The 281,354-nt window shown below is 39.4% G+C and overlaps 4 protein-coding genes, 2 non-coding genes and 1 pseudogene across 14 annotated transcripts; 3 read left to right on the forward strand and 4 right to left on the reverse strand.

The window, feature by feature from the left end:
• Nucleotides 1-1,053: 1,053 nt before the first annotated feature.
• On the forward strand, nucleotides 1,054-96,245 carry PIK3R5 (phosphoinositide-3-kinase regulatory subunit 5). Of its 2 annotated transcripts, none has more exons than XM_043999985.1 (19): nucleotides 1,054-1,181; nucleotides 57,089-57,204; nucleotides 61,420-61,520; nucleotides 65,563-65,631; nucleotides 68,304-68,442; nucleotides 72,108-72,177; nucleotides 72,631-72,805; nucleotides 74,117-74,270; nucleotides 76,764-76,847; nucleotides 82,044-82,728; nucleotides 82,992-83,154; nucleotides 84,201-84,326; nucleotides 85,295-85,423; nucleotides 86,320-86,413; nucleotides 89,126-89,202; nucleotides 91,932-92,025; nucleotides 92,204-92,286; nucleotides 92,853-92,965; nucleotides 93,161-96,245. In XM_043999985.1, exons 2-19 carry the CDS (start codon nucleotides 57,102-57,104, stop codon nucleotides 93,306-93,308), a joined length of 2,607 nt encoding a protein of 868 aa, XP_043855920.1. In that variant the 5' UTR covers nucleotides 1,054-1,181; nucleotides 57,089-57,101; the 3' UTR covers nucleotides 93,309-96,245. The 2 variants fall into 2 exon arrangements, with proteins under 2 accessions (XP_043855920.1, XP_043855921.1); XM_043999986.1 differs by having other exon boundaries at nucleotides 82,254-82,728; nucleotides 93,161-96,243.
• A 12,350-nt stretch (nucleotides 96,246-108,595) lies between these two features.
• On the reverse strand, nucleotides 108,596-214,094 carry LOC122752962 (zinc finger protein 286A-like). 6 transcript variants are annotated; one of them, XM_043999991.1, is made up of 7 exons: nucleotides 213,730-214,094; nucleotides 206,387-206,496; nucleotides 187,922-187,990; nucleotides 155,995-156,126; nucleotides 143,143-145,116; nucleotides 112,670-112,674; nucleotides 108,596-110,584 (listed from the first exon to the last, which is right to left on the reverse strand). In XM_043999991.1, the coding sequence occupies exons 1-7, from the start codon at nucleotides 213,894-213,896 to the stop codon at nucleotides 109,577-109,579; spliced, it is 3,465 nt and encodes a 1,154-aa protein (XP_043855926.1). In that variant the 5' UTR covers nucleotides 213,897-214,094; the 3' UTR covers nucleotides 108,596-109,576. The 6 variants fall into 6 exon arrangements, 5 of the variants coding, with proteins under 5 accessions (XP_043855926.1, XP_043855922.1, XP_043855923.1 ...); XM_043999987.1 differs by lacking the exons at nucleotides 112,670-112,674; nucleotides 143,143-145,116; nucleotides 187,922-187,990; nucleotides 206,387-206,496; nucleotides 213,730-214,094 and adding exons at nucleotides 119,370-119,465; nucleotides 119,989-120,103; nucleotides 126,961-127,049; nucleotides 128,126-128,563 and having other exon boundaries at nucleotides 108,596-110,790; XM_043999988.1 differs by lacking the exons at nucleotides 112,670-112,674; nucleotides 143,143-145,116; nucleotides 155,995-156,126; ... (1 more) ...; nucleotides 206,387-206,496; nucleotides 213,730-214,094 and adding exons at nucleotides 119,370-119,465; nucleotides 119,989-120,103; nucleotides 126,961-127,049; nucleotides 128,126-128,563; nucleotides 129,086-129,209 and having other exon boundaries at nucleotides 108,596-110,790.
• On the reverse strand, nucleotides 179,327-206,425 carry LOC122752971 (zinc finger protein 184-like). Of its 3 annotated transcripts, none has more exons than XM_044000005.1 (3): nucleotides 206,387-206,425; nucleotides 187,922-187,990; nucleotides 179,327-181,859 (listed from the first exon to the last, which is right to left on the reverse strand). In XM_044000005.1, exon 3 carries the CDS (start codon nucleotides 181,777-181,779, stop codon nucleotides 180,214-180,216), a length of 1,566 nt encoding a protein of 521 aa, XP_043855940.1. In that variant the 5' UTR covers nucleotides 181,780-181,859; nucleotides 187,922-187,990; nucleotides 206,387-206,425; the 3' UTR covers nucleotides 179,327-180,213. The 3 variants fall into 3 exon arrangements, with proteins under 3 accessions (XP_043855940.1, XP_043855941.1, XP_043855939.1); XM_044000006.1 differs by having other exon boundaries at nucleotides 206,383-206,419; XM_044000004.1 differs by lacking the exon at nucleotides 206,387-206,425 and adding an exon at nucleotides 199,054-199,125.
• Nucleotides 214,095-216,753: 2,659 nt separating the features above from the next.
• Nucleotides 216,754-217,645, forward strand: LOC122725520 (annotated as a pseudogene).
• Nucleotides 217,646-228,773: 11,128 nt separating this feature from the next.
• TRNAA-CGC lies at nucleotides 228,774-228,845 on the reverse strand. Its single transcript has one exon. It is a non-coding gene; the product is annotated as a tRNA-Ala (tRNA).
• A 15,706-nt stretch (nucleotides 228,846-244,551) lies between these two features.
• On the forward strand, nucleotides 244,552-244,625 carry TRNAT-AGU. Its single transcript has one exon. It is a non-coding gene; the product is annotated as a tRNA-Thr (tRNA).
• Nucleotides 244,626-258,560: 13,935 nt separating this feature from the next.
• Nucleotides 258,561-272,223, reverse strand: BTN1A1 (butyrophilin subfamily 1 member A1). Its single transcript, XM_043963312.1, has 7 exons — nucleotides 272,163-272,223; nucleotides 271,600-271,947; nucleotides 263,861-264,142; nucleotides 261,300-261,446; nucleotides 260,467-260,487; nucleotides 260,355-260,381; nucleotides 258,561-259,249 (listed from the first exon to the last, which is right to left on the reverse strand). Exons 1-7 carry the CDS (start codon nucleotides 272,173-272,175, stop codon nucleotides 258,561-258,563), a joined length of 1,527 nt encoding a protein of 508 aa, XP_043819247.1. The 5' UTR covers nucleotides 272,176-272,223.
• Between the last annotated feature and the right edge of the window lie 9,131 nt (nucleotides 272,224-281,354).

Below are 281,354 nucleotides of genomic sequence, written 5' to 3' on the forward strand. Positions count from 1 at the left end.
TCTACATATAACTGGAAAATAATAAAATACTTTTATGATAAAAAAATGGGGCATTTTGAAATAAGACTGTTGTGCTGAAGTTGTGAAGAGCAGATCACAGAGTCTTTGGGATCTCTGTATTTCTGGATGTTTTCCAAAATATATTCCAGGATATTCCTGGATATATCCCTGGATATCCAGGAATGTTTAGAAGCCATGAGAGAAGCTACAGCTGTGGCCGGGACTGGGATGGGCATGGTGATGGGAAAGAGAATCATCTAGTCTAATCTCATTTTGAGGCCAAAGAGGGGAATGCTGAGCAGCAATTTAGTGGCAAATCAGGGAGTCGCACTTGTCTCTGGACTCCACGTCCAGCTGAAGGGTACTGCAGTAAGAAAAGAGAGAGGGGTTGGGTTGGTTACGAGGGAAGCAAAGTGTACTAGATGGAAAATGCACCTACTAAAAGAAAATGGAAGTGGTAGGAGGAAGTGGGGGAGCTGGGCAGGAGTAGAAGGAAGCAGATTCTCTAGCTTCCTCTTTCTCTCCTTATCACTCTCCCCCTACACTAAACATTCTCTCGGGTGACCCCACCCAACTATTCAAAAGTTCTTGGGATAGCTATCCCGCTTCTTAGGGTCTTGGGATTAGGGATGCTGGTGGTCCTTTTACTCTGACAGATGGATCCATGCAAGTGTCTTCCCAGTTATTTTCCCTGCTGCATCTAAATCAGAGGGAGCGGGACCTTCCTGAGACTGGCGGGGGTGGGGGAGGGGGGAAGGATGATTGGCTTAGAAATAGGGCAGCTGCAGAACACAGAATCCCAAAGTCCCTGGGAGTCAGGACTGGGTTCCGCTAACTGGGGCCTCTTTTTCCCCATCAGGGTAGTCAGTGAACACCCGAAGCTTAAACTCTGGGCGTGGCACAAGAAAGCTCCAGGAGTCCCGTCAGCTCCACTCCGCCCCATTCCGGGGCGAGACAGGACGACTGGGTGGGGCTGGAAGGTCTGGCCCCAGGCTAGATGCCCCCGCCCCCGAAATTCAGACCGGGCCGGCGGCAGTTGCCTGCAGGAGGAGACTGGAATCCTTAGCCAGGATTCGGAGCTATGGTGGGGGTCGAAGCGCAGCTACACAGCCTGTAACCAGAGAACGAGCCAGGAGGCGCTCCACCTCGAGGATGGGCAAAGTGCCCGGCCAGGGCAGCAGGTGTGTTGGCGAGGGCTGCCGAGCCCGAGGCCTGGTGCCCGGGGTAGCAGGTCTTGGGGACTAGATCAGGGCCGGTGGTGGCAGATAAGTGCAAACAGTGGGGAGGGGATGGAGGCTGGAGACTAGAGGACCGAGGATTTAGGGGACTTGCCTTTAAACACCCTCACCCCTCTCCCCGCCACCGCCTAATTTAGCCTCTATTTTAAATGCATGTCTGGGTATAGATATAAAGCTTAGCAAATTAAATTACATGAACAGGACTCTCCAATTGAGGGTAATTGATGAAACAGTGGCTCAGGCCCCCACGAGCCCAGACTGAATGTTTGAATTCAGGAGGAAGGGGAGACTTAAGGAAGAAAAAGGAAGAGGAGCTGAAAAGTACAGGATGTGGTCCAAAGTTAGTTAACAAGCCTTGTGTGAATATGTCGGGGGTGGGGTCGGAGCGGAGGGGGGAAGGTAGAGGCGTGGAATATAGTTAGGCAGAATTGTTAGAAGGCCAAATTTATCTTTAAAACTCCTTTTTAATTTTTATAATCCACAATCAGCAAGCCTGTGTTTCCATCTAAATTTACCATAACCCTGAGAGCCTAATTCTCAACTTGTAAAATAGTTAAAACATCATGGGATCATAGATCTAGTGCTGGGAGCCCCAAGTAAGGTAGTAAGGTAAGATTCTGAAAGAAGAATTTGAATCCAGGGTCCCTGACTTAAGAGTCATTACTCACAGACTAGTAGCATTTTATAGAACTGTACACTGTACAAGCTGTTAAGAAATTTACCGGGGCGGCTAGGTGGCACAGTGGATAAAGCACCGGCCCTGGATTCAGGAGTACCTGAGTTCAAGTCCGGCCTCAGACACTTAACACTTACTAGCTGTGTGACCCTGGGCAAGTCACTTAACCCCAATTGCCTCACTAAAAAAAAAAAAAAAAGAAATTTACCGATCATCGAGTCCAATATCAAACTCTTTACACGTGAGGAAACTGAGCCCTAGAGCAGCCAAGTGATCTCTGAAGTTCCTTTTTAGTTCAGGAAAGCTATAATTCTGTAATTTACTTAATGTAGTCTCCCAACCTAGTGACATTTTTGCATTTGAACTGGGATTTTCTGGAGATAAGTTCCTTAAAGCCACGGACTTTAAAAGGATAGGTGCCTTTGCCTAGGTGGGCAAACCTTCCTCTCCCTTGGTATAAAGGAAATTATTGTTGTTGCTGTCATTAATAGCTAACATTTATATAGCACTGGATTTGAAGTCAGAACAAATGCCAGATCATGTCCTTACTAACTGTGCTTACATCCCAGAATCAACAATCAACAAGTATTTGTTAAGCCATTTACTATGTGTAGTTATTGTGGGATATACAGGGGATACAGTGATTGTATCCTGCTCTCCAGAAATTTCCATTCTAATAGGAATAAATTGGTACATACAAGCTAAATACAAAGTAATAATAATAGCTAATGATGTTCAGTTGTTTTTCAGTCATGTCCAATTCTTCATGACTGCATTTGAGGTTTTTTGAGCAAAAATACTGGGGTAGTTTGCCATTTCCTTCTCCAGCTCATTTTACAGATGAGGAAACTGAGGCAAACAGGGTGAAGTGACTTGCCATGGGGCACACAGCTATTAAATGTCTGAGGTCAGATTTGAACTCAGGAAGAGTCTTTCTGACTCCAGGCCTAGCACTCTACTAATATGATAGGTACTATACTAAGTACTTTGCAAATATTATTTCATTTTATCCTCACAACAACACTAAGAGGTAGGTGCTAGTATTATCCTCATTTTTTACAGATGGGGAAACTGAGGTTTAGTAACTTTGTCTAAGATCACACAACTATTAAATGTTTGAGGCAGGGTTTGACCTGAGTGAGGTCTTTCTGACTCCAGTCCCAGAACTCTATCTCCACTTAGCCATGTCACTGCCCTAGTAGATAAGAAGTATCCTTTATCTGGGGTTTTTAGGTGTTTTTTTTTTTCTACTCTGGATCCCTTTGATAGTCTGGACTATGGACCCCATATAAGAATAATGTTTTTAAATGCAACACAAACTAAGAAAGGATTACAATAAAAACCAATTAATTGAAATATATCCATGTATTTACATAATGTTATATAGTTTGTATAATATATGTACATATTTTAATATGATATGTACAAATGAATATGTAAATTGTTTATATAAATTTATTATGCAATTCCTATTTTTATATGTGTGTGTGTCACACACATACACACACTCCAAGGTCACAGACCCTGAATTATGAATCCCTATTAGTAAATAACACGCTAGTTTTTGGGGGGACCAGGAAAGAATGTGGCTCTTGAGGTAAGTCTTAAAGAAAGCCATATATTTTACAAGGTGGAGGTTAGGAGAGAGGGAGCATTTCGGGCATGGGGGATAGCCAATGGAAAGGTGCTGAGATAGGAAATGGAGCATATGAGGGAAAGCAATTGATCATTGTTAGAGTTTTAAATGTCAACTAGAGGAGTTTACATTTTATCTAAGAGGTAATAGGGAACCATTGGAATCTGTTGAGATAAGGGGGTGGGGAGAGACATGGTCAGATGTGAGCTTTAGGAAACTCACTTTGACAGTTCTGTGGAAAATGGATTGGAGGGGAGAGACTTGAAGCAGAAAATTTAACTAAATGACTATTACAAAAGTCCAAGTGAGAAGTGATGAGGGCATGAACTAGGATAGTAACTGTTAGTGGTCAAAAAGGGACATTTTGAGAAGTATTAAAGAGAAAGAAATTTCCAGATTTGACAACTGATTGGATATATGGTATAAAAGAGATGACTGGATGATGGCACTAAGGTTTCAAACATGAGTGATAGAAATCAGAGGTCTTCTAGTCCCACTTGTGCATCACTATTCCTAGTTCTGCTCTCTAGGGCCAAGCAGAACAAATCTACTTCTTTGATCCCCTGAGTCTTCAACTACTCTTGGCTACACATTCCCAATTCCTTCAGCAGAGCCTCATATCTCATATAGAATGATTTCCAGGTCCTTCACCATGCTGGTTGTCTTCCTCTGGGCTTTCTTCAGCTTGTCAATGTGCTTTCTAAAATACAATTCCTACAAAGAAATGTAATACTCCTGATTTAATTGAGAGAAGGGAGTTACATTCGCTTTTAGCCTGCCATATTACATTGGTGACACACATTTATCTCACAGTTCATTAAAACCCCCTAATCTTTTTCAGAGGAATTTTTGGATAGCCCTTTGACTTTCCCATCTTGTACTGATAAAGTACAAGACTTTACCTTTATCCTTGTAAATTTCATTTTAATGTTGTTGTTCAATCATGTCTGACTCATCATGACCTTGTGAATCATAGCATGCCAGTATTGTCCATGGGATTTTCTCAGTGAAGATAACTAAGTGGTTTGCTATTTCCTTCTCCAGCGGATTAAGGCAAAAGAGATTAAGTGACTTCCCCAGGGTCACACAGCTAGGAAATGTCTGAAGTTAGACTTGAATTTAGGTCTTCCTGATTCCATGTGCTAGTGCCTTATCCATTGAGCCACCTAGCTACCCTATATTCTGTTAGAATCTTTTTTAGATCCTGGTTCAGTCATATGGTGTTTTGCTATTCCTCTAAGTAAGCTTAGTGTCTTGAAATTTTGATAAACATATATAGCACAGGGGCAGCTAGGTGGCGCAGTGGATAGAGCACTGGCCCTGGAATCAGGAGGACCTGAGTTCAAATATGGCCTCAGACATTTGACACTTACTAGCTGTGTAACCCTGGGCAAGTCACTTAACCCCAATTGCCTCACGAAAGAAAGAAAGGACGGAAGGAAGGAAGGAAGGAACGAAGGAACAAATGAATGACCGAACATATATAGATAGCAGAGATCCTTGGGTTGCTCTTCTTACCAGATGTTATGCTCTCCAGTTCTGGAATCATAATCAAATTAATTCTATCACTGTATCATGAAAGGGTATAACTACTCTCTGTCCACCATTGCCCCATGATATTGTCTCCCCACATTAAGTTCTTTCACAATATATTCTAAATCTGTACATGACCTTAATATTAAAGATAATGCTATAAAAATTAGAAGAAAAGCAGATCATGTACCTTTACAGCTATGGATAAGAGATGTAGTCTTAACCAAAGGATAGAGGCAATGACATAAAATACATAATTTTGGTTACATGAAACTGAAGTTTCTTTACAAACAAAATTAAAACACCTAGGATAAGAGGGGAACCAGTCAAATGGGAAAGAGTCTTTCTATCAGATTTTCCAAATAAGGGTTTCTAATAAGATATTTTAAAAATTAACACATATATGGATGTGTGTGTGACCAAAAGCCTTTACCCAGTAAATAAGTGGTCAAAGGATATGTATAGTTCTCAAAAGAAGAATTACTAACTATTAACAACTATATGAAAGAATGTTCCAAATAACTAATAATAAGAGAAATGCAACTCAAAACAACCCATATAATATAAATTGACAGAGATGACAAAAGATGAGAATAGTCAGTGCTTGAGGGGTTGTGGGAAGATAGGCACACTAGTGTGTTGGTGGAACTGAGAATCAATGTTACCAATTTGGAAAGCAATTTGGAATTATGTTTTTTAAGGGATTAAAATGTTCATAACCTTTGATCCAAAAATGTTATTACTAGGCTCATAACTCCAAGGGGGCTATTGATAAGACAAAAAGCCCCATATATGCCAAAATATTTGTAGCAAAAAAACCCATAAGGAAATATTTATAGCTATTTTGTGATAGCAAAGAATTGAAAACAAAGTAGATGCCCATGAATTGGAAAATGACTAAACAAATTGTGGTGTGTGAAAATGGAATCTCACTATGCTGTGAGTAATGATGACTTGGGGGCAGCTAGGTGCCGCAGTGGATAAAGCACTGGCCATGGATTCAGGAGGACCTGAGTTCAAATGTAGCCTCAGACACTTGACACTTACTAGCTGTGTGACCCTGGGCAAGTCACTTGACGCTCCTTGACCTGCCCCCCCCAAAGAAAAACATTTAAAAAATTAAAAGAAATGATGACTGATGAACACAGAGAAGCATGGAAAGATCTACTAATACACAGTGAAGTAAGCAAAGCAAAAGCAAAAACAAAACCCAGTATGCACAATGACAACAACAATGTAAATGGAAAGGACCACAAAAATATCAAAAGTAAATGCTGCAAAATTACAAAGATTAAATTTGTCTGTACACACAGAGAGAGGGAGTGAGCAGAGAGAGAGGGAGAGTGCCAGCACCATTCCTTTGCAGAAGTAGATCTACAAGTATATTTAACATTTTGGGGATTTTTTGGATGTATCGATCAGTTATATTGATTTTTTTCTTTATCTGTAAAAATACTGTTTGGAATAACTCTCTGGGAGGAGGAGAGGGAAGTTTAGGTTTATTAGTTTATTAGGGGAAATTAAGGTGATGTAACAAAGAAAAAAACAACAAAAGACATCAAAGAATTTATTTAAAAAAAAAACACCCAGATATAGCTTCTTTAAGCCAAGGATTGTCTTTGCTTTTGTGTTTGCTTTCCTAGTGCTTAATCCACTACTTGATACAGAGTGAGCTCTTAGTAATATATTTTTTCATTCATTTAACCTTTCTTTTTGCTCAATATCACTCAGAAAAACATTTCTATTATTATTCTTTTAAAAAAATTAATAAAGTATTTTATTTTTTCCCGTTACATGTAAAGATAGTTCTCAACTTTTGTTTATACAAGCTTTCCAATTTCAGATTTTTTTCTCTCTCCCTCCCCTCCCTCCCCCCTCCCCTAGACAGCAGGTAATCTGATATAGGTTTTATATATATACACACACATATACATACACATAATAACATTAAACATATTTCTGCATTAGTCATGTTATAAGAGAAAAATCAGAGCAATGACGAAAAACCTCAAAATAGAAAAACATCAGCGCCAAAAACAAAAGAAATAGTATGGTTCATTCAGCATCTATACTCCACAGTTCTTTTTTTTCCCCTGAATTTGGAGATTATTATTATTATTATCATTCCTTTGTTCTCTTGGTTTGCTTATTTCCCTCTGTGTCACTTCATACAAATATTTCCTCATTTCTTTGAAGTTTTGATATTCCATTCTATTTCTTGAGGGGAGGCTAAGGACTGGACATCTGATTTCACTAGTGAAGGGAGCTCCTCACAGGGTTGTTGAGAGGATCAAATGAAATAATATTTATAAAGTGCTTAGCACAGTGCCTGGCACATAATAAATATTTGTTTCTTCCCCTTTCTTCCCTCCTGTCTTCTTTCTGGAAAGGAATGTGTTCTACCAATGCATAGATCACTGAGAAACTAAGTGGCTTGCCCAAGGTCACACATAATTTATGTGTTAATGGTTGGTCTTCCTGGCCCTAAGAGCATCCCTCTTTCCACAATCACACAGTGCCTCTATTCCATCTCTTCTCTTGGGTCCTGACCAGCTTTTTCCTGGATAATTCCACTCTTCCCCCCCCCCTCCAGCCCATCCCCTCCTCTCTTTTCCCTACCCAAGAGGAGTTCCTTTTTAAAAATATTATTATTATTATTATTATTATTGTTGTTATGTGGGGCATTGGGGGTTAAGTGACTTTTCCAGGCTAGTGTCAAGTGTCTGAGGTTGGATTTGAACTCAGGTCCTCATGACTCCAGGACTGGTGCTTTATCCATTGTGCCGCCTAGCTGCCCCCTTTGTATTATCTTAGCATCTATAATGTTTATTTACTAATAAGGGAATGAGATTTTGCCCCTTAAATATTATTTCATGTATTTTATGTACTTTTCCTCTGTTTTTTCCCCCATTGCTGTCTGATTTCTCAGTGTCTCTCAGTGTGCAAAGGTTTGTTTTTTTAAGTTAACCAAACCATGAACAGCAGGATTCCTCCACCCTGTTTGTGGTCGTCTGTCCCTTTTTGTTGTTGTTTAGTCATTTCAGTCATCCCCAATTCTTCATGACCCCATTTGGGGTTTTCTTGGCAAAGCTGTGGAGTGGTTTGCTATTTCCTTCTCCAGCTCATTTGATAAGGAATCTGAGGCAAACAGAGTTATATGGTTTGCCTAAGATCACACAGCTAGTAAATGTCTGAGGCCATATTTGAACTCTGATCTTTCTGACTTCATGCCCTGCATGTATGGCACCACTTGTCCCTTGTCTGTCCCTAACCACTTGAAAATAAACATTTCAGAAGATTTGCAGAATTTATTATAAGTAAATAAGTAAATAAATACCTTCCTCTTGGGAATTTTGACTCCAAAATACTTGTTCATCGATATGACTCCTTTTTTTAAACTGCTGGTTCATGTCTCCTCCTTAGTCAGCTTTTATCTTTCTTTACCCATCATTCTGTTGATTTATCTATGGTTTCTTTGCTATAAACATGATCTCACAGTCATTTCCCTCCTGTAAGCCAGAGCTTTTCTTTCTCTCCCTCTGCCCCTGCTTCCTCTTCTATGTTCTTTCAGATCACAGGAGTTTGACATAATCTGTGGCCTTGAGGAGTGACAGTGAGACACTGATTAAAGGAGACTCTGATAGGCCACTGTAGATGGAACTATTCTTTACCTTTCTCAGTTTAATTCTTCTTGGCTTTACTCTCTTTTCTGAGATTGACTTTTCATTTCCTAGTTTTACTCTGGAACTAGTCAGGTTTGGTTTTGGGAGGATCCCACAGAACAGTCCTGGGGATGTGGGGGAGGGAGAGAGGAGGCTCTGACAAGCCTTTTTGATTGGGACTTGCTTTCACTGCTTCTGGGCTGCCTATTTCCTCCTATGTTGTTATTGTTGTTGCCAGTGTTGTACTACTGGGCCTATCCTTCCTCCAAAATTTTGTTCTGAAGGCTACATACTTCTCCAAAGCAACTCCCTTCTTCCCACCTACTTACCTTTCCTTTCTCTAGAACCTTGGAATTTTGTCTGAGTTACAGACTTCCACTTGCCCTGGGAATGAACTTCCTCAGGACCCAGTCAAGGGATTAATACTGAAAGCCACACTTCAAGCTGCAGGTGCTAGAAGGGCCCAAGAGGCCTCTACAGTCCAGTGGGGCTATGGGCTATGGTGTCAGAGAGGGGGGAAGATGGGAAAATAGAGGCAGGAAAGAGAGCTAATTTTAAGGCATTTTGCCCATAAATGTACCTTGTACCAGGCTCTTTCAGTTAATCCACAAGTGTTTAATAAGTGCTTACTATGTTTCAGGTACTCTGCCGAGCATTAGGGATGTTTAAAAAAAACTTCAAGGAATATATATATATATATGTATGTATGTATGTATGTATAATACACACTATTATAGAGCTAGGAATAACAAGATTTGGTAACTATCTGGATATGTGGGGTGAAAAAGAGCGAGGAGTCCAGGAAAATATTAAGGTTGTAGATCTCAGAGCCTAGAAGGATGATGCCCTTGACAGATATAGGGAATTTGGAATGGAGGACATGTGTTTTTTGGGTAGTCTTGTTTTGGACATGTGGAATATGAAATGCTTATGGGTTATCCAATTTGAAATGTCCAATAAGCAGTTTGTAATGCACAATTGAAGCTCAAGAGAAAGATAGGGGTGTGTTGGTGTGTGGGTGTGGGTGTTTGTGGGTATGTATATGTTTTCAAAGATGGAGACAGGGGCATGTTTATAAATAGCAAGGAAGGAACCAGTAGATAAGTGGAGACTGAAGATTGGAGGGGGGAGGTGATAGTGAAAGCAATCATCTAGAGAAGACAGGAGGGGACATCAAGAACATAGGCAGAAGAGTTGGCCTTTCAATTTTCTCTTCATATTGTTATTTTTTGCCCCATTTGGTGACTTATTTTTTTATTTATTTGGCTTGGTGAGGGGAGAATTTTTTCCCAAGCTGTCTCTCATGTTGTTCTCCATCTTCTCAGTATTCCCATATATTTGATGTTCTACACAAACTGATCTACCTGCAGTTTTCCAAAGTCTATTTCCAATCTCCATGCCTTTTGACATGCAGACCTCCACCCCCTTTTTAACTTTTTCCTCTTAGAATCCTTGGTGTCCTTCAAAATTTAATTCAGGTTCCCCTTCCTAAATGAAGCCTTTCCTGATCCCCTTAGTTGTGGTGCTCTCTTCCCCCTCAAATTACCTTCTCTTACTCTCTTAAGGTGAACAAGAGTAGGATATAAGGTTGTTGATGCCAGGTCCTGGTTCATTTTTGTTGTTGTATCTTGAATGCTTAGTGTATAGCTTCTTAGGTTGTAGTTGCTAATAAATGTGTGTTGAATTAAAGACATATTTTGAGTGCTAGGAATGTAAAATATGAAAACATTAACATTTTATACAGAGGAAATATAAGTAGTCTCTGATCAAGGCTTATCTATAAATAAGGTGAAGGTGCTCTAAGAGTCATAGGATCTCGCTTTAAAAAATTTCTTTCTAGGTTGTTGACTGCATTTTAATGATAGTTCAGATTGCCAATAAGCCACCCCTGGATAAGTGATGACTTAATAAAAGTACATGGAATAACAGGAGCGAATCAGAGGTTTTGCTGCTAAATTTGAGAAGAATATGGTTGATTTTGGAGAGCTGCCTTCTCCAAGTAGCTGTGGCCTTCCATTGAAATTAGCATAATGTTCTGAAATGGTGAGATTTAAGGGAGATTTAAATGTCTGTAGAATTCTATTCCTCTGGTGGTTAAGCCTGGCCCTGAGGTCTTTGGACAGCCAGGAAGGCCTATTGAACATGGACAGATCCAGTTATGTCATTCTCCTGCTTAAAAAATCATCAGTGACTCCCTAGTGCCTGTACTGTAGATTTAAATTACTTTGCCTGATACTCAAAGCCCTTCACTATTTGGCACCATCCTCCCTTTCCCAGCTATTCATATTATTCTCTTCCATATAATCTGTTGTAGCCCATCTGCACAACTTTCTCTTCTCCACTATACCCTGCACTTTGCTCGTTTGCCTTATCTGGAATATCCTTAGTTCCTCCAATTCTCCTGTTGAATTACCACCCAAACTTTAAAGTCTGATCTTCCCAGTTGAACCTTTTATCTCAGACTTCACCTAGCATTTTGTTTTCACCGCTCCACTGTACTTGTCATGCAATCAATTTAATCAAATCAAATCAATCAGTCAAACATTTATTAAATGCATAATGCATGCCAGGCACTGTGCTAAATTCCGGGGATATAAAAGAGGCAAAAGATAATCCTAGTCCTCAAGGAGCTTACAATCTAATGTAATATTGTATATTATAGTTACCTTGGTTGGTGTCTTATTCTTCAACTAGCTTGTAATGGGAAAGGCAAGGGCCTTGTCTTACCAGAACTTTGTATCATCTTTAGTACCTCACAGTAGGTACTTAATTGTTGTTGTTTGTCCTTTGTTCTTTTTTTGGGGGGGGCAGGCAATGAGGGTTAGTTAAGTGACTTGCCCAGGGTCACACAGCCAGTAAGTGTCAAGTGTCTGAGGCAGGATTTGAACTCAGGTCCTCCTGAATCTAGGACTAGTGCTTTATCCAATGCGCCACCTAGCTGCCCCTCTTGTCCTTTGTTCTCAAGGAGGACCATGACATTGGGGTGATGTCATGACTTGCAGTGAATTGGATTTAAATGAGGGAGGGCTGTGCAAGGTCACCAACCTCACTCTCTCCTCCAGAGATATCTGGGTCCAGTGCCAAGATATGTATCAGGATGACATGGAGATGGGCCCATGTATTTAAGGCAATTGGACTTAAGTGACTTGCCCCGGGTCACACAGTGTCTGAGGTCAGATTTGAACTCACGTGCTCCCAGCTTCAGGACCAGTGTTCTATCCAGTGAGCCACCTAGATCCTTAAAACCTATTTGTTGAATGAATGAAGAGTGACAGGACAGGCATCTAGCCACTCCCAGATACCATCATGGTCATTTGCTGATGGGCCTTCAGTGTAGCAATCTACATAATTTTTCCTTCCTGGGAGATCCTTTCAAAACAAAGCTTTTCTCATTCATTCTTGGATGCCTCTGTTGTATTCAACTGCCTTTCTCTGCCTTGGCTGTTGTGCTACTTATCAGTGATAGGCTGTAAACCAAATTGTCACAGCAGGTTTCAGGAAGCTTGGACTCAAGCCCCAGCTCTGTCACAGACAACTTGGGGAACTTTGAGTAGGTCACTTCCCCTCTAGTTGCCATTGTTTCTGACTGGAAAATGAAAGAGCTGAACTAGATGACTCAAGTTCCTTTTGTCTCTGACTTTCTGTGTTTTTGGTTGTGTTTTTGCCGTGTCACTGAACCAATAAGTACACCTGCAAATTATTGGATAACTGAGGGTGGAGTTAAGTGGGGCAAGGGGACAGCAGTGGCATTTTGTATTTTGCATTTTTCAGTTCTGAACAGGCTTGTTGTTGACCTAAGCAAATATGATTTCCTTGTGGTGGGTGGTGAGGAGAGAGAGGTACTCAAGTATTGTATGAGCCAGCAATTGTCCCATGACTCATGTCCCACAGACCAGGAGACTGAGATGGACCAATTTGTTATAGAGTCGAAAGAGGGCTGAGATCTTTCTAAAGAGTTGTGGGGGGGCAGCTAGGTGGCGCAGTGGATAGAGCACTGGCCCTGGAGTCAGGAGTACCTGAGTTCAAATCCAGCCTCAGACACTTAACACTTACTAGCTGTGTGACCCTGGGCAAGTCACTTAACCCCAATTGCCTCACTAAAAGGAAAAAAAAAAGAGTTGTGGGGTGATTCACAGACCCTTAAAGGGTCCCTTCAAGCTTTGGACATGAAGCTTCTTTGAAACTGACAAGCAAACTGAGACAGTGTAAGGCTAAGAACATTGTATTTGCTGGAAACAACTGAGTTGCAATCCGGCTGCTTGTCATTTAGCAGTTTTGTGGCTATGGGAAAGTGACTTAACCTGTCTGGGACTAATTGTTCCCATTTATAAAAGGCATAATGATACTTATAGTACTTAATTCCCAGGTGTGTGAGAATCACATGGGAATAATGATACATGGAAAGCATTTTGCAAACCTTAAAGCTCTTATGTGGCAGCTGTAATTTTTTGTTTCCTGAGGCCTAGAAAAGTAGAATGATTTTTGCACAGAAGTAGAGAATTACAGGAGACAGTTAGGTGTCTTGGTGCATAGAGAGCACTGGGCCTAAAGTCAAGAGGACCTGAGTTCAAATTTGGCCTCAGACATTTACTAGCTCTGTGACCTTGGGCAAGTCATTTAACCCTGTTTGACTCAGTTTCCTCATCTGTAAAATGAGCTGGGGAAGGAAATGGCAAACCACCCCAGTATATTTGCCAAGAATACCCCAAATGGAGTCACAAACAGTCAGACATGATTGAAATGATAGCTCAGTAATGGGTTTCATGCCATGAAGCCTGTGATACCCACAAAGTCAGATCTCTCTCCGTTGGCTTAGGACACCTAGTTACCTTGGACTTTTGTTTGTTTGTTTGTCAAAACTTTGGCCATTTGTATATAGATGCTTGAGGCCATGGGTTTTACTCTTGGATCCTTCTGTGAATTTGAGATGGGAGAAGATTTTAGATTCTATTCTTCCTTCTTTGTGTCTGTATTCTGTAATATCTAACTTGAGGAACATATATACATATATGTACACTGTGTGTATGTGTAGACATATCTACATGTGTGTATATGTGTGTAGACATGTATATGCCAGTCTTTGTTAGGTATATTCCATCTCTAGGCAGTAATGTGTCAACTCTTTGTTTTAGTGTGATCCAGAAATCTACATTCCATCCTCAGACATCTCCTTCTTGGTTAGTTGTTTACTTCCCAAATAAAATTTTCTCTTCTGCATCCTTTTCCTTCAATGGGTGAGAAGAATACAACCGCTACATTTCCCTATGATCTTCACTTTTTTGCTCAAGACTTCATAAACATTGGCAAATTTTTTTAGATTTCTTCTGCTAGGGTAATTTGTATTCATGTAACTCACCAGAAATAGTTTTGTCATCTGTTTTGGTAAGTGTTGAGAGGTTCGGCTATATCTTGGACACCTCCCTCAGGAAGATAATATAGATGTCTCTGATGTTATTATCAGGTAAACAGATGACTCCCTCAGGACCTTTAATTAGGGAAAGACCAACTCCTACTTCTCCTCTTTCCTTCTTCTTCCCCTTATTGGATGATCTTTCACTTGAAAGCTCTACTTTATCATTCCTTGGAGGACAAGAAGGTTCTTTTTTCTTAGAGGATCCAAGTCTCAGGCAGAGCCTCAAATCTGTTCTCAAGTTCTAATTGCACAGGTGTCCTTTTCCTTCCCTTTCTACTCTGTAACATATTTCTGTTATCTTTTGTCATGACTAGGGTTTGATCTTCCCTCTCCTACCTAAGATTGCCTACTTTCTCCAGCCCCTCCCCCACCCTCCCACCCCAACCCCCACCCTAACCCCATGAAGTCTTGCTTCTATTTACTTTAGGAGTCCCCTAAAGTACTTTACTTTAGAAACTCTCTAAAAACTTGGAGCACAGAGAGGTGTTCTTGAAGTCCCTTCACTTTCTCCTCCAGGACAGAAATCAACCTTATTTGGAACACTGATAATAGTCCCTTGACTCTGGCAGAAATACAAACATTGCTCACTCAAGGAAAGACATGACAGTTTCCTTTATTTTCTATAATGGTTGAGGGTTTTTTAGCCTTGTTTCTTGAACCTACTTGTAGGTGTTTTTATCTCAACCCTAACCAGTTGCCTATTTTTTTTTGTTTTTTGTTTTTGCTTTTTTAGTGAGGCAATAGGGGTTAAGTGACTTGCCCAGGATCATACAGCTAGTAAGTGTTAAGTGTCTGAGGCCAAATTTGAACTCAGATACTCCTGACTCCTGACTCCAGGGCAGGTGCCCTATCCACTGCGCCATCTAGCTGCCCCCTTGCCTATTTTTTTTTTTTTTTTTTTTAGTAAGGCAATTGGGGTTAAGTGACTTGCCCAGGGTCACACAGCTAGTAAGTGTTAAGTGTCTGAGGCCGGATTTGAACTCAGGTACTCCTGAATCCAGGGCCGGTGCTTTATCCACTGCGCCATCTAGCTGCCCCTGCCTATTTTTTTACAGCCAATAATTACTTCTTTTTTTTTTTTTGGCAGGCAGTGGGGGTTAAGTGACTTGCCCAGGGTCACACAGCTAGTAAGTGTCAAGTGTCTGAGGCTGGATTTGAACTCAGGTCCTCCTAAATCCAGGGCCAGTGCTTTATTGCTTTATCCACTGTGCCCCCTAGCTGCCCCTCCCAATAATGACTTCTTAATTACCTAACAATAGCCAAATTTCTTTCCTTGTTTCAGCAACAACTCCACAGTCCCAGCCATACTCACCTCCTCTTCAGCTTTACACCAATTTCCTGTATATTTGCTTCATTCTCCAACACAGTCCATTTAACCCTCAAATCATTCCACTCACCTTTTCTTACTTACCTTACCTCATCTTGCCAATTACCTACTCCTTATCCTTCTTGAGTCTGTTTCTTCAGTTTCTACTTCTAATCTTCCTTAATCCTGTTCCAGCCCCCTTAATTTTCCTTCATCTGCCTTCTCTTACAACTCAGAAGTAGGATCCGAATCAGTCTCTGGGCCTACATGGTGTTATTCAAATTCTCCAGTATTTATCCTGAACTTTACCAAATTCTCCCCAAATTCAACCTCTGACCAGCTACACAACAAATTTCTTCGAGTCACTTATACAATTTTCTTCTTATTATTCAGCTCTAGTTCTCTCTTTCCCCCAAATAGTTAGGAGTAAATGTAGGGGGAAGACAATGAATTTGCTTTTAGGCATGTTGATTTCAAGGATCTGATGGGACATCCAAGTAAAGGTGACCAGCCAGCAGTTGGACACAGGCAGGTTACTAATTCTGTGACATGTAGAAGTAGATTCAGGAGTCACTTATAATTTACAATTTTACAAAACCTATATATAGTTAAAACTGGGTGAGGTTGCTAAGTAAGATTATGAATTGAAAAGAGGAAAAAAAAAACCCTTACACTTCCTTCCTGTTTGTATTCTCAGGTCAAAGAGTAACATAAAGGAAATCTTAATTTATCTAAGTACTTTATTGTTTGCATAGATCCCTAGCTAAAAACAAGAGGGAGTAGACTTGCTGGGAAGATGTTTTTGGTTTAATGCTGAGTCTATATATGTAACCTATGTAGAGTCAAGAGATATATGTAGTGCTCTGCACTACATATGTAGCTGACAGCCACATGAAACTCTCTCTCCCCAGCTTGTTCATTGCCTTATTAATTCTCATCCTGGGTTCTAAGACAGTTATGTGGTACAGTAAATAGAGCACTGGGCCTGGAGTCAAAAAGACTTGAGACACTAGCTGTGTGACCCTAGGCAAGACTCTTGAGCCCTGTCTGGCAAAATAAAATAATATTTATAAAGCACTTTGCAAACCTTAAAGTGCTTATATAAATGCTAACTAACTAGGTGGTGGTAGTGGTTGTGGTGGCATGGCAATCTAGTAGTCTCTTCCAATAGTCCATATATATATATATATATAAAATTTTTTGATGAGGCAATTGAGGTTAAGTGACTTGCCCAGGGTCACACAGCTAGTAAGTGTCACGTGTCAGCTGGATTTGAACTCAGGTCCTCCTGAATCCAGGGCCAGTGCTCTATCCACTGTGCCACCTAGCTGCCCTAACAGTCCTCATACATTAATAAAATTGCAACATCTGTAATTATTTATCAGTGATCAACAAGATAGAGGACTAGATATTTTCTCTGATTCCCTCCAAACTCTCCAAACTTCTGCAAGACCGAAATGTTAAACCAAAGATAAAGCAACTTCAGCTGTCTCCATGATTTGGGACACCTGAAATCCAAAAGAAGGTTAAAAAAAACAACAACCCGTGAACTGATTTCTACAGTGAGCTTACACAGTACTCCTTCTCTACCTTCTGCGCTACTGGCATCAAGGCTGCACTTAGCCAACCCAAGGGGTCGACACTGGCCCAGTTCCCGCCTCCCTCTCTCCAGAGCCACGGAGATCCCAGCTCCAGGAGTGACATTTTGTTTGGGCTGCTACTGATGCCCAGGGTTATGGCAGTCCTTCAGCTGCAGAAGCTTGCTTGCTTGCGGAGAACAAGTCTGCTATAAAAGAAAGCCTGGAACAGAAAGATCTCTGCAAGAGAAGCAGGAACAGAAAGAAAGGGGCAGGACATATTTCTGAGCTCAAAGGAAAGCTCACAACTCTACCTCCAACTTCAGCTTCCTCCCGGAGCCTTGGAGACCCAAACTACAGAAATCAACCCCATAGCACCAGTTCAACAGCTATCTGAATTGCTCTCAGGGAGAAATGCTATTTGTCACTCTACTAAGCCAGAAAAAAAGAGCATCTAGGTGGAGCCACTTCTGTTCTGTCAGAAGTTAATTAGTGGGCTGGTTAGGTGGGGAAGTGGATAAAGCACCGGCCCTGGAGTCAGGAGTACCTGAGTTCAAATTTGGCCTCAGACACTTAACACCTACTAGCTGTGTGACCCTGGGCAAGTCACTTAACCCCAATTGCCTCACTAAAAAAAAAAAAAAAGTTAATTAGGGCTGAGACCTGGGCTGGTGAACTGTGAATTATATAACAGAAGGCTAAGGCACTTTGAGATCCAGCCCTCAAGGAAATTCCCATTAGAGGAGTAAGAGTCAGACAGTAAACAATAAGATAAATTAAGGGGAAAAAATACTAAATTACCAAAGATCTCAGGAAGAAGGAAGCTCAATGCCCTTGAATGTAAAGAGATAAATCAACAGTGAAAGTATTAACAATAGAAATATGGCCTCCATATTTCCATCTGGTTAAGGCATCTCTGTATAAATGCTACACAACAAAGGAACAAGTCTCACACTCGATGAGAGAGAACCCACTGAGTTGTTTAAAAGAGACATGAGAATTATGATCTACACAGCAAAAATCATGGCAGAATAGAAAAATTAGAATCTAGAGTAGAAAAAAGATAGATGATGAAGAGCATGAGAAAGACCCTCTCTGGAAAGAGGTACAAAAAATGCAAAAGAACCACCCATGCCCAAACCAAACAAACTAATGAGCAGTACTAGTGGAAGGTGAGAAGAAAAGGTACTCCATGTGACTTATTGAAATGGGAAAAGGGGTGGGGGGAATGAATAAACAAATAAAAGCAGGGCGGGTAGCTAGGTGATGAAGTGGATAAAGCACAGGCCCTGGATTTAGGAGGGCCTGAGTTCAAATTCGACCTCAGACACTTGACACTTACTAGTTGTGTGACCCTGGACAAGTCACTTAACCCTCATTGCCCCCCCCCCAAAAAAAAGCAGGAGGAAGAGGAACTAATAAGCAAAAGCCCAAAGGGAAAGTGGTAACTATTAAGAGAAGGGGGTTGGGCATAAGGGGAAGAGAGCCAAGGGGAACAGTGCCTCCTTAAAAAATAGTAAGCTATGCTGTGCAAAAAATAAAAAAAAATTTTAAATAGTAAGCTAAAGAAACTGAATGAACATAGTATTGTGTTTACAGAAGAAGGAAAATCATAACTTGAAAGATAGTATTAGAGGCTAATGGAAGAAAATGTAGATATTACTCATAACTTTATACATGAGCAGATTAAACAATCCAATAAAATGAAAAAGAGTGACAGATTAGATAAGGACCAAAACCCTATAATCTGTCATTTATTTATTTATTTAGTTAGTTTTTGTAGGGCAATGAGGGTTAAGTGACTTGCCCAAGGTCACACAGCTAGTAAGTGTCAAGTGTCTGAGGCTGGATTTGAACTCAGGTCCTCCTGAATCCAAGGCCAGTGCTTTATCCACTGCGCCACCTAGCCGCCCCCATAATCTGTCATTTATAAGAAACATATTTAAAAAAATAAGACATATACAAAATAAAATTGAGGGGATAAAAAAATTACCATGTATCGAATGCATTTTTTTAAATAGTTGCAATCATGCTGCAAAGCAAAAACAAACATTTAAAAAATAAAAAAGGAAAAGCAAGGAAACTTCTTATAGTGAAAGGATCCATAGTCAACAAACCAATATCGATAATAAATTTATAGTCTTCAAATGCATTAGTATCCTAATTCATAAAGAAAACATCTGAACTATTTGAAGAAGATATAGACTGAAACACAATACTAACATGGAATCTTCTGAGTGGAATGACAAAAGGATATACATATTTCTTAGCACCACATGAAACTTTTGTAAAAATTGACTATGTATTACAGTACAAAGATATTTAAACAAATGTAAAAAGGCAGAAATACTTAATACATCCTTTACAGACCAAAATGCAATAAAAACAGTCGTTGGTTCAGGGATCACAAACAAAAGATACAGACTTAAATGGAGATTTAACAATGAAATCTTTTTTTTTTTTTAATTTTTTTTTGTGGGGCAATGAGGTTTAAGTGACTTGCCCAGGGTCACACAGCTAGTAAGTGTCAAGTGTCTGAGGCCAGATTTGAACTCAGGTCCTCCTGAATCCAGGGCCAGTGCTTTATCCACTGAGCCACCTAGCTGCCCCTTAACAATGAAATCTTAAAAAAATGAGTGGGTCAAAGAACACATCATAAAACAATAATTAAGTAAAAGAAAATGATAATGATGAAATAACATATTAAAATTTCTAGGATGTGCCTGAAGTAGTCCTAAGTGGAAAAAAATCATATCTCTAGAAATGTATTTTAAGGTTGTCTTGATTTTTGTAATTAATTCTTTTAGAAACAAAACTGAGGGTCTCTTCACGGGGCGGAGGGGTATTAACTGTATTTCATGTGCATTGTCTATGTCCTTTGATATTTGTTGCATTGGGAAATGTGTGTTATTAGTCTTAGTTATAAACCAGTTAAGTATAGATGCATTATTTTAAAAATCTATTCCTTCTTACAAGGTTTTGAGGATTTCTTTTAAGAATTTTACTGCAGAATTATTAAATGCATACATATTGAAAATTGACATTTCATTTTGTATAAAATTTTAATTACAATGTCCATCTATTTCTTAATAATTAAAGTAATAGCTAGCATTTACATAACACTTTAAAGTGCTTTATAACTTTTAATACTTAAGAACTTTAAAACCTTAAGGTTTGTAAAGTACAGAAAATACCTTATTTGATTCTCAAACTGCTCTGGGAGATAGGTATTTTATTATCCCCATTTTACAGATGAGGAAACTGAGCATGACAGAAGTTAAGTGATTTGCCCAAGTTCATACTGCTAGCTACTAAGTGACTAGTGCTGGATTTTTGTATGACAACATAATCGCCATTTCTTCTTTTTATTATGTGGCAGAAGGGGAAGTAGCACAGCAAAGTTTAGGCCAGCCTTTTATTTTGAATATGTGCTATGGACTTTCTAGTTGTATTTAATTTTTTTTTGTCAATTCTGAGGGGTTTTCTTTAGCTTTTTCCTGAAATATAGTGTGCAATTGAAAAAATATATATCCTAACTTGTCTGGAATATCAGTAGTACTGAGATTATTCCATCATGGTCTATTCTCCAGGTCCGTCACTTCGGTGTCTATATTTGGATTGTTTGGGTGTCTGTATTTGATTCATTTTTTTCATAAATCTTTCTAGCTACTATTCTTTGTCCACATTTCTCTTTTCTGCACTAGGAAGATAATTATTAGTCTTTCAGTTAATTTTCTTTGAGTTTTCCTTGGAATTTTTATTATTTCTTTTTTTTACTCTTTTCTATCAATTCTCATTAATTTCTTTCTTCAATTAAAACAAACTTTATTCCATTTCAAAATTTCAAATTCTTATGACCTTCTCAGCATTATCAACTCATCTTTCTTTCCTGGAACGAATTGTTTATCTACTTGAGAATGTTTCTTGGGATGTCTTACATGGCTTCTGTTTCACTTCTATTGTTTCTGGTAATTTTGCTGATTCGGTGGAACTGTAGCATTTTAAAAAATTACATTGACATTGCTTTGTTCATTTTTTAAAATATAGGCTAGTTGTTTATATAGTGCATGTGTATGTTTGTATGTGATTTTTTAGCCATTTTTCTTTTCTTGTCTGTGTGTGTGTGTATCTTTCTGGTGCCATATGTGAGGAACCTCACCCCTTTTGAGTTTTTCATGCCGCCATCTTGGATTATTATCTAATAAATATTTAAAAGATAGGAGAAAGTGGGCTAATAGATTGGTAGTTGCTGGTGTCTCCTCAAGGGCATTAAAAAAAATAATAACAGCCATGATCTTTTCCATTCTTTTCACTACCTCTCTGTGGTGTCTTAAAAGTTGATTCCTGAGTGGCTTTTAAAATTGTGTTGTATGAATGTATTTGATCAGATCCAAACATGTTTCTTTATTTTCTGTTCCTGAGTGGCATTGATACTTCCTGATCTCAAGTAATTAGGTGATAGCATACAAATGTGGTATTTCCATCATTATTGCTGATGATAAATATTTGTTCTGTCTCATGCTCTTTGCTTTCCTCCAGTTTCTTTAGGATAATGTGATTCATCTAAATCTCTTTTTTTTTTGCGGGGCAATGGGGATTAAGTGACTTGCCCAGGGTCACACAGCTAGTAAGTGTAAAGTGCCTGAGGCCGGATTTGAACTCAGGTACTCCTGAATCCAGGGCGGGTGCTCTATCTACTGCACCACCTAGCTGCCCGGATTCATCTAAATCTCACACCAAGTTAACTGCAAGGTGGTTATCCCTCAACAAATTTTCTCTGTAGTAGGGGTTCTGCATATAATCTTAATGTCCTTAATGATGTTTTTGTGAACTTTTTAGATTATACTAAAATATTATTGATATTGGTTTCTATATGTTTACATAAGGAAAGGAGTGTGTTTGCCTGGGAGAGATAGCTTCTAGTCTCATTGAGTCTCCTAATTGTAAGGGATGATGTATTGTGCCTGTTTAACTTATTAAATGATAGTCAACATCTTTATTTTTATTCATTTTCCTTTTTTGAGTCAACAATTTGTTTAAGCAACTTGAATTAGAGTTGTTAAGATGATGTGAGATAATATTTATTAAAAGAAAAAACTTAGCACCGTGTCTGGCACATAATAGATATTCAATAAAGTCTTGTTTCTTTCCTTCCTTCCTTCCTTCCTTGTAATCGTGCACAGTATCTTCTTATCTTAACCCTAATTTGTATTGATTTTGACCTTTTGACTAGTTGATAATTTGTAGATGAATAGCTAATTGTGAAATAATTTCCACACTGATTATTATTTATTTCTTGTCTAAGATACAGCAAATTTAATATTTTTTCTGTTGATAATCAGAGTTTTCCAGTGCTTTATGTGAGGTTTCTGCAGAATTGACAAACTTTTGGCTTTCCTTTTGTAATCTCAAACCATGTGTTTCTATATAGTTTTTGCCACACTCCCTTATGCCTATCTTAGCCTTAAATCAACTGAATTTCAAAGGTAATGATAATCTGTACTTGGAGGATATTACCAAGTTTTTGTAGAATTTCTCTACTTTGTAACTAATCCACCAACTCTATAGTAATCTATTTCCTTACATTCTTCATGAGCACTACAAGGTAAAATGACCAACCGTCACATGGAATTATGTTTCTTGTGACAATGAAACCGACTATTCTTTTTCTTGTATTTACCTCTCCAGGGAAGACCTGTGAATTCCCCTTACATTTAGCTGAAAAAATTTTTTGCAGTTTTATTTCAGTTATAATATGAACTTCATTATGTATGTGACTCAGTTACTCCTGTCATGTAGTTATTGGACAGAGAATATACATTATGAATACCAAGTTAAATTATCGTTTGTAAAAGTCTAAAAACTGAAATTCTTAGTATAATTTCCATTTTATGCCACTTTACTACAGGCCCTGTGGAAGTAGAAGGGGGCCAAGTTTGATGTCTGATTTGCATGTTTGTTTCATGGGTCATGATGGCCAAGAAATTCATCATATAGGCATTAGCCTTCTGGTATTGAGTCTTTCTTTAGCTAGCTAGGTTAGTCCTGGTCTAGCAGGCCCACTTATTCTCTGGGTCAGTATTCAATACCTTTCCCCCTTGATTTAAAACCTGCCTTTAATGAGCATAACATATGGCCTTTCATGGCCTAATCCTGTGTCATCTGCAGGGAAAATCCCATTTGTCTCCCCCAAATAAACTACTCCTTTTGCTGGTGACAGTATCTCATATGTTTGGGGAAGTGCCTACTTACAAAACTGCTGTTTATAAAGGCTTCCTGTCTCGTCTTCCAAATGGACAGTGGGGCAATCTGGTTCTGTTTGGCTGTGTGGTAGAGTTTGTCACTGATGTATTTATTTTAGGTTTTTTTTTTTTTCCTAGTGAGGCAATTGGGGTTAAGTGACTTGCCCAGGGTCACACAGCTAGTAAGTGTTAAGTGTCTGAGGCCGGATTTGAACCCAGGTACTCCTGACTCCAGGGCCGGTGCTCTATCCACTTCCCCACCTAGCTGCCCCCACTGATGTATTTATGTTGTATTGAAGATGGGGTGGGAGAGACTTCAGGTGTCATCTAATCCAACAATCTCATTTTACAGATTAAGAGACTGAGATCCAGGAAAGTTAAATTTGTCAAATGATGGTGACATAGGAAATAAATGACAAAAGTGGGATTTGAAATAAGGTTCTTTGACTCCAACATGTTTTTTTCACTGTACTGATCTTTTTGGTCAAGATTTGATCTCGGTCAAGACTGTAGGTTGCTTTGGTCTAGGGGAAGGGAAGATGAAAATGTCTTTGTACTCATGTTTCCAAAGTTGGTAGCAGATATTATGATAATTGTTCTATGAGTGCTGGTGAGTATGGTTCCCCAACCCCACCCCACCCCTGTGGAGGTGGCAATTTAAGGCTGAAAAATCATCGAATCTTAGAATTGGGATGGATCTCAAAAGTCATAGGTTTCAACCTTTTAACCATGTAAGAGTTATCTGTGTAAATTCATCAGAGTATTGTAGAAATTCATATTTATATGAACTTGAATAGCCACCCATCTAGTCTAATTTATACCTGAAAGGTAATTCATACACCAACATCACCAACAATTGGCCATCATATATCCTTTGATTGAAAACCTCCAATGAGGAGGAACCCACTGCTTCCTGAGGTAGTTGACTCATTACTTTGCTCTAATTAATAGGAAGTTTTTCCTGATAACCCAAACTAAATTTACTTCTTTGCATTTTCTACCCATTCTTCCTGGTTCTGTCTTCCGGGACTGAACAGAAGAAGTCTGTTCCCTCTTCTAAATTCTTAACACAGGTATCTTGTCCCCTTTGACTCTTGCCTTCTTCATATTTAATATTCCTACTTCTTTCAGTGGTTCCTCATGTGACATGGACTCAGGGCCTTTAACTATCTTAATCGATCTCCACCTTATCGATATTTTTCCTAAACTGTGGTATTCAGAACGGCCAAGGACAGGGTACATAGATACTATTATGTCTTTATTCCTGAAAGCTACGCATTTCTTATTGCCACCTAAGATCATACTAACTTTTATGGCTAACTATAAATAGCTACCATATCAAGCTAATGACTCATCCTGAGCTTACATCCAATTAAGGACTTTTCCATTACAACTCAGCTGCCCTCTTACCATAGCATTTCTCTCAGCTCCTAGGACCTTCTCACCCTGAAATATTCCTCCAAAATAAGTCCCCTTCTCCCAGTGATAAATCCCTTTCAGGGTATCCATTTTGGGGATGGCTCAGCAGATGGCCTGGCTGCATCCCTCCTCAGGCTATGCTTCTTATTCTTAAGGTCTTGGCCACTGTGCCGTTGACCTCCATATCCACCTTGTCAGCATTTTTTGATTATTTGGTTTTCTCGACTAGAATGTAAACTCCTTAAGGGCAGAGACTATCTCTCTTTTTGCTTCTGTTCCTATCTCCAGCACTTCATGCAGTCTCTGGCACAAAGTAAGTGCTTAATAAATGCTCGTTGCTATTAAAATTCTCAAAATTCTATAATCATGCTTCCCTTATCTTGAATTTATGAAGATGATTTTTTTTGTGGGGCAACCGGGGTTAAGTGACTTGCCCAGGGTCACACAGCTAGTAAGTGTCAAGTGTCTGAGGTCAGATTTGAACTCAGGTCCTCCTGAATCCAGAGCCAGTGCTTTATCCACTGTGCCACCTAGCTGCCCCAAGACTTTATTTTTTAAGCTTAATTTTTTTAGCTTAATTTTATTCCTGTTGAATTTCATCTTATTAGATTCAGCCTGTGTTCTAGCCTGTCATAATCTTTTTTGATCCAGACTCTCATCCTGTGTGTTAATTATCCCTTCTGGCTTTATGTCACATGCCAGTTTGATAAGCACATTTTTTTTTTTTAGACTTTTTTTTTTTTTTTTAGTGAGGCAATTGGGGTTAAGTGACTTGCCCAGGGTCACACAGCTAGTGTTAAGTGTCTGAGGCCGGATTTGAACTCAGGTACTCCTGACTCCAGGGCCGGTGCTTTATCCACTGCGCCACCTAGCTGCCCCAATAAGCACATTTTTAATAAAAATGTCCAGGCAGCTAGGTGGCACAGTGGAGGGCAGGTAGGTGGTGTAGTGGATAAAGCACTGGCCCTGGATTCAGGAGGACCTGAGTTCAAATTCAGCCTCAGACACTTGACACTTACTAGCTATGTGATCCTGGGCAAGTCACCTAACCCCCATTGGCCCGCAAAAAGAAAAAAACAATAAAAATGTCCACTTACAAAATGTCAAGCACAGATATCTTGAGCACTCCGCTGGAGAATTCCTTCTAAGATAGTAATAAAACTTTGTTGTAACTTTCCTGTGATTGCAACATGAAATTGTTTATATAGTCCATCCTCAATTTACGCAGTTCCTAGAAAATGGCATGAAAGTAAAAAAAAAACTTGAATATTGATACATTGAACCTATAAGGGATTAGGTTCCCATTACCATGAAAAACTGTAATCTTTTGCTGGAGATTGCTGAAAATACACTTTTCTGCATACAGTTCTTTATAATAAAGCATTGATTCTGATAATATGTATTTTTTCTAACACTGTAACCATGAAATAACCCTTAAAATGTAATACACAAAATTAAATTGGTAACATGCAAAACATTTTTTTCTCCCTAGTAATTCCCTAGAATTCGGTGATCTTCTTTGCTAACATCACAGTAAAACAATTGATTTCAGACAATATTTACTTTTCATAACACGTAATCTAAAGTACCATAAATATTTCTCTCCTTTTTGCAGATATAACAAATCTTGATTCATTAACACCAAACTCATAGCCAACAGCAGCTACAGACATTCTGGCATGAAGTTTAACTAACACCTTTATTTTATCACTAAGTTGGGTTTAGAGCCCAAAGGGTTTGCACTAAGCTTTGTGGACATGATAGAAACACAGAACTTGAATTTTAAAAGCAAACAATAAAAATGTGCAATGAATGTATAGGGAGCTCTTTACAATATTAGGGTGAACAAGACCAATGAAACCCTCAATAGCATACCCTGCTCCACACACTTGAGCACATTGTCTCTCATTTTTTTTCTTTACTGCACTTAACCACAAATGTATGAGATTGCTAATAAATTGCTTGAATGACTGAAATCACGAAAGTTAAATGTGTGAATGTTGAGGGTTGACTGTATCTGTTAATTTCTTCAGTGTCTGTTGCCTTCGTATTTCAGTTTTCTGTTTGTGGAACATGGATTTAAATATCACAATTTTATTTGATTTTTTTCGGATATTTTTATTTAAAGTTTTGAGTTCCTCCCTGGGGCAGTAAGCGATCAGATATAGGTTATACATGTATAATTATGTGAAACATTTCCATAATAGTCATTTTGCATAAGAAGACTTGAATAAAAGAAAAAATGAAAGAAAGTGAAAAATAGCATCCTTCAGTCTGTATTTAATCAATATTAGTTCTTTTTTCTGGAGGTGGATAGTATGCTTCATCATTAGTCCTTTGGGATTGTATTGCTGAGAATAGCTAAGTCATTACAGTTCTTCATCAAACAATATTTCTGTTACTGTGTACAATGTTGTCCTGGTTTTGTTTGCTTCACTATACATCAGTTCATGTAAATCTTTTCAGTTTTTTCTGAAGTCATCCTGCTTATCATTTCTTATAGCAAAATAATATTCCATTGCAATCATATCCCATAGCTTGTTTAGCCATTCCCTCCTCAAATCCCTTTGACCACCACAAAAAGAGCTGCTATAAATATTTTTGTACAAATAGGTTCTTTCCCCCTTTTTTGGATGTCTTTGGGATATAAACCTAGCAGTGATATTACTCCATCAAAGGATATCCACAGTTTTATAGCCTTTTAGGCATAGTTCCAAATTGCTCTCCAGAATGGTTAGATCAGTTCACAACTCCACCAACAGTGGCTTAGTGTCCCAGTTTTCCCACATCCCCTCCAACATGCAGTATCTTCCTTTTTTGACATATTAACCATTCTCATAGGTGTGAGGTGGTACCTCAGAGTTGTTTTAATTTGCATTTATCTTATCAATAGTGATTTAGAAAGTGCTCACAATTTTTAAAAATGTTAGACCTTCCATCTTTCTAATGTGTTGTACCTGTCTGTTTCCAACACTATTCTCACTGAACCATAGCATTTTAGAGCACCTATGGATTTGAATCTTCAGCTCTTGCTCTTACAGTGATGATATTTAAAGATGAAGAATGGACAAAGATTTCCTTAGGATGATAAATAGAGAGATGGGACTAAGTAGATATGGGAATCTGTGCCTGGTAGTGATATAATTGTGAAGGCACTGAGACAAATACACAGAGACTTCCTGAAGAAGGGAAAGATACCAAAAATGTAAAAAACATCATACTTTGTACCGAAAAAAAGATGAAAGAACATAACTAATTAAGGATCTATAGGCCTACTGTTACAAATATGTAAAATATGAGTCTTCTGTAAATGAATTCAGGGTATTAGTAGGCTTTTACAAATAGTATTTTTTCAACAATGGACTGTGTCTTTACCATCTCAGAATCAACTGAAAGCTATAGAGAATATAAGATCCCATCATGGTTATTGTTGATTGCACAAAAAACATTTGATTTGGTAAAAATAAAATGCCACCTTTACAGTCTTCTTGATAGCAAAGTGGTCTCCCAGCCATATATTAAGGTCATTTAATACTCCTTGGAAGATATAACAACAAAAATATCTTCATCCAATAACCTTTTGATATGTGGTGGGGCATAAAACAGAAAAATCAATGTATTTGTTGTGATGGATCCTTTGATCCAGCAGAATTCAAGTTGATGAAGGATTCCCTGTGAATAGTGAGGAATTCCAGATGCTCCTGTTTGCACGTGACATTGGGTTAATTTCATCAAGCCATTGAAGAGCCTCTTGGAGGAGACCTGGTTTCATTCAAATGAGTTTAGCCCATCCAACCATAGAGGAAAGACTTAGGGGATGAAAAATGTCTGTTGCACAAATTTCAACATGCATTTGGATGGGCACCCTACAGACCTTATACAATAGTATATATAAGTGGAATAGACATTACAGATATACCTAGAGTTGAAAATAGAAGATAGTAAATAGAATTACTTCTGAGGAATGGTAAAGCACTTTTATTGCTTCTTTTTTGGGGGGGGGCAGGGCTCTGAGGGTTAAGTGACTTGCCCAGGTTCACACAGTTAGTAAGTGTCAAGTGTCTGAGGCTGGATTTGAACTCAGGTCCTCCTGATTCCAGGGCTATTGCTTTATCCACTGCACCAACTAGCTGCCCCCACTTTTATTGCTTCTTTTAAAAAAAAATTAATAAAGTATTTTATTTTTTTCCCATTACATGTAAAGATAGTTCTCAACTTTTGTTTATACAAGCTTTCCAATTTCAGATTTTTCTCCCTCCCTCCCCTCCCTCCCCCCTCTCCTAGACAGGAGGTAATCTAATATAGGTTTTATATATATATATATATATATATATATATATATATATATATATATATATATATATATATATATATATATACATAATAACATTAATCATATTTCTGCATTAGTCATGTTATAAGAGAAAAATCAGAGCAATGATGAAAAACCTCAAAATAGAAAAAACAACATCACCAAAAACAAAAGAAATAGTATGGTTCATTCAGCATCTATACTCCACAGTTCTTTTTCTTTTTTCTTGGATTTGGAGATCCTCTTCTATCATGAGTTCCCTGAGTTACCAGATAGCTTATGAAACTTATGTCATGTTCTGAGCCCCATCCTGCATGCTGCAAAATTAGGTAATTAGTCCTTGACACAATGGAGCTTACAGATAGTATACCAGTATACTATTTATTGGTTCTCCTCCCAGACAGTATGCTTTCTAGCACAGGGCAAAATTGAAGCCCTTGAAGAGTAGGGGTCAGGGGCAGCTAGATGGCACAGTGGATAAAGCACCAGCCCTAGATTCCGGAGGACCTGAGTTCAAATCTAGCCTCAGACACTTGACACTTACTAGCTGTGTGACCTTGGGCAAGTCACTTAACCCCCATTGCCCCACCCCCAAAAAAGAGTAGGGGTCATTTCATTTTTTTGTATTTGTATCCCCAATACCTAGCACATATAAGACTTAATGCTTAATTGATTGACTGATATAAGGGATGTTTTGCTCTAGTTTTTGGAGCTAGTCCTTTGTTAGGAGGAGGACAGGGATGGGGAGTAGAGTGATTTCTGCAGCCACTCCCATGTGCTGTTTTTCTCAAGTGCATATATGTGCTTTGGCAGGAAGTTGTTGAGCTGGTTCATGGAGAGGAGGTACAGATGCTTACCCTATAAAGAAGTAACAAATTGTAACTTGTGTGTCCAGGGTGATTTCACCTAGAAGAAAGCTAAGGCAGATGTGAAGAAGGATATTCTAGATGTAACTGGACAATGCAAAGTCAGAGAGGGAGGAGATGGAATGTGCAGTTTGTAGAATAGTAAATAGGTCAGGGGCAGCTAGGTGGCACAGTGGATAGAGTGACCCAAGTTCAAATCCGGCCTCAGACACTTAACAGTTACTAGCTGTGTGACCCTGGGCAAGTCACTTAACCCCAATTGCCTCACCAAAAAAACCAAAAACCAAACAAAACAAAAAAAATAGTAAATAGGTCAGTTTGTCTGGAACATAGAATATTTGAAGGGAAGTAATGAGAATAAGTCTGGAAGTAGAAGTTTGAGCCAGATTGTGGGTGGTTTTCAATAACAAGTTGAGTTTGTATTTTACCCCAGAGTAGGTATCTGCTGAAGATTTCTCAATCAGGGGAATGGAAAGGTTATACCTGTGTTTTGTGGAAGATTATTTGAATGCTGGAGACTAGATTGAAAAGGGGAGAGATTGGAATCAGAGAGACCATTGAGAAGGATAATGCCTATTATCTAAATGAGAAGTGATGAGGGCTTGGGCCTTAACTAGCTTCATTGTCATGTGAGTAGAGAAAGAGAAGGATGCAAGAGATGTTGTGGAGTTAGATTGAACAAGTCTTGGAAACTTATTGGAGAAGAAAAAATCGAAGATGATTGAGATTGGGAACTTGTATGACTAGAAAGGTTGTTGGTGCCATTATCAGAAGTTGTCAAGTATGGAGGAAGGGTGGATTTAGTGGGACAAGGCAGAAAGAATATTGAGTTTTGGTTTTTATATGTTGAGTTTAAGATCCAGGCAGAGATGTCTATGATATGTTTGTGATATGAGACAGGAAAGATATTGGGACTAGATATATAAATTTCAGAGTCATTTGCATAGAGTTGATAATTAAACTCATGGGAGCTGATGAGATCTTTCAGAAAGTTGGTGTATAGAAAGAAGAGGAAAGGACCCAAGAGAAAGTTTGAAGGGAATATCTATGAGGGTGATATAATGACAATGATTCAGAAAAGAAGACTCACTCAGAAGGAATGGTCTGCTGGTAGGAAAAGACACAAGAGAAAGTATCATAAAAATTTAGGAAATAGAAGGTATCCAGGTTAAAGGGGGTAGACAGTGGTGTTTAAAAAGGTAGAAAGGTCAAGAAGGATAACTGAGAAAAGGTGATTGTGGGGTTTTTTTTTTTGGAGGGGGGGCATGAGGGTTAAGTGACTTGCCCAGGGTCACACAGGTAGTATGTCTGAGGCTGGATTTGAACTCGGGTCCTCTTGAATCCAGGGCCGGTGCTTTATCCACTGCGCCACCTAGCTGCCTCCATGATTGTGGTTTTTTTTTTTAATTAATAAAGTATTTTTTTTCCCGTTACATGTAAAGATAGTTCTCAAATTTTGTTTATACAAGCTTTACAATTTCAGATTTTTCTCCCTCCCTCCCTTCCCTCCCCCCTCCCCTAGACAGCAGGTAATCTGATATAGGTTTTATATATATATATACACATATATATATACACATATATATATATATATACATAATAACATTAAACATATTTCTGCATTAGTCATGTTATAAGAGAAAAAATCAGAGCAATGATGAAAAACCTCAAAATAGAAAAAAACAACAGCACATGATTGTGTTTTAATAATTAAGATCTACTGAACAGAACATTAGCAGTGAAGTGGTAGGGTCAGAAGCCTGACTGATTGCAAGGGACTGAGAAGTTCCTTGGATGCAATGTGCCTGGTTATTTTTCAATCTTCAAAGGCTGCCCTTAAGATCTGAATATTGGGACCATATGAGATACCTCCTGATAAATAGAATAAGATGTCAGAAATGGAAAGGACTTTAAAATAATTCATCTCCTTTATTTTATGGGTATCAGAACTGAGGCCCACAGAAAGGGAATAATGCCTCAGTTAATGCAGCTTGTATTAAAGTTGGGACCTGGGGGCGGGGGGCAGCTAGGTGGCGCAGTGAGTGGATAAAGCACCAGTCATGGATTCAGGAGGACCTGAGTTCAAATGTGACCTCAGACACTTGATACTGACTAGCTGTGTGATCCAGGGCAAGTCACTTAACCCTCATTGCCCTGCCCCTCCCCCCAAAAAGAGTTGGGACTAGAACCTAAACCTCCTAACTTGTAGATTCACATCAACAAGCATTCATTAAGTACTTACTGTGTACCAGGTATTGTGTCAAGCACTGAGACTACAAATACAAAAAAAAGAAAAGGCAGTCCTTGCCTCTTAAGGATCTTACATTTTAATCTTACTATATGTAAAAGGAAGTTGAGGATGGGGTAGTAGGAAAAACATAATCTACATAGAGAAATGGTGGAGAAAATCCAGAGATGAAGGAGTATTGCTCAGAAGGTAATGGCTCGCCTGGGAACTTTGTTTAAAGTGGAGGTTATAGGAGAAACTAAACAATTGGAGGAAAGGGCTACCAGGCAAAGTGTAATTCTAAGATGACGTGTTACAGAGTGAACTTCCAGAGTGAAGAGGGTTGGTATTCTTTCTTGATCTCTTAGACTGCCTGCTTTTTTTATGTTGACCTCTCATTTTCTCTGGAGGAGGACCACTCATAGCAACTGTATATGTTTATTTGTGTATATATTTTGAGGGTAGATCTTGAGTAGGTCAGATGTTCTCGGACTCTCTTGAGGAGGGTGTGAGTGTGGGGAAGGTGTGTGTGTATTTTGTAATGATGGGGTTTCTTAAGGAGGTTGTGGGGTAACAGGTTACTAGTTCTTGGGGTTAAGGAGAGGAATAGGAGATGTTACTGAAATCATTGGTTATGGGTGGGGGTGTTGTTAAAAAGTACTTATTTACAGGGTTGTTGCTAAAATAATTGGAGGGTATGATACTGAGGTGTGGCTTATTTTTTTTTTAGGTGGGGGATATTGGTTTCATTAAGAAGGTTTCCTGTCTAGATTTAGGCAGGTGCCGCTTGTTGTGATCCTTTGGATCCTAGTCCTCCCTGGGAGGGGCCCCACAAACCACCTGGGGCTTTTTGTGACCCTCTATCCAGCAATAGGAAGTTACCTTAAGAAGAAAGTGTTAACAACTTGACTAATGCATTAATATGTTTAATGTGATTGTACATATATAGCCTATATCAGGTTGCTTTCTGTCCTGGGGGAGGGAAGGGAGAGAGGGAGAAAAATTTGGAACTAAAAATGTTATAAAAAAACAAATGTTGGGCAGCTAGGTGGTGCAGTGGATAGAGCACCGGCCCTGGATTCAGGAGGACCTGAGTTCAAATCTGGCCTCAGATACTTGACACTTACTAGCTGTGTGACCCTGGGCAAGTCACTTAACCCTCATTTCCCTGCAAAACAACAACAACAACAACAAAAACAAAAACAAACAAACAAACAAAAATGTTGAAAACTATCTTTACATGTAACTGGGAAATAATAAAATACTTTTATGATTTAAAAAAAAGAAAGAAGTGTTAAACATAGAGGCCTAGGGCCTGAGATGATAGGTCTTGAGAGCTTCTTGGAGCCGTCTCTCATCTTTGTTGAAGTTATCTCTTCTGTCCTCCCATTTCTTCTCATTGCCTAATTTTCTGTTGAATGAAACAAGGCATTCCCTGCTTGACCACTTTGATGCTAGAATTAGCTTTCATACTCCCTTTAATTTGTCTTTGTTGAGGCCTTACCAGAAATCATGAGAGAACCCAATTAAGTGAGAAATGGGAAAGCCCGTTGGTGTAAATGCTACCCAAGGCTTTTCATACTTTCAAGAAAACCTATGAAAAGGGACCTTGGCAACAACAGAGATCCTTTAATAGCATCCCCACATTCCCCACCACTACTAATGACTCTGTTCAGCAACTCTGATTTTTTTTTTTATCTAAAGGGAGTTCTTTCTAAAATATTTATATAGGAGATCAGCACTGAAACTTCAAACCTGCGAGAAACTTTTTACCTCACCTTATCTGCTAAATAGTTTTGATAATGCTCTTCCCTTCCTTGCCTGGTGATGGTGGTTATTTTGGTCATATAAGGAAATATTAGAAGCTCCCTGGAAGTGGGAAGTCTGACTTTGTATTTCCTAATTTGATGGTGGTATATTATAGATAGTTCCTTTGCTGCAGAAGAAATGGATTTGAATTAGAGAGAAAGGAGTTCAGGTTTGCAATAAAAAAAAAATCACAGAAAGATTGGATTAAAATGTCAATCACCTCATTTCACAGCTGAAAAAATGGAAGCTCAGAAAGGGGAAGAGACTTGCCCAAGGTAATACAATTACTTAGAGGCAGAGGCAAAATTAGAAGCCAGATTTCTTTCCTTCTCATTGGGTGGCCTTTCCACTACCATTTAAAGTGCTAAAAAAAAGTTAAAGATACACAGCCAAAAGCATCACAGGATCATTGCTTCATAAGATTTGGGACTGAGAGGGATCTTAGAGATAACCTAGTCCTACCTTCTCATTTTACAGATAAGGAAACTGAGGCACAGAGCAGGGAAGGAGTTTACTCCAGGTCACATAAGTGCAGTAAGCAGCAAACCTTGAACTTAAACTCTGGTTCTCAGATTCCATTTCAGCTTGCTCTAATGCCATGTAATTTCTTTCCTTGGATTAAAGGAGGCAGGTTAGCCATTTATTGAGGATGACTAAGGGAGAGGAGTGCCTAGATAGCCTTTGAAAATCCCGTCTCCTTTTAAGACCCTTCAGGTTGTTTACTGCCACATCCGGTTCCCCTCCGGAGCATGGTAAGCTCTTTACAAGCACAAGTCAGATGTGCAAATTCTGTGGCAGTGTATGGGGCTGAGCATAGCACAGCTTTCTTTTCTTGGAAATCATCGGTAATTTGTTAGAACAACAGGAAATATTGTGCTGTCAATGCTCATTTTGACTTTTTTTTTTTTTTACTCTCTCTGAAACCTGAGTTGCTCAGGGCTGCTCTGTCCCTTTTCTGCCTCTCCCTTCTCTTTCTGTTTTCCTGCCTTCTCACCCTGTCTTTCTCCTTTCCTACCAGTGTCTCTTTCCTTTTCCCTCCCTTCTCTTCTTGCATGTCCCCTGCCATTCCCTCTTCTTTCTTCAAACCTGGAAGGAGAGATTTGGTCATTAGATACTGATAACTTTAAATTACCTGTTGAATATGTTTCCATACAAATGCTTCTTATTCACTGTTGAGGTTAGTAAGGCAGGAGAGGTCAAGATTCTGTGAAGGAGAGCAGGGCATACAGTAAAAAGGATGCATACCTCTGTCCTACTGCTGAGGAATGTTTATGATTTGGGGAACAGGCCTATAACCCAGGGAAGAAAAATCACAAAACTTTGTTCCCTTTTTAAAATTTTTTCTGTTCTGCTCAGCTCAGGGTAAATATAAACATCAGATGCATTTAAAAGAATCAGAAGGGGGCAGCTAGGTGGCACAGTGGATAAATCATCAATCCTGGATTCAGGAAGACCTGAGTTCAAATCCGGCCTCAGACGCTTGATACCTCTTTATGATGACACTTCAAATACTTGAACATGGCTTGATTCCCTTTCCTATGCCACCCTTTCCATTGTTCTCTTCCACAGGCTCCACGTATCCAGTTGCTTTAAATGATCCTGATAGAGCAATATTTCCAGTTCCCCTCAATATCTTGGTCATTCTTCTCTAGATATGCTCTATTTCATCAATGCCCTTACTCAAATATAGTGCCTTTAACTAGGCATGGTATTCCCATGTATCCGACCAGGGCACAGCCCTTCTCTTAATGCAGTCCAAGTTCTCTTGTTCTCTCTGCCTTCTAGGAATGCTATTATTAGGGTCCAGTGAGATAATGTCTTGTCCCCCCCAAAATGGCAGCTGCTGTCATTAGTGGCCAGGACACTGCCTTATTTGCTTCATAGCAAGCGGAGGGAGTATTTAGTGGTAGCCAGCTTGGAGGACTGGATGTTTGATTGTGTTTGTTTTGTTAGAGCTTCAGTGAAGGTCATTCCTGCAAACTCCACATTAGAAGTTTGCAGTGTGGGGGCGGCTAGGTGGCACAGTGGATAAAGCCCCGGCCCTGGATTCAGGAGTACCTGAGTTCAAATCCGGCCTCAGACACTTGACACTTACTAGCTGTGTGACCCTGGGCAAGTCACTTAACCCCCATTGCCTCACTAAAAAAAAAAAAAAAAGAATTTTGCAGTGTTCCCCCTACAATGCACCCAGGGCCCTTAAAGGTGGGGTCAGCAAGAGTTTTCTGAAGCTAAAGCTGGATTGACTCAAGGGTCACAGAGATATGTGGTGCCTCCTGCCATAAGTAGTATGGTTGGGGGGAGGGGGAGGGGGAGGTGAAAAAAAGGCATTCATTAGGTAGAATAACCACAACCTCTAGTTTGGGGTTTCCCCTCCTTTCCTAAAGGGAGCTACCAGAGGGTTGCCTTTATGAAGTCACCTGAAAAACTCAATATGAGAAATTAGAAACTCCCTAAACCTTTTCTTGGGGGCAATTAAAAAAAATTATTAATACTTTTTGTCTTTATATTACACTCATTTCTGTAAGGAAAAAGAAAAGACACCCTCCTACTATTGTACTCCCCCTGGTCCCCTCTCCCCCAATTCCTGTTATAGTGATCACATCTGACAAATATACACTGCACTCTGCCTTAGTAATCTCCCACCTCTCTGCTTTCAGGAAGGGGATATGTTTCATTATATATTCTTTGAGACTTTCATCGATATTTCAGTTACTCAAAGCTGGGCTTCCTTTTAGTGAATAGTGAGAACGTGCCCCAAAGCTGGGATGTTTGTTTGCATTTATCAAATACTAGATTACTATGCTCATTTGCTTTTGCACATTATATACCTAATCTGTTTCACTTGTCAATCTATTTCTTACCCAGTACTATATTGTTTTTATGATTACAGCAGCTTTATGGTATAGTTTGAGATCTGGTACTTCTAGGCCTTCTTCTTTTCCATGTTTTTTATTCATTCCCTTGATATTCTTGACCTTTTTTCCTCTAGATGTGTTTTATTATTATTTTTTCTAGCTCTATAAAGTAATTGTGGTAGACTGGTGTGACACTGAATAAGTAGATTAATTTAGGTAGTATTCTCATTTTTATTTTGTTGGCTCAGCTTAAGCATAGGCAATGAATATCTGTCAATTTATTTAGATCTATCTTTATTTGTGTGAAGTGTATTCTGTAATTGTGTTCTTATAGTTCCTCTGTATGTTTTGGCAAGTAGATTCTTTAGTATTTTATATTGTTCATAACTATTTTAAATTGAAATTTTCTATTTCTTCCTGCTGGATCTTGTTAGTAATATGCAAAAATGCTGATGATTTGCATGGGTTTATTTTATATACAACTTTGCTAATGTTGTTAATTGTGTCAGTTAGTTTTTTAGTTGACTCTTTAGGGTTCTGTGAGTCAACTGTCACATCATCTCCAGAAAGTCATAGTTTTTTCCTCTTTGCTTATGCTTATTCTTTCCAGTTCTTTTTATTGTCTTATTCCTATAGCTAGAATTTCTATTATGATAATGAATAATACTAATATTAATGGACAATTTTACTTTATCCCTGATTTTGTTGGAAAGACTTCTAGCTTATCCCTATTACATATAATACTTGTTCTTGATTTTAGATAGATAATCCATATCATTTTGAGGAAAGCTCCATTTATTCCTGTGTTTCCCAGTGGTTTTTGTTTGTTTGTTTGTTTGTTTGTTTGTTTGTTTTGGTTTTTGGTGGGGTAATGAGGGTTAAGTTCACACAGCCCAGGTTCACACAGCCAGTAAGTGTCAAGTGTCTGAGACCGCATTTGAACTCAGGTCCTCCTGAATTCAGGGCTGGTGATTTATCCACTGCACCACCTAGCTGCCCCCCCCCCCCCCCAGTGCTTTTTTCCTTTCTTTTCTTTTCTTTTTTTGGTGGGGCAGTGAAGGTTAAATGACTTATCCAAGGTCACACAGCCAGTAAGTGTCAAGTGTCTGAGACCGCATTTGAACTCAGGTCCTCCTGAATCCAGGGCCGGTGCTTCATCCACTGTGCCCCTCTAGTGTTTTTAAAAAAAGAAATAGATGTTGTATTTTGTCAAAAGCCTTTTCTGCATCTATGGAAGTAATCGTATGATTTTTTTGGTTGGTTTTGTTATTGATATAGTCAATTATGCTTATAGTTTTTCTAATATTGAACTAACCCTACACTCCTAGTATAAATGCAACTTTGTCATAGTATATGATTTTTGTGATATATTGCTGTAATTTTCTTATTAGTATTTTATTTAAAATTTTTCCATCAATATCCATTAGAGAAATTGGTCTATAGTTTTCTTTCTCTGTTTTGACTTTCCCTCATTTAGGTATCAAGATGGTATTTGAGTTGAAAAAGGAATTTGGTAAAACTCCTTATTTACCTATTTTTGAAGCAGTTTATGTAGTATTAAAATTAATCATTTTTAAAATGTTTGATAGAATTTGCTTATAAATCCACCAGATCCCTTTGGGAATTAATTTATGGCTTGTTCAATTTCTTTTTCTATGATAAAGTTTTTTTTGTTTGTTTGGGGTTTTTTTGTTTGTTTTTTGCAGGGCAGTGGGGGTTAAGTGACTTGCCCAGGGTCACACAGCTAGTAAGTGTCAAGTGTCTGAGGCCGGATTTGAACTCAGGTACTCCTGAATCCAGGGCTGGTTCTTGATAAAGTTATTTAAATATTCTATTTCCTGTTCTGTCAATCAACAATTTATACTTTTGCAAACATTCATCCATTTAATTTAGAATGTTGTTTTTTGGCAACATGTACAATATTGTTTTTTCTTCTTCATTGATCACAAATTTAACTTTTTTCATTTTTGATACTGGTAATTTGGTTTTCTTTTTCTTTTTTAAAATCACATTAGCTAATGGCTTATTAATTTAATTTTAAAAAACAGATTCTGGGTTTTTTTTATTAGTTCACTGGGGTTTTTTTAAACCTTTAATTTTTTGTACTTCTATTTTGGTATTTAATTGAGAATTTTTAGTTTGTTGGTTTTCTAGGTTTTTAGTTGCATGCCTGATTCATTGATCTGTTCTTTCTCTCTTTTATTGATATAAAATTTAGAGATATAAATGAACTCCTAAGCACTACTTTGGCTGCATTCCACACATGTTAGTATTTTTTCCATTGTTGTCATTATCTTTCATGAAATTATTGATTTTTTTCCTATGATTTATTCTTTGACTCACCCTTTCTTTAGGATTAAATTATTTAGTTTCCAATTGATTTTTAGCCGGTTTCAAAAGCACTTTAGTGAGTGTTATTTTTATTGTATTATGGTACAAAAAAGCTTTTATGCATTTGTTTGTGAGATTTTTAATATCCTACTACATTGTCAATTTTTGTAAAGTTACCATGCACAACTGAGAAAATATATTCTCCTTTATATTACCATTCAGTATTCTCTAGAGTTTTATCATATCTAACTTTTCTGAAATTCTATTCATCTCCTTCACTTCTTTCTTATTTACTTATTTACTTTTAGTGACCCTGGAAAAGTCACTTAACCCCAAAAACATCTGAGGCCATCTCCAGTCATCCTGATGTATATCTTGCCACTGGACCCAGATGGCTCTGGAGGAGAGAGTGAGGCTGGTGACCACACAGACCTCCCTCACTTAAAATCCAGTTCATCGCAAGTCATGATGTCACTTCAATGTTATGTTCCTTTCCAAGAATGAAGGACAAATAACAACCAGCAACAATTTATTTGCTTTATGGTTAGATTTACCAAGGTCTGAGAGGGGTAAATGTAGGTCCCCAGCTATTGTAGTTTTACTATCTATTTCTTCTTATAACTCACTTAACTTTTCCTTTAAGAATTTAGATGCTATGCCATTTGGTGCATATGTATGTTCAATATTGATATTAATCTATTTCCTATGATATTGTTTGGCAAAATGAAGTTTCCCTGGTTATCTCTTCAAATTAAGTCTATTATGAGCGAGTTTCTTTCTATTCACATTCATAATAATAACTAGCTGTCTGTTTCCCTCCATCCAATTCTCTTATACTTTTCCTTGTCTTTTTTTCCATATTCCCACTTTACGAGTCTATTTTGCTTCTGACCACAACCTCCCTTAATCTACCCTTCTTATCTCTCCTGCCCTTCCCTGTTGGGAAGATAAATTTCTGTAATCAAGTATGTGTATGTCTGTTCTTCCCTCCTTTAACCAGTGAAAGTGAGATACAAATGTTGCCTTTGTCACTTCCACCACTTCCTCTGTTGTATAAACTCTTCCTTGCATGTTCCATTTATGTGAGATAATTTTCCTCATTATTCCTCTCCCCACCTCTCCTATTCTTCTTTTGAGATCACCCAAATATAATAGAATCAGACCCAGGCCATCAAATTAGACTCCTTCTAAGACCTCTGATGATGATGTAGTTCTGAGGCATTATATGTATTATCTTCTCATGCACGTCAAAATTTTGACCTTGTTTAATCCCTTATAATGTCTTACTAATATTTACTTTTTTGGGTTTCTCTTGAGTCCTGTGCTTGAATGTTCAGTTTTCTACTTAGGTCTGATTTTTTTTTTCCATTGGAAATGTTAGAAATCTTCTATTTAATCACATATCCATTTTCTCCCTGTAATATAACACTCAATTTTTCTAGATAGGTTATTCTTGGTTGTAATCTTAGATCATTTGTTTCTTGCTCATTCTATTTTAAGCTCTCTGTTCCTTTATAGTGTAACTGCTAGGGGGAAGCTAGGTGGCACAGTGGATAGAGCACCGGCCCTGGATTCAGGAGGACCTGAGTTCAAATCCAGCCTCAGACACTGGACACTTACTAGCTGTGTGACCCTGGGCAAGTCATTTAACCCCAACTGCCTCACACACACACACACACAAAAATAGCGTGACTGCTAAATCTTGTGTGATCCTCACTACAGTTCCATAATACTTGGATTCTTCTTTTCTAGCTGCTTGTAGTATTTTTTCCCCCTTTACCTGGGAGCTCTGGATCTTGGCTATAATAATACTTTTTGGAATTTATTTCTGGGTTTCTTTCAGGAAGCAACTTGGTGGATTTGTTCAATTACTAACATATCCTCTGGTTCTAAGTTATCTGGGACATTTTTTTTTTATGATTTCCTGATATCATAATATTTATGCTCATTTTAATGGCTTTCCGGTGGCCCAGTCATTCTAAAGTTAGCTCTCCTTGACTTATTTTCTAGATCAGTTGTTTTTGAATGAGATATTAAACATTTTCTTCTTTTTTTATCTTCTACTTTTGTTTTTTGTTTTGTTTTTAGTGAGGCAATTGGGGTTAAGTGACTTGCCCAGGGTCACACAGCTAGTAAGTGTTAAGTGTCTGAGGCTGGATTTGAACTCAGGTACTCCCGACTCCAAGGCCAGTGCTCTATCCACTGCGCCACCTAGCTGCCCCTATCTTCTACTTTTAAAAAAATGTTTCTTGGAGGCATTAGCTTCCATTTGCCCAATTTTAATTTTTAAGGCATTATTTTCTTTAGTAAGATTTTGTACCTCTTTTTGCAAGTGGTTAATTCTCTCCATACCTTTCTTCTACAACTCTCATTTCTTTTCCCATTTTCCTACTTATTGCTCTTTGTTTTTAAACATTTTTTGCTCTTTTTAAAAAAAATACTCTAACTCTTCTGTGAGTTCTTGTTGGACTTGTGCCTAAACTGCAGTTTTCTTTGAGGTTTTCCTTTTAGATATTTTCAAATCATTCTCTTCTTCTGGATTTGTATCTTGAGCTTCCTTGTCATCATAATAACTCTTTATGGTCAGACTCTTTTTTTTTTCATTTGTTTGCTCATTCATCCAGCCTACTCCTTGACTTTAGACTTTATGTTAGTTCTGGACTCTTATGAATTTCTGGAGGTAATGTCCATCCTGAGCTTTCATTCTTTAATATCCTTCTGCTGATTTTAAAGCTCAATCTGGGGACCTATACGTTCTCAGTACTCCCAGAGTGCTGTGATATTGTGAGAGATCTATTCTTTGCCCTCCTGTAGTCTGCAAGTTCCTGACCCAGGCTTGCATGTGGTTGAAAGTTTCAGGAGATTGCTGCTGGACTCAGTCACTGTTAGCCTACTGGCAATTTCTGTAGGTTCAGAACTACAGAACTACTATCTCCCCTTTGGTCTAGGATTCTTGCCCTGATTATTCTACCATAGGCTTATGTGCTGGGCTAAAGACTAGCAATTAGTTATCTCTCTGTTTCTAGAGTCAGAGCCAGACAGCTACATTTCTGTAACTTGTTCCTTGTTTAATACATAACTAGTTGGTTTATGACCCATCCTTTCTGCCCTGGATCTTGACCAAGAACTGGGTAAAAGACAACAAAGCTGCCAGATATTGCCCATACTTATACCCAATGCTAGTTGGGGAATCCCCTGGGATCTTTCTGCCTGATTCTACCCTGGTACTCCCCCTTGGCTCTTATCTGTCCCTGGGTGCTAGAATGCTTCCTACTACTGCCACCATGCCCTCCTTGCCAATTCCTTTATGCCCACTGTGCATAGACTTCTCTGTCTCCCTAAGCTATCCTACACTGGAAAAAATGGCTCACTGTGACTTTTTCTTGGCTCCGCCAATCAAAATTGTATGGAATGTTTTCTAGGTCATTGTGGAAGAGAGCAAGTTAGGAAGTTAGGAAGAAATCCTTCCCTTCACTCCACCATCTTGACTCTGCCTCCTGATGACTTAAATAACATTGATGATTGTTTACAGAAAATATAAAATACACAAATTAACAGAATAATAGATACTTTAAATAACCAAATTTCAGGGGTGGGGGGAAATTTGCCAGCCATAAATGAATTCCCAAAGGAAAAAAAAACAACCCCAGGACCAGATGTATATTCAAGTGCTTTCAACCAAATATTCAAAAAACAATTCAATATAACATAAATTATTTGCCAAAATAAGAAATAAAAGCATTCTACCAAGTTTCATCAATTCTATCAAGTTTCACCAAGTATGATCCTGATAACTAAACCAGAGAGCAACAAAACAGAGAAAGAAAACTGTAAACTAATATCCTTATTGAATCTCAGTGTAAAAATATTAAGCAAAATATAATAACACATACTATGTCCAGGTTAGATTTACACCAAGAATACAGGGTTAGTTCAATATTAAGAAAAACATCAATAGACTATATTAATACTCAAAAGAACAAAATCACCATAATTTTATCAATAGATACAGCAAAATTTTGACAAAATATAATTCCTGGTTTTATTTTTTTAAAAAAAGGAAAACGTTTACCTTTCTTTGAGATAGAAAATATTATCTGTCTATAGCCAAGGCCAGCATTATATATAATGGAGAAATGCTAATGGTTTTCCCAGTAAGATCATGGGTATCCATTGCAAAGTTATCCATTACCTTCACCATTGTTGTTGTTTATGTATGTAGTTTTAGAAATGCTAGCTCTTAACTTATTATTAACTTATTGTTAATAAGACAAGAAAAAGAAATTGAAGTAATAAATATAGGTGAAGAGTAACTAAAAATCTTTTTTTACAGATTAAATGATATTTTATTAAAGGATTCCAGAAGCTAAACTAAAAAATTAAATTAAGTAATAACATCAGTAGTAGGATGTATAATAACCTCATAAGAAATCATTAACTTTTCCTTTTTGTTACCAATAGAACTCAGCAGAAAGAGAAATAAAAATTCCATTAAAAATAACTACAGAATGCATAACATTTGGAAGTCTACCTATCAAGACACACTGGGAAACTATAATGAATACAATTTAAAATTGGTTTTTATACAAATAGAGACCTAAATAATTGGATTAATTGCTTGTTAGTAAGTCATACCAAAATAATAAAAATGACAGTAAAGTGCTGTAACAAAATAAAGTATTACTTTATAACAGGGCTTCTTAAATTTTTTTTCACTCATGACTTCTTTTTGCCCAAGAAATTTTTACTCAACCTTGGTTTCTAGGTATATAAAATAGGTACATAACCTTTTACTGTTGCCAAATTTTTCACAACCCCCACATTCAACTATGTAAACCTATCTGGGGTCACAACCCATGGTATAACAAGGTAGACTTTATAGCACTAGGAAAAAAATAGTAACAGAATCTATCTGGAAGAATAAAAGGTCAAAAATCTCAAGGGAAATAATGAAAAACTGTAGAAAGGAAGGAGCCTAGCAGTACCAGAATTCATACTATAATCCAAAGCAATAATCATCAAAATTATTTGGTAATGAATGACTAAAAAATAGAAAAGTTGATCAATGGAATAGGCTAGGTATGTATGTAGTATAGCTCAGAAACCCCAACTATTAAAGAATGGAATCCCTATTCATCAAAAACTACAGGGAAAACTGGAAAGAAATCTAGCAGAAATTAGGTTTCAACAAACATTTTACACCACATATACCACAATGAGCTCCAAATGGTTTAGATATAAAAGGTCCCATCACAAACAGATTAGAGAAATTTAATTAGAGAAAGGAAGGAAATACCTCTTGCAACCATAGATAGTTAATGATACTAATGCACTGTTGTAATTATAATTTGGTCTTGCCATTTTGGAAAGAAATTTATAACCATACCTACAAAGTAGCTAAATTATAAATATCATCTGATCCAGCAATACCATTATTAGGTAAATTCCCCAAAGAGATCAAAGATAGAGAGAAAGGACATGGATGCATGTATGTATGCAATATGTGTATATACACACACACATATATATGCATCAATATAATAGACTATATTAATTCTCAAAAAATATATTTATATATAAATTAAGGAAATACTTTTTGATGAAGCAAAGAATTGGAAACTAAGGGGGTAGCCATCAGTTGGAAAATGGCTGAATAAATCATGGTATATCAGTGTAATTAGGGAATAAGTATTTATTACACATCTGTGTGTGACAAGCACTGTGATAAGCACATTATAAGGATTATCTCATTTTATCCTCACAACAACCCTGGGAGGTAGGTACTATTAATAGTCTCAATTTTACAGCTAAGGAAACTGAGGCAGACAGAGATTGACTTACCCAGGATTACACAGATAGTGTCAGAGACCAGATTTGAATTCATCTTCCTAACTCCAAACCCAGCCTGGACATATAAATAAATAATTATTGTAGGTTATTAACAGTTAATTATTCAAATTAATTAATCATTGTTAAGTAAGAAGTTATACAAGGGTAAATTCATAGTAATCTGAGAACAATTATGAATTAGTGTAGAGTGAAATATAGGGAAACAATTTATACAATAACTAAAGCATTATAATGAAAAACAACTTTGAATAACAAGAACTCTAATCAATGAAACAATCATCCAGTGAGTTAATAAATACATCGCTTCCTGGGGACTTATGATGAAGCTTGGAAGGAGTAGTGGAGAACCTGAGGGGAAGATGAAACACATTTTCAGAAAAGGCCAGCATGTAGATTTGTTTAGCTTTATTTTTTATTTGTTACAAGAGAGGGTATAAAAAATAAATGGGGTTTGAGAAAGGGTTATCTAGTGATAGGGATAAAAAAAAAAAGAAAGAAGAGAGGGTCATTAGACCATTTTTATAAAATGCACAACTGAGAAGAGAATGAGATCGCTTTAAAACTAAGGTATTGAGAGGCAGCTAGGTGGTAAAGTGGATAGAGCACCGGCCCTAAATTCAGGAGGACCTGAGTTCAAATTTGGCCTTAGACCCTTGACACTTACTAGCTGTGTGACCCTGGGCAAGTCACTTAACCATTTGCCTCACCAAAGAAACCCCAAAATAAAAAAAAAACCATAAGTGTTGAATTTTTCTATTTTTCAAAAAAAAAGGCAAGCTGCAGGCAATAGAGTTTCTTGAAATAAGCCTTTTGCTCTCTCTATATGAAAATGCTTATAGTTGATGATGTTTATCAAGAAGAAAGTAACCAATTTTTTTTCTTAATTTACAAAAAATTAGAAGCTTGTACTTCATGATTTCTGAGGTTCCTTCTAATCCAAAGATTTCGTGATTTTGTCTCTGTGAGAGAAAAGGAAGTGGTGGGTGGAATGGCTGGGGGAAGAGGATGAAAGTTCTTTTGTTTACTTACAGGTCATTTGAATATTGGATACTTAGCATTCATTACATTTTTCTAGGTACATTGTTTCTTTCTTAGGTATGGATACCAGAATTATAGCCAGTTCTTCTGGTAGTTTCTTAAAAAGATGATATATTTTGTTTTGTTTCTAATACTATCCCTGATGTTGGTCAATATTTTGTTTGCTTTTCTGGACACAGCCCATTTGACCACTGTCTTCAGGAAATAGTATCTGTAATGTCTCCTAAGTCATGGGTTAGACTGCCAGCTTCTACAAATAAAGTTCATTTGGTAAATCATGATGGCAGGTGAAAGTTTGTCACTACCTTTGACCCAACTTTTCCTTTCTGTACCCACTTACTTCCCCAGGCCTCCCATTTATCCATCCAGCTTAATGTACCCTTTCTAGGAATGTTTACTTTTTTGAAAGAAGACACTGGACTACTCTTTCTAAGACATCAGCATCCTTAGCCTCCAAGGACTACATTGCTCATTATATTGTTTCTGGTGTCAGTGGGTTGGTTAAGGTATTTTTGAATGGGCACCTCACTAGAGCCTCACAAACTACATCAGAAGGGAAAACCGGTAGTATCCTTTGGCCTTATTTTTTCCTCAATTAATTTCTGCCCACCCTAATTGCTTATTTTGCATATGGAACTAAATGCTGGGGATGCAAAGTCAAAAAAGACTGATAATATACTCTATGCAAACAGAAAAGTAAATATAAGAAATTTTGAGAAGGGAAGTATAGATTAACCATGAGCACATGAATTCCCAACCTTGTTTCATCTCTATATGCATTGACTTTCAGCTATCCATCCCCGTACTTCTTATTTGATTTAAAAGAAAATAAATTCTGTGAGTGGGCAGCTAGGTGGTGCAGTGGATAAAGCACCAGCCCTGGATTCAGGAGGACCTGAGTTCAAATCTGGCATCATATACTTCACACTTACTAGCTGTGTGACCCTGGGCAAGTCACTTAACCCTCATTGCCCTGCCAAAAAAATAAAAAGAAGAAGAAAAGAAATTCTGTGTTTCATAATGTATCTGTACATAAGAAACAAAATTAAGAAATCAATTTGTTTTAATACAATATTTAAATAGGGATTTAGTAACTAACATTTTTTAGTATTAAAAAGTTCCTAAATGTTCATTAGAACTCAGTCAAGTAAATTAGTGAGACAATGGATTTTGTTTCAGTTAGTCTTATTCTCAGAATTTTTTTTAAAGTGATGCTCACTTCCAGTTTCTTTCTTGTTCTAGATATGATTATATTATACAGGATAGAGAATCCTCATTCATAGAGATAAGTTGATATATATTGAATTAAAGCCTTGTGAAGACATTTAGTAAGAATAAGGTATGCTTCAAGGGTACACCTGTTATGGGCCCAGAGCACCCCAGAAGTTCTCTGGGGCACATCAAAGAACCTTCTCCTTGAGAAACTAATCCAAAGGACAGACACACCTAAAGAGATAAGTGGAACCAGATCGTAGGGGAGCTAGCTCAGGGACCACCACCCTTCATTCCAGTCTCCCTCACCCCTGGGGAGATAAGTTTGGGTGTGGCTGCTGCCTTTGGGTCCTGAGGAGAGATGGCTTGAGAGATCTGCAGCCACCCCTCATCCAACTCCTCCAGCCACCACCAGTGGGGGATGTTTTCCCTCACTAAGGGAACTTTCCACAGTCAGGTGGTCACCCCCTTCAGTCCTCTATAAAAGTACCTGCCTGTCTCCTGCTCTAGGAGATTGGTATCTCAGAGCCTTGCTCTGTGCCATGCCTTTCTCCCCATGAGAAGTCCAAGGATTTCTCTCATGGTTTCCCTTCCCTTCCCCTGCCCCTAAATAAACTACTATCTTATTATAATTGCTTTTGTGTGCAAGAGGGTATAATTTAGATTTTTTTGGTGAGGCAATTGGGGTTAAGTGACTTGTCCAGAGTCACACAGCTAGTAAATGTTAAGTGTCTGAGGCCGGATTTGAACTCAGGTCCTCCTGAATCCAGGGCCGGTGCGCTATCCACTGCATCACCTAGCTGCCCCTAGGGATGTAATTCTTTAAAGAGGAATTCCTAAGGACCCCAAACCCCAACTCCTACCCCAAATCCCTAACCCCTACCCCATTTTCCCCATATCACACCAAAAATTCTATAGCTTCTTTTAGTGAAAACTAGTTTTGCATTTCTGGTTATTGTAGAGATTAATTAGCTTGTCCTTTTTTGGTTATTTGTTGCTGATTTTTCCTGGCTCAATATTAGATAAGTTTCATATACAAACCTTGTTCGTTTTGTTTTGGTCATTCCTTCAACTGACACAGATTTCCTAGATGCGCTGTAATTCTTATTCCCTTTCCCACTTTACCCCATTAACACTACTACTTTTGGAATATTTTAATAGTATTATAATTACCATCAAGGTGGTGCAGTGGATAAAGCACCGGCTCTGAATTCAGGAGGACCTGAATTCAAACTTAGCTTCAGACACTTGACATTTACTAGTTGTGTGACCCTGGGCAAGTCACTTAATCCTCGTTGCCCAGAAAAAAAAAAGAATAAAAATTACCATCCACAATCCCTTGAAAAGCTTTTCATACCCCCTAAATTAGGTACCCCTGAACCATGGGGAATAAGGAAAGACTTCCTAGAGGAATGAGCATATGAGTTGAACCTTGAAGTTAAAAAACTAAGGTTTTTCAGAGGTGGAGATGAAGAGGGAGTTCATTTCAGATGTGGTATCCTGTGACCTGTGCAAAGACAAGAGGTAGGAACTAGACTGTCCATTTTGGGGGACAGCAAGTAGATTGTCTGGAAAATAAAGTATATGAAAGAAAGTACCGTTAAATAAGTCTTACAGAGAAGGGCTTTTAAATGCCATGCTGAAGAATTATCCTAAGTGACAGTGAAGATTCTTAAGTAGGGCAAAGATATTAGACTTATGCTTTAGGAATATTATTTTGGCATTTGTATGAAGGATACATTGGATAGGAAGAGACTGGGAACAGGGAGAGCAATTTCGAGGATATATAAACAATAGTCTAAATGAGAGGTTCTGAGGGCCTGAAGTAGGATTGTGGCCATAAGTGGACAGAAGGGATTGGGCATGAGAGATTTTGTGGAGGTCAACAAGATTTGGAAATTGATTTGATATGGAAGGTGAGGGTACTATTGCACTTCCTAGAGGATCTTAGTATCATTTGTGTAACCATTGCCCCAAGGCCCATTGCTATAGGACTGTCTCCTTATTGACAGAGATGAATGCCTTGCCATGTATAAGGGGCAGGGCAGAGTTGGTGAGAGGCTTGACCAGGAGTCTCCCTTTGGGACTCATCAAGAAAGAGTCTTCTTTGAGCACAGCACCAAGTGGCTTCCAACTTTGAGACAGAATCCCATTTCAAGTTGCTGAACTTGATGGTCTTTGAGGTCTCTTCCAAATCTGATCCTATGATCTCTAAGTAGAGCATTTTGTGGTGTGTTCTTTTTTTCTGTTCTCCCCCAACTCCCTTTTCCTCACACTATTTAGCCTCTAATCTTTATGCCTAAAAAAACAAATACAAAGAAAAAAACCCAAAATCACCCTCAGGGTGTCAGAGTTCCTTCTGTGGAGGCCCAAATACACTTAAAAGATAAAACTTTAAGGGCTCTTATTATTTACTTTGGCCACACTGGCATTTTAAACTTGGTGAAAGTTAATAGTGTAGGATCACCAGATTCTAAATTATAGATTTGTATTCCCCTTCATTTTGCTGTCTTGGGAATACCTATGAATTCCCTGGGACCTTTGCTGACAAACTGGTCAATGAAAAGGAAAGGGAGCTAGCCAGACTATTTACTTTATGCCCAGAAAAACTCCAGGGTTTAATGCTCCTTTTTCCTTCCCCTACCCTCCTGTCCCTTATCCTCCACCCCTCCCTGAGGCATTTCCTAGTCTGGGTAGGGGCCATTTTGGTGAAGGCTTGTATATACTTACCCAGAAGAGGAACTCAAGGCCCCAGGCATTCCCCCGTGCCTGGGTGGTTTCAACATTGTTCAGACCCCGAAGGGAGAGGCAAAGGCATTCCTGTCAGGGACTCTAAGTTTCATAATCATTACTCATCTCCTGACTGGGGAGGGCACAGAAAAGTCAGGGAGAAACCCAGGGGCAGAAATGTAGACTCTGGGTTGTCCAAAGATGGTGCTATCCTCTCCTCTCTCTTCCCCCCCCCCCCCCCAGCCTTTCTATAAAGTGTGTGTCATTTAATAGAGTGACTGCCTTCTTTTCCTTATTTGCCAGCTTCTGAGCAGCCAGAGGTTTTTGCTAGCAGATGAGTCATAAAGCATATTAATTTTTTTTAACAGAAATCAGCACAACCAAGACCACCTAGTCTGTTTAGGGTTTAGCATATGCAGTATGTTTTTAACCCATAGGGCCTAGAAAAATGTGTGTTAGGTACCCAGGTTTACAATAACCACCAAGCCTATGGCTGAGATTTCATAGCCAAAGACAACAGCAAACTAGTTATGCTCCTCTGCTTTAAGGACTTAGAGTATTTTAGACAAGATGCATGATTATCTCCATTTAATTGATAGAGACAACTAAGGCACAGTGGAACAAAAGAGGAACAAGGGAATTTAGGAAGGAAGTAAATGTTGCTACGACTAGCTGTAGGGGAAGAACTGGGAGCAGTTTCTGCTCATCATTACCCACAGAAATTGAAAGGAAAAAAAAAGTGGGGACACAGTGCTGTTGATTCAGAGTACTACTTTGCATCCTTTTTTTGCATAAATTTGTGTGGTTGGACTAGAGAAGGATATATTACCCATCTCCATGTGCAGCAGATAGATACACATGTATAATGCATGCAAGCTATATTGTCTGTGTTCTAATCTAAGACATGACTTAAATAGATCAATTCCATCCCTCTTCTAGGTAAGAAATACAGAAACTTGTGTCAGAGCCAATAAGTCTATTGGAAAAGACAACATACAAACAAATATGTACAAAACAATACAGGATAAATAGAAAATAATTAATAGAGAGAAGGCACTGAAATTAAGAAAGGAAGAAGATTTCCACTAAAACAAAGGATTTTAACTGTGATTTATAGGAAGCTAAGGAGGTCAGTAGGTGGAGTGAAGGCAGGAAAACATTTCAGGCATGGGGGAAAAGACAGAAAAAATTCCTGGAACCAAAAGACACCCCACTGTCTTGTTTGTACAACAGCATGGGAGACTGGTGTCACTGTATTGAAAACTATGTGGTGGGGTTGGGGAGTATGATGTAAAAAGATTATATAAGCAGTAACAGACCTGGGTCCTCTCATTCCAAATCTAATACTTTATGATCTATTGTTTGCTGCCTCCCTCTGCCTAGTCATCAGATTTTTATTGTGTCATTAATAACTTATTAGTAATTTGTGTTCTACAAAGTCTTTAGGCTAACTTTAAGTGTCAGTTTACTATGTGTATTATATCAGATGGAATCTTTGTTTCTTTAAAATATTCTGAGCCTTCTTACCCATTTTTTTCTTTTAAAATATAATTCATTTAAAAAATCTATCTGAGGCTAGAGAAGATAATATGTAGTGGGAATAGTGGGAATATGAGTATAGCACTTTGGGATGTACCTTTGTGACCATGTGTTCTCACTACATGGACAGCTCAAGCTCTTTTTCCAGTCATGCTTGTCCTTGGCAATGTCTTTAAGCCACTTTCTTTTAGAAAACAATTGGTGGGGCAGCTAAGTGGTGCAGTGGATAGAGCACTGGCCCTGGAGTCAGGAGTACCTGAGTTCAAATTCGGCCTCAGACACTTAACACTTACTAGCTGTGTGACTCTGGGCAAGTCACTTAATCCCAATTGCCTCACTAAAACAAACAAACAAACAAACAAACAAACAATTGGCAATAGATTAAAAATCTACTTATACACATCATGTATTTTCCATTTCCATTTGGGTTCCCTGCAAGTTGGATTCTTCTGAGAGTTTGTTCCAAGATTTGTCCCAATTCAGCCAGAAGAATATTGGTTTTTAAAATATGAGTCTTTTTCATAGTAAGCAGTTTCTGATTATTGAACATATCCTGCAATTTCCTAACTGTGATCTAATCTGAATTCTTCCTACTACTCTATTCTGGGCACATCACATTGCCAGTCCAAGATCTTTGTACTAATGTCTTAATTTGTCAGGTACATGCCTGGCTCATATGTGTTATTCATCTACTTGGTTTTTCCCATAAATTACTATACCGTTTTCTTTTGAGTGATCATGGATTCTATTGATAGGAATCTTGTGGTGTCCTAGGGCCCAATGCTATTCAAAGATGACCATATGGAGAACTTTACCTTTGAATGAATGAAGCTTTTATTAAGTGTTTACTATACAAAGTGCATAGCACTATGCTAAGCACTAGAAATAAAAATAGAAAAGTAATCCTATATCTGATCTTCTTTGGCAGCTGGGTGCTGCAGTGGATAGAGTGCCTGGCCTAGAGTCAGGAAGACTCTCATCTTCCTGATTTCAAACCTGGCCTCAGACTCTCACTAGTTTTGTGGCCCAGGACAAGTCACTACACCCTGTCTGCCTCAGTTCCTTATCTATAAAATGAGCTGAAGAAGGGAATGGCAAACCACTCCAGTATCTTTGCTAAGAAAACCCCAAATGGGGTCACAGAGGATCCAAAATACCTAACAATAAATCCCTGCTCTCCAGGAGCTCCCATTCTAAAGAGGAGAGAACACATATCAGTGGGCTCCCTCCCCTCCCCCTCCCCCCAAAGACTAAGTGAGAAGGGGGAGAGATGATAAGAGAAGCCTTGAGGAGTGAGGAAATTTGGAATAACCATGATCCAGAGTGTGATAGAGGGTCAACCAAGAGAGAATAAAAGAAATATTGTTCAGACGTAAGAACCCAGTAGAAATTCGATAAAACTTTTTAGTGAACCTAATCAGCATGTTTGTATAACTTTCCCTAGGAGCATTCAGAAATGTGGAATAGACAAGGAGAAAGCAAGTGTTGGGAGAAATCTAGTGTTAGGATTTGACTAAGTGTGACTAGAAATAGGATGAGAGGGCAAGGCATTCAAGGCATTATGATTGAACTGATCAACCAACCATTGGCTCAGTGTTGTCAATAGAGAGAAGAAAGGGAAGGTGTGAGATATATTAGAAGAATAGAGAGAAGCAGTAGAGTAATAGAGGTCATAGTGAGGGTCAAGACGGCATTGAGGAGGGGTGAGTACCTGCCCTCAAGCCCTATAAACCCTTTAGTCAGTCAGTCAGTCAGTCTGTAAACATTTATTAAGCAGGGCAGCTAGGTAGAGTAGTGGATAGAGCACAGGCCCTGGAGTCAGGAGTACCTGAGTTCAAATCCGGACTCAGACACTTAACACCTACTAGCTGTGTGACCCTGGGCAAGTCACTTAACCCCAATTGCCTCACTTTTTAAAAAAAGCACATTTATTAAGCACCTGCTATATGCTAGGCACTGATACAAAAAGAGATGAAATAAAGTCACTGCTCTCAAAGAGGGCACAGTCTAATGGGGGAGACAGTAGGGAAACAGCTATGTACAGACAAGCTATATATAGGATGAACTGGAGATAATCAACAGAAGTCACTAAAATTAAGAGGAATGGGTAAATGCTTCTTGTAGAAAGTGAGACTTTAGCTGGAATTTGAAAGAAACAAGAGAATCCACAGAGTGGAGCATGAAGGGGGCAAGCATTCTAGACATGGGGGACCACCACTAAAAATACCTATAGTCAGAAGTTGGAGCTCCAGGTATGAGGAACAGCAAATAGGCTAGTGTCACTGGATCTCAGAGTACATGGAAGGATATAGATTTACTATAGTGTATAGTAAAGTAAAGAAGATTGGAATGGTAATGGAGAGAGCACGTTATAAAAGGCTTTGAATATCAAGTAGAGGATTTCCTATTTCATCCTGGAGGTGATAGACAATCACTGGAGTTTATTGAGTAGGGGGTGTTAGAATCAGACCTGTACTTTAGGAAAATCACTGTGGCAGCTGAATAGAGGGTGGACTAGAGTGGAGGGAGACTTGTGACAGGGGTACTAACCAGCAGGTTCTTGCAGTAGACTAGGTGTGAGTGATGGCATTATCAGAGGAGAAAAGGGGAAATATATGAGAGATGTTACAACAGTAAAGTAGACAGGCCTTAGCAATAGATTACATGTTGATGAGTTGGAGATGACACCTAAGTTGTGGGAGAATGGTTTTGCCCTACATCTGGGCTTCTTAAACTTTTTCTACTTGTGACCCCTTTTTGTCCAAGAAATTCTTGGGTATTTAGGTATGTAAAATAGGGATGTAAAGCCTTTTACTGCTGCCAGATTATTCACTACTCCCACATTGAGTTACATGATCCCACAGTTTAAGAAGCTAGGCCCTAGATAGTAATAGAGATGTTAGGAGAAGGGAAGGTTTGGAGGGAAATAATTCCGTTTTGGACATGCTGAGTTTTAGATGTCTGTAGATTCAAAGACAAGAATGAAACACCTTTCAGGGAGCCATGATCGAATCAACTTTACCTTTGTTCCCAGATAAGGCTTTCTTATACTCCCTTATGGCCCCACTTACTGTCCTTGTATAAGGTTCTCCTCCTTGTCCTTCTCCTCCTCCTGTTAGAATGTAAGTTCCTTGAAGACGAGAACTGTTTTTGCTTTTTTTTGTTTCGTTTTGTTTTCCTGGTGCTTAGCAGTCTTTGCACAGAGCAAGGACTTAATAAATGCTTTTTTCTTTTCATTCATTCCATTCCAGGCATAGGAGATAACCCCATGAAAAGGCATAAAGACTTCTGTTTACAAGGAACAGAAAATAATCCAGATTGACCAGAGCAATGTGTAATGTGCATCAAGAGATAGACTGGAGCCAGATTTTTAGGGGTTTTAAATGCCAAACTAAAGGTTTTGAATTTTGTTCTAGTGGCAATAGAGACCCACTGGGCCTTCTTGATCCAGAGAAATCATGTAATCAGACCTATGCTTTGAGAATATCAGTTTTGTAGCTATGTGAAGGATGGATTGGAGAAGGGAGATATTAGAGACAGGGAAATCAGTTAAAAGTCTATTGTAATAATCCAGATGAGGGCCTGAGTTAGAATCATAGTAGTGGGAATAGAGAGCAAAGCATATGTACCCTACCCCCTTTATTTATAGATGTTGCAAAGGTAGAATTGACCAGACTTAGCAATTGATTGGATATTGGGGATGAGAAAGAGTAGAGCATGGCTTAAAACAAACTTGGTGATGACAAGCCTAGTTGACTGAAAGGGTGGCAGTACCTTCAATAGAAATAGGGAAGCTAGAAAGAAGGGTGCATTTGAGAAGTTTTATTTTGGGAGTGTAGAGTTTGATATGCCTATGAGACATCCAGTTGGAAATATCCAATAGAGGCAGTATGATGTAGGACTTGAAATCTTTTTTTTTAGGTCAGGCAATGGGGGTTAAGTGACTTGCCCAGGGTCACACAACTCAGGTCCTCCTGACTCCAGGGCCAGTGCTTATCCATTGCGCCACCTAGCTGCCCCTAGGACTTGAATTCTTAAGAGACTAAAGACTTAGATACATGACAGTTTATAAGATTCACTGAGATAGTGGGTAGCTAAAAGTAAGACTACTCCAGAAAGATTCTTGAGGCATATACATAGTTAGGACATATACATGGATGATGGTCTACCAAAGGAGATGGATGCAAATGGCCAGACAGGTTATAGGAGAATCAAGAGATAGTGTCACAAAATCCCAGTGTAAAATGCTGCAGAGAGGTCAAGAAGGGTAAGAAATGGGAAAAGGTTGTTTGATCTGGTAATTATTAGGTCATTAATGATAGAAGTTGCAGTTGAGTTATCAAGTCAGAAGACATTGTCAAGGTTTTAAATTAAGAGAGAAAGTGAATATCTTTTTTAAGAGTTTGAATGTGAAAAGGAGGAGAGTTATAGGACAATAGCATGAAGGGATGGTAGTACTAGGCAAGGGTTTTTTGTTTTTTGTTTTGTCATTAGGATGGGTGAAAACAACATGTTTGTAATCAGCAAGGAAGGAGGTAATACACAGGAAGAGATTGGACTTTTGAGAGGGTGGAGAGGAAAGGGTGTTTGCAAAAGCAAGATGCCAAAGGGGATGGGATCATGGGTATAAGTATAGAGGTTTGCCTTGGCTAGAAAATGGGACACTTGCTCATCAGAAACTGGGTCAAAGGAGAGATGGGAGAAGTCAATGGCCTCTATTTGCTTATTAAAGTATGATATAATGTCATCTGTTGAGGAGAGGGATGGTAGAGTAATTTGGGAGACTTGAGGAGAGAAAAGAAAGGTTGGATATAGGCACTTGGGCAGTATGTTAGAGATTCAATTAGAGAAGAGGTAAAAAGATTGCCTTGCATCAGTAAGGGCCCAGTTGAGATTAGATAACATGAATTTGTACGTTATCTACAGACAAAACAACTATATGACTTCTTCCAGTGCCATTGAGCAACATAAACAGAAGCCAAGAAAGACAGGTGATGGAGGGATAATCCAGGGTTGGTGAATGAGAGACAATAGGACAAGGGTTCAAGGGTTAAAAACAGTGAGTAGTTAAACCTATTAGGTCAAGATTGGAAAGGGAAGAGCAGTGAAAAATGGAAGGAATGGAGGTTAGGTTCAGAAAAACAGAATTTCAGAGATCTTGATCAAGAAAATGAAACACCCATGTGTGATGGTATGATAGTGTTTGTTCCTGAGTTGGAATGAAAGTGTCGGTGATGAGAATCATGAAGTTTACAGCACAATAGAATTCCATCATGTTTCTATGCCACAGTTTTTCCAGCCATTACCCAATGGATGGGGTTAGTTTTCATTTAAGCACCTGTTCTAAAATAACTTACAAACTCTCATTTCCAGGGCACAGACTTGGGTGGAGAACATTGCCTGCCCCCTTTATACCTTTGCATGCTTTGGTAGAAGAAGGAGAAAGTAGTACTGGAGTACTTGGGCAACCCTGTGATATCACAGCAAGATAGCTTTATGGAGGGCCTGATTCTCTTTAAGGAGGGCTCAGCTTGGCTGGTGTAATTATAAGGGTCCCCAGCACCCTCCCAACAAAAGGGAGGAAGAACTGCTAATGATATCTCTCTTCTCCATTTAGGCAATGATTCAGAATGCAATCAATGGCCACAACATGCACAGAGGACAGGATCCAGCATGCCTTAGAACGGTGCTTACATGGGCTCAGCGTCAGCCGGGGTACTGCCACCTGGACAGGTAACTGTATAGGGAGGAAGGAGGCCAAGCAAAAAGTGGAAGTTCAGCCTTGCCTTGTTTTCCACATGAGGTCTTTCCAACCCTTGGGTGAGGGACTAGGCCAAATCAGAAAGAGTTGAAACTGGAAGTGCTCCCTTCATTTTCATTACCTTCCACATTATCCTGTTCTGACTCTGAGCTACTATCCTGGAGCTTTCTCTGGAAGGAGAGATCTTCAGGGAAGAAATTGTACCTTAACCAAGTGGGTGAGGACATTAAAGGCTTTATCAACTGTAACGATTGGAAAGTCTGCTGGAGACTTACTGTAGAAGAGTTCCGCCCATGAAGCAAAGGTCTTTGAGGGCAAGTCCAGGAGTCTTTTCTTTGACATCAGGAAGTGACGTGGGCTAGTGGGAGGAGGAAGGAAGAGACTGGCACTCGGTCTCACTCTCTTTCCTGGGGATGCTGGTGGAGAAGGCAGCTAGAAATGCGCTCTCCCTTTAATAGATAGAGGAATCTAGGCCTTTCTTCTCTCTTTACCAAATTCTTATTCTCCTTAATAAATGCTTAAAAGTCTAACTCTTGCTAAAGCTTATAATTTATTGGCGACCACTCATTAGATATTTTAGACAGTTTAGCTAGAATTTTAGCCCTTAACACAACAAAGTACCTGAAAAAAAGTGTCTATTGAAAAGTCATGGGATGAATGGGGCTCCAGAAGCTTGTGTGATCCCAAGGATACATTTATTTCGAGAACATTCATCCTCTTAGTTCAGCAAATGTACAGGCAGAATAGAAGAAGGGAGAGTAGGCTGCTGGTGTCAGCAGCCTTTCTTATAGAGGGAAAAGTTGGTATCCTTTGGTGCTTGGCACAACCCAAAATTTGCATGTTACTTTCCATAAAATATCTTTATTGGCCCTCTGAAGCTCTTATTTCTCCTGCCTTTTGACCTCAGATTAGGTACAGAATGGCTGCCACCTGAGAGAAAAGGAGGTGCCCCCTAGCGAATGAAAATACAGGTGCCTTTAGGAGGGCATGCATTGTAGTGACTAAAGGAAATGGAAGGAAATGGATGGGCCAAAAGGACTGGCCTCATTCTTCTTCAGGATAGAGAAACTAGAGACCCCAAGAGTTGTTGTGCTCCTACTCCAGGTAGAACTTCTCCTAAGAGAGAGCCCAATAGTATCAATTTTCAATTTTCAATTAAAATTTTTTTTTTTTTTTTAGTGAGGCAATTGGGGTTAAGCGACTTGCCTAGGGTCACACAGCTATTAAGTGTTAAGTGTCTGAGGCTGGATTTGAACTTAGGTACTCCCGACTCCAAGGCCAGTGCTCTATCCACTGCGCCACCTAGCTGCCCCGAGAGCCCAATAGTATCAATGCTTGTGCTATCATGAAGCTTTTTAGTGGTGCATGTCATTGGGCTACTGTGATGTGATGGAAAACACACAAGTTCTGCGGTCAGAACTGTACCAAGGAGGCACTGGGCAAAATGGTTTTGAAGCTGGATTCTTTAAAACCTTTATTGCACTCCATGGGGCCACTAAGAGAATTGGGGGGTAATGATTATGGAAGGGTCTGGAAAGGTCAAGTAATTAAACCATTACATACTTTTGTGAGAATTTTCTAGTTTGTAAATGGGCCAGCAAAAAGGATTAGAGATTACCTTGTGCTACTTGTAAGCCCAAAGATAGAAGTATCTTTTTTTTTTTTTTTTGGTGAGGCAGTGGGGGTTAAGTGACTTGCCCAGGGTCACACAGCTAGTAAGTGTCAAGTGTCTGAGGCCGGATTTGAACTCGGGTACTCCTGAATCCAGGGCTGGTGCTTTATCCACTGTGCCACCTAGCTGCCCCCAGAAGTATCTTTTTTGGGGGGGGGAGGGGGCAATGAGGGTTAAGTGACTTGCCCAGTGTCACACAGCTAGTAAGTGTCAAGTGTCTGAGGCTAGATTTGAATTCAGGTCCTCCTGAATCCTGGGTTGGTACTTTATCCACTGTGCCACCTAGTTGCCTCTTTTTAAAAAACAAAATAGTATTTTCCCAATTATATATAAAGAAAATTTTTAGCATTCACTTTGTGTGTGTGTGTGTGTGTGTGTGTGTGTGTGTGTGTGTGTGTGTGTGTGTGGCAGTTGGGGTTAAGTGACTTGCCCAGGGTCACATAGCTAGTAAGTGTTAAGTTTCTGAGGCCGGATTTGAACTCAGGTCCTCCTGAATCCAGGGCCGGTGCTCTATCCACTGCACCACCTAGCTGCCCCAGCATTCACTTTTTTTTTTTTTAAGTGAGGCAATTGGGATTAAGTGACTTGCCCAGGGTCACACAACTAGTAAGTGTTAAGTGTCTGAGGCCGGATTTGAACTCAGGTACTCCTGACTCCAGGGCCGGTGCTCTATCCACTGCGCCACCTAGCTGCCCCAGCATTCACTTTTACAAAGTTTTGAGTTCCAAATTTTTCTTCCTCCCCTCCCAGAAGCATCTTTTTATAACAGAACCCATATGCCAATTAATAATGTAAATCACATATGTTCATTAATAATACCTCACTTTTGTATACTAGTGCTAGCTACAGAATGATACAGAATGCAGAAATGGAAGGAATTTGAGGTGCCACAATAATTATTAAAATGATGATTAGAATCATAGATGTAGAGCAGGAAGGGATCTCAGAGCCTAACCCTTTCATTTGTAGACGAAGAAACCAAGGCCCAGGGAGAGTAAATAATTTGCCAAAATCACAAAAGTATTAAGTATCAGAAGTGGGGCTGGAAACCACCTCTTTGGACCCCAGAAATTGTGACCTTTCCACTGAGTCGTGCTGCCTCCAGCTAAATCTCAGGAAGGTTGTAACTTGCTCAAGACTACACAGTAAGCATAAAAGATAGGATTTGAACCCAGATCCTGTGATCCCTGAGTCAGTGCTCTTTCTACTGTACTAGATGTATGAACCTCAGTCTCCTCACCTGCAAAATGAGGACTATAATTAGCTTGTGTTACACCTACTACAGCAGTTGACTGTGAAGAAGGTACTTTGTGAACTGCAAAGCTCTATATTAGGGTGAGCTAAATGTGAATTAGGGTAACTAGGTGATACAGTGAATAGAGTGCTGGGCCTGAAGTCAGGAAGATTCATCTTCCTGTGTTCAAATAAAGCCTCAGACACTTATTGTGTGGTCTCGGAGCAAGTCACTTAACCCTGTTTGCCTCAGTTTCCTCATCTGTAAAATGAACCGGAGAAGGAAATGGTAAACCACTCCAGTATCTTTGTCTACAACAAAGCCTCTTAAACTGTGGGTCATGACCTCATAAGGGGTTACATAACTGAATGTGTGTTGGGGGGGGGTGTGTGAAAAATTTGGCAATAGTAAAAGGTTATGATCCAGTCTCAGACACTTAACACTTACTAGCTGTCACTTAACTAGCAAGTCACTTAACCCTCATTGCCCTGCAAAAAACAAACAAAAAAAGAATTTATTTCCCCCCCAAAAAAATAGTAAAAGGTTACGTATACTTATTTTATATATATATATGCCCAGGGTCATATAAAAATTCCTCAGGTGAAAAGGGATTGCAAGTGGAAAAAGTTTAAGAAGCCCTGGTCTAGACAACCTCAAATGAGGTCATGAAGAGTCAGACACAACTGAAACAACTGAACAACAATAAATGTGAATTATTTCCAAAACACATTCGTAACTATGCATTCATTTTACTTTTAAAAACACTGTCAATATCTTATTTGGTCCTTAGAACAGTTTTGTATGGTTGATGTTATCATTTCTGTCTGCTTTGGAGGAAGTTCAGGTTCCATGGAGTGAAATAATTAGCTTTAGCGATTATGTACTACATAATCACTAAAATTCAGAGCCAGGACTGGAAATCAGATCTTTTGATTTCCAACTATATACTGTTTCTTTACGGCATGTATGTTTTTCATAAGAACCTTGTCCAGAAAGAGTCTGGAGAGAACTGGGCTGGCAGGATGCTAAGAAGGAATTGTGACCATGGATTCTAGCATCATTTATGAAAATCTAGATTCTAGGGTCCTAAATTAATATTCCATAATAACTCTCCACCCACCCCTACTGTTCTGTATAGAGTTCTTTGGGAATAAGGAAGGAGAGTGGGGTGGGTGACACTAAGATTGGACTCATGATGTCTGAAGGTCCCTAGTTTCTTTCCCCTTCCCTCACTTAGAAGAGACCCGTAAGTGACCTCTTTCCCTCTCTTTCCCTTTCTAGCTGGGTTGTGTCTAAACTGTTGGAGCCTGCAAGAGCTGGTCAGCAGAGACCCAGACAACTTCCTTATCCTCCTGGAGCAGATCCTACAGAAAACCACAGAGGTAAGCCCTAGCCTAGAGTTCTAGGGGGGAAATAGGGCTTAGAAAACATAAAGTGAGTTGAAAGAAGAAGTATAAAGAATAAGTGAAGCTAGGATGTTAGTATAAATCATTTAAACTTCAGACTTGAAAGAGACCTCAGAGACCATTCAATTCACATCAGAGATCATTTTTAAAGCACCTACTACTGTGATACACATTGTACTAGGAATAAAAAGAGAGGGAGGGAGGGAAGGAGCAAGGAAGGAGAATACTTAATACTGGATAAAACCAATCTGTACATGGAAAAACAAATAGTATGCACTAGGTGGTGTAGTGGATAGAGAGCTGAGACTGGATTCAGGAAGACCTGAGAATTCATTCCAGACTCAGATGCTTCTTAGATGCACAATAACCCTGGACAAATCACTTCGCTTCTGCTTTCCTCAGTTTCCTTAACTATAAAATGAAGGTAATAATAGCACCTACCTCACAGGGTTGTTGTGACAATTAAATGAGGTGATATGTGTAAAAGTGCTTAGCATAGTGCATGGCACATTGTAGGCAATATTTATTAAATAATAAATGCTTGGCCTCAGACACTTAACACTTACTAGCTGTGTGACTCTGGGCAAGTCACTTAACCCCAGTTGCCTAACCAAAACCAAAAACAAACAAACAAAAAACAATAATAATAATAATAAATGCTTATTCCCTCCATACTAGTGACTATGAATGAATGTTACTGAATCTTTAAGAGGAAATAGGATCTTGGAGAGTTATATAGTTTTTCTGTAATTCTGAAAAAAGCTAATAGTATGATGAGAGAAACTGCATAAGGCACAGAAAGCACTAACATAATTTCCTGAGAGGGAGTTAACTCTCAAGGAGAAAGAGTCTAAAGAGATACTTTAAGAAAAATGAATTTAACTAGCTGTGTGACCCTGGACAAGTCACTTAACTCTCATTGCCCAGCAAATAAAAAAAAAGAGGAGACTGCACTAGTCCAGGCTGCTGTTGTATAAGGGGAGAAGGTTGTTTAATTCACACTGCTGAGGGCCCTGGCCCACAAAAGAAGTATCTTTTCTCACAGCTAATACATACTGTTTTTGCATTATCCATTATTGTTCATAAACTATGTAGTTAGTAACACTGATGGTCATCTAAGCCTGTGTCTCCATGTTTCCAGACATCAACCAGAGTTTGATGCTGAAAGAGAAGAGAAAGTTTATGGAAAAGAAGTTTATCTGGTTTATTATAAAGTGGAGAGGCAGCTAGATGGTGCAATGGATAGCGCACCGGCCCTGGAGTCAGGAGTACCTGAGTTACTAGCTGTGTGACCCTGGACAAGTCACTTAACCCCAATTGCCTCACTAAAAAATAAAAATAAAGTGGAGTCGGGGCTCAAAGCTAATTAATTAATGAGAAAGATTATACATTTTTATTCATTTCTGAAGGCACATCAGAACATACACCTTATTTACTTTAGAATACAGGATGGAAATTAACAAGCATAACTGTGAGATTTAAAATTGGATATTAGATCATAAATCTCCCCTACTTAACCTTTCCCTTAATTTATCTCCCAAACTAGTAAATGGAAGAAGCTTTTGGTTTTCTAGATAGACCTATCAAAGCCAAATTTAGTATGTGTTCATGACACCTGAAAATGTTATGGAAAGGTTATCATACCATATCTCATGGTTCCGAGACAGCCAGTGATTGTGCTAGGCCACAGGTGAGTCAGTAGCAGGTAGGGAGAGGTGAATATTGATGTGGTTGTCAACTAGTACACACATATAGTCCACTACCTTTCTAGTAAAAGGAGGTAAGTGTGTTTCACGATTGGTCCTCTAAAATCAATATGGATCATTGCATTTAATCTAATTTCTGATTTTTTTAGTGTTTTCATTTACATTATTTTGGTAACTCTGCGTTTAGTTCCTCTGGTTCTGCCTTCTTTATGTATCATTTTATACACATATTCCTATGTTTCTCCAAGCTTCTTGTATTCATTATTTTTTTCAGTATAATAATATTCCATTATATTCACAAGCTGTACTTCATTTTGCCTTTTGATGACAAACTATTAACAACCACATGAAAGAATTTTCCATATCACTAATAAGAAGAATGTAAATTGGACGTATCCAACCATTCTGGAGAGCAATTTGGAATTATGCCCAAAGGGTTATAAAATTGTGCCATATCCTTTGATCCAGGAACACTACTGCTAGGTAGTCTGTATCCTAAAGAGATCCAAAAAAGGGGAGGACCTATTTGTAGAAAAATATTTCTAGTAGCTCTTTTTGTGGTGGATAAGGGTTGGAAATTGAGGAGATAACCATCAATTGGGGAATAACTGCACACAAGTTGTGGTATATGATTATTTTTTTTACATGTAACTGGAAAATAATAAAATACTTTTATTTTTAAAAAAGAAAGAAAGCCAGGTATCCTTCCTTTCTCGCTATCAGGTAGACTGTGGTATATGATTATAATGGAATATTATTGTACTATAAGAAATGACTAGCAGGATGCTTTCAGAAAAACCTTGAAAGACTTACATGAACTGATACAAAATGAATTAAGCAGAACCAGGAGAATATTGTACACAGAAAGAGCAATATTGTACAATGAAGAACTGTGATTTGATTTAGCTGTGCTCAGCAATACAATGTATCCAAGACAATCCCAAAGGACTCATGATGAAAAATGCTATCTGCCTCCAAAGGGATAACTGATATTGTCTGAATACAAACTGAAGTATGCTATTTTTCTTCTTTCCTTCCTTTCTTTTGTTTTTTTCACTCTTCTTACAGAAAAAGACTAACATGGAAATGTTTTACATGATTGTGTACGTATAATATCAGATTGCTTACTATTGCAGGGAGGAAGAAGGAATAGAATTTGGAACTAAAAAACTTTTTTTAATCCAAATGTTTTTACGTGTAATTTGGGGAAAAAGAAACTATTATTTTAAAAATGCAAATCAGAATAGCTCTTAGGTTTTACCTTATACCAGCATTAACACAGATGACAAAAGATACTAATAGACAATGTTGTAGAAATTATGAAAAGATGGGCATTCAAATGTATTAGTGATGAAACTACATTATTAGTCCAGCTATTCTGGAAAGGAATTTATTAACAAAGTAACTGAAAGATATACGCTTTTCGACCTAGAGATCCCATTGTTCAGCATATGCCCCCCAAAATTCAGTGATTAAAAATGGACTTTTACAAAGTAGATACCCTTCAACTGGGGAATAGCTAAATAAGTTGTGGTACCTGAATATAATGGAATATTGCAGTGCTATAAGAGATACTGAATATGATAATACAGAGAAATAAGGGTAAATTCATGAACTGGTACACACTAAAGTAAAAAAAAAACAGGCAAGCAATAGATACACTGGTCATAACAATGTAAATAGAACAACAATAAAACAATCCAAACTGAATGTTATGAAATGACTAAGTTTGGCCCTAAGGAAGAGACATGAGAAGATACCGCAAATCTTCTTTACAGATTATGAATGTGGAATACTACATATAATGTTGGATTTTTTTTTTTTGGATGTATGTGTTAGTTTTGCTGAACTGTTCTCCGTGCTCTTTATCTATTTTTTTGTTATAAGGGGTGTTTCTGTGGGAGCAAGGAGGGTTATGCTGGGAAATATAGCTGATTGAAAAACAAAAGATATCGATTAAAATTTGTTTTTTTAAAGGGAAGGAGGAAGTTTAGAGAACCTTTAAAAAAAGACTGTCTGTAGGAGGGGGAAAAAAAGAAAAATATGGAAAGGCAGAAAAATATAGATAGAAGTATTGTAAGATTTCAGAGATATCATCCATGTTTATTCCAGTCTCCTGGTTCTTTTCCTTTCTCCTCTTTACCTCCTCTTTCTTACCTTACCCTCACTTTGTCTCACTTTGTCTCTCTTTCTCCCCTTCTTCCTTTCGTTGGCTTTCTTCCTGTGCTTACTTCAACTCTCCCCAGATCCCTCTCTCTCTTTCCCCTCCCCCACAGGTTTGTCTAACTTTCTGTCTCTCCTGTTTCCTACAGGTCCAAGAAAAATGCAGCTATGATCTTCTGGCTCCCCTAGCTCTGCTCTTCTACTCTACAGTCCTTTGTGTAAGTTCTGATGTGGAACAGACTAAGGCCTCTGAAGTGTGGGCATACTTTTGCTGGATCTAGGTCCTGCCTCTTCTGTAAAGGAAAAGCCATCACTTATCTGACTGTTCCTTGAAGTTTCCATCCTATATTGGAACAAAAGCCAAGGTGTAGCATGTAGAGGTTGGCTAAAAGTAATGATGCAGAGAGCAGCTAGGTGACGCAGTTGATAAAGCACTGGCCCTGGATTCAACAGGACCTGAGTTCAAATCCAGCCTCAGAAACTTGACACTTACTAACTATGTGACCCTGGGCAAATCACTTAACCCTCATTGCCTTGAAAAAAAAAGTAATGATGCCCACCTCACTAAGGTGTTTTTTTGTTTGCTTGGTTTTTAGCATGATTCAAAGTTTACCTGTCCAAATGAGAATTTTTCCTTGTGGAACACCTCCCTTTGGAAGCACTACATGTGCTTCTCCAATGTTGTTGCTCAGAGCACATTTTCCTTTATGGAATTACCTTCGGATCTACTTTATCAGCCACAGGGGAAAAAATCAGTCTCATTAATTTATAATCACACCTCTTTCCCTCCTTTTGGCCTAGCTTGGTTGTCTATTGTATTTATCAACCATGACTCTTTAAACGCTTTCTGAAAACCAAATCCACTCTCAAAGGTAAAATTTGCTGTTGTTCATTCATTCAACTATGTGTTGGGGATCCAAAGCTGAAAAACAACATCATGTTTGCCCTCATTGAGCTCTCAGGATAATAAGAAAGATACATTATAAGATGTAGAGGAAAAAATATGGCTATGTATTCAGAAGATTTCACTTCAGGTCCCAGCCCTGAAATTTATTTGTTTGTTTGTTTGCAGGGCAATGAGGGTTAAGTGACTTGCCCAAGGTCACACAGCTAGTAAGTGTCAAGTGTCTGAGACTGCATTTGAACTCAGGTCCTCCTGAATCCAGGGCTGCTGCTTTATCCACTGCGCCACCTAGCTGCTCCCCCTGCCCCTGAAATTTAATAGATATGTGCCTTTAGCCATTTAACATCTTTGAGCTTTAAGACTTATACCACCTCTTTTGCCCAAAGAAATCATGGAAGGGGGAAAGGGAACCACATGTACAAAAATATTTATAGCTGCTCTTTACGTGGTAGCAAGGAATTGGAAGTTGAGGGGGTGCCCATCAATTGGGGAATGGCTGGACAAGTTGTGGTATATGAATACAATGGAATACTATTGTGCTGTAAGAAATGATGAGCAGGAAGAGTTCAGAGAAACCTGGAGGGTCTTACATGAGCTGATGATGAGTGAGATGAGCAGAACCAGAAGAACATTGTACACAGTATCATCAACATTGAGTGTTGACCTACTGTGATGGACTATATTCTTCTCACCAATGCAATGGTACAGAAGAGTTCCAGGGAACTCATGATAGAAGAGGATCTCCAAATCCAAGAAAAAAAAAGAAAGAAAGAACTGTGGAGTATAGATGCTGATTGAACCATATTATTTCTTTTGTTTTGGGTGCTGTTGTTTTTTTTCTTTCTATTTTGAGGTTTTGCATCACTGCTCTGATTCTTTCTCTTGTAACAGGATTAATGCAGAAATAGGATTAATGTTATTATGTGTATATATATATGTGTGTGTGTGTATATATATATATGTATATGTATAGAGATATATAGATATAACCTATATCAGATTACCTGCTGTCTAGGGGAGGGGGGAAGGAGGGGTGGGAGGGAGAAAAATCTGAAATTGTAAAGCATGTATAAACAAAAGTTGAGAACTATCTTTACATGTAATGGAAAAAATAAAATACCTCATACATAAAAAAAAAAGACTTATACCACCAATCACTATATGATTCAGACTTAAAATATAATTCCCAAGGGGCAGCTAGGTAGCACAGTGGATAAAGTACTGGTCCTGGATTCCGGAAGACCTGAGTTCAAATCTGGCCTCAGACACTTGACACTTACTAGCTGTGTGACCCTGGGCACGTCACTTAACCCCCATTGCCCTGCCCCCCAAAATTAAAAAATTAAAAATATATATAATTCCCAAAAAAGAATAACAAGATTCCTTGCTCATTAGCTTCTCACGAGAGCATCATGGAACTGGGATAATTAACAACGTGTTGGAGTAAAATAAAATAAAATAGATTTATGTAGAGCTTTAAAGTTTGCAAAGTACTTTGCTTACATTGTCTCAATGGATAGTCACAACTCAATGAAGTAGAGGTCATTATGATCTCCATTTTACAGATGAAGAAACTGAGGCTGACAAAAGTCAAGTGACTTGCCCATGATCACACAGCTTAGTGTCAGATGCAGGATGCAAGCAGTTCATCCTGATTCCCAAGTCCATCACTTTATCAACTAAATTATCTGCCCCTTTGTTAATTGTAGCTAGAAAACTATTTTACCATTTGTAATATATTCCATGAGGCCCATACTTGAACAGATGTGTACTACTAGTCTCTATTTTATTCTCCACTGCCTTGCTACAGCCTTGCTTCTGAGGTGACTCAAAGCTCCCATTGCTGTATATTTGTTCTTTTGAGGAAGTATCCCTGAAAGAAAACCAGATCTCCTCTCTTATATTTTGTCATTGTCCTCTTCCATATTCAAATCTTGTCCCAATTCTGACTTTCTTCTCTCCTTTCTATCTGCTTGCCTTACACAGACCCCTCACTTCCCACCAGACTCAGACCTCCTTCTGAAGGCAGCTAAAACCTACCACAGATTCCTGACCTGGCCCATTCCTTACTGCAGCATCTGTCAGGAACTTCTCACCTTCATTGATGCAGAACTCAAGGTACCAGGTATGTATGTGCCAATGGTCTAAAGTGGAGGAAGCCAGCAAGGGAAGTATGCCAATAAGGCTGTTCTAGCACTCATATTTTAACTTCGGAAATAGCACCCTCATGATTGTTAGCCAGTTATACTCTTCAGCAATTTGTCCTACAGTTTTGAACCTGGCTAGGAGTTAGTTTTCCTTAAATTTTTTTCTCTTTTTAAAATATATTTACTTAGTATTTTATTTTTCCCCAGTTACATGTAAAAACAATTTTAAAAATTCATTAAAAAATTTTTTGAGTTCTAAATTTTCTCCTTTCCTTCCCTTCCCCCTCATTTAGAAGGCAAGCAATTTGATATTGATTATACGTATGCAGTCATGCAAAACATAATTCCATATTAGATATATTGTAAAAGAAAACAAAGAAAAAACAAGAAAAATAAAGAAGGGTTTTTTTTAAAAAGCATGCTTTGATCTGTATTCAGACTCCATCAGTTCTTTCTCTAAAGGCAGATAGCATTTTTCCTCATAAATCCTTCAGAATTGTATTGTATTATATTGCTGAAAATAGCTGTCATTCACAGTTGAACGTTGTACAATATTGCTATTACTGTGTGACAGTGTTCTCCTGGATCTGCTCATTTCACTTTGCATTAGTTCATTTAAGTCTTTCCAGATTTTTCTGAAAGCATCCTGTTTGTCATTTCTTATAGTATATAGTATATTATTCCATCACAACCATATACCACAACTTGTTTGTCCATTCCCCAATTGATGGGTATCCCCTCAATTTCAAGTTCTTTGCCACATTAAATGGGCTGCTATAAATATTTGTTATACATCTCATCCTTTTTCTTTTTGTTTTTTATCTTAGGGTATCTCAAAATGTATGTACAATTTTATAGCCTTTTGGGTATAGTTTCAAATTGCTCTCCAGAATGGCTGAATCAGTTCACAACTCCACCAACAGTACATTAGTGTCTCAATTTTCCCACCTCCCCTCCAACATTGGTCATTTTCTTTTTCTGTTATATTAGCCAATATGATAGGTGTGGGTTGATACCTCAGAGTTGTTTTAATTGGCATTTCTCTAATCAATAGTGATTTAGAGCATTTTATATGACTATAGATAGCTTTGGTTATGGGGGGGGTGGCAGTGAGGGTTAAGTGACTTGCCCAGGGTCACACAGCTAGTAAGTGTCAAGTGTCTGAGGCCTTGTTTGAACTCAGGTCCTCCTGAATCTAGGACCTGTGCTTTATCTACTGCGCTACCTAGCTGTCCCCAGCTTTGCTTATTTTGCCTGAAAATTGCCTGTTCATATCTTTTGACCATTTATCAACTGCTGCTATATGAGTACATGTTTATATACTCATTTTCTCATTTCTTTCCTCTTCTTCATTAGACTAACCCCTTATAATCTAACTTCTGACATTATCCTTCAACTGAAAATGTTCTTTACAAAGTTACCAATGATCTCTTAATTAACCAATGCAAGAGCCTTTTTCTCAATCTTCATCCTTTTTGAACATTCTATATAGCATTTAACACTGTTGATCGTGCTTTTCTCCTGGATACTCTCTTCTCTCTCAATTCTTGGTTCTCTTCTCAACCATCTAGGTGTTCCTTCTCAGCTTTTTTTGCTGGATTTACATTTATATCCTGTTCCCTAATTTGTGGGTGTACCCCAAGGCTCTGTCCTGTACCCTCTTCTCAGATTTTTCTTTTTTGTTGTTGTTTTGGTTTTTTTTTGTTGGTTTTGTGGGGCAATAGGGTTTAAGTGACCTGCCCAGGGTCACACAGCTAGTAAGTATCAAGTGTCTGAGGTCGGATTTGAACTCAGGTCTTCCTGAATCCAGGGCAGGTGCTTTATCCACTGCACCACCTAGGTGCCCCTCTCATCTTTTTCTATACTGTCACTTGGTAGTCTCATTTTGTCCCAACCTATAGGTTTAGTTATTATTTCTATACAGATGATTACTAGATCTATATATCTAGCCTTAGTCTCTCTGCTGAGCTCCAGCAGTATATCAGCACACATGTAATAATAGTTAGCATTCATGGTACCCACTATGTGCCATCCAGTGTGCTGAATATTTTATAAACATTATCTCATGTGATTCTCACAACAACCCTAAGAGGTCGATGCTACCATTATTCTCATTTTACAGTTGAACAAATTGAAGTAAAGAGAGAGTACGGACTTGCTTAAGCTAGTTAAGTGTCTGAGGCTAGATTTGAACTTAGGTCTTCCTGACTACAGACTCAGGGCTCTATTTATTGAACCAGCAATCCCTAGGCATCTGAAACTCAATATGTCCCAAACAGAACTCAATAAATTTCCACTAAAACTCACATTTCTTCCTAACTTCCCCATTTCTGTCCAGAAATACCAACCTGGCTTATAATCTCAGAGTCATTCTTAATGGCTCACACTCCAAATCCCTTCCATATCCCACAAATCCAAGCATTCATCTAGTGTTAATGATTCTGCCTTCACATCTCTTGCATCTTTTCTCTTCTCTCCACTCACATGACCATCTACTCTTGACCAGCCCCTTATCACCCCTTACCTGGACGCTTCCTATGGCTTCCCTGTGTTCATTGTATACTACATCACAACTTCAAATTGATATTCCTAAAGCATAGACTTGACCATGTCAGTCTTTCATCAAAAAAGCTCCAGTGAGAAATATAAATACCTCCATTTGCCTTTTAAAACCATTCTTGGGGCAGCTAGGTGGCTCAGTGGATAAAGCACTGGCCTTAGATTCAGGAGGACCTGAGTTCAAATCCAGCCTCAGACACTTGACGCTTAACTAGCTGTGTGACCCTGGGCAAGTCACTTAACCCTCATTGCCCTGCCAAAAAAAACCCAAAAAAACAAAAACAAAAACAAATAAAACCATTCTCAATCTAACTCTAGCCCTACCTTTCCAAACATATACTCACTGCTTCTCATTGCATACTCTAAGGTCTAAATCTGGACTGGTAGCTTGAACAGCTGGGCATCATCTCAAACAGTTCCTCATACCAGAAATTCCATCTCCCATCTCTGTAGACTTATGCAAGCTTCCCCCATAACCTAGGATGCACTACTTCCTCACCTGTGCCTCTTAGGATCGTTGTCTTCAAAGATTCCCTCAGGGGCTGCCTTCTATGGGAGACTCTTCCTGGTCCTCTCAATTATTGTGACCTTTTTCCTCATTCCAGTATTACTTTTATTTTTTATATTTTTTCTTTACTCATCTTTGTACACGATACTTCTCTCAGTACATTATAAGCTTTTTGAGGGCAAGAACTACTTCATCTTTGGCTTTTTATTTCTTGGACTTAACACAGAGTAGGCACTTATTAAATTCTGTTGTTTGGGAGGTACCCACATTAGATCTCCATTATCTGCCAGATGTCAGGGACAAAGTGAGTGGTGCCCAGCACCATCTTGACACCAGGTGTCTCTACTGAGGGTTTCCTAGGTATGAGGCCCCCTTACCTTTCTTCATTCCCTGATCTGAAGTCCCCTTTCCTTTCCCTTCATTTTCTTAGTAAACTTCTGAGGGAAGTCCTTTCTCCTTTCTGATATCAGAGAGAGCCCTGAGACACATCTGTTGGACTTGACAGCAAATTTCTTGGCAAAGAACGGGATGTTCTTTCTTGTAATTCTTTTGAGCTAAAAAGTCTTTTGTTTTCAGGCATCAACTACCAGCGACTAGTAAGGGCAGAACAAGGACTGTCCATCAGAAGCCACCGGAATTCCACTGTGTGAGTACTCAGAGTGGAGGTATGGGAGCAGATAGATTCAAAGACCCTTTGAGATCTAGTTGGTTATCTCTGCAAATCTAGGAAGCAAGAAACCAAGCCTGGTTGAGGAGTAGGGAGTTTTGTGCCATTATTCTTTAGTACCCCACTATACTATGGCATCCAGGGCTGATTCTCTCTGGGGTCCCCTAGAGGAGATTCATAGTCTGAGTCTTCCATAGGTCTCTGCTGCTTCAGATTAAGTTACCGGATAGGATGGACAAATCCCATGCATTTAGAATCATATTTTGTATCCTGGACCATCTTAGCAATGCCTTTGCCAGGCCTTCCCAGGGTTCTCCTAAGGGATATGAGTTAGGTATAAAGTATGAAGACCCAAGGAAGAGGTTATACTGGACTGAACCCCACCCCCTGCCCTTCCCACAAACCTGAACCCATTTTCTCATTTGTCCCTAGCACCGTACTACTTTTGAATCCCCTGGAGGTACAGTCTGAGTTCTTATCTGTGGCCAATAAGATGAGCTTCCCAGAACCTTCCCCTCACAGTGCCTATGTAACACTGCTGCAGCATGCTTACCAGGCCACCTTTGGGGTATGCTGTGACCTGGCCCGCCTACACCACATGCTTCAGGTACAAATGCCAACCTGTCTTCGTGGAACTCGGGGGAGTGAGACTTGCAGACACCCTGCTTCATTAATAGTGTTGGGGGAGGGGGCAGCTAGGTGGTGCGGGCAGCTAGGTGGCGCAGTGGATAAAGCACCAGCCCTGGATTCAGGAGTACCTGAGTTCAAATCTGGCCTCAGATACTTGAAACTAGCTGTGTGACCCTGGGCAAGTCACAAAACCTCCATTGCCTCGCAAAAAAAAAAAAAAATAGTATTGGGGGAGGCAAGAGAGCTTTTCCAGCTGGACACCAACATTACCCTATCCCAGCTGGTAACTTAGGACTTAAAGAGTAATTTTATAATAATAATAACCAGCCAGTATATATAATGGATTCTTCATGCATAGAAATATCTGAATAGATCAGAGGTATTGTAGAGAGAATTTCTGTACTTGGGGACAGAGAGATTAGATGATCCCTGAGGTCCTTTCTATCTTTATGATTCTGCAATCATGATATGGATTAACGGGGAGCCATTCCTCTTGGCAGGTACAAGTATATAGGTCATGATCTTTCTCTTTCTGTACCTGTTTCTGCCCAGAGCAGTGTCTTTTCACATGACACCTTGTATCATATCAAATGGTATCCTCATATCAGATTATATCAGATCATATCATAGCTATGGATGAGTCCATGAGCTTCCTGATATCCTAATGGGGAAAAAAAGATTTGTAATAATTTCCTCATAGGATTGTGGTGAAAAGAGAATTTTGTAAACTGTAAAGAGATATATAAATTGGCTTATTATTATCATCTTCTTATATCTGGTGAGAAGGATAGCTGTGACTTAGGCATGGGGGAGAGGTACTAAAGGTAGGGAAGATGCTAAAGTTTATCACGATTATAATTTTTCATTGTGGATGCTAAGGTTCTTTTTGGTTAGGTAGAAACTAAGGCAAAATGCTGTAAGTGTTTTGAGGTTGTTTATATGTGTAAATAAGTATTTGTATCAGTTCTAATTAACTAATTAAGATTATGACATGGAGCAATAAATTTCTTCTCCCTGGACTTCAGTTCCCTCACCTGTAAATCAAGGAAATTAAGTGAACCTTTCTAGCTCAGAGGTTACATTCCTCTTCTTGCACGTCCTTCCAGGAGGAGGGGGTTACCCAGTTTTGCAGGTAGGGGCCAGTTGGTTGGTGAGTTGAGTGCAGGGATCAAACTAGGAAAGGCTTGAGAGTGACCCCTAATGAGAACTGGAATGTGGGCAGGGATAACATGCTGCTAGACCATGAGTGCTGTGTCAGACCTTGTCTACTCTGTCGGGGTGTTTTTAGTCCAAGACTCTAACTGAACTGGAGGCCATCTTCGAGGAGACTACAGAGGCTCAGGAACTGGCATCCGCCATCAGAGACCCTAAGGAGGCCCGGCAATGGCTGAAAGCCAAGCTGAAAGCTGTAGGAGAGAAGGCGGGCTTCCCCCACATCTCAGGTAAGGCTTTCGGGCAAGTAAGAGTGGTGTGGACCTTGCAGATTTGAAGAAGTTTTTCCAGAGTTTAACTGAATACTTCCTGTGTACATTTCCACAAACATTCTCCTTCAGGGGAGGTAAACTGTGATCTTCAAATGATGTGCCAATGGAGCAAAAAATTTGGCTGGTTTAACCATGCTAGGAAGTTTCTAAGTATAAGTATAGTGACTGTTTGTACCTGTCATCTGAGAATTGGCATTCTGGTCATGCTCACTGCCCTCCACCCGTGTACTTGAAAAAAATATTTATGTTAGATGTGTATGAAGTTTTTTCAACTTTGCTTATTCCTTCACATGGAAACCAAAGTATAGTCTGACTTTTTTGTTAAGGATCTTGTCAGGTTCTTTGTAAAATTTTCACCACTTCATTTCCTGTAAAAGATGTTAATGGATAAGCTAACATTATGAACAAAACAACCTGGTGACATTTATAAGGCAGGTGGGGCAGGTGGCTCAGGTCTGATATTATAATGATGTGAGACATTCCTAGATCATTCAACAGTTTATTTAAATAGGAGTTTTAGGGGGAAGCTAGGTGGCACAGTGGATAAAGCACCGTCCCTAGATTCAGGAGGACCCGAGTTCAGATCCGGCCTCAGACACTTGACAATTACTAGCTGTATGACCTTGGGCAAGTCACTTAACCCTCATTGCCCTGCCCAAAAAATAAAAGGGGGGGGGGTTACTTAGCTGTAGCAAAGAAAAGTTATTCAGTGTTATAATACTTAACTCAGGTGAACAGTCTTTCTCATCTCCATATAAAAATACTTCTGGTCAGCAGAGAATGCTGTGATGATTTGGAGCATCCACCAAGTCTGTAAATCCCTAACTCCACATGGATGGGCCTTTTTTATGCTCTTGGATGACTTGGAGGGGATAGTATTTGAATCTTAGTCTCCTGATCAGTCCAGTCTGGTGGATACCTTCCTTGCCTTTAAGGGAAAGAACTATTCCAACTTAAATGAAAGGAGGAAAAACACTTGTAGATATTGATTACATCACACAACATATTCCATGAAATGATGCTTTTTGTTACCCTTGGACATGTGGTTAAGTCAATCCTGCTAACTCTTTTAATTACTTCAACTAAGAATTTCTGAGTCATTGTTTCATTTCGCTGCAAACTCTATTTCGTCTGGATTAATTTATAAAAAAAAAGAATGTTATTGTAGATGTGGTTCATGTCCTCCAATATATCAATTCACTTTTCCTTGGGAAAAAGTCACCCATTTATGTTTGTATGTGGCCTATCCCCTTTTCTACCACTCCACCATGATCCCTGTAGAAGCAAAAAGGGACCACCCAGAACTGAGGACTATTTTTTATTTTTATCTATCTTGAGTTGCCACAGACAAATAATTCATCATTTAATGTCCAAACTACTATATTTAGCAAAGCTGGTGCATAGCAGACAATCTGTGGTTGGGCCCATAACCAAAGTCTTTCCAGCTTGGTGTAAAGGAAGCCCAACAGACTTCGTGCTCTCGCAAGAGCCTTGGAAAACCTCCAGGATATGATGAGGAATCAGAGGAGGTCTTTCATGGAGGAACACACAGAAAACTCAAAAGTTAGCAAGACATTATATGATAAATGCCACAAGTGCTATAGGAGTTCAGAGGATGGGAGAAATCATTGGCCACTGGCGTGGAAGCTTCATGTGTGAGGTATAACCTGAAGGCTTGGTAGGATTTTTGCATAAAAAAGAGGGACTAGTGGGGAAGTTATCTCTTTCTTGAGAGGCCCATAAGGGCAGAAAAGCCGCTGATTCCAGTGACCAGGGTGGGAGGGATGTCATGGATGATGAAGGAAAAAGAATGGGAAGGAATGTAATTGATTCCCCAAAGAGAATCAGGCAGACTTGTGTTCTAGTCCTACAGCATTACTGGCTGTATGACCCTGGCCAAGTCACTGAACTTCTCAGTGCCCCAGGCAGTCTTCCAAAACTGTAAGTTATAGACTTACATTAATTTATTAATAAATTATTAAAATGAATGATTTGCGTTAGTAGAAGGTGATTCTTTATCAGGAACATTATTAAAATCATAGGCCCAGGGGGGCAGCTAGGTGGTGAAGTGGATAAAGCACCGGCCCTGGATTCAGGAGTACCTGAGTTCAAATCCGGCCTCAGACACTTAACACTTACTGGCTGTGTGACCCTGGGCAAGTCACTTGACCCCCATTGCCCGCAAAAAATCAATCAATCAATCAATCATAGGCCCAGATGGGAAAAACAGAACAAAACACCACTATCTTAGGTATATGATACATAAGAAATAATTAGCTATGCTAGGAGTTATTCTTGTAATAACTGTCTGGCTCTTTCATTGAATAACTGAATAACGTTTCTTTTCTTTAGACCTCACTGTCCTCCCCTGGAAAATGAGGAGTTTAGATTTAGATGATCTCTAAGGTATCTTCTTTTAGTTCTGAAATCATCTTCTTCTTCTTCCTGCAGAGACAGCTCAGCCATGTAAGCTGTATACCATCCCCATTCCAGTAGCCAGGTGCTACACCTGTAGTTGGAATCAGGACAGCTTTGGTAAGGAATCTGTGTGGCAGTTCTCCAGTGGATGCCAAAGATATGGTATCTGCTATTTCCCTCTCACCTGTGTTTTGGCCTCAGATTCTTCCTGGCTTCTATGGCAGCTGCCATCCATTATGCTGGGACTTGTAGCACTCGCATGTTCTCTCTCTCCCTCTCTCCCTTTCCTTCTCCCTCTCCCTCTCTCTCATTATTTCTCAGAGATACCTAGGCAGGCTCACTCCGACAAAACACAAAAACCTTTAGAGTCAGCGGCAAGCTGTTAAAATCATTAGTGTCTCGGTTAGTTTTGGAGGCGTGGGGAGCCTTATGCTCTGCTTTCAGCCCTCTCACTGAAAGATGATGTTACCTGATACATAATCTAGATAGAGTTATCCTTGTTCACATTCACTCTGGACATCTCTGAAAGGGATTGTAAAAAATTTAAAGGTTTCTGAAAAGAAAGTCCTCTAGTGGGTAAATTCAATCCAATAATGAATTATTTGTACAAAGTACTTTGTTAGGCATTTAGAAGAACTAAAACATTTAGATAAGACACAGCCCCTGCCCCTATTGATCTTACAATTTAATGGGAGGGGAGAGAACTTTAACCTGTAGAAAATGATAGTATATATCATATATGATATTTATAGTGGATAAAGCACCAGCTGTGGATTCAAGAGGACCTGAGTTCAAATCTGAGCTCAGACACTTGACACTTACTAGCTGTGTGACCCTGGGCAAGTTACTTGCCCCTCATTGCCCCACTAAAAATATATATATATATGTGTGTGTGTATGTATGTATATATATATATATATGATATTTGTGTAAGAGAAGTACAGGAGAAACTCTAAGATAGGTAAGGTCTTAGGGGAGAGAGGTTTTTTTCCATAAATTTATTAATTTATTTTACATGCATTTATAATCTGCCCTTCACTGAATTCCCATCCACCAATGAACAGACAAACAAACAAAAAGCTCTTATTGCATACATGCATCATCGATTAACAAATTCCTGCAATGGCCACATAGGAGGTGAATTTGTTTACTCTTCCAGACTCTTGATTCATCACTGCATTGCTCAAACTTCTAAAGCCTTTCAAAGTTGTTTTTCTCTATAATTTTATTATCACTGTATAAATCATTCAATTGGTTCTGCTCACTTCAGTATTCCTTAGTTCATGGAGATTTTCCCAGTTTCCTCTGAAACTGTCCTTTTTGTCATTTCTTTCTTTTTTTCTTTTTGTTTTTTCAATCATATCCCATTACATTCAAATACCTTAATTTGGTTAGCCATTCCCCAGTTGAAGAATACTCCCTTGGTTTCCCACTTTGGGCTACTATGAAAAGAGCTACTATAACAATTCTCGTATGTGTGGGTCTTTTTCTTCTTTGATTTTTTTGGGTATATAGCACAAGGAATGGTATAGCTTGGTCAAAAGGTTAGAGTTGAGTAATTTTGGGGGTATAGTCCCAAATTGCTTTTCAAAATATCTTAACTAATTTACATCTCTACCAACAGTGTGCTAATGTGCCTATTTTCCTGCGATCCAACATTTACAATTTTCATCTTTTATCATCTTTACCAATTTTATGAATGTGAGATGGAACCTCAGAATTGCTTTAATTTGTATTTCTCTAAGTAGCAATGATTCAGTGCATTTTTATAAGGTTGTTGATAGCCCTTTACACATTTGAATCCTTTGATCTGTTGGGGGATCATTCTTAGTCTAATAAAGTTGAATCAGTTGCTGGTAGTCATTTAATCAATCAATATTTATTTATTTCCTACTATGGTACAGGTACTGTGTAGAGCACCAGGGGAAACAAAGAAGGCAAAAGATAGCATCTGCTGTCAAGGAGCTCACAATCTAATGGGAAGAGAGGCTAACATGCAAACAAAATCAGAAATAATCAAGAGAAGGAAGAAGATACTAGAATTAAGAAGGATTAGGAAGGGTTTCCTGTAGAAGATGGGACTTAAAAGAAGCAGGGAAGGGCAGCAGTGGATAAAGTACTGGCCCTGGATTCAGGAGGACCTGAGTTCAAATCTGGCCACTCGACACTAGCTGTGTGACCCCTGAATAAGTCATTTAACCCTCATTGCCCTGCAAAAACATTTTTTAAAAAAATTAAAAATTAAAAAAAGAAGTAGGGAGGTAGAGATGAGGAGGGAAAGCATTCTAGGCATGGGGGATAGATAGCCAATGCAAATTCTGAGTCTGGGGGTGGAGCGTCTTATTAGAGGAACAGCAAGGAGATCAGTGTCACTGGATCAGAGTATATGAAGGTACCCTTTGACCCAGCAATACCACTATTGGGACTTTTTCCCAAAGAGATAATGGAGAGGGGAAGGGGACCCACATGTACAAAAATATTTATAGCTGCTCTTTTTGTGGTGGCAAGGAATTGGAAATTGAGGGGTTGTCCGTCAGTTGGGGAATGGCTGAACAAGTTGTGGTATATGAATGTAATGGAATTCTATTGTGCTGTAAGAAATGATGAGCAGGCAGATTTCAGAGAAACCTGGAAGGACTTGCATGAACTGATGCTGAGTGATATGAGCAGAACTAGGAGAACATTGTACATAGTATCATCAACATTATGTGTTGATCAACTGTGATAGACTTGATTCTTCTCAGCAATACAATGGTCCAAGATAATTCCAAATGACTCATGATGGAAAAGACTCTCCAAATACAGAAAAAAACACAAACTGTTGAATCTGGATGCAGATCGAACCATACTATTTCTGTTGTTTTTGTTGTTGTTGTTTTTCTTTTTTGAGGTTTTTCCTTTTTGCTCTGATTCTTCTCTCATTATATGACTAATGCAGAAATATGTTTAATGTGATTGTACATATATAACCTATATCAGATTACTTGCTGTCTTGGGGAGGGAGGGAGAAAAATTTGAAACAAGAATCTTATAAAAACAAATGTTGAAAACTATCTCTACATGTAACTGGAAAATAATAAAATATTATATGGAAAAAATCAGAGTATATGAAGGGAGTGTGAGGTGTAAGAGAGCCTTGCATATGAGACCTTTAGCATTTAACAATTTCCCTACTAATTTTTTTGGGGGGTGAGGCAATTGGGGTTAAGTGACTTGCCCAGGGTTACACAGCTAGTGTCAAGTGTCTGAGGCTGGATTTGAACTCAGGTTCTCCTAAATCCAGGGCCCATGCTTTATCCACTGCGCCACCTAGGTGCCCCCTTCCCTACTAATTTGTAACCACATTAGATTTGTTTTCACAATACCTTTTTAAATTTTATATAATCAAAATTGGCTCTTTTGTTTTAGATGATCCTCTTAATTACTTGATTATTCATAAACTCTTCCCTGTCCATAGATTTTAAAAGGCAGTTTCTTCCTTACTCCTTTAGTTTGTTTAGGATATGACCTAGGATAGTTAGGTCATGTATCCATTTGGAGCTTATCTTGGTATATATGATGTGACATGTTAGTCCAAGCCTAATTTTTTGCCAGATTGCCATCTAGTTTTCCTAGAATTTTTTTGTCAGATAGTGAGTTTTTCCCCAATACCTGGGGTCTTTGGGTTTGTCAGATATTGTGCTACTGTGTTCATTTGCTTCTGTATATTGTTTATTTAATTTTTTCCATTGATAAACCTTTCTATTTTTAACCAATATTGAATCATTTTAATGAGTACTGTTGTGTAGTATCTGGTATTGCTAGATCTCTTTCCTTCCCACTTTTTTCCATTATTATCCTTAAACTTTTGTTCTTCCATATGAATTTTTCTATTATTTTTTATAGCTCTTTGCACAGCATTATGTAGTGGTGTCATTTTTATCATGTTGGCTAGACATGATCAATTATTTGGGTCTATGTTTATTTCTGCAAAGAGTTGGACTAAATAAAGTTCCTAAGTGTGTCTTGGGAGACATATACCCAAATAATGCATAGCTTCAGTAGTTCTTTGGAATGGAATGTCTATTAGCACATTTGATTGAAGAGAGAGAATTTAGGACAGAACCTTGGTAAACATTACCTCAAGAGCTCAGTAAGGGAATAGCCAATATAGAGAAGTAACAGACAGGTAGGATGAGAACCAAAGGAACTTGATGCTTCAGAAGTCAAAATATGAGAATACCAAGAGAAGAGGATGGGAGAAAAAGGCGATTACATCACTAGAGAACTTTCAGAGAGTTTTTTCAATAGAATTGTGGAAATTAATCAATCAACAAGCATTTAAAATAAGTTTGGTCAGCACTGTGCTGTGTGGAAGGAATGCCAAATTACAAGGGTAGTAAAAAGGTAAGACTTTGTATATAAACAATTTTTTCATTTAAAAAAACCAATATAGGGGGCGGCTAGGTGGCACAGTGGATAAAGCACCGGCCCTGGATTCAGGAGTTCCTGAGTTCAAATCCGGCCTCAGACACTTGACACTTACTAGCTTTGTGACCTTAGGCAAGTCACTTAACCCCCATTGCCCTGCAAAAAAACCCAAAAAAACCCCAATACAACTTTTTCAAGAGACAACATGATACAACGAAAAGAGTACTGGACTTGAAAGGCCTGAATTTAAATTCTAGCTCTGTCATTGATTAGGTAAATGATCCTGGGCAAGTCATATAACCTCTGTCAGCCTCAGTTTAGTTATCTTCAAAATGGAATAGTAATTTTCACATTGTCTACCGCTTCAAAAAAGTATTTTGCAAAATTTAAAGCACGATATAGATGTTGGTTCTTATTAAGAAGTTTGTTCATGAAGGGTAAGAGGGAATTGGGATGGTATTTGGCTAAAGAAGTCAAGGCATCTTGGTTTTTGTTTGTTTGGCTTTGTTTTGTTTGTTTTGTGATAGGAAGGATTGGGGAGATCTGAGCATGTCTGGAGAGGAGAAATTAAAAGGTGAAGAAGGAAAGAGAAGGGATGATTACTAGTTTAAAGACCTATAGGAAGGAGGAGACATGGCATCAAAAGCACAAGGAGGGTGTGCTTTGGCTTTGGCTAGAAGGAGAGATACCTGCTACCCTGAGACAGATGGGAAGGAGGGGAGAAATATGTGATGGTGAGAAGTCATGAGAAGTACAAGAGGGGCATTCTCATCACATAGTCAGGGAGTGGGGGGTTTCCTGAACGGGAGGCATTAGCCTAGCAATCCCTTCTGCTGAGTTTTGGGCTAAATATGACTAGGATCTGAGGTACACTTATGGAGGTTAATCCTTGCTTCTCTATAGACATCCTAAAGGAGATCCTGCTTAAGGAACGGGAGTTGTTCCAGCCAGAGACCCTTGAGGATGAAGAAGAGGAAGACTTGGAGGAAGATAGATGCTTTCTTGAGAGGGACTCCCTACTTTCTACCACTTTGGAATTGAAAAGGTCAACAGCCTCACTCCAATCCTCTGTCCCTGGCCTCTCAAGCCAACTATTGACCTCTTTTGTCTCAGGCCTCTCAGACTACATGGACAGTGGCTACATGGAAGACAGTGATGAAAGTTCCCCTGATCGGCCTCGGAAGGCAGAAAGCCAGGAGGAACAAGAACCCCAAAGACCTGGGAGAAAGTTAAACAGAATCTATAAACTCTTTAAGGGCAAGAGCCATATGGTGCTTCGGAGAGACTCTCAGAGCCCTGTGAAAGGGACTGGCTCAGTCACGCTCCCTCTTCGACGGACAGGGAGTCTATGCAGCCCTTTGAACATGCCTTCACCACCTGCTTCCTGTTCCCAACGTTCCCATTCCCTTCCCCACCACATGTTGGAGAGCCAGCTTTCAAACTGGCTCCACCCCACAGCCACACATCATCGCCATCGGAGGCCCTTCCTTAGTGGCGATGAGGACTCTAAGGCCTCCACACTGCGTGTTGTGGTCTTTGGCTCCGACCGGATATCAGGGAAGGTTGCCCGTGCTTACAGCAATCTCCGGTGAGGGGCGGGAGAAGGAGCATTGCTTTCTTAATGATCAGCCCTGTTAACCAAGAAACAGAAGGAGCTGGGGAGGAAGGGGTTGTTTTCTGTTTGGGAAGTCAGTGAGCATGATGGTTCTCTTTACTTATGGGCACTGAGACATCCTGAGCTGTCTCTTAGGTACTGCAGATGGGGCCCACAGCTAGAGAGCCAGAGGATTCAATTAAATGGGTGTGAGGGAGGATGCCATTACTTTAATACTTGTCTTATCTTCATGGCAGGAAGCTGGAAAGCAGTTGCCCACTCCTGACACGCTACTTCAAGCTCCAGTTCTTCTATATCCCAGTAAAACGAAGTTATCAGTCTACATCTAGTACCTCTCCTGCTCATCCAAACCAGTCACACCTCTTGTCCACAGATTCCCTAAGGCATCTCACTCCAGGGGTATGTGCTGAACCTCAGAGAGAAAACTGGACAATGCACAACCATATGGTGCCACCTGCTAACATGACAAAAGGATGTCTCTACTTAGAGAGTAGGATAGGGAGAGAGAAGAACAAGAACAGGGATGTGGGAAGGAGGGAGAAAATGGAGCAGAAGACTCTTTTTTTTGTTTTTGTTTTTGTTTTTGTTTTTAAGTGAGGCACTTGGGGTTAAGTGACTTGCCCAGGGTCACACAGCTAGTAAGTGTTAAGTGTCTGAGGCCGGATTTGAACTCAGGTACTCCTGACTCCAGGGCCAGTGTTTTATCCACTGCGCCACCTAGCTGCCCCAGAAGACTCTTTTTTGAGTTGTGTGTTTTTGGGGTAATTGAATCAATAGCCAGTATTTATTGAGGTCCTAATATGTGTAAGACACTCCTAGTAGGTGTGTAAAAGATAGGATATGTAAAGAAATAAAGGACTCTGTCCTTGCCATGCAAGAGTTTAAAATCTAATTGGAAACAAGTACAAACATGAAAAGTTAAAAGAATTATACAACACAGAACTGGTAGATTTGTTGTGAAGAAAATGCACATAAGCCTTAAAACAGGATGGCTATGTGGGAAGTTGTTGCTCATCCTTTTATTAATAGTTTTTATAATAATGAGAGGTGCTGTAGCATTGTGGGTAGAGAGCAGGCTTGAGGGTCAGGAAGACCTCAGTTAAGTCCTCCCTAGTCATATTCTACCTGTGTGTCCATGACTATGTCATGTAAACTCTCGGTGTCCCAGATAACTCATTAAGTTATAGATAAATTGCTCATCTGCAGTTTCCATACTGCCTGCCACTTCCTTCCACCATTAAAATCAAAAGTATTTTTAAAGCTATAGTAGAAGCTCCAAAGAAAGAGAAACAAAAGGTTTGGGTTTCAGGAGGAGTCGTCTAGTTTTATCTCCCTGCTGGATGGGTCCCTTTAGTTGAGTCTTAGGTGTTGATTCTGATGATTCTTAGATTAGAAGTTTTGTGCCTCACCTCTGTATATATCTCCTATCTCTATTCCCACTATAGGACATTCCCCTGGCCTCCTGGGAGGACAGCACCAATGACATTTCCCATTACCTCGGAATGCTGGATCCCTGGTATGAGCGCAACGTGCTGGGGCTGATGCACCTGCCCACTGACGTCTTGTGCCAGGTAGGCAGGCCAAAGGAATAGGGGAGAGGGAAGGAGGATTTTGCCTCAAGACCTATATTTGGGGATCCTTTACTTTACTTGGGCTCAAGTCTTAACAACAGTCCTCGGGCCTGGGGGAAGTGTGCATGGAGAGCTGTCCTTGAAGCCAGGAAGACCTTTGGGCAAGTAGTTTAACCTCTCAGTGATCCAGGTAACTCTCTTACGTTGCAGAGAAGGTGCCACCTTCATTGGTAAGAGATAGCTTTCTCTTCCAGGAATTCCTTATGCCAAAGAAACCATAGTTCCAGTCCCTATCCCTTTAGATCTGGGACAAGGCATTTGTCTGTCTTAGTCAAGGTTTGAAACTGGTATCTCTTCCCTATGTAGTTTTTCTCCATTCTGGGGAATTCACTATAGCACTTACAACTTGACTTTTCACCAAATAAATGCCTATAGGCAACACAGAAAGTTCAATTTTGGTACTCAAAAAGTGTTCATTTAGTAGATTTTATACTTGTCTATTTGTAATGTCCCATGTTGTACCCCATTGTGTGTACCATGCCTTAGGTAACTGCCTACTTTGCCTACCCTGAGTCCATATAAATTAAGTGGAAAGGAGTAATGATATAGCAGTGAGAATCAGGGCAAATATAAGTAGTTTTCAGGAGCCATGGCTAGGGATGCTCCAGCCTTAAGGTTTTCTATCTCTGGTGTCCTGTTTGGGCACTAGGCACAATTCTGGCAACTTCCATAATCTTTTTCCTTTTAGCCTATTTTATGACTCTAGGAACTGATACTGGGAAGCTGTGCTTTGTCCCTGTCTGCCCCCTCCCTTGACCCTCTCCCCTTAGAGGAACATTACAAAGAAGTGAGAGAATCTAGAGCTAATAACCTTGCAAATTTTCCCTTTTATGAACCCTCCTCCTACAATGTTACCGGTCTCACACTGTTCATTCCAACACCATTTCTGTCTTGAATTCTTTTTGCAGCAGACTTTGAAGACTGAGGCTGGGCCACTGGAGAGTACCCAGGAGCAGCTGCCCATCCTGGCAGACATGCTGCTTTATTACTGCCGTTTTGCCACAAGACCAGTCCTGCTGCAAGTCTATCAGACAGAGGTATAGACAGAGGAGTTTCCCTTCTCTTTTTTCCTCCCCACTGCCTTTTCCCCACACCATTCATTATTGGCTTTCAAATTGATATTAGCACCATCTCTTTTGGGGCATCTGATCAAACAAATTAAGATTATGTGAATGAAGAAGTAGTAGGAAAAGGGAAAGGGGAAGGAACAAGCAAGTTCCTACTATGTACCAGGCAATTATACCCAGTAAAGTACTAAGCACTTTACAAATATTATCTCATCTTATCCTCACATTAATCTTGTGAGAGGTGCTATTTTACAGTTGAGGAAACTGAGGTAGGCAGAGGTTAAGTGACTTTCCCAGGGTCACACAGCTAGTAAATGTCTGAAGCTAGATTTGAACTCATATCTTCCTGACTCTAGACCTAGCACTCTACCCACTGCACCACTTAGCTGCCAAAAGCTCTGCATTACAACTAGGTAACCTTGGGCATATTACTTTCTTTGCCTTTAAAATGAGGAGGCAGAATTAGATGATCATTTAATGTTCCTTCTACTTCTAACATTCTAAAGTCTATAAAGACAAACTGAGTTCTTGGGGAACCTGAACGAACAAATTCAGTCTGTAAGAGTTAGCTTCTTGGGGCAGCTAAGTGGCGCAGTGAATAAAACACGGGCCCTGGATTCAGGAGGACCTGAGTTCAAATTTGACCTCAGACACTTGACACTTACTAGCCGTGTGACCCTGGGCAAGTCACTTAACCCTCATTGTCCCGCCAAAAAAAAGAAAAAAAGAAAAAAAAAGAGTTAGCTTCTCCTTCTCCATGGCCTCTTCTTTGGCATACCTCAGGGCAAAACGATGTAGAAGAAGGGAGGCAAACATGTAAACAATAGTTTTTGGCTCCCTGTGATCAAATACATTCTTTTCTGTAGTTGACCTTCATCAGTGGGGAGAAGACAACAGAAATTCTTATCCACTCCCTGGAGCTGGGTCACTCTGCAGCTATCCGTGCTATCAAGGCTTCTGGTAGGTACTACCTTTTTAAAAGGCCTGGGAAAGGCATGATGGGTGGTGACAAAAGCCTCCAAAAAGCTCCTGGATGTCATTTTCCAAGAGTTTTTATCCTTTTTTTGTAGAGGTGGGTCATTATACATTCATCAAAGCTAATTGGGTCACTATACATCAGACAAATCTAATTGGTTAGCATTACTCAATCTAATTGGTTCATGTGACTTGAAGGTTGGCTATATTATAATGAAGTCCAAGGATGACATCAGAGAAAGGAATACAAGAAACCCATGCACACTTAAACTGGTCAAAGAAAAATCCATGACTTTTGCTGTGGTTTAATCTCATCAGTATCCATATCAGTAAAAATAGAATCCTGGGATTGTTTTTTGTTTTTTTTTTGGTGGGGGGAAGGGTAAGAGAGAGTGAAAAGTGACGGTTGACTTAGAGATTATGATTCTAAGTGAGTGGAAGTGTGGTTATGTCCAAGGTAGAAATATTATTTGTCCAAGAAGAAATAATATTTGGGGAGAAAAGAAGGTATACAACTCTACAGTTGTCAAAGAAGATCAGCAAATTATCAACCACCATATGAAAGATGACTCTAAATAAGTGTTGTCAGACTCAAATAGAAATAGGGACCACTAATCTATACATAAGGATCCCTGTGGGCCACATATTGACTTAGTTTTAAAATGTTATCTTAGGACAGCTAGGTGGCGCAGTGGATAAAGCACTGGTCCTGGATTCAGGAGCACCTGAGTTCAAATCCAGCCTCAGACACTTGACGCTTAATAGCTGTGCGACCCTGGGCAAGTCACTTAACCCTCATTGCCCCACAAAAAAACCAAAACCAAAACCCACACACACACACACACACACACACACACACAAATTTTTTTAATGTTATCTATATTTTATTATATTTTTATTTATATTGTTAAGAACTTTCCAATTACTTTTTTTTTTTTTTTTTGGTGAGGCAGTTGGGGTTAAGTGACTTGCCCAGGGTCACACAGGTAGTAAGTGTCAAATGTCTGAGGCCAGATTTGAACTCAGGTCCTCCTGAATCCAGGGCCGGTGCTCAATCACTGTGCCACCTAGCTGCCCCCCCAATTACATTTAAATCTAGTTCTGGCCATGCTTAAAAGTGTTGTACACTGCATGCCACCCCTGGGCCACGTGTTTGACACCTCTGCTTTAAATTACTCCCAAGCACACTCACAAAATATTATCAGTTCAGAGAATGTCCCCACCCTCCCATATTCAATAAGCAATCCAAACTGAAAAGACTGAGAGTTTACCTCATATCCATTAAATTAGCAAAACTGGCAAAATATTGATCAAGGGAGTGATGATTATACATTCTTCCTCTGAGCTTCAGTTTCTTCATCTGCAAAATGGGCATAATAATACCTACTTAACCTCACAGTTGTTGAGAGGCTCAACTGAGCTAATATATATGAACATTTTGCAAATTTTAAAGTGCTGTCCAAATGTCAATTTTTATTCTGAATTGATTATGAGCTAAAAATCAATTATTAAAAAGTTCGTGGAGGGGGCAGCTAGGTGGCACAGTGAATAAAGCACCGGCCCTGGATTCAGGAGTACCTGAGTTCAAATCTGGCCTCAGACACTTGACAATTATACTTTTATACTTTTTTTGTTTTTTAACAAATGAAAAACTATCAGAGTATAAGGTTGCATGTTTTATAAGCCAAATTATTTTATTTTATTTTATTTTAGAAGTTAGTACATTCTAAGAGATTCAGTTGGTTTTATACTCAGGATATTTAATGATGTTTTGAAATGAAATTTATCATTTAAAATTTTTTTAACACATCAAACTATCAGTTCAGAAAGGGCACCCACCTTCCCAGGCACAATAGATAAGCATAAAGAAAAAAATTGTAAGGATGAGGTCATATTTCAACTTCTTCCTGAGTTCCAGCCTAATTTCATTTGGACACTGTCAGAAATAAAAATATAGGACTTTCCCTTTTGGTGAATATATGAAAGCTTTATTACATTCTTGCAAGAATGGGCATGCACTATAGAAGAGTGGTGTGGCTTTGCCACAGCAAATTTCCCTTTTTATCCTTAAATCTAATGCAAAGTCCCTCCCCTCTCCATCTCATTGGTTGAAGACTGAGAGGTGTACAATCTTCCCAGAATGCCTCTACATATTTCCCCTTAATATGTCCCCCCTCACATTACATACATCGCATGTTTGAAAATGGCAGCAGTCTCTGCCTTTGGGGTGTTGGCAGTTAATATGCATAAGCTAATTAATCAAGCCCAGCACAAATTAGCTTTAACCTTTGGACTTGGACTAGCTAGACTACTTACTGGCCTTGAATTTCTCTTCTATATCTCCTTTTAGTCATCTACAAGACTCTCTCTCAGCCTTGAGATCTCCTTTCTGTGATAGAGTCTCTGAGGGAGGCTTCCCTGCCTTGGAGCAAAATGACCTGACTAAATCTGGCATAGTTTTGGAAGCTTGTGATTCAGCAAACCAAGAAAAATCCCTTAAAGCAAAGGGAGTTTTCACTGGGCATGAGGTGTGACTTCCTTATAGTAGAAGGAGAGTAAAGGATCTAGATTTAAGAGGAGGGGATTGTTGAAGCCTGGAGATGAGGGGTATAAGGAAGGAGAGGAATCTCTGTATGTGGCTGTGGAGAGGTGGGAAAGGGATATTTGGATTGAAAAGTTTGGATCTGTATTGTACAGGTCCAGGCAGTAAACGGCTGGGCATTGATGGAGACCGAGAAGCCATTCCACTTACACTACAGATAATCTACAGCAAGGTAAGGGGTGTCTGAAATATTGTCCTCCCTCTAAATCCTGAGCCACGGAAAGAACTGGGAACTACTTCCCTCTGGCTTTTCTTTGACCAGAGATTTTATCCTGGGCCTTGTCCTGCAGTTTTTCTGGATCTTAGTTTCTGAGTTTAGAAAAGTTCTAGTTCTATCTCTGCATTTTTATACAATTTTGCCATGTCCTTTCATCCTTTGTTATTTGTCCAAGTTTCCATTTTCTCTCTATAACTTTTTAAACTCTTAAGTTGTTTGGTGAGTTCTCTGCATATTTATGGGGTTTTTTTGTTTTTTGTTTTTTAAAGACAATTTTAGTTCTTCATTCTCATTGGAATAGTTTACCTTTTAAAAAAATTTTTTTGAGGGGCAATGAGGGTTAAGTGACTTGCCCAGGGTCACACAGCTAGTAAGTGTCAAGTGTCTGAGACCAGATTTGAACTCAGATACTCCTGAATCCAGGGCTGGTGCTTTTTATCCACTGTGCCACCCAGCTGCCCCTACCTTTATGTTTTAAGAATTTTATTCCTTAGAATCTTTTATCATTCCAAAGCTAACTTCCCTAGTAAAATTTCAATCTGTAGGATCCTACCTATCCTTCTCTGAACCCTTTGAAATTTGCTCATGCATTTAAGACTATTTCTGGCTTTTCTCTCCTTTGCTACCCTAAACACTAGGTGGGAGAGGTCATTTCAATGAAATGTCAACATCATTCCCCCCCTAACAGCTGGTTCTTCCTTGTTAGGAAGAATCAGATCCAAAATAGAATTTCCCTTTGTTTATTCTTCCACATGTTGAAGATATCACCAAGGTAAATGCTCTGCTCTTAGCATAAAGAGCTGTAGCAGGAGTGGCTAGGTGGCACAGTGGATAAAGCACCAGCCCTGGATTCAGGAGTACCTGAGTTCAAATCTGACCTCAGACACTTGACACTTACTAGCTGTGTGACCCTGGGCAAGTCACTTAACCCCCCTTGCCCAGCAAAAAAAAAAAAAAAAAAGCTGTAGCAGATGTCTGGATAGGTGAAATCCCCTATCATTATTATATCATACCCCTGAGCCAGGGGCATGTGATCTGTTTCCCAAACTCTTCATATTTACTTTTTGGTATGTTGTATATTCTAATTACAAATAATTTCTGTTTCTCCTTCTGTTGATCTGCACATCATTGATTGCTCTATAAAATGAGGAAATTGGACTACATGAACTCTGAAGTCCCTTCCAACTCTGAATCTTATATTTCTGTGACTTAAGATCTTACCACCTTTATTGCTAGAATCCTCTAGACTGGTTTGGGAGGAGAGGCAAGATGGTATTTTCTGTAGTACAGATCCTTTCCTTTCCATATTAGGTCAAATGATCTGTTACTCCTTGCCCTGTAACTGGCATGGGACCTCTATGTATTGAGCTAGGATCTCCCACTCTGGGCCAGAGGTTACTCCAAACCTAACACTATCTTAGAGGGTGCGTGCTAGATCCAGACCAGGATCGTTCTCAAGAAGAAAGTTTTGTGTTGTTTTTTTTTTTATCATAAATAATCTTATTGGGAATCTGTATGATTTCGAGGTCATTCCAGAGTATAAACAACCTTGAGGAAGTGGCTTGTATGTGGACACTCAAGGATAAGCCCCTGGACTTTTCTTTCTTTCTTTCTTTCTTTTTTTTTGGTGGGGCAATGAGGGTTAAGTGACCTGCCCAGGGTCACACAGCTAGCAAGTGTCAAGTGTCTGAGGCTGGACTTGAACTCAGGTCTTCCTGAATCCAGAGCCGGTGCTTTATCCACTGCGCCACCTAGCTGCCCCCAGCCCTTGGACATTTCAATCTCAAACCCAAAATTTGAGGATTAGGAGGGCGTATGGTGTGAGTTGCAGGGAAGTGAAGTGGGGAGGGAGAGAAAAAAAGAGAGGGAGGGTTGAGAGAGAGACAGAGAGAGAGAGAGAGAAAGAACACCAAGATAATTCCAGAACAGTTAGACAGCTGGGTCCTTGTTCTTTTGGGGAAGACAGAATGGTGCAAGAGATACGGAGGGAGGGGCAGCTAGGTGGCACAGTTGATAGAGCACCGACCCTGGATTTAGGAGGACCTGAGTTCAAATCCAGCCTCAAACACTTAACACTTACTAGCTGTGTGACCCTGGGCAAGTCACTTAACCCCAATTGCCTCACCACAAAAAAAGAGAGAGAGAGAGAGAGAGAGGGAGATGGAGGAAGTATAAGTCATGGTCCCTACCTTCAAGGACTTTATAGCTTTGAAAAATATCATCAACACAAATGAAATAATTAATGATCTACATATGTGACCTTGAACAAATCCCTTCACTTGTCTAGATCGAATTTTTCTCCTGATAAAAATTCAGGAGTTATGTTAAATTGTCTCTAAGCTTCCTCCAAGTCATCACCGTCTATTGTTCTATGACATTGAGGTAATTAAAAATAATAAAATAATATTAATAAAAAATAATAAAATAATATTAAAATTAATTAAGATAAATAAAATTATATTAATTAATAAAACTATATAAGTGCTTATTGAAGAGGCATCAGATAAGAAAGACTTACTGGAAAAATATCACTGCTAGATCATACCACTTACATGCATACACAGTAATGGTCAGGACCATTATGTCTGCGTGTAAATGTTAGCTGGTGATTAGGGTGTGCTTTTGGAGCAAGGCTGAAGGACCTTCTTGGGGCTGACCTCCACTCCCTTTATCTGGTCTTACAGGGGGCCATTAGTGGACGGAGCCGCTGGAACAATATGGAGAAAGTGTGCACCTCTGTCAACCTTAATAAGGCCTGCCAGAAGTTGGAGGAGCTAGGTAAGTGAAACTGTAGATTGAGTTGGGAGAAGGAAAGGATAAGTGTCATGTACTTGGCAGGATCAATGGCTAGGAGGAATCAACTCCTTGGTGTTCTGGGGCCAGCCCTAACCCTCTTCCTCTTTCAGAGGTAGCTTCAGAGTCTGAGCTCATGACTTGAGAATTCTATCTTGTTTAGATTCTAACATGGAATCTCTGACCTTGACCCTGACTGAGGTGGTGAAGAGACAGAACTCTAAGTCCAAGAAGAGCTATAACCAGGTATTATCATCCTTTGTCTCCTTAGCCTCCACTCTGTTCTCACCCTCATACACAGGTAGCCAGCAAAGGTTTGGGGGGTAACATCAGGGAATCAAGTGAGAGAAAGGAAATGAAATCAAAGTCATGTGTGTTATCATTTGTGTAGGAAGGGCAATATGGGGGCATATGTGGGGAAATGATTTGTAGGCAGGAGGGCGTATCTGTTCTGTTGGAAAATTCCCAGGTCAGAGTCTAGAAGAAGTTCAAGCTCAGGGAATTTGAAAGCCATGGTTAGCTCCAATTTTCCTCAATGTAGTGGCTGTCTTTCTAAAGGAAAGGTACAAAGACAGGTCAAATTGTCAGTCTCGTCCTTTCTGGCCCTGAATCATTAGACTGTTAGCCATGTAGATAGAGGAGTCCAGGCTTCCATGCAAACAAGTTGGGTAGATGCCCAAAGGAAGATGAGGGGATCTTGAAGGAAGAGAGGATGAGTCATGGGTCCCTGATTGGGCTTTAGGAAATCTTATCTCCCTTTCCCCTGTCCCCTGCCTTGGTTGTTGAGTCACTGATCCAAAGCTTCTCCACAGATCAGCACATCACAAATTAAAGTGGACAAGGTGCAAATCATTGGCTCCAACAACTGCTCCTTTGCTGTTTGTCTGGATCAGGATGAGCGAAAAATCCTACAGAATGTAGTCAGGTAATGGAAGAAGGGGTCCATAACTTTGCCCCAGGAAAAACTACAGCTGTGTGTTAGGGGGAGGAGTGGGTTGCATGTGTCCCATATCTCTCCTTCCTCCCAGACTGACCCATCTCTCTGAACTGGGTCAGAAGAAGGGTGAGACTGGAGGATGTTACTGTCAGATCTTTCCCTGAGCCAAGGTCTCCTCAACAGGTGTGAAGTCTCTCCCTGCTACAAATCTGAGAACAGCAGCCATTGCCCACAGTCTCAAAGACTTTCCTTCCTGCCACCTCAAAACTCACCGGACCTCTGCTCCTTCCTGTGTTTGCCCATCATGACCTTCAGTGGAGCTCTGCCCTAACAGCAAACTCAAGACCTTCATCTGGATTTTCACATCACAAGGAAGCAGGGACCCCCACCTCCCAATCCAGAGAACCAGGACTGGCAGTTGTGGCTCTTCCTTCAGACGACAGAATTCACTATCAGTCAGTCAGTTTCCACATAGGATCCTGAGAATGTTTTTGGTTTTTTCCCAGCAAGAGAAGGAAAGAAACCTTTAGCCCTGGAGGGAGAGAGTGCCTTCTCCTCATATAAGTATGATTTATATGGGAGGGGGAAGAGAGGGTGTGAAGGTGGTAAGGGAGACATGGATCAAGTCCATCTTCCCTTCTGACCACGTAGGTGAGGGACTCTTGGCAGGTCATTTAGCCTCTCTCTGGGTCTATAAAATGGAGAATACCTTACCCTCCCTAAAGCTAGGCACCTGAAACATATAATCTGGCTTTAAAATCAATGATTTTGTCTTGGGGCGTGGCTGTTCTGTGCCTTGGCTGTTGTATAGCCTTTGAATGCTAGTCCTCTCATCTTGCGTTCCAGACTCTGGGTTGCGGGGCCTGGAAGAGAATGCAGAACCAATAGTGAGGAAATTGTGTCCCAGAAGGATATTCAGGTCCCACCCTGCTGCCTTTTTAGACTTCTGTTCTCTGAAGAGTTGCATATCAAGGTTCTAACAGGAGCATAGCATTATTTTAAGGGTTGGAGGAGATATGAAATATGGAAGAAGTTTACATTACAGTTGGAGAGACAAGATAATATGACATACTTTATGTGCAACAGTAGATTAATAATATGGTTAAATAAATAGTAATTAAGAATATAGTGAGGAATTAAGGTACTTCATTGTAACTATAAACAAACTATAATGGAGAGTTTGGTCTAAGGCAGCTCCATCTTGGCCTGATCCAAGGGGATTTATTAGAAAACACCAAAAAGAGCTCGTTATACCAAAGCTTCACCTGTTTCAAGGTCCTATACCACAATTCTAGAGCTTTGTATTTAGATTCTATTGTAATGTATCACCTTTTATGTACAAAGGGTCTACCTAATGTACTTTATGTTCCTTTCCCATAGGCCCTCTTGGTAGAAAGAGGACTTCAAACCAGAATGATTAGCCTGGAAAAAAAAAAAAACAGTTGAAGGACTATCATGTGAAAGAGGGTCTGAGGGACTAGGATTGTTTTATTTGACCACAGACAGCAGAACCAGGAGCAATGGGTAGAAGTTGTTGAGAGGCCAATTTTAGCATTAGCTGAGAAAATGTTTCCTAAAAGAACTCTACACGCAATAGGTACTTAATAATGTTTATTGTATTCCAATGTACATACAGTAGAAACATGACATAGTGGATAGAGTCTGGAAGACTTACATTCAAGTCCTGCCTTTGATATATCCCTGACCCTAAGCACATCATTTAACCTCTCAGCGCCCCTAGGCGACCTCTAAAACACTTAAGTTCCTGGACAGTTGCCAATCTTCTATTGTTGAGGGAATTTTCATGGAAGAATTCCCTATGCCAAGAAGATTGCAGGTCCATTAAAAAAAAAAAAAGTAACCAGAAGTGAAGTAGACTCCCTTGGGTGGTAGGGACTTATGCATCTCTGGTGGACTTCGTGCAGAAGCCATATAACCACTTGTAAGAGCTGATATAGAGGAGATAGAGGAGAGCCCTTCCTAGGTATGGGTTGGATTAGATCAAATCACCTTAAACTTTTTCTACTTGTGACCCCTTTTTGCCTGAGATTTTTACGTGACCCCAGGTATGTAGGTATATAAACTAGGTATACATAACCTTTTACTGTTGCCAAATTTTTCCCAACCCCCACATTAGGTTACAGGATCCCATATTGGGGTCACAATCCACAGTTTAAGAAGTTAGGGATGAGATGACATATGATTTCCCTTTCACTTCTGAGATTCTGTAAATTCTGATGGAATTTAAAACTAAAAGACTATGTTTTAATTGAGGAGCTAAATCTTGAAGGTGGAGAGTAGACTTTAGATAGGCAAAGGAAGGGCAAGAATAGGGAGGAATAATGTGAGTAATGTCCACGTGCAGTATTTCTTCTCTAATTCTGAGTAATTTTTATGTCTATTTAATTCAAGTGTTCTTTATTAAAGTGTCGAGTTTATGTCAGGAACTGTACTGTTGCTGGAAATACAAATGTGGTATGAACATGACACCCAGTCTCTTCACCCTCTCACCCTTTTCACTCTCTCTGGGCTGTATCACCCAATTTGCACTGTTCTGGCATTTCCAGAGGAGTAAACACTGCTATAACTCATTCTTTCATGCATCTAGATGTTACCCTGATTGGGAAAATACACTTCTCCTACTGTACACTATAGCTGCTGAACATCCACCATTGTGCTTCCCCATTTAACCATCAGCCAATTTACCTTCATTAACTCTTAGAAACACAAAGTGAAGCAGGATTAATAACATAGCATCCCACCAAGGAACACTCAGTGTCAGTGTTGTGGACACAACCTTGGTGAGCACAAACTTAAAAGAACCTCAGCAAAAAGGCACAGGTGTAGGTAATGGTTGTGCCTGGAGCAACATCTCTCTTGACAACAATGTGTGCAACAATTCACTGATGGGTGGGGCCTTTTGTCTCCTAGCAGCTCCACTTGAGTTAATCCTTTTCTGGGCTTCCAAGGTAGTATCATGCTCTTTCCACAAAAACAGAGACCTTGAACCTGGGATCTTCAGAACTTCCTCATGTCTGCTCCTTTGGCTAGACTGAAGAGTTTTCATCTGTCAGGCAGTAAGGGACTATGCAGCTAAATGCAAAAGTAAAAACCTTTCTTCCTCAAATTAGCCTTTCCAAGCAGTACATGAATGAATGAATGAATGAATGAATGAATGAATGAATGAATGAATGAATGAATGAAGCATTTATTAAACACTATGGGCAAGAGTAAGCTCTTAGAACTCATGACATGATCACGCCAAAAAACCTCCAAATAATGCCATAGGACAATTCCTGGAGCAGCAAAACCCACAAAAAAATGTCCTGAGATCATTTTCCAACCAAAGATGGCTTAGAAGGTCAGAAGGAGGGGGCTGTTGGACTGGGGCAGGAGTGAACCCCAACTCCGCCATCGCGCTAACACAGATCCAGTATTAGGCAGGCCAAGCCAGGGAAAGTGTCCCCAGAGCCTCTGAATCAGCTACAGTGCCAGTGTCATCTGGAACTAAGCTCATAGTCTGGTGAGAGGGTTGAGCCCTTTCCAGGGGGAGATTACAAGGGTCTCTGCTGGTGTTGAGGCTGAATTTTAGTTTTTTACCCCTGCTAGGAACCAGGAAGTAGGCTTGAGTAGCAATGGCCCAGGTTGGGGAAGGGCACAGGCTCATCAGAACTGACAACCACAGCACACAAAGTTTTGCTGTCTGGTTAATTAGCAAGTTGCCCTGGGGTTATTTACAGACCAGGGAACAGGCCAGGCGAGTGAAGAACCTGCCCCTCCTTAAATCATACCACCTGAAGCTTGGGATACTGCAGCCTGAAAACAGTACCCCACTTTAAGGAGCTAAAAATCAAGTAAAAGACAGGCAAGATGAGCAGACAGAGAAAGGTGAGGACCATAGAAAGTTTCTTTAGTGACAAGGAAGATCAAGGCATACGTATCCTCAGAAGAGGATAGTAATGTCAGGGTTCCTACATCCAAAGCTTCCAAGAAAAATATGAATTGGTTTCAGGCCACAGAGGAACTCAAAAAGGTAAAATAAGATAGGTAGAGGAAAAAATAGAAAGAGAAATGAGACTACTGCAGGAGGGTCATGAAAAAAAAGTCAACAGCTTGAAAAGTCAAATTGGCCAAATGGAAAAGAAGGTACAAAGGCTTTCTGAAGAAAATCACTGCTTAAAAATTAGGATTGAACATAAGAAGCTAATGACTTTATGAGAAATCAAGACACAATAAAACAAATCCAAATGAATAAAAAAACAGAGGGCAATGTGAAATATCTCCTTGGAAAAACAGCTGACCTGGAAAATAGATCCAGGAGAGACAATTTGAAAATTATTGGAATACCTGAAAACTATGATCAAGAAAGAGCTTAGACATCATCTACCAGGAAATTGTCAGAGAAAATTGCCCTGATATTCCAGAAGCAGAAGGTAAAATAGAAATTGAAAGAATCCACTGATCACCTCCTGAAAGTGGTCCCAAAAGGAAAACTCCCAGGAATATTATAGCCAAATTCCAGAGCTCCCAAGTCAAGGAGAAAATATTGCAAGCTACCAAAAAGAAAGATTTCAAGTACTATGGAGCCCCAGTCAGGATAGCACAAGATCTAGCAGCTTCTACATTAAAGGATTGGAGGGCATGGGATTACAACCAAGAATCACCTATCTAGCAAAACTGAGTATAATCTTTTAGAGGAAAAAATGGGACTTCAATGAAAAAGAGGACTTTCAGGTGTTTGTGATGGAAAGACCTGAACTGCAGGGCAGCTAGGAGGTGCAGTGGATAGAGAACTGGCCCTGGATTCAGGAGGACCTGAGTTCAAATTGTGAGATTTAAAATTGGATATTAGATCATAAATCTCGCCTCTTCAACCTTTCCCTTAATTTATCTCCCAGAGTAGTAAATGGAAGAAGCTTCTGGTTTTCTAGTTAGAGCTTTTATTGTGTGGTAGTTACCAGGTGATGTTGATTAGAGGGATAGGAAAGTAGAAATACAAAACAAATAGTCTTAAGTCTAAGCTTAGTCTATATTCCGTATAAAACTCACCAAAAGCCCAAGGCCACCTTTGGGGAGAGAGACCGAGTCAAGCGTGTGCTGCTAACCGTGAGCTGGGCCGAGTCGAACTCCACTCAGCGTCTGTCTAAGCAGCGCAGCCAGGGGACCAGCAGAGCAGGAAAGAGGTCCCACTTCCGTTCTCTCCTTGCCTTTTAAGCTCGCACCCTGGAAGTGGAGTGCTTAGCAGGCGGACTGGCGTGCATAGCTCATGCCGTTGGTCTCCTCCCTGAAAGGGTGGTCCTTAAAAAAACTGGCATCTCTCCATTATTGCTAACCAACTGTTAAAATTTTTTACCACAAAATCCAGCCTCAGACACTTAACACTTACTAGCTGTGTGACCCTGGGCAAGTCACTTAACGCTCATTGCCCCACCAAAAAAGAAGAAACCCTGAACTAAATGGAAAATTTGACTTTCAAATACAAGACCCTAGGTAAACAGGAAAAAGAAATTAAGAGGAATGTCAAAAGGTTAAACTGTTTACATTCCTACATGGAAAGATGATACATCTAACTCATGGGAACTTTCACAGTATTAGGGCAGATGATGGAAATAGGTTTAGGCAGAGGGTACAGGTGGGAATTGATTATGAAGGGATGATATCTGCAAAGTATTTATTTTTTGTTTATTTTTTTTGTGGAGTGGTTGGAGTTGGGTGACATGCCTAGGGTTGTGCAGTGGGCGAGTGTCTTGTGTCTGAGGCCAGATTTGGGCTCAGGTCCTCCTGGGTCCAGGGTGGGTGCTTTGTCCACTGTGTCACCTAGCTGCCCCATGATGACATCTTTAGGGTAGAATTGAGGGGTGAGAGGAATGCACTGGGGGAGGGGGGAGGGGAGAGGTAGCATGGGGTGAAATCCCACATGAAAGAAACAGGAAAGGACTTATGGAGTAGGGGGAAATATGGAGGAAGAACAGGGCAGTAAATGAACTTTACACCCATCAGAATAGGCTCAAAGATCTTAATCTCATCAGAATTGGCTCAAGGAGGGAATAACATACACACTCAATTGGGTAGAGTAATCTATTTAACCCTGCAGGAAAATAGGAGGGGAAGGGGATAAGGAGGGAGGGGCAAAAGAAGGGAGGGTAGATTGGGGGAGGGGACAGTCAGAAGCAAATCCCTTTTGAGGAGGGATTGGGTGAAAGAAGATAGATAATAGAGTAAATATCATGAGGAAGGGAATAGAATGGAGGGAAACAGTTAAGAATAGTAATTGTGAAAAAGAGAAATGGGAAAAATTGTACAAAAATATTTCTAGCAACTCTTTGTGGTGACTAAGAATTGGAAATCAAAGGAATATCCATCAATTGGGGAACGACTGAAGAAACTGTGGCATATGATTGTAATGGAATATTATTATGCTATAAGAAATAACAAGCAGAATGATTTCAGAAAAACCTGGAAAGACTCAAATGAACTGATGTATAGTGAAGTGAGCAGAACCAGGAAGACATTGTGCACAGTGACAGCAGTATTGTTCTATGAGCAACTGTGAATGACTTAACTACTCTTAGCAATACAATGATCCAAGACAATCCCAAAGAGCTAATGATGGAGCATGCTTCCCACTCCCAGAGAAAGAACTGATATTGATTGAACACAGACTTAAAAAAACCCCAGTACTTGTGGATTTCACATATATAACCTATATTGGATTGGTTGCTGACTTGTGGAAGGGGGGAGAAAAGGAAGGGAGGGAGAACAATTTGGAACTCAATCTTATAAAAATTAATGTTGAAAACTACCTTTACATGTAGCTGGAAAAAATTAAAAATTAAACACTATGGGCAAAGCAGTGTGCTCAGTACTAGGGATAGAAAAGTAAGATAATGGAAGTAAAGTAAATAATGGAAAAGTAACATAGTCCTTGCTCTCAAGAAGCTCATATTCTAACTAAGATGGCAGTACAAGTTCTAAGGTCTCTTCCCATATTCAGTCAGAAGTCCATCCTGAGTTACTGGTCCAAAGCAGGATCTCCTCATTAAAGTCACTTACTTCTATCACGAGGATAAACCAGAATCCCCCTTTCAGCCATCTATACCATAAATATACATTTGTCCCAATGTCACCCAACTGAATGAAACCAAACAGGTGGTGACCAAGTAGGGGAAACAGGATTTCCCAATTGTTGCCTTCAAAGGTCAGTTGTATGTAAATTAGAGGCTGGAAAAGAGGACACTGCAATAATCTTTATCTTAAGTAGGTGCCTTCTCTCTGTGGGGCTGCTTTTTCAAGTGTTTGTCTCACACTTGTCTCAATCTGAAAGAGGTATACCTTTATACAAAATTGAAAATTGTTATCTCTGCACTGAAGTTACTAATGGCTTGATGTGGGGTGGGAACAAAGGATGCCATGTATACAAATCACTGTTAGGAAATAATTAGGAGATACTAGAGTGTAAACAATGAAATTCAATGAAGGAAGGGTCACTTATTGTGTGTGTTGGGGGTGGAGTTAGGGTAGGTTTTATGGAGAAAGCTAGGAGTTATGTCTTGAAGAGAGAGAAGGATACAACTAGGGAGGGAATTAGGTAGTCTATTTTAGGCAAGGGAGACTGGCCTGTGCAAAGGTGCAGGTGTGAGAGAGGACAGGATCTGATTGGGGAAGGGATCAGTACGTGTGGCCAACTATCAAGTCAATAAGATGGTACCATGGGGCAGCTAGATGGTGCAGTGGATAGAGCACCAGCCCTGGAGTCAGGAGTACCTGAGTTCAAATCCGGCCTCAGACACTTGTGAAACTAGCTAGTACTAGCTGTGTGACCCTGAGCAAGTCACTTAACCCTCATTGCCCTGCAAAAAACAAAAACAAAAAGCAGGGCAAAAGTTAGGGTATAAAACCTCACAACCAGATGCAGAAAAGCAGAAACATTATATGAATCCTTTTCAAATCCTAATGCAATAAAAGTTACATTCAATAAAAAAGCATGAAATATTTTTTTAAGTATGGAAAGATTAAAAATTAATTGGAAACTAAGTAATCCAATCTGAAAAAAAGAGGTCAAAGAACAAATAATAGAAACAATAATTTCATTGAAGAGAATGACAAAAAGGTAACACAAAAAATTATGGGATGCAGCCAAAATAATTTTTAAGGGTAAATTTTTTATATTTCTAACTGCTTATTTCAATGAATAACACACAGATCAATGAATTGATCACACAACTAAAAAACTAAAAAAGAACAAATGAAAAATTCCCAGTTAAAGACCAAATTAGAAATCCTGAAAATCAAGAGAGTAATAAAATTGGAAGAAAACTGTTGAATAAATAATAATAATAATAATAATATTAAAACCAGGAGCTAGTTTAATGAGAAAAAATTATAAAACAGACAAACCATTGGTTAATTTGATTTTTTTTTAAAGAAAACTAAATTACCAGTATCAAAAATGAAAAGGGTGAATTCACCATGAATGAAAAGGAAATTAAAGCGACTATTAGGAGCTATTTTGCCCAATTATATGCCAATAAGTCTAACAATGAAAGTGAATGGATGAATATTTACAAAAACATTAATTGCCCAGATTACCAGAAGAAAAAGTAGAATACTTAAATAACCCTATCTTAAAAAAGAAATTGAACAAGCCAACAATAAGCTCCTAAGAAAAAAACCAAAAACTAAAACCCAGGACCAGATAGATTCACTAGTGAATTCAACCAAACACTTAAAGAACAGTCAATTCCAATACTATATAAATTATTTGGGGGAAAAGGGCAAAGAAAGAGTCCTTCCAAATTCCTTTTACGACACAGATATGGTGCTGATGCCTAAACTAGAAAGAATGAAAACAATAAATGAAAAATATAGAATGATTTCCCTAATGGATATTGATGCAAAAATTTTAAATAAAATGCTAGCAAGAATACAGCAATATATCACAATGATAATATACTTTGTTCCAGGAATACAGAGGTGGTTCAATATTAGGAAAACTTTCAACATAATTGACTATGTCAATGGTAAAACCAACAGAAATCATATGATTATCTCAATAGATGCAGAAAATCTTTTGATAAAATATAACACTTATTCCTATTAAAAACATTAGGAAGCATAGGAATAAATGGAGCTTTTCCTAAGATAATAAGTACTATCTATCCTAAACCATTAGCAAGCATTATCTGAAATGGGGATAAGTTGGAAGCCTTTTCAATAAGATCAGGCATAAAACAAGGATGTCCATTATCACCACTAGTATTTAATATTGTACCAGAAATGTTAGCTTTAGCAATAAGAGAAGAAAAAGAAATTGAAGGAATTAGAATAGGCAATGAGGAAACAAAAATATCACTCTTTGCAGATGATATGATAGTATACTTACTTATTAGAATCCTAGAGAATCAACTAAAAACCACTTGAAATAACAACTTTAACAAAGTTGCAGAATATAAGATAAACCCACAAAAATCAATAGTTTTTCTGTATTACCAATAAAGCCCAGCAACAAGAGATAGAGAGAGAAATTTCCTCTAAAATAATGGTAGACAATATAAAATACTTAGGGGTCTACCTGCCAAGACAAACCCAGGAACTATATGAACACAATTACAAAACATTTTTCATAGAAATGAAGTCAGATCTAAACAACTGGGAAAATATTAATTGCTCATGGGTAGGCTGAGACAATATAATAAAAGTGTCAATTCTATCTAAATTAATTTACTCAATGCCATACCAAACTACCAAAATTTATCCTATAAAGCTAGAAAAAATAATAAAATTCATCTGGAAGAACAAAAGATTAAGAGTATCAAGGGAATTAATGGGGTAGGGGGAGGAATGTGAAGCAAAGCGGCCAAACAATACCAGATCTCAAACTATATTATAAAACAATAATCACCAAAACAATCTGGTACTAGCTAAGAAATAGAGTGGTAGATCAGCGGAATAGATTAGGTACACAAGATAGTAGTAAATGATTGTAGTAATCTAGTGTTTGATAAATCCAAAGTTTTTTGGGGGGACAATATCTCACTATTTGACAAAAATTACTTGGAAAACTGGAAAACGGTTTGGCAGAAACGAGGTATAAACTAACATCTCACACCGTATACCAAGATAAGGTTAAAATGGGTATATTATTTAGACATAAAAGGTGATACCATAAGGAAATTCAGGGAGTTTGCCTGTCAGAGCTATGGCTAAGGGAAGACTTTGTGACCAAACAAGAGTTAGAGAGCATTATGAAACATAAAATGGATAATTTTGATTATATTAAAGTAAAATAAGTTTTTGTACAAACAAAACCAATGCAGAAGAAAAAAAGAAAAGAAGGAAAAAAAAGAAGGAAAGCAGAAAGCTGGGGAAAACATTTACAACAAATTTCTCTGATCAAGGCCTCATTTCTCAAATATACAGAGAACTGAGTCAAATTTATAAAAATAGAAGTCATTCCCCAATTGATAAATGGTCAAAGGATATGAATAGGCAGTTTTTAGGTAAAGTAACTAATCTATAGTCATAAGAAAAAAAATGCTCTAAACCACTATTGACTAGAGAAATGCCAATTAAGACAAGTCTGAAGTACTATCTAACATCTATCAGATTGGCTAATCTGACAGAAAAGGAAAATTATAAATGTTGAAGGGAACATGGGGAAACTGGGACACTGATGTATTGTTGATGGAGTTGTGAACTGAACCAACCATTCTAGAAAGCAATTTGGAACTGAGTGAGATTTTTCCCATCCCTTAGATACAAGCGATTTAATGATGGTACTAATGAGTTTATAGACTACAAACTGTATTTAGATATTCTTTAGTAGTTTAAGCAAATAATAATGAAGAAAGATAGATACTGGTAGGAGCAAATGCAAATTCTATATTGTCAACTTGTCTACCCCATCACTTACTTAGAATATATCTATCTGACTTCCAATTATGATTAAGTATAGCTACCAATCAGTTTAAAGGTCAAATACCTAAAATAGTAACTTCTGAGCTGGAAGGGACCAATCACAGCTAGGGAGCAGTTGGAAAGTCATGCTTAAAGCAATATGGTGAAAAGCCTTGACAACAGAAAATAACTCAGAGGAATGGGGCAAGAAAGGCTTCATATGAGATGGCAAAGACTCATTCCAATAGATTTTTTCCAATGTTATAAGCCTGTTTCTTAGTAACAAGACTATTTTAAGTAAAGTATATAAGATGGCAGGTGACTTTGCTGATATCAGACTGGTGGTTTCTTTCTCTCTATTCCATACTTATTGTATATGTGCCATTTGGATTGTGTTAAATTGTGGGAGGAGTCCTGGTGTATAAATATCTGCTGACCCTGAGGCTTGGGGTCTTCGGGTCCTAGACCTGAGACCAACTTTATTGTGAAACAGGACTCCTCTCTCAATAAAGCTATTTTCTTTGACTTGAAGACTTTGGTGTTTTCTTAATCTGACACTGAGACTTAGACATTTTCACAACAGAACTATGCTGAAACTTCTATAAAACTGGTGTATACACTTTGACCCAAGCAATACTACTGCTACTGGGTCTGTATCCCCAAAGAGATTTAAAAAGGGGGGAGGGAGGGAAAGGACCTATTTGTACCATATCTATATCTATATCTATATCTATCTATCTATCTATCTATCTATCTATCTATCTAATCAGCTCTTTTTGTGGTGGCAAAGAATTGGAAATTAAAGGAATGTCCACCAACTGGTGAATGATTGCAATGGAATTGTGCTGTAAGAAATGACAAGCAGGATACTTTCAGAAAAACCTGAACTTAAAGGAACTGATGCAAAGTGAAGTGAGCAGAACCAGAACATTGTACATAGTAACAGCAATACTATACAATGACTGTGAATGACTTAGGTATTCTTAGCAATACAATGATCCAAAAAAAATTCAAAAGGACGACTCATGATGAAAAATGCTATCCAACTCTAGAGAAAGAATTGATGGAGTATGAACACAGATCAAAATATACTATTTTCACTTTATTATTTCCTTATTTTTTGTCTGTTTTCTTTTACAACAAAACAAATATGGAAATGTTTTGCATGATTGCACATGTATAACTAATATCAAATTTCTTGCTGTCTCAGGGATTGGGGGAGGGGGCAAGATGGAGGGAAAGAATTTGGAACTAAAAAAGTTTTTTAATGAATGTTTAAAAATTAGTTTTTTGGTAGGGCAGTGAGGGTTAAGTGACTTGCCCAAGGTCACACAGCTAGTAAATGTCAAGCGTCTGAGGCCAGATTTGAACTCAGGTCCTCCTGAATCCAGGGCCAGTGCTTTATCCACTGCACCACCTAACTTCCCATAAAAATTATTTCTACATGTAATTGGAAAGAGTATTATTTTTAAAATGGGATTTAGAAAAATGTAGTAAGACTTGTTTGAACTTGATGTAGAGAAAAAAAATGCAGAACCAAAAGAAGTGTGTGTGTGTGTGTGTGTATTTGTGGTCACTGGCCATAATAAAGGGGGGAAAAATAAAAGACTAGAAATCAGACTCATATAACCATCAATATGGACTCCTGGTAAAACAGTGGCATTCTCCTCGTAGAAAGGTAGTAAGTAGACTATGGCTGTGGAATATGCCAATTATGTGTTGACTTGTTTTACTTTGTTACAAGGTAGGGTTCCATGACTAGCAGTATATTGGTAAAAAATAATGAAGAAAGGGGAAGCTAGGTGACACAGTGGATAGAGCACTGGCCCTGGAGTCAGGAGTACCTGAGTTCAAATATGGCCTCAGACACTTGACACTTACTAGCTGTGTAACCCTGGGCAAGTCACTTAACCCCAATTGCCTCACCAAAACAAAACAAAAAAATGAATAAAGCATTGATAAAATATCAAAAAAATATAACTTTCTACACCTATATTCTAGTCATGATTTCCATTGACCAAACTTCAGTGATGCCTTTGACGTTATTTGCCTTGTCGAGATGGAATCTTTAGTTTACCCCGTTTATTATTTGTATAGATACCTAGCACAATGTTGGTTCTCTTCTTGGTCATTTTCTTCTGTGAATCACTGGTCCTCTTTTCTGTTGTTTGCCTAATGTTATACCTATTTTTTTGTAGTACCAGCCTTGGCAGAGCTATGTGGGAAATTTTCTTCCTCCTTTCCCCTTTTTAGTTTAAAACTGTCTGGACAGGCTTGAAAATCATTTTTTTTTTTTTAAGCGAGGCAATTGGGGTTAAGTGACTTGTCCAGGGTCACACAGCTAGTAAGTATTAAGTGTCTGAGGCCGGATTTGAACTCAGGTCCTTCTGACTCCAGGGCTGGTGCTCTATCCTAGCTGCCCCTTTGAAAATCAATTTTTAAAAACCCTATAGACAACCTCTTACTGTCTTTTACTGGATATGCTTTATCCCTAGCTAAGAGCTAATTATGTCTATTTTTTAAGATGTTATCCAGAACTTCAAATCCCATTTTCTGACTCTCTTTTATGAATCTACTACCTTCAATCAGCAACATGAAACCTTCATCATGAAAACACATGTCCCTAAAGTTTTCTGTATTTTTCCTAGGACTCCAAAATATTTAGCAATAGCTTCTCAGTTCCATTTGGTGATGTCATTTGTCCCTACATGAATCATTATCAATGTGCAGCTGTCACTATGATGTAGGAGGCAAAAAGGGGTTAATAGAAAAACCTAAGACCCAAGTTCTAATTCAGATATGAGCTCTAAGAGGGATTCAGACCCCAGTTAATGGATAACTTACAAGTCAGGATGCTAAGTTCTCTTACCCACAGTACCCATAATGGGACCATAAAGGGTCAGGTCATATAACAATAAGACACAAGACAGGGTATAGAAATTCTAATGAAAAATGTGAAACTAGCTATGGGAATCAGAAATATGCGCAGAAAAGGCCAAATTTGTTCCCAGATTCACCTTATAACGTATAAACCCCCAAAACACACCTCCACTGAAAAAGGTACCTGCCTCAGGGGTTGGCTTAGGACCTCAGGAACTCCAAATTAGGATAGGCCCTCCCCTGTACCTCCCAAAAGTGGAGAATATTATAATGAGGACAGGCCCTCCCCTGTACCTTCCTAAGGTTTTTATAATTATTATATTATAATGAGACTGATAATCAATTTATCCATACTATAAATATAACTGTCTTTCCTTTCCTTATTCAAGAGATACCTTTCCACTATTCTGGTTCTCTCCCTGTGGTCACTCACAGTATTGCAATAAAACTTGGGAAACTGAGTCACTGAGTCTTGTAATTCTTCTGGGATGACTCACAATCAATTTGACCCCAAATTCCATCCCACATCAACTAGTTTTGTCATCTCTATTAGTTTCTAGATATATGACCTGGTAAGACAGCACATATGTGGGTTAGCCAACAAATTGCTTCCTTGCTATCTGTTAGCTGGAAGTCACCTGTAGTAGCTGCTACAGAATCAGAGTTGGAAGGGACCTTAGAAGTTAAACTCATAACCTAAAGGAATTTCCACTATATCATAACTAACAAATGAACATTCAATCTCTGTTCAAAGACCTCCAAGGCAGAAAAGTCTACCATCTCATAAGGCATGTATTCCACTTTGGGATAACTCTTATTGTTAGGAAATTTTCCTGACATCATGCCTAAATTGGCCTATCCAATTTGCAACCAACCACCATTCCCAGTTCTCTCTAGGGCCAAATTGAATAAACCTAATCCTAAGAACCAATAAGTCCTTCAAACACTTAAAAACATCTCTATCATGTCTTCCCTTAGGTCTTCTACTTCCTAGGAGAAACTTTCCTGGTTCTTTCAACTGAGTGTTAAATTTTTATAACATTGGCTGAAGGCCTCTCACCATTCTGGTTGCCCAGATCTGGATATTCTTCAGCTTCTGTGGGAGAAGGATCAGGAGGAGATAGAACTTAAGACAATTAAAACATAGTGTAGGTGACTTGGAGGGACTAGTAAAGTAGGTCAGAGGTTGGATTTAGGGAGCAGAAATTTGGGAAAATTTGGAGAACAATTTTCAAGCCTAGATATTTGTTCAGATTCTAGTTCTGGGTTGAAATTGCATTATCAAGGACAAGCAAGGAGGATATTAAAGAAACAAAGATGATTAAAGAGGATCAAGAAGCTGAAGAGGTAGACTCAAGGAAGATAAGATAGTTGACAAAGACAAGGTAAGTAAGAAAAGGCAAGTGGAACAATTAGAAGACAAGGAAAATTTGATAGAATGGATTGTAGGGTGGGGAAAGTTGATGAAACAAATAGGTTGATACAAGGGTAAAGGAGAAGTGAATGTGGTTATGTAGTAGAGACTAAGAAAGTTGAGGGAGGTGGTTATTAATTCACTGTAATAGTTTTAACTAGGTTCTTATGTATGAAAGTGATGCAAAAACAAAAAAGATAAACATTACTTTAAAAAATAAATATTTGGCCATAGGAAGGAGATAATGTTGGAGGGCAAACTTGACCAACTGCTCATACTAATCATACCTTTCCATTCAGCTCATTTGTTTGTTGTTGTTGTTCATTCAGCTCATTTGAGTTCTTTTGCAAAAGTTAAAAGGGTTTAAGGTGACTTTCACACTAGTACTGTCCCAGGACCTTTCAAATGAGACAACCAGGATACAGGATAGAGTACTTTATTCCCATCTAAAACAAAGCCTTCTTGTGATTTTCTTAGACATGAGATTTGATTTTGAATTTGTCACATTTGCCATGGGTCTAAAATAGTAAATTCAATTTACTCCACCTCCCTACCCCCAACCTATTAATCTTTCTCCAGGTCCTTTTTCTTGTACTGATCTAGTTCCCCTCTCCAAAATAGGGATAATCACAGTAATGTAGGTTATGAAAGATAATACACAAGTGTCATAATGAAACAGGTCTTTCTAAAGTGAAAACAGACCAAAAAAATCCCCCAGAAAATTTGACCTGGGATTCAGGTACCATCACGTTTCCAGGACTTCAGATATTTGTTAGTGGAAGGATGGTGGTGATAATGGTATGTAAAACGTTAGTAAATTTTCCAAAAGTATTTTTCCTATGTACTTGGTTTGGTCACCCTCATGGCCTCAACAGCCTTGGGGAATATTGCCTAGATTCCTTGGCTTCTCCAGATTTGGAGGTAGGGAGAAAAAGAATGTAAGGACTGAGTTTTTGGTTGCTTGGCCCAATTATAACCATTCTTTGAAAAGTAAATAAATGATGCTTGAACTGGGCTGTTAACTTCCTATTTATTTCTAGGGTTTCCTTTAATATGTATTTCCTGAGAAAGCAGGAGCTTTTGATATTATAATCAATGCATCAACAAATATTTATTGAATGATAAATGCCCACTGCCTGGACAATGTCCTATACAAATAAAGTCACAAGTATATAAAGTTTGGCCTCAAAAAACTTAATAATCTTTCATGGATCTCCTTCCTTGATTGTAAAAATATTCAACCAAATAACAAGTTCAACCCCACAAGCATTTATTAAGCACCTGCTATGTCCCAGGCATTGCATTAGATGGTAGGGATAGAGACCAAAAACTGAACAGTACCTGCTCCCAAGGAGCTTATATTCCACTGAAGATTCTAAGGTTTCCCTACATATATTACTCTCTGGGGCCTACTCCCCTGTATGGAGTCTCTGATGCCTAAGGAGAGAGGAACTACACTTGAAGGTTTTCACACACTCATTACATCTATATGGTTTCTCTCCAGTGTGAGTTTTCTGATGCTGAATAAGAGCTGACGAATGAATGAAGGCTTTGCCACATTCATTACATTCATAGGGTTTCTTTCCACTATGAATTCTCTGATGTTTAGCAAAGTTTGAACTTCTGCTGAAGGTTTTCCCACATTCATTGCACTCATAGGGTTTCTCCCCAGTATGAATTCTCTGATGTTGAACAAGGTGTGTACTCTGACTAAAAGTTTTCCCACATTCATTACATTCATAGGGTTTCTCCCCAGTATGAACTCTCTGATGTTTAGTAAGGGATGAACAGTGACTGAATGCTTTCCCACATTCATTACATGTATAGGGTTTCTCTCCAGTATGAGTTCTCTGATGCTTAATAAGAGCTGAGGAATGAATGAAGGCTTTGTCACATTCATTACATTGATAGGGCTTCTCTCCAGTATGAATCATCTTATGCTGAATAAGGTGTGAAGTCCGACTGAAAGCCTTCCCACATTCATTACATTCGTAAGGTCTTTCTCCAATATGTGTTTTTTGATGTTCTGAAAAAGCTGAGCTCTCAGTAAAGGTTTTCCCACATGCATTGCATGTATAGAGTCTCGCCCTGGTATGAGTTTTCAAATGTTTTTTGAGGTTAGCTTTGTGGCTGAAGGCTTTCCCACAATTATTGCATGTATACGGTTTCTCTCCAGTATGAATTCTTTGATGTCGAATAAGCACTGAATGATAACTGAAGGATTCTCCACATTCATTACACTTACAAGGCTTTTTCTCCTTGTAGATTCTTTGATTTTTCATTAGGCTTGAGTTTTGTTTGAAAGTCTTTCTTTCAAAATTACCCAGTTTCTCTCCTGTAGGAACTTTCTCTTGATTAACAATAACTGACCTCTGATTAAAACTTTTCCAATATGTATTACATTCAAAGTCTCTCTCCTTAGTAAGGTTTTTCCTGTGGGCAATTGTCACTTGCCTCAAATGTCTCTCATTTTCCTGCTGTCTTTCTAACCAGTCCTCACATTCTTCCAAGTTGGAGACATCATCCTCTGTGACTCTTCCCACCATCACCCTTTGTGATGATTCCTCTTCAGAGATTTCCTGTACTGAGGTTGACTCTCTACTCTCAGACCTAGTATCCCAGTCTGAAAGAAAGTGAAAATACAAAGGTCATTAAAAAAGAAACTAATAAAATGAGATAACAAAGCTAAAAATAAGACTAGACTTTAACAATTTAAATACAGCTATTGTAATAAGGGAATAAGAGGGGAGAAAAAGGAGTAGAAGAGATAGGAAGGGGGTTAGATTCACTAAGCATAAACAGAATGTGTCTGGGAAGGTAAGATGGGTAAGAATTAAGATAACTGAGTGAATTCAGCTAAACAGAAAGATTGTAGATGAAGATGGTGAGAAAAGCACAGATTGAATAAGGTAGGCTAGGCCCATTGCCATAGGGAAAGCGAGGTGGTGCAGTGGTGCGGTGAATAGTGCCAGGCCTAAAGTCAGGAAGACTCATTTTCCTGACTCTGGGCAAGTTACTTAACCCTGTTTGCCTTATCTGTAAAATGCCTCATCAGTTTTCTCATCTGTAAAATGAGCTAGCAAAGGAAATGGCAAACAATTACAGTATCTTTACCAAGAGGACCCCAAACGGGGTCACAAAGAGTTGGGCATTAATGTAATGACTGAACAAGAAGTCCACTGCCAATAATTAGTTAGCATTTCATAACTGGGTCGCTGTAATTGGGTCACTCAGTTGACTGAGACAGCCCAGGACAATGAACCCAATATCCCTGAAAGCAATACTTTCAGTCAAGTGCCTTCAGCCATCATTAAATACCTATTATGTGTCAGCACTTTGTTAAATGCTTTATAAATATTAATTAATTTACTCCCAGGAAGCAATTCCTATGGAGATACAGCCTGGCAAATGTTCCTACAGGTAAAGAAAGTTCCTGCCACCAAAGTCCTTGGCACATCTAAATGGTTCAGCATCAGAAACAGATAAAATGTTACCAGTGGAAATGACTTTAGAGGCATTAATATCTGCTTTGTTACTGTACTCTATGGACCATGGGATGACTTGCTGCTAAAATCTTCCATATGTATTGTCTCACCCATTAGAAAATAAGTTCTGAGATCAGGGACTGTCTATTTTTTCATTTGTATACCCCACATTTAGCACCTGGTAAGCACTTAATAAATGTAAAAACAAAAACAAAAACCACCCCCCCCCAAAACAAAAACAAGAAAAAGCAGTCTTTGTTCTTAATGGGAGTACATTCTGAACAAATTATGTCATATGAATGGAATAGAATATTACTGCATCATAAATTACAAAAGGTATAGTTTCAGAGAAACCTGGGAAGAACTCTATGAACTGATGCAGTCAAGTGAGAAGAATCAGGAGAATAAATCTAACAAAAACATCATTACAAAGAAAATTAGCTTTGAAAGACTAAAGAACTCTTATTAGTGCAATGGTTAACCATAATGCCAGAGTATATGAGGCATACTACATCATCTCCTGAGAGAGGTGATGGACTAATGGTGTAGAATGAGACATTTGTTTTACTATGTATATCACAAGATTTTTTCACCCCACAAGTGGGGGACGTGGAAGAAAGAAGTTCTTAATAGGGTGGTGGTCCCACAGAAACACTTAAGAGGGTTACTGAAGTATTCTTTTAATAGAAGAGAACAAAATTAATGTATGAGGGACAGTTTTGAAAATCTGATAGATGTAAGTTTCAGGTACCCTTTTTCTGTTCAACTTTGTATAAAAAATGCTCTATTAAATTAAAATATTTTAAAGGGGGCAGCTAGGTGGTGCAGTAGATAAAACACCAACCCTGGATTCAGGAGGACCTGAGTTCAAATCCGACCTCAGACACTTGACACTAGCTGTGTGACCCTGGGCAAGTCACTTAACCCTCATTGCCTTACCAAAAAAAAAGAAAAGATACAGAACACAATCTGGGCAGGGAGGCATGAGGTAGTATTGATAGGGAACTTATTCCAGACATCTGCTGGAATTCTTGTTCTCTGTTGAAAAAAGACCAGCTAATAAATTATTTGATTACTTTAGTGATAATTTCATTCCTCTTCAAAAGGTAGAGAAAACTACAAAGGCAACAACTATTCTGAACCTGCTGTAAGCCTATGATGAATGTGAAGCTCTCAAAAATCAAATTTTGAAGACAGAGGTAGTTTGCTAATAAAGCAATAAGAAACTTCTTAGATTTAAATAAGAAAGAAGTACAAAAGGCAGAAGTATAGGAAGGTAATAGAGAATTAATACAAAAAATAGGTATGATCCAGTAAAAAGTATTAAGAATGCTAAAGTGGAGCAGCTAGGTGGCGCAGTGGATAGAGCACCAGCCCTGGAGTCAGGAGTACCTGAGTTCAAATCCGGCCTCAGACACTTAACACTAGCTGTGTGACCCTGGGCAAGTCACTTAACCCCAATTGCCTCACCAAAAAAAAAAAAAAATGCTAAAGCTCAGAATAAAATAAATCCGGTGAGAATTTTTTTTTTAAACAGGTCTTGTGAGAAGCTCCTGGTAATCTTTTCCCAAAGCAGATCAGCATCTTCTCCACAACTTATAGTCTTCTTTTTTTTAAATTAACTTTTCCAGAAGATAAGAAATCAAACAATACTATTGATATATGTATGAAGCTATAATTAGGTTTTCATTTCTAGCAAATCTTCCCATAAGAGAACAATTGCCTAGCTGTGGACTTGGGAAAAGAAACTTAAAGAACATAAAAAAATCCAAGTTCTTATAATTATGAGTTTTCTAAAACTAAAGAATTATTTCTGAAAGATAAGATTCTCTGAGAATTCTTTGCATTTGGCTCCCTGTTACACAATAGTTTTTCATTTAAAACTGTGTTTCTTGAAAGTTTAAGTCCAAGCAATTAAAACAAAACAAAACAAAACAAAAAAACAAGAATAAGGAATTCTATTGCATATTTTTACATTTGTTTATTGAAATACTAACATACAACACCTATGTGTGATTTTTTTCACATTCAATAGCTAAACAAATACAAAAATATTTGTAAGTTAAACTATAACGCAACACTGTGGATAAAGAAATTACAGCATGCTTCTGAAATCAAAGACTGAAATTCAATTGTCCAATTTTCCTTTTAGTCTATTATTACTCTGGATGCTCATGATCTTGCTCTGGAATTAGCCACAGAACATCCTCTGTCCAATCATATCATACATAGTAAAACTAACTAAATAGAATAAAGTAACACAAGCAACCAACCCACATTTTACAGCAGTGATAAATAGAGGGCCTATTTGGTCACATCACCACATCATTCTTGGTTTCTATTTCTGTAAATAAATGTTTTCAGACTTTCCAATGTCCAGTCTGTATGACTGGACGTTTATTTCCTTTAAATACCAAAATGTTAGAAATAGCCAGTGTCAAATCTGGTAGATTTCTGGCCTGAGAAGCATCTAGTCCCCCCAAATCACGTATTGATGTGGTGAAAATATACATTGCAGTGTGATCCTTTAATGTTTCTTACCTCCATTTTGTAATGTGGATCCACCTTATAACTTTGACATGTGATGCAGTTTTAATTTGCTGCGAACTAGTTGGCTTCTTGAACCCCAGTACTTTTTGGCTTTTCCTGCGGATCCAATAAAAGACCATCTCCTACTCTGCTTCTTGGTGTAAGGCCATTCACTGTTGACATGTCAAGTTTTTAATATGTGTCTAGAGATGAGCCCTACCATTGCGCAGCTGGGTCATAGGGGTGGCAGGGTAACTTCCTTGAAGAACTCTATAAAATAAACTCCACTCAGACCCCTAGTCAGTAAAACAATCACTGCCAGTCCAGCTCTTTTATCCAATGGGTATTACTTAAGTCCCAGAGTGGGACCTCTCTTTCTGCCCCCTGTATTATTTTCCCTCTCTCCCCTTCCCTATTCTTCCCTATAGGTTTACTTGCTTGTGCTGTTGGCCTCGACCTTGTTCACATTCATCACAGGCCTCTGGTAGTGGTAAATGTCAATGCACAGTTAACAGAGTTTCCTATGATGACTGTGGGAATTGTCCTTTCCAGTCAGAATCCAACCAAACCACTAATACCTCTCTTTAGTTCATGAGCTGCTGACCAAAGCTGAGACCAAGTTTTCTGGCAGCCATACCTTCATGGATAAGATGGGACAGATGGCCTCACCTGCCGCTCTGTCTTCTCCAAAGAAAAGGGCAGCTCACTGAACCTCTAGCTTCAGTGGTAGGGAAATTCTTCTTCTTGGGTCCACAAATCATTGACTAGAGCTTGAACTAGGGCTCTTGTCAGCTGCGTCTTCACAGGCAAGACTTTCTGCCTTCACCAGAAAGAACAAGGTCTAAGGACCTGTACCTTTTGCCTCAGTAGCAAAGAATTCCCCTCCTATCTTATGCTGTGAGCCACTGACCACGGCAAAAAAAAGACTCGAATTCAATACTTGGACCCAGTAGAAGGGAGCTTCTCCCCTACTGTGATCAATGCAAGGCTTATCCCCCTATCAATCCAACTGGAAGTACTGGTAGCAAAGAATTAACATGGCATCAGACTGGCACAAAAGTGGCACCAAGATGTATAAAGTAAGACTAATGTACAATCACTGCTGTTTAAGCTTGAAGCATCAATCAGGTCCTATGAAATATTTAGAATTTATAATGATGATTTTTCTAATATAACATCTCTCTCCTCACAATGGAGGTTTTTCTTAAACACTTTCAATACTGTTAAGAGTACTCTGTTGGTGATGTGCTGTGTGTGCAGCTTCTAGATTATAGTTGTCTCCCCTTCTCAATAATATTTGCTCCAGACCCAATTAGGAAAAAAAAAAAAAGGCTCTTTAAGATTGCAGAGTGTTCTACTTCAGCATCACCACTGTCAGTCGTGGAGTATGAAACTTTTCTGTCTTTTGCCTTTCCTATGATCAGATACAACTTTAAATGATCATCAATCACTTTACTTCCCAGTTTTACATCAGTTTTATTCCATCAGTTTTGTCCTGTACTGTCTGCCCAGGCTTGTGTGCTTCATTACTTACAGCATCTGGATGGAGAAGTAGTTCAGTTTCAGTTTGTCCCTGCAGTTCAGACAATGAGCTTCCACTTTCCTCAACTGATCTGCAGGACTAAGAAACTACAACATCAGAGGCAACCAGCTGAGAAGCCACATTGCAGCACAGAGGCCCAGACACCACCATACCACCACTAAGGTAGTGTCCACAATTTATAGTCTTGGAGAGATGTGTGAAGCACTGAGAAGTTGTGACTTGCTCAGGGACACACACAGCCAGTGTATGTCCAAAGCAGGACTTTAGCCCAGATCTTCTAGACTTCAAGGCCAACTTTTCATTTACTAATGCCATATTGCCTCTGAGAAATATTAAGTTCAGCAAAAAAAGCTTTATAAAGTTGTATTTGGGGGAAAAGGAAAAGTAGGGCTGTTGCTCAGTATGACTGGAACAGTAAAAGAAAACAAAGAAAGCAGAACTATTTTGCTTGTTTTCTCTAACAAGGAAAATGATGCTTGGCTTGGAAAGAACAAAAATGGCCACCAATTTCAATAATGTACAGAGACAAATGTAGTTTTATACCTTGGTTCATAAAATTAATTTCTAGAGTTAGACAAGAGCTCCTGTGAAAACGATCTGGGGCCTTTCTTTACATTACAACTGTCTTTGTGACAGCAAATACCATAAAAGTCAAAAGTGTGACAAGGCAGCCAAAAAGGCTAATTCTATAAGGCCATTTCTGGAATATTGTATTAAGTTAGTGAAACCATATTTTAGGAAAGACAAGTTGTAAAAAACTGGAAATGCCTAGCCAAGAAGAAAGAAGAATTAAGGGATATATGATAGTTATCTTCAAAAATTTTAAATGACATCACATGAAAGGGGGATTATATATGTTCTTTTTGGCCTCAGAGGCCCAAGTGGTAGAACTTCAATTCAATTCAACCAACATTTATTAAGACCCAATTATGTAGAAGGCATTGTGCTAGAAGCATGGTATACAAAGAAGAAAAACAAAACATTCTGTGATTTCAAGGCACTTATTTTTTATTGGGAAAAATATATTTTAACTAGCTTAAATCTGGTTAACTTCCTTGAATGATGAATTCTATATCAAAACTCTCTAAAAGCGGAATGGGAGATCTTGGGACGTAGTAAGTTCTTCCTTGAGGTCTTCAAGCATCTAGATGTATGACAATTTGTTGTAAATTCTTGGTAATACACGGTTTGGACTAAATAGTCTTTAAGGTTCCTTGTAACACTAAGATTTTTTTTCTGTTTTTTTCTTTTTAACTCTTGTTCCAAATGGGGTGTTATACTGAACATCATCTGAGATACTAGCCTTGTAAATTTAATATAAAATGAAAGCAAAACTGTTACAGATCTCTAGATGTCTAAAACCAGACTTATTACCATTCTCTCCAAAATGGCTAGCCCTCACAACTTCCTTATCTCAGTTTAAAAATATCAATATTATTCCATTTTTCTAGATGCAAAAAGTAGGATATCTTCGTCTTCCCCTTTCTTTTTCTCTCAAAGCTTCACCAAGACACATAAATTCTTTTTTTTTTTTGGTAGGGCAATGAGGGTTAGGTGACTTGCCCAGGGTCACACAGCTAGTAAGCGTCAAGTGTCTGAAGTTGGATTTGAACTCAGGTCCTCCTGAATCCAGGGCCAGAGCTTTATCCACTGCACCACCTAGCTGCCCTGACACATAAATTCTTTCTTTGAATTGTCTCTCAAATTAGAAAAGAAACAAGCTTTTATCATGTTCCCACTATTTGCCAGACAATGTGCTTAGCACTTTATAAATTTTATCTCATTTAATTCTAACAACCACCCTAGGAGGTAGATGCTACCATTATGATACCCATTTTATAGTGGCAGAAACTGAAGCAGCCAGAGGTTAAGTGACTTGCCTAGAGTCACATAGCTACTAAGAATCTGAGGCCAGATTTGAACTCAAATCTTCCTGACTCTACTTCTAGCATTCTATCCAATGTGCTACCTAGCTACCTCTCTTTTTCTCTATTCCCACTAGCTACTAAGGCTATCAATATTTAAATTGCTGTATCAGTCTTATAGCTGGTCTTTTCTACCTTTGGTTTCTTCCTATTTTAATTCACTTGACACATGGATGATGAAGAAGCTTTCTACATTAAGTATAAGTCCTTCTGCCCATTCATATATGTAACCAATTTTACAAATGTACTTCAAACTATGCAAATTTCAGTCAAGCTTAACTGTTTATCATCCCCCTACGTACACCAAACAGGATCCCACATCAGATCATGTTGGAGTAGTCACTGTTTAGTTTACAAAATACCCTGACATATTTTCCATTTATTTAAATCCTTCCCATCCCTTAGTAGCACTGTAAAAGATTTCTACCTTTTAAATCCAAGAGTGAAGGATATTATCCAGGATATAACAATAATATAGGTATGAGATCATTAGGGTCAGGGATATAGCACTAGGAGTGTTAAGTGAAGGGAGAATCAAAGGAATGACTGATAAGAGGTACTGCCTGGGAGAAAGGAAGGAAAGAAAGTGAATAATCTATACAAGTTTCTAGCCTAGGCTACAGGAATATCACTACTATATATAAAAAATGATATTTTGATCACAGGGAGGAGAGGAAGAATAGGGATCAGTGAGAAACAAATTCTTATAGGCAGGTCTGGAATGTAAATGCACAGGACTGGAGTGTAAAGCAAAGTGAACAGTCAGAGCTTATAATACAAACTTTTAGGTCATCAACATAGAAAGGATTTCAAGTCATTTCAACAGATGTATATTTAGTACTTAATATGTGAATGTACTTTTATGAACGTTCCAAAAGGAGTTGTTATTAAAGTAAAAGAATACAAGCTCTCTTTACAATACCAAACATAGAGAGAGAAGAGTAGAGGGATAGGACAGAGCTTTAAATTAATGGAGGTATGGGGAGAGAGAAAAAGAACATGGCAAAGAAAAGGAACCAGTAAACAAGACAGAAGTTTATGAGGTAGAAGAACCATTTGGGGTGTAATGTCATACAATATATGGGAGGATGTCAATTACTCCCCATTTTCACTATAAGACTGTACCATTATCATCTCAACCTGAATTATTGAAACATTTTCCTAGCTGACTGATTGCCTCAGTGTTCCTCTTCCTTTCTTTACAGTGCTACCAAAGTATGTATAGGACTTAAATAGATAAAGGCTATTGAGGATCTACCAAAAAAAGGAGAGGGAGCCATCACAGAAGTACAAAGATAAAAAAAGTAACAAAGGGATATCTAGCATTGTATGTGTAGAACACAGTAAAGAGAATCAAAGCCCCAGAAGTAAAGGAGGCTGAGGATTTAGAAAAGGCTCTAATTAGAAGTGGGATTACAGTTTTGTTGAAACTGTGTAGTAGCCTTGACTGTAGGGTAGGAAATAAAAGAAGAAGAAAGAGTCAGCTGCTACATAACAGACAAAATTGAGAAAGAAATAGATAAAGAAGACTTCTCTTTTCTGAGTATGGAAGTAAGAAAGGATAGATGTCAAAACCAGGAGGAATGAAAGGGAGATGGAGAGGACAAGAGAAGGGAGAGAATAGCAAGTCAAAATAATAATTCAAAGCTGCTGCTCTCACATTAATGAAAGACATTTGACTTAACACCCTAATTCACTTGCCTGATTTTTACTTGCTCACCTGGACGGGTGCCTCTTGGGACTTTTTTCTCCATCATCCACTGATTTTCTGCTTGATCAAAATTAGAGCTCCCATCAGGTTTGGAAACTGGAAGCCCTGTTCATTGGGAAAGAAATGGGACTTTGACATTTGTCATGGGCCCAAAGAACCATCCCAGGGCTCAGTCCCAGCCTCTTGGTCAACAGGGAAGAGAAAGCCTTATCAAAAAGCTTTTAAAGGTATGATGGACAAAAGTGTTTAGAATTGTTTCCAAGGAGAGTGGGGAGGACTGGTCTAGGAGTTTATTTCACTTTCCTTGCTATAAGATGGGAACTTCCCAACCATAGAAGTATCTTTACTGATACCTCAGGGGAGATTAGCTGACAAAGGGAAGCTAAAGATGGGGAACCATAGCCTCTCGGGTGCACAATGATGTTGCCCATTTCCAATTTTAGCAGAAATAGATATGGGAATAGGGAGACTTAATGTCTTTTCCTTAAGCCAAAGAAGAAATTAGAAATCTTTGATCCCTTAAACCCAAGTCAAAATCCAGCAATACATTCCAGGTGTTATAAACATATATAAAAACAACTAATACCCCAAAGCTAGACTCTGAGTCACAAAGGAGAACTGTCCTTACACAAAGAGACCAGGTTCCTATAGTTCTCCAGCATGACATCCCTCTGAGCAGGGTCCAGTTGCCCCCATTCCTCTGGGGTGAAGTCCATGGCCACATCTTTGAATGTTACTGATTCCTGAAACACCAAACACATTTTTAACTCACCCTAAGATTATCTACTACCAACCTCCCCCAACCCAAATAAATCCTACATGGTTCTTATAAGAGTAGTGAAATCAGAATTACTAAGTAGATAAGTAGTATTAATAAACATTATATAATACTATATAATTATATAATAATATTAATAAAGTTAAGTAGATAAGATATATGAGAAGTGATTATTACAGCATTAATCTCAATTCCAAACCAAGTATGTTATGTTTTGGTACTGTGATAAATTGTAAAATATTTATTTTTTAAAAGTATAAGACATGGTTGCTTTTAAGGAGAAGAGAGAAATGCAAGAAACTGGAGAATAAAACAAAACAGTTATCAGGCCTTGAGAAAAGTAAGTGCTACAAAGTTCAGAAAAGGAGATCACAGTGGATGGTATTGAGAGCTTTGTGCAGATGGTAGGAGTTAAAGAGCTACAGACTAGAAGGAATAGCATTCCAAGGCATATACAAAGTCAAGAAAAGGTAGAAAATAGATAATCTAGCTTAGATTTAAGGTAGAAACAGTGAAGAACTATAAGACTGATACAGTTCTGGGGGCAGCTAGGTGGTGCAGTGGATAAAGCACCAGCCCTGGATTCAGGAGGACCTGAGTTCAAATCTGGCCCCAGACACTTGACACTTAATAGCTGTGTGACCCTGGGCAAGTCACTTAACCCTCCTTGCCTCACCAAAAAAAACCCAAAAGAATGATGCAGTTCTTGGGATAGTCAAGTAGAAAATTATCTTGGCTGAGATTGAGTTAGAGGCAGAAATAAAGTTTGGGGGCAAAGGAAGTGATGAATAAAGGTCCAAAGGAACTAAGTCTTGAGTCCAAAATTGGACACAACTAATTTCTGTAATAGCAGCCATAATTGTCTGCATATACATAACCAGAGTTTTTTCTTCAAATGCTAATATAGTAATGCCTTAGTAGTAAGAAAGGGATTCCTAAGGCCTGCACCTGCAAAAATTCCCTTGGGTGGACTTCCGGGTCGGAGCCAAGATGGCAGAGGAAAGGCAGTGAGCTCCCGAACTCATGACACGATCGCTCCAAAAAACATCCAAATAACACCATAGAAAAATGCCCAGAGAAGCAAAACTCACAGAAGAATGTGCTGAAATCATCTTTTAACCAAGAACGGCTTGGAAGGTCAGAAGGAGGGAACTTCTGTGTTGATAGGAGTGGAGCCCAACACCACAGTCACCCTGACACACATCCAGTCCCAGGAAGGCCTCACCAGAGAAGGAGACCCCCCAGAGCCTCTGAATCAGCTGAAGCGCCAGTGTTATCTGGAACTAAGCTCACAGTCTGGTGAGTGGGCTGAGCCCTGGGCAGGGGGGAGACTACAGGGGTCTATGCTGGTGCTAAGGCAAAATGTGGATTTTACACCCCTGCTGAGAACCAGGAAGTAGGCTCGAGTAGCAGTGGCCCAGGTGGGGGAGGGGCACAGGCTCATCAGAGCTAACAATCACAACACACAAAGCTGGTTGATTAGCAAGTTGGTCTGGGGTCATCTAAGGACCAGGGAACAGGCCAGGCAAGTGAAGAACCTGATTCTCCTTAAATCATACCACCTGGGATTTCTTAAGCTTGGGATACAGTGCCTGGAAACAGTGCCCCACTTTAAGGAGCTAAAAGTCTAGTAAAAGAAAGGCAAGATGAGCAGACAGAGAAAGGTGAGGACCATAGAAAGTTTCTTCGGTAACAAGGAAGACCAAGGGGCACCCTCAGAGGAAGATGTCAACATCAGGGCCCCTATATCTAAAGCTTCCAAGAAAAATATGAATTGGTCTCAGGCCATAGAGATGCTCAAAAAGGATTTTGAAGATAAAGTTAGAGAGGTAGAGGAAAAAATGGAAAGAGAAATGAGGGAGAAGCAGGAAAGACATGAGAAAAAAGTCAACAGCTTAAAAAGTCAAATTGGCCAAATGGAAAAGGAGGTACAAAAGCTCTCTGATGAAAATAATTGCCTAATCATGAGAAATGAACAAATGGAAGCCAGTGACTTTATGAGAAACCAAGATACAATAAAACAAATCCAAATGAATAAAAAAATAGAGGGCAAAGTGAAATATCTTCTGGGAAAAACTGCTGACCTGGAAAATAGGCAGGAGAGATAATTTAAAAATTACTGGTCTACCTGAAAACCATGACCAAGGAAAGAGCTTAGACATCATCTTCCAAGATATTCTCAGGGAAAATTGCCCTGAAATTCTAGAAGAAGCTAAAATGGAAATTGAAAGAATCCACTGATGACCTCCAGAAAGAGATCCCAAAAGGAAAACTCCTAGGAATATTATAGCCAAATTCCAGAGCTCTCAGGTCAAGGACAAAATACTGCAAGCTGCCAAAAAAGAAAGAATTCAAGTACTGTGGAGCCCCAGTCAGGATAGCACAAGATCTAGCAGCTTCTACATTAAAGGACCAGAGGGCATGGAATATGATATTCCACAGGGCAAAGGAAATGGGATTACAACCAAGAATTACCTACCCAGTAAAACTCAGCATAATCTTTCAGCAGAAAAAATGGGACTTTAATGAAAAAGAAGACTTTCAGATATTTGTGATGAAAAGACCTGAACTGAATGGCAAATTTGACTTTCAAATACAAGACCCTAGAGAACCATAAAAAATTGGAGCTGGGGGACATACCTGGGGTCGTACAGTGGGCGACTGTCTTGTGTCTGAGGCCGGGTTTTGGCTGGGATCCCCCTGGGTCCAGGGGTGATGCTTTGTCTACTGTGTCACTTAGCTAGGTGACGACATCTTTAAGGTTAAATTGAGGGGTGAAGGGAATTCACTGGGGGAGGGGGAAGGGCAGAGGTGAAATCCTACATGAAAGAAACAGGAAAAGGCTTATGGATTGGGGGAAGAGATGGGAGAGGAGCAGGGCAGTAAATGAATTTTACACTCATCAGAAAAGGCTCAAAGACCTTAAATTCATCAGAGCTGCCTCAAGGAGGGACTAACAGACACACCCAGCTGGGTGGAGTAATCTATTTAATCTGGGCAGTAAATGAGCCTAACACTCATCAAAATTGGCTCAAAGACCTCAATCTCATTAGAATTGGCTCAAGGAGGGAATAATGTACACACTCAATTGGGTGGAGTAATCTTTCTAACCCTGCAGGAAAATAGGTGGGGAAGGGGATAAAGAGAGCAGGGCAAAAGAAGGAAGGGCAGGGTGGGGGAGGGGACAGATAGAAGCAAATCCCTTTTGAAGAGTGATAGGATGAAAGAAGATGGATAATAGAATAAATATCATGGGGAAGGGAATAGGATGGAAGGGAAACAGTTAAGAAGAGTAATCATGAAAAAGAGAAAAGGGGGAAAAATTGTACAAAAAATATTTATAGCAACTCTTGGTGGAGGCTAAGAATTGAGAATCAAGGGAATGTCCATCAATTGAGGAATGATGGAAAAAGCTGTGCTATATGATTATAGTGGAATGGTCTTGTGCTACAGGAAATGACAAACAGGATGATCCCCGAAAAACCTGGGAAGACTAATGAACATCGATGTATAGTGAAGTGAGCATAGCTGGGAAGACATTGTGCATAGTGACAGCAGTATTGTTCAGTGAGCAATTGTGAATGACTTAACTACTCTCAGCAGTGCAATGATCCAAGACAATCCCAAGGAACCAATGAGGAAGCTTACTATGCACCCCTATAGAAAGAACTGATAAAAAAAACATTTGTGAGTTGTACATATATAACCTGGTTGCAATCTTGTGGAGGGGGGAGGAAAGGGAGGGAGAAAAATTTGGAACTCTAAATCTTATAAAAATGAATGTCGAAAACTACCCTTACATGTAACTGGAAAATAAAATAAATGTTTGTTGCTGGAAGAAAAAAAAAATTCCCTCGGGTGCTTGGGAAGGAATAGTAACAATGAAAGTTAAAGTAGGAAGCCTGACTACAGTAGCCTAGAGGAGGAGTCCAAGATTTTCATATTCTTGAAAGTTTTGAAGGCCTAAATTTTAGAAAGTTTATCTCATCCAGAGGAAGATCATATGAATATATTTGCAAGTTATTGAGTCCATCATTCTGGCCGCCACATGGCCAAGAATACCTTAAATCTCCTCTGAAAATCCTTGCTATTTTCCCTAAGCCAGGCTATAAAAGACTCTCTGGAATAGAAGTTTGGTCAAGGACACCCTGTTCCTTTGGAGGGAATGATGTTGCAGGCACTAAAACCATATTTAAGGGGCAGCTAGGTGGCGCAGTGGATAAAGCACCAGCCTTGAATTCAGGAGGACCTGAATTCAAATCCAACCTCAGATACTTGACACTTACTAGCTGTGTGACCCTGAGCAAGTCACTTAACCCCAACTGCCTCACCAAAAAACCAAACCAAAACAAACAAAACAAAACAAAACACCAAAAAAACATACTTAAGAACACAATAGAATAATAGCTACTTGAAGGCTAGGGGCTCTTTCTTTTTTGTTTTTGTATGTGCTATGCCTAGCACAATGGCTGGTATGCAAGAGGTGTTTAATAAATAATTGATGAATAAAGGACATTTTGTGTTAGATCCCACTGTCTGAATTGTTGAGTTTTAGCCCTATGTTTCCTATGTATGAGTGTGGACAGAGAATAGGGTAAAAATGAATCTGCCCTTCCACACAGGCCCTAAAACAAAGTCATTCAAAAAGCCTCGAGTCTAGGTTTGGGGTGGCATCATTCTGGGAGGTTGGTCCTTGGGCGGTATTTATAATTTGTCTAACATGAGCACTCCATATTCCAGACACAAATATATGCCCCTGCTCTCACTACCAACCTACTGCTCACTGTCCCGCTTCTTAGTGCAGACCATCCATCTCTTTGCTACCTTAACTCAAATTTTCGGGCAGCTAGGTGGTACAGTGGATAAAGTACTGGCCCTGAATTTAGGAGGACCTGAGTTCAAATCCAGTCTCAGACACTTGACACTTACTAGCTGTGTAATCCTGGGCAAGTCACTTAACCCTCATTGACCCCCCCAAAAAACCCTCAAATTTTTACATCTATCCAGCTAGTTCCCACTCCCCTTTCCTTGAACTGTCTCCTCACCTTTCTTTTACCAACTCACCTTACTAGGAACCTAGCTATGTCAAGATCAATCCTTTTCTTCTACTCTCAAACAGTAAAAGAAAAATTAGCCTCCTTTGCATCCCAGTGCCAAATTGAGACCACTAACCCATCACCCTTGTTTTATATTTCTTCATTCAAAATCCATGCCATCCACCTTTAACAAAATCTCTGTATCATTGCTACTATCAGGTTCCACAATGCCCTCTTTCTCTTTCTGACCAACTTCTACCTTCTTGGATAACTTTAGTACCTGTCTTCATGACTTCAGCATTCATGCTGATGAGCCAACTGACACACAATTCAGTTTCTTGACTTTCTGAACTCTACTGATCTTTCACTTCTACCCCATTAATCACCAGCAAGGCCACATCCTAGACCTCATTACACTTAGACACACACACACACACAGCCTCATGTCCAAGACCCCAAACTTGACTGGTGTCAGAACTCTGAGTACAACTTCCTTACCTATCATGTGGATCATTCAACAGGCATATAGCAAATGCCTACTATGTGCCAAGCAGTGTGCTGGGGCTAAGGATACAAAAAAAATAAATGAAGCGATTCTTACTCTCAGGAAGCTTACATAAGTTCAAATCTTGTCTGTCACTTACTAACTTGTATGATCATGGCCAACCAAGTCATAGATGAGCTCGAAATTACTTTCCTGCTCTAAATTTATAATCTTTGATCTTTAAAACCACCATAGTTGTTCTCCCTCACTGAGGAGTAAGATTAAATACTTGTGCCTTTCCATTTTATCCAAGACTCCCACTGATGGCTACACTTTATGCAATTCAACACTTTATGCAATTCAACTCTCCATACAACCTTAGATTCCCTTTGTCCTTGTCATAATCATTCTCAATCTTGAAATAGAATTAACCTTTCTTCATTCTTGCCTCCAGGTTAGAGTTCTGCTGGAGGAAGAAAAAGAACTGAAAATCAAGACAGTGCAATGTGCCCAAGGTCAAGGAAGGTGGTTATGAGTCATGTGCCAAAAAGACCCAAAAGGCTGTGCTCTGAGAAATGGCAAGGGAGTCTGACTACAAGGAAAGCATTAGTGACAGTCAGGAAAAGCCACAGTAGAATTCTAGGAAGAAAAGCTAGACAACAGAGTGCTGGCAATGGAGCCAGTCTGTTTAGGAGGAAAAAATGGAACTGTCAAAGAGCATAACAAAGGTTATAGAAATAATGTTCCTGAAAGGTAGAAAAGAACAATCCAGAGTACAAGTGGAAAGAAGAATGCTTCTTTCTTTGGGATTGTAAGAAAGAATGAGAAGATACATGACAGGCATGGAAAATGTTTTGATCTAGATGAATATGTATCTTATATTTTTGTATATGCATTACAACATATGCACAGAGTATTAAGCACAGAGTTTAAAGGGGCTGAATACTTACTGAATCCTTAATCACTTAACTGTGAATGGGTAATTGCTGGGTGGAGAGGTCAAGAGAACTGAGAGAGGGTACTAAGCTAATGGAAAGCATTCTCCATGAGGTCCACAAGAAAGCAGCAAAGAGGAGGTGGAAATAGTGGTTAAAGTTCAGAACTAACGGGATTGTAGGATGAGAGCATCCTGGAAGTGGGACAACTGAATCTCTAATTCTAAGATCCTATAAATGGGTTAATCTCCTGGAATAAGGGTTCAGGTCTATGAATCTCTGTTAAACCTGAGGAACTCTAGAGGAGGAAAAGTGTCCACATTCTGAGAACTAAGAGTCCACTTCAAGGGGAAAAAGTTCAACTTACATGGGATCTGGCTGTCAGTCGAAGAGCAGCTGTTCCTACCTCCTGGGTCTTCCTTTCTTGGGGAAGGGAAGAGTCCTGAGAAGACTGAGCTGGGAAAGGAAAAATGATATATTAGGAAAAAGCAGTGTTGCTCTAAATTACCAAATAGGTACAGCCCCACAATTACTGTAAGATCTCCTTCAAAAGAAACTAAAGCTAGTCTCATCTGCTCTTCAGATAAGAAAGCAGTATCAGAGTCACTGATACTTGGGTACCCAACTCTCCCTATGATTTAGGGAAAGTTCTGCTCTGGGAATTAGAATATAATGGTTAAAGTTCCAACTCTCTCTCTCTCCAGAGCTGTGTAAATCTCTCTGTACTTCTTTTACCTCCTCATTCTATAAGGATATTAAAAAATATTACTTTAAAATAAAATCCTGTGGTTTATTCTTGCTTATATAATGTGTGGGGAAACAATATGCTGTATTATTTGGGGGAAATGGCTTCACTGATATGAAAATTTTACTTAAAAAAGTCACCTGGTCTAGTAGAAAGAACAGAGAACTAAGAGTTCTACTCCAGGATTTATCACTAGCTGCGGTCTAAAGTCAGTCACTTGACTGGAACCCCAATTTTTTTCATTTATTAGATGTAGTGGTTTTACAAGGATAAAATGAAATCGAAGCTACAAAAAAGCTTCAATAATTAGGAACACTAATCCTCACAACCACTTATTTAATGTCAGAATAATATTAACAGCAGCTAAAATTTTAAATAGGACATTCCTACAACAAAACTCTTTAAAAATATCTCAACAATTTTGTGAGCTGGGTAGTATTAGAGGTATTAAATGAGCCACTCAAAATGCACAACTAAGAAATGACAGAATTAGATTTGAACCTAGGTCTTTTGACTAACAGTCAATTTTAACTCCTTCAATTATACCATGCTTCCACCTTGGGCTGTCATCCCCTTAACCTCAATTGTAGGAACATCCCAGAAGACGTTTCCTCTCTGACTTCAGAAGGTATACTGATGCACAAATAAGAATTGGAAAGGGGGAAAATGGGCTGGATAATGTGATATAAGAAACTTATACCAAGACTCCATTTTCTTTTATTGAACCCAAGTAGCTTTCTTGTTTTCTACCAAAAGTTAACTTCACCAGCTACAATGCTATTCTCACCTTCCTCCTCAATCACCTGAGTTGACTTCTCCATTGTTAAAGCACTTCTTTGGGTTCTGATGATGGAATTCAGTGTTGATGGATTTCAGTGTTGATGTCTCTGGGCAGAATGGTCAGTAATTGCTCCTGAAACTCCAGCTCTGCTCCCTTCTAGGAAGCTCTTGCCTCTGCCCAGGGGCTCCCAGGAGCAGCTAGAACTCTTCTTGCTTGCTTTGCGCTTAGGAACGTTTCTCTGGGGCCTGGGAGTTGAGAGTCTGCGTCTCTTTAGCTGTCAACATTCATCCTCTAACAAAAAGACAGCCCTGGAGTCCAGACTTGGCTCCACTATAATCTACCGCGGGCTGCTGATGGGGGTGGCTGGTGGGAGGGAGAGACACCGCTAGGTCAAGCAGCGGGGGGCCCTGGTGTTCTCAGATCCAGATTTAGGCCTTTGGAGTCCTGCAAAGAAGAGCAAGAGATGCAGGCACACGCATGGCCAGAAAGTGAACAAGCCTTAAAGCACAACTGATTACAGGGGGGTCGAGTCCCTGGGGGTGGGGAGAACACAGAGACACATAAATATATCTTCTCCCAAACACCAATATACACCCTCCCCCACAGGTCTCCCTCCCCCCTCCCCATGTGGAGTTACTCTCCGAAATGTAGCACACGCACACGCACACGCACACACATGACACATACACATACGGAAACACAAGAGTGTGAGGAACGGGGTCAGGGGGCGGGTCTATTTGACCCCATTCACTTCCCGGTACACCCCAGCTGCAGGCCCGGCCAGAGCTTGAAGGTCTGAGGCCCCACCCCCGTAAGGGCGCTCCCCACCCCCACCCCCACCCCCACCCCTTTTCGGCCTGCTCCTCCCCTGCCCGGCCAGATCCCCATGCTCCCATGCCGGCCGGGGGCCTCCGCTCTTCCCCGCCAGGGTGCGGGCACGGAGGCTGCAGCTGCCCCCACACTCACCTTCCGCGCCGCCTCCAGAGTGGACAAAGACCACAGGCTTCCAGGCCTGAGAGGGGTTCGCGCCTGCGCACACCGAGCCTCCGAATGAGGCTGCTGCCAGACCCCGCACGGGCGGCGCCTCCCCTGCTCCATCCCTTACTCCTCACCCCCACCCCCCGCCGCGCCCGCCGAGCTCCGCCTGGCTACCCAGTTTTTCCCGATTGTATTTCGTCTGTACTTAGTTTACTTATTTTGTGGGTTCCATGATGGCAGAGATCGCCTTTTGGCTTTGTATCCCCATCCCTGGAGACAGTGCCCGGTACGCAGTAGGGCCTTAATAAGGGTTTATTGACTGACTGACTGACGAACTGATAGGTGCACACAGAAGTATGTGCAACATATATTCAAAGTCAATACCAAACATTTGGAGGGAAGCCCCAGGAGCCAGCCGGAGGGTCAGGAGAGGCCTCAAGTAAGAGGTGGTGTTGGAGCTGGGTCCTGAGAAGGCAGAGGTCGGGTACATTCTAACATGGAAGGCAGACTAATAATGATGTGATTAATAGAATGAATTATAACTATTATTATCATTACTATGTATCAGGCACTATACTAAGTGCAAAGCTTTCAACCAACTCAGATCCTAATGGAAGGAGCAACTTGTAAATAACTAGTTACATTCTGTAATAGGCAGTATTTGAGCTAAGTCTTGAAGGAAGCTGGGGAAACAAGGAGCAGAGATGAAAGGGGGAGCCAGAAGATAAAGGGACCAGTGTGGGAGACAGCAAGGACGCCACTATAGCTGGATCATTCGAATTTTTGGGGGGGCGGGGTGTGGAAACAACACCACGGTTAAGAACACCGAAGGGGGACAGCTAGGTGGCACGGAAGATAAAACGCTGGCCCAGGATTCAAGAGGACCTGAGTTCAAATTCAGCCTCAGACACTTGACACAAGCTGTGTGACTCTGGGCAAGTCACTTAACCCTCATTGTCACGCAAAAAAAAACCCCAAACCCAAAAAAGACAGTATAAGGGAGTTTTTGACAAGAGGCCCCTTTATCTTTTGCCTTTTGTAATAATTGTACTTTAAGCTCCAGAGCTCTAATTATTTTTCCAATTTTTTCATCTAGCATTCTCATTTCATCTATAAAATTAAAATTATTGATTTTATTTCTTCAAAGAATTCTAGAATTTTAGAAACAAGAATAAATTTATTGCCAAGCTCTATTTTTCTTGGGAGGCTTTGCTTGTTGAAGTTTTGGAGTCGATTTCTTTTTTTGGGTCTTGTGTTTTAGGCATTTCTAGTAATCTTTATCAAGGGGGTCTTTTTAAATTTACTTTTTTTTTTTTTGTGGGGCAATGGGGGTTAAGTGACTTGCCCAGGGTCACACAGCTAGTAAGTGTCAAGTGTCTGAGGCCACATTTGAACTCAGGTACTCCTGAATCCAGGGCCGGTGCTTTATCCACTGCGCCACCTAGCCACCCCCAAATTTACTCATTCTTAAAGTCATATTTTCCCCATCATTAGAGTCTTTTCAATAAAAAAAAAATCTGCCTTCTGTTTCTCCTACCTCCCCCTCCCCACTGTGAAAGGAAGAAAAATTCTGAAATTATCTCTCCTCAGTCAATTTTCCAGGTCAGTTATTTATTGTGTTTTTTTCAGTTTTAAAAATTTCATCTTAATATTTCTTGTCCCCTTGGCTTCTGTTTGGTCTATTCTAATTTTCAAGGAGTTTGATGCTTGAGTAAGGTTTTGTGCTTTATGTGCCAGTTGTTAATTTTTTTCCAGTTCTTTCTTCCATAGATTTCATTTTTTTCCCACTATCATTTAAAAAAACAAACACATTTTTTATGCTTAAAAAAACAACTTCATCACTCCCAGGAATTTTAGTTAAACTTGTGCTCAAGTTATGCTTTTCTTTGATGCTTTGATTATAGTTTTTTTGGGGTTTTTTTTTTTGGTCATTCTATTCTTTGTTAGTGAGCTTCCCTACTATAAGAGTTTCTTATTGTGGAACTCCTTTTTTTCTGACTTCAACTTCAAGTTAGGGCCAGATTCTATAAACTGCTAGAGAAAATATCTGAGCTAACCCTGCTGCTCTTTTCTTGAACATTTAGCGTTATTTTGTTTGGGAATCTCAGAGACAGTTCAGACTGGAGACCTGCAAGTTTTTCAATGCTCCAAAGTGGTCTGACCCAGGGCAAAGTCTGATTTCTGCCCTACTAGTCTGAACTCTGCAAGTTCCTGACCTGGATTTAGGTCTGAGCAAGAGGCCTATGGGCTCTCTGTAGTGAGCGGTAGACTGCTACTGTATTCAGCTGCTATCTGCCTAGAAAGGTCTGCTTATTCAAGTGGCAGAACTGCAGGCTCCTCTGGTCTGGGATTCCTCCCCTGGTTATACCTCACAGGTTTCAGACTGAGCTGAAAGCTAGGGATCTGAGACCTTGCTCTACTCTTGGGGTTAGAGCCACACAGCTACTGCTTGCTTCTAAACTTCCTGCTAAGTACACAGCCCTAGCATGCAACCAATCCTCCCCCTGGAATGTCATCCCTAGATGTAGGTCTATTCCTCATTTGCTCTGTATCTGTGACCCAAAACTGGATAGTGAGCAACAGAACTGCTAGTTGGCCATCATAAGTTTAGGCCCATTTGTGCTAGATTTGGGACCTCTCCTTGTCCTGGTACACAGCCTCTCCCTGTACTAGAAAGCTATGCCTGGCCATTCTTGGTTAGACCCTGTCTCCATTGTTCTGTCTAACTCCTTATGCTGTCTTTGTCCTCTGTGATTTTTTCTTGGATTTCCTTGTTAGGACTCAGTATGGTATTTATTCTATCCATTTGGAAAACTTGTGGGATTGAGATTGGTTGTACTTCTTCCTGCTACTCTATCCAGTATGTCTTTTTAATAAAAAATATTTATTTTATTAATTTTTTGTTACATTTTAAATTATGAGTTGTCTTCCTCCCTCCCTCCCAACCTCACAGTAGAGAAGGCCAACATGTGTGTATATACATACACACACACACATATATAAATGTTGGCCTATATATAAATAAAAGAAACTATACAATACATTCTTTCATATACCAGTTCTTTCTCTGGAGGTAAATAGCATTTCCATCATAAGTCCTTCATAGTTAATTTGAATATTCATATTACTCAGAATAGCTTAGTTATTCAGTTACTCTTCAGATAATACTGTTGTTACTGAATACAATGTTCTCTTGGTTCTACTCATTTCACTCTGCATCATTTCGTGTAAGTAATTTCTTATAGCACAGTGGTATTCCAGTCTTACTTTCCAAATTGAAATTTTTTTGTTTAGGGCCAGACTCTGGGCACTTCTAGAGGAAATGTCTGGACATTATTTGGTCCTAATTTGTATTTTTTGGGGTCCTATTGCTTCTTTCCTTGGGTATTAAATGCAATGTCTATCAAGGATCTTAGGGACAACTCAGACCAAGGACCTGCAAATTCTAAGTACAACCAAAATAATCTGCTCTAGGGCAAAGTCTGATCATTACCCTTCTCATCTGGGCTTTGCAGACTCTTGATCCCAGTTTGGGTTTGGGTGACACATTGCCCTTGGTTGAAGTTCTAGTATACTGCTGCTGGTTCCCTCTTCTATCAGCTAGCTAGAAGGTTCTGAAAGCTCAGATCAACAACTAGTCTCCCTTTTGTCCTTTGTTCTAGAAGAGGACCATGACATCAGGTTGATTTTGTGACTTCAATGAATTGGATTTAAGTGAGGCAGAGCTATGCACCAACCTCATTCTCTCCTTCAGGGCCATCTGAATCTAGAGGCAAGATATAAGGATGACTGGAGATGGCCCCTTATTTAAGGCAATTGGGGTTAAGTGACTTGCCCAGGGTCACACAGTGTCTGAGGTGACATTTGAACTCAGGTCCTCCTGACTCCAGGGCCAGCACTCTATCTGCTGTGCCACTGAGCTGCCCCAGTCTCCTTTTTAGTCTCAGATCTCTGCCCTGGTTACTCAGCTGCAGATCTAGAACTGAGCTAGGGTTGAATCTGAAACCTTGCTCTCAGGTCAAAGCCACACTGCTCACTTCTCCTCCTGTTTCTTGCCTAGTACATGGCCATAGTCCTGAGATTTTTTTTCTTGTCCTCATACACAGATATTATTAGCTGGATTATACTACACTACTGGCTTCTGATTTTCACTTCTTTAAATGCCAGTTCTGTGTTTCTGAATTTCAAGGTTTTCTTTGTTTGTTTGTTTTTTACTTTTTACTTAGTAAATTAAAAAAAAAATCTAAGGTTGAATTGAGGAAAGAAAAGGTTTGTCTATATGAAGGAGAGTATAGGAAAATCACACTACTTCAGGGGATAACATTGTAGGGTGATCTGACATGTGGTCCTTTAGGGGGAAATGTAGACTCTAATTCAACAAACATTTATTAATTGCCTATTACAGGGTGTCCCAAAAGTATTGATGCAGTTTTAAGCTTTTTGAAGCTTTGTGTTAGGGCCAGACTCCATGTATTTCTAGAGGAAATGTCTGGGTCTTGGTTCTGATTTGTATTCTTTGGGGTGTCACTTCTTTCTCTGAATATGGAATAGTATGTCCATCGAGGATTTAGGATCTTAAGGTGTTAAAAATTAAAACGATATTAAGACTTTTGGGACACTCTACATGGTACCAGGCATTGTGCTAGGTATATATATAGAAAGAGAAATGAAGTAGTCCCTGACCTCAAGGAATTGACTTCCTATTAGAAAATCTCAGGCAGAATTAAAAGGATTCTTCCAAGTACTATCCCCATGCTTGCCTATATTAGGTATGTGTGAGACAAGACTAGTCATAATAGAGACTAGAAGTCTTACCGCACAAGGGACATGTTAGTTCCTTAGTTTTAAGGATCTTATAAGGGTCCCAATTTACTTCCCTAGTCACTGTACCTTATTACCTATAGTTTCCATTCTTGGGGACAAAAACTCATTAATAAAAGTTCTCCTTTTTGGAAATGGAGCTATCTTGTGTTTCTGAGTAGATTCAAATCATTTAAATATTAGTCTTTTACTTATAGCAATTTTTTAAAATGGTGATTCAAAATTAATAATAATAAAGTATCCCTGCCTTTTATAAGGTTTTTGATGGTTGTTTTTTCACATATATAAATAACGATCCCTGGACAATCAGGATACATTATCCTGATTTCAGTGGATAAATAATTAGGGTCTAGAAAGATATTAGTCGAAAAAAAAAAAGAAAGAAAGATATTAGTCAAAGGATTCATTAAGAAAGGAGGCAAGGGGGCAGCTAGGTGGCGCAGTGGATAGAGCACTGGTCCTGGAGTCAGGAGTACCTGAGTTCAAATCCAGCCTCAGACACTTAACACTTACTAGCTGTGTGACCCTGGGCAAGTCACTTAACCCCCAATTGCCTCACTAAAAAAAAAAAAAAAAAAGAAAGGAGGCAAGACATGTTCAAGGGGAACTGCTTGTCATAGATGTAAAGGAAGGACAGAAATGGAAAATCCAATGGTAGGAGGGAAATAGATATTCTAAAACAGTCATATCAGCAGGGAGGGGGCAGCTAGGTGGTGAAGTGGATAAAGCTCTGGCCCTGGAGTCAAGAAAACCTGAGTTCAAATCTCACCTCAGACACTTATTAGTTGTGTGACCCTGAGCAAGTCACTTAACCCCAATCGCCTTAAACATCCAGGACCATCTCCAATCATCCTGATGTATATCTTGCTACTGGACCCAGATGGTTCTGGAGGAAAGAATGAGGTTGGTGACCCTGCACAGCCCTCCCTCACTGAAATCCAATTCACTGCAAATCATAACATTACCCAGATGTCATGGTCCTCTTCAACACAAACAACAACCAACAGACAACCCTGAACCATCAAGCTTCAAAGGAAAAGGTAAAAATTTTGAATGAGTTGCCTACAAAAATATCTTGGAAACTATAACTTCTTCATGCTTTACTATATCTTGGCCATATAGCTACCACCACTACAATTCTACCTTGCCTTTCCTTCCCAATAGCCATTTCCTTATGCTCCAATGGGATCTTCTGTAATGGTCATTGTTAACCATATTTTCTGGCTCCTGATTTGGTAGTTTTCTGAATAGTAAACTGTGTGGGAGATTGTTTCAGAATGTCCTGGGAATATGAATATCTCTGTTTTTTCCTTAAGTCTCTAGGCTCAATAGTATCTATAACTCTACATGTCTGCCTTTCATTTCTTAATTTTTGATTGATTGATTGATTGATTTTTTAGTGAGGCAATTGGGGTTAAGTGACTTGCCCAGGGTCACACAGCTAGTAAGTGTCAAGTGTCTGAGGCCAGATTTGAACTCAGGTACTCCTGACTCCAAGGCCAGTGCTCTATCCACTGCGCCATCTAGCTGCCCCGTGCCTTTCATTTCTATTTGCCAGAGAACTTCACATTCTCACCCTACACTTGAGGGAACGGTCAATGTTGATGCAGCCCACACTCAGCATTACTCATGCCAAGGAAGGGGTTATCTAAGACCAAATAACCTTTCATGTTAATACCACAATACATTCAAACCACATACACATACATATATGCCCTCTCCGACATAATATTTCTACTTGAAACCAATTGGTTTCATTAACATATACTGGATTTAAATTAGTGTGAGAATTGGAATGACACCCCCTGTTGGGAAAGACATTGCAGGGAAGCTCTGCCATGAGGAGAAAGCATGTGATTTAGAAACCATGTGACTTTAGCATCTGGAAGTTGCCTGGCATCCAGAAGTTATATCTATAGAACCACCTGTGGGACCTGTCAATCACAGCTACCAGCCAATTAGCTTGGAGCTGTGTGTATGGACAGCCCTGTTTCTGGTTTCTCAGGAGGCTTCTGGGAGAAGCCGAGGAGCAAGCAGGCCTTTGGGGTTGGAGACTTCAGCTTGGTGGCAGGGGAGGCAGATTAGGGAGAGCAGGCAGATCTAATTCTTTATCCACCTGTTTCTCTTTACTAACTCCTAATATACTTTAATAAATACTTAATGCCCAAAGATTGGTGCTACACATTTTCTTTTTTTTCTTTTTTCTTTTTTTTTTTTTGGTGAGGCAATTGGGGTTAAGTGACTTGCCCAGGGTCACACAGCTGGTAAGTGTTAAGTGTCTGAGGCTGGATTTGAACTCAGGTACTCCTGACTCCAGGGCCAGTGCTCTATCTACTGTGCCACCTAGTTGCTATACATTTTCTAATTTAAGGAGACCACTCATTAAATTTTAGACATCATAGCTAGAATTTTAGCGCCTTACATTAGAGAGGATGACAGAGGCCTAAGTTCAGAACTGAGCTCCTTGGAAAAATGGTTTCTGGGCTTGTCAAAAGAGACTGATGGACCAGGCCTTAACTGTAGAATGATAACTCAGACTTTTTAAAAAGCATACATGAAGGAAAGCAAGACTTGAGGTTGTTGTACATTATCCATGAGCAACAATAAATCACTGGACTCCTGTGCTCTTGTGTAACCAGTGTAAACATCTTGGACTGAGGCAGTTATAAATCATCAGGTGACAACGTAGGCAGCTGGTAAAACTCACTACCCACTTTTTAGACCCCTATGCTCCTATATAAATGTACTGTAAACCATGTTCCTATGTAAACATGTTTCTAAGCTACTGTACAATAGGTCATTGGAGATGGTTCCCCACTTAGGATATCAGAGAAAAGGCCTAACTACCATCTCCTGACTAGTTAGTTCTCCTGCTTATGGTGCCTGAATTGAGGTCAATCAAGCCAAGACTGGTTTTTCACTTTTACAAAAATACACAGTGGAGAGAAGCTGCCCTGTTGTAATGACAGACTTAGACACTCATGAAGAAGAAAGTTATATGTCCAAGTGTCTGTAAGGGTTGATCATATAAGGTAGAAAAATTCACTTGCTGTACTACTAAAGAGAGGGGTCCTCAATTCCTCTTCTCTGGTTCTCCACCCTTGGAATATGCCTCATCACCAGCCTTTTCTAGCCATTCCCCTAGGAATGTAATGACCTACTTCCTAGTCACTGTTGTTGGCTGTACTTCCAAAGGGAGGTACTCTGAGCATGACTATAGGGGGGATAAGGAGAAAGACAGATATACTTTAAAGCAGTTAAGCATTAAGTAGCTTTCCCATATAATTCACCTAAGTCAAGATATCACCCTTGTGATGTCACTGATCCTCTTCTAGAAGAAGGGCGAACAACAACACCATAAATAAAAGAGCAATGGTGATTGGTTCATTTTCACTCAAGGGAAAACCCTCGATTCAGCTTTTATCTCACCTTGGGATGTTTTTAAAAAATATTTAAATAAGTAAGAGGCTGTCTCATATAGTTCAGAAGACCCCAGTGAAGCAAGAAGCCACTAATTTAGACAGAGTCCATACTTTCTGCCCCCTTTCATTTTTATTTGTAAATTATTTTTGTAAAATGTTGTAAATTTGTAAATTTTGTAAATCATTTCAACTTGTAAATTATCACGGCCCTTGTCTCTTTAAAAAATTCCCTGTGGGGCAGCTAAGTGGCACAGTGGATAAAGCACCGGCCCTGGATTCAGAAGGACCTGAGTTCAAATATGGCCTCAGACACTTGACACTTACTGTGTGACCCTGGGCAAGTCACTTAACCCTCATTTGCCCCGTCACCCCCCCAAAAAAAATTCCCTGCGACAAATTATGAAACATACATCAAAAGTAACTATGATTGATCTAGCTAGCATTAATACTAATTAAATTAAAGTAAACAAACCCTAAAGAACAGATGAGCTTTGAGTTTTTACATATGCTCTCCTGGTGGCAGAAAGTAAAGAAAAATGTCCGGCAAAAAACTATCACTGTCTGCACATGTGATTGGACGAGGGTTCTCCATTTCTCTGTAATAGGAATTACTTTTCTCTAAAAGGTAACAAAGCTGTCCCTAGTGGCTGATTTGCCCTTATATCACTTGGCTTTGGCTTCCTAAAGGCCATAGAAAGTCCCATCCATGTGAAGTTAGGGCTCCTCTCCACTTAGTAAATTTCTAAAGCCATTATATCCTGCCCTGCTTGACTAGAAGTAATTCCAAATGAAAATGAATGGGCTGGGGGCAGCTAAGTGGTGCAGTGGATAAAAGCACTGGCTCTGGATTCAGGAGGGCCTAAGTTCAAATCCAGCCTCAGACACTTGACACTTACTAGCTATGTGACCCTGGGCAAGTCACTTAACCCTCATTACCTGCAAGGAAGGAAAGAAGGAAGGAAGGAAGGAAGGAAGGAAGGAAGGAAGGAAGGAAGGAAGGAAGGAAGGAAGGAAGGAAGAAAATGAATGGGCCAAGTTCAGAGAAGCTAAATAAAGCCACAGTATCTTTGTTGTATATCCTTTATGTGTTAAAGCAAATTAACCTCTTTTTGTTAACTTTTCACAGACTTGTGAATGCCTCATTTTATCCCAACATTAAATCTGAACTAAAGGAATGCCAGTGTTAGTCCTGTCTAAAATTTGGCATAGTTGTTAATTGGGATGAGATGAAATGGCCTTGGGGCTCGCATCAAGGTTGAGTTGGGGGGAGAGCATTACAAATATGGAGGGTGAGGTGCATGTCATTTTACTGTTTTCCTCAGTTCCTCATCTGTAAAATAAGCTAGAAAAGGAAATGGCAAGCCACTCCATTATCTTTGCCAAGAAAACCCCAAATTGGGGCATGAAAAGTCGGACTGAAATGTCTGAACAAAACAGCTGTAAGCCTAGTCATTGAATTCTATTAGTCAGCACACCTCATGAATTAGAGCCCAAAAGCTGACAACGAAAAGAAGCTTGGTTACAGTAAGATACATAGACATGACCATGAGACTTATGACATACACATAAGACCAGCAAAGCAATGCCTAGCAAAGACTACATGCACTTATGGAAGAGTGTACACCAGGCTTATGAGGGGAAATGTTTACTCTTTTTCTTACTATGTTGTGTCATTAATGTTAGTCCTTTGAACTAATCGTGGCCTTTGGTTTACTATAGTCAAATCAATCATATTGTTAAAGGATTAGGAGCTATGGGTTTTGGGTGGATGTGACCCCAAAGTATCTTGAACCTGAAGAAGTTTATTTGGACAACCTGTGTATGAGAGGAGGGTGTCCCAGGCATTTCATATATGTATATTTTTCAAGTGTCTGCATTTAGTACCAATCAAATCTACATTCACTGGTCCTTCAATTTCTTCACTGCTTTTCTAAATCTATAGATACACATTCCAAGTATATCCCCAATCCACTGATTTTCCCATAAAAGGAAAAATCATACCTTCTGACCTCGTGGACTTGAATATCACTGATAGGGTTCAAGTTTGATGTATAAACACAAAAGAGTTCTTCTCTGGGAGACTGCATATGCTAGTGGATGCATAGTTTTCACAGGTCAGTGATGTAAAGAATTGTTATTTGAGGTTTTTATGACACCATCTCTTGGCTAGAATTAAAAAAAAACCTTGGTGCAGGCACCAGCCTGGGGCTCCGCAAACTGCACGGTGCTCCACCCACTGGTTGCAGCCATTGCCATGGCGCTGGCACCCCAGTCATCACCACTCACTGATGCCTACATGGGCCTGGCAAAATTATAATGATTGGAAGCCTAGTGAGGGCAGTCATGTGACTATCAGAGCAGCCAGCCAATTGGCTGGGGGCTGTGTGTGGTCAGCCTGGGGTCTACTGGGAAGAAGGGAGGTTTTCCACCATTCTAACATGAAGCTGGAAGGCAACAGGATGCTGCTGTATATTCTCAGCTGATTCCTGGGTGGTGGTGGTGTTTCAGGTTGTATAATTTCCCTTTCCCCATTTTATTTCATTTCCCTTGATGCTACTGATCCTGTTTGTGTTTTGTTCTTTTTTTTTAAGTTTGTTTTTGTTAAATAAATCCTGCTCTGTTTTGAGGGAGGCTGCTGGTCTCCTTCCTTGCCCCAATATTGCAGTGAGCCGCCTAGCTAACACTCCCCAATTAAAAATCGGTCCCTACAGTGAGCAGATGTTTATAGATTCCCACTGTGTTTATAGGAAAGAGTCGGATCATGAAGACACAATTTTATTCTACATCACATTTTTAAAAATACCCTTTGTGAGGTTCATTGTACTTTTAAACTTCCTATTCTCATTGGCAAGCTTTCCAATTCAGGCATTTGGATCCTTTCCATAGTGGACAAGATGGTGGCCAGTGTTGTCCAGTCTTTTTTTTGGGGGGGGGGGCAGGACAATGGAGGTTAAGTGACTTGCCCAAGGTCACATAGCCAGTAAATGTCAAGTGTCTGAGGCTGGATTTGAACTTAGGTCCTCCTGAATTCAGGGCCGGTGCTTTATCCACTGCATCACCTAGCTGCTGCTGTCCAGTCTTGATCTGTTGGACAATCTATTATTGTTTGCCAAGTGAATCTATATTTGCTCTGGGTCACTTATTCCTTGTCCTAACTTCCATTCACTCCTTTCATATACTTTCATTTGTGCTCCAAACCAAAATTTCATTTCAGCATTCAATGTCTGGGACCCTCTATGACTCAAATTTATTTTTAAAATTTCTAGTTCACACACACGACTTCAATGAGATATTTTAAATTTTAGAGTATTCTGTCAGGTGTAAAACTGTACATGACCCTGTGCATTGTAATCTAACAGTCAGTAATAATAGCAGCTATTATAGTGTGCTTACTGTTTACAAATCAAAGATTTCTATAAATTATCTTATTTGATACAAATAAATCTGCAAGGCAGGTGCTACAGTTATTATCCCCATTTTACATATGGAGAAACTGAGGCTCAAAGAGGTTAAAATGACTTCTTTATAGTCCTACACCTAAAAAGTATCAAATGCTGGACTCAAACACAGGATTCTCTTGCTTAGAGTTCCTTTTATTGCACTACATTTTCTCTACTGAATTAAGATCTTCATCTCCTGACCAGCTTGGCTTGGTGCAAATTATAACCATAATTCATGGACCAGATCCACAGAGCTATGACTAGCAATTATGAAGAATTTTAAGAGCTGGAAAGGACTTTGGAGATTCAATCCATTCATTTTGCAGATGGAGGAATGGAAGCACAAAGTAGTTACATGACTTGCTCAAGGTTACAAAGTAAATTAGTGGTGGGGCAGCTAGGTGGCGCAGTGGATAGAGCACCGGCCCTGGAGTCAGGAGTACCTGAGTTCAAATCTGGCCTCAGACACTTAATACTTACTAGCTGTGTGACCCTGGGCAAGTCACTTAACCCCAATTGCCTCACTAAAACAAAAAACAAAACAAAACAAAGTAAATTAGTGGCAGAGCTAGAATTAGAACCGAGGTCTTCTGCCCTTCAATAGAATAGTCTCGGGGCAGCTAGGTGGCCTGGTAGATAGAGCACCGGCCCGGGATTCAGGAGGACCTGAGTTCAAATTCGGCCTCAGACACTTAACACTTACTAGCTGTGTGACCCTGGGCAAGTCTCTTAACCCCAATTGCCTCACCACCACCAACAACAACAACAACAATAACAACAGAAGAAGAAGAAGAAGAAGAAGAAGAGAACAGTGTCATCACTACATAATATTGCCTGTCAAGGTAGTGGACAGGGCTCTCAAGGAATTCCCTCTTCTCTTTCTAGGGGATAACTGAAAATATTTAAAATATCTGTCCACACACACATACCCTAGTGTGAAAATTTATATATATATATATATGTATGTATATATTATATACACACATGTATGTATACACATATATCAACATATCTACATCTATACCTGCACATACACATTTATGTTCATATACACACGCGTGTGTGTATAGATATAGCTATAGATGCAGGATTTTTGAGTGGATGTGACCCCACAGAGTGCCTTGAACCTGGAGTAGCTTATTTGGAGGGGCCGTGAATGAGGGAGGTGTGCCACATGCATTGCATATATGTATACTTTCCCAGTATCTTTGTTTAGTACCAATCAAATCTACTTTCTTTCCTTTGTAGTTCACTGGTCATTCAATTTCTTTTGTGCTCCTCTGAGTCTATAGATACTCGTTCCAAGTCCTCATGCCCAATCCAGTGATTTTTCCACCAAGGAAAAAATCATTAGCTTATGCATCCTCTGCTGCCTCCTCATCTTGTGGCCTTGAATGTCACTGATAAGGTCTTTTAAGCTTTGATGTATAAACATAGTATCCTTTGGGAGGCTGTATCTGCTAACAGATTCATAGTTTCCACAGGCCAGTGAGCAGAAGTCTACAGATAATTATTTCCCCTGTATATGTAAGAAAGAGCCAGACAAATAATGAATCTACATATATCTAGATCTAAATACCTAGGTCTAGAAAGTAAAGAAGAATTAAGAAACCTCATGATGAGGAGAGCATGAAAGCTGGCTTGAAGCTTAATATAAAAAACAAAACAAAACTAAGATCTTAGCAAATGGTCCCATCATTTCCAGGCAAACAGAGGGAGAAGAAATGTAAGCAGTCAGATTTTATATTTTTAGGCAATCACTGCAAGATGGTGATTGCAGCCACGAAAGTAAAAGATGTTTGCTCCTTGGAAGAAAAACGATGCTTACTAAAAAGCAGAGACATCAATCACCTTGCCAACAAAGGTCCATATACTTAAAGCTATGTTCTTTCCAGTAGCAATGTATGGCAGTGAGAGTTAGACCATAAGGAAAGCTGAGCACTGCAGAATCAATGCTTCCAAATTGTGGGGCTGGAGAAGACTTTTGAGAGTTTCTTGGGCAGCAAGAAGATCAAATTGGCCAATTCTTAAAGAAATTAATTCAGGTTATTCACTGGAAGGTCAAATGCTAAAGCTGAAGCTTAAATACTTTAGCCACATAATGAGAAGACAGGAAAGACTGAAGGCAAAAGGAAAAGGGGAAGGCAGAGGACGAAATGGATAGATAGTATCATAGAAACAACAAACATGAACTTGGACAGATTTTAAGAGAGATCAGAGGATAGAAAGGTCTGGCATGCTATGGTCCATAGGGTCATGAAGAGTCAGACATGACTGAACAACAAGAAAACATCTAGGTATATATGGAAGCAGTTTGGCTGAGAGATTTCTTACATTCATTGTGCTTACAAGGTTTCTCTACAGTGAATTTTCTGATGTTTAGTAAGGTACGTGTTTTGGCTGAAGGCCTTTCCACATTCATTACATATATATGGTTTTTCTCCAGTATGAATTTTCTGATGCTTTGTAAGGTCCGTGGTTCGACAGAAAGCTTTACCACATTCACTGCATTCATAGGGTTTCTCTCCAGTATGTATTATCTGATGTTGAATAAGACCTGAGCAGTATCCAAAAGCTTTTCCACATTCATTACATTTATAGGGTTTCTCTCCAGTGTGAGTTTTCTGATGGTTTGTCAGATTTGTACTCTGGCTGAAGGCCTTTCCACATACATTACATTTGTAGGGTTTCTCCCCTGTATGAGTTCTCTGATGTTGAATGAGTGCTGAGCGGTCACTGAAGGCTTTTCTACAGTCATTACATTCATAAGGTTTTTCACCAGTATGAATCCTCTTATGTTGAATAAGAGCTGAACAAAAACTAAAGGCTTTCCCACATTCCTTACACGAGTATGGTTTTTCTCCAGTGTGAGTTCTCTGATGCTGAATTCGGCCTGAGCGATCACTGAAAGCTTTTCCACACTCATTGCATGTATAGGGTTTCTCACCAGTGTGAATTCTTTGGTGTTGAGTAAGGAATGCACTCTGACTGAAAGCTTTTCCACATTCATTACATTCAAAAGGCTTCTCCCCAGTATGCACACGTTGATGTTGAGTAAGGTATGTACTTCGGCTAAAGGCTTTTCCACACTCACTGCATTCATAGGGTTTCTCTCCAGTATGAACTATATGATGTCGAATAAGGGCTGAGTAGTTACTGAAGGCTTTCCAACATTTATTACATTCATAGGGTTTCTCTCCGGTGTGAGTTCTCTGATGCTGAATAAGTGCTGAACAGTCATTAAAAGCATTGCCACAAACATTACATTTATAGGGTTTTTCTCCAGTATGAGTTTTCTGATGCTGAATAAGATCTGAGCAGTAACTGAAGGCTTTTCCACATTGGTTGCATTCATAGGGTTTCTCTCCACTATGAATTATATGATGTCGAATGAGAGCTGAGTGGTCACTGAAGGCTTTCCCACATTCATTACATTCATAAGGTTTCTCTCCAGTATGAATTCTCTGATGTTGAGTAAGGTGTGCACTCTGGCTAAAGGTTTTTCCACATTCATTACATTCATAGGGTTTCTCTCCAGTGTGAATTCTCTGATGCAGAGTAAGATGTGTACTCTGGCTAAAGGCTTTTCCACATTCACTACACTTATAAGGTTTCTCTCCAGTATGAATTCTCTGGTGTTGAGTAAGGTATGTACTCCGACTGAAGGTCTTCCCACATTCACTACATTCAAAAGGTTTTTCCCCACTATGTATTCTCTGGTGTTGAATAAGGGCTGAGCAGTAACTGAATGCTTTATCACATTCATTACATTTAAAAGATTTCTCTCCTGTATGAGTTTTATGATGATTTGTGAGGTGTACACTCTGGCTAAAAGCTTTTCCACATTCATTACATTCATAGGGCTTCTCCCCATTATGAATTCTTTGATGCTTAATAAGGGATGTATGACCTCTGAAGATTTTTTCACATTCATTACTCTTACAAGGTTTCTTCCCTCTACAGATTTGCTGGTGAACAGTTAGATATGCATTTTGGCTGAAGCTTTTTTCATGTGTATCACATTTATATAATCTTTCTTCTGAAGGAACACTCTGTTGTGTAACAAGGATTGACCTCAGATTCAAGTTTTTCCCACTATCATTGCATTCTAACCCTTTCTCCTCAGTAGATGTTTTATTTTGGGAAAATGTAATATTCTGCAAATATTTCCCCTGGTTTCCCACCTGACTCTCAAACTTGGCCTTCAATTTCCAGACTTCTCCTGACATAGAGTCCTGGGGAACACTGCTTGGGAGTCCTTCCATTAACATATCCTGGGATGATCTTTCTTCTTGTTTTGGAATTGATTCCTTGATTTCAGACCTAATCTTTGAATCTGAAAGAAATTTAAAAATAAAAATTTAAAAGTACAAAAAAATACAAATATCCATTTGTCTTTCTGTTGTGATAAGAGAAAAATGAACCTAAAACAATACCTGGTATGTATACCTGGAATTTTACCTTTTAATTGCAAAAAAAAGTATTTACCTCATAAAATCCACCTAATAGTTACCTAACACTTAATATTTCTCAAAGTATTATGATATGACTTCTTTCATTTGAGCCAAATAACTATGAGGTAAAAATGTAGTATTCTCTGGGAACTATATGATTCTCATGGTTCTCTGTCTAGGTTTTCCCAAATCGCATATAAATGGCAAGTTTGGTATTCTTTCCATATTGTTTGTGGCTGGTTGAGTATATCTAAACCTGTTTTATGTTTTGATACAGACCAGTCATGTGATAGATTGTATAGAAAGAGCTGGCAAGGTGCTCCAATAAATGCAGTAGAGTCACGTAGAAGCAACAGAGCAGCAGCAAACTGCAAGAATTATTTGAAATGAGGCTTGGGTCAGGTTCCTGCTTGTTACTGATGTCTCAGAATTGAAGTAAAATTCCAAGGTTGGATAAGGCTCAAACCAAGTTTCTGATGGTCAGTGACCTTTGAGTCTGGGTTCACCATGATTCAGAATGAGTTATATAAAGGAGGGGGTAGCTAAGTGGCTCAGTAGATAGAGCACTAGGCCTGGAGTCATGAAGACTCACCTTCCTGAGTTCAAATTTGGTTCCAGACACTTACTAGTTGTGTGACCTTTTCACTCAGTCCTGTTTGCCTCAGTTTTCTCATTTGTAAAATGAGCTAGAGAAGGAAATAGCAAACCTCTCCAGTATCTTTGCCAAGAAAACCCCAGATGGGGTCATGAAGAGTTAGACGTGACTGAAACTACTCAATAACAATAACAAAAAATATAAAGGAATGTCCACCCAGAAGGTTGGAAAAGCCTCTAGTTTTAGAAAAGGATGGCTCTGTGCCTGAGAAAGGAACCTCAGTATTTTTTCTGCACGCATTATAGAAATAAGACTTCCAATTCTTAAGACAGATAGAAGTAGTATATTAGAAATGATCTAGGGGCAGCTAGATGGCGCAGTGGATAGAGCACCGGCCCTGGAGTCAGGAGTACCTGAGTTCAAATCCGTCCTCAGACACTTAACACTTACTAGCTGTGTGACCCTAGGCAAGTCACTTAACCCCAATTGCCTCACTAAAAAAAAAAAAAAAAAAAAAGAAATGATCTAGCTAACCAGTTTCCAAAAGAAGGATACTTAATTTAAATAATACTCAGTGGTTCTGAGGGATTCAATTATCATATCCATGAAAAGGATTCTCAGAACTATATATCCAGTCCTAATCTTTTTCTTGATCTGTTTTCTGGGTTAGTTGTTTTTGCTATGAGATACCTATATTTCTTCTATTTTTCTAGACTTTTGAATGTGTTTTAATATTTCTTCTTGCCTCATGGAGTCATCTGGTCCATTCTAATGTTAATGGAATTTGTTGCTTGGACAACAAAAGAGATACAAAGTTTTGTTTTTCTTGTGCCAACCTGTTAATTCCTTTTCCAATACTTTCTTCTGTAGCTCTCATTTTTTTTCCCATTTTTCCCCTGAAGTACTCTCATTTCTATAGAAATATTTTAAACCCTTTTTTAAAATGCTCACTTCATCTCTTCTAGGAATTCCAGTTGAGTTTGTGTTCAAACTGTGTTTTTCTGTGAGGCCTTGCTTATGGATGTTTGGAGTCATTTTCTTCTATGTTTGTGTCTTGGACATCCCTGTCACCATAATAGTCATTGTGAAAGGGTTCTTTTTTTTGTTTGCCCATTTTCCCAGTCTACTTCCTGATTTCAGACATGATTTTAGGGCTAAGTTCTGCAACACTTCTGGAAAGAAAGTTGGAACTGGTCCTGCTACTGCATTCTTGGGGTATTAAGTATTGTGTTATTCTAGGATCTCAGGGATTGACTGTGGACCTGCAAGTTTTCAGTACTCCCAAAGTGGTCTGATCCAGGATAAAATCTGATTGTTGCCCCTGGTCTGAGCTCTGCAAGTTCTTGACTTGGACTTTAGTCTGTGCAAGGCTTCGCCCCTATAATCTAGCTAAAAAACTCTGTTGGTTCAGAGTAGTATAATTGTAGACTCTCCTTTGATCTCAGATTTCTGCCTTCATTATTTCTCTGCAGACTGGGAGAGATGCTGGAAGTGAAATCATGCTCTGTGTCTGACATCTAAACCATACTGCTGCTGCTCCTGGCTTTTGAACTTCCTCTTCAGTTCACTGCCCAGGGCCTCCCTACCTGAGATGCCAATCTTCTGTACTGGTTCTCTTTTTAGTCTGCCCTGAGCCTGTGACCAGGAACTGGATGGTGGGGTCAAAGCTGCAAGTTAGAACCTATCCCACCTGTAGTGACCTGGAAGTGTTCCTTATAGGTCTGGGAACTCCACTCACACAGATACATAGCTTCTCCCTGGGCACTAGAGTTTTCTGTACATTGTGTGCTATTGACTCACCTCAGTCCCCAGACCTCTCAATCTTCTTATGCTGAGCTGGGCTATATAAATAACTCACTGTTCTTTTCAATTTCCTTGTTGGGATTTGGTCTGATGCATTTTCTAGAGCTGTTTAGAGAAGCATGTAGACTGAAGCATACCACACTATTTCCTATCATTCTACCACTTTGGCTCTACTTCCTCCTCCTCAGTTTCAATGCACAGAATCTCTCACTTCCTTCAAGACTCAGCTCAGGAACCACCTTTTACACAATGACATTCCTGATCACAAATGCTAATTCCCTTCCTCCCTAATTCCCTTTTATTTAACCTTTATTTGGGGCAGCTAGGTGGCCTAATGGATAAAGGACCAGCCCTTGATTCAGGAGGACCTGAGTTCAAACCCAGTCTCACACACTTGACACTTACTGGCTGTGTGACCCTGGGCAAATCACTTAGCCCTCATTGCCCCACCAAAAAAAGATACTCAATCTATTTAGCCTTACCTTATATTTATTTTGTATTTACTTGATATATAGTTTATATGGACTTCCCTAAAATATAAGCTTCTTGACTGCAAGAATTTTAATTTTTTATTTTTTATCATCAATGCCTAGAATAGAGCCTGGCACAAAGTAAGTGCTTAATAAATGTTTTTTGGTTGATTGGCCAGGGCTGAATACAATGGACTATGTGGTCCTGTGTCCTGAATGTTATGATTCTCCTAAGGTAGTCTAGAATAGCATTAGATTTTGAAGGGATGGCATGTTATACTGCTCACTCCTATTAAGCCTGCAATCTAAGCAAACCTCCTATTTTTTTCATATAAACTGTTAATGTTGTTATATCTTTCCCATTTTATATTTGTGAAATGTTTGTTTTTCAACCTAAGCATAGCACACTTTACAATTGTTTCTACTAAATTTCATTTTATTTGATTCTGTCTACCTGCATCAAGAAACTTCAATTACCTCCTTATCCTCCCTAGAATCCCTAACTACTTGCTATCTGAGACACACAGTGTCGTGTTTTACAATCTCTCTAAGACAATTATCCAGTATTGTGGCTCCAAGAATCTGTAGCACGTGCAGTGGCCATATCTGGTAAAACCATCTCAGTAAACAGCCTAAACCAGGTTGGGAGTATCTGACAGCCTTCAAACCTGTCACTGAGTTTGGGGTATGTCTACCCCAAGCACATGAAGTCTTTCCCCAGCAGAATGGATGGATGAGAACAATTTGTTCCAATGGCCACGAAGGCAGCGGAAGCCAATGCCATGGAGTGCTTAGAACTTGGTCAGCCATCTACTGCATCTCAAGCCATCACCAGTCATATTGACTTTTGTCCTGCCACTTCGCTTTAATGACTCAGGAAGAGAGAGAGAGAGAGAGAGACCGATGATTTTTTACAACTCTGACTCACTTAAATCCACTTCACGGGCAAGCAAAGACATCGTCACCCTGTGATGTCACTGGTCCTCTTCAAAAATGAAGAACAAAAAACAACATCCTTTATGATGTTGTATTAGAATTACTAGTGGTTTCTTATTCCTTTACTTAACTAAACTTTTTGTCTACTTAGCATTTAGTATGGTGCCCTGCACACCATGTGCATGTGTTTGTTGAACAAATAAAAATATGCATGTATAGGAACGCTGAGGCCCATATCTCAAATAAGACTTTAATAGGAATGAATTTCCAGAATAACTACTTACCTCTGAAAGAACAAAGGCATCAAGCTGCCTCTGATACACACTCCCCTTCCCCCATATCCCAGCCAGTAATGACTCTTTCACCTCAGGAATTAAAATAGTATTTTATATCTTTTAGTCACTTATTTATTATTTTGTATTCTCATTCTTTATGTCCTATACTAAAGTCTTCCTTGGATATTTCATCATGATGTGGAAGTAGGTGCCCCTGAGGTCTCAAAAAGTATGCCAATAGAATGCAAGTTTTGTCAGGTCCCACTGAGCTGGAAAAAAATTTGAGTATAGGATTAGAAAGAATTTTTTCCAAGAGCAGCCTAGTAAAATTCAGAAAGGCTGGCTACCTAAAGATTGGCTATCAGGTTACAAATTTTTTTTGACCACATAAACTCATGAAATCATCTACTAAAATATGAATTGATTGTGATCTGCTTCAATGAAAGGGGAACCCATATAAATGAAATCATAGATCTTTTGGAAATATCTATGTATGAGCTATATCCCCCTACAAAAGTGATTTATAAGCTAAAGTCTGATTATTTTATCTAATAATAATAGATGACATCTTCAGAGCCTTAAGGTTTATGATGTACTTTACATGCATTATCTTATTTAATCTTCAAAAAAGCCCTATGAGGAGGTAGGTAGGTGGCACAGTGGATAAAGCACTGGCCCGGGATTCAGGAGGACCTGAGTTCAAACATGGCCTCAGACACTTGACACTTACTAGCTGTGTGACCTTGGGCAAGTCACTTAACCCTCACTGCCCCCCCCCAAAAGCCCTATGAGGTAGGTACTGCCAGGCATCTCATAAAGAAGGAAACCTCTTAATCAGAGAAGCTAAATCATTTGCCCATAATCTTACAATTAGGATTTAAATCCAGGTTTCCTTTGACTCTAAATCCATTACTCTTTCCACTTAATATCATAATGATTGTTAAAGGGAATGTTTATCTAGGTTCTAAATTTCCCTGTGTCCGACAAAGTACCATTCAGAAAGTTTGCATTACATTCTTCAGTCTGATACTATGTTCCATTTGACCTCCTTGAAATATATGACTAGCAGTGGGATCTCTGGGTCAAAAGTTGTAAATGCTTTAGTCGCTTCCTTCAAATAATCCCATATTGCTTTCTAGAATGGTTGGACCAATTCAAGCTCCACCAACAGTGTAGCACTATACCAGGATTTTCAGTATACCTGACTTTTCCCCTCCACTATATCCATTTTGTTCATCTTTGTCTTTTCATCTTTCCTCTTTCCTGGTTATAAGATAAAACCACAGAACTATTTTGATTTTCAAGATTGTTTAATACTAGCGCTTTGGAGCAATCTCTCACAGGGCTATTAATTATTTGAAATACTTGGAGAATTGTTTATTCACCTCCTTTGACCACTTATATCCCCTGGAGAATGACTGTCTAATATATTCCATTCAATCACTTTAATACGAACCTGGCTCCTTGTAAATGACACCGTATCCTATGCTATCCTTTTATGGGTAAGTTTATTTCCTCCAAACTTCCCTAAACTAAATGAGAGAGGAGGAGAGGGTTTAGTTCTCCTTTTACTTCCCAGTACCAATCCCAAATCACGAACCTACCATCCCCTTCACTTCTACCTCATAGAATCCTTTTACTTTCTTCAAGATGAAGCTCAAGCATGACCTTCTATCCCAAGGGTTCTTAACCACTTTTTGTGTCACAGATTACTTTGGCAGTCTGATGAAGTCCATACACCCTTTCTCATAATAATGTTATTTTTAAAATTCATAATTGAAGGAAATGCTAAATTTCAGTTAGAGGTTAGTGAAAATAAAGATGTAGCTTTCTTCTCATCCAAGTCCATAGACTCCCAGAAATTCATCCCATGGATCCCATCCATGGCACCTTCCAGGATTCTACAGTAAGCTTTTCCTGATCTTAATTTTTTTTTTGGTGGGGCAATGAGGGTTAAGTGACTTGCCCAGGGTCCACAGCTAGTAAGTGTCAAGTGTCTGAAACTGGATTTTGAACTCAGGTCCTCCTGAATCCAGGGCCGGTGCTTTATCCACTGTACCACCTAGCTGCCCCTCCTGATCTTAACTTCTAGGAGTTCTTTTGATTCAAATCACCTTACCTGTTCATACTGCCCTCCACAGTCTTCTGCCTCTGAGTGGTCCCCTTTTTTACCTTTCTAAATTACTTCAACATGGTGATCATATTTTCCTAATCTATCCTAATCCTTCCAATCATTGGATGAAAGTACTTTGGATACTGAATTTTCAGGGGGTCAAAAAGAGAGAAATCCCAAAAGGTGGCTATTTAGAAAGGAGACAGATGACAAGGATGGGAAAGAATAGTTTAGCTGGGCTAGGCACTTTCCTCTGGGCAGTAGAGGTTTGGTATATTTAAAATGTTGGACAGATAATTCTCTCAAAGCTCCTCAGAGAGTTTGAGAAAGAGAGGTCCACAATGGGGGAAAAGGTTCAAGAGAAGTTACCTGCCATAAATTTTCTTGACTATTTATCTTGGCATATGTGGTAAAAATTATTTGTGGTAAAGATTAATATCACAGTTTTAGCTGAATCATTTGGGAGGGGCCACACCTGGCCCACCGAGGTTACGTATGCTACTGAGTAGGCAGCTTTGGAAGGACCTCCCTTTTGAGGGGAGGGGAGATTGAACGCTCCCTGAAAAGAGGCAGGCTGCTTCCAGAATGCTAGGCATCTTCCAGAACTCGGTCTTTTCAGTCTTGGCCCTTGCGCTGGTGGCTTGTTCACTCTCTGTCTGGCGACTCCCCTTGTGGTAGCATGTTAGCTGTTCTGGCAGTGCGAGCAACTGTAGACTTTCAGAGCTTAGAGGTTCCTTTCTTATTGGCCTGGAAGAAATATCTGGATTTGGAGATCCCTTTCCATCATGAGTCCCCTGGAACTCTCCTGTACCATTGCATTGGTGAGAAGAATCTAGTCCATCACAATTGATCAACACACAATGTTGATGATACTGTGTATAATGTTCTTCTGGTTCTGTTCATCTCACTCATCATCAGTTCATGCAAGTCCTTCCAGATTTCTCTGAACTCCTCCTGCTCATTGTTTCTTACAGCACAATAGTATTCCATTGTATTCATATACCACAACTTGTCCAGCCATTCCCCAATTGATGGGCATCCCCTCAACTTCCAATTCCTTGCCACTACATAAAGAGCAGCTATAAATATTTTTGTACATGTGGGTCCCTTTCCCTTTTCCATGATCTCTTTGGGAAAAAGACCCAAAAGTGGTATTGCTGGGTCAAAGGGTATGCACAGCTTTATAGCCCTTTGGACATAATTCCAGATTGCTCTCCAGAATGGTTGGATCAGTTCACAGCTCCACCAACAATGCATTAGTGTTCCAATTTTCCCACAACTCCAACATTTATTATTTTCCTTTTTTGTCATATTAGCCAATCTGATAGGTGTCAGGTACCTCAGAGTTGTTTTAATTTGCATCTCTCTAATCAATAGTGATTTAGAGCATTTTTTTCATATGGAAATAGATAGCTTTTATTTCTTTATCAGAAAACTGCCTGTTCATATCCTTTGACCATTTCTCAATTGGGGAATGACTTGGATTCATGTAAATTTGGTTTAGTTCTGGGAGAAATATCTAAAAAGGGCAGTTCAGGGTGGAGGGAGAACCTAAAAGGTCCCTCATATTTCTGGGACCCCAATATTAAGGCGAGTCACCCAAATAACTCTCCGTATATCAAATTTTGGCCCTCACACATACATGTCACTGTCCCAATACCAATGCCCTCATACTTCTTTTTGGACTCATACAAAAAGGCACCCTTCTTTCTCAAACTAACCCATCCATCTGTATTGTGGATCCTATCCCTAATGTAAGAATTTAGGATATAGAATTGGAATGGATCTCAGAAGTAATCTAGTGCTTATTTTACAGGTAAGGAAATTATTTTATATTATATTTAATATAGTATATTATGTCATACTGTACTATACTATATTATGCTATACTATATCATGCCATACCATATCACATCACATCACATCACATCATATCATATGAAATTATTTGACAGACCCACCGAGGTTAAGTGGTTTGCCTATGGTAACCTAAGTGGTAAAGCCAGGATCTGAACTCAGGTCTAGTGACTCCAAGTTCAATTCACTTTCCAATGCCACTTGTTCACTGAACAGGCATTTGTTTGAAATTTTAAAAAAATAAAATAAAACCAGATCTTTGATTCTAAAATGACACTTTTCTTCTATGGTATCCTCAAGCTCCTACTCACAAGCATTTCAAGCTCCTACTCTTTATTTCAACCATGAGCAAATCTTGATATTTATATGTACAAATAAATTTATCTCCTTGTTTTGTTGGCCAAGGGGTTAAATTAATGAAATAGGTCTGGTTCAAGGACAAAAAAAAATAATGTACCTGGTGATTTAAGGAAAAGTAACTAGAGCTGTTCATCCCTAACCCCTTGTTTTGTAGGATATAGGGTTACATTCTAAGGACATGGGTCCTGGATACTTGCTTATCTGGGTGGGTTGGACTAGAGAAGAAAGGAGGGAAAAATAGGATAATGAATTATAGCTAATGCTAAAAGGTAAAGAGAAGCAGGAACTATCTGTGAACCAGAAGATGAAGAGCACATGAATAAAATATGTAGATACATATTAATGAAGGTATAGTAAGGGCAAATAACAACTATGAAGGGACATCTAGTAGAGCTGACTGAATGACAGATACTTGGGGAAGAGGAAGGGAGGAATATTTACATGGTCAAGTGAGGCAATTGGGGTTAAGTGACTTGCCCAGGGTCACACAGCTAGTAAGTGTTAAGTGTCTGAGGCTGGATTTGAACTCAGGTACTCCTGACTCCAGGGCTGGCGCTCTATCCACTGCGCCACCTAGCTGCCCTGAGGCATAAGTCTTAATGAAAATAATGCTCTGTTTTCAGATGGTAAATTGGAATCAGGCTAAACTAAGTGCTGTGAGCAGATTTCCAGTGCTGGAAATATGTGGAGTCAATAAAGACATAGATGTACTTAGTGTCTCTATCTTAATCTGTGACCTGGCTCTCAACCCTTCAAATGAGTAGTTTACTACATCTGTTGCCTCTATAATTCCACTGCTCACTCATTTCTTGCACTAATTTGGCATGATAATAGCTAGGATTTATATAATGCTTTGAAAGTTTACAAAACACTTTACAAATATTAACTCATTTTATCCTCACAGCAACCCTGGGAGGTAGATGTTATTATTAATCCCCATTTTACAGATAAGGAAACTGAGGCAGAGGTTAATGACTTGCCTAGGGTCACACTAGTTTGTATCTGAAGCCAGATTTAGACTCAGGTTTTCCTGACTCCAGGCCTAACGCTCTATCTACTGTGCCACTTAGTTCCTTCTAACATTGGTAAAATTATTGTCTCAAAATTATTCATTTTTACCAATTGCCTCCACTGATATAGATCAACAATTTGCATATTACTTATAGTATTAGAGAGTTGCCTGGTAGCACTGAAAGATTAAGTGACTTGCCCACAGCCACACAGCTAGTCGTTGTCAAAGAATTGGTCCCACTTTTTCTTGACTCTAAGGCTGGCTACACCATCACACTATACTGTCTCTCACTTTACTCCTACTGGTGCTTAATAAATGTTTGTGGAATTGAATGGGATATAATCCAGGCTCTTCGATCTAGAACTCAAGGCCTTCTAATATTCTGGACTTCTCTAATAACACACCACTGCTACTGTTACTACTAGTTAGTATTTATTATACATCTTTAAGGTTTGCAAAGTGCTTTACAAATATTGTCTTATTTTATATAACTGCCTGTTATATACAAATTACAAATATTGTCTTATTTTATATAACATGCCATAAACCCTGGAAGGTTGGTGCTATTATTCTCCTCATTTAACAAATGAGAAAACTGAGGAAGGTAAAGATTGCCCAGGGGCTTGCCCAGAGTCCCACATCTATTAAGTGTTGGGATTTGAATTTAGGTGTTCTTGACTCCCTATCTACCACTAAATCCACAATGCAACCTGGCTGCTTCAACTACTATACATTAACTGCTCTAGTCAGCCTTGTCTTTTCACTGTCCTATCCTCCATACACAAAAAATTTCTCTCCCTTGGAGATTCTCTCTTCCTTACCTCTTAATCCCAACCAGACTATAAAGTATAGCTCAAATTCTATATCCTCTATGAAGCTTTCCCTGACCATCACTGGATTCAGTATCTTTCTCTTCTTTAAGTTCTTTAAGAACTTATTACCGGTACTATTCATATACATGATATGTATTTATATACTTCCTTATGTCATTATGTAAGAATTTCGTGTAAGTCTGTGGCTTGTTTTCCAAATAAGATAAACACTTAGAGCATTCTCTAATAATAATAATACTCTATATTCCAATTTGTCTGTATCCAAGGTGCCCTGTATAATACTGGAGATATATCACAAGCACCTAGCACAGTCCATGTCACTCAACAGATGCTTAATAAACATTTGTTGAATGAAATTGAATAGTAGCTACTGTCTTAATGAATGAAAGAGGTAGGGATCAATTACTATGAAGTATACCAGGATAAGCTTACTCTTTCAAGGGAAAAGGTCTTTGAAAAATATATAGCTGGATAAAGAAACAACTGAACAAAGGAATAAAACATACCCATACTTTGAGAACCAAGATGACATTTCAGGAAAGAAAGAGTAAACCCCAACTCATCTTGAACCTGGCATTCTGCAGCATGGCAGTCACTCCCTTCTCCTCTGTACTCTTCTCTTGAGGAAAAGCAGAATTCTGAAAAGGAAGACCTGGGAGGTAAATTTAACTTCATAGGGGGCGGCTAGGTGGCGCAGTGCATAAAGCACCGGCCCTGGATTCAGGAGTACCTGAGTTCAAATCCGGCCTCAGACACTTGACACTTACTAGCTGTGTGACCCTGGGCAAGTCACTTAACCCCCATTGCCCCGCAAAAAATTAAAAAAAAAAATTTAACTTCATAAATACCACTGAGATTGCGTAGGGTGAAACCTATGATTGGAGCATGGTTTTGGATGAGTACACCTTATTGAAAGAAAACAGGAGAGACAAAAGGAGGGAGGGATAGAATTGCATGTTAAGAATATCCATTCATATGAGGAAATAAATCTAGCTACCACAGTGAGACACATGGTGAATGGCATTTGAGTGAGGATCAATGAAGGGAAGAGTCATAGAATTATAATTCTAGGGCAGCTGGTGGTGCAGTGGACAAAGCACCGGCCCTGGATTCAGGAGGACCTGGGTTCAAATCCAGTCTCAGACACTTGACACTCAACTAGTTGTGTGAGCCTGGGCAAGTCGCTTAACCCCAATTGCCCCACCAAAAAAAAGAAGTATAATTCTAACTAGAGCTAGAAGAAAGCATGTCAGTCAGTCAATAAGCATTTATTAAGCACCTCTTCCTAAGATAATTCAAATGGATCTTCAAATTTTGAAGATCACTTGTCAAGATAAAGTATTGGACAGTGAAGTCCTTTTTCTTTCTTTCTTTCTTTTTTGTTGATGTTGTTATTGTTGTTGTTGTGAAGTCCCTTCTTGAGCATTCAAACCAAGCATTCAAACTTTACTGCAGAGAGCACAACTCTGACGGGCTGGCCATGTTGTTCAAATGCCAAACATACATTTGCCTAAAAGACTATTTTATGGAGAACTCATGTAAGGCAAGCGTGCACATGGCAGTCAGAAGAAGAGATATAAGGACACTCTCAAGGTCTCTCTGAAGAACTGTGGAATCGATTTCATGACATGGGAGACACTGGTAAGGACCACCCAGCATGGTGTGCCTGCATCAAAGAAAGTGCTGCACTCTGTGAGCAATGCAGAATTGCAGTAGCTCAAACGAAGCATGAGATGCTTAAATTTAGAAACATGTCCACTCCAAATGTTCATATGAACTATTTGTGCCTCATTTGTGGTAGAGCCTTCTGAGTTGAAACTGGTCTGGTCAGTCATAGTTGGACACACTGTACCTTGACTCCAACATAGTGATGTCATTTTAGTTGTCTTCTAGAGCAAAGGATAACAACCAACCATTAAGCACCTACTATCTGCCAAACATTATGCTAAGTGCTGGTGATTCAAGAAAAAGCAAAAGACTATTTTTTTTTTCAGTCAAGAAGCTCTCTAAAAGAACCTCAGAAGACATCTAGTCCAACTCCTTCATTTTACATATAAAGAAACTGAGGCCTTAGAAGGCTGAGTAATTTTTCTAAGGTAACACAGAGAGTAAGCATGAGAGGTGGGATTTGAAAGCATGGCTTATGACTCCAAAGACAGGGCTCCTTCTATTAACCCATGCAAAAAAAGAAGTAATTTTGTTACTGGATTATATGCTACAGACCACCAGACAAAAAAGAGGATAACTGCAATGAGAAATCTGAGAAACAAATCACAAAATCAGGCATAAATGCATGATATAAAATTACTATAGAATTTCAATTATCCAGATAATCATAGAAGAGCCCTCGCTGCCAAAAGCAGAGAGCTAATAACTTTTTGACTCAATGTAATGATAACTACATTCTTGAAAAGGCAGTGGAGGGGGGGCGGTTAGGTGGCGCAGTGGATAAAGCACTGGCCGTGGATTCAGGAGGACCTGAGTTCAAATCCGGCCTTAAACACTTGACACTTACTAGCTGTGTGACCATGGCCAAGTCACTTAACCCCCATTGTCCTGCAAAAACAAACAAACAAACAAACAAACAAACAAAAAAGGCAGTGGAGGGGCAGCTAGGTGGTGCAGTGGATAAAGCACTGGCCCTGGAGTCAGGAGTACCTGAGTTCAAATCCGACCTCAGACACTTAACACTTACTAGCTGTGTGACCCTGGGCAAGTCACTTAATCCCGATTGTCTCACTTTAAAAAAAAAAAAAAAGGCAGTGGAAACAAAAAGGGGAAATTCTGTTCTCGATCTGATTCTCACCAACAAGGAGGTGAAAAATGATGGGACATTTAGGAGGAAGTGAACTGTACACTGCTTAGATTTTGTAAAAGAGAAGAGAGCCAGGCACAGTTAGAAAACCATTCTAGCTTTGGGGGGAGCAGATTTATAGGATTCAGAGGAAAGACAGGAGAGATAGGATCACATTCTAAGGCAAATCGATCCAGGAGAGATAAAACTCTAAAAAACCAAGTTTTGAAGATACAAAGGGAAATAATTCCAATGAAGATCAAAAATAGGAAGGGCTAAAGAGACTGATGTGAGCACATCAATCAACTTAGATTGAATGTAGATCAATTAATATTTTAGATATCTGTCTATACAGCATTAAAAAAAAGCAAGTGAAGGAAAGAAAATGAATATTAGAAGCATGGCACAGTCCAGTAATAATGTTAAAAGTTAGAATGAATTTGGGCTGATGAAGAAAACTAAGGATAATCCTCCCAAAATGATGTCTTAGCAATATTAGGAGGGGAAAGGAGACTAGTGAAAAGACAGGATTGTTTGGGATATATGGTATACTGACAACTGACAACAGAGAGAAGGTCAAGTTGCCTAATTCCAACATTGCTTTTGTTTTCTCTGCCATGGAAATTGACCTTTGTACAGGAAAGGCCCAGAACAACAAGAACAAATGGTTAATGGGGAGTCAATATATATTCCCACCTTTCTGCTTTCTTTCTAATATTGATTGCATTTGTTTTATTTGTGCAAAACCTTTAAAATTTAATGTACAGGATGTGGGAGGAATGGTTTACTCAGTACTTTGAAAAAGCATTCTAGGGGTTTAGTAGACTGCAAGTTCAACATCAGCAAAAAAAAAAAAAAAAGCTAATGTGATCTGAGCCTGCATCGAGAGAAATAGTGTCCTAGAATTAGGTGATAGTCTCAGTGTACTCTGCCCTAATCAAACCACATCTTGAGTGACTTTTAGGAGGACAGTCAGGATGCTGAAGGACGTCGATATTTGGATCAGTTGTAGGAAAAGTGGGTTAGCCTGAAGAAGCAAAAACTCAAGGTGATATGATAATTATCATTAAGTATTTAAATGGTTATCATGTAGAAGAGATATGAGATTTATTCTGTTTGGCCTGAGAGAAAAGAACCAAAAACAATGGGATTCAGAGCTTGATGTCAGGGAAAAAATTTCTTAACCATAAGAGCTATCCAGAAGTAGAATGGGCTGCCTCAGGAGTTAGTAAGTTTCCATTACTGTCTTCAGAGTCTGAATTTATCAGATATTACTGGGGATTCTTTTTGAGCAATGGGTTGGACTAGGCCACTGAGGTCCTTACTCTGAAATTCTGTGAAAAAATGTGAAATGAAAAGACCAGTGCTGCTTTATAGCTCTCAGACTCAACTAGCCTAGAAATCCTCCCATATCAGTTGGATGTGTTAACAAGTCTACCCTTCAGATCTAGGGATCAGAGCATATCTAAGAACAGTTGAACTCCCTCCTAAGATCAGAGAAAGTGCATGGATAATGCTGCAAGGAACCCTGACTTTGCATCTCCAAGTAAGTGCACAGGGAAATGAAAACCTCAGGGAACACTCTAAGAATTTTGAGAGAAAGTTAAAAAATGTTACTCTCTGAAATTCCTGTTAATAAAAATCATACTATGGATGAGAATAACCATATGTGGGGGCAGCTAGGTGGTGTAGTGGATAAAGCACCAACCCTTGATTCAGGAGGACCTGAGTTCAAATCTGGCCTCAGACACTTGACATTTACTAGCTGTGTGACCCTGGGCAAGTCACTTAACCCTCATTGCCTTGCCAAAAAAAAAAAGAAAGAAAGAAAAGAGAATAACCACATATAAAAATAAGCTATAAGAGATGGTTTAAAAATGAATTGCTTATGGCACCAAGGTCTCTCCTAAATCTCTTCTCAATGAAATACACCCAATACACTAAATCTCTTCCCTGGGTTATGTGTGTATGTGTGTGTTTATGAGTATAATCACATACATGTATAGATATATACATATAAATACACAAATATAATATATTGTTATATTAATTATATCATATATACATACCTATGTGTATATATGTATATATACATACCTATGTGTATATATGTATGTATATGTATGTGTGTATGTATATATATGTATATATATGTATATATACATACCTATGTGTATATATGTATATATAACTGATTTCTTCCTAATCTGACTAGACTGACCTTCCTCTACCAACTGTATTTTTCACCTCTGTCCATATGCTCTTGGATTGAATCTATAGAGATAACCATTTCTTTCTTGTTTTCTGATGTTGTGACATCACTCAGGTCAATAAATATTGCTAGCGTGACTTCTTCAATGTAAATCTCCAGTTTCTCTCTTGAAACTCCAGTGAGAGTTTCTGGGTGAAACTTGTCTTACAAGATGGACTATAGTTCTAAGGAAAGGCCTGTCCCTTTAATTTTGTTTTCAAGAGTCCACTTTGCCTTGTTCCTAGAGAAAGAGGGACCAAGAGGGAAATATTTCATCAGCTAGAAATTTTTCTTCCTAAAACCCAAATATCTCTTCCTAAGCAAGGACCCAAACCTCAGAAAGAGTGGGAGAGAACAGGCAAAGCAGCATGGTATAGTAGATAGAGTATACTAATATTGAAGCCAGGGACATCTGTGGTCAGTCAAGTCTTGAATCTGACATATGCTAAGGACTTTTAATGCCCCCAAGGCATTCTCTAAAACTATAAATTACAGAGTTAGAGAGGAAATTTTCACATCAAAAGTTTCCTAAACTAATGAAATGGGGAGGGGGAGAAAGACTTAGTGACTATAGGCAGAGTCTACAAATAAAAAGATCAAGCAACTTCAGGCAGTGACAGACTGAAAGTCATACAGGAATGTCCGCTTTCCCAGGATATCACATGGGATACTAGAGAGTATGTTAAGTGAGGCAGTAGGGTAAGAAGACAGAGAAAGGAAAAAAGGATTTATTAAATGCCTACTATGTGTCAAGCACTGTGCAGTGGAAAGAAGCTCTGGAGTCTGAAGATCTGTATTTAAATTCCAACTTTAATGACTGCTACATTTATGAAATGTTACTTGACCTAATTTTCCTTATTTATGAAATGGCATCTATGACCGAATGAGATAAATAACAAATAGGGTTCCTGGGTTCAACTCAGACTCATAGAAAGCATTTTTCTCCAACGTGCCTTGATACTCAAAATTGGAAATGTCTATGACTATCTTCTGTAAGTATATATACTTCAGAACCGAGTGCCCAGCACCAGCACAGGCACCAGCAGCAGCTATCTCAGGACTATAGATCAATTCTTTACCACAATCCATTTCTGATCTTATGCTGGGACTCTCCTTTCCTACCAGAGGGATCCAGATGTTCAGCTCCTCAGCTTCAGCCCTTCTCTGAGAGATTCGCAGACAGACAGACAGACAGACAGACACACACACACACACACACACTAATAATAAGGAGATTGCACATAAGGAAGAAGGCAAGTGGAGGTAGGGTGACAGGAGCGCCCACAGATGAAGATGGGGTGGCAGTGTCCAGTTAGTAATAAAAATAACTGCCATTTTTGAGGATTTTAGAGTTTGCAAATCTCTCTGAATACTTTAGCTCACTTGAGACTCACATCATCCCTGTTAAAAGGTTATTGTTATTTCTCTTCTGCTGATGAGAAAAGTGAAGTCCACAAATGTAATGTGAAGAGCCAGATGGGAGCCCAGGTGTTCCTGACTCACAATTCAGAGATCTACCGAATACACCATGCAGCAGTTTGTCTGCCCATTTGAATCATTAGAATATTTGAGCTGGGAGGAAACATCTAGTCCAACCCTTTTTACTTTACAGATGGGGAAACTGAGGCTGCTGGAAGGGACCTACCTGCTCTCTTGTCCCGGGGAGAGGGAATGATAGTACCACAACCACCCATACTTCAATCCCCTCGCCCGTCTCTCAGACCTGTCCGCTCAAAGGACCCTTTTGGTCACACCCTGATACCTCCCAGAATCCGTCTGCAATACCGCGACTCCTCTAACTTCGGCGACAGAGAATTGCAGCCAAGCAACAGGACTCACCTTCTCCTGGTCCCCAGCTGAACAATGGATACCTAAGGCCAAGAGCTTTGTGAAATTGCGCCTGCGCAGGTGTAACCTGCAAACTACGATTCCCAGAATTCTTTAGGATTGCGTGATTTTTTTTTTCCTGATTTCAGAAAGTTTTCTGGGGGGTCCGTTCCCTTCTGGTCCCTAGAAACCACAAAGCTTTGGAGAAAGGTTGAAGTGTGTTTCTCGATGACGGGGGGAAATGGTGAAGGGGTTTAACCTCCGTCCTTCCTTTGTTGGCAAAGGAGAGAGATCGGACAATAGTGTAAAAGTTGAGGAAAAAAATTATTTTTTGACAGGCTAGTCGTATAGGCAGAATAGGAAGAGACAGTGAGGGAGAGAGAAAACAATTAAATAAGAGGGAGAAAAGGTAACACGGAGAAAGATGAGGAAAAAAGAAGCTGAGAACGAGAACTTGTACAAAGAGTTGTATATTTTACTTCTTATGTTATGCTTCAAATAGAATAGAAATTGCAATTTGCCACATAAGTTGATATGCAATAGAACAACAAAACTCAACGAATATTAAATTCAGCCAGGCGCCTTTATTTTAAGGAATTTAATTTTTAAATTAAATAAGATTTTAAAATTCACTAACAATTATTTATTAAATGCCTTCTCTGGGCAAGTGTATAGAAATAAGTAAATACAAAATATATAAAGTAATTTTTAAGTGGCACTTCTCTTGTTATTAAGAAACCCAAGGGGCAGCTAGGTGGTGCAGTGGATAAAGCACCGGCCCTGAATTGAGGAGTTCCTGAGTTCAAACCCAGCCTCAGACACTTGACACTTACTAGCTGTGTGACCCTGGGCAAGTCACTTAACCCCCTTTGCCTGCAAAAAAAAATAAAAATTAAAAAAAAAGAAACCCAAGATACTCTTTTTTGGGGAGGACAGGGCAATGAGCTTATTTAATTACATGTTCTAATTTTAGTCTGTGAGGAATGGCAAGTAAAGGTAAGGGCATGATCCTTATTTTACACAGGGCTTTGTGCACTTTTTTGTTTGTGTAGACCTGATTATTATTATTATTATTTATTTTTATTATTATTTTGGTGTAAGGGACTTCCCAGTACGTAAACTTCTGTCAACTAATAGGCATCCACAACTTCTCTGTAACACATAATATAGAACTTAGGTTCTTAACTAGGGGTATCGAACTTAGCCTTTTGATAACTTTTTAAAAATTAAATTTTATTTTTTCAATTAGCAAAAATCCCACTTCACTCCTCACCTCCCAAATAAGACTGAAAGAAAAACAAAATTGTTGTTATAAACATATAGTCAAGGAAAATATTTCCATGTTGATCATGTACAAAATGAAATACACACATATAAATATAAATATATATGTACATGCATATGTGTCTATAGCAAAACACTTTCTGTTACTAACCATGTTCACACAGACCACTGCTCCCAAATCCTTTTCAAACTCTTGGGTTATTTGCTTGCATTTCAAAGCATATTCTATATACAAGTATACAAGGACCTAGTCTTAAACATAAATACATAACGACCAGCTGACAGATGACAAGCCCAAGCACTCATCTACTTAGTTGTTTAGAATATGGAAAGAACTATAACTCTAAGCTGAATTGATTGCTTAGATCTTATACATCTGCATCTTATTATGGTAGCTCAGATGTGTTCCAGTTTAGCCTATTTAGTAAAGATTTAATACATCATTCATATCTTCTGCTGACCAACTGCCATAATTATAGAAATTTGCCATAAAGAGGGATATAACTGTAATAATGGAAAAATGCTCCCCCTAACTTGATGGGTGGGGGTTTTTTGTTTGTTTGTTTGTTTGTGGGGCAGTGAGGGCTAAGTGACTTGCACAGGGTCACAGAGCTAGTAAGTGTCAAGTGTCTGAGGCCAGATTTGAAGTAAGATCCTCCTGAATCCAGGGCTGGTGTTTTATTCACTGCATCACCTAGCTGCCCCATCTAACTTGATGTTAATTCCTGGCAAGAGTTATATAGGGAACCAATTGTACTGACGGAATGTCACAGCTGGGCTTAGAATTTTAGTCAGGTAGGAACACTTTCCATTCAAGAAGAAACTCTGGGGAAACTAAGTCAGGAGGTTCCTACATCAGCCCATGCCAAAAGTTGCTCTCCCTACTTGTCTCTGAGACAAACTCCACCTACTATGTATTATGGGTCATTGGCTCAATAGCATTTCTCAACAATCACACCTGGAAACAAACTCAGAATAATATCAATTATAATCCCATAAACGTTTACCTCAAATAGCAAGGTTCACTAATCCTGTAAAGGCCTAAGTTATTGTTACTCCTCTCCTGATATTGCGATAATAACATTTACCAAGCCTTTAAAAATTTACTCAAGGGGCAGCTAGGTGGCGCAGTGGATAGAGCACTGGCCCTGGATTCAGGAGGACCTGAGTTCAAATCTAGCCTCAGACACTTGCCACTTACTAGCTGTGTGACCCTGGGCAAGTCACTTGACCCTCATTGCCCCACAAAAACACCACCAACAACAAAAAATAATTCTAGAACATAATTACAATCTAGAATTCCTCAGAGATGGTGAATATCTGATAGTTTATTCAAAAATTTAGGGGAAAACCCCAACAAAACATTGATCAATTGCTGTAAATCTCCAGACTAACATATTCATCTCTTGAGGTGAATGCAAAATAAGAAATTTTAAAAGTGATGACTTATAATATTTAGCCCAATATACTTTGAAGCCTTAACGCAAAAATAAACCTTTTAAGAATGGAGTTTGTTGTCAACTAAAAAATTACTTGAAACAATTAACAATTTTATCAAAGTAGCAGGATATAAAATAAATCCACATAAATCATCAGCATTTCTATACATGACCAACAAAGTCCAGCAGCAAGAGATAGAAAGAGAAATTTCATTTAAAGTAACAGTAGACAATATAAAAAATTGGGGAATCTACTTGCCAAGACAAACCCAGGAACTCTATGAACATAATTACAAAACACTTTTCACACAAATCAAATCAGATCTAAATAATTGGAAAAATATCAATTGCTCATGGATAGGCTGATCTAATATAATAAAAATGACAATTCTACCTAAATTAATTTACCTATTCAGTGTCATACCAATCAGAATACCTAAAAATTATTTTATAGAGCTAGAAAAAATAATAACAAAATTAATCTGTAAAAACAAAAGGTCAATAATATCAAGGGAACTAATGAAAAAGAATGGAGCTTGTCGGGGGCAGTTAGATGTCACAGTGGATAGCTCACCAACTCTGGATTCAGGAGGACCTGAGTTCAAATCTAACCTCAGACACTTGACACTTACTAGTTGTGTTACTCTGGGCAAGTCACTTAACCCTCATTGCCCCGCCAAAAAAAAAGGAGTTTGTTAAGACTAAGTTGGTGGGGCAGCTAGGTGGCACAGTGGATAAAGCACTGGCCCTGGATTCAGGAGGACCTGAGTTCAAATCTGGCCTCAGACACTTGACACTTACTAGCTGTGTGACCCCAGGCAAGTCACAACCCCCATTGCCCTGCAAAAAGAAAAAAGACCAAGTTGGTTCAAGATATTCAATATATACTTTTCCAGGTATAGTTTCATAATCTTCACAAACGATAGGCAAATATTCTTAGAGGAAACTTTACTCTACATTATAAGCAGATTTTAGAATTTTAACCCTATTTTGTGCAAGGACTATATGTAATAGAGGGGGGGGATCCCATCTAAGTAAATCCATCATTTAGGAATTTCACAACACAGGGTTAATAAGAGTTTATGCCCACATGGTGCCAAGAAACCAACTTTAGTTGCTTCATAAGTTTTAACCTTATCACAATAATCCCTTATGACAAATAATATAACAAAAAATTTCACAATTTTCATAACTGTTAGTCAAATAATTGCACATGAAATTTCCTCTTTACTATAGGTGAACCTGGAACCTTCCAGTCTCGTAAGTTACAGTACTTCAGAATATTACAATATGTGATCAGCAGGGCTGATAAAATAATATAACGGTTTTCAAACTTTTTTTCATCTTTTTAACTGCTTGGTTCATGACCCAACAACATGAAAATTAAAGAGAAGCTGCTTTCCTAACAGCATATTTGATACAGTAGCTTACCACATTTCACAATACAAGAAAATTTAGAAACATGACAATAATATGTGCAACATCATGAATTTAAATGCATGAAACAAAACTCAAGTACTAATCAGATGATGTTGATTTAGTCAGATGTATTTCCAAATTACCTTACATAAAAAATCATTCATCCTATTGGCGCAGTGGATAGAGCCCTGGAGTCAGGAGTACCTGAGTTCAAATCCGGCCTCAGACACTTAACACTTACTAGCTGTGTGACCCTGGGCAAGTCACTTAACCCCAATTGCCTCACTAAAAAAAAAAAAAAATCATTCATCCTATCACACATGGCTTTAGTACAGCTGAACAGATTTAGGTGGAATTTACTTCCTTCACATAAGATGATTTGTGATGTGAGCTGATTTAAAAAATCTCTCATTCTAGATAGGTATAAAGCTACTAGCTCTTCCACTTCCGAATCATGTAGCTCTCAAGTTTAAGCATTATAGAACTTATACATCTCACCAGCAGAGCTAAAACAAACTGATAACCATGTCCAAATAGTGAGTCTCAAACATAAAACAATGAAGAATTTTTGAAACCATTATTATAATCCTAATAAAATAAAATCCACTTAACAAAAGTAGTTAGCAGCTTTTAGACATCTTTAACCTTACAATATCTAAATTACAAGAAGTCATTTTTCTAACTATATTGATGTTACCAAATTTCACAATATAAAAATGTACTTATTTTACATTAACAATCAAAACTGTTATAATTAGGTTGGCTTCAAAGTATATTGGGCTAAATATTAAAAGTTATCGCTTTTTAGCTGTGAGACCCTGGGCAAGTCACTTAACCCCAACTGCCCCTCAAAAAAAGAAAAAGAAAAGAAAAGAAAAGTTATCGCTTTTAAAATTTATCACTCTAAGATTTGGGATAGAGGACTAATTTTTGTCCCAGACCGATAGCTCTAAGGAGTTAGGTCAGGTGTTGGCAGAGCATGGCCTCTTTTTCCCAGGCTGAAAGCCTTGAGAGTCTTCAGAAAGAGTTAGACATTTCTCAATTTGCACTATATAAGAAAGCATCTAAGGTATTATATAATAGTTATATCTAAAACAGAATGGAGCACTAAAAATCACCCTAGCCAACATTTATGTAGTATCTGATGTATAATATGAGGCAAGGACTAACGCTATGCACTCTATACACAGTTTCTTACAGCACAAGACTAAACTTTGAATATTAATGCTCTCTTACTTGGTACTGGAGAAGAAGAAAAAAAAAATGGTCATCTGGACATAGAGATGAGTAGGTCCTTGTACTGCGACTGACATTTCTGAAGGCATGGCTGCTAATGCAGTAGTAGCTTGGCTCTACTTCCAGTGACCAGCGAAAATTGCATGCTCAGTGTTATGGAGGAGACCAGAATAAAGTTAGACTGAATAGGCTCTTACCAGAGAGCCAAATTGAAAATATGACTGATTTAAAAAAGAAAGAAAGAAAGATAAGATAAGGTTGATTTTTTTTCCTTCTGCTTACTTTTCCTTTGGGGAAGCTTCCAATTCAGGAAGTACAATCTTTCCTGTTAATCTTTGAAGTCATTAAAGTGGACTTCCTAGGCAAGTTTGGGAAGGCACACTGAATATGATCTGATAAAACCACTTTACTGGTGTCTTGACTGTAGTGTCACCTAGTGGTCAGCTGTACTCCCTGCAGGTTAATTAAGGAAAAAAGTAAAAATCAAAAACAAACCGTGATTTTCCAGCAAGCTTGCAGAAAGGGGGGGAGGATGTCTTGTGGGGGAGCTGCCAGGTGGTACAGTGGATAGAGTACTGGTCCTGAAGTTGGGAAGACCTGAGTTCAAATCTCACTTTAGACACTTCTTACTAGCTATGTGACTCTGGGCAAGTCACTTAAACCGGATTGCCTCAAAAGCATCCAGGGCCATCTCTAGTCGTCCTGATTTCTACTTGTCACTGGACCCAGATGGCTATAGAGGAGAGAGTGAGGTTGGTGACTTTGCATAGCCCTCCCTCCCTTAAATCCAATTCACTGCAAGTCATGACATCACCTTGATGTCATAGTCCTCTTCAAGAAAGAAGGACAAACAGCAACATGCAGAAAGCAAGATATAAACCGTTGTGGGCTATACTGACAGTTCTCTAGGTCAAATGCCACCTGAGATAGCTATAAAGAATATCTGCACCCTGAACCACTATCACATGTAGAGTTTCTCTTCTGGGATAGTTTGGATTTTTTTCTTTTACTTTTCTCTTGTTATGGTTTTCCTTTCTGAGGTCTGGTTCTGTGATATAGAAGTTGCAAATGAGGATGTTTTCCCTGGCAATTTTCAGGGGATTCTGAATTTTGAAAAGAATTTTATTCTATTTTTTTGTTTTGCTATTTTCCTGGGACTCCCTTTCTTTTCAGATTTCAATTTTAGAATGTTTCCTGGTTCCTTCACTGGAATTATTTTTTTCAACTATGTTATTTCTTGATTTTTTTTCCCTCTATGAGAATTTCCTCTTTAATGATCAACCCACTGTATTTCATAGGATTATAAATGTATTTTGGTCTTGATTAGGATCTTACTGCATTAAGCAATTTGCTTAAGTTCCTGATGCTTATTTGTATGGGATACTGACTAACTATATCACTATCTTATTCATATGATAATTATTTGTAGGTTGTACTCTGAATCTGCAGTAGTTCTGGGCATATAGCATTACAACAGTTCTATTTCATTGATTATATCTGCATACTGGTTTTATTGCTTTGTATTGCATGTTCCCTTGTATTGCATGTTGTAACGATTGGAATGGCGCCACCTGCTGGAGACTTACTGAAGGAAAGCTCCATCATGAGGAGAGGGCCTCTGAGGGCAGGACCATGCATCTTTTCTTTGGTGTCAGGAAGTGACGTTTGCTTGTGGGAGGAAGAAGGAGGAGCCTGGTGCCCTGACTCTCTTTTGTGTAGACTCTGGCAGAGAGCAGAGCTAGGAATGCTCTCTCCCTTTAATAGATAGATGAATCCAGACCTTTCTCTTTCTCTTCACCAAATTCTTATTCTCCTTAATAAATGCTTAAAAGTCTAACTCTTGGGGATGGCTAGGTGGCACAGTGGATAAAGCACCGGCCCTGGATTCAGGAGTACCTGAGTTCAAATCCGGCCTCAGGCATTTGACACTTACTAGCTGTGTGACCCTGGGCAAGTCACTTAACACCCATTGCCCTGCCAAAAAAAAAAAAAAGTCTAACTCTTGCTAAAGCTTATAATTTATTGGCGACCACTCATTAAATATTTTAGACAAACTAGCTAGAATTTTAGCCCCTTACAATGTATAGCTGTTTAGGAAAGAGGAAAAGCATTAAGTGCATATTATAAAATGCTTATCAAATGAGATAATAACTGAAAAATTCTTATCATAGTGCCTGGCACATAGCATAATATAAATGATAACTATTATTATTAGCTATTACTGTCAAATGAGGGGGGAATATCTACCTCCCAGGGTTATTGTGAGGATCAAATGAGAAAATATTTGTGAAGAGCTCAGCACGGTGCCTGGAACATAGTAGGTGCTATGTAAATGCTTATTCCCTTATTCCCTAAGCCAGGGTAGGAAGAAGATACAGTTCTCAAGCAACCTAGACTCAAAGCAGGAAACAGGGCTGACACAGGACCAGGTCTATACCCAGTCAATGCAGTGCTCAGCCATCCCATTACAAAAATACAGCAAGATGCCAGACCAGGTGCATATTCTGAGCATATAGGTTTATTATTGATATTGCTTCATTGTCTATGGGTCCTTTTAACATAATGTAGTTTCTGTAGCTTCCTTCTTTATCTCTTTGAATTGAATCTAACTTGGCTTTAATTTTTTCTGAGCTTGTGATTGCTACCTCTGATTTTTTTTTTTGCATCAGTTGAAGCCCTTTATTTTAACTCTGTGTTTTCTCATTTTTAAATATTTCTTGTAAGCAACATATTGTCAGATTCCAATTTTAATCCATTCTGCTATCCATTTCCATTTTATGGGTGAGTTTATCCTGTTCAAATTCAAAGCCAATGTGTTCGGGGGCAGCTAGGTGGCACAGTGGGTAAAGTACCAGCTCTGGATTCAGGAGGACCTGAGTTCAAATCCGGCCTCAGACACTTGACACTTACTAGCTGTGTGACCCTGGGCAAGTCACCTAACCTTCACTGTCCCCCCCAAAAAAACAAAAAAACAAAGCCAATGTGTTCTTTACTCTTTTCCCTCTGAACTAACTTACTTGACAATCTCATCATCTCCTAGGAGTTTAATTATCATCTCCGTGATTCCCAACTGTATATATACAGTCAATCTCTCATACCTTCATATCTCTCATATATGTATATATGCATATAAGTATATATGTATATATACACACATACACACACATGCATATATATGTGTGTACCCCTTTCCCTCCATAACACAGCCACTACCATTATTCAGGCAGGCTCTCATCACCCCTTTCCTGTACTATTGCAAAAGTCTGCTGGTTGGTCTGTTTCAATCCTTGAAGTACAGGTCTGACCTTCCTCTACCAATTCTACCAATTCCAGTGGCAATCTGTTACATCCAGGAGCAAATATTTGATATATAAAGCCTTTCATGCCTTGTCCCCTTACTACTCTTCCAAACTTCTTTCACTTTTTTCCTCTCTACAAACTATACAATTCAGTTACACTGGTCTATTTGTTTTTCCTCATACACAATCCTCCACATACCATCTCCATGCCTTTGCACTGGCTGTCTCCCATACCTAGAATGCTCTAGGTTATATGACTTCCTTCAAGACTTAGCTCAAATGCCAGAAGCTCCTCCAGAAGTTCTCTCCTGAAAACCCCTATCACGACCTGCAATATTGCTGTTGGTTAGCAATAGTGACGCAAAAACTCCCCCCAAACCCAGAAGGGGCATTGTAACATTTAAAAAATAAATAGAAGAAAATCCAGAAGGAAGCACAGGCAAGAGGGATAACTTTGAAAGTCATAGGTAGAATTTATTATCCAGTTTTTTAAAAACAACACCAAGTAGTTGAAATAAAGATTCACAGTTTCATATGAAATCCTTTTGTGTGTACGTGTTTGTTCTTTTGTGTATGGAAATGCCCTCTTCTGGTATTTAAATCCAGAATTTTTTTAATATTAAAAAATGCTAAAAAATTACAACTGAAACTCTTCAAAAGAGAAACAACCAAAACCTCTTAGATTGACTGAAAGTAAATTTTGAAAAGGGAAGAATTTAAAAGTGAAATTCAGGCTTTTAAAGAATTACATAAGAGAATCGATTAGAATAAAAGGTAGGCATTTTTCACAAATTAGTATGTACTCTGAAAAAGAGATGGAACTAAAAATGTAGAAGATACAAAATGAAATATTAGAGTAAGGTCAAATGATGGAAAAATTAAATTGGTCCTTGGTTCTTAATAAACTAAGACAATTGACTTTGAAGGTAAAGTTCAATAAGACAATCTGAAAAGCATTGGCCTCCAAGAAAAATATAAGTAAACAAAAAGTTTGACTCATATTTTAGGAAATCATACAAGAAAACTGCCTGGAAGTATCGAAAGTAGAGAGGAAAATACAAAGTGATAAAGTACACTGGACATTCACTGAAAAGAACCCCAAGTTTAACTTACCCAAAAATCTAGTCAAAATCCAGAGCTTCAAAGTAAAAACACCACCACCTCAGAAACTTGCAAGCATTAAGGAGACCTTATTTATCAAGGGATATTAGTTCAAATCACCAGGAATAAAAACAATGAGAAATTAAAGAAATGGCTAGAATATACTAATATAATATAACTGTGCAAAGCTGAGCACAAGACAGATTTTTCAACAAAATTAACCAGACATCAGAGAGGTCAATAGAGTACTCCTACCAATGTTCTCTTCCTTTTTATCCCTCCCAGATGGACACTTACCACCATTCCCCAATCCTTACCTTTTGGAAGGGAAATCAGGGGTCTTGCTCCATTCCCCACCTTCCCAATGGTTGTGGGATAGAATTCTCAACCTCACCCCACTACCAAGTGCAGATATAGTCACTAGTACCACTTGGATGATTGGGAAATCATCAGCTACAATCATTCCAGTAAAATGGAGGACCACTGAGCCATATGGTCTGCCCTTCCACCCTGCCCTACAGACTCCCCAAGGTGTTGCCATGTAGCTCCCCAAGTTGTTTTTTGTTTGTTTGCTTTTGAGGCATCCTAAAGACCACTGGGTCTTTAAACCTGCCCTGCAGCTGAAATCTCGTTTATGAGTACCCTTTCCAATAAGAATGCAAGCTCCTTGAAAGCAGGGCTCATCTCACTTTTCTATTAGCATCTCCAATGCTGAGCACTGCTTAACAAATGTTTTTTCATTCATTGATTACAGGCATTTTTCTTGAGAAAATTAGAGTTGAAAAAGGCTTTTGAAATGCATACAAAGATAAAAAGATAAAGTCCTAATAATCTAAAAAAAGATAAGTAGTTCTCAAACTTTTTTGATCTCAGGACTCCTTTATACTCTTAAAAGTTAGAGGACCCCAAGAGCTTTTGCTTATGTGGGTTATAGCTATTAATATTTACTATGCTAGAAATGAAAACTGATAAATTTTTAAAATATTTATTAAAAATAGTAAATGTTAACATGGACTTTAAAAAATATATTTTCAAAAAAAAAAACCCAAAACAAAACCACAACACATGATGATAAAAGTGACATTGTTTTACATATTAAAAAATTTCTTTAATGTCTGGCTTAATAGAAGATAGATGGAGTCTCATATCTGTTTCTGAATTCAAAGTGTTTTGATGTTATGATCGAAGTACATGAAGGAAATATATTCTCGCATAGATATGTAGTTGAAAAAGGGAAGGGGGCAGTTAGGTGGTGCAGTGGATAAAGCACAGGCCCTGGATTCAGGAGGACCTGAGTTCAAATCCTGCCTCAGACACTTGACATTTAGCTGTGGGCAAGCTACTTAACCTTCATTGCCCTGCAAAAGAAAAAAGAAAAAAAAGGGAAGGATATTTTAATGGGCAAATATTATATTATTATTATTATAAAAATACTTTTGACCTTGAGGACCTCCTGAAAGGGTCTTGGGAAAAAGTTAGAGGACCACTTTGAGAATTGCATGAGCTAGGGGCAGCTAGGTGGTGTAGTGGATAGAGCACTGGCCCTGGATTCAGGAGGACCCGGGTTCAAATCCGGCCTCAGACACTTAACACTTAGTAGATGTGTGACCCTGGGCAAGTCACTTAACCCCAATTGCCTCACTAAAAAAAAAAAAAAAAAAAAAAAAAAAGAGCTAGGCAATGATTCAAGGAGGAAACAACTGTATGGATGTTCCACTTTATCTAGATATCATTCAATGAACAAAAAAGATAAAAGAAGCCTAGAGGCTCAGAAAGAAGTACCCTAGAGGGGGAAGCTAGATGGTGCAGTGGTTAAAGTACCGGCCCTGGATTCAGGAGGACCTGAGTTCAAATCCAGCCTCAGACACTTGATACTTACTGTGTGACCCTGAGCAAGTCACTTAACCTCCATTGCCTGCAAAAAAAAAAAAAGAAGTTCCCTAGAAAAATAAGCAAGAAAGATGACAGGACTTGGTATTTCTTGTGTGTGTGGTGGAAGTATGTGGTTGGGGGTTGGGGGGGTGGAGAACAGTACCATCCCATAGTCTGTCCTGGTTGGAGCACACACAATGGAGCTGCCTTGTCCACTTCTGGGGAAACCTCTTCACTTCTGAGGGACTTGTTTTGGATAATGAAGCAAACCCTGAGTAGCTCTTTATTTCCCCACTCTGTGACAGCTAAGGCATGGGGGAAGGAAGGCAGGGGAGATGGCTACATTAAGGAGGACCAGCCACCCAAGTCCGATGGAGTGACACCTACTCTCTAGATGTCTCTATTCCAGTCTGTTGATGTGAAGATTCTTCAAAGCTTTCACTAAAGGAGGTGGGAAGCTACATTTTCCCCACCCTGGCATGGCATTAGTGAGCTCATGGAACCTAAAAGGTTGTTGGCTTAGACTATCCTCAGATTGGATTGTCTTTTTGGATCCAAAGCCTGCCAGGTTACCTCTTCTGTTTTGTTTCTTTCCTGAGTATAGATGCCTTTGTTACCATGATTTAAGGTGGCAATCCTGAGATGAACACTTCCAGCTTTGGAGGCAAATTTGTGAGTGGCAGAGGTTGGCCGCTCCTGGAATCTCAGCATTATGCTAGCTGCACTTTGAGAGAAGCCCCCAGAAACTTGACTGGCAGGAGGATGAGCCCAACCCCTGGCCCAGCTTGCCAAAAGGCATGGAACTACATGGACTTGTTGGAATAGGGCAGAGCTGAGGTGAGGGTAAAATGCCAATTTAATGAATACACAAAATATTTTTATATTTAGGTATCAGTCTCCTGGGAGACAGCATTAGTTGTTATTGCTTGTTTAAGTCTTCCGTTTCCTCTGTATGGAGGAAATAACCATTTTTCATTTATATTGTATAAAGAGTACCTTTCTACATGCCAATTTTGGGAGAAACCCTAGATGTGGGCCAAAGCTAAGCTTTCTCTTTGGGCCTATGGGATGGAGGTATAAAGAGCTGTGAAGGTATAAAAAACAGTACAAGAAAAGGAAACTGACCCCTCACTTAGAAGACAATTTCCCCCAGGACTGAATCCAATCTCTAGGAAGTCTTGTATGGAGAGAGGTGGCAAAAGTGTCAAAACAGAAGTTATTACTTATTATTGCTATACAAAAATTAGTTGAAAAGAGGAACAAGTTGAGGGGACAGGGACTCTTAAAGCACATTCCTTCCAAGGTAATGGGTTACCCTTCCCTGAAGGGCTTCAAATAAGAGTTGAATGACTACTTGTAAGGTATATGGTTGAAAGGATTCATTTTAAGATTTAAGTTAAACTGGATGGCATCAAGAAAACTTTCTGGCTCTGAAATTCTGTAATTTGTGAAATAACATAGGGGTGTTCCCTTTCCAGATTTGGTTTATGGGACAGAGGCTTCCTGGGCGCTCCAGTATTCCTCAGAGGTCAAGTAGAGACTTCAGTCTCAGTGTGGAAGAACAGAAGCAAAAGAGAGTCACTGAAGATCGTGCAAACTTCATTCTAACTGCTTCACCAGTACTTTAGAAGAAAAGACTGAAGACTCTTTAGACTTAGGGATCCTGGTTTTTTTTCCTTTTAGTATTGAGCTTATTAATTTTTCTCCCCTTCCACAATACCCTTTGGGGACCCGTAAGGGTTATTGGAAAGTCAATGAACATTTATTGGGACATTTGACTGCTTATTTTCCAAGAACTCTAGGTTTGCTAAGGCAGCTAAGAATCTATCATTTGCTAATTGAATGACTTCTCCCGATGTTGGGTTTCCTTTTTTGTTCTTAACCTCCCCCCCAAACCAAAACAACAACAAAAACAAAAACAAAAAACCCTACTCCAAATCTCCCATTCTCATTGCCATGCCTCTCCTTACCATTTAGTTCAAGGGCCTCAAGTGAATTCAGTAGTGTAATGTATAACACACACTTGTGAGATCATCTACTTCAGCTTCCTCTTTTTATAGATGAGACCAAGTAGTTTAAGTGGATTGACTGTGGTCACATAATGACATAAGTAGGACTATAATTTAGATGTCCTAATTTCAGGTTCAGTAAGTCTAGATGGAGCATTCACATTAGAGGATACACAAATGTTATGTAGTTATGTAGCAAAGAAAACCTTCCTTTTATTGGCTGTTCCCATAATGATGTGAACCAATTTTTGTTCTATCACAGAAATTTGTGAGAAAGTTACCTGTTCTGAGTTGTACTACCATGATCTTTAGCCAGCAAGAAATTAGTCCAACAAAACATTATCTAGTGTTGTGTTGCCCAATTAAGCCAAAAACCACATATGACTACTACTGGTACAGGGAATTCTTAACTTTTTGAAAAACCCCAACCTAGTCATTCTCTAAGTCTAACTCCAGGGGCTCCACCTTATTCTCAAAGCTTTCCACAACAACCACAATTCACAGTGATTACTCTTTGTACTGAAAAGAATTATTGATATAGTAGCATGATCACTAGACTTGGGATCAACTGTAATGGCTTCTATCCTTAATTTTGTTTCCACTTGTATAATTCTATGTCTTGGGGCAGCTAGGTGGCGCAGTGGATAGAGCACTGGCCCTGGAGTCAGGAGTACCTGAATTCAAATCTGGCCTCAGACACTTAACACTTATTAGCTGTGTGATCCTGGGCAAGTCACTTAACCCCAACTGCCTCACTAAAAAAATAAATAAATAAATAAATTCTATGTCTTATAGAAATGGATCTGAATACTTCTCAGTTCCTTTGAGTGTCCAACTCCTGTAGCCCTTACTGACTTCCAATTAATGGAATTTACTATTCATCTTCTGAAGTCCATGTCCCATTTCCCAACTAAACTATAAGCCTATTATAAATCATACATTTGTATCTCCTTGTATCTCTGGAACAATGTCATAATGTAAGGATGGGGGCAGGGTGGGAATTGTACTTAGTTTCTCTGCCACCTTTCCCACCCAACTAAAGCAAAAACAGAGCCTGGTCTAGAGATTCTGCTAGTTTGGTCTGTTATTTAGTTGCAGGTGTGGTTTTCGATGTCTAGCTACACATAGGTTTGAGGATGCTGGGCCTTTAGTATGTTATAAACTACAACCCAGAGGTCATTCCATCTTATTTCTAGTACTTCAAATTGTACTGAAGTATTGGGAAGAGCACTGAGCTTCAGGCTCCATGAATAATATATAACATGTATATTTATATAAAAGCACTCCACATACATTCTATCATTTGGGACTTTTACAGCAACCCTATGAGGAAAGTACTACAGATACCATTATTACCCCCATTTTTACAGATGAGGAGACTGAAGCTCAAAAAAGTTAAGTGACATCCCCATGGTTGTAGTATATGTAATGCTTCTTGTCCAGGGATATGAGAAATGTGACAAAATTTAATTCTGACAGCAATACAAATACATCTTTATTGAATCTTGCCACTTTGTTATGCTCATCTAAAGGACAAAAGCTGCTTACTCTATGAATGTCTGTCTATATGCACACACATACATACAAACAGAAACATTCTATCACTATCAATTAGGAATCATTCTATTTGTTTCTGCCTGAACTTACACATATCCCTTCATCTCCAACTGCAAGGAAATCCTCAAAACTCCTATCTTGGGTCAGGTCTAAGAAAGAAGTATTAATTAATCAGACTAATGGGTATGTTTCCAGTTCTCTACATTGCTTCCTTTGTATATTTAGGAAAACTGTCAATAATTTATTATATTGAAGAACTTCTGGGTCTCTATACCTAAACGAGCAAACTCAACCAGTATTCATAGTACTGATTTATTATGAAGGGGAGAGAAATTCTGTTGCTTGTATTCTACTCTCTTTACGTGGTCTACAGTCATGTAAAGTACAGAATGGCTTACCTTACTGTTGTTTCATTTTGTCCTTTTAATTCTATACAGAGGCTGTTCATAAGGCATACAGCCTGATCACTTAACACTGTTGTACTGAATTGGATATCAGTCCCAGGGGAAGATATTCCTTCTAATTTCTGTCTTGCATCTATCACCCTTTCTCTCAAACAAAACTTCCTTTTTATTTTAGAAGAAAAAATTAAAAGATGGGGGAGAGTCAGAAAGAGATGGAATGTGTGGATGGAGGGTGGGTTGGGATTGGAAGTTGGGGTACATACAAGATAATACAAGGAAGAAAGGATAAGGGGAGAAATGGTCAGAGGAATAATTTACCTTTAGCAAATTATAAGTAAAATAAAAATCTAAGTAATTTTTGTCTTGTTTTTAAGAATTTTCTCTTAAAAGTAAGGGAAGGGGGGCAGATAGGTGGCACAGTGGATAAAGCACTGGCCCTGGATTCAGGAGGATCTGAGTTCAAATCTGGCCTCAGACACTTGACACTTACTAGCTGTGTGACCCTGGGCAAGTCAATTAAGCCTCATTGCCCTTGGAAAAAACAAAACAAAACAAACAAACAAAAAGTAAGGGAAGGGAGAAGATGACCAAAGAAAAGCACACCTATTTTTTCATATAAGGTTCACCCTCCTGGCTTCTGGTAGGACTTGAAGTGTCATCTCCATCTGAAAATCAGATGAATGGTTTGGGTTAGTCAACCTGGTTGCCCTGCTACGCAGAATCCAGGACATAGTAACTTGTTTGAAGTGACCCACATTCATTCACCAAAGAGTCCGTGAGGAGGAATGACAACTAGTTAGAGGTCAAGATTTGGAAATGATATAAATGAAGAGGGGAGCCTATAAGTCAAAGTTCTTCATTGCAAGAAACTTAAGAGCCCTAGGTTCGCTCAAAATTTCTGATAGCTGAGAAAGCTATATAAATTGGGAGGTGGTGATGGCAAAGAATTAAGATTACAGCTTGGAACAGTATGCTATGCTGACTATACCTATTTTCAAGACTAAAGTCTCAGCCTCTTCCTATAGGGAGAATCAAGGCAGCAGCAGGACAGATATTTCTTCATTCCCATCAAGTTGTAGATTTCCTGACTACATCTAGGTTCTCCCTCAAATATAATTTTAGGAACTTTATCCATCTTGTGCCATGTGGACTGCAGAAGGTACTTTGCTTGGTTCAATTCTAGTTAATCCTAGGACCCTCTCTTTCAAGGTCTGTTCCTCCTTCTCAGTGTTGGATCTGTGTAACATGAAATCTGTAGAATAATTTACAGCTATCAGGATGAGACATTTTTGTAGAATTAAATGCCAAATAAAGCAAAACTGTTCTTAAAATTAAGGTCCCACCATCTTTTCTGGTTTTTTATTTGTCCCTATATCTGGCTTTCTTAATGTTATATGGACTACATGCCCATAATCTATACATGGAGGCAGAAAGAATTAGTTTCAGGAAAGAAAAAAGCAAATTCCAGTGCTGCAGACAAGAGCTGTCTGGATTCCTGGCCCAAAGAAACTGCACTGAGCTACTCTGTTCTAATTATGATTATTCCATTCCTAGGAGAGTAAAGTAGGAGCTTTATTGCACAGGATTTTCAAATTCACCAACTTAATCCAACGGCTTCAAAACATTTTAGGCTTTGGCTCTAAAAAGTGAAAACCAATTAGGAAACTAAAATAGGATCTTTTAGAATTCACATAAAACAATGATTATCACAACAAAAAACCAACACTACACTTTAGGCCTCATATGTACATTTTAGGTCTCTTGGACCCTCTTTTCCCCAGCCTCTAGTTAATTGAAGATAGTGGCTGCCACCTCTTTGGGACAGTTGGCCAGATGATGCCAAATGGAGACAAAGTTGCTAGAAGACAATGCTGCTGCTACTAGTAGAACCAACTGTCCTGAAACCAGGATCTCTTTTTGGCCATCCCATCTTCAGGAAGAAGATTACCTTAGTCCCTACCCTGATCCTTGTTTGGCTGAAGACTGATCTTTCTAAAGCTCTTAAGTGACCCTTCTAACTTGGGTTACTAAACAAAGTTATTTTAATCAAACAATGAATCAACAAATACTTAAGAATTTCTCTACAGGGGCTATGGCAGTAGGGATGGTACAAGGTAACTTAGATGCAAAGAGAGTCTGCTCTTAATCAGTTTAATTTTCTATTAGGTCACTTGACTAAAATATTGAACAATGAGTTTAGTTTTCATCCATATTCATTACATTTACATTACTTTCAAACATGTAATCTTTGATGTCTGATCACAGATGAACTACAGGTAAAAGCTTTCCCACATTCATTACATCTGTAGGGTTTTTCTCCAGTATGAGTTTTCTGATGTTGAGTAAGGTGGTTGCTCCGGCTGAAAGCTTTCTGACAATCACTACATTTATAAGGCTTCTCTCCAGTATGAGTTTTCTGATGTTCAACAAGGCGAGCGCTTAGACTGAAAGACTTTCCACACTCATTGCATTCATAGGGTTTTTCTCCAGTATGAATTCTCTGATGCTGAGAAAGACGTGTGCTCAGGCTGAAGGCTGTTCCACATTCATTACATTTGTAGGGTTTTTCTCCAGTATGAGTTTTCTGATGTTGGTTAAAGTTGGACCAACAACTGAAGGCTTTCCCACACTCATTACATTCATAGGGTTTCTCTCCAGTATGAACTCTATGATGTTGAGTAAGGGATGAACAGTAACTAAAGGCTTTTCCACATTCTTTACACTTATAAGGCTTCTCTCCAGTATGAGTTTTCTGATGTTGGTTAAGGTATGAGCAGGAACTGAAAGCTTTCCCACATTCATTACATTTATAGGGTTTCTCTCCAGTATGAGTTTTATAATGCTCAGTAAGTATTGAGTTTTGACTAAAGGCTTTTCCACATTCATTACATACATAGGGTTTCTCACCAGTATGAATTATATGATGCCGAATAAAGGTTGAGCGATAAGTGAAAGCTTTCCCACATTCATTGCATTTATAGGGTTTCTCTCCAGTGTGTGTTTTCTGATGTTCGGTAAGGTGTGTGCTCCGGCTGAAGAATTTTCCACATTCATTACACTTATAGGGTTTCTCTCCCGTATGAGTTTTCTGATGTTGAATAAGTTGGGTCCTCTGGCTGAATGCTTTCTCACATTCACCACATTCATAGGGTTTTTCTCCAGTATGAATCCTCTGGTGCTGAATAAGATGCTTCTTTTGGCTAAATGCTTTCCCACATTCATTACATTCATAAGGCTTTTCTCCACTGTGAATTCTCTGGTGTTGAATAAAGGTTGATCTGTCATTGAAAGCCTTTCCACATTCATTACATTCATAGGGTTTTTCTCCAGTATGAATTCTCCGATGTCGAATAAAGGGTGAGGGATCACTGAAAGCCTTTCCACACTCATCACATGTATATGGCTTTTCTCCAGTGTGAGTTCGCTGATGTCGAATAAGGTCTGAATAGTAACTGAAGGCTTTCCCACATTCATTACATTTACAAGATTTCTTGTCTGTATTGATTCCTTGATGTTTAACTATATCCAAATTATGTTTGAAGTTCTTTTCATGTGTATATTTATCAGGTTTCTCTCCTGTAAAAATTCTTTGCTGTGTTACCAGGTTTGAGCTCAGATTGAGGCTTTCCCCCAATTCATTATAGTCAGGGTCTTTCTCCCAAGTTAGAGTTTTCCTATGCATTATCACTTGATGCAATAGTTTGTTGGGGTTTCCCTGTAGGCTCTCTATACTATCCTCAAATTCCAAAGTTTCTTCCAACTCAGAATTCCAAGATTCATCCATTTCAATTCTTTCCATTACTATGCCCTGGAATGATGATTCTTTGTAAATCTATTTCTTTGAAGTTGAATGCTTCATCTCAGTCCATGTCTTCCAATCTGAAAGAAATTGAAAATACAAACATTCCACTTTCCTGTGTGGAAGAGAGGGAATTATTCTAGTGACAGATAATAAAATTGACAGTTCTGACTACATTGAAGATATATCTTTGACAATTCTCAAATACTGTATGGTAATCTGGGGAGGGTATGGAAGGGGAAGCTGAGGTTCAGTAAGCAGTCAAGAGAAAGGTATGAGGAGAACTTGATGTCTGTTTGAACTGGAAACCTTTACTTAGAAGGTGGAGTAAGAACATGTTCTGCAGACAGACAGTTAAAATGACTGATGAGTCCATAAGTGCAGCCAAAGGAATTCTAATAACTTTTCTGTTTGTCCTTGACTGGGCTATTCATGACTGGCAAATTCAAAGGAGGCTATGGTCTTATCCTAGGTAAATGCAATTGTAAAAGGCCCAAATTCTCTTTTCCTTCCTTTGTATAAAACATTACTTTCCTTAACCTCTCTAGTTCACTCATAATCAGAATGCATTTCTGGGAAGGGTTGTTGTTTGGCACACTATTGTGTGCATGATTTAGTCTCCAAAACCAAAACTTACATTGAAGCCAGGTAGTAGTGAGGCAGTCAGTCAGAGCCTATGCATCCCTAAATGACTTTTGCCCACTACTGTAGATCAGTTTGTAAACTATCAATAAAACCAAGTTAGATCAACTGAGAATGGAATTCTTAGCTCCTAAAATCCCAGTCTGAACTGATGGATGACTAATCCAGTGTTCATGAAGAATGGTGATAAGGGTCAGCTAGGTGGCACAGTAGATAAAGCACTGGCCCTGGATTCAGGAGGACCTGATTTCAAATTCGACCTTAGACCCTTAACACCAGCTGTGTGACCCTGGGCAAGTCATTTAACCCCAATTGCCTCACCAAAAAAACAAAACAAAACAAAAAAAACCAGTTAAGAATGGTATAAGCTATTTCAGATATAAAGAAGGCTGATAACCAGAAGATTTAGCTAATCGGAAGGAATGGAGATAAGCAGAAATGTTGGGGAGTGAGGAAAATAGTCTTATCTACTTTTGTTAGTATCTTAGGCCAGCATAGACTTCTAGCTAGCCAACCTGCTGCAATTCATACATTCTACATGCCATTCTATAAATGAGTGTTTCTAAAATGCTATTTTCTTCAAATAACATTTAAGAAGAGATTTTCCAGTACCTCTCCATTGCCTCTGAGATAAAAAGCCAATTCTTCCCAAATTATACTTATTCAGACTTATTTCCTAGTTCTTTCTGACTACCACAGACCATCCAGTTTAGGTTAACCACTCTCTTCACTGTCCCTAGATTATACCATGCTTATTCTTGATTTCAATCCTGTGTTCAAATTGTTCACTTTGCCTTCAACATATTTAAATAGGATAAAGCACTGGCCCTAGATTCAGGAGGACTTGAGTTCAAATCCAGCCTCAGACACTTGACACTTATTAGCTGTGTGACCCTGGGCAAGTCACTTAATCCTCATTGCCCCGCAAAAACAAACAAAAAAATATGTTTAAACAAATCTTATCCATCCTTTCCTTCTCAAGTTCAAATTCTACAAAAACACCTTTTCCTAACATCTGCTCCCTATTCTGAGCTGTATTCTCAGACCTCCCCCCCCACCCCACTATGGTCTGTATCATTTACTTTGGCACTAAATTGCCTTGCATGTATACTAGTATCTTGCTTTCCCACTTAGTCTCTAAATTTCTAGAAAAGTAATATGCTAACCCAGTGCTGTCATGAAATGAAACACAAAACATAAGGATCCTGAGCTAACCCTTTTACAATATAGGCAATTTCCTACTACTAACACATAGAAAAGAAAGTTGTGGTCAGGGATCATGGTTCTTCCCCTTTCCCCCCCAATTCCTTGATAATTCTAGAGTTTATGCATTCAAGACAACACAATTTGCGGTCAAAGTGTGTAAACTCTTTTATTATAGTGCAAGAGAATCTTCACATAATTACCTTAGTTAAATTATAGCTATATAGATGATTTTTACTCAATTTAGCTTGGCATGGATTCATATATACATCACAATTTCACAGTTTACAGTTTGCCTTCTATTTCCAAAGGCAGAACTATTTCTCTCAGATCTTTTAATTACTAGAAAAGCAAGGTTTTCCCTATCTGGATCCAAAGTAGGCCTCAAATACTTGGTTCTAACTGGTCTTCTTATATCCACTAAAACTTTAACTTGGTAGATTTCAGGAATATGGCCTTCAATTATCAGTTCCCCTAAATTACCCAGGCTTTAAGAATTTCAACTTTTTTGTAGAACTTTAACCTACTGTGTAGAAAAGTCCTCAATATCCTTCCTGTCTCACCAATCTCAAAAGGTAATGCTTTACCACTTCAGGGATTCCATTCTCCCATTCTGAATCTTCACATCTCCTTTATTTCACTTCTCTTCTTTGCTTCTCTCTGAACACTTAATCTCTTTCTTCAGTTATCAAAATTAGTGTTGCTTTTAATGCCTCCAAATTAGTAAGAACAATGTACATTTCTATGTTTCTATTCTATATTTCTAGGTTTACAAAAAAGCACTTTCTTTACTATAATCTTACTTACTACTAGGAGGCAAGCAGGCCAACTATTGCAATGTTTATTTTAAAAATAAAAGAAATCTGGACTCCCAGAGGTTGTGAATTGACCAATGTCACACAATGCAATTGTCTGAACTCCAGCACTTCTTCTTACCAGATCAAAGGTTTCCAATGCATTGATAATTTTTGAAGTCCTTTTTTTTTACTCTATACATGAAATGTATAATTATACTATACTATAATTATACATAATACTTGTTAAGTGAACAAAATGATGAACGGCTATGCAGGTAATACAAAAGAAAAAATGTTATGCAACAGGTGACCCTAACAAAAAGGAAAGATAATTATTTCTCCTCCATCTATATTCATTTAAAAAAAAAGTCAGGTAATTACTGAGCAATTACTAAGTGTCTAGCACTGGGGACATGAAATATTATATCTTTCTTCCAAAAGCCAAAAATCTAAGAAAAATTTTTTAAAAATAGTTATAGATAATACAAACCAATCAAGTGTGAGATTGTGTGGAACAGACTACTTGTAAATAGCAATGGAAATTTCAGGGAAGGTAGATATCAATATTATCTGGGGTAGTTGAGAAACCCTTACAAAGGCTTGAACTGGAACTTACAAGATTGGGAGGGGGGTGGAGAGGAGAGGGTAGACTAGCAAGGCCAAAAACAAGAAGATGAAAAGAAGTGTATGATAAAACACATTTCTTCCCCTGGTAGGTACTGAGGCAGTTATTTTTATTTAACATCATCCTTCTACTCTTTTCTCCTTTCTCACCTTTCCCACCTAAGGCAGTGTTCAATACCTCTACATGTTTCTTTGAACCCCTCCCCTTTAGTCTTCTCTACCAGATTGTCCTCTCAGTGATCTATTTTCTCTAATTTTCAAGCTTTCTCTAACTACTAACTCCTTTTCCACTGACTACAAACATATCCAAGTCTTCCCCAACCTTAAAAACCTTCACTAGACCCGAACAAACCCTCAAGTATCATTTCATATATCTTCTCTTTCATAGTCAAATTCTAAGGGAAATCTTTTTTTAAAAACTGTCTTCAAGTCTTGCTTTTGGTTTCCCTCCTCTCATTCACTGTTCAATCCTTTGTAGGGTTGTAGAAAGGGGACTATCTATGAGGTCTCTGAAATATAGACTGGAATAGCATTCTTAATTCTCTACCATAAAGGTTGGGCTAGCTTTTCCTAGGGCCCTACCCTTAGCAGGCTAGGCTAATTTTTCCTTAGAAGCTATTCAAATTTTCCTCTGACTTAATTAGTCCAGAGGAATAAGGCTTGAACCATTGATGTAGCTTCTTGGTGGCCTAAGTAAAAAGACAGTGCACAAGGAATCAGGAGTTTCTCCCTTGGCACTGGTGTGTCATGGCAAATGAAGAAACAGGGCTGTGCCCCTACCTGTCTGATCTCTCTTCAGTGTCTTTTGCTGGATTATCATCCATATTACTTCCCTGAGTGTATTTTAAGGCTTTGTCCTGGGCTCTTTTCTCTATGTGAGCTTTCTTGTTGCCCTCATCATCTCCCACAGGTTTAATGAGCATCTCGATGAAGACTGACTCTCAAATCTATATCTAGCTCCAGTGTCATGCTTGAGCTCCACTCCCACACCACTGCTATTGGACAAAGCTAATTGGATGTCCTATATACATCTCAACTCAACACTTCCAAAACTGAATTCATTTCTGTTCCATAAAACTCATCCCCCTATTTTATTTCCCTATTTCTGTTAAAGGCGCCACCATTCTTTCAGTTGTCACCTGGGCAAAATTCTTTACTTTTCACTCTCTCTCACCCCATATATCCAATCAGTTGCCAAATATTACTGTTCTTCCTCCAAAACACCTGCTATATCTTCCCCCTTCTTACTATTCAAAAAGCTACCATTTTAGTTCAGGGTCTCATTACCTCTCTCGAATCCAATAATCCAATCCAATCTCTGATCTCCAAACAGCTACCAAAATAATTTTCCATAATAGCAGATTTGACTATGTTATTCCCTCTAATCACCAAACTTTGTTGGCTTCCTTATTGCCTTTAGGATAAAATACATAATCCTTGCAACGTAGCCCCATCCTTTCTCTCCAACTTCATTACACATCACTTTCCTCCCTATATACTACAGTCTATTAAAACTAACCTTAGGGGCAGCTAGGTGGTGCAGTGGATAAAGCACTGGCCCTGCATTCAGGAGGACCTGAGTTCAAATATGGTCTCAGACACTTGACACTTACTAGCAAGTTACTTAACCCTCATTGCCCTGCAAATAAAACATCCAAAAAAACAAAAAAAGTAGCCTTGTTCTTCACACATACAACTATAACGATTGGAGTGACTCCACCAGCTGGAGAGTTACTGTAGGAAACCAGGCCTGAGTTCAAAACCAAGCCTGATTCAATTGGCATTTAAAAACCCTTCACGATGTAGCTTTTCAGACCAATTATATGTTCCCCTCCCTTCATACATTGTCTGGTCCAGCAATATTGACTTGCTTATTGTTACCTGCAGGTGACATTCCATGTTCTGCCTTTGCATAGGCTGTTCCTGGAATGCCTATTAGAGCCCCTACAGTGCTCAGTTTCATGTGCTACCTTCTTTAAAGAAGTTCCCCCATGGCGCAGCTAGGTGGTACAGTGGATAGAGCACTGGCTCTGCATTCAGGAGGACCTGAGTTCAAATCCTGCCTCAGACACGCTGTGTGACCCTGGGCAAGTCACTTAACCCCAATTGCCTCACAAAAAAAAAAAAAAAAAAGAAGTTCCCCCAGTTGTTAGTAATACCAGGAATGACTTTCTTTTGTCCATCTTTTATTTACTTATTTGTGAATGTGTTATATTCCATTTGTTTCCCAGAAGAAGGTAAGCTCCTTGAGGGTAGCACCTGTCTTACTTTCAGATTTGTGTTCCTGGTACCTAAAAGAGAACTTGGCACAAAACAGGCAATAAATGCTTACTGGTTTGATTTAATTGACTATAAGAATATTTCAATTAAGTTCTGGTGGTAGAATTACAGCTTGCCTGGCATAAGTAACAAATGAATAATGAGGAAGTACAGGCAATGGAAATAAGCCATATTACTGAAATGTTTGGCATTAAAAAGAAAAGGAATTGGACAGTTGCTAGAAGGTGCTAGGTAAGGATTTTTCCCTCTTATTGGAAGGAATTCATATTGGAAGGAATAAGGGAAGCCATTTGTGGAGAGATATTAATTATACCAGAAAGCAAGGAATAATCAAGTCATCAAAGTCACTGAGGAGTCAGGAAAGGAGAGAACACAGAATACAGATAGATGGGTTAACTTTAAGGAAGAAGCAGGGCACCTTATTCTTCTGAGACTGAGGGAAGTAGGTTGGAATGGTGATATATTTAAGTGACAGTAAAGATTTATGAAGCAAGCAAGCCCTCAAGAGAGTTTTCCAACCAAAGTGAGCATTTCTCCAGTTGATAGTTAGGTTGCATTTTTTTAAGCTGATTTCCACCTACTTCTCACTGACTCACCTGGAAATGTGCCTGTTGGGACATCTTTCTCCAAATGGGATATTACATCAGGTTTGGAAACTTGAAGCCCTGTTCAGAGGGAAAGAAATAGGTCATAGCTCAATCACAGAATCATAAAATTTCATAATGAGAGGGAGTTCAGCAGTCGCCTGTCCAACCCACACCTAAAAAAAGAATCACTACCACAATATATCAGACAAGGGGCAGCTAGATGGTGCAGTGGATAGAGCACTGGCCCTGGAGTCAGGAGGCCCTGAGCTCAAATCCAGCCTTGACACTTACTAGCTGTATGACCCTGGGCAAGTCACTTAACCCCAATTGCCTCACCAAAAACAAACCAAAAAAACACCCCCCCCCAATATATCAGACAATCAGTCATCCAGACTCTGCCTGAAAACTCCCAATGAAGGAGAAACCAATACCTCCTGCAGAAATCCATCTACTTTGGAATGGCTGTAATTGTTAAGTAGTGTTTCCTTCCATCAAGCTAGGTAGCACAGTGGATAGAGTTCTGAGCCTGGAGTCAAGAAGACTGGAAACTAAATTATTTGTATTTGTTAGGATGGGCTAAACACCAGCATCCCGTTACTCAAGTTCAATTTGGGGATGAAATGAGGTACCTGTGAGTTACTGAACAAGAGATTTCCTCAGTTCTAACATGGCAAAGATATGAAACAAGGGTACAGAGTCACTTAGCTTCTAAAGACCTAATTCCTTATGTCTCTATATGGAAATGAAGCTGTTCATCAGGGCAGGGTGTGTTCACTCTTATGGTCATCAGATATTCACCATGTGTGAGGGATCCCTGACTACACATGGGTAGACTTTTTATGCCCTTAGGAGACCAAGAATCTTGATCAAGGGAGGCAGAGATCAATCAAATCCCTGTGACAGTTTTTCCCCCCCTTTTAGGGAAAACATCTCTGTTGTAGGAAAATAAGGGAATCATGTTGCTACAACATACCAACCCCATGGTGTTCTTCTAGAGCAATGGTGTCAAACTCAAATAGAAACAGGGGCCAATAATCCATACATAAGGATCACTGAAGGCTGTGTATTAACTTAGCTTTAAAATGTAATGTGATGTGGTTTCTTATTTTGTTAAATATTTCTCAATCACATTTTTTTTTTGGTGGGGCAATGAGGGTTAAGTGACTTGCCCAGGGCCACACAGCTAGTGTCAAGTGTCTGAGGCCGGATTTGAACTCAGGGCCTCCTGAATCCAGGGCTGGTACTTTATGCACTGTGCCACCTAGCTGCCCTTTCTCAATTACATTTTAATCTGTTTTGGGCCAGCTTCATGTTTGAACCTCTGTTCTAGAGGAACTTTCACCAATTAAATGCCTTCAGGACTTTTCCTGAACAATCTTACTAGCAGAAGCATTACTAAGGGGAGAAAAAAGATAAAGTATATTATTATTTTTATTAGTAGTAGTATTCGGGGGCAACTTAAATGGCAACATGGATAGGCACTGGCCCTAGAGTCAGGAGGACCTGAGTTCAAATCTGGCCTCAGACACTTGACCGTGGGCAAGTTACTTAACCCCAATCACCTCCCTCCCAAATAAACAAACAAGCAGATAAACAAACATATATATGTGTGTGTATACATCCATGTGTGTGTACATCTACATCTACATTTTACAAACCACCCTCCACTGTTAGAGTCAACATAAAGAAATGGTTAAAGACATAAAAGTTATTTTTCAGTGGTATCCAATTTGTGACCCCTTTTCCTTTTGGGTTTTCTTGGCAAAGATACTGGAGCCATTTGTCATTTCTTTCTCCAACTCATTGTGTGTGTATGTGTGTGTGTTTTGGTGAGGCAATTGGGGTTAAGTGACTTGTCCAGAGTCACACAGCTAGTAAGTGGTAAGTGTCTGAAGCTGGATTTGAACTCAGGTCCTCCTGAATCCAGGGCCAGTGCTCTATCCACTGCACCACCTAGCTGCCCTTCTCCAACTCATTTTACAGATGAGGCAAACAGTTTTAAATGACCCGCCCTAGGTTACATAGCTTAAGTGTCTGAGGCTGCCCCATAAAGAAATAGAAAAAGAAATAAAATGGGGAGGACAGAACCCTACCCTTTGTGCCCCCTTCAGAGATATTAAGTCTTAGATCTCAACTGCTTAGTTCAGGTGGTGGGTGATGCCCCATCTTGGCAGTTCACAGTGGATCTCATAATACAAATGGTGATGATGAGTCAGAGCTGTACCAGGAATATCAAGGACACAGAACAGATAATAGCAGCACCACCAGCACAAGCACATGTTCTTCTCCAGATGTAAAGTGGTGATAATGAGCAAAAGCAGCACCAAGAACAGTGATGCACACAAGATAGCTCTTCTGACACAACGAACAATTCTGTATCCAACATCAGGAGGTCTGTGGTCAAGTGGCTGAGAGGTGATAAGCATCTTGTATGCAACCTGTCCAAGGAGCTAAGTTGTTTTCCTTCGCTCACTCACCAGAATTGAGTTACTGTGAGTTACTGAGCAAGAGATTTCCTCAGTTCTAACATGGCATTGAGAGTCACATCAGAGTATTATATGAAATCTTTGACCCCTTAGAAGTGTCTTTGGAGAGGCCACCCACCTTTTCCACGGGGGTAAATAAGGATTCTCCCACACCCTCATTTTGGGACTTGGAATTACAAACTAGATGGTTAGAGGATTCCTTTTCTTACATGTAAATTAACATTCAACATGTTATATAGTGGGCAGTTTTACCTCCCCCATGCTATAAGAAAGCAAAGCATCTTCCCAAAATACCAGTCATCCCCTTAATCCTCCAAACCCTTTCTGCGAATTAGTTGTCTGCCCCAGGTCAGAGGAAGGGCAGCCTGCCAAATAAAGAGGCGGGGGGGGGGGGGAACCTGGGCTATTTCTCTAGGGTGTATGGAGCCCTCGAGGAGGAGAGGGGAAGAGGGTTGTGCAGAGGGCAAAGACCCTAAGTCCAGTGTGATTGTGGAGAAGGAACAAGGAAGGATCAGAGAAAGTCAGCTGGAGATAAGTTCAAAAACAGTTTTCTTATCACATAAGCTTTTCTGGAGCCTGGATCCCAGAAACCAGTGCAGCAGAGGGCTCTTTCCTTTCCTAGGGTAGTGTTTATTTGTCACGAATGTAGCTTCTGGGAGTTTTGATGTGTAATCTAGGCAGTCAGTGCATGCTGATGCAGCTGATGAGCAGCAAGGGCGAACCACTTGACCCGAGATGGGAAAATGCCATTTTGTCATCTGGTTGACGGCTATTTGGGTCAGACAGGTGCTTCAGCTGGCACAAGGCACTCAGTTGAGGAGGAAGAGCTGCCTTGACCTTAAGAAGAATCATATGGGGGCAGCTAGGTGGCGCAGTGGATAAAGCACCGGCCCTGGAGTCAGGAGTACCTGAGTTCAATTCCGGCCTCAGACACTTAACACTTACTAGCTGTGTGACCCTGGGCAAATCACTTAACCCCAATTGCCTCACTAAAAAAAAAAAAAAAAAGAAGAATCATATGGTCCTATGTCCAGCACAACCTGTTCAACCATACCAGTGTTTATATCAGCAATGGGCCTACTTGCAAATCTCCACTGTTTTTGTAAGGGCTCAAAGTGGGCTGTTTAGCATGTTTTCTCCGATGGGTGCTGATGTGCCACACAAGCAACTATATGGAGCAGGAGGAATTGGTGAAATTTCTCCATTGATCCTGACCTCAAAGGGGAGAATCTTTGATTGTCCAGAACTATGCTCTTGAGGTCCCAGACCACTTAGCCAGACCACATGGCTACTTCCCAGGAATCAGTATTGAGGAAGGTTTTCTCTTCCCCATTCCACCTCTCCCATACCAGCCTTACAGACTGGAGTTCAGCTCGCTGTGTGAAGACCTGCCAGGCCCCCCATTCCCCAAGGATTCCCTATTACTAGATTAGTGCCTGCTAAAAACTAGCTATTTATGCCTCTCATACCAGATGAAACCATCAATAAACTAATTGGGCATGGAGAGGTAACAGAGTCTTGATCAGAGACCTCAGTCTCTGGTGTAGTTGCCACTTCTTTGTGAAGAATTTTAAGACCAGAGAGACCCAGGCAAATGTGTACTATAACAGAGGTGAGTGAGAGAGCTGAGAAACAGAGGAACTGGGATAGGACATATGTATGTGTGTCAGTGTGGTTCTCCATTAGGCTGGAGGGACAGAGCTCAGTATCCAGATGAGGTCACTTCTATCTCCCCAGAAGTCAGTGAAGGGACAGAGCATGAGGCTGGTGAAATGTACATTTTCTGACATGGAAAGAGGCTATGATGGCTATGAGGCCCAGCCCCCAAGACCACAATCAAAGGAGAAACAATCAGCAAATGAGCAATAGGGAAATCAAAGAATAAAAATCTAGACAAGAGAAAGGGAAAACAAAGAATGAGGGAAAGAAAACAGTGCAAAAAAAACAACAAATGAAACAAAAGCAGGCTGAAAAGGGGATTTTACCTGACTACTTAACTTAGAGGACAAAGAAGGGAGATAGTTGAATAACTAGGTGTTAAGGGCTAAAATTCTAGCTAGTCTGTCTAAAATATCTAATGAATGGTCACCAATAAATTATAAGCTTTAGCAAGAGTTAGGCTTTTAGGCATTTATTAAGGAGAATAAGAATTTGGTAAAGAGAGAGAAAGGCCTAGATTCCTATCTATTAAAGGGAGAGCACATTTCTAGCTCCGCTCTCCACCAGAGTCCAAAGGAAAGAGAGCGAGACCGAGCGCCAGTCTCTTCCTTCCTCCTCCCACTAGCCTGCGTCACTTCCTGACACCAAAGAAAAGACTCCTGGTCTTGCCCTCAAAGACCTTTGCTTCATGGGTGGAACTCTTCTACAGTAAGTCTCCAGCAGGTGGCGTCATTCCAATCGTTACATAGGTAAAAGGAAGAAAGAAAAAAGTGCTAATAAAAACAAGGGAGAAATAGTAAACATTCTTTATAGAATAAGATGCAATAAAAATAGTAATCAATTCAGGAAGCACAAACAAAAGACAGAGATCCAAATGGAGACTTAATAAAATGCTAGATAATGAGTGAGTCAACAAATCACAGAAACAATAATTATGTGAAAGAGAATGATAATGATGAAACAACATAAAAAAATCCTGGGATGGAACTAAAGTAGTCTAGGGAGGGAAAAATTACACCCCTAAAAGCATATATTAGTAAAAAAGAAAAAAAGATTAATTAACTCAATATGGATTTTTATAAATTAGAAAGCCAATAAATAAGCCAATCTAAAACAAGCATAAAATGGAAATAGATTTTTTTTAATTTAGAGAAGACAGAAAGGCTCTTGCTACCAGATACAACTGTTTGGTGTTGAGCCATGTGATCACCCCACCCTCCATATTTGTAGTGCCCTAACTCAATATCAATATCAATAAAGCCATTTCATTTTTTAAAAAATTATCAACTATGTCAAATGTTGAGAGATGGGGAGGTAACACTGGTATTCAACAGAATTCAGGTTCAATTTGGAGATGAAAGGAGGCAATTTTAAGTCACTGAACAGCTGACAAAAGGTTTACTTAGTTCTAACACAGCACATTTATACAAGATACACTGCCACTTAGCTTCTCTAGGCACAGCCCCGCTGTCTTCATATAGAAACATTAATTCAGCCAGGAAGAGAGCTCAGAAGTACCCTTGTTTTCAGACTTGTGGCTATTATGGGATTTTATGATTCTGTGATTAAGCCATGCCCTATTACTTTCCTTCAGAACAGGGCTTCAATATCCAAATTTGATATGATATCCCATTTGGAGCAAAGGAGAGATTCATGGATCCTGGAGAGAAATGACCCAAGAGGTACATATTCCTAGGTAGAAAACACTGTAAAAACATAGTCAACTATTAACTGGAGAAGTATTCACTTTGGTTGGAAAACTCTCTTGAACATTCCCAAGGCTTTCCTCATAAATCTTTACTGTCACTTAAACATATCACCATTCCAACATACTTCCCTCAGTCTCAGAAGAATAAGTGCCCTGCTTCTTTCTTAAAGTTAACCCATCTATCTGTATTGTCTTCTCTCCTTTCCTGACTCCTGAATGACTTGATTGAAAGATCCTGATGACTTGATTATCCCTTGCTTTCTGGGATAATTAATATCTCCCTTTCCACAAATGGCTTCCCTTATTCCTTCCAATATGAATATGTTTCTTTAATAAGGGGGAAAAATCCTTACCTGGCACCTTCTAGCAACTGTCCAATTCCTTTCCTTTTCAATGCCAAACATTTCAATAATATGGCTTATTTCCTCTGCCTCCTTCCTCTTTATTCATTTCTTACTTAGGTTCAGCAAGCTGCATTCTCCTACCAGAACTCAATTGAAAATATTCTTATAGTCAATTAGATCAATCAGTAAGCAAGTCTTGACTACTCTTTGCCTAGATAGGTACTAAGGACACAAATCTAAAAGTAAGACAGTTGCTGCCTTCAAGTGGCTTACCTTCTTCCTGGGAACAGAGAGAATACAACATATTCACAGACAGATAAATACAAGATATGTGCAAAAGAAAATCATTCCTGTCTATTACTGACAATTGGAGGAATCAGGAAAGTCTTTTTAAAAGTAGGTAGCGGGGCAGCTAGGTGGCACAGTGGATAGAGCACCAGCCCTGGAGTCAGGAGCACCTGAGTTCAAATCTGGCCTCAGACACTTAAACACTTAGTAGCTGTGTGACCCTCGGCAAGTCACTTAACCCCAATTGCCTCACTAAAAAAAAAAAAATTAAAATTAAAATAAAAAAAAATAAAAGTAGGTAGCACCCCATTGCCCCAGAAAAAAATACAAAAAAAAAAAAAAATAGGTAGCACTTCAAGCTGAGCACTGTAGGGAGACAGGAGTTCTAATAGGCAGCAATGAGAAGAGAGAGTATTTCAGGCATGGGGAGCAGCCTATGCAAAGACAGGACATGGAACAATGAGCAAGCCAATTTGGCTGGAACAAACAGCGTATGAAGGGAGGGGAAGATGTAATTGGTCTGAAAAGACAAATTGGAGCCAGATGGCAAAGGGTTTTAAAATGCTAAGCAGAGGGGGCAGCTAGGTGGCACAGTGGATAAAGCACCAGCCCTGGATTCAGGAGGACCTGAGTTCAAATCCAGCCTCAGACACTTGACACTTACTAGCTGTGTGACCCTGGGCAAGTCACTTAACCCCCATTGCCCCACCAAAAAAAAAAAAAAAAAAAAAAAACACCAAGCAGAGGTTTGTATTTTTAAATTATTTATTTATTTTGTTAAACATTTCCCAATTACTTTTTTTTGGGGGGGGGGGCAGGGCAATGAAGGTTAAGTGACTTGCCCAGGGTCACACAGCTAGTAAGTGTCAAGTGTCTGAGGCCGAATTTGAAATCAGGTCCTCCTAAATCCAGGGCTGGTGTTTTATCTACTGCGCCACCTAGCTGCCCCCAAGAGGTTTGTGTTTTAACCTAAAGGCCTAGGAACAGCATGAGGCTTCTTGAGCAGAGACATGATACTATCTGTGCTTTAGGAATATCAATTGGGCAACATTTTGGAGGGGAGGAGGAAAGGATAGGTGCAGAAAGCCTAATAAAGAGGTCATCAGGAAAGAGGTGATAAGAACCTGAACTAGGAAGCTGGTATGAATGATGAAAAGAAATGGCTACGAGAAAGCTTGGTAACTAATTAGATAGAGAGTGTTGGTTGTGGAGGGAGTGAAAAATAGAGGATTGATTCATTGATTGTTCCTCTACATAAATTACTAAATACTTATTAAGTGCTTATTATATTCCAGGAGCAATGGCAGTCACTGGGGACACAAAGACAAAAATCAAAGAGCCCCTGCTCTCAAGGAGCTTACTTCTTTTTTTTTTTGTTTGTTTTTGGTGAGGCAGTTGGGGTTAAGTGACTTGCCCAGGGTCACACAGCTAATAAGTGTTAAGTGTCGGAGGCCGGATTTGAACTCAGGTACTCCTGAATCCAGGGCCGGTGCCTTATCCACTGCGCCATCTAGCTGCCCCGAGCTTACTTCTTAAGAGAGACAACAGGGGCAGCTAGGTGGCACCGTGGATAGAGCACCAGCCCTGGAGTCAGAAGGACCTGAGTTCAAATCCCGCCTCAGACACTTAACACTTACTAGCTGTGTGACCCTAGGCAAGTCACTTAACCCCAAATGTCTCACCAAAAAAAAAAAAGAGAGAGAGAGAGACAACATGTAAATATCTAAGTATATAAGTGTGTATGTATACACACACACCACACATAATACAAGCTAGCTTAGGTAGTGAGGAAACTAGCAGGTTGAGGAATAAGGAAAAGCATAGTAGTGCTTGACCTGACCTTTACCTTGACCTGAGGAGAAGCAAGGGGGATGACCATGGATGGAGTGTCATACATGAAGAACAACAAGGCCTGTTTAGCTAGACTGTAGCATGCAGGGAAGGGATAATGTTCAGTGTAGCTGGAAAGAAAGTCTGGGATCAGGTAGCAGAGTTTGTATATTTTATCCTATAGGAAACCACCAGTTTATTGGATAGAAGAATGGTATGGTCACATCTATGATTAAGGAGATCACTTTGGTAAATGTTTGGATTGGACTGGAGAGATCAATTAGGAGACCATTACAAGAATCCAAATGAGAGGTACAGATGGACTGAAATAAAGTGGTACCTTTGGAGTAGTAAGAAGAGAGCAGATTTTATAGGTGTTTGTGGAGGAAGAGAGGGCAGCTAAGGTGATGTGGTGGATAGTACATCAGGGCCTGGAGTTAGGAAGACTTGAGTTCAAATCTGACCTAAGGCCTCTACTGGCTGTGTGACCCTGGGCAAATCACTTAACCCTGTTTGCCTCAGTTTCCTTATCTGTAAAATGATCTGGAGAAGGAAATGGCAAACTACTCCAGTATCTTTGCCAAGAAAACACCAAATGGGGTCACAATGAGTTGGACATGACTGAAAATGACTGAACAATAATGTGGAAGAAGAAATAGCTGTCTTTGGCAACTGACTGAATACATGGGGTGAGGGAGAGTGAAGAGTCAAGAATAATGCCAAGGTTATATACCTGAAAGAACCTTTCTGCCTTTGACAGAAACAGGGAAGTTCAGAAGGAGGGAGACTTTAGGGGAAAGATAATGAGTTCTATTTTTGACATGTTGAGTTCAGTATGTGTAATGTGGAGGTACGGGACCAGGGCGGGGGTGGGGGGGTGGGGGGAGAGGGGGAGAACAAACATCTATAGACTGGCTGCTATGTGCCAGGTACTCCAAAGTGACTTTTCCAAGATCACAGAGCTAAGTATCTGGGGCTAGATTTGAACTCAGATCTTTTTTATTCCAGACCCAGTACTTTCCCCATTGTGTCACTTAGCTGCCTCTTGTGCCAAGTAAGGAAAAAGGTTAGGGCTAGATAGATTGATAAGAATCATCTCTATAGAAATAATAATTGAATCCATGGGAGCTGATGAGATCGTCAAGCAAGAATGTATAGGCTAGAGCTAGGTTATGAAGGGCTTTAGAATGCTAAACAATAGTCTAGAGGGAGAAGGGAAGAGGGCCAAAGACAGAATCTGGGGTATTACTAGGGGAGTGACCAAGATGAAAATCCAGCAAAGGAGACTGAAGAGTGGCTAGACAGGTAGGAGAACCAGGAAAGAGCAGTGTGATGAAAACCTAAAGAGAAGAGCTTATCAAAGACAAGAGGGCGATCAATTATGTAGAAAAGTCCAAAAGGACAAGGACAGCTTTGGAGAGAACATTTTATGTTGCATAATGACATCAGAAGTCAGGCTGTACAGAATTCAGAAGAGTGAAAGGAATAGAGGCATCCATTGTAAATACCCTTCCCAAGGAGTTTAGCCATGAAAGGGAGGAGAGATATAAGATGGAAGCTAGCTGGGATGGATGGATCAAGTCAGGGCTTTTGGCAGATTGTAGAGACATGGGTGTGTTTCTGGGCAGCAGGGAAGCAGGCAGTAGACAGAGAGAAACTGAAGATTAAAGATTGGGGATTATCACTATTGATTAGAGAGATGCAAATTAAAACACCTCTGAGGTACCACCTGACACCTATCAGATTGGCTAAAATGACAAAAAAGGAAAATAATAAATGTTGGAGAAGCTGTGGGAAAATTGGAACACTAATGCATTGTTGGTGGAGCTGTGAACTGATCCAACCATTCTGGAGAGCAATTTGGAATTATGCCCAAAGGGCGATAAAGCTGTGCATACCCTTTGACCCAGCAATACCACTTTTGGGTCTTTTTCCCAAAGAAATCATGGAAAGGGCAAAGGGTCCCACATGTACAAAAATATTTATAGCTGCTCTTTACGTGGTGGCAAGGAATTGGAAGTTGAGGGGATGCCCATCAATTGGGGAATGGCTGGACAAGTTGTGGTATATGAATACAATGGAATATTATTGTGCTGTAAGAAATGATGAGCAGGAGGAGTTCAGAGAAACCTGGAGGGTCTTGTGTGGGCTGATGATGAGTGAGATGAACAGAACCAGAAGAACATTGAGTGTTGATCTACTGTGATGGACTATATTCTTCTCACCAATGCAATGGTACAGAAGAGTTCCAGAAAACTCATGATAGAAGAGGATCTCCAAATCCAAGAAAAAAAAAAAAAGAACTGTGGAGTATAGATGATGAATGAACCATACTATTTCTTATGTTTTTGGTGCTGTTGTTTTTTCTATTTTGAGGTTTTTCATCATTGCTCTGATTTTTCTCTTATAACATGACTAATGCAGAAATAGGATTAATGTTATTATGTATACATATATAACCTATATCAGATTACCTGCTGTCTAGGGGAGGGGGGAGGGAGGGGAGGGAGGGAGAAAAATCTGAAATTGGAAAGCTTGTATAAACAAAAGTTGAGAACTATCTTTACATGTAATGAAAAATAATCAATTAATTAATTGAAAAACAAAAGATTGGGGATTATAGAGGGGACAATCTGGAGAAGGTAGAAGGAATGGAACCACATATGCATGTAAAGGTGTTTGCTTTGGCGAGGTAAAAGGCCATTTTTTCATGTGAGATAGGTGGAAGAAATAATGGCAGAAGGCATCTGAGTGATGCATGGTGAGGAGGGAGATCTCTGTGAATAGTCTTAATTGTTTCAGTGCAATATGACAAAAGGTTCTCACCTGAGCAGGTGAGAAGAGGAAATCCATGGGAGGTTTGAGGCAGGATGAAAATCTTTGGAAAGTAAAAGTTACATATCCTCTATTGGGCTGGATTTTTTCTCTTTTTCTCCATTTGTTTGCCATTTCTAGAAACAAGTGAAAAGTTGGAAGGTTAGCGTAGAATTGTACACAGGGCATTTAATGTAAAGGCAGTTTCCTAAGGTGATTCTGTCACAATATGATGGGGACTTATGCAAAAGTCAGCATAGTTTATGAGAAAGACACTGGAAAGTAGCAGAGACCCTGAAGAGGTCACAAGCTCTCAGGGTTTGTGCTTGGAGTAGGAGATGAGGTGAAGGTGGGAGGATAACATACTTAACCTCAATTCTAAAAGAGACTTCCAGCTCAGAGGCAACCCCTGGAAGAATGTAGAGATGGTAAAAACCTCTAGCGATAAACAGGCTGAAGTATATCACTAAGGGAGCCACCGAGGTTTGTTCAGGGAGGGGTAGGAAGGAAGATGTGTGCCATGATCAGACTGTAGTAAAAACACTCTGATAGCTGAATGGAGGGTGGATTGGAGTAGGAAGAAACTTGTGGCAGGGAGATCAACCAGCATCTACATGCTACTGAAACGAAGATGGCTGTGCTGGCTTGGTCATGTGCACCGCATGCAAGATGGGTGCATTCCTAAAGACCTACTCTATGGTGAGTTAGCCTCAGGCCAAAGATATGCTGGACTCCCACAGCTTCACTACAGAGATGTATGCAAGCGAGATTTGAGGGCTCTGGGAATAGACACTGGCAGCTGGGAGGAGATGGTCAAGGACTGCGCCCAATGGAGTTCAGTATTCAGGAGCAGCTTGCGCGCAGCTGAAATGGGCCTCCAAGCTCTGGAGAAAGAAAAACGAATGAGACGCAGGAACCGACGGGCAACAGAGAGCACAGTTTTCCGATGTCCTCGTTGCAGCAGGAGCTGTGGCTCCTGTATTGGACTGCACAGCCACACTGTGGCCTGTGGCTCTTCAAGGCGCTGATCCATGATCATCCGGGACTGGCGGAAGCCTACTATATCAGACTGCCTGCTGTCTAGGGGAAGGGGGGTGGGAGGGGAGGGAGGGAGAAAAATTTGAAATTGGAAATCTTATATAAACAGATGCTGAAAAACTATCTCTACATGTAACTGGAAAATAATAAAATACTTTTATTTAAAAAAAAAAGAGTGAGGAATTGAGGATGACACGCCTGGGAGAATGAGATGCTGGTAGTGCTATAGGGAAGTCTGGAAGTGAGGAAAGTTTAAGGGGGAAAGATAATTAGTTCAGTTCAGGACAATGTAGAAAGAGAATCAAGAAAGGACAATGAAAAAATCCAGCTAGTGGTCCCTGCCCTTTATAATAATAGTAATGCATCTATCTGTGTGTCTTCTAAGAAACTCCTTTCAAAAGTATAGATCTTTTTAGGGGGTAGCTAGGTGGCACAGTGGATAAAGCACCAGCCCTGGATTCAGAAGGACCTGAGTTCAAATCTGGCCTTAGACACTTGACACTTACTAGGTGTGTGACCCTGGACAAGTCACTTAACCCTCATTGCCCTGCCCTCCCCACACCAAAAAAAAGTATAGATCCTTTTCTCTAAGTTTGACAGTGTCAAATGTCACAGAAGTCAAGAAACATATGGGTCAAGAACAAGACATTAGATCTGGCAATAAAGATAATTGGCAACTTCTGAGAGAGCAGTTTTAGTTGAATGATGATGTCAGAAACCAGACTGCAGAGGTATTAATAGAAGGATAAAAGGAGAAGAAATGTAAATTAGTCTAGACAGTTTTTCCCAGTAAGTTTAGTTGAGAAGGAAAGGTGAAATATAAGATAGTCAGCAGGAATAATTAAACTAAGGACAGGGAGTCTTAGTTGTGTTTGTAGGCAGCAAGGAAGGAATCAATAGATATGGAGAAATTGAAGATTGGGGAAGTATGGGAAGAAGAGAGACAATCCATTAGAGAATACCCTAGGGGGTGAGATGAAGGGCACACATAGAGGAGGTGAACTTTGGCAATGGAAAGAGGCCACCTCATCATTAGACTGGTCTTCATTATGGTGAAGGCAAAAATAGTGGGGGAGAGGGTATGTCAGATGGTTGGAAGGTGAGAAAAAAGGGAGAAGAGGCAGCTCCAGTTGAATGGCCTTCAATGCAGTGAGTTCTCAGTGAAGAGTATGAGGGATAAGGAATTCAAGAGAAACAATAATCTGACTGATCCACTGCCATATCTCTATCTGATTCTTTATCTAAATCAAAATGAGCAAAATATTGACCATTTGTCTTTCTAAGGGACAGTATTTATAGTGAATGAGGATAATACTATGGAATGGAAACACCCTCAACTGATATAGATCAGACACTTCTCTTTAAAGTCTTAGAAAGTTGTTTTGGGGCAATGAGAAGTTAAGTACTGTGCCCACTGTCACACAGATAGTATGTGTCAGAGAAAAGACTAAATTCAGGCCTTTCTAACTCCAAGGCTAGGTATCTATGTATTGTCAAGATGACCCTTGGTATAACACTATAAATTCTATGCCAATGTTCAATTCTGTCCTAGGGCATATGAAGTTTTGTATTTTTTTTTTTTTGTCATGGGGCAATGAGGGTTAAGTGATTTGCCCAGGGTCACACAGCTAGTAAGTGTCAGGTGTCTGAGGCCAGATTTCAACTCAGATCCTCCTGAATCCAGGGCCAGTGCTTAATCCACTCTGCCACCTAGCTGTCCCCAAGTTTTGCATTTTTTGTTCATTTGTTTGGATGGGTTTTTTGGTGAGTCTTGTTATTATTTGCATTTTGTCTTTTCTCCCCAGACTTTCTCAGCAATAGGTATATGACCTTGGATACTTGACCTCTGTTTACCCTTGCTTTGACCATCAGCTCTAAAAATGGGAATTTGAAGAGAGATAAAGGACTAGAATTTGAGTGCTGTGTAGAAAGACTCAGTAGGGAATATATAGGGAAGTTAGGGTCATGGCAATCAGTGGCAATCATTAAGGTGCAAAATGGGCAATTGATTCAAAGGTCAAGACCCTCTAAGACCCTATAAACATTTAAAATATCTCCTTACAGGCAGTTGAAGAAAGTAACTTGTATAGGTGGCCACCCTGAAGCAGGAAAAGAAGTGGAATTAATAAATCAACAAATACTGAGCATTTGCATTGTGAGAAGCTGTGAGTCATACAAGAGAAGTATTGACTTGGTCTCTCCCTGTAATGTTTATACATTAAACAATCAGATGATATAAGATACTATCTAAAACACTATCTTAGAAAGAACCTCCAACCCACGCCTGAACCCACTCTTACTTTATAACATATTGCAAAACTTTCCCTTGAAGATCTCCATACTGTGCTCTTCATCTCATCCTGAGGCAGCCCATTTTACTATTTCTGGATTGCTCTAATTGCTGGGAAGTTTCCCCTCATATCAAAACTAAATCTGTAACTTTCTGGTGCCAAGCAGATGAAATCTAATCCCTCTTTCCCATGACAGCAGTCAGATCCTACTTCTTTCACCCCAACCCATCTTCTTCAGGCTAAATATCCCATTTTTTTCAATCAGTCCGCATATCTGCAGTCCCACAGCCCATCAATCATTCCTCTATTCCCTTTCCAAAATGTGGCACCCTGAACTGAACGTAATACTCCAGATGTGGGCATACCAGAGGACGGTAGGAATCTCACCTCCCAGTTCCTAAATTTCCCTTGATATATCCTAGGATTACATTCACTTTTTTGTCTTCCAAACCATATTCATATGCATTAATCAGTGCTAAGCATAGTACCTGGCACATAGTAGGTGCTTGACAAATGTTTATTGAATTGAATTATCTACCACCAAAACCCCAGATCCTTTTCAGCCAAACTGCTACATTGCCATTCTGCACTTGTGAAGTTTTTTCTTTGTTTGTTTTTGTTTTTTTTTTTAATCTAAGTGTAAGGGGACAGTTAGGTGGAACAGTGGAAAGAGCTCCAGCCCTGGATTCAGGAGGACCTGAGTTCAAATCTGGCCTCAGACACTTGACACTTACTAGCTGTGTGACCCTGGGCCAGTCACTTAACCCCAGTTGCCTCACAAAAAAAAAAATAAATAAATGATCTTAGTGTAAGGCTTTGAATTCATCCCTATTAAATTTCAGTTATCAGTATAAAAGAGTTTGGCAAAAAGTAGCTTGATCAGCGGGGCTTGGAATAGTCAAGGAAGCTATCAAAGAGGAATTTGGTCTTGAGCTCCCCTTTAAAGGAAAGGATTTTTACAGGGAAAGAAGAAAGGTCAGAGAGGATTGATGTAGACATAATATCATCATCAAAGTAAGGACAAGAAGGAGATCAGCCTGAAGCTTCCTGTTTTCTCTTCAAAACTCCCACTTATCTACCTGCCCCATCTCCTCTAGCAAAGATCTAACCTCCCACTTACCTGAGACTCCATTACACAAAATTATTTTCCCACTAAACCAGAAGCTAAACTTGTATTAATCCTGTCTTAGTATAGACCAAACGCTTTTATAGTTCTTTAAGACTAACTTTACTGTACTGCTATAGGGGTTACTGGAGTGCCAATGCCTTCCACTTTAGAGACCAATGTGAGACTGGGGCTGGAGATGTCATCAGATGGTTCAGAACCCAAACCTTCAGGATTGGCACGGTTCCTATAAGTTTCCTTTGCATTGCAAAGAAATTAGAATCTTCTGAAATCTGAGAAATTTACATTGAGTTCTCAGGGTCATCTTCTCTAATGCCAAGCAGTAGAGAGAATGCATTAAAAGGAGTCTGACAGTCAAAGAAAGGCAAGAAATTAGATCATATCAGGTTCAAACCAAAGTTGTTTTGATCTATGTTCTTAAATATGAAAGATTTAAGGAGCAAGGAACAGGGACTCATTTAAACTGTCTTCTATGGTAGAGAGATGAATTATGATTGAATATAGGCAAAAAATACACCCACAATGATGGAATCCTAGATCCTTGAAAAGTGGAAATGTCTTGACTCTTGGGTATTTAACAAAGTAGTAAGTCTAACTGAATGCTTCACCACATTCTTCACATTAAGACTATTCTTTGGCATGAAGTTACTGATGTCTGATAAGAGTTGAACTCTGACTGCCTTGCCACATTACATTTATAGAGCTTCTCTCCAATAGGAGTTCTCTGATGTATAGTGAGTGATGAACTTCACATTCACTACATTCATGGGGCCTCTCTCCAGTATGACTTCTTTAATGTTCAATAAGGGATGAATTTCCACTAAAGGCTTTCCCACATTCACTACATTCCTAAGGATTCTCTCCAGTATGAATTCTCGGATGTTCAATAAGAAGATAGCCAACTGAAAGCTTTTTCACATTCACTGCATTCATAGGGACTCTCTAATATGTATTCTGTGGTGTTGAATAATAGTTGAGAAGTCACTAAATGATTTTCCACATTCATTACAAGTATACGGTTTCTCTTGAGGATGAGTTCTCTGATATTGGCTAAGGTTTATACTCTGGCTAAAAGTTTTCCCACATTCATTGCATTCATATGGTTTACTCTCTGATGTAGACTAAGATGTGTGCTTCTGCTAAAGGCTTTCCCACACTCACTGCATTCATAAGGCTTTTCTCCAGTATGAGTTCTCTGATGTACACTAAGGTGTATACTCTGACTGAAAGCTTTCCCACATTCAATACATTCATAGCATTTCTCTCTTGCACGGGTTCTTTGATGTGCTATCAAGTCTGAGTGGTAACTAAAAGCTTTCCTACATTTATTACTTTTAAAAGATTTCTTTCACGAGGAAAGTCTTTGATTTAAGTCAAAATTATGTCTGAATTTTTTTCCAGATGCCCAGTGTCTCTCTTCTATAGGAATTTTCTCTTATGTTTCAAGGTTTGAACTCAGACCAAAGTTTTTCCCAGATTTGTTACTTTTATGACCTCTCTCCTCAATAGGGGTTTTCTTATGGATAACCGACCCAGTATTTAAAACTCTTTTGAGTTGCAGGGCTTGTTATATGCCTAGATAACCTGTCTTCACATTTATAGGCTTCTCCACAAATAGGAAGAGAGGATACATCCTGTCTAAGTCTTTCTGTTATTGACTCTGGAGAGTAAATTTCTTCAGAAATATCATGCATTAGAATCATCTCCTTGGCTTCAATCCAAATCTCTTAGCTTGAAAAAAAAAAATTTAATTCAACAAATGTTCTTTAAATGGCTGCTACATGCAAGTTATCATGTTGGCATTGAGGATACCAGACAAAAACAAAACTGTTCCTGCTCTAAAGAATTTTACATTCTACTAGGGGGATAAAACATAAAAGTAAATAAGGTAATTTAAGGAGGGAGTGAACACTAACAAATTGGGGTGGGAGTGGGGAATCAGGGGAAAATACATGAAGAAGGTATCACTTTAAATTCAATCCTTTAAAGAAAGATAAGGATTCAGAGAGATAGGATTAAGGAAATAAGGGATTCTAGGTATGAGGAATGACTTGATCAAAGAGAGGCAGGAAATAAACTATAAAACCCATTTTGGCTGAATAATAGAATGAATAAAGGACTATACTATGGAAAAAATGTGAAATAAAACAGGAAAGACAGGTTAGAACCAGATCACACATGTTTTTAAATGTCCAGCAGAGAACTCTATATTTTATTCTACAGACAATGGTTATCCACTGAAAATTTTTGAACAGGAAAGTGACATAGTTATCTCTGAGGAAGATTATTTTGGCAACAATGTCAAGAATGGACTGGAGAAGGGAGGAATAGATACAAGGGCATCAATAAGGAGAATATTACAATAGCCAGATAAGAGATGCTGAGGGTCTGAATTAGGATGGTGTGCACATAAATGGAAAGAAAGGGAGGGATGTGAGAAATGCTGTGGGAATAGAATTCACAAGACTTAACAACTGCTTGGAGAAATGGGTGGAGAAATCACTTAGGTTAACTCAATGTTTATAAGCCTAGGTGACTAACAGAAGATAGTGGCATACTGAGGAGAATTAGAAAAGTATGGAGGACAGGTGGGTCTAGGAACCAAGTAAGTTTTATATGCCAGTGGACTATTCAAGTGAAGCTATACAGTAGGAATAAGGCTGTTCCTTCCAATGCCTTCCCTCTAATTTGAGAAGAATCCCATTTAAAAAATAAAATCCTACATACAATACAACCACCACTTCTACAAGTGAGAAAACAATCCAGACAGGTTAAGTGATTTGCCTATGGTCACACAGAAATTTAGTAACAGAGGTTGGACTAAAACAGAAGTGTCTTCTTACCTTGGACAAATGTTTTTCCAAATATGCTAAAATTATTACTTACTCACATGAACAGGTATCTCTTGTGATTCTTCTCCATGTCTCTGCAGACTCGACATTCACAAATTGATTTCTCTCTCTGATTGGGCAATCACACCACATCAGGAAGCTAGTATTTCTGGTCATGGGGAAGGAAATAAGACAACGATGTATGTTCTGAGGCAACAGAGCTTAGTTCTAATGCCTGGACCAAGTGAGAAGATTACATAAATAACCAAAGTGGACAAAAAAGAAAAGAGCCAGAAAAAGGAGGACCTCTAAAAAGAACTCAAAATTATGATCCAAGAGGCACCTAGTTGGCGCAGTGGATAAAGCCATGGCCCTGGATTCAGGAGGACCTGAGTTCAAATACTGCCCCAGACACTTGACAACAGCTGTGTGACCCTGGGCAAGTCACTTAACTTTCATTGCCAAAAAAAAAAAAAAAGAAGTAAATATGTTATTGACTTTAAAATATGGCAAAGATAACACTAAAAAAAAAATGACCAATCCTTTCATTAATATATATGCAAATCTCAAATAAGTCATTAGCTAACAAAACACAGCAATGTATTTTTAAAAATCAAAAGACCCATCATATGATTAGATCAATGGAGAAAAAAATTATTGATAAAATTCCACAATTCATTCACGATGCAATTGCCAAAAAATAATCTAACAATCCATAGGCCAGTAATGATAACCTGTAGTAAAAACTTCCAATAAATAAAATCATGGATTCCAAGGTGAAAGGACTTTAAAAAGAACCTAATCCAGGGGCAGCTAGGTGGCTCAGTGGATAGAGCACTGGCCCTGGATTCAGAAGGACCTGAGTTCAAATCTGGCCTCAGACATTTAACACTTACTAGCTGTGTGACCCTGGGCAAGTCACTTAACCCCAATTGCCTCACTAAAAACAAAAAAAAAAAACCTAATCCAGTGCCTTCATTTTAGACAAGGAAAGCAAGGCTCAGAGAAGCTATCTGATTTGGTCCAGGTTACAGAGATAGAACTCAAGTCCAGGTCTTCTGACTAAATCCAGCACTGTCTTTTCTTTCCTCATTCCCCATTCTCTCCTTTACTCAAGTCTCTTATGGTCCTTTTTCCTTACTAAACTCCACCCTTCCACTTGAGCTCTCAATCTCATCCCCTCAAGTCAATTATGGGAAATTACTTCCTCCCCCCCCCAAAAAATAAATTTATTCTTTCTCTTATCTTTCTATTTTTTTTTTTTTAGTGAGGCAATTGGGGTCAAGTGACTTGCCCAGGGTCACACAGCTAGTAAGTGTTAAGTGTCTGAGACCGGATTTGAACCCAGGTACTCCTGAATCCAGGGTCGGTGTTCTATCCACTGCGCCACCTAGCTGCCCCATTTCCCTTATCTTTAATCTGTCCTTATTCACTAGTTCTCCCTCGAACAAATGCCCTGTCTCTTCCTTTACTTGAGCCTTTACTTGACTTAGTCAACCCCTCTATCTACTGTGCTATACTTTATCTCCATTTTCTTATTCAAACTCTACCACTTAACCAAAGCAGTTCTCTTCTAGGTTACCAACAATCTCTTAATGCTTGAATACCTGGTCTTCAGTCCTCCTCCCACAATTTCTCCCAGTAGTCTTTGACTTTCTCCCCTTTCTCTTTCTTACCAAAATTATTTGATTGCTCCCTCAATAGCCTTTGCTGGATCATCATCACTCTCCTGTGGGCTTCCCTCCACACTCTAATCCGAGGCCTCCTCTCTATATTCTTTCTCTTGAGGGAGTAGCTAGGTGGCACAGTGGATAAAGCACTGGACCTGGATTCAGGAGGACCTGAGTTCAAATCCAACCAGATGCGTCTTTAAAAAGTGACCAAAAATATCTACATAATTTGGCTGAGAGATTATCTCATAGGTATATATCCTATGTAAATCAAAGACAAAATAAAGAACCTACATATCCCAAAATATTCATAGTAGTGATTTTGTTACAGCAAGAAACTGGAAACAAAGTGTGGGATGGCTAAACAAATTGTAATATGAGCATGTAATGGAAAGTTATCCCACTATAAGAAATGGTTACTAAAAAAATCTAATAGAAACCTGGTAAAATGTATATGAAGTGATAGAGTGATATAAGCAGAACTTGAAAAATAAAATATCCAAATGATTACAACAGTGTAAATGGAAAGAATAAAGAAAGGAAATTTAACATTAAGTAATTATGATGACGAAGCTCAGCACCAGAAATGACAAAATGCACTTTTCTCCTTTCAGATGTACATATTGTCAGGTTTGGCTGATATGTTAGCTTTGCTACTTTTTTTCTTTATTTTTTATTCATTATTTCAGGGGATAGCCTTCTGGATAAGAGATAAGGGATATATTCAGAAGTGAAGATAATATAAACGATATAAACAGAAAGAACAATAAAACTAAACATTGTGTAATCATAATAACCCATTTAACTTTAGAGAAGAAAAGAGAAAATGCACCTCCCTCTTTTCTTTAAAGAGGCAACAAACTACAGGGGAAAAAAATGTTGCATATGATATCAAATGCAGCAGATGTGTTAGTTGGCTCTGGTGAACTATTTCTGATGGTTTTTGTTTTTTTTAACTTTTGGAATAATTACTTAGTGGATGAGGTGAGGAGGCACATTTGGAAATGAGTGTGAGGTAAAAATAAAAAGCATCCAAAAAAAGCTTTAAAAGAAGAAAAGGGAGGAGCAGCTAGGTGGGGCAGTGGATAAAGCACTGGCCCTGGAGTTAGGAGGACCTGAGTTCAAATCCAACCTCAGGCACTTGACACTTACTAGCTGCGTGACCTTGGGCAAGTCACTTAATCCTCATTGCCCTGCAAAAAAAAAAAGTGAAACTGGTTTTTGTTTTTTTGAGATTGGGTATCCCTATTTCCCCAGGGCTGGAAATACAGTGGCCATTCACATGTTTGATCTCACTATTGACTGGCCTGAAAGCCAACCTGGGCTAGTTCACTGCTACATCTGAGGCTAGGCCCCTACATCTGAGGACTCATCACACTGGTGCCAACAAGACTTGAGCCTTACTGATTCTCAGAACTCCTGAACTCAAGTAATCAACCAATTTCAACATCTTCTGCAGACCAGACCCAAGTTATTTCTAAAGAAAAAAAATAATAGCTATAATTTCTATAGAGTTTTAGTTTTGTTTTTTGCAGGGCAATGAGGGTTAAGTTACTTGCCCAGGGTCACACAGCTAGTAAGTGTCAAGTGTCTGAAGCCAGATTTGAACTCAGGTCCTCCTGAATCCAAGGCCAGTACTCTATCCACTGCACCACCTAGCTGCCCCATTTCTATAGAGGGTTTTTTTTTTTTTGCTTTTTTTGTTGTTGTTGTTTTGGTTTGTTTTTTTTTTTTTTAGTGAGGCAATTGGGGTTAAGTGACTTGCCCAGTGTCACACAGCTAGTAAGTGTGAATTCATGAATTGAATTCATGGCTTCCTAACTTTAAGGCTGGTGTTCTCTCCTCTTCACCATTTAGCTGTCCAAAATAAATAAAGCTCAAATGCCACCTTTTACAGAAGGCCTTTCCTGACATGCACACCTTCCCCCCTCCCCCACCCAAGCTATTAGTTCTCCATTCTTTTTAAAATCACTTTAGTTTTTTGGGCTTTTTTTGGTGAGGCAATTGGGGTTAAGTGACTTGCCCAGGGTCACACAGCTAGTAAGTGTCAAGTGTCTGAGGCCAGAGATGAACTCAGGTTCTCCTGAATCCAGGGCCAGTGCTCTATCCACTGCGCCACCTAGCTGCTCCCCCTTAAATCACTTTGGTTTTTGTGTACACTTGGTATTTACTTATCTGTGTACATGTATCCCTTCCCAACTCCCCAAGTAGAATCTAAGATAATTGAAGGCAGATACCATTTGGCTTTTGCAAATTTTGGCTATTTTAAAAACGTTTGCTGAAATGAATTCACACCTTCTTATTCAATTCCCTCATATCCAAACCCTCTGTCATCAAAAAAGGCCAAAGTCTATGTTTCAAAGAAAAGGCCAGTGAGGTTATCATTTCCAACTCCCTTAGTGAATTGTACATCAAGTAGTGAATAAAGCTAAACCAAATACTATCATAGAATATACAAATTACTTTGTGTCCCTACCTAAGGATCACAAGAAAGAGCTAACAGTATCTCTGGCAAGAGAGAAGAAACTCCAATCTAGCTAAGACCTGTTAGAAACAAAATAACCATTCCATTTTCTTGGAAAGGATAAAGGATAAAGGTAGGGGTTTGGGTTAGGGGTTCTTAAAAATTCCTCTTTAAAGAATTACACCCTCTTGCACACAAATCCAATTAGAATAAAATAATGATTTATTTAGGGTGCTAGGGAAAGGAAATCAAGAGAGAAATCCTTGGACTTCTGGGAGAAGGCAAGGCACAGAGGCATGGCTCTGACATCTTCTCAAGGAGACAGGCAAATACTTTTATAGAGGACTGATGGAGTGATCATCTGACTGGAAAGTTCTCTTATTGGAGGAGGACCATCCCCTTCTGGTGGTGGCTGGGGGAAGTTGGGTGAGGAGCACCTCCCGATCTCTTAAGCCATCTCTGTCCTCCTCATGCCACAAAGGAAGCTGGAATGAAGGGTGGGGGTCCTGGAGCTAACTCAGTCCTGATCCAGTGCCACTTATCTCTTTAGGTGTGTCTGTCCTTTGGTTAAGTTTCTCAGGGAGAGGGTTCTTTTGATTTACCCCACAAAACTTCTGGGATACCCAGGTTCATTCAAATGAGGTAGCCAGGTCCATAACAGAATCATGAAAGTAGATCATCTTTGCCTTAAAGCTCCCAAAGTACTGGGCAAGAAGTGTACACACACACACACACACAATGGGGAACAATAAATCAAAAAGAAGCCAGGAGCGCCTCTTCTTCCCAAGCCCAGGGGACCACAACAAACATCACTACCTGGGATCCAGATTCTTTCACAGCAAATGGGACTCTAAAATGGAAATCAGGACAAGGGTTTAGTTTTAAGTTCTCCCTGACTGCTCCAATTTTTTTGGGTTTTTTTTGAATGACATTCAGCTCCTTTGGGGAAGAAGTAGCCAAGAACAGCCCCAGTCCTTTCTAAGATCAAGAGCAACATGGCTTGGATACTGAAAGCAAAAGGTGCAACTCTTGATGTGCTCATGGCAGTTTCTGAGTTGTAAAACTGTGATGTAGGGGCCAGGGAAAAATGAATTCAGATCTCTGTTCCTGATGACTGTTTTTGGGGGGTGGGGGTGGGGTGGGGCAACAAGGGTTAAGTGACTTGCCCCAGGGTCACACAGCTAGTAAGTGTCAAGTGTCAGGTTGAATTTGAACTCAGGTCCTCCTGGATCCAGGGCCAGTGCTTTATCCCCTTCATCACCTACCTGCCCCTTCCTGATGTACTATGAAATCTGGAGTAACTCACTGTCTCTGCTCCAATCACATCATTTAATGAAAAAACTGAAGTTGTCTGCTTCAGTTTATGGGGGAATCATCTTTCTACAATAAGACTGTTTAGGTAAAAATGAAAATGATAATATGGCCCACTGGAAAGAATACAGAACAGATTTGGGCCCTCTTCTGGCTTCACTACTGAACACTGTAACTATCTGACCTTAAGTCACTTAATTTCTGAAAGTATCAGGATCCTGTTACAATCCTTTGAGTTCTAAATCTAGCTGCGATAATATGGTAGCAAGTACTTGTCCTATGCTACTCCATAGGGCTCATAAAAATCACAAGATTTAAGAGAGAAAAACAAGGGAAATACTGACTGCTATATACACACATAGGTAGCTTAATGATTCACAAACCAATTGTTTAAAAAAATTGAATTGGTATAAACTTGGGAAGAGGAAAAGTCCTTTGAGGATTTATTTAAGAGTAGGAAAATTAGACTTCATCCTCCTATCTATACTCTAGGGACATTTAATAGGAAATGCTTTGGTAATGGGAAAAAGGAGAAATAGGCTAGAAGATGTTTTATGGGGTCTCAGGTTCAAAAAGAGTACTGATTTTGGAGTCGGACCTAGTGCTGAACAATTAATTTTCTGGACCACAGCTTGCTCATTTGAAAAATATACCAGTTGAACTTAATAATCAATAAAGTCTCTTCTAGATCTAAATCTAGGATCTATGTTCCTATCGATGATACCTTTCTATAAATTCTACCTTCTACTTCCACTCCTGTAGAGATCAGTCCTGCCTCATCACTTTTATTCTCAAGCGTTTGGGTCAAAGCTTCCTTCCAGAGTTAGTACCTCCTCACTACTTTCTGTATATCATATCCCCACCACATTCCTAATGGCCACATTAGAAGGTCACAAACTACACAAGCCTCAAACTGCTTTTCCCGGAATCTAAAAGCCTCAAAGCTAGTAATGCCTGAACACCTCCTGAAACGAGAACCCCTTAAACTCGGTTAAGTTCTGCTCCAAGAAGAAACTTTTCTCCATTCACCACTTCCAAAATATAGTTATCAAATATATCAAAATATAGTTATCAAAAAATAGTTATCAAAATGGAATGAATCAGGTGACTGGAGTTCTAAAATCTAGTTGTGAGACTATTTCTGAGCCTGCTTTCTTAACCTGTAAAGTGGAGGTTAAATTTAGATTAGTTTACATTGTTATACATGTTACGGTTATCATTTTTCCAGGGGAGCTTAAACCCGAGAGACAAAAAGGTAGTTTTCTTTCAACTGGTGCCTTCACTCTGGTGCTAGTCCTAAAGCCAACCTGGAGAAGATTCAGGTGCAATCCTAAATGAAAGGGTCAAAAGGAAGAAGTTAAGTAGTCATCATTTAACCTCACAGGAACTATGGAAACACTCGGAATATGCACAAAATGGGTATCAGGCAGCAGAGTAGCAGAGCTGTGGTCAAAAGAGCTTAGAGGCCCAGTTGGTTTATTTAAACCCGCATACACATACTCTCACACACACACACACACACACACACACACACACACACACACACGTTCCTAGGAACCAGAAAGTGAAGTCCTTCAGGGCACCAGGAAATACGTATGATTGAATAGTTCATTAGAAAACAGAACAAAAGCACTAATTGATTATCATTGCCTGGGGCGGGGGGTGTGTGGAAAGAAGGCTGGCTCTTTTCCACTTTTCGGTCTCGTAAGGGTGCATCCAAAAGGCTTCGGGTTTTGGTTACAAAAGGAGGGATTTAGTTGCGACAACACTATGCCCCCCCCCCAAAAAAAAAGGAAAGAAAAAGAAGAGTCGGGTTCCCCAGAATGAGTCTGTCTTCCTTCTACTGCTCCCCACCCCTGCCAAGATCGCAGTAGGGCACTGCAGGGGAGTGGCCAGGAACCACAGGCAGCAGCATTCAGGCGGATACCGGTGTCCCCAGGGCTGCGGACTCACCCACCTCACGCGCACAGTCGAAAAATTCTTCCGGTTACTCGGGAAAGCGCGGTGCCAACCCTCTCTAGTCCAGTGCCGCGCCCCGTACAGAGTCCTAGCCCCTAATGTGGGGGCCGGACCAGGAGCACGCAGCCTCCTGCAGCAGGAGGAGGGATTAAATAAGGACCCCATTTCCCCCCTCCCCCAAAGAGAGGCAAGGTGGAAGGACCAAGAGCGTCCACGCCGCCCTAGAGGTCACGCCCGCCTACGCCCGAATACACTTTCTGACGGGGCCAGAGGGGTCCACAGGTACCCGAGGCCATCAAGCAACAGATTGTGAAGCCGGATCATTTAAAACTACGATTCCCAAAATCCCCCAGGCTGCGCCTCTTCCTCCTGGCTTTGTTGTTCGACGAGAGGAAAGGCAAGACCGATCTAGAAGCTTTCGGGGAAATGAACTGAATCCCAGAGCTGAAGTGGGAGGGTTTTTTAGGCATATGGGAACTGTGTGCCCTCCTGGCGCTTTCGTTCTACCACATCCCTGGATAAAAAAGTGTACACGGGGTTCTAAGCTCCGGCCGGCTCCGCAGAAGCCCCAGAGCGTTACTAGCTAGGAAAACAAAACCCCAAACTCTCAGATCTCTCAGACCTTAGTCCCATTGGAACAAGATGAAGCTAACAACTTGTGTTTAAATAACTTAAGATAATAGGCATTGTAGTTGCACTTTATACTTAAGGGAAACGGAGATTCAGAATGTTAAATGTCACACCAATGGGTGTCGCTGACCAGCCTGTCCTAGGTTCTTTCTACTGCTTCCTCTTTGGAAAGAGGCGGCTTTGAATCCCTCCTACGCTTCTCTGTCTCTTCCCTAGGGTGTTAGGTGTGCTTTATTTTGGGTGGGTATTTCTACTGTTCCAATTCCTTCCTCTTAACAATATGTCCTCTCACAAACTATTTGCATCTTTTTCAAAACTCTCAGATGAGACTACAGTTCGTCTTTTGGCACAAAGATTTGGATGAGCCAAACCACTCTTGGGGTAAAAGGGAATGATTGTCCGTCTTAACCGCAAATCCCAGAATGTCTGCCGGTAAATGATTTGCCTGTGATCTAACAGGTGGAATTTGAATCCATACCTAGAGCAGAAATCGTCTCTAAGAGGGAGAACATTTTAATGTAGTTTTATTTATCCTGTATACACATACATACATATCTGTTTGCATATTGTTTCCCGATTAAACTGTAAGTTCCTTGAAGTCAGGGACTATTTTTTCCTTCGTTTTGTATTTCCAGCACTAAGCATTGTACCTTAATAGAGCACTTAATAGAGGCTTAATAAATGTTGATTGATTGATTGATTCTACTACCAAGTTAGTATAACTCCAGAAATTCAGAGGCTGGATACTCACAGAAAGAAGCAGGCTCAAAGACTGTTTATGCTGGAACAATTGGTGATCTTTCTGCCTAAAGCCATTAGGAATTAGATGGGAGGATGAAATTTCTTTTTTTTTTTTATTTTTAGTGAGGCAATTTGGGTTAAGTGACTTGCCCAGGGTCACACAGCTAGTAAGTGTTAAGTGTCTGAGGCCAGATTTGAACTCAGGTACTCCTGACTCCAGGGCCGGTGCTCTTTCCACTGCGCCACCTAGCTGCCCCTGAGTATGAAATTTCTAAAAGCAAGGTGCAGGACTGAAGATTGTACTGAAAAGAGTTTATTTAACATTCATTAAATGATTACATTTTATGAGGTATTTTCAAGTGGTCTGGCCAGACATGAGGTAGCTGTGGCTTCAAACCCTGTAGGAGTTCAGTCATTTCACCTCACTAGAACTCAGTTTCCTAATCTGTTAATTGAGAGAGTCTATAAATATGCACTACAGATACTGTCTTAGGGAGAAAAGTGAGAAAATTTATGAAGAACATTAAAAGATCAAATAGGAAGAACTGAATGGAATGAGTACTGATGATTTTCTAACTGCAGCTTTAAGATATATGACAAGTTACCTGATGAGATTTTTGACCTGTAAATAATTCCTATATCCCTTCACCATGACCCCTCTACCAATGTCAGTTGTTAGGTTTCTCTCCTCTGGGCTCAGGTTAATGACTGCCAAGAACATCCTCTTTCTAGGTTATTTAGACAGAACACCAGACTTGGAATCAGGAAGACCTGAGTTCAAATCCAACCCCAAGCACTTATTGTGTTACCCTGTATACTTCAGTTTCCTCATCTGTAAAACGAGCTGGATACGTGTTATGGGTGAGAGGTGGTGGTCCTTACGTATTCCTCAATAAAGAATTACATTCTCGAACACAGTCCAGTTAGAATTAAAATAGTCTTTTATTTGTTGAGCTAGGAAAGTGACCTAGAGGAAGGCCAGAGACTTTCAAAAGACAGTGGAACAGGCAAGGCTTTTTACAGAGGATAGATGGGGGGGTACCACTTGAAAACTGAAAAGTTCTTTTTTGGGGGTAGGGTGGAGAAAGCTTAGATGCTTGTCATATTCCTGAGAGTAGAGGGGGATTTTTTGAAATGCTGATCCTGACCTTTGGTGTTATCTCCGGTTTGTAGAAACACCCAAACCAACATTCCTGCTATAAACCCTTTTTCTCCATTTACTTTCTTGGCATGTCTGTCCTGCTATCTGGCCATCTTTGAGTCCATTTTCTCACAGGAGAAGCCCCCTCTAATTGATTCCAAGCCCATGTCATTCTAAGCCTATGTCAATAGGGAAATGGCAAGCCACCACAGTATCTTTGCCAAGAAAACCCCAATTGGGGTTCACAAAGAGTCAGACTGAAATGACTGAACAATAACAGCTACAACAAATATTTACAAGCATACAACTAGCTTTTATAAGTTGCTCTTCTATCCTCAACACCATTGGAGAAGGATCAAGTCTGCTGCCACTCTTGTTGTGTTGAAGTCAGAGTCCCCCATGGAGCCTGAGAAGCTTAGGGAACTCTTCATTGGAGGCCTGAGCTTTGAGACAATGGTGGAGAGACTGAGGAGCCTTTTTGAGCAATTGGGCACACTTACAGACTGTGTAATGAGGGATCCTAAAACCAAACATTCCAGGGGCTTTGGTTTTGTTACCTATGCCACAGTGGTAGATGTAGCCATGATGCAAGACCTCACAAAGTTGATGGCAGAGTTGTTGAACCAAAGAGAGCTGTTTCCAGAGAGGACTCTCAGAGGCCAGGTGTCCATTTAACTGTGAAAAAGATCTTTGTTCATGGCATTAAGGAAGATACTGAGGAGCATCACTTAAGAGACTATTTAGAACAATATGGAAAAACTGAAGTGATTGAAATAATGACTGACTGAAACAGTGGCAAAAAGAGGGCCTTTTGCTTTTGTTACTTTCAATGACCATGATTCTGTGGATAAGATTGTCATTTCAAAAATACCATACTGTGAATGGCCACAACTTTAAGGAAAGCCCTGTCTAAACAAGAAATGGCCAGTGTTTCATCTAGTCAAAGAGGCCAAAGTGATTCTGGAAACTTTGGTGGTGACTGTGGAGGTGGCTTTGGTGAAAATGATGACTTTGGTTGTGGTGGTTTTGTTGACAGTCAAGGTGATAGAGGATATGGTAGAAGTGGAGATGGCTATAATGGATTTGGAAATAATGGAAGAAACTTTGGAGGTAGTGGAAGCTACAATGATTTTGGCAACTACAACAATCAATCTTCAAACTTTGGTCCCATGAAGGGAAGAAATTTTGGAGGCAGGAGCTCAGGCACTTAATGGTGGAGGCAAATATTTTGTCAAACCACATAACCAAGGTGGCTATGGTGGTTTCAGTAGTAGCAGTAGTAACAGCAGTGGCAGATTTTAATTGCTGTTAGGAAACAAAGCTTAGCAGGAGAGGAGAGCCAGAGAAGTGACAGGGAAGCTACAGGTTACAACAGATTTGTGAACTGTGGTGGCAGGGCCAAGCTACTACAAGAAGATATAATTTAGACAATACTTTTTGTGTCTGGACAAAAAAACACCAGGCCTAATTATGACTAATTGTATAACAGGTTATTTTAGGTTCTGTTCTGTGGAAAATGTAAAGCATTCCATCAAAGAGTTTTTAATGTAGATTTTTTTTGTACCCATACTGTTGATTGCTAAATGTAAGAGTTTGATCATGATGCTGAATAAATGTGTCTTTTAAAAAAAAGACATATTTGTATTTGAAAGAATGTAAAAAAGCCTTCCTATATTCACCAAATGGGAAATTCCAGTATTATTTTCTGACAGTACTACTGATGGAGAGGGGGGGTTAATTAATCAGATTGATTGTCAGGCGTCACAAAGAATTACAAGACTCAGAGACTCAGTTTCCCATTTTATTGCAATAATGTGAGTGACCACAGGGAGAGCACCCAAAGGAGAAAGGTGTCTCTCAAATAGGGGGATGAAAATGGTTATATTTATAATTAGAAAATAAATGATCATCTCCTCATTATCATAATCTCCACTTTAGGGAGGTTCAGGGGAGAGCCTATCCTAATTTGGAGTTCCTGGGGCTTTAAGCCAACCCCCAAGGCGAGTATCTTTTTCTGTGGAGGTGTGTTTTGGGGGTTTAAGGGTCATAAGGTGAACTGGGGACAAATTTGATCTTTTCTGCGCATGTTACCTCAACTTTTCAAGGTCAGAGTGTCCTTGTGTTTTTCATTCTCAGGCCTCTATAGCCTGTCTCCTTATGTTTTTGTTGGAGTTAAGGTCTCTATAATCTGCCTTTTTATGTTTTTGTTATGAGTAGTGATTAATGGAGGTAATTAATAGGAGTCAGACCTCCAGGTGCCAGTTAACAAAAACCTAGGCCCTGACTTTGATGAGGGCCCAAGTCTTAAATTATCCACTAATCCCTTTCAGAACTGGGGTCTGAATCCCTCTTGGAGCTCAGATCTAAATTAGAGCTGGGGTCTTAGGTTTGTCTGTTAACCCCTCCTACATTACTACCATTGTTAGTTCCCTCAAAAGAAAATTTTCTGAGAAGTTTTCACATTCATTACTGAATCAAATGTTTATTAATGGCATATTAGTATGCTACAATGGAGTAAAGGCCATATGGCCTTGTTGAATATCACAGGTACTATGAAGTACTATGTTAGCTGTTTTTTGAAGCCTGCAGAAAAGCAACATTTCACAACCAGGTTGGGCATGAACTACATGATTTGGCTACTAGGTAGCACTGTCCTTAACCCACCAACCAAGTGGTTTCCTCAGACTGTACCCATTGTGCTTGTGCAGACCTCGAAGGCCTCAATATTTCCATTGCTTAGCAAAGCATTACAAATGTATCCTTCCCTACCACCCTCAAAATAGTATGCTAGTCCTCATTGCCTGAGGAGCAGATATATTACCTTTCTTGTCTTAGGTGGTTTTTTTTTTGGGGGGGGCAATGAGGGTTAAGTGACTTTCCCAAGGTCACGCAGCTAGTAAGTATCAAGTGTCTGAGGCTAGATTTGAACTCAGGACCTCTTGAATCCAAGGCCCATGCTTTATCCACTGTGCCACCTAGCTGCCCCAGGTATATTACCTTTCTGATCCTCCTCCAGGCTTCTCCAGTGCCCTTAAGGGGTTGAAGGAGGGTGAATCTTTCATTTCTGCCATTGGCCTAACCCCCCACTGATTGTATTGTGCTCAATTTTAGGGGTTCAAGCACCTCAGTTCCATTTAACCACTTAAAGTCAGATTAGTTTTTACAAAGGAAGAATTTGGATAGGCAGAGACAAGAATGAAAGACAGGGGCAGCTAGGTGGTGTAGTGGTTAAAACACTGGCCCTGGATTCAGGAGGACCTGAGTTCAAATTTGGCCTCAGACACTTGACTCTAGCTGTGTGACCCTGGACAAATCACTTAATCCCAATTGCCTCACAAAAAAAATCCCCCAAAAAACCCCAACAATAAACAAAAGGAAAAACATGTAAAGCCCTTTGCAAACCTTAAAGCATTATTATTATTTTTAGTTTTACCAATGTCAAACCTGTATAAAAATTAGAACAAGATAATCAGTAAAATAAGTAAATTAAGGGTCAAAGAATAGCAATTTATAACAATGCACTGTATTACTAAAACAGGGAAGTTCAGGGAGGTGGGGTTACAAACAGGGATCATATACACTCAGGATGGGCAGCTAGGAACAGAGGGGTAGTTCACAAGTTATTTATTGCAAAGTGATAGCACATTCCTAGAAAAGCAGATCTCTTTGAGTCACCTGTAGCGTCATTAGAATTGCTGAACTGCAGGAAGGGAGGAGTTGCAGAAGTGTCCTTGGAGCTCTCCCTTTCTGGGAACAGAGACAGTTAGAAACTGTTGGCCAGAGCAGACATTCTCAGGAGTGCTTGGTGGTAGGGGATGAATAGACATTGCTAGTCAGAACGGAGTATTGCTCCCAGAGGTTTTTTTGGGGGGGTGGGGTGGGGAGGGGTTAGGGCTTGGTACTAATATTTAGCTTTCTTTGTAATCCTGTGTTTCGTTTTATACATTTAAAAACATTACTCCCAGAAAGGGAGTAATTCCACCAACCATAAACACATAGCAATCTTTGTCTCTGCTTTTTTCATATTAGGTGTATCTTGAGTTGGAAGTGTTCAGGTGACCTTGTGAGTTCCAAATGGTAAGAAGATCCTAGAAGGACTTTGAGAAGGCATTTGTGGTGTTTCCAAAGTGATGTGGTGATTTAAGTGAATTAAGGTGATCAAATTGATTGTGAGTCACCCCAAAAGAATTACAAGACTCGGTGACTCAGTTTCCCAAGTTTTATTGAAAGACTGTTGACCACAGGGAGAGAACCAGAAAAATGGAATGGTATCTCTTGAATAGGGAAAGAAAAGATAGTTATATTTATAGGATGGATAAATTGATTATCAGTCTCATTATAATAATCTCCCCCTTAGGGAGGTACAAGGGAGGGCCTACCCTAATTTGGAGTTTCTGGGAACCTAACCCAACCCCCAAGGTGGTAACTTTTTCTGTGGAGGTGCGTTTTGGGGGTTTACATGTCATAAGGTGAGCTGGGGACAAATTTGGCCTTTTCTGTGCATGTCTCCTCAGCTTGCCAAGGTCAGAGTGTCCCTATGTTTTTCATTCCCAGGCCTAGTTTCTGGGTATTAACATTTATCAATTAGGGTTTCTATAGCCTGTCTCTTTATGTTTTTGTTGTAGTTAAGGTCTCTATGACCTGCCTCTTTATGTTTTTGCTATGAGTGGTGATTAATGGAGGTAATTAATAGGAGCAGATTTCCAGGTACCAGTTAACAAGAACCTAGGCCCTGACTTATATTGATGAAGGCCCAAGTCTTAAGTTATCCATTAATCCCTTTCACAACTGGGGTCTGTAAGTTATAGCCCCTCTTGGAGCTCAGATCTAAATTAGAACTCAGGTCTTAGGTTTTTCTGTTAACCCTTTTTTTTACCTCCTACATCAAAAGTAGATGGGCTTACAGGAGGAAAAACATCTACTCTAGAGTATTCTTTTGTCTACTCTTATCTATAGAACACTCCAATTTCTCTTTACTGCTTACTTTGATTTTTTTTTTTTGTGGGGGAGTGGGGGTTAAGTGACTTGCCCAGGGTCACACAGCTAGTAAGTGTCAAGGGTCTGAGGCCGGATTTGAACTCAGGTACTCCTGAATTCAGGGCCAGTGCTTTATCCACTGCGCCACCTAGCCGCCCCACTTACTTTGATTTTTAAAAAAATTACAAGTTATTTGGGATGGTCTTTTGAAAGCTGTCTCTCACATGTAACATGAAAAAGTGAATTCATTCAAGTCTCACATGTAGCATGGGGGTGTTGATGTATGATTCAAAGGCAAGCAGGATATAGATCTCTAGCCTCTTCTCCCCATAACTTTCTCCAAGGGAGATTTTCATTCATTCCTGCCAGAAGGGAGAGCAGTAGATTGGAATCAGAAATTTGGTCACTCTACTATCCTCAGAGTGAGAGGATACTAGGCTTGAATTACATCTATCTGTTCCCCTAAATATTTATTAGTCTAGGGGATATGGTTTTCAGGTTCACGCTAAATTTCTGATTGCTGTTTCATTAGTGGGGGAAGCAGGACCCCAAATTCTATATCTATATCTTTCCCATCAAATACTAGTTCACAATGAATGTACATAGCAATTAGCAAATAAATCTCCAAATTGAAAGCAGAACTAGAAATCAGAAAAATCATACATATGAGAATATATACCAGACAATAGAGTGAATGAGTGAGGTCAACCAAAAGAGAGAGTCCTAAATTTCACCCAAGGGGAAGTTCTCCAAAGTCTCTTAGTGTAGCATGCTAGGGATAGGACCTTGAAAGAGAATGCCAGCTGATCCCATCTAATCTCAGTTTCTTCCCATAACATTTCTTTCAGCAACCTGAAGTGGGGTTGCATCATCCATCTTCTCTCTTTTTTTGGTGGTGGTGGTGGGGGGCAATGAGGCTTAAGTGACTTGCCCAGGGTCACACAGCTAGTAAGGGTCAAGTGTTTGAGGCCAGATTTGAACTCAGGTCCTTCTGAATCCAGGACCAGTGTTTTATCCACTGTGCCACCTAGCTGCCCCCATCTTCTCTCTTGAAGCTAGAAACCAGCATTACCTGAAACAACTGCAGCACCCAAGGCTTTTCACCTGGAAGAAAGTGCAAAGACTTGAAGAAACTGGAAGACTAGAGGTTTCCCATTCTGCCAACTCTGCCTGACCCCTTACAAAGGTGCAGGACATTGATCTCAACCAATGAAGAGACAGTCTCATACTTAAGGACTTTGGAACTCAGGTTTCATATGTAGATAGTTAGTGTTTGGTGGGAAGAAGCTAAGCTGGGGATGGCCTAAGCACTTTTCTCCCCTTGAGAAAAATCAGGAAAAATGCCTTTTGTTAGGAATCTATCATATCCCAAGAATACAGATATTTGATGTGTAAAATAGATATAATTCTACCCTCTTACCCTCTTGGAGACAGGAAAGTGAAGGAGAGTTTGCTGAGCCCCAGCAGTCTTGAATCCTGCCTGCCCCAGTCCACCAAAAGACATACTGGCAATGTGGCATAGCTCTTCTCCTACTCATCCCCCTTGGAGATAGAGTGAGCCAAATCTCAAATCAGATATTTATCCATTACACACACAGGCTTATTATGTATATATAAGATGTAGATATATCTCCGCATTAGATGGCCAACCACACAGATATTCTACTGCTTCATCTCTTAACTCTGGGCATTTTCACTGACCGTTGCCCATGCCTGGAATACCATCTTCCCTCATCTGTGCCTCCTGGCTTCACTAGCTTCCTTCGAATTCCAAACAAAATCCCACCTTTATCTGACTTTCCTGATCCCCTTAATTCTAGTGCTGGCCTTCTGTTGATTATTTATAATTTTTCCTATATATAGCTTATTTGTACATGGTTGTTTTCATGTTGTGACCCCTCATTAGACTGAGAGCAGGGTCTGACTGTTTTTCGTCTTTTTGTATCCTAGGAGCTTAGCACAGTGTGGCACATAGTAAGTGCTTAATACACTTTTATTGATTAGTGACTAACTTGAAAGGCTACAGATATTTATTGGAGGATATACAGGATCAGCTGGAAATCAGTAGCCCCAGTGTCCAGTCTTTCCAGCCCTGAAATGGCAGCTCCGTCAACTTCCTCTATTCTGTGAGGCTCCATAGATGTAAAATATGCTTAGTGCCTTGTACAATGATCCTAGTCCAATGAGGAGAGGTAAAAATCGCAATTTCCCTTTTGTTCTAGAAGACCAGAACACATTTACTATTATTAATTCATAAGCTTTGAACTCTAAGAAAGAAGAGCAAAGTATATTTATCCCCTTCAACTCTCCAAATAGGAGGTGGCATAGTAGTCAATAAATGTGGTCTCAGACTTAGTGTATGATTTATCTCTCCTGAGATAAGAAGACTCTAGTGTCTGTGAGGACCAGGAAAAGCTTCATATAGAAGGTGTAACCAGCAGAGTTTTGAAAGAAATAAGAGATTTTAAGAGGTGTTAAGTTCATGTCAGGAGATGGTGTACCTACCTTTTTTTTTTTTTTTTGGTGAAGCAATTGGGAATAAGTGACTTGCCCAGGGTCACACAGCTAGTAAGTGTTAAGTGTCTGAGGTCGGATTTGAACTCAGGTCCTCCTGAATCCAGGGCTGGTACTCTATCCACTGTGCCACCTAGCTGCCCCTATACCTACCATTTTTGAGCAAAAGCAAGTAAGCCAGTTTGACCAGACCATAGAGTAGGAAGAGAAGTTATGTATAAGATTGAAAAAAATAATAAATTGGACCTAGGTCATGAAAGGCTTTAATAGTGAAATATAGCTTGTAGCTAGAGGCAAATAGAGAGTTGCCATTTATTGAATAGAGGAGTGTCATGATCAGACCTACACTTTAGGAAAATGATTTTGATAGTTGTGTGGAAGATGGCTCTGGTAAGGGAGAACCTTGAGGTAGGAAGAGCAAATAGGATGATATTGCAACAATTCAGGTGATGAGGGTCTGAACTAGGGTGGTGGAGTAGAGAAAAGCAGAGAGGGGGGAAAAGACATGTAATAGCTGTGGAGGAAGGAGTGAGAAGATTTGGCAAGTGATTGGATAAGTAAGGTGAATGTGAATGAGGAGTCAAGAGGATGATACTGAGGTCTGTGAACCTGTGTAACAGAGAGGAGGATGTTGTCCTTGAAAGAAACAGGAAGTTATATCAATTGTGTACACAAAAGCATATTATCGATTGATTTCTATAATGGGCTGTTTTGGGGAGAAAAGAAGAAAATTTTCATGGAAATCGATTTGAAAATACTAGAGAATATTTTTTGTTCTCCTTTTTTTTTACATTTAAGGGGAAAGAGATTTTCAAAAAATGTTGGACATCTTGAGTGTGCAGCATTTGGTAGATGATGACAAAATGAATTCCAAGTTAGTTTACTATTTCACAGTGACTTGGCAGGGGAGATATGGTGATCACAGAGACTGTTCTCTCAGGGCAAAGTTTCCACCTTACAGACTGGGTGGTGGTGATCTCTGCATGATTTGTGAAAGTGACAACTGTTTTTGGTAAGTGACATAGCTGTTATTTCTTTTAATTAAAAAAAAGATTTATTAGGGGCAGCTAGGTGGCGCAGTGGATAAAGCACGGGCCCTGGATTCAGGAGGACCTGAGTTCAAATCCAGCCTCAGACACTTGGCACTTGCTAACTGTGTGACCCTGGGCAAGTCACTTAACCCTCATTGCCCTGCCAAAAAAAAAAAAAGATTTATTGAAGCCTTTAATTTCTCTCAATATAATCTATACTTCCTCTTCATATACACACTTCTAATGAAGAAAAATAATTAAGAAAAACTGGCCAGCTACATCTATATACAATATTCCATGTCCACAGTCCTTTACCTCTCTACCCAGAGAAGGGAGATATGTTTCATAATCTATTCTAATAAACCAAAATTGGTCATTACAATTAATCAATTTGGCTGCTTTTTGGTGTATTACCTGTATTATTGTGGCCATTGTGCATGTTTTTTTTCCTGCTGCTTCTTACTTCTTTCCACTTAAGTTTGATTAAGACTTCTCATGTTTCTTTGTATCTCTTATACATATTGTTATTTACAGATAACCTGCTAAGAAAAAAGAGAAGAAAAGTAAATTGACAATCTCAAAGATTAAAAAGGAGAACTCAAAACAAATGAAGAGAAAATAAAGGAAACTATTCAAAATTTTTTCTAATTACATGCTTTGTTATAAAAAATTAATCAAACTGATAATGAATGGAAAATGTAAAAAATGCTCAGATTATCAAAACAATAAATAGAGAATATAATTAATTCTATCTCAGAAAAAAAGAAATTGAAAAAGCCATAAATGAACTCCAAAGGAAAATGATTCAGGACCTAAACTTTTTTTCTGAGATAGAAATTGAAAAAGCCATAAATGAACTCCAAAGGAAAATGATTCAGGACCTAAACTACTTGCAAAAACAGAAATAGAGAACTAAGACAGAAAGAGATAAGTGAGAGAAAGAAAGCTATATACCAATGTCTCTAATGAATACTGATACAAAAGTACTGAATAAAATGTTTACCAAGAGGTTACAGAAGGATATTAAAAATATTATAGGGCAGCTAGGTGGTGCAGCAGATAGAGCACCAGCCCTGAAGTCAGTAGGACCTGAGTTCAAATGCGGCCTCAGACACATAACACTAGCTGTATGACCCTAGGCAAGTCACTTATAATCCTATGCATTTGGCTTTATGCATATAGGTTCAAACTATCAAAAGGTTCCTTTAGAGAACTAGACAAAATTATAACGAAATGTTCATGCAAAGGAACAAAAGGTGAAGAATCTTAAGGGAAAGGATGGGGGGGGGGGAAGTAAGACAGAAGGGGGACTAGCAGTACCAGATCTCAAATAATACTAGCAACAATGATCATCTAACCCATTTAAAATTGGTTGAAAAATAGGATAATGGAGTAGTGGAACAGATTTTAAGCACACAAGATTCAAAACAACTGAATGCAAAGAATATCAGTTACTGGGTAAGGACTGGGGTAATATAACAAAAACTGCTGGAAAAAATGGGAAGCAGTCTGGAAGCAATTAGGCTTAGATCAGCATCTCACACCATACATGCCACACACAATAAGCTGCAAATGGATACTTGACGTGTGTGTGTGTGTGTGTGTGTGTGTGTGTGTGTGTGTGTGCAACAAATTAGAAGAGTAGGGAAAGGGATATCTTTTACTACTATAGATAGGGGAAGAACTTTTGATCAACTCAGGATACAAAAGATCACAAGAAATAAAATGAACAATTTTGGTTACATAAAATTGAAAAGGTTTTGTACAAAACCAGTGTGGTTAAAATGAGAAGAGAATGAGTTAACTAGGAAACAATCTTTGCTACAAACTTCTCTGATAAAGATATATAGATATAGACATATGCACATTTATAAGAACAGGTTGTTTTTCAGTTGTGTTTGACTCTTCAGACACTTTTGGACTGTTTTTTCTTGAGAAATATACTTAAGTACTCTGCCATTTCCTTCTCCAGATCATTTTACAGAGGAAGAACTGAGGCAAACAGGGTTAAGTGACTTGCCCAGAGTACCATAGTTAGTAAGGGTCTGTGAGGTCAGATTTGAACTCAGGAAGAAAAAAGTCTTTCTGACTCCAGGCCTGGCACTCTATTCACTTTGCCACCTAGCTGCCTAAAGAACAAGAACTATCCCCAAATAGGCCGCTTTTGGACTATTTGGTTCAATAATCTGAAAAGGCAATTCTCAAAGGAATAAATCCAAGCTATCAAAAAACATATAAAAATACTCCAAGTCATTAATAGGAAAACGCAAATTTAAAGAGTCTCATACCCATCAAATTGTGCAAAATAACTCCTAATCATTGCATCTCCATTAGTGGTATATTCACTCTTTTCATTTTTGGTACTAGTGATTTGGTTTTCTCCTTTCTCTTTTTTAATCATGTTAACCTATGGTTCATCTTTTTTATTGCTTTTTTCATAAAGCCAGTTCCTAGTTTTATATATTAAGTGAATGATTTTCTTAATTTTTAGAATTCCTAATTTGTGGTTTAATTGGGGATTCGTTCACTTTCTAGTTTTTAAAATTGCATGCCCAATTCATTGGTCTGCTCTTTAATTCCTTTTTTTTTGCAGGGAAATGAGGGTTAAGTGACTTGCCCAGGGTCACACAGCTAGTAAGTGTCAAGTGTCTGAAGCTGGATTTGAACTCAGGTACTCCTGAATCCAGGGCCGATGCTTTATCCACTGCGCCACCTAGCTGCCCCTGCTCTTTCTTGATATAAGCATTTAGAGACATAAATTTTCCTTTGATTACTGCTTTTATTGCATCCTACAGGTTTTGGTATGTTGTCTCATTATAGAATTATATATAATAAAATTGCTTATTGTTTCTAAGACTTATTCTTTAACCCACTGGTTTTTTTTTTAAGATTAGGTTAAGTAGTTTCCAATATGAGATATATTTCCAGACATGACCAATACAACACACATGTTTTGCTTAACTATATTTGTTTCAAGAGAGGGCTTTTATTGAAGGAGAAGGGGAGGAGCTGCAAAGAATAGAGAATAGTGATAGCAATGTTAAAAAACACACACCCAAAAGCTTAAATGAAATATAAAAATACACAGGAGGAAGAATAAAGAAGTTCAGAAGGGGACACAGACAAGCAATGTTGACACTATCAAGTTAAGTTTAAATATTTTTTAAAAACACTATCTCTAATAGATTTACATTTTTATTAAAAAGTACATCTCCCTACTTTCTTTGGAGAAGTGGAAGACCACGAGTGCAGAATGCTGTAGCAGCTGTTGTAAAAGAATGCTATCAGATGTACTTGGGTGTTTTTTTGCTTTGTTGCTTTTCTTTGTTTCAAGGCAAGAAGAGTCAGAGATTCCTGGGGGCGGGGGTGAATAACCAGAAAATACCTTGATGACAAAAGGAAAAGCATCAATAAAGCTTTAATCGCGCGCGCACACACACACACACACACACACACACACACACACACACACGAGTTTCAAAGCAGCTGAATATTAAACGAACTCCAAAATTTCGCGGGTCAAGGTACAATTCCTATTGTTTATTTTCCCTATTAGTTTCCTCTTCAGAAATCCACCCTTCTTGCCTCCCCACCCAGCGTTCCTTTTCTTCAATTTGGGTAGTCAGATTATTTCCGTCTGGGAAGCCCATACTTCCCTTCCAAGGAGTTTCAAAGGTAGAAGGGACAATATCTGCTCCCAATGCTATGGACAGCATGATTAATGAGGTAGCATTGCCGAGGGAAAGAGCAGAGTGCGGAGGACCCGGAAGAAGCGGGGAAGGGAGGAAAAAAAAAAAACAAACAACCCACAACGCATCTGCGAGCACAGGTACCTCTAAACACTTCGAGATGTGTACGTGTACCCACATTGTAATTGTTGGGGTTAGGGTAAGTGAATTACAGTAGGGGGCGGGGCTCTTGAGTTTCATTTTGCGTGTTTCTTAGCTTAGGTTGTATAGCACAGTATACGTTAGCAGAGGGACCCTGCTGCACTTGCAAAATGTTAAGTGGAGATGCCGGGGATCGAACCCGGGGCCTCATACATGCGAAGCATGCGCTCTACCACTGAGCTACATCCCCGAGCTGCTAGGTAGCCTTTCTAGTCAGCCTTCCTGGAACTAAGTCACGTTTAGTGATATCTGCCAGATCTTTACGGTTTCACTAGAAGAGAAAGTGCTGTTTGCATTCTTTTATCAATTTTCGAAACTGAAAGGTGTGATTGCGTCTGGAATATAGGGAGCAACCTAGCAATCCCAACCTTCCTCTCCTCCCCCCTTCACCCCCCCCGCAAAGGATCTCTAGGGTACTGTCTTCCCTGGAAATTTTCGGCACAAGATTTCCTCTAAATCTTCTCTCTCTTTTCCGGCCCTTTCCCTGAAAACCTATGAAAATAAAGTTCCTACTAAGTAGGAAGAGCTCCCCCAAATTCAGAAGTGTTAGGGCAAAGGTCCCTGTCTGTAAACGTGATTGATGACAGTCTCCGCAGACCCAGGCTTCTGGACAGTTATAAACAGCTGGAAGGTCCTGACCACAGGTCTTCAGGGGTTCTTGCTTGCTCACTCACTGAGGAAGAATTAGTCTTTTTCTCCGAAGTGCAAAACCTAGGGGAGTGTTTTGCTCATCCCTAAATGGCAGGCCTGAATCCTTATCTACAAGGAACAGTGCATAAGGCAGATCCAGCCTTGAGATGTTAAGTTGGAGGGTTGAGAAATCTAATGGCATTTTTTCTGACAGAAGCGAATTTTGGAGACTTTATTGGTTAAAATAATATTTATTAATGTATCTAAGCATTCACTTTATCTTGAGTATATTCCATGCTCCCTATTCCTTGTACCAGCATTTCTGGGTTCTAGCAATATATTCAAAAGGCTTAAATTAATTTGAAAAAGATCAGACTAGATGATCTTTAACGTCTCCTCCAGCTAAACATCCACTTTTTCTCCTACTAGATTCAAAGGGGAGTCCCACATCCATTGCCTTTGTGTGGCCGGTGTAAAGAGTCTTTTTGTTGACCACATATACATAACAAAGGCAGGAAATTGGAACAAAAGATTGCCTTGGAGGACATGCACAAATGAATAATTTGGGGGACTTGTACAAGGGAAAAATATTGATGTATTGCTACATTTTTATAGTGGAAAACTTTGTATTATATGGAATAAGCTATTTGGATGTAGTTCAGGTGATTCCAGGGAAGAGAGTAAGGCTGGTGACTTTACCCAGCCCTCCCTCACTTAAATCCAATTCACTTGCAAGTCATGACACCTCCTTCCTGATGTCATGCTCCTCTTCTTGAATGAAGGACAAACAACAATCTGTGAGTAGTAGTGATGTAGGAGGTGAAAAAAAGTGTTAACAGAAAAACCTAAGACCCAAGCCTTAACTCAGATATTAGCTCTAAAAAGGGAGTCAGACCTCAGTTAATGGATAACTTATGCTAGGTTCTTGTGCCCACATAAATCAGTACTTATAACGGGAACAGAGGGACCTAGGCCATGGAGACCTGACTATAATAAAGGAAATGACAGCCTATAGAAATTCAGACCGGAAATAAAAGAAAAATGATTATGTTTTGAAACTAGTCATGGGGGGGGGGCAGCTAGATGGCACAGTGGATAGAGCGCTGGCCCCGGATTCAGGAGTAGACACTTAACACTTAATAGCTGTGTGACCTTGGACAAGTCACTTAACCCCAATTGCCTCACACAAAAAAAAAAAAAAAAAGAAAGAAAAAGAAACTAGTCATGGGAACCAGAAAGAGACATATGCAGAAAAGGCCAAATTTGTCCCCAGATTCACCTTATGACATCTAAACCCCCAAAACACACCTCCACTGAAAAAGGTACCTGCCTCAGGGGTTGGCTTCGGACCCCAGGAACTCCAAATTAGGATAAGCCATCCCCTGTAACACCCCTAGGAGGAGAATATTATAATGAGAAGGACAGGCCCTCCCCTGTACCTCCCCAAGGTGGAGATTATTATAATGAGACTGATAAATCAATTTATCTATACCATAAATATAACTGTCTTTTCTTTCACTATTCAAGAGATACCTTTCCACTTTTCTGGTTCTCTCCCTGTGATCACTTACAGCATTGCAATAAAACTTGGTAAACCGAGTCACTGAGTCTTGTAATTCTTTTGGGACGACTCACGATCAATTTGACCCCAAATTTCTCACCCACATCAATAGTAGCTGCCCCACTGGGGACCCAACTAGGCAGCTCCTGTTGGACAATGCAGTTCACTCCTGCCTGCCTGCTCTCCTCTTCCTCTATCACATACCCTTACCTGTGGATGCTCTGTACAAAGGCATATAAATTTTGATCATTGGAAGCTAGCAAGAAATCTTGGGGTTTATGAGTGTATGAGACAATTTCTTCAGTAAACCTAAATAATTCGAGGAGACCACCGAGTCAATCAGAGATAGATTTATTTCATTCTCATGAGAATGGGCTACCCCATGCAAGGAATGAGGAGCATGTCGATGAGCTCAGGGGTTGGATTTTTATAGAAGTTTGAGGGTACAACATCAGGAAGGAGATGTCATGACTTGCAAATCAATTGGATTTAAGTGAGGGAGGGCTGTGCAAAGCCTCATTTTCTCCTCTGGACCCAGTGGCAAGATGTAGACCAGGACACTAAATGGTCAAGGAAATTTGATTATGGCATTATAATCAAAATTTTTTCTCCTAGGACCACTTTACTGAGGCTACTTGAGCTGTCTTAGAATCTGAAGAGTATTGGGTCCCCAGAACATGGGGAATGTTCAGATTTTCTCCTTTTTGTGTGATTATATACTGCCCTCTTCTACTTTGCCTTCTTAGCCTTCAAGACCTTTTCCTTGTCTTCTGTCTTGGGGGAGAGGGATAAAACCATTTTTGTCTTGGGTGAAAGCTGCATAAAGAGCTCATATTTTATTACAAATCAGAATCCTCAGCAAAAGAATTATCTGCAACAACATAAGAATATGAATGCCAATTGCAAGGCTGATTCTGCAGTAGTCAGAGGTGAGTATTTATATCAAGGACTTCTAGGCAAAATGTCCATTTTGCAGAAAATAATATAACCTTTGTTACCATACCAGTAGCTATAGTACTGATAGGAAAAACCTCCCTCTGGAAATAGTAGAGATGGAGGCAGGGACATCACTAGTTAAAAACATGGTTTTGGCTTCCTAATTTTCCTCATCTGTAATAATAATTGACCTGTTGCCCCTATTGTCCTTATGAGATAAATTAATATTATACTATCATATTAATGACCAATTATTAGCTTGTGATGCACCCTTTTCCTTTACCTTTTGTTAAAACCCAACTCCTGAAAAGATCAGTCAGCCTTTGAAGGTCCTGGCTGAGTGATGAGATTTGCTCCTAGTCATCAAGGCATCTGCTCATTAGTTGGGCAAGACCCCACCTAAATGGGAGACCTAAATTCTGTTCAGAGTATAAATAGAATCCAGTCTGGGCAAGCCTTTGCTTGGAGGAGGAACCCCTTGTCCTTCATCCCCTCCATTAGAGTTTAGGGCAACTCAGCTAATGAAAGAGAGAACTAGCTAGAGACGTTCAGATGGAGATGGCTTCCCCTTGCCCACATATTTTTAGCCCGAGTTTCATGATCAAGCCACATTCTCAGCAGGAGGAGCTGAAGACTTTTAGTTTACTTCCTCATTAATATCCACTAAACAGGGTTGAGTTTCCATTGTCAGGGAAGTTTTCTTTCAGAAGAGATTTAAGGTGTCTCAGTGTCTCTGTTATGGAGAAAAACCAGTGACCATAAATTTATTGATTGCTGGCTAGCCTAATTGATAAGTTGGTTATTAATTATTCAGAAACTCTATTTCTTGAGTCTCATATGATAATTAAAAAAAAAGTTTGTTGTGACATGGGGAAAATGGGGTAGGGGGTTAGGGATAGGGGTTAAGGGTTTAGAGTCCTTAAGAATTCCTCTTTAAAGAATTACACCCTCTGGGGGCAGCTAGGTGGCATAGTGGGTGAAGCACTGGCCCTGGATTCAGGAGGACCTGAGTTCAGGGTCCAGCCTCAGACACTGGACACTTACTAGCTGTGTGACCCTGGGCAAGTCACTTAGCCCCAATTGCCTCACTTAAAAAAAAAAAAAGAATAGAATTACACCCTCTTGCACACAAAATCAATTAGAATAAGATAGTAGTTTATTTAGGGGCTGGGGAAGGGAAGGGAAACCATGAGAGAAATCCTTGGACTTCTTATGGGAAGAAAGGCATGGCACAGAGCGTGGCTCTGAGATACCAATCTCCTTGAGCAGGAGACAGGCAGATACTTTTACAGAGGACCGATGGTGGTCTGATGAAGTGATCGTCTGACTGTGGAAAGTTCCCCTATTGAGGGAGGATCATCCCGATCTAGTAGTGGCTGGGGGAGTTGGGTGAGGGGTGGCTTCAGATCTCAAGCCTTCTCTCTCTCCTCCACACCTAATCTTATCTCCCCAGGGGTGGAGGAGACTTAAATGAAGGGTGGGGGTCCTGGAGCTAGCTCAGTTAGATTTGGTTCCACTTATCTCTTTAGGTGTGTCTGTCCTTTGGTTTAGTTTCTCAAGAAGAAGCTTCTTTGATGTACTCCAGAGAACTTCTGGGGTGCTCTGGGCCCATAACAGTTGTAAAAATGTTTGAAGATACTTTTCCATTTTTATTGTTTATTGTTCTTCCATTTTTACCCGTAGTCATTTTTCTTCCATAATTCTAGGATTGTTTTCCTCAGTGGCTGGACAGATCACAGCTCCAACATGTTGATGTTCCTGTTTTCCCACAGATCTTATAACAATGACTATTTCTATCTATTATCATCTGTGCCAATTTGATGGATGTAAGCTGAAAACTCAGAAATGTTTCGATTTCTTTTTCTTTCATTTTGTGGGGGAGAATCTGGTCCTGTGATTTCATTAATGTAAGGAATTCAAGGTGTGGAAACTCCATCCATTTGATGTTAATTTGCAGCTTGTTTACAGTGACTAGTCAGAGGGTTTCCAGGGTTACTGAGAGGCTAAGTGACTTGACATGATGACATAAGTAGTGTGTGCCAGAGGCAGGACTGATTTCAGGTTTTCCGAACTCTAATGTCAGCCCTCTATCCATTAAGCCTAATTTGGTGTTGTTTGCTTTAAGACTGGAAAAAGAATACAGCAAAGCTATGTTTGACTCTTCATGACTCTATGGAACGTAGCACACCGAGCTCTTCTTTCATTATCTCACAGGATTTCATTATTGAGTAACTACAAAACAGTATCCATAAACTTGGGGCAGGCTCTATCACAAACACATCTGGCATCTGTTGGATGAGTGGGCACCAACAGAGTACAATGGTAGAAACACGCCCATGTAAGGAATAAATGTGGCCAAAGCAGCTCAGAACTCTAGTACGGTAGAGCCTAGAAGTTTTTGGCCTCATTCTTTTAAGCTTCTCACCTCAAGTGACTCTCCTTGTTCCCTTAATTGTTCCTTGAACTGACTCTGACAGCAGGATGGGGTGCTTCTAATTGTGGATTATCTCCTCTTTAACAGGACATGGACAGGAGGGAAGGGGAGAGATATCACTTCCTTTTGCCTAAGACCAATTCCCTCCAAGGGGCTGGGTTCTTCCCCATCTCATGGCTGACAATAACAAACTGGTTAAAAAGCTAACATTTGAGTTTTTTAAGGAGCCTCCAGTTATGTCCAAAATTTCAACGCAGCCAATCTCAAGCTGCTTCTGCAGTTTTCATTAGACAGATACACATTTTGTAAAGGGATTACCAGTATCACTTTTATATACTAATTTTTCAATGTATTTATACAAGTACATGTCTTCTCCTATAGAATAAAAGCTCCTTGAGGGCAAGGACTATTCATTTATGTCTTTGGATTCCCAGTGCCTGGAATATGGTAGGTACTTAATAATTACTTTTCGATTTTTGAAGTAAAGGACACAGTACTGAGCAAAAGCTCTGAGAGCAAGGTGTGGTATATGATCGTAATGGAATACTACTGTGCTATAAGAAATGACAAGCAGGATGATCTAAGAAAAACCTAGAAATACTTGCATGAATTGATGTATAGTGAAGTGAACACAACCAGGAGAATGTTGTACACATTGACAGCAATATTGTTCAAAGAGCTGTGAATGACTTAACTCTTCTCAGCAATACAATGATGCAAGACAATCCCAAAGGACTAATGATGAAACATACTATCCACCTCCAGAGAAAGAACTGATATTAACTGAGCACAGACTGAAGCACACAATTTTTCATTTTTTCTTTCATTTGTTTCTTTTATTTGAATCTTATTATACAAAATGACTGATATGATTTTACATAATTGCACATGTATAACATATCTGATTGCTTACCATTTCAGGGAGAAGGGAGGGGAGGGAGGAATAGAATTTGGAACTCAAAATTTTAAATAAAAATGTTTATTTAAAAAAAAAGCTCTGACGGGGCAGCTAGGTGGCACAGTGGATAGAGCACCAGCCCTGGATTCAGAAGGACCTGAGTTCAAATCCAGCCTCAGATACCTAACACTTATTAGCTGTAACTAACTGTAACTCTGGGGAAGTCACTTAACCCCAATTGCCTCACCAAAAAAAAAAAAAAATAATAATAATAATTTAAAAAGCTCTGAGAGAATGTCCAACGATTTTATTTATGTATGTATAGTTGGTTGATTTTGTCCTTTGTTCTCAAAGAAGACCAAAATAGCATCTCTATGTTAGAGTCAAGGTACAGTGTATCTGTCTGTGGCTGATCAGACCGATATGAGTTCGGAAGGTTCTACCACAGGTTGGGCACAAATAGTCCATGTGAACATTTGGAATGGAGATGTCTCTAAATTTGCATATCTCACATTTCTTTTGAGCTACTGCAATTCTCCTTCACTCATAGAGCAAAGCACCTTCTTTGATGTGGGTACACCATGCTGGGTGGTCCTTTGTCAGTGTCTCTCATGTCATTCCATTGATTTTGAGTGTCCCTGTATCTCTTCTAACCACCACGTGAATGCCTGCCTTGCATGAGTTCTCTATAAAATAGTCTTTTAGGCAAATGACTACATGTGTATGTGTGTTTATACACACGTATATGTATATACACACATGCAGTAGAGAAATTGATGTTATTCTTGTTATTGCACAGGCATGTCTGACTCTTTGTGACCCCATTTGGGGTTTTCTTGGCAAAGATACTGGAGTGATTTGCCATTTCCTTCTCCAGCTCATTTTCCAGATGAGAAAACTGAGGCAAACAGGGTTAAGTGACTTGTCCAGGGTCACACAACTAATAAATGTCTGAGGCCAGATTTAAACCCAGGAAGATGAGTCTTCCTGATTTTAGGTCTGGAATTCTGTCTGCTGTGCCACCAAGCTGCTCCAGAGAAATAGGCACAGCAAATACAATGAGTGTGGATATGTATAATCAGTACACAGGTTAACAAATCAATGTATAGCATGCTTTATGGCTCAGGAGAGTTGGGTTAAAAAAATTCAGGCCATGAACAAACTTAACAACACCTTTGTTGGTTTCTTAGTTTCTATTTAGCCACTGAGAATACATAAATAAAAATGTTTCACTGACCCTGACCCAATGAAAGCAGACTCACATGAAAGCTGTCTCAGATCTCTATGCCATGAAGAATTAATTCTTGAGGTCAGTCATGTTGTAAGCCAGATTCCCCCCATCAATACACACCATTCCTTTTCTTTTTTCATCACTGTCTCAACCAATTTAATGTTCAAAGATGTAGATTTGGGAGCAGAGGCAATAGCTGACACCTACTAACCATTGTCCCAGAATCCCTGGGGAGGGAAGTGGAGAATCACACATCAGAGAGAGGAATGGTTCAGTATGTGAAGAGAAATTAGCAGTTATTTTTTTGTGTTGCTGTAACTGATGAATAAAAATGAAATGGTCCTTACCCTCAAGAAGCTTTCTTTCTATGGGAAAGAAAGATATGTTGAAAGCGTCTGTGGAGTTTAATTTCTTTCCTTCTTTCCATAGCTTTGTTGGGGATTAGGAGGTGACTCTACAAAAGAGCCAGCATCTGAGGTTGCTGGCTCTTGTGTAGCACAGATGGTTAACTCAATCTATAGACTCAGAGCAAGATGTTCTTCTAGAAGCTCCTGAAGAAATCTCTAATACTTGTGTCTTCAAACTTTAATTTTTTACTGGAGGCCAAAAAAGCTGTGAGAAATATCCTTTGATAAATCTTGCCATTATATTTAAGTTTTGTGCACAGCCTATTTTTACTTTCTCTGTTGCTGGTCAACTTTTTTGTTTTTTTGGTGAGACAATTGGGGTTAAGTGACTTGCCCAAGGTCACACAGGTGTTAAATGTCTGAGGCTGGATTTGAACTCAAGTCTTCCTGACTCCAGGGCTGGTGCTCTATCCATTGTGCCACCTAGCTGCCCCTGCTGGTCAACTTATTACATAATCATCTATTTAGATAATTTACTCCTAAATGGGAATAGACAAGAGAGACTGATCACCTCTTCAGTCTCTAAACATAAAACTTTCGGACTTGATACAAATTTTTTTCCATATAAATATTTTATAATTTCCAGTTACATTTAGAGATAATTTTCAACATTTGATTTCATAAGATTTCTAGTTTCAAATTTTCCTCCATCCCTCCCCTCCATCCTCCCTCCCCAAGACAGCAAGTAATCTGATATAGGTTATGTATGTACAATCACATTAAACATATTTCTGCATTAGACATGTAATGAGAGGGGCAGGTAGGTGGTGCAGTGGATAGAGCACTGGCCCTAGATTCAGGAGGACATGAGTTCAAATCTGGCCTCAGACACTTGACACTTACTAGCTGTGTGACCCTGGGCAAGTCACTTAACCCCAATTGCCTCACCAAAAAAAAAAAAGACGTAATGAGAGAAGACTCAGAGCAAAAAGGAAAAACCTCAAAAAAGAACAACAACAACAACAACAACAAAAGAAATAGTATGATTCGATCTGCATCCAGATTCAACAGTTTTTTGTTGTTTTTTTTTCCCCTGGATTTGGAGAGCATTTTCCATCATGAGTCCTTTGAAACTATCTTGGACCATGGACTCAACACAAATGAATAGAGAATCAATAACCTCCAAAATGGGGAACTCTGCACCTAGAAACCTGTACAATTTTTGTCACTTACATCAGTGCCCTGAGAAGGGCTCCAGCAGAAGAGACAGAGTTTGCTCCATTCTGTTGCTGCTCTCTTCTGAGATTTAGTTCTACTAATAAGTTGTTGTTGGTGAAGAGGACCATGACATCAGAGTGATATCGTGACTTACAATGAATTGTATCTAAGTGAGGGAGGGCTATGCAAGGTTCACCAACCTCTCTCCTACTGAGCCATCTGGGCCCTGGATGTTTAAAGAGATATTTAAGGCCATTGGGGTTAAGTGACTTGCCCAGAGTCACAGAGCTAGTAAGTGTCTGAGATGAGATTGAATTCAGGTCCTCTTGACTCCAGGGCCAGCACTGTATCCACTGTGCCACCTAGCTGCCCCTTGTTCTACTAATAGCTTGGCTCCAAATACTACCACACCTTGTAGCTCTACTTCTAATATGTCAGGTTTCAGTATCCCTGCAGCTTCTGCTTTCTGTAGTCTGGTGTGGAACAAAGTTGAACTTTGGACTTCTGCTCCCTGGACTGCTGGCCTTCGTAATTCTACCACTTACATGGCTCAGCTCCCATTAGCACTCCACCTTTGCCTTCAGTTCATAGCACGGCTGGCCCTTGGGGCACTATCTCCTGTAGCTCATCTCTTAGCACTGACTTTATCGTTCATCTGTCAGGTATCTGTCTCAACTTTGTGCCATCTGCAAATTTTATAATCCTTACATCTCTGCCATCATGATGTCATGATAAGTGATAGAAAAGCTTAAAAAAGCACAGGGCCAAGCACAGGTTGCTGAAGCACTTCCCTATATGATGCCTTCTAACTTAACATTCAAAGAATGAATGACTTCTCTTTGGATGCAACTATTCAATTTATTCCAAATCCACTTACCTCTATCATCTAGCCTACATTCAACCATCTTGTCTAAAAGATTAATATGAGAGGGGCAGCTAGGTGGTGCAGTGGATAGAGCACCAGCCCTGGAGTCAGGAGGACATGAATTCAAATCCAGCCTCAGACACTTAACACTTACTAGCAGTGTGACCCTTGGCAAGTCACTTAACCCCAACTGCCTCATCAAAAACAAAAGATTTACATGAGAGAACTTATAAAATGCTTTGTAAAAATCTAAGTAAACCTAAGTAAACCACATATAAAGCATTTTTTTTTCAAATCTGCCAGTCAAGAAAAGAAATAAGGTTAGTCAGATATGACTAGTTCTGGATGAAACCATATTTGCTATCTGTTATCACTGCTTCATTGTCTAAATGTTCACTAATAATCATCTTTAATAATACTTCAATGTTCTGATGGATCTGTGCCTCTTATTGGTGTGTGTGTAACAGACCTGACTATTGTGGAACTCTGTGGCTTAGCTTACTCATTGTCACTTATCCTTGGCCTGGGGTTATTTACAGACCAGATCACAGGCCCCTCCTTAAATCATATCACCTGGGACCCCCCTGAAGCTTGGGACAGTGTAACCTGGAAGCAGGGCCCCACTTTAAGAAAGAGTCAAGTAAAAGATGGGCAAGATGAGCAAGCAGAGAAAGGTGAGGACCATAGAAAGTTTCTTTAGCGACAAGGAAGATGGAGGGGGCACCGTCAGGATACCACTGTCAGGGTTCCTACAACCAAAGCTTCCAAGAAAAATATGAATTGGTCTCAGGCCATAGAGGCACTCAAAAAGGAATTTGAAGATAAAGTAAGAGAGGTAGAGGAAAAAATGGAAAGAGAAATGAGAGTGATGCATAAAAGTCATGGGAAAAAGTCAACAGCTTTGTGAGGGCCAAATTTAATATATGGAGAGTTAATTGGGTGGCTAGCTGAAATATTGGGGTCCTGAAAATAATGAGAGACCTCTAGGTTTAAAGCTCCCTCCCCTCTGAAATGGCCTTTTTAGATATTTCTCCCAGGCCAATAAGAAAGGAGCCTTATAGCCTCTGTTCCACAGATGAATCAGGTTTTATTAAGGAGAATAAAGTGAACAGCAAAGGTGAAATTAATAAAATCAAAGACAAGGGAATAGGGGAGAAGAAATATGGATAATCCTCCTAGCTCTAACCTGAGTCTATTCAAAAGAGCAGAGTAACTCACCACCTGGAGCTCATAGCTTCAATGGAAAGCACAGCTTACAGCCAGGCTTGAATGACTCATCTGTTGCTGCTCCTGCTCATGCCACCAGAAGGGAAGAAGAGAGAGCTCCCCTCAGTGAGCATTTAATCTTCCTCCCCCAAAAGGGGAGGTCCTTCCAAAACTGCCTATGGAGAGTGGTTTCTCCTTCTGACCTCAGCAGGGCGGGCCAGGTGTGGGCCCCTCCCAAATGAGTCAGCCAAATTCCAATAATTTTACCACAGTTGAAAAGCCAAATGGAAAAGGACATACAAAAGCTCTTTGAAGAAACTAACTGCCTAAGAATTAGGATTGAACAAATGGAAGCTAGTGACTTTATGAGAAACCACGACACAATAAAGCAAATCCAAATGAATAAAAAATAGAGGGCAATGTGAAATATCTTCTTGGAAAAACTGCTGACCTGGAAAATAGACCCAGGCACTTATCCTGCCACTTCTTAGAATCTCTCCTTTCTTGTGTTTCCATCCCTATCTGGTCCAGATAATGCCCTCATCCTAAAACAGATGGCACATAATTTAATGCCTACCTTCCCTTAAAAGTAAGAGACTAAAATTCTGTAATCTAACTGATATAACTTTACATCCTGACTAACTTATTTGTTGCATAATTTCAAGATGACATTTATTTCAGAAACCTCAGATAAGAATTCTATAATGCTTCTCTAGGATTGGACTTTTTCCTCAGATGCTAGGCTTTCATTGGAGAGTTTTTTTCCTTCTCTTCTTGGCTTTTCCTTTCATCTAGTTTTTCCTTTTGTTGTTTGTTTTGTTTTAGCTTTTCATATTATTTTTTCTAGTTGCTTTGGTTGGAACAAGCCCTTTTAAATGCTAGACAAATTGCAAAATGTTTTTTTTTAATAATTTGCACAACTTTGTATTTGGGGAACCATTGTGAAGTTCAGGCCCAATAGGTATAGTAGGTATGGATCCTCTCTAAAGATTTAATTTGGGGGTTGTCTCAGAACTGTTTTGAATGAACTGTTTGGTGTGTGAAAGATGAAAGGTTTGCTTTTCTGAGCCTATTGCATTCCAATTGCCCAACAAACCAGGACCAGACTTCCTCAGCTTAGGCATGGGCCCTGAATACAGGGGCAGACAGACTTTTATATATTAAAAATAATTAATAAAAATAAGGCCAATTAATTAAAAGGGAATAATACACCATTAGGTAACCTGATTTCTAATTGAATGAAAGATTAGGAACTTCCCAAGTTGGGAGAGGGAGAACGAACAGGTACAATTCCCTGAAATCAGAAAAGGAGGTGTTCCACTCCCCAAAGTATCTGTAAACAATCAAAGTAACATGGAAGGGTTATAGAGGTGGCACAGTGGATAAAGCACCGGCCAAGGACTCAGGAGGACCTGAGTTCAAATCCAGCCTCAGATACTTAACACTTACTAGCTGTGTGACCCTGGGCAAGTCACTTAACCCCAATTGCCTCACTAAAAAAAAAAAGAAAGCCATTAGGAGACTTTCAGATCATATGAGTAACAAAATTGAGGGCTAGACATTTTGTCTGATTCCCATGACCTTTCAAATCTTTTCAAAACAGAAATTATGCATGAAAGATAAAGCAACTTCAGCTGTTTTCATGGTCTAGGACACCCAGAATCCAAAACAAGTCTAAAACCAACCAAACCAGCCCTAGGACCTGATGCTTACTAATTCTGCACCTCTTCTCCCCTCCCAAGCAGTGAGACCATACGAGCAGAACATGACACAGACTTACATCAAACCTGAACCCTTCACACCTACCTTCTCCCCACTACTCCCTCTTTCCAGTGCCATAGAAGCCCCAGCCCAAGGCTGTGGAATTTTGCTTGGGCCTTGACATTCACTTTGATCATAACCCTTCAGGAGAAAAAGCCTGCCAGGAGCTGCAACCTGAAAGCACCAGCCCTTCAAAGCTATAAACTGACAGTACCCAGGAAGGCAGGCAGCAAACTGCTGGTGCTGGACCAGAGAGCTAAGTAATGGGGAAATGGGACAGATCACCAGGACAGGACACTATGCATACGGGGAACTCTGCAGCACTCCACTGAGCCTCAGGGTGAGGTTAGTTCTGACCATCCAAAAGTTAATTGGGGAAGATATGTGGGCTGATGAACTGTGAATTGCCCAGTGTGGGAGGAGATTGAGATGCTTTTGAGATCCAGCCCCAGAGGAAACCACACTCAGTATTAGTGAATAGGAGGGAGGAAGCAATAAGCAAAATAAGGGGGGGGGGGGCAGAAAAGCTCAAAGTACCAAAGATTTTAGGAAGAAAACTCAAAGACCTTGAACAAAAACAGATAAAGCAGCAGGGAAAATGGTTGTTTTTCTTCATTCTCAAAGAGGACTATGATACTGGGGTGATGTCATGACTTGCAGTGAATTGGCTTTAAGTAAGGGAGGGCTGTGCAAAGTCACTAACCTCACTCTTCCTCCAGAGTCATCTGGATCCAGTGGCAAGATATACATCAGGACAGCTGGAGATGGCCCTGGATGTTTAAGGCAATTGGTACTAAGTGACTTGCCCAGGGTCAAACAGCTAGTAAGTGTCTGAGGTGAGATTTGAACTCAGATACTCCACAACTTCAGGGCCAGTGCTCTCTGGCTGCCTTAAGGAAAAGGAGGAAATATGGTCTCCATATGTGGTAAATGAACGCAAGCATATCTAAATAGTATAAAAAATAAAAAAAAGTCAAAAAGTAGAAACAGGATGGTTCAATCTGCATTTAGAATCTACAGCTCTTTTTTCTGGATGTGGAGAACATTTTCTATCATGAGTTCTTTGAGATTGTTTTGGATCATTGCACTGCTGACAGTCTATCACAGTTGATCATTACACAATTTTGCTGTTACTGTGTACAATGTTCTCCTGGTTCTGCTTATATCACTCAGCACCAGTTCATGTAAGTCCTTCAAGGTTTAAGAGATGTATTCTTAACCAAACAAGAGATAGAAGAAATTAAAAAAGATTAAACGGATTTCAGTTACTTGAAACTGAAAACTTTTTGCACAGACAATGTTAATGCATCTAAGATAAGGAAAGTGATTGAAAAAAAATCTTCACATGAGATTTCTCTGATTTCTCCTAAATCTATAGCAGATGAGGTCCTTAATATGAAAGAGAGAGAGGGCCTCTTAACCTCATAACCTCAGGCCACACTCTCAACCCTATTCCATTGGGTCTGTGTTGTTCCATTTATATTGTCCTTTTGATTTTGCTTAGCTTATTTTATTTTATTGCGGGGCAATGTGGGTTAAGTGACTTGCCCAGGGTCACACGGCCAGTAAGTATCAAGTGTCTGAAGCCAGATTTGAACTCAGGAACTCCTGAATCCAGGGCCGGTGCTTTATCCACTGCGCCACCTAGCCACCCCCTTATTTTATTCTAATATTTTTCTTTTATTATTTTTTATTTTAAAAACATTATTATTTAAATAATTATGTTATTCTTTTTTTTCTTTATTTCTATTGAAATCATTATGTAGTCTTTGTCTGGGGGATACACTCACCTAGTGGGTGTGCCCGTGTTACCTCCTTTCTCTAATTTTTGCTCACTGCTGAAATTAGGGTTTCTGAACCAGGGCTCAGCCTTCTGGAGCCCAGCAGAACAAGCTTAAAGCCCATATAAGAAGAAGACATAGAAAGGCTGCTCTCATTTTTCTTCCTCCCATCTCTTAAGTCTTCTCCATTCCAAACATCCCTAGATCCTTCAACTGATGAACTCAAGACCCGGTTTTCACCACCCTGCTCTGAATGCTATTGTACCCTTGGTGTTTTTCCTAAAGTGGGGGACTCAGCACAGGACTCAACACAATTATTGTAGATGTGATTTAACCAGGGGTATAGCCCACAGCAATCTTGACACAGCTCCTAGTTCATTCATATTCATAATATGAAAAACAGTTGCGAATTTCTGGTATTTTTTTGTTGCAGTCAGAACCAAGAGGCAGCTCGGAAGAAATGCCGTGGGCGTGAAGGAGTTTCATTAGCTGGCTGCATCCGTCGTTAATTTAGCCATCGGGAAAGGGGAACTGGAGAGGGGCCCTGAGCTCTTAGCTGGAACTCCGAAGGTTCACCTGCCCTTCCATGACCACTTTGCTGGGTCATCCATCCTACGCTCTTCTCTCTTCCTTTCCCAGTCCCAGAACACTCTAAACACTGAAAACTGTGGACACTTCTCCCTTCCTTGAAACTTGTCCTGTTCCTCCCTCCCCCGCTCCACACTTCTTTCCCTTCTCATCTCGATGCCCGAAGCTGCCTCAAGTTCTTTGCCGGCTCTGGTCTGCCCCCTGCAGATAAGGGGATGAGTCCGGGGCTGGCCAGAGGGTTCAAGTGCCTTCCCCCCCTCGCCAACTCTTCCATGATGCTCCTTTCTTTCAGTCCGGGTGAAGCGGGAATTTAATCTGTATTAATAATGAACGAACCATATTCCCTAGCTCACCTTTCTTATTAAAAAGAAAAAAGAAAAACAGACTCAGAAGAAAACAGACTACCTTTCTTAGTCGATTCAGGACCCTCAAAATGTGTTGGCCCCGTGGCTTAGTTGGTTAAAGCGCCTGTCTAGTAAACAGGAGATCCTGGGTTCGAATCCCAGCGGGACCTGCTTTTTTTTTTTTATTTTAATTTCACTGGGAACGGTCTGTCACAATTACACTGCATCCTTAGGGATATCGAGGAGAGAAAAAACCATTCAAAGGTCGCTGAGGTTGGTTCTGCCAATAGAAAAAGATAAATTCCCTCTTCCGGGTACGTGGTTTTCCAATTAATTTTTCTTCTTTAAAAAGCTTGAGGGACTAGAAATGATTTTCAGGAAATGAGAGAGTCAAGCTTTAAAAAAAAATTCTACAAAATAGTCTCCATTAACCACCCTTCTTCAGTTCCCCAAAGAAAATTGGATCCATGAATTCATCAGTGTAAGGATCTCCCAGTGTGAACATTCCCTGAAGATGATCTGTCCATCATTTGTAATTTAAAGTCCTTGAAAATGTGCCTGGTGAACTGAGAGGTTAAGCCCAACACTGGCACCTAAAGTTTGAAATAGAAACACTTCTTCCTAACAAGTAGATATTCTCTAGCCCTTGCAGTGCATGGGAGAAAAAATAGCCTCAAAAATGATGTATCTCAATTATGGTAATTCTTTGAGCTGAAGAGTTATGATCAAATGAATCACAATATGGCTGAGGGGGCAGAGAGAGTCTGCCTTGACAGGAAAAATATTGCAGTTTGGTTGATAGGATATACTTATAGGTGTTTCTGTCTACTGTCCTTTTAGATGACATAGGTAAATAGCAGAGCCAGAAGTCTCAAGAATCTCTGTCATTTTAAGTTCCTAAGAGCCAGTCCTCCAAAACCTAGATTCCCAGGATTGAAGGTTCTAGCAAAGTATCTCCATTGTAACTTCAGCCATATCAAATACACTATCAAATTCCAGAATGAGTTAGAAGGCACCGGTAGAAGAACTAGCACAGTATGTAGTGGGCACTTGCTATTTGACTAATACAATCCTGACTTAGGGGCTAGAAAAAGATGTCTGCCTTTACACATATGACTTTATTTGGTACTCATAACAATACCATCATAGTTAAGTATCAAATATGGAAACAGAGTCTCAGAGATTCCACAGCTAGTAAGCTTTAAAGCCAAGATTTGAACCCAATTTCCTTTGGCCCAGAAGTCCTGTACTTTTCACCACTCTACACCTCCATGGCTGACTTACCAATCATACTTGGTTTGACTCCACACTGATAGTTCCTTTTTTCTTTCTCATTTTCAACTCAACTCAATTCAATAAACATTGATTAATCTGAGCAAGAGGAGATAACATGCTTGAGGAGATAGTAGGACTCTGATCCAGGGTAACCAACATTCAAGTCTTGCTGCAGACACATACTAAATCATTTTCTACATGAAGATTTTGAGGCTCAAAGGTGCATTGATCATGCCCATAGAGAGGCAGAGCATAGATTACTATTCTCATAATCTGTAAATTCCTTGGGAGAATGAAGGCATATGAAATTTACCCTCCATTTGAGGAAAAAGATGAGTTGTTCAGTAAACTGAGAACAGCACAAAAGAGGAAAGGCATATGAACATACTTTGATCTCCCTTTGTGGATAAGTCTTTTTTTTTTTTCCTACAAAGGCAGGGGTTGGGGAGAAGGCCCTGGCATCAAGAATCACAGAGTCAATGACTAGATAGGGTTAAGGAAAAAGCCCATTTTATTTCAATTCTTGTAATTGAAAGGCTTTAAAAAATTGGATCAATGGATCAAATTCATTTTCCTGATTTAGGATATGATTAAATCTTTCTTTGATGATTGAGAATTTTTCAGTAAAAGTTATAATTTTAAGTCTCAATCCTCACATGCTGTAGGTATAGAAAAAGTATAGGAAATTGAAGTGAATCAGTACTTTTTCAAGGACATGTTATTGAAGCTATTTGTTAACTAGTTAATTATTTTTAAAATGGAAATCCCCAAATCAGCTTTAAGAAAGTCAAGCTTTAGGCAAGTAGGTGGTGCAGTGGATAAAGCACCAGCCCTGGATTCAGGAGGACCTGAGTTCAAATTCAACCTTAAGGCACTTGACACTAGTTGTCCCTGGGCAAGTCACTTAATCCTTATTGCCCTGCAAAGTTTCTTTCTTCTTAAATTATATGTTGAAAAAATTCTGATTAGTTGAGGAACTTAAGTTGCCAAATTTTTTTGTCAGAGTTCTGCCACTATCACTTCCCTAACTTTTAGTTCCCTCTTCTGTTAAAAAGGGGAAAGGTGGGGCAGCTAGGTGTCGTGGGGGATAAAACATCGGCCCTGGATGCAGGAGGACCTGAGTTCAAATCCAGCCTCAGACATTTGACACTTACTAGCTGTGTGACCCTGGGCAAGTCACTTAACCCTCATTGCATGACCAAAAAAAAAAAAAGGGGACAGGTCAATAAATTTGGAGATAATATTTAGGTGTGTTTCCTTGCTTGCAAAATGGAAATAACAATATTTGTACTTACCTGCTGCAAATTTAAATTCTATCATTTTGTGTATCTAGGAAATATGAAATGATTTAATTCCACTTCCAAGGCCTGTAGGAAAGATATATGGAAAGAAAATGCTAGACCAGAATTTGCACTTAAATCTCCAAAGAAAGTTGTTAGCCTCCCTGTTTAACAGCTCTTGAGATTGCTCAAGTAAGTAAGCATCATTTTGTTTATGCCGTTCAGACATCGCAGAGAAGTTCCCTCACGGGGTGACTATCTTTCACTTACAGTTTTAGATGGTTTCCTTGGTTAAATTTGTTTCTTCTGCTATAAGGACAGAGTAACTCCAATTCACATCATAATGGGGGTGGTGTGGGGAGCAAGGGTATCTTGTGCAGCAGCCAGTTCCTGCTCCTTTCTCTCAGATTCTCAATCTCTAGATTTGGAGATTGGAGCCTTGCTCTGGGCTTTTCTGGTCCCTGACCTAGGACTCAGTCATTAGAACCTGTGAACAAATGTTTTGAACAAGTTCATTTCTTAGACTCAAGCTACTTCCCAGATAGGTATCTGCTGCCATCTAGTGGTCATTCATCGGTATTGCAAGCCATCCCCAAACAGCCCCTATTTGGTTTCTAATGCGACGGTAAATTTTTTTTTCCTATCGAATTAAGGATGAGCAAATTACGGTTGGCTTACTATATAAATATAAAGGCTGTTCAAAAAGAGGTGTGGGGACATATTTGGTCTACGGGGTGGTAGTTTGCCTACCCTTGGAGGATATTAGTATGCAAGTCAGTAAGGTCAGAAGCCCTCAACCCTCCACTCATTTATACATGTTTTTCCACTAAATCATGGAGTCTATTCATATCGGAATAAAGCCAGTAGACAGTATAATTTCGGGATAGATAACTGAGAAGATTAAACATAGAATATTAATAAACCTTTTTGTACATTTTAAATAAATTGTAAAGAGCATAACTCCTAAACCAATGTTATCTAAGTATTTATGTCTGTATGCATATATGTATGTCTATGTATGTGCATACATGCATACATCACTATATACATACCAAGGCCTCCCTTGAAGGGAGGGATTGTGTTTTTGCCTTTCTTTGTAACCCCATGGCTTAAAGTGCCTGGTCCCAAGTAAACCTTAGAAAATGCTTAATAAATGTTTGACTGGTTTAGAGAAAATTATAAAGTTAGAGAAAATAATAAAAACCAATTCAAGCATGGTTTAAAGTATCTATTACTAAACTAAAGTGTTATCAAATTTATCTTATAACTTTTATTTTCTCATATTCAGGGGTTCAATTCTAACTGAGTGGATCAGTGATGCTTCATGAAGATTTTAGCCAGATCTTATATCTCCATCACCTAGCACATAGTAGATATTTAATAAATGTCTATTGATTTATTGACTATTATAGTATGATTCTGAAAGGGAGAGATGGAAAAAGGTATTTCAGGCAAAGGGAATGACACCCCAAAGGACCAAAATGGTCTGTTCTGTGCCAGGCCTGTTCAGGGCCTGAATGTGTATAAGGGAGTATTGGGATAAAAAAACAACAAAAAACCTGGATTTGGTAGACAAAGGGAAGCCACTGAGGATTTTAAAACAGGGTAGTGGGGCAGCTAGGTGGCATAGTGGATAGAGCACTGGCCCTGGAGTCAGGAGTACCTGAGTTCAAATCCAGGCTCAGACACTTAACACTTACTAGCTGTGTGACCCTGGGCAAGTCACTTAACCCCAATTGCCTCACTAAAAAAAAAACAAAAAAAACAAAACCAGGGTAGTGACTCTATCAAAGAGGACCTTAAGAAGATTAACCTGGCTATTGATCAAAAGGAGGATTGGGAGACATAGAGAGGACCAAATAAGCAGAAAGGAACAAACCTTGTTTTACAAATACTATTTCATTTGGACATATGCAAGAAATGTCACCAAAATCAAATTAATAGGCCTTGGTAACAAATTCAACATGAGGCACGAGAGAGAGTGAAGAATGGAGAATAACACTGAGGTTTTGAGCTTGGGTGACTGGGATGCTGGTGGCATCCTCAACAAAATAGGGAAATTGCTAAAAGAAGAGGATTTTTTTGGTGAAAATAATGAGTTCAGTTATGGACATATTGAGTTTAAGACATCTAGTGCAATATTTCTATAGGCAGTTGGAGATACAAATCTGGAGGTCAGCAGAGAGGTTAAGGCTGAATAAGTAGATTTGGGAATTATCAGCATAAAGACAATCATTGAATCCATGGAAGCTGATGTGAAACCAAGTGAAATAATATAAAAGTAGAAGAGGAGAGGAACGAGTATAGAGCCCTGTGGGACAACCATGATTAGTAGGTGTGACCTGGATGAAGATCCAGCAAAAGAGACTGAGAAAGACTAGTCAGGTAGGTAGTTCGAGACCTGGGAGAGAGTAGTGTCCTGAAAATCTATAGAAGAGAATATCAAGGAGTAGAAGGTGATTAGTAGTGATAGAGACTGTAGAGGCCAAGGGAAAGATTAGGATTGAGGAAAGGCCATTAGTTACTGGGAATTAAGAGGGCTTTTGCCTGCAATGTTTAATAATAGTTTAATATTTTTAGTCATTTCACAACACTGCAAGCAATGTTTGTTTGTTTTTGTCAGGGCAATGGGGGTTAAGTGACTTGCCCAGGGTCACACAGCTAGTAAGTATCAAGTGCCTGAGGTCCTCCTGAATCCAGGGCTGGTGCTTTATCTACTGCGCCACCTAGCTGCCCCACAAGCAATGTTTAATAATAGTTTAATATTTTTAGCCATTTCACAACATTGCAAGCAATGTTTAATAATAGTTTAATATTTTTAGCCATTTCACAACTGATTAAAAGATGCAGAGAATATAAGATTAATGAATAAGTGAATGAAAAATCATTGATTAAATACTTATGTATAAAACTGTGCTAATTTTGGGGGATAAAAATAATAAATAGCCAGAGAGTGTCTGCTCATAAGGAGCTTACATTCTAATGGGGGAGAAAATATATATAAATTATTTTAACTGCAAATCAGATGGAAAGGTACTATTGTTCAAAACTGATAATTTTGTATCTTGTTTAATGTCAAGATCCCCTTGTGCTTATTGTTTATTAAGAAAAAGTATTTAACTTTTGTTAGAACAAAACAGACTTACAGGCTCTTTTACAAAAAGCTATCTCCAATCCATATATTAATTATTCAAGATTTCTTAGAAGATATAACAAGAATAAAAAAGTCTGTCCAGTGATCCTCAGATAATAAACATCAGGTGAAGCATGAACTAGGGGCATGCATGCTCAGCAAAAGTATTTGCTATTGGAATGGAGGAGTTTCAGATTGGAGTGGAGGAGATTCATCCACAGGCTCCTTTTTGTGGATGTCATTGTACTGTTACACCAAACTCTAAGGCTTTGAAGAACCTCCTGAAAGAGAGATCTGTAATCAATCAAAGGAATTTGGCCTCTCTATTTATGTAGGAAAGACCAAATAAATGCATGAAGAATTTCTATTACCCAGATTTCAACATACATCTGAATGGACAACTTTTAGAGGTTGGACAACAATCATACCTTGCTTAAACAATAGAGATGGACAATGAGCTGGAACCTGAATTGAAAAGCAAGAGGAGAGTGACCTCCTTTTACTAATTCAAGCTTCCCATAACAGAAAAGGCCCAACTTTTTGATTTGAACATCTTACCAGTATTGCTATATGGCAGTGAAACCTGGAACACCATGACTTCTTTTTTTTCTTTTTAGTGAGGCAATTGGGGTTAAGTGACTTGCCCAGGGTCACACAGCTAGTAAGTGTTAAGTGTCTGAGGCTGGATTTGAACTCAGGTACTCCTGACTCCAGGGCTGGTGCTCTATCCACTGGGCCACCTAGCTGTCCCAACACCATGACTTCTGAAGAACTAGAGATCTGGATCACAGAGGAAAATGTAAAGACACATAGTGAACCTAAGAACTGGAGTAAAAACCAAACAATGGTGTGGCAGAAAAGAAGATAACCTGGTCATGTGGCAAGAAAAAATGATGACAGGTGAGTGGGATGGGAAGTACACCCACTGACCCCTGTAATAGAGACTCGAGGAGAAAGGAGGCTGAAGCATTGATTTTATTTCTTTCGAAAGAAAGGTGTACCACACTCACTGGGACAACCAGGAGGTATGACACTGGGATTAGAAATCAAACAGTTTTTATACTTTTTACAGATATCTAATTTGAGCAAAAATGCGGTAATTGGGTTCAGCAATAAATCACTTTTTACAGACATCTGATTTGAGCAAAAATGCGGTAATTGGGTTCAGCAATAAATCTTTCTCCTGGGATGTTCAGTGATAAGTCCCTCTCTCCTGGGTCAGAGTGCCCCAACCTCAGGGGTTCAGTCATAGGTTATTTTGCAAAATTTCACGTTTCAGCAACAATTTATCATATCTACGTAATGTCTCGGTGCAGACCCTATGAAGCAATTTTTAAGTTGATATGCCTATATTTAGAAAGGGGGATAGTAGCTTCCTGTTATTGCCTCTCTCTAGAGAAAAAACAGAGAGAGAGAAATAGGGGCTTTAAGGGGCTTTAAGACTTTGAGATCAGATCACTAGGCCGAAGGGGGGGCACTTTCCATCTCAGTGGAGGGTCATATCCATATGTCCCTCTCACAGGGGAATGACACCCCTAAGATATCTCAAGATATTGAAGAAGGCCTCCAGTATTTTGGGTAGACACTATATGGTTAACTTTTAGGAGGACATGGATGAGAGCCCTAGAGGGTGAACAGGCCGGGATAGTTATAGATCTGCATCATTGGAAAGAATTCTTAATTTTTTTTTTTTGGCTCGGGACAATGAGGGTTAAGTGGCTTGCCCAGGGTCACACAGCTAGTGTCAAGTGTCTGAGGTCAAATTTGAACTCAGGTCCTCCTGAACCCAGGGCCAGTGCTTTATCCATTGCACCACCTAGCTTCCCCTAGGAATTTTTAAATTGATGAGATCACAGATCCATTTAAATGCATGCCTGCTGAGTAATCCAGCTCATATGCAGAGGAAAGGGGAGAGGATGGAACCAGAGAGACTATGGAGACTAGGGAAAGAGAGAGAAAGCTCTTGCAAGAGCTTCAGACTAGGAAACCTGGACTCAGCTCTTAATACTGGCACTCACTAATTTTGTATTTTTGAGCAGATCACTTGAGCTCTCTGTGCCTAAGTTTTAATATTTGTAAAATGATGGATTTTAACTAGATGATTTCCTTGGTCTCTTCAAACTCTAAAATTCTGTGAATTTATGAAGTTAATAAGGCTGTTGTGGTGTGACTTCAGTGGGAGTAGATAGTCTTGGGTTCTCAGAAATCTCCATGCCATGAACAGTGACACTTCCTCAGGAATCAGATCGTCTTTGGATAAATCCTACAAATAATCAACCCACTTCCTTCTGCATCCTGGCTAAGCAAAGAATGGGCCACGAGGGTCCAGGCAGCAGCTAGGTAATAATAGTGCTTCAGAAGGCTCAGAGAAGGTGAGAGCAAAGGCAGCCTTAATGTAAGCAAGAACCATCAGTGCTGAGAACCCTGGCCCCTTCCCTGGGAGGCCTTAAAATTGTGGAAATTTATTTTGATTTGGGGACCCTACCTTTAGGCTGAGATTAGAAAGCCTTAGGTCCTCAGGGTCTCTCCCCCTCCTCCTCAGCTTCAGTTGAGTGGAAAAAGCCCCGTGGGCTATACAAGACCCCAGGTCAGACAGCTGGGGGGGTGGGGGGGGAAAGCCCCCAGCTCCCTCCTACCTGAGCGGAGCTATCTGAAGGAGTCCCGGATGGCCTGTGCTGAGGCATGAGGCTCGAAAGCACCCCACCCCCCCAGTTGCAGCTCTGGCTGGCGGATTAGCTTGGTCTGTGGGGGCGAAGGAAGCCCCGAGATTTGAGTGGAGAGAAGAAAAGGTGTATATATAGACCTGGGAGTTAGATAGAGAAAGAAAGGAGGAGCAAGGAGGGAGACAGACTAGAGGACCGGCCGAGGACGGACTAGACAGACAAGACTCGGGTTCGGATGGACAAGAAGAGGTCAAGAGGCGGCTGAGGAGACGGCAAAGATTGGAGACTAAAGACAGGGCTACAAGGACGCAGGAGAAGACAAGAAGGACTAGGAGCGTGCAAAAGAGAGGCCGAAGGGCAAACTGACAGAGCAGACAGACAGAAGGTTACAGGCCTTAATACAAACCAGGGAAAGTGTAACGTGCCCTGAGGCTGGAGGTGGCTAAGGCCCTTTTTGTATTCAAGAAGTTCGAAGCAGCAAGAGACCACAGGAAAGCAGTCAGATTGTACATTTTATTTCCCTGTATTCTTAATTTTAAATAGTATCTCATAAATAAACTCTGCTTTGATTATTTAGTTAAGAGGCTTCTTAATATTTTGCTTATCAATTTGGGAGTGGAGCAGTGTGGTGGAACTTTATAAATGGCCCACATTAAATTAACGAAGTCAGATAGCCAAATGGTCATAAATCCCAGATTAGTCCTCCAGTCAGATTAGCCCCCCAAATTAGGCTAGTCAATTTAAAATATTTTCACATATTTAATGGCGACCACGGCAGGACTTATGGCCCAATTATAATTTTTCTAAAATTATCATTTTTCATGTAACCATAATTTTTCATAAATCCAATTATATATAATTTTTCCAGGTTAGTTATAGTTATGAATAATTAATTTTTTTACAAAATCATGGAGTCCCTGCCGTACCTCCTCACCAAATCCTTATTTCTGTTTTTTGTTTTTGTTTTTTTGGTGGGGCAATGAGAGTTAAGTGACTTGCCCAGGGTCACACAGCTAGTAATTGTCAAGTGCTGAGGCTGAATTTGAACTCAGGTCCTCCTGAATCCAGGGCCGGTGCTTTATCTACTATGCCACCTAGCTGCCCCTAAATCCTTATTTCTAACAAGCCTTATTTCCAATTTCTAAAGTCCTAAAGAGGGCCCTTAGGATAAATATTTCTAAGAAGCCTGATAAGGCCCCCCAGAGCTCAGGGCTTCTCTGCTCTTGCCCCTACCCAGGGCAATCAGAAACTCTAGAACAGATAACCCCTAGAAGGGATTTGTCTAGGTGGTCAGAGCTAGGGTGGCAAAGAACAAGCTCCCATACCTCCTTTCATGGTAATCCCAAAGATTCCCCTGGAAAATTTGGCTTCTCATTCAGCAGTAAGAACCAGGAAGAATGGGAGGTAGGACTCCCAAGGGAGTAATCTCCTGGGATAGTAGGTACTAACTTACTGTGCCTGCCTGGGGTGGGAGGTGGGGCAGTTAAAGAGCCTGGGGATTGGTGAAAAGTAGATTCATATCACCTTGGAATGCTTTATTTCAGAGCAAGCAGGCACCTCATGGTCCCTATTCTCTCATTGAATGGGAGATCACACCCTCATATTCTTTGTAGAGGATACTGCTATGGACCTCTATCAGCAGGACCCTTTGTAAGGGACATAAGAAGGATGGAGGATACTCTGGTCCACTAGTTTGTGGATGATGGCATCACTAGGCAAATGGAGACCATAGCATAATACCCTTGGACAGGCTCCCTTGGGGTTACACAGATAGGGGGCAATGATCCAATTCTCCCAGTTCAGCTGGTGTAAACTAACCTGGAAAAGGTAGAGAGAATACTGGGTTGGCTCCAGATTGGCATGCTCCAGCAAATGACCATGAGCCTCAGCTTTACTGGAGTTAGGGTTAGGGCAAGGACCCCATTATATCAGGGGAAAAGGCAATCGAATTAAACACAGCCAAATGAAGTTTGTGAATGACTGATATCATTCCCTTGGACTGCCATTCCTATAAACTCTTACAGACATGCTCAGGAGCCTGGGGTTTAGAATTTTGTAATGCCTTTCAAAATCAACTGTGGTCCACTTGATATCTGGAATTATATATCACAGCATCAAAATAAACATCAGTTCAGTATGAGTGATCTGTTCCTGGAACCTGTTCCACTGAAAGCCAATGGCCATACTCTTTAACTAGAAGTGTGATTAGATTTCCTTTACCTGCAACACACCCCATACCATGTGAAACTTGGCTTTTGGTTAAGTATCTCTGCACAGAGATCATGTGGTAGAGTGGAAAGAGCACTGGTTTTGGGCTTGAATTGCTTCCATCTTGGGAAAACCTGTGCATGATACTCTTTATGCATGGTTTATCCACCCCATCCTCCTCCAGCTCCAATTCCAGACAATGAGAATTGCTCCTCACTTGCAAAACATGTTGTCCAATATATTATATAATGTTTTTTAAAAAAAGAAAACAAAGGGGCAGCTAGGTGGCGTAGTGGATAGAGCACAGGTCTTGGAGTCAGGGGGACCTAAGTTCAAATCCAGTCTCAGACACTTGACATAGACTAGCTGTGTGACCCTGGACAAGTCACTTAACCCCAATTGCCTCACCAAAAAACAAACAAACAAAAAGAAAACAAAGTTGACGTATATTTCAATAAGTCTCGGTACTAAGAATCTATGTAAATTGGTAGAATTTACTAAATAATTATGAATATTGTGAGAATCAGAGCTGAGAAAGATATTGTGAGAACCAGGGCAGCTCCACCCTCAGGAGAGAGCATGAGGTGACCTTTCTGGGCTTTTGAAGATTGGATTGGCATCTGGAAGTTATGTCTGCCGCCTGTGGGTCGTGTCAATCAATGCCAATTAACTTGGAGCTGTGTGCGTAGACTGCCCTCTTCTGGTTTGACAGGGAGTTTCCGGTGGAACTGAGGACATTCTTACTCTCTTAGATAACTAGGTGAAGATGGTTTTTCCTCTCTCTTTGCTAACCCCTAATATACTTTTTTTTTTTTTGTGAGGCAATTGGGGTTAAGTGACTTGCCCAGGGTCACAAAGCTAGTAAATGTTAAGTGTCTGAAGCTGGATTTGAACTCAGGTACTCTTGACTCCAGGGCTGGTGCTCTATCCACTGCGCCACCTAGCTGCCCCACCTAATATACTTTAATAAGTGCCCAAAGACTGGTGCTAAGGCTTCTAATTTAAGGTGACCACTCATTAGATTTTAGACATCACAGTTAGATTTTTAAGCTTCACAATATAAAAGTTTTTCTCCTGATATAATCTGCAGATGGTAGTTTTGAGTGCTGCTCTCAATAACTTTCTGGTGTCATATTGCTTTTTTCTGATGGTTCTACTGGAGAGGGATTTTAACCTGGTCCATGGACCTTCCCAAATGGTCTATAGATAGATTTCAGGAGGTTCATGAACTTGGATGTGAAAAATATGTCTATTTCAATATAATATTTATTGTATGCATTTAAAAACATCATTCTAAGAAGGCCCCATAGGTTCCCTAGGCTTCACCAGGCTGCCAAAGAAGTCTATGACACAGAAAAGGTTAAGCAAGAATGTCTGATCTAATGATATGGCTTTCTGTCATCCTTATTGCAATGGTGAACCAAAGATGTGGCTCTCTTTTGTTCTCATAGTCATTTTTTGACCAAACCCCCATCTCTGTCAAGGTTAAAAAAATTTGTCATTGGCTCAACCTTTATTACCAAGAAAAAAAAATCGCAGGCATTCTCATTTTGCAGCAGACACAATTCTCCCTGTAGCACATATTGAGTTGTTTTTATGGAGAATTTTTGAGAGGATGTGAACAATAATAATTGACATTGATATGACACTTTTAAAGTATTCAAAGCCCTTTGCGAACATTATTTCAGTTGATTTGCACAAAAATCCTGTCAAGTAGGTGCTTCAGCTATCATTATCCTCATTTTATAGGCTCAGGGAATTTTTTACTTCCCCTGCTGTCATATATGACTTACATTGTGCCTGGCAGGTGTTTAATAACCTTTATTGACAGCTAGCAAGTATCAGAGATAGGATCTGAATGCAGATTTCCAGAATCCAGGTGCAGCAAGCCATTGCATATACCACACGAGGATGACGAAGTGTGCATATTTTTTGCACTCCAAACAAATGGGCCATTTTGATGAAACCACAGATCCATTAAAAATATTGCTATATTGAAACATAGTTATATGTTCTCCTCAATTTATGAGAATAATCCAGAGCCAGGTCACAAGTTGCTGAGAAAGAGGGAGTGGTTGAAAGGAATCCTATGCATTCAGTTTGATGGTGACAGTTTTGAAGTACAAACTTAGGTACTTAATAAATACTTCTTGATCGATTGTATAAGCACTCAGTGTTTAGAATTCACATAAAAGAGGGAATGTTGCAAATCATCACAGTGAGACAATTTGATGGGCAAACAGGTTTCTTTGGGGCAAAAAGAACGAGGAGCTTGTGTTCTTTTCTTACTGGGAGAAATTGATATACAGTCCTAGGCATTGGGAATGATCATTATAGAATTGCCATGTAGATATATATTCTTCTGTCGCAGTTCTGCCCAGGTGGAGCGATGCAGAGAATAGTGATGCATAATCAGTATTATTTATTGAGTACCAACAATAAGCAAAGCTCTAGGTCAAAAGATATGGAGGATACCAGAGAAATGAAAATTGTGGTCCTTTCCCTTAAGGAGCTTAAAGTACATACAAGATACATATGTGTGAGAGAAAAAAAAAAGAACCCATGGGGACTTACTCAAGGAAACTGTAAATGAATCCATTTCTGAGTACTCAAAATGCTCAAGTGTTAAGAAGGAATTGTACTGAAGTACAAAATATATGTTGCCTGAGAAAAGGGATAAAATAAAGGGCCAAATTATTTAGAGAAAGAGAGAAAACATGAAGATGATTTAGGAGAGTTAGTGTGGAATGGGGAACAGATTGAAAAATTCCTGAAGATTTATGAGGTGGAGAGGGGTTGGATATAATTGAGCTGAGGTAAAAATTGGGTCCATGTAAAACAGTGAAGATTCAATGATCTTTGCTGGAACTGTAGGTGAAATAGAATTGATGGAGCAGTGAAATGAAGTTAGATTAAACTGTAGCAAGAAGGAAATATGGAGAGGTCAGGAATTGCAATCATCTTGTAGGGATTTCAGATGAACTAATGAGTTCTCTCCTCTTTTCCTTTCTCTTCTTCCTTCCTTCCTTTTCCCCATCACAGCTTTTGTTGCATATATCTTTCCTCATCCATCTTTAGGTCCTTTTCAGTTTTTTTACTCTTGCTCCCAACATCTCTCTCTCTGAACTCAACCTTTTCACTTATGATCTTCCTTTTTCTAGCACTCCCTAAATACCACTTGGTCTCTGTTGTTTTAAGTCCTTATCCTTCATAGCTCCCCTATTCACAGCACCAAGAACCCTGCTTTATCTCTCCTACATAATCTTATCCAACCCACTGCCTCAACTCTCCTTTATCAATACCCAGCTGATACAGCAGCAATATTGTTAGAAATATCCTCACCCTAGCTCCTACTACAAAAGTAGCCTTAAATTTTTCCTCCTTCGCATCCCTCTCCCTATCTAGATAACCCTTTGTGAAAGAAGCAACATAGTTTCCCTAAGTCTGTACACTGCCCCATGGGTAGCAACAGATAAGCCAGGTAATATAAGCAATTATAGACCTAAGAGAGGAAGGATGAAAATGGAATGGAAGACAGAGTGGTTCCTAATGATCTGGGGCCCCATTATTGGATTGGATTGGGAATAATTTAGAATTGGACCTTTGGAGAGTATCTGCATCCCCAGGAGTTGCTCCTTCACTTGTGGGGGTCACTAGACTCTCCTTAGAAAGGACAGGAGCATTAGCAATGACAGTGACTTCATCGGGCCCACTGAATATTGGACAGATGGTAAGAGGCTTTTTACCACAAGACCAGAGGCAGAAGAAAGGTCGGAGAGTCCCAGAAAAGGAGGCTTGGGGGAAAGTGTAGATGTGTGATGCATTAGTAATGTCGTAGAAAGAGATGTGTCCAGATTCGTAGTCCAAAAACACCCCTATATAGCAAGGTGGCCCTTTTAGAGGAAGTGGAGTCCGGAGTGGAGTAAGAGCCCAATATCCATTTCCATACAACTCCACAGCCCAAAACCCATTCTCAGGGGTCATGGGGTCAAATCCTTTCTTTACCACATTTTCCTTACAAACTCCTATAGCCCAATCAGTCCTATCTCCCACTTCTACTTCCCAGTAGTGTTTCCCTGAGGTGAAGCCTTCTCTGCCTAGTACACAAGGCCAGGAATCAAATCTCTCTGGCTTGTCAGGCAGCTTCTGTGGTGTATCTTCCAACCTGAAGGATTTCAAACCCTCATACAGCAAGAGGTAAGGATGAGCCGTGTCTGGATCCAGAGTTATATCAACTGCCGAGAAAGTCAGAGGTCAGTGAATGCAGGTAACAAGAGTTCATTTCTCTGTCCTCAAAAAACAAACAAACAAAACCAAAACCCAAAACAAAAGGTACTGACCACTTCGTGATTGCCTATGTGGAGTTTTGTTCTAGTTTTGTTGGCCTTTTTTCTCAGCCAGAGAAAGCCTTAGTACATTAATTGTTTTGCTTTGGGGCAGGGCACTTTATTACCCTACCTTCTGTGTCTGGTAAGAACATTTGAATAAGAACATTAATACTAGGGGCTTTTTTTTTTTCGTTAGGCAATTGGGGTTAAGTGACTTGCCCAGGGTCACACAGCTAGTAAGTGTCAAGTGTCTGAGGCCAGATTTGAACTCAGGTACTCCTGACTCCAGGGCCGGTGCTCTATCCACTGCGCCACCTAGCTGCCCCAGATGTTGGTTTTAATAAGGACTATTTAGGCTAAGCAAAGGTACATGGGAAATTTATTGTTTTGGTGGGAAGTTTTAAAGGTCCTGCACCACCTCTTTTGTCTTGGAAATAACTATACCTAACGTCTTTTTTTTTTTTTTGCGGGGAAATGACTTGCCCAAGGTCACACAGCTAGCAAGTGTCAAGTGTCTGAGGTCAAATTTGAACTCAAGTCCTCCTGAATCCAGAGCCTGTGTCTTATCTACTGTGCCACCTAGCTGCCGCTCCTAACTGCATTTCTTAATCTGACAAATCTACCTCCCCAATTCCATGGGAAGGGGAGCACAAGAGAAGAGAAAATGTCCCTGATCTTATGATTCCTTTTGTGGAGAGGTTCCTTTCTATAATTTCACTCCATTTTTTCCTAGCCACTTTTTTTTTAATCCAAAAGTACATAGAAATGGTTCATAGCATCCTAGATTATAGGATCACAGATGTAGAACGAGGAACAAGATATCCCCTCATTTTACAACTTAAGATACTGAGAAAGGAGTTAAATGACTTGTCCAGGGTGAATATCTGAGGCAGGATTCAAACCTAGGTCTTCCTGACTAAATTACCTCTAACAGCTACAGAAATCTTAATGGGGGTGGTGGTGATGGAATAAGTAGGATCTCAGAGCCAGAAATGAGATTAGGACCACTCACCTGCATGTAACTGAGCCTTTTCCCATCCTGTAATGAAATATAAAGATGTCACATCCATGGTATAAAAGAAATGAATACAATTGTAAATAGAAAAGTGAAAAAAAGGACTTACTTAGCTCTTCCTGGAATTTCTCTAAAAAAAGGAACAGAAATAAATGACTGGAAGAGATGTAGGGTTCACGAATGGGTCAAATATACAATGGAAGATTGTCTTTTTTTTTTCTATGGAATGACCAACAAATCAAGAAAGAGGAACATTTTCATTTTCTTTGTAATATTCAGGAAGTTCCTGTTGGTTCATGGCCAGACATTCAGAGCTGGAATGGACTTTAGGCATTATTGAGTCCAATTCCTTCATTTTATAGATAAGGTAAACCCGGAAAGATTAAGGGAATTGCCCAAGGTCACACAGGTAGGAAGTAGGAGTCAAGATTCAAACCCACATTCTTTTGGTTCTAAACATACTGTTCTTTCCACTACAAAAAAGATTGTTTCTGAATTTAGGTAACTGAGGGAAATGTTCAGGGTGGGAAGAGGAATGATAGGTACATTGAGTTTTATATATTTAATTATTAAACCCCAACCATATATCTACTTTTGAAAAGATTCATGCATTGAGTAGTGCATAAGGCAAACTTAACATAGGGGAAAGTGTCCTTAATCTTATAACTTCTTTCTTTCTTTCTTTTTTTTGGTGAGGCAATTGGGGTTAAGTGACTTGCCCAGGGTCACACAGTTAGTAAGTGTCAAGTGTCTGAGACCAGATTTGAACTCAGGTCCTCCTGGATTCAGGGCCAGTGCTTTATTCACTGCACTACCTAGCTGCCCCCTAACTTCTTTCTTATATCCTAAGAAGCTACCTGGTATACCTGGTTAAGTGAATTGAGGTTACTTCCTCTAATTTCTATACCTTTCTAATCTTTATATACTCTATGATTTCTCTACCTTTGTTGACGGATTTATTCTCTTTTTCTCTGTTGTTTCTTTGTAGTTTCCAGATGAAGAATATGGCCCCAATAGTGAGAAGTCCAAGAGCAGTGAGAATCACAGCCACAGACATCATCCAAGGAGATAACCTTGAGAAAAAGCGACCTGAAACAAGATTCCATAGAGTTATATTTTATAAGGAACATCAGGAAAACTTGAGACAAACAGGTCGGTCAAAATGGTGGTAGTGATGGTGGGCAAATAGCAAAGGATTAATCTCAGGTTATATATTATTACTCCACTCTCTTCAAGGTTCCTAATTGTGCCTCATTACAATTCCCTCTGGTGGTCCATTGGTAACAATGATCATTACTACTTTCTCTTTCTCTATTCAAAGGATTTGCTACTACTGAAAGTATAGTGGGTAGGAGGGCAGAGAGCGGAACCTTTTGAATTATACTAGAACATGTGATATAAAAGGTTAAAATGGCCAGAATGGGTTGATGTCTGAATCTCTTCCTCAGTGACAAGTTCAGGGTGGAAACTGAAGGATGGCAGGGAAGTGGGAGGAAAATATTCTTTTCTCTCAGTATCTGAGAATGAGACCCTATAATTATGGAGTGGACAGAAAATCTCTTTCCTCTTTTGGAGTTTCTTCTTCCCCTGCTTTTACTCATTCCCAGATCATTTAGAAACTATGTATTTTTTTCCAGTTCAGAATCAAAATGGAATCAGGAATGAAAGAACTACTTGATCCCAGTCTTTTCTCTTGGCCTGTCTTAGAATTAGTACTATCTACTTTTATTTCCAAGGACAATGATGGTATCAACAATGCATTCATTTTACTTGATTTGATTACCTTTTTTTTTTTCAGGGCAATGAGGGTTAAGTGACTTGCCCAGGGTCACACAGCTAGTAAGTGTTAAGTGTCTGAGTGCAGATTTGAACTCAGGTCCTCCTGAATCCAGGGCTGGTGCTCTATCCACTGAGCCACCTAGCTGCCCCCAACAATGCATTCATTTTAGTATTAATGTTCTTTTTTTTTTTTGTGAGACAATTGGGGTTAAGTGACTTGCCCAGGGTCACACAGCTAGTAAGTGTCAAGGGTCAGATATGAACTCAGGTACTCCTGAATCCAGGGCCAGTGCTCTATCCACTGCGCCACCTAGCTGCCCCTAGTATTAATATTCTTATTCGAATGTTCTTACCAGACACAGAAGGTAGGGTAATAAAGTGCCCTGCCCCAAAGCAAAACAATTAATGTACTAAGGCTTTCTCTGGCTGAGAAAAAAGGCCAACAAAACTAGAACAAAACTCCACATAGGCAATCACGAAGTGGTCAGTACCTTCATTCCCCTAAAATCCCCTTTGGTGTCACATCTCAAGTATTGTGTTTATTTTGGGGTGCCACGTTTCAGGAAAGGTTTTGTAAGCTGGAGAATTTCTGGAGGAGAGCAATAAGTATGATCTTGATGGCCTTGAAACCATGTCTTATGAAAATCTAATGGAGGGGGAGCTAGGTGGTGCAGTGGATAGAGCACTGGCCCTGGATTCAGGAAGACCTGAGTTCAAATCTGGACTCAGACACTTAACACTTACTAGCTGTGTGACCCTGGGCAAGTCACTTAACCCCAATTGCCTCACACCAAAAAAAAAAAAAAGGTGCCAAAATCTAATGGAAGAACATAGGACACTGATTGAATTGGTTCTGCTTGCTACCAGAGGGAAGAGCTAGGATCAAAGTGTAGTAGTTACAAAAAGGTAAGTTTAGACTTGAGACATTTCCTAATAGAACTGTTCAAAAGTGGAATAGATTGCCTTGGGAGGTAGTGGGTTCTTCCTCATTAGAGGTCTCCAAGCAAAGGCTATTTTACCATTTATAGGATATGTTATAGAGAATTTCTGTCTTCAAGTTTAGGTTAAGGTAGATGACCTTTGAAGTCCCTTCTAGCTCTGAGATTCTGTGATTTTATGAAATTTGGATGTAGAAGTCACAGGCGTTGGAAAGCAAAAAGAACCCAAGAATTATAGATGTTTTGTAGAAGTTTGCTGACCAGGAGAGCTGTCCAATTCTAAGGGAGTGGTAAATTAGGCCTGAAATTCTCTTTTGTCTGAACCACAGACAGACTATACAGAAAGAATATCTTCTCCCTTTGTCGTCAAACCAGTTTAGAGATGCTTCTGGGTTGAGCCAAAGGCAAGAGAACAAAGTAATGATGAACATCTTAGGTGACCAGGGTGAATGATACCTATGTCAAGAAGGGTTTCAATAGGAAGAGATTTATCTCTAGAGTGAGGTGTCCCATACCAAAAGATCTCCATTTTAGAATGATTTCCTAATCTGACTATAATTGGCTTATTTATCTAGTTTATTAATCATTTTGTGCTCTTTGAAATCTTCATGGTTGTCGTAAAGTAGTTGTGACATACTCAAGACAGCTAACTTTGCAGTGAAGTAAAGGGAAGGTTAAGTTTCCATTGCTATTGCTGGGAAGTCCTCACCAGTCTTCAGGTGGTTGCCAATTAAAGAATTATGTTTTAGGAGCTCAACATTAACTGGAGTTTAGGAAAGGACTAACCTGGTATGGAAATCCTTACTACCTTCTCCAGATTGAGGAGGGGGTTTCGAATGGAACAGGATACACTCCCCACAGAATGGTCTCTGATAACCACAGAGGCTTTTACAGTAATAAGGCCATCTCCATTAGGTGTCTGGGATACTGATAAAAGCGGTAACATCTCTCCCTTTAGATTTCTCCATAGCACCTGGGGCACTGGGTACCATCCAGCTGATGTGCACTCCAGGAGGATGCCTTCATCTCCATAAGCTTCCATATGAATGTGAGGATCAGAGCCCAAACCTGAAGAGATAAAAAAATTATTTGAATCCTTTAGTAGATCCATTGGGAGCAAAGTGTGGAGAGGAGGAAGGGCACCTTTAGAGTGGCAAGTCTAGTGGCATATGCTAGCCATAAATACATACACATACACATATAAATATGTATACATAAACACACAAGTATGTGTATACATATACGTGTATAGTATATCCCCCATGTTTACACATTCACACACATGTATATACATATATATACATATATGTGTGTATATATATATATACACACACACACATATGCATGTACACATACATATACATGGTATTGCTCTAGGGAATTGAGTAGACCTCCTTTCCTCAGGAGTCTTTGACCAAGTCCTAATACTCTAACCTATTAACTATTCTTACCACTTATCGCTGCAGTCGACCTCAGGCTGTTAGTACCTCAAGTTCTGGAAAGTGCTCCCTCCTTCATTTACTCTCCCCTCCTTATTTTCTTTCTTTCTTTCTTTCTTTTTTTTTTTTTTGGTGAGGCAACTGGGGTTAAGTGACTTTCCCAGGGTCACACAGCTAGTAAGTGTTAAGTGTCTGAGGCCAGATTTGAACTCAGGTCCTCCTGAATCCAGGGCCAGTGCTCTATCCACTGCACCACCTAGCTGCCCCTTTCCCTTCCTTATTTTCACTGGTCTGGAATTAGGGTTACAGTGGAGAATCAATCAACAAACTGTTATCAAATGCCTACTAGTACAATGCTATGTAAGGTATAAGAAACATTTAAGGCAAGTTCTCTGTCCTTAAGCAACTCGGAGATGAGTTGGGGGAAATAAGCATAACACACATGAAACAAATGGAGAATACATATTAAACTGAGTTGATGCTGATTATCAATGTATTTGAGGCCAGAGATTTAAAGAGATTAATGTGGGTGGGAATGAATAGTCAGGTGGCAATAGGATTTGATCTGGTCCCTGAAGGATGGATAGGGTTTTTAGAAGGGAATATTTTTTCTCCTTTTGGTTTTGATCATACAGCTGAAGGATCATCAAGTCATGGTACCATATTTGAATTGTAGAATCACATTTTAAGTTGACTAAACCTCTCAAAGGTTGAATCTTAGAAACCTAAAATTTTAATTTTAGTTCTTTAGCTCTTTTGCTCCATAGGGCAAAACTGAAATACAACCAAGCAGAAGATATATGAAGATAATTCTTGAAGTAGAATAGAAAGGTAGAAACCTAGAGAGAGAAAATATGAAAATAAAATGTCCCACAAGGCTTTGTCCTGGGTCTACTTCTTTCTCTGTAGTATTTCACATGGTGATCTCATCAGCAGCTCCTATGGATTCAATGATTATGTCCATACTGATAATTCTGAGATCTACATATTCACCTCTAATTTCTCTATTAACCCTCAGACTCAAATTTCCAACTGCCTATTCTCCTAGGTTTGAAAGCTTGGTATCATTCTTGACTTTCATTTCTCCATAGTCAATCATAATGCAATGCCAAGTCCTGTCAATTTTAACTTTGTAACATCTCTCAGATATACTTCCCTCTCTCCTCTGACACTGCTACCACCCTGGTGTAGGTCATACCCAGACTATTCTCTTTTCTTTTCATTTTTGGCAGGGCAATGAGGGTTAAGGGACTTGCCCAGGGTCCCACAGCCATTAAGTGTCAAGTGTCTGAAGCCGGATTTGAACTCAGGTCCTCCTGAATCCAGGGCTAGTGCTTCATTCACTGCACCACTTAGGTGCCCCCATACCCAGACTGTTGCAATATGAGGCTGTTTGATCTACCTGCCATAAGTCTCTCCCTTCAAGTCAATCCTCTACTTAGTTGTCAAAGTGATTTTCCTAAAGTGCAGGAATGACCCCACTCACAATGCAATAAACTCCTGTATAAAATCTCTTTGGAGTTCAAAGCTCTTCATAACATGCCCCTCCTTGACCTTTCCAGTCTTTTTATACTTTACACTTCCTTTCATCCCTTCTTCTATACTGTGACTCTGGCTTCCTTGCCATTTCTTAATTCTGATCATTTTTCCTGGCTGTCCCCTGTGCATGGAACACTCTCTTTTCTTATCTCTGCCTCCTGGATTCCTTACCTTCCTTCAAGTCTTAGCCAAAATTGTACCATCTACAGAAAGACTTTCTCAATCTCTTGATTCAGTTCATTATTACCTTCCTTCAGTTGATTATTTCCAATTTATCCTATACATAACTTGTTTGTACACAGCTATTTGTATGTTGTCTCCCCAATTGGACTGTGAGCAGGGCCTATTTTTTACATATGTGTTTAGCACAGTGCTTGGCATACAGTCAGTGCTTAATAAACATTTATTGACTGACTCACAAGCAAATGGAGCTTGTCATTTGTCTACCATAGGTCTCCTGAATTAACATCTGCTTCCCTCCCAGGGCATCCTGAGAACTAAGAATAATCTTCCTGCACATAATGTCCTGATTCCTTAATAGTCAAATATTCAAAGGGATCTACAATCTTGTCAATTTGGAAATTCCCTCCAATGATGCAGATCCAGACTCATGCATGCCTGCCAGTCCTGTGTGATTCTTGTCCATGTCCACTCCCCAAAGTTCATTATAGGAGATATACCCAACATGGTCAAGATTGCCCTCACTCTCATCTAACGTTTTTGGAATGCCAGTGCAGCCCTCAGGTTATCTGCCTGTAATCCAATGCTCTTTCTCTGTAACCAGTCCATCATTTTTTTCTGTGATACAGTCCTTTGATGACTTTAATTGCTTCTGTTCTTCAGAGTTTTTCATATGTCACAGACTTCTCCCAGCTAGCATGTGCCTTTCCATTTTTCTCTGTGCAATCCTGATCTTCAGTTCTCCAAAGGTCATGGTTTTCCAGGTCTCATCACCATATAGCAGCACTGGTGAAATCTTTAAATTGAAAAAATGGGCCTTTTCTGTTATAGGAAACTTGGGGCTAGTAAAAGTGCTTTACGATTTCCCAAAAGCAATCCAGGTCCCTCTCCTCTTCCTTTTCAACTCTGGGCCCAATTCAATATCCATCTCTATTGTTAGTCTCAGATACTATTGGACAAGCTCTATTAGATGTTCATTCAGATGGATTTTGAAATCTGGGCATTAGAAATACATCACACATTTGGTCTTTCCTTTGTGAAAAGATTGCCCAACCTCCTTTGAATGATTACAGATCTCTGTATGCAATCAATACAATGCCACCACAAACTGAAGCATGTGAAGGACCTTTCCATCCATAGGGAATCCCTCTTCAACCTAACCTCTATTTGGGACCTCCTCCATTCCAGTGAAGAATACTTTTGGTGAGTGAATGTTCCCCTGTTTTATTCCTAAACTTGTATTTATTATATGAAGGCTATTGAACAAGGTTATCTGTTGTTCCAAGAAATCTTGAATGGTCTTGCTATATGGATGGGATATCCCTTGTTGTGAGTCTATAAAGGGAACTTTCTTTTTTCTACTAAGTTGAATGCTTTTTTTGGTAATTAATAAATAATAAGCACAATGAGATCTTTTAACCAATTGTTGGAAGGTAAAGATGTGGTACATTGCTGAATATCATTGGCAAAAGGCTGATTGTTCCATCCTCATTGAGGATGCATTCACTTCATATATACATGACCCTAGGGCAGGTAGGTGGCACAGTGGATAGAGCACTTGCCCTCGAGTCAGGAGGACCTGAGTTCAAATCCGACCTCAGACACTTAACACTTATTAGCTGTGTGACCCTAAGCATGTCACTTAATCTGAATTGCCTCACCAAAAGAACAAAACAAAACAACAAAAAACCCCCCAATAAATAAATAAATAAATAAAGTCTCATATATACATGACCCTTATAAAGATTTTGTTTAGCTGGGAGAGTAGGCATATAGGCAGGTAGTTGATGTTTTCTCAATTATTTATATACATACATATATATATTTGGAATCACTGGTGTAAATTTTGTTCTTCACTTCTCACTTTTTATTTTCTATAGACTATTTAAGTAATTTAAGGTTAAATATTATTAATTTAATATTATTTCTTTTTCTCATTACTTTTCTTGTATCTTGTTCATTGTAAATTCTCATCTGTCTAATAACTGAAAAGTTGATGGATTATGCATGAACAGTGAATATTGCCATGTCCATAATAAATCTTTTAATCTTTTACTCTCTATTAAAATATAGTCAGTTTCATTCCTTGTAATAGTGTTGAATGTTCATCATACCTAACAACTACTACTTCTTAATTTTTTTATGAAGAGCATGTACATGATATAGAGACATGAGACTTCTGTATAATATACAGGTTTTTATCCCATAATTTCTTTCTCCTGAACCATATTTCCATGTATATCTCTTCCTATCCTCACTTGTTCCCACTTTTGCTTCAGATATTGATTTAATTTGGAAGGTGTTATTAAATTTCTTTTTTTCCCCCATTTCACACTGTTTACTTTTTTCTGGAAAAACTATGTGATAAATACTAGACATCATTTTCAAAGCCACGTTGCTTTTTTTGTGCTTCCTTCTAAGTTTTCTTTTGTTCTTTACTGTGCACTTTTTTTCTCCCTCCCTTCCCATCCCCCCCAGAGAAGGCTAGCATTAGACACTAATATGTGTATTATATATGCATATATATGTAAGACCATGCTATACATATTTCTATTTATTAGTTCTTTCTCTGGATGTGTATAGCACCTTTCTTCATGGTCCTTTGTAGTTGATTTGACTATTTATAATACTCAAAATGACTTCATTGTTTAAAGTTCTTAGAACAATGTTGTGGTTACTGTTCTTCTCATTGGTTCTGTTCATTTCACTTTTCAATATTTCCTGCAAGTCTTTCCATGTTTTTATAAAATCAACCAGCTCATCATTTCTTATATCACAGTAGTATTCTATCACAATCATGTACCACAACTTTTAAAATCATTCCCCGATTAATGAGTATCCCCTCAATTTTTAGTTCTTTGCCACCACAAAGAGAGCTGATATATATATATATATATACATATATATATATATATGGGGGGGGGTCAATGAGAGTTAATTGACTTGTCCAGGGGCACACAGCTAGTTAAGTGTCAAGTGTCTGAGACCAGATTTGAACTCAGGTCCTCCTGAATCCAGGGTTGGTGCTTTATCCACTGCACCACCTAGCTGCCCCATTGCTATAAATATTTTAGAACATGTTTCCTTTTTTCCTAATCTTCTTGGGAAACAGACCTAATAGTGGTTTTGCTGGGTCAAAGAGTATACAGTTTTATAATTCTTCGGGTATTATAGGTTTCTCTCTAAAATGGTTGGATCAGTTCACAGTTCCACCAACAGTGAATTGGGTGTCCCAATTTTTCCGCATCCTCTCCAACATTTGTTACTTTCCCCTCCTATCATTTTAGTTAATCAAGTTGTTTTAATTTTCATTTCTCTATTCAATAGTGATTTAAGGGGGCAGTTAGGTGGCGCAATGGATAAAGCACCGGCCCTGGATTCAGGAGGACCTGAGTTCAAATCCTGCCTCAGACACTTGACACTTGCTAGCTGTGTGACCCTGGGCAAGTCACTTAAACCCCATTGCCCCACAAAAACAAAAACCAAAAATAGTTATTTAAAGCATTTTTTCATATGACTATATATATTTTTGATTTATTCATCAAAAAACCTCCTGTTTATATCCTTTGGCCATTTATCAATTAGGGAATGATATATTATTACAAAGTTGACAAAGTTCTTTATGTATTTGTGATACAGATAAAGATGTGCGTTCTTTTTCTGAGAAACTGTCTATAAAAATTTTCTCTCAGGTCTTATTAGATTTCACACAATAGTTAGCTGCTGCTTTCTCCTTAGCAACTAGTGTATAAGCTGCAAATGCCCCCAGAGAACAGTATTTCTTACAGATTTAGAATGATAAGCCTCAATCTGCCAACAGTTTACTTTAACCTCCCCAGGAGTACTTGTGAGACATCCTTCCATTTAGTTGCAACTCCCTTCTTTCTTCTGGTTTTGTTTACAGCAAGATTATCAAGATTGTTCTGATTCAAAAACTCTAACACTTAACCCAATGGCTGATTGTTAGATAAGAACCTCACATTGAGTTTGTTTATTGTTTAGGTTTGTTTATAATCTAAAAGCTGTGATTCTTACAGACAATCTTAAACAGACACTCTCTGCCCCCTTTCCCATTATCCTGCCACTGTTACTGCACAAGTAGAGGGAGACATGTAGGACGTAGGGAAATTTTTAATTTTTCCTGTTTCACAGATTGCTACAGCCAAATTATTTCAATACTATGTGGCCAACCTACATGTGATGTGTGACTCTATGATTAGCTGGGCTGGTATTTGCAAACAGATTTAATCTATTCTCAGGGCTATACTTGAAGCCTTTATAACCTTGACAAGAACTTGTCAGGCCAGATACTCGACTTATATGTTTTCTCCTATGTGCCCCAAAAAGATAGAGAAAACAAAAAGGCCACTGAAAGTATTTTTATAGTTTACAAAAATTAATCCTTCTCTATACACATTGATAAGACAATAATAATTTACTTTACTTTTGAGAGTAAAAAGGGGAGGGAATACAGGTTTTTTTAAAGAGCCTACAATGTGCCAGGCACTATGCTAAGTGCTTTATAAATATTATCACATGTGATTCTTTCAGTAGCCCTGAAAGGTAGATGCTATTATTATTCCCATTTTATAGTTGAGGAAACTGAGGAAGAAGAGGTTAAGTGACTTGCCCAGAATCATACAACTAGTAAGTGTCTGAGAGCAGATTTGAACTTAGGTCCTCCTAACTCTAGGCCCAGCAATAGATAATAGTGATTGTTTTTCATTTTATTTTTGTTGTTGTTTTATTTACAACCTGAAAATTTTATGAAAGGGTCCTTACACAGAGCATTTTGGTGGGGAAAAATGTAAACAGGATTTTAAATTGGCTCCATGACACTCTCCCTCATTCTAGGTTTTGAGTTGTGGTCTGGGGAATGTGTTAATTGTTCCTGCTTTTATTTCTCCCTAATTCTTATCTTCTCTACATTGTATTACCATCCCCTCACTTTAGTCCTGACATTAGTTGCATCATTTCATGGTTCACTTGCCATATGCTTGTTCCTGGACACAGATTTTGTTGGAACCAGAAAACACAAACTTAATGAAACAAACACGGTGCCCTATTTGCACAGTTTCTTCAGAGCAGTTTTCTCTCACTGAGAAGTAATAGAGTGAGATTAAAGACCTCCCAGACCTTCTGGTTCCACTGGACTCCCTTCCTTTTGCTCTGCTCTCTTTCCCAGATTCTCTTTGTTCAATAACGAGATTAACCTTTGAGTTGGAAATATTGTGACATGTCCTGGAACTAAAAGGTAATTCTGGATATAAAGTTGAGAATTTACCATCAGATTAAGATTTGGAAACCAAAAGGATACCCTTTACATCCCTCTGGGGAAAGATCATCAAACAAAATGAAATGACTCACTTGCCACCTTCAGCTCTATGATAGCTTCTTCATATATTTGATCATCTTTGAAAAAGCAGCGATATTGTCCATCATCAGAAACTCTGACGTTGTGGATTGTCACAGCCACGTTCCCCTCAGTGATATTGTCTCGAACAAATGTTGTTCTCCCTTGATACTCCTTAATTTGCTCTCTTTCTTGATCCTTTTCTTTCTGATACACATACACAGCTGGAGAGATCTTATTTCTATACCACCTCAGCTCCATATTCTCAGCACTTATATTGGGTGAGAGGTGACATGGTAAGTCAACATCTTCCCCAACCATGACCTGAATGGGTTTAGTGGGACCAATGACATCGAACCGAGCTGTTCAACAAAGAGAGATTAAAGAATTCAGAATGGAAGTATGAAGGATGAAAAAGACAATACAATGATAAATCACCACATATTATTCCTTGGAAGTCCCTGGGGCATTTTGGACTCTAGCTTTTCTCTTTGGAAAGAAAGTGGAAACCAACTTGGAATTGTCGTTTTCTTTTGAGAAGTCTCCACAGAGCAAGAGAGAGGACTTAAAATCTTACCTGAGTCCAGCATGGGCAACTGGAAGAAGAAGAAAATCAGATATCTTGGCTGTGAGAAGACTGGGAAAGCCACCATCATTGCTGACAATAGAGAGGTATTGGTGATGAGTCAGACAGGGATGAAACCTAAAAGATGCATTTAGAAAGAAGTCTTCATTGAGAGTCCCCAGTGTGGGGGATGGGGTGGGAAGCAAAACACTTGGAGCAAATTTTTCTGTTGTCTTGTGGGTAGTCCTCCAAATAGCTCTTTTCTCTTTTCAATTATAATTGCTCCATAATTTGTACCTGAACACTCCAATACACACACACACACACACACACACACACACACCCCTTCTCTGTAACATGCTTTCTTAGTTCACAGCCTCATCAGTTCTCATTAACTCAAGCTTCACACATGTCAAATAACCCCAAACCCAAACAAGACCCCAGCAAATTCGCAGAAGTCTTTTTGAGGAAGAAAGAATGAGTTCCTCCAGGGGGTTTTATAAAATGAAAATATTTGAAAAAAATCACTGTGAAAATTGATGACAATCAAATGTCACTAATGGTGAAGAGGGTGATGATATTGAAAGAAAAGCTGGAGGAAAAAATGAGAGAAGCAAGATGAGCACCCCAAATGTGGTCATGAAGAGTCAGATCTGACTGAATAAAAGAGCAAAATACTGGATAAAAGAACAAAAGATACAGGCTTAGGGAAGAACAAAAAGAAAGGGGAAGCATAGTGGTCCAAAGGAGGGAGGATGTTTCTCTGAAAGGGGTCTCTGTGGAAGGAGACAAAGGAGTGACACTTGTTTTTCTGTTTCCGAGGTGTATGGGAGAAACATAGATACTGACCTGGTTGTTCATGGAAGAAGTCTTTGAGGAGCCTCCTGACCTGAGTCCCAAATGAAAAAAGTTAGCTGTGGTCCCTGAGTGAAAAGGTAAAAGTGATGAGGAAAAGGAAGGGGGAAGTACTTTAGTTACAAAGAACCTCATGTGTTTATTTTGAATTGGCTTTCAGGAGGAGAATGATCAGACTTCTTTGATGGTGGCAGCAAGCAAAGTGGAAGTAATGCTAAGCGGGCCATTGGAGAAAAAGCAGCCCTCAGACAAGTTTGTCAAGGGGGAAGGTTTTTGGCACCTTCTCATTTCCTCTGCTTTTTAGAATTTCTGTCTTCCTTGTGGCTGTTGCTACTTTTTATCTTTTCCTGCAGGGATTTATCTTAGACATTTTAGCACTTAGACACCTTAGCACTTAGCCAGCTGGTAGCTAATTTCTGCTTAAGATGTTAACTCTTAAGTGAGCAACTAATATCATGCCTAGTGTTTAGCACAGTAGTGCCCTGTGTGTAATAGGTACTTAACAAATGATCTTTGAATCAAATTAGAATTCATAGCTGAGGCCCCTCTTTTAGGACTTTAAAGTGATATTCTTTTTTTTTTTTTATGGGACAATGAGGGTTAAGTGACTTGCCCAGGGTCACACAGCTAGTAAGTGTCAAGTGTCTGAGGCCAGATTTGAACCCAGGTCCTCCTGAATCCAGGGCCAGTGCTTCATCCACTGTACCACCTAGCTGCCCCTAAAGTGATATTCTTTAATCAAATCTGTGGAAGCATACTAAAAATCATCTTTCTAATTCAACTAGAAATATCAATAAACAAAGATTTCTCTAGTCTAAAAACTTTTGGGGCAGTCAGGTGGTACAGTAGATAGAGAGACAGGCCTGGGGTCAGGAAGACCTGAGTTCAGATCTGACCTCAGACACTTACTAGCTATATGACTCTGGGTAAGTCACTTAACACTATTTGCCTCAGTTTCCTCATCTGTTAAATAAGCTGGAGAAGGAAATGGCAAATGATTCCAGTACCTTTTTTGAGAAAACCCCAAATGGGGTCACTAAGAGTCAGAATAGTAACAATAACAAAACTTCTTACCTTTCTCCAGATTAGAAAAGTGGGTGATAAATTGAGGACAAAAGATCCTTTCTTAAAGAAATGGATTAAGTGTAATAGCCAAATTTCTCTCTTGTCTTGTTTATGTCTTGTCTAGAAGATTGGGCTATGGTCTATTCTTCTCTGTTTATAAAGGACTGAGAGGAGACCCTTTCTGTTCTTAAAAAAAATGGGCAGGGCCAATGAAGAAATTGATAGTGGTTATTGCTCTGGAAGATTAACCCCAAACTGTATTTTAACACATTATGATCTTTTCCATATTCAAGATTTCTATAAATGTCATTTCAAATCATCTTGGGTTAGAAAGACCTGTCCAAGGGCAATAGTGAGGAGAAGCTATGTCATTTTGGATATTTTTTCCTCCAAGCTAGAAATGTTTGGGTATTAGATTAATCGTAAATTATTATTAAAAATTGTTCTGGTAGACTTGGGTCTCAAATGCATTAAATTTGTTTTACCGTATACATATATGTATGTATATGTATGTATGTGTGTATGTGTATATATATATATATACATATATATATATATATACACACATACATACACATATATTTGGCAGACCTTATGTTTGCAGAATATCTTTACAACTCCAAAGCATTTTCACATTCTTTACTTCATTTGATCTTCCCAAAAGCTAAATGACATAAAATGACAGATGAGGAAATAGACTCAAAGTGATTTGTCCCCCGTCAAAGTAAGTAGGGCAGTTATGTGGCTAAGTAGATAGACCACACTGGTCCTGAAGTTGGGAGGATCTGAGTTCAAGTTTTACCTCAGACATCTTACAAGTCACAAATGACTGCAATGAAAAAATCTAACAGCCTTCCCCCAAGTCCCTCATCCTTCATTTTTCTTTTCAGTATGTGAAACTGTTGACTGTTCTTTCCTTCTTGGTATTTTCTTCTGAGATCATGGTGTACTGGATAAAAAATTGGATTTTTGGAGTCAGGAAGACTTGAGTTTGAGCACTGCTTCAAGTTATTAACCAGTTTTTTAATTAGTTGATCTTTAAATGTTTGGTGGAATTCACTTGTAAATCCTTCTGGTCCTGACCCCTTTTTCCTTAGGAAGTTCATTTATGGCCTGTTCAATTTATTTTTCTAAAATGGGTTTATTTAGATATTTTATTTCCTCTTTTATTAATCTGGGGACTTTATGTTTTTGTAAGTACTCTTCCATTTCACTTAAATTGTTAAATTTATTGGTATATAATTGGACAGAATAACTCTAATTGATTGACTTTCTTTTCATAATTTTCTTACTCTTCTTGCATTATTATAATTTAATTTTTTCAACCTGTCTTATTTGACATTTAAAGTCCTTTTTAAGCTCTTTCAAGAACTCTTTTTGAGCTTGTGGCCATTTTACATTTATTTTATTTTATTTTTTAGGTGAGGCAATTTGGGTTAAGTGACCTGCCCAGGGTCACACAGCTAGTAAGTGTTAAGTGTCTGAGGCCAAATTTGAACTCAGGTCCTCCTGCCTCCAGGGCCGGTGCTCTATCCACTGCACCACCTAGCTGCCCCCATTTTACATTTATTTTTATTTATTTATTTTGCGGGGCAATGGGGGTTAAGTGATCTGCCCAGGGTCACACAGCTAGTAAGTGTCAAGTGTCTGAGGCTTTATCCACTGCACCACCTAGCCGCCCCCATTTTACATTTATTTTTGAAGCTTTACAAGAACCTTTTTTTTTCTTCTGAGTTTGAACCCTGTTATTCTTTATCACCAAATCTATGGTTGGATCCTATCTCTTTTTTATTCATTTTAAAAAATGGCCTATTTCTTGGCTGTTAACTTTATGCTAGAGTTGACCTCTGCTTCTGGGGTGTGGGAGATAGTGTCTCAGGCTTCAGGTTTTTCATGTTATTGCTTTCTGATCTCTATCTGGAGATCTTTGACCTCTTGGTTCTTCCAGTATTCTATAAACCTAGGCCAGGTGTGGTCACTGCTGCTCCAGCTCATGCCTTGGTCTATAAGTGACCTCAGGTACTCCTCTCTTTTACTGTGACTCTCCAATCATTTACCAAGACCTATCAATTCCATTTTTACAATAGTACTCATATCTTGTCCTTCTCTTCAATTTCCACTGTCACTAAACTGACAAAGGCCCTCGTTAATATCTTCCCAGACTATAGGGATGCCCTCCGAACATTTTTCTGTTTCCAATCGCTGCTTCTTCCAATCAGTCTATTTTCACAGAACTGTCAGAGTAATCTTTCTTATGCATAGAATAGATCTGGCCAAGTGAACTTTTCTAATCAATGCTACTTCTTTGAATTAGCTTTTCAAAAATTTTTATTTAAGTAGCACTGTATTTAGGAGCTAATTCACCAACTCAGCCTTCACAGGTTTGCAGGCTGGGTTTTCACATGGAATCACTGCTACTTTCAGGATACTCCGAGGGCCCCACTTGGATAGCTATGTTTGGGAGTAGGACTTTATTCCTGGGAGAAGAAGGTGAGATAATGATTGGATTGTGAGCTCCTTGAGGAGCAGGGATTGTCTTTTGTCTCTTTTTGTGTCTCCAGTACTTAGGATTGTTCCTGGCCCATATAAGGAGTTTAAAAAAAAATTTATTGACTGACTATTGCATTGATTGAGCTGTAACTTACAAGACCATGTTTTGTTAAAATTTCCTTGGAGCTTAGTGAAACTTAAATTCATAGATAATGAATAGAGAAAAGAAAACATAAGTATGAAGCCACAGATAGAAAGTATGTGATGGACATTAATTTATCCCTCCAAAAAGGAGCTTTAATAAAGGAATAATAAAAGCCATGCTAAGTGACCCAATTTATTTTGAATTAGAAACAAAAGATAGTTGCTTCCAGTCCATTACAACCCAAGAAAGAAATTATGCATGATATCACTCTTATCTGGAATCGCTTATAAGTACTGTATGAACTTGACAGATTGCCTCATTTTTTAAAAAGAGGGCCTTCAGAGGCAGCCAGGTGGTGCAGTGGATAAAGCACTGGCCTGGATTCAGGAGGACCTGAGTTCAAATTTGACCTCAGACACTTGATTCTTACAAGCTGTGTGACCCTGGGCAAGTCACTTAACCTCCATTGCCCTGGGGGCAGGGGTGGGGTAGGGTGAAGAGAGCCTTCAGTTTGAAAGCATCTGTAAATACTGACTTACTTAACTTTTACCTTAACTAAAAACTATTTTCTAAAATTAAAAAAGTTTTATTTAGTGGCTTTTCTGACAGTGGGAAGAGAGAGAGAGAATACAAGATATGGATGGAAGAGATACATGGTGCAGACCATTAGGTCTGTAGGATCCAGAGAGAATAAATTGGTACCAGATAGAACCATTGAAGTGGCAACAGGGCAAGTTTTTTGCGAACCTTTCTCAGGATAGTGCTGCAGATTTGCCCAGGATCACAGAATGTGTCAGAAGCAGGAATTGACCCTATGTTTTCCTGGTCTCTATCCAGTAAGCTATACTACCTCTCAAGAAACAAACCCAGACATGTTTAATGTCTTTGCTTGAGTGATTGTTGGCGAGCTAAGTATACTTATGGCAAGAGATATTCTGGAACTAAGATATCATAATTGAAATTAGCTAAGCTTCCTACCATGAATTCAGTGATCATATCTATATGCAGATGATGCTCAGATCGATTTATATGGTCCTAAGCTCTCTCCTGACCTTGCCTTGCATCTCCAAGTACCTTTTGGACATCTTGGACTGGATGTTCTATAGGTATCTTAAATTCAATGTGTTCAAAGCTGTCATTATCTTCCCCTCCCTCATCCCCCCCCAAAACAAAATAAACCCCTTCCCTTGTTCCTAACTTTCCTATTATTGTTGAAGGTACCACCATCTCCCAGTCACCCAGGCTCACATCCTAGGTATTATCCTCAGCCACTCTGGTGCAGGTCCTTATCACCTCACACCTGGACTATTGGTTTCCCTGTCTCCACTCAGCCATGAAAGTAATCTTCCTGAAGTGCAGGCCCAATCATGTTGTCCCTTTATTCAGTAAACTCCAGTGGCTCCCAATTACCTCCAGGATTAAATATAAAATCCTCTGTTTGGTCCATCATCTGGCTCCTTTCCAATCTTCTTCTATCTTACTCCCTGCATTGATCAGAGTCCTTATGTCTTTCAGTGTTATTTCCCTTGCATCACTGTGGCCATTGTATAAATTGTTCTCCTAGTTCTTCTGACTTGGCTCTGCATAAGTTCAATCAAGTCTTTCCAAGTTTGCCTGAATTTTTCATACTTACAGTTTCTTATGGCATAAGAGTATTCCATAATTTGTCTAGTCATTCCCCAATCAAGGGGTACCCATTTTGTATCCAGTTCTTTGCTAACTGCAAAGGGCTCCTCCACATATTTCTTTTTTTTTTTTTTTGGTGAGGCAATTGGGGTTAAGTGACTTACCCAGGGTCACACGGCTAGTAAGTGTTAAGTGTCTGAGGTCGGATTTGAACTCAGGTCCTCCTGAATCCAGGACCGGTGCTCTATCCACTGCGCCACCTAGCTGCCCCTCACATATTTCCATATTCAGGGACCTTTCACTATTTCTTTCTATATATGCCTAATATACTGCTATCTTTGTGAGAAGGGTATACATCATTTAGCAACCTTTCCAGTGTAATGCCAAATTGTTTTCCTGAAGGGTTGGATGAATCTGTAGCCTCACCAATAGTTTATTATTATGCTTGTCTTTCCACAGCTTTTCAGATATTTACCATTTTTGTCTTTTGTCCTCTCCCCCCCTCCTCCCACCCCCCAAATACAGTGGATATGAGGTGAAATCTTAGTGTCATTTTATTTTGCATTTCTGCTAATAAATAGCAGCCTGGAGCATTCCTTCATATGGTTGTTGAGTTTCTTATCTGTAGGTATCACTCTAAATGATGAGCCCTCATAGTAGGGTATTGACCTAGGAACTAGAGAGTGTTATGGAGAACATTGTTGCTTCCTGTCACAGCAATCAGATAAACAGGATGTGGTCTCATTTCTTCTTCCACTCCCTCTTCACCTCTGTTGCCTTTTCCCTCTGTGAGATTCTTGTCTTCCTTTAAAATTGAACATGCTAGAACTTCATACAGGCTTCTAAGGGATATAGTTCCCAAAGAAAACATGGAGGAAAAAAATCCCTCCCAACCCCCTTAACATTTTAAAATAGAAAATTATCATATATTTTGTTTTTACACTTCAGAATTATACTTTACCTTTTAAAAAGCGATTTTATTGTCATGATATTCTTGTGGACAAAATAGAGAAATAGTATTTTTCTGCTTGTTATTTCTATCTCCTATAGAGTGAGATGGCACATAGTGCCTGGCACGTGGCAATTAATAAATGCTTGTTGCCTACCTGCCTGCCTGCCTTAAAGAGCACCTGAAGCAAAGGGGTAGCTCTCAGTTCCTGATTATGGGGAGTCCTTTTCTCCTTTCCATGGGGTTCTCTATAAATTCTATGTTCTAGTTGAATCTCCCCTTTCTGTCTTCCTCACATGTGGCACTCCAACTTCCATCTCGATGCTCTTGCACTGGCTGTCCTCTATGCCTGGGATGTGCTGCCTCCTCACCTCTGGCTCTCTTCCTTCAAGAAGAAAAGCCTTTAGGGCAGCTAGGTGGCACAGTGGATAAAGCACCAGCCCTGGATTCAGGAGGACCTGAGTTCAAATTGTAATGGAATTTATTAATTTGATCATTGACAATGCTATGCTAAGGTTTAGTAAAAATTCAGCAATTCAAACAGTTAAAGAAGAGAATCCAGCTTTCCAGACCAGAGTCCAGAATCCAGTTTTCCAGACCAGAATCCAGTTTCCTCCTGATGACATCTTACCACTTCAAGAAGACAAGAGAACTCAGAGACTTTATATGAACTGTTTTGCTTTATTAGTTTTTACTATCTCCTTTCTGTTATAATATACACTATCTGTAACATGTACTCTCTGCAGAGGCTCTCCCTTTGCAAGACTAATGTCAAAGCGTCGGTTCATGAGGACAAAAAAATCGCCCCTCTGGACAAAACTTTCCTCTCTTTCTTTTCTATATTGTTGTTCACATATTATTAGTTAGCAATAGTTATTATATTCTTTTTACTGTTCCATCAAGGAAATATTTTGTTTCTTGAGGAACAAAAAGGGGGAATGTGGTAAAAAGTTTTAACAGTCGGTTAGATAATGGAGAGATGCCAGTTTTTGGGGTTTTTTAGAGCAAGATTCCATTCCCTTCAGAAGTGTTTCTCTAGCATCTTTTAATCTTTGGAAATCCCTATCATTATTATAATTCCACTCTGGATCCTTGAGAGGCTATTCCACATCGGCCTTACCCTTTGCAACAAGGGCATTTCCTGCTGAGATAATATCTGTAATTTCAGTTGGGGACAGTAAAGTTTCCATAAGGCAAGTAACATCAGCCCAAGTGGGTTGATATATATTAAATATAGTCCTTAACTGTGAAATTACAGTGTTTGGATTTTTCTCAAAACTAGGGATGATTGATTTCCATGCGCTCAAGTCACTTGGTTTAAAGGGGCTATATTTTCTGTCTTGAATTGGTGCTCCTTTTTTGGTATGTTCTATAGTTTCCTGCAGGGGGAGCAGTTTCTGCTGATCTGATTCTAAACTTGGATCATCTCTAGTAGAAAGAGCCATCTTGAGGACTCTCTCCATATGTGACAATTTCCCCCATATTATAACAAAGATAATAGCAAAAATAAAATCCTTAGTCGTATGAACTATGGATGTGGTATTAAAAGGTATTTCAATTGCAGGCATAAAATTTCTACTTATATTAAACGTATTTTCCCAAAGATTCACACTTAGCCTATTGTGAGATTTAAAATTGGATATTAGATCATAAATCTCCCCTACTTAACCTTTCCCTTAATTTATCTCCCAAACTAGTAAATGGAAGCAGCTTTTGGTTTTCTAGATAGACCTTTTTATTTATAGTTATGATAGTCACAAGGTGATGTTGATTAGAAGGATAGGAAAGTAGAAACACAATACAAATCGTCTTAAGTCTAAGCTTAGTCTATATTCCTTATAAAAACTCATCAAACCGAAAAAGGCCACCTTTGGAGAGAGAGTCTGTGCCGCGCCGTTAGGAGTCCCGCCAAGCAGGCCAAAGGCCTCCTCTCGTTCTCTCCACCCCGGAAGTCAAAAAACCCGGCAGGCAGTCTGACATGCGCAGCAGGCGGCCTGTACCCGGCAGGCAGTCTGACATGCGCAGCAGGCGGACTGTTCATCTCCTCCCCAAAAGGGTGGTCCTTGAAAAACTG

Source organism: Dromiciops gliroides, chromosome 4 (assembly GCF_019393635.1).
Source record: "Dromiciops gliroides isolate mDroGli1 chromosome 4, mDroGli1.pri, whole genome shotgun sequence".
Classification (NCBI taxonomy): Eukaryota; Metazoa; Chordata; class Mammalia; order Microbiotheria; family Microbiotheriidae; genus Dromiciops; species Dromiciops gliroides.

Excerpts from the sequence above, each read along its gene's own strand:
- PIK3R5 (XM_043999985.1), top strand. The coding sequence starts at position 57,102 with ATGCAATCAATGGCCACAACATGCACAGAGGACAGGATCCAGCATGCC. Across the intron at positions 84,327-85,294 it reads CCACTGACGTCTTGTGCCAG|CAGACTTTGAAGACTGAGGC; the intron begins GTAGGCAGGCCA and ends TTCTTTTTGCAG. Across the intron at positions 92,026-92,203 it reads CCAGAAGTTGGAGGAGCTAG|ATTCTAACATGGAATCTCTG; the intron begins GTAAGTGAAACT and ends TATCTTGTTTAG.
- LOC122752971 (XM_044000005.1), bottom strand. The coding sequence starts at position 181,779 with ATGGAAAGAATTGAAATGGATGAATCTTGGAATTCTGAGTTGGAAGAA.
- LOC122752962 (XM_043999991.1), bottom strand. The coding sequence starts at position 213,896 with ATGGGGTCCTTATTTAATCCCTCCTCCTGCTGCAGGAGGCTGCGTGCT. Across the intron at positions 187,991-206,386 it reads CACAAGAGATACCTGTTCAT|GGCTTCAAGTTTCCAAACCT; the intron begins GTGAGTAAGTAA and ends CCCTCTGAACAG. Across the intron at positions 145,117-155,994 it reads TCTTGGTTCTCAAAGTATGG|ATTCAAAGATTAGGTCTGAA; the intron begins GTATGTTTTATT and ends AATTTCTTTCAG.
- BTN1A1 (XM_043963312.1), bottom strand. Across the intron at positions 260,382-260,466 it reads GAAATTCCAGGAAGAGCTAA|GATGGGAAAAGGCTCAGTTA; the intron begins GTAAGTCCTTTT and ends ATTTCATTACAG. Across the intron at positions 259,250-260,354 it reads AAAGGCTCAGTTACATGCAG|TTGATATAACTCTGGATCCA; the intron begins GTGAGTGGTCCT and ends CTTTCTCGGCAG.